Source organism: Populus alba, chromosome 10 (genome assembly GCF_005239225.2).
Source record: "Populus alba chromosome 10, ASM523922v2, whole genome shotgun sequence".
NCBI lineage: Eukaryota > Viridiplantae > Streptophyta > Magnoliopsida > Malpighiales > Salicaceae > Populus > Populus alba.
The window spans coordinates 21,528,476-21,735,653 of NC_133293.1; the positions used below are offsets into that span (position 1 = coordinate 21,528,476).

At 35.1% G+C, this 207,178-nt stretch overlaps 29 protein-coding genes, 4 long non-coding RNA genes and 1 pseudogene across 57 annotated transcripts; 13 read left to right on the forward strand and 21 right to left on the reverse strand.

Annotated features, from left to right (window-relative positions):
- Positions 1–1,369: 1,369 nt before the first annotated feature.
- Positions 1,370–4,156, reverse strand: LOC118060153 (calcium and calcium/calmodulin-dependent serine/threonine-protein kinase). Its single transcript, XM_035073312.2, has 7 exons — positions 3,040–4,156; positions 2,863–2,917; positions 2,649–2,759; positions 2,327–2,559; positions 1,941–2,148; positions 1,787–1,846; positions 1,370–1,699 (listed from the first exon to the last, which is right to left on the reverse strand). The coding sequence occupies exons 1-7, from the start codon at positions 3,759–3,761 to the stop codon at positions 1,523–1,525; spliced, it is 1,566 nt and encodes a 521-aa protein (XP_034929203.1). The 5' UTR covers positions 3,762–4,156; the 3' UTR covers positions 1,370–1,522.
- Positions 4,157–6,594: 2,438 nt separating this feature from the next.
- On the reverse strand, positions 6,595–10,828 carry LOC118060154 (ETHYLENE INSENSITIVE 3-like 1 protein). 2 transcript variants are annotated; one of them, XM_035073314.2, is made up of 3 exons: positions 10,626–10,828; positions 9,632–9,730; positions 6,595–9,136 (listed from the first exon to the last, which is right to left on the reverse strand). In XM_035073314.2, exon 3 carries the CDS (start codon positions 8,952–8,954, stop codon positions 6,975–6,977), a length of 1,980 nt encoding a protein of 659 aa, XP_034929205.1. In that variant the 5' UTR covers positions 8,955–9,136; positions 9,632–9,730; positions 10,626–10,828; the 3' UTR covers positions 6,595–6,974. The 2 variants fall into 2 exon arrangements, with proteins under 2 accessions (XP_034929205.1, XP_034929204.1); XM_035073313.2 differs by lacking the exon at positions 9,632–9,730.
- Positions 10,829–19,433: 8,605 nt separating this feature from the next.
- Positions 19,434–21,473, forward strand: LOC118060155 (putative pectinesterase/pectinesterase inhibitor 24). Its single transcript, XM_035073315.2, has 2 exons — positions 19,434–20,580; positions 20,701–21,473. The coding sequence occupies exons 1-2, from the start codon at positions 19,548–19,550 to the stop codon at positions 21,375–21,377; spliced, it is 1,710 nt and encodes a 569-aa protein (XP_034929206.1). The 5' UTR covers positions 19,434–19,547; the 3' UTR covers positions 21,378–21,473.
- Positions 21,474–21,549: 76 nt separating this feature from the next.
- On the reverse strand, positions 21,550–25,725 carry LOC118060156 (probable pectinesterase/pectinesterase inhibitor 25). The gene is made up of 3 exons (XM_035073316.2): positions 25,011–25,725; positions 22,491–22,848; positions 21,550–22,403 (listed from the first exon to the last, which is right to left on the reverse strand). Exons 1-3 carry the CDS (start codon positions 25,665–25,667, stop codon positions 21,697–21,699), a joined length of 1,722 nt encoding a protein of 573 aa, XP_034929207.1. The 5' UTR covers positions 25,668–25,725; the 3' UTR covers positions 21,550–21,696.
- A 1,392-nt stretch (positions 25,726–27,117) lies between these two features.
- LOC118060157 (type I inositol polyphosphate 5-phosphatase 10) lies at positions 27,118–32,349 on the reverse strand. Of its 3 annotated transcripts, none has more exons than XR_012170945.1 (11): positions 31,748–32,178; positions 31,456–31,531; positions 30,767–30,851; positions 30,526–30,630; positions 29,863–30,391; positions 29,539–29,732; positions 29,328–29,436; positions 28,826–28,974; positions 28,496–28,743; positions 28,055–28,407; positions 27,118–27,200 (listed from the first exon to the last, which is right to left on the reverse strand). XR_012170945.1 is itself a non-coding variant. In XM_035073319.2 (11 exons), the coding sequence occupies exons 2-10, from the start codon at positions 31,778–31,780 to the stop codon at positions 28,542–28,544; spliced, it is 1,482 nt and encodes a 493-aa protein (XP_034929210.1). In that variant the 5' UTR covers positions 31,781–31,830; positions 32,197–32,349; the 3' UTR covers positions 27,868–28,407; positions 28,496–28,541. The 3 variants fall into 3 exon arrangements, 2 of the variants coding, with proteins under 2 accessions (XP_034929210.1, XP_034929209.1); XM_035073319.2 differs by lacking the exon at positions 27,118–27,200 and adding an exon at positions 32,197–32,349 and having other exon boundaries at positions 27,868–28,407; positions 31,748–31,830; XM_035073318.2 differs by lacking the exon at positions 27,118–27,200 and having other exon boundaries at positions 27,868–28,407.
- A 4,802-nt stretch (positions 32,350–37,151) lies between these two features.
- On the reverse strand, positions 37,152–40,818 carry LOC118060158 (SUN domain-containing protein 1). The gene is made up of 2 exons (XM_035073321.2): positions 39,622–40,818; positions 37,152–37,854 (listed from the first exon to the last, which is right to left on the reverse strand). Exons 1-2 carry the CDS (start codon positions 40,684–40,686, stop codon positions 37,549–37,551), a joined length of 1,371 nt encoding a protein of 456 aa, XP_034929212.1. The 5' UTR covers positions 40,687–40,818; the 3' UTR covers positions 37,152–37,548.
- A 1,806-nt stretch (positions 40,819–42,624) lies between these two features.
- Positions 42,625–48,514, forward strand: LOC118059810 (tRNAse Z TRZ4, mitochondrial-like; annotated as a pseudogene).
- Positions 48,515–50,383: 1,869 nt separating this feature from the next.
- On the forward strand, positions 50,384–53,719 carry LOC118060159 (ABSCISIC ACID-INSENSITIVE 5-like protein 2). Its single transcript, XM_035073322.2, has 3 exons — positions 50,384–50,531; positions 51,467–52,478; positions 53,385–53,719. Exons 2-3 carry the CDS (start codon positions 51,594–51,596, stop codon positions 53,463–53,465), a joined length of 966 nt encoding a protein of 321 aa, XP_034929213.1. The 5' UTR covers positions 50,384–50,531; positions 51,467–51,593; the 3' UTR covers positions 53,466–53,719.
- A 656-nt stretch (positions 53,720–54,375) lies between these two features.
- LOC118059811 (polygalacturonase-like) lies at positions 54,376–56,980 on the reverse strand. Its single transcript, XM_073411941.1, has 7 exons — positions 56,857–56,980; positions 56,415–56,779; positions 55,899–56,188; positions 55,572–55,800; positions 55,243–55,460; positions 54,699–54,851; positions 54,376–54,544 (listed from the first exon to the last, which is right to left on the reverse strand). The coding sequence occupies exons 1-7, from the start codon at positions 56,978–56,980 to the stop codon at positions 54,376–54,378; spliced, it is 1,548 nt and encodes a 515-aa protein (XP_073268042.1).
- A 4,836-nt stretch (positions 56,981–61,816) lies between these two features.
- Positions 61,817–64,568, forward strand: LOC118060160 (ABSCISIC ACID-INSENSITIVE 5-like protein 2). The gene is made up of 3 exons (XM_035073324.2): positions 61,817–61,979; positions 62,895–63,893; positions 64,226–64,568. The coding sequence occupies exons 2-3, from the start codon at positions 63,009–63,011 to the stop codon at positions 64,304–64,306; spliced, it is 966 nt and encodes a 321-aa protein (XP_034929215.1). The 5' UTR covers positions 61,817–61,979; positions 62,895–63,008; the 3' UTR covers positions 64,307–64,568.
- Positions 64,569–67,484: 2,916 nt separating this feature from the next.
- Positions 67,485–70,222, reverse strand: LOC118060161 (uncharacterized). Of its 2 annotated transcripts, XR_004689391.2 has the most exons (4): positions 68,281–70,222; positions 68,033–68,118; positions 67,847–67,950; positions 67,485–67,712 (listed from the first exon to the last, which is right to left on the reverse strand). It is a non-coding gene; the product is annotated as an uncharacterized lncRNA (long non-coding RNA). The 2 variants fall into 2 exon arrangements; XR_004689390.2 differs by having other exon boundaries at positions 68,033–70,215.
- Positions 70,223–74,519: 4,297 nt separating this feature from the next.
- Positions 74,520–75,562, reverse strand: LOC118060167 (uncharacterized). The gene is made up of 3 exons (XR_004689392.2): positions 75,277–75,562; positions 74,769–75,115; positions 74,520–74,661 (listed from the first exon to the last, which is right to left on the reverse strand). It is a non-coding gene; the product is annotated as an uncharacterized lncRNA (long non-coding RNA).
- A 2,472-nt stretch (positions 75,563–78,034) lies between these two features.
- LOC118060164 (uncharacterized) lies at positions 78,035–79,890 on the forward strand. Its single transcript, XR_012170855.1, has 2 exons — positions 78,035–78,478; positions 78,671–79,890. It is a non-coding gene; the product is annotated as an uncharacterized lncRNA (long non-coding RNA).
- Positions 79,891–81,322: 1,432 nt separating this feature from the next.
- LOC118060165 (uncharacterized) lies at positions 81,323–82,988 on the reverse strand. Its single transcript, XM_035073330.2, has 2 exons — positions 81,933–82,988; positions 81,323–81,708 (listed from the first exon to the last, which is right to left on the reverse strand). Exons 1-2 carry the CDS (start codon positions 81,986–81,988, stop codon positions 81,456–81,458), a joined length of 309 nt encoding a protein of 102 aa, XP_034929221.1. The 5' UTR covers positions 81,989–82,988; the 3' UTR covers positions 81,323–81,455.
- Positions 82,989–83,168: 180 nt separating this feature from the next.
- On the reverse strand, positions 83,169–86,918 carry LOC118060163 (ACT domain-containing protein ACR11). The gene is made up of 10 exons (XM_035073328.2): positions 86,503–86,918; positions 85,782–85,839; positions 85,561–85,686; positions 85,284–85,378; positions 84,960–85,044; positions 84,798–84,854; positions 84,441–84,496; positions 84,080–84,185; positions 83,881–83,949; positions 83,169–83,784 (listed from the first exon to the last, which is right to left on the reverse strand). The coding sequence occupies exons 1-10, from the start codon at positions 86,625–86,627 to the stop codon at positions 83,722–83,724; spliced, it is 840 nt and encodes a 279-aa protein (XP_034929219.1). The 5' UTR covers positions 86,628–86,918; the 3' UTR covers positions 83,169–83,721.
- Positions 86,919–87,763: 845 nt separating this feature from the next.
- LOC118060166 (uncharacterized) lies at positions 87,764–89,738 on the reverse strand. Its single transcript, XM_035073331.2, has 4 exons — positions 89,510–89,738; positions 89,224–89,303; positions 89,019–89,123; positions 87,764–88,102 (listed from the first exon to the last, which is right to left on the reverse strand). Exons 2-4 carry the CDS (start codon positions 89,290–89,292, stop codon positions 88,061–88,063), a joined length of 216 nt encoding a protein of 71 aa, XP_034929222.1. The 5' UTR covers positions 89,293–89,303; positions 89,510–89,738; the 3' UTR covers positions 87,764–88,060.
- Positions 89,739–90,622: 884 nt separating this feature from the next.
- Positions 90,623–94,048, reverse strand: LOC118060162 (tyrosine--tRNA ligase 1, cytoplasmic-like). Its single transcript, XM_035073327.2, has 10 exons — positions 93,764–94,048; positions 93,510–93,660; positions 92,862–93,151; positions 92,679–92,775; positions 92,177–92,282; positions 92,000–92,082; positions 91,692–91,837; positions 91,391–91,496; positions 91,058–91,117; positions 90,623–90,905 (listed from the first exon to the last, which is right to left on the reverse strand). Exons 1-10 carry the CDS (start codon positions 93,856–93,858, stop codon positions 90,885–90,887), a joined length of 1,155 nt encoding a protein of 384 aa, XP_034929218.1. The 5' UTR covers positions 93,859–94,048; the 3' UTR covers positions 90,623–90,884.
- Positions 94,049–98,288: 4,240 nt separating this feature from the next.
- Positions 98,289–103,162, reverse strand: LOC118060168 (vacuolar cation/proton exchanger 3). Of its 4 annotated transcripts, none has more exons than XM_073412106.1 (13): positions 102,794–103,162; positions 102,533–102,665; positions 102,157–102,423; positions 101,929–101,996; positions 101,790–101,818; positions 101,464–101,660; positions 101,132–101,344; positions 100,436–100,570; positions 99,735–99,851; positions 99,527–99,580; positions 99,241–99,357; positions 98,888–98,981; positions 98,289–98,745 (listed from the first exon to the last, which is right to left on the reverse strand). In XM_073412106.1, the coding sequence occupies exons 3-13, from the start codon at positions 102,421–102,423 to the stop codon at positions 98,735–98,737; spliced, it is 1,302 nt and encodes a 433-aa protein (XP_073268207.1). In that variant the 5' UTR covers positions 102,533–102,665; positions 102,794–103,162; the 3' UTR covers positions 98,289–98,734. The 4 variants fall into 4 exon arrangements, with proteins under 4 accessions (XP_073268207.1, XP_034929224.1, XP_034929225.1 ...); XM_035073333.2 differs by lacking the exon at positions 102,533–102,665 and having other exon boundaries at positions 102,794–102,844; positions 102,932–103,161; XM_035073334.2 differs by lacking the exon at positions 102,533–102,665 and having other exon boundaries at positions 102,932–103,161.
- A 4,736-nt stretch (positions 103,163–107,898) lies between these two features.
- Positions 107,899–109,391, reverse strand: LOC118060171 (mitogen-activated protein kinase kinase 5). The gene has a single exon (XM_035073336.2). The coding sequence runs from the start codon at positions 109,258–109,260 to the stop codon at positions 108,205–108,207; it is 1,056 nt and encodes a 351-aa protein (XP_034929227.1). The 5' UTR covers positions 109,261–109,391; the 3' UTR covers positions 107,899–108,204.
- Positions 109,392–112,428: 3,037 nt separating this feature from the next.
- LOC140956019 (uncharacterized) lies at positions 112,429–117,080 on the reverse strand. 2 transcript variants are annotated; one of them, XR_012170954.1, is made up of 4 exons: positions 116,781–117,080; positions 116,576–116,672; positions 113,816–114,211; positions 112,429–113,516 (listed from the first exon to the last, which is right to left on the reverse strand). It is a non-coding gene; the product is annotated as an uncharacterized lncRNA (long non-coding RNA). The 2 variants fall into 2 exon arrangements; XR_012170955.1 differs by having other exon boundaries at positions 113,769–114,211.
- Positions 117,081–118,769: 1,689 nt separating this feature from the next.
- On the forward strand, positions 118,770–120,920 carry LOC118059813 ((R)-mandelonitrile lyase-like). The gene is given in 4 exon segments (XM_035072777.2): positions 118,770–119,370; positions 119,373–119,703; positions 119,705–120,180; positions 120,183–120,920. Coding segments are annotated over 4 exon segments (1,563 nt in total). The 5' UTR covers positions 118,770–118,889; the 3' UTR covers positions 120,458–120,920.
- Positions 120,921–121,797: 877 nt separating this feature from the next.
- LOC118060172 (D-3-phosphoglycerate dehydrogenase 2, chloroplastic) lies at positions 121,798–125,461 on the forward strand. Its single transcript, XM_035073338.2, has 4 exons — positions 121,798–122,593; positions 123,704–124,080; positions 124,186–124,296; positions 124,394–125,461. The coding sequence occupies exons 1-4, from the start codon at positions 121,957–121,959 to the stop codon at positions 125,159–125,161; spliced, it is 1,893 nt and encodes a 630-aa protein (XP_034929229.1). The 5' UTR covers positions 121,798–121,956; the 3' UTR covers positions 125,162–125,461.
- A 3,444-nt stretch (positions 125,462–128,905) lies between these two features.
- On the forward strand, positions 128,906–133,341 carry LOC118060173 (uncharacterized). Its single transcript, XM_035073339.2, has 9 exons — positions 128,906–129,188; positions 129,300–129,479; positions 129,563–129,638; positions 130,365–130,491; positions 130,664–130,778; positions 131,138–131,229; positions 131,328–131,397; positions 131,532–131,614; positions 132,015–133,341. The coding sequence occupies exons 1-9, from the start codon at positions 129,024–129,026 to the stop codon at positions 132,109–132,111; spliced, it is 1,005 nt and encodes a 334-aa protein (XP_034929230.1). The 5' UTR covers positions 128,906–129,023; the 3' UTR covers positions 132,112–133,341.
- Positions 133,342–137,245: 3,904 nt separating this feature from the next.
- On the forward strand, positions 137,246–142,433 carry LOC118060174 (uncharacterized). 15 transcript variants are annotated; one of them, XM_073411574.1, is made up of 6 exons: positions 137,246–139,764; positions 139,865–139,972; positions 140,118–140,263; positions 140,795–140,927; positions 141,757–141,961; positions 142,187–142,433. In XM_073411574.1, exons 1-2 carry the CDS (start codon positions 137,333–137,335, stop codon positions 139,917–139,919), a joined length of 2,487 nt encoding a protein of 828 aa, XP_073267675.1. In that variant the 5' UTR covers positions 137,246–137,332; the 3' UTR covers positions 139,920–139,972; positions 140,118–140,263; positions 140,795–140,927; positions 141,757–141,961; positions 142,187–142,433. The 15 variants fall into 15 exon arrangements, with proteins under 15 accessions (XP_073267675.1, XP_034929233.1, XP_073267674.1 ...); XM_035073342.2 differs by having other exon boundaries at positions 140,795–140,847; XM_073411573.1 differs by having other exon boundaries at positions 140,118–140,927.
- Positions 142,434–142,528: 95 nt separating this feature from the next.
- LOC118060176 (exocyst complex component EXO84B) lies at positions 142,529–148,841 on the reverse strand. Its single transcript, XM_035073352.2, has 7 exons — positions 148,448–148,841; positions 148,237–148,334; positions 146,798–147,857; positions 145,787–146,302; positions 144,314–144,502; positions 144,099–144,235; positions 142,529–143,010 (listed from the first exon to the last, which is right to left on the reverse strand). The coding sequence occupies exons 1-7, from the start codon at positions 148,592–148,594 to the stop codon at positions 142,848–142,850; spliced, it is 2,310 nt and encodes a 769-aa protein (XP_034929243.1). The 5' UTR covers positions 148,595–148,841; the 3' UTR covers positions 142,529–142,847.
- A 2,666-nt stretch (positions 148,842–151,507) lies between these two features.
- Positions 151,508–153,441, reverse strand: LOC118060177 (ATP synthase subunit epsilon, mitochondrial). The gene is made up of 2 exons (XM_035073353.2): positions 153,164–153,441; positions 151,508–151,815 (listed from the first exon to the last, which is right to left on the reverse strand). The coding sequence occupies exons 1-2, from the start codon at positions 153,345–153,347 to the stop codon at positions 151,787–151,789; spliced, it is 213 nt and encodes a 70-aa protein (XP_034929244.1). The 5' UTR covers positions 153,348–153,441; the 3' UTR covers positions 151,508–151,786.
- Positions 153,442–154,958: 1,517 nt separating this feature from the next.
- LOC118060179 (uncharacterized) lies at positions 154,959–157,580 on the forward strand. The gene is made up of 7 exons (XM_035073355.2): positions 154,959–155,376; positions 155,464–155,529; positions 155,646–155,782; positions 155,889–155,926; positions 156,017–156,062; positions 156,606–156,770; positions 157,171–157,580. The coding sequence occupies exons 1-7, from the start codon at positions 155,081–155,083 to the stop codon at positions 157,344–157,346; spliced, it is 924 nt and encodes a 307-aa protein (XP_034929246.1). The 5' UTR covers positions 154,959–155,080; the 3' UTR covers positions 157,347–157,580.
- A 575-nt stretch (positions 157,581–158,155) lies between these two features.
- LOC118060178 (glutamyl-tRNA reductase-binding protein, chloroplastic) lies at positions 158,156–161,363 on the forward strand. Its single transcript, XM_035073354.2, has 5 exons — positions 158,156–158,732; positions 158,817–158,897; positions 160,267–160,371; positions 160,514–160,663; positions 160,973–161,363. The coding sequence occupies exons 1-5, from the start codon at positions 158,340–158,342 to the stop codon at positions 161,210–161,212; spliced, it is 969 nt and encodes a 322-aa protein (XP_034929245.1). The 5' UTR covers positions 158,156–158,339; the 3' UTR covers positions 161,213–161,363.
- A 225-nt stretch (positions 161,364–161,588) lies between these two features.
- Positions 161,589–163,807, reverse strand: LOC118059814 (uncharacterized). Its single transcript, XM_035072778.2, has 2 exons — positions 163,318–163,807; positions 161,589–162,576 (listed from the first exon to the last, which is right to left on the reverse strand). Exons 1-2 carry the CDS (start codon positions 163,569–163,571, stop codon positions 161,913–161,915), a joined length of 918 nt encoding a protein of 305 aa, XP_034928669.2. The 5' UTR covers positions 163,572–163,807; the 3' UTR covers positions 161,589–161,912.
- Positions 163,808–167,123: 3,316 nt separating this feature from the next.
- On the reverse strand, positions 167,124–169,857 carry LOC118060181 (exocyst complex component EXO70A1). Its single transcript, XM_035073356.2, has one exon. It carries the CDS (start codon positions 169,431–169,433, stop codon positions 167,406–167,408), a length of 2,028 nt encoding a protein of 675 aa, XP_034929247.1. The 5' UTR covers positions 169,434–169,857; the 3' UTR covers positions 167,124–167,405.
- Positions 169,858–173,827: 3,970 nt separating this feature from the next.
- On the forward strand, positions 173,828–177,540 carry LOC118060182 (protein MANNAN SYNTHESIS-RELATED 2). Its single transcript, XM_035073357.2, has 6 exons — positions 173,828–174,254; positions 175,064–175,211; positions 175,324–175,391; positions 175,527–175,612; positions 176,278–176,857; positions 176,946–177,540. The coding sequence occupies exons 1-6, from the start codon at positions 174,153–174,155 to the stop codon at positions 177,222–177,224; spliced, it is 1,263 nt and encodes a 420-aa protein (XP_034929248.1). The 5' UTR covers positions 173,828–174,152; the 3' UTR covers positions 177,225–177,540.
- A 701-nt stretch (positions 177,541–178,241) lies between these two features.
- Positions 178,242–179,105, forward strand: LOC118059815 (LOB domain-containing protein 24). Its single transcript, XM_035072779.1, has 2 exons — positions 178,242–178,397; positions 178,782–179,105. Exons 1-2 carry the CDS (start codon positions 178,242–178,244, stop codon positions 179,103–179,105), a joined length of 480 nt encoding a protein of 159 aa, XP_034928670.1.
- A 903-nt stretch (positions 179,106–180,008) lies between these two features.
- On the reverse strand, positions 180,009–194,004 carry LOC118060183 (calcium-transporting ATPase 9, plasma membrane-type). 2 transcript variants are annotated; one of them, XM_035073359.2, is made up of 34 exons: positions 193,846–194,004; positions 193,220–193,450; positions 192,460–192,576; positions 192,337–192,376; positions 191,459–191,574; positions 191,238–191,369; positions 191,061–191,150; positions 190,796–190,865; positions 190,352–190,422; positions 190,172–190,255; positions 190,007–190,084; positions 189,857–189,928; positions 189,554–189,637; positions 189,379–189,461; positions 189,185–189,293; positions 189,057–189,112; positions 188,916–188,958; positions 188,727–188,810; positions 188,497–188,634; positions 188,238–188,303; positions 188,035–188,133; positions 187,439–187,549; positions 186,984–187,151; positions 186,531–186,590; positions 185,791–185,955; positions 185,573–185,689; positions 184,796–184,894; positions 183,180–183,317; positions 182,565–182,665; positions 181,488–181,533; positions 181,235–181,369; positions 180,951–181,058; positions 180,775–180,866; positions 180,009–180,455 (listed from the first exon to the last, which is right to left on the reverse strand). In XM_035073359.2, the coding sequence occupies exons 2-34, from the start codon at positions 193,403–193,405 to the stop codon at positions 180,350–180,352; spliced, it is 3,264 nt and encodes a 1,087-aa protein (XP_034929250.1). In that variant the 5' UTR covers positions 193,406–193,450; positions 193,846–194,004; the 3' UTR covers positions 180,009–180,349. The 2 variants fall into 2 exon arrangements, with proteins under 2 accessions (XP_034929250.1, XP_034929249.1); XM_035073358.2 differs by having other exon boundaries at positions 193,220–193,598.
- Positions 194,005–203,604: 9,600 nt separating this feature from the next.
- Positions 203,605–205,749, reverse strand: LOC118060184 (large ribosomal subunit protein uL30w). Of its 2 annotated transcripts, none has more exons than XM_035073361.2 (7): positions 205,589–205,749; positions 205,028–205,209; positions 204,835–204,932; positions 204,683–204,740; positions 204,342–204,421; positions 204,156–204,258; positions 203,605–204,066 (listed from the first exon to the last, which is right to left on the reverse strand). In XM_035073361.2, exons 2-7 carry the CDS (start codon positions 205,205–205,207, stop codon positions 203,851–203,853), a joined length of 735 nt encoding a protein of 244 aa, XP_034929252.1. In that variant the 5' UTR covers positions 205,208–205,209; positions 205,589–205,749; the 3' UTR covers positions 203,605–203,850. The 2 variants fall into 2 exon arrangements, with proteins under 2 accessions (XP_034929252.1, XP_034929253.1); XM_035073362.2 differs by having other exon boundaries at positions 205,028–205,240; positions 205,589–205,746.
- Between the last annotated feature and the right edge of the window lie 1,429 nt (positions 205,750–207,178).

Here is a 207,178-nt window from a genome sequence, read left to right on the forward strand (position 1 = left end):
AGGTTTATAGAGATACACTTGGTTCCATTCTGACATCAATGGCATGCACTCGTGACCAGCTACGAGAACTGTAAGCATATTCATTTGGATTCTAAGATTTTGACGTGTTTTTGAGAATGTCTTTTCAACGTGGCGCGAAGAAATAATGTGTGGTGACATGCATGTCTGTAATCCCTGCAGGTTTTTTCTGCAGCAGCTTCATTCTACCATGTCTGTAAGCAAGAGTTGTATGATCTGTTAGAATTCATTCTACTAGATCCAGGCTTCCAGCTGCAACGGGAGAGCTAGCAGGAGTGGAAGCTGTGCTCTTTCTGGGTCTGGTAACCATTTGATCATATTTTATTTTCCCACACGGGCAGCCCCCCAACAATGTACAATGCTACACAAATCACTATCACGATACTGATGCAAAGGGCATATTAGAACACGATACTGGTGAAAAGGGCATATTCGAAGATCACGATGCTGATTACAGGGGCATGTAAAGTGGAGACTAGTCATTGTTGGAACATTAAGGAGACAATAGTACTGATTCCTGCATGAGAAGCTCCTTGAGTCACAATTCAATTTCAGTTCATACTGTTCAGGTCTTGCCCACTTCACCGCTCGCACTTGCCAAGAAATTGCTTGCTCATGCCTGAAGTGCAGGAACTTGTTTGTTTTTGTGGTTTTTAAAAGTGTATCTGTTTTAACAAATATTAAATTATTTTTTTATAATTTTGATATATTAATATAAAAAATTTTAAAAATCATTATAATATATTTTCAAGTAAGAAGTATTTTTAAAAATCAATATACATCACACTATCTAAACAAACAATAAAACTAGAAGCAAAAATCGATAATAATTGTATGACAGGTATGATAGCTGAAGTAAAACTTTTTTTTATTGCTGATCTGGAACCTAATTCAAATTGTATTTTATTTTTGCTAAATCAAGGGAATTAACCTGATTACGTTGAATGGAAATACAGAATTTTGGATCTTGCACGATTTCATTTTGTGCTAAGAATTTGTGTAAATTTTACAAAGCTACATAGTGGATGGGCACAAATTCATCTGCAAGTTCAAAACCACTGTAGCTTCCAACTCCGATTATGCCTCTTTTCAAAATATTTTTTGGTGAGCCAAATGCAAGATTATAGGAGAAGATTAGCAGGTGGGTTGAGCCTGACCATATGGATACATGATGGAACATTACTAAGATCTCCAGAAAAGCTGTACCTGAATTAACAGCTGCATCTTGTTTTTCTGTTTATGAAGTGAAACCTATTCAAGCATCAAGCATGGTTATGTTCCCTGATATCTATATGCTTCTACTGGTTTAGTATCCATCAGACTGAGAAAGTTCCTAACTTCAACAGCAAACTAAGAAACAAAATTTCTTTTACCTCATTTAGTCACCATCTCTATTGCCTGAATAGCATTTGCTAAAAGAAAGATTTTGTTTATATCTGGAAAGATGGTAGTGAAAAAAAAAACATAGCTGGAAAGATGGTAGTGAAGGCAGAAAGTGGGAAAATCATTGTTGCCGAAGAGATGAGAGGACTACATCCTGAAGCGAACTGTCCCTTTTCATTGCAGCTTTGAACTCATCAAAGGTGACTTTTCCATCACTGTTGGCATCCATCCTATCAAATATCTCGTCCAATTTCCCCGGTTCTGCTATATCTGCTGGAAGGCAGTCCTCGGGCAAAGCCTGCTCGAAAAACATTCTATATGTCATCTAATCTTGGAAGCAGTTTAAACTTTTCAAGTTATACAAATTGTTAGGGAAGCAGCTTACTCTGAGCATTGATGCTACTTCTTCCTTCGTGATGCACCCGGATCGGTCTGTATCATACATCTGTTGGCCGAAAAGCAAAAGAAAATTTCAGCTTAGCTGGATAGGTTTCTTCTTGATGTTGCAAGTTGGAGGGGAATCAGGGAAGAGAGCATACCTGGAAGCACAGACGGAGAGCATCATCTCCTTGAGAGTTCCTGAGGCTGGAGAAACCACAAAGAATCTCCCTCATGTCAACTGTTCCATCACGGTTGTTGTCAAATAGATCGAAGATGCGGGGTGCCATAGGGATCAGTAACGACATGTTCATTGCTTTCAACACCTCCTCGAATTCGGATAGAGTAGCATTATCGCCTTTTGCACACCTGCACATATATATTCCCCCCTTAGAATATGAAAAATTGATAATAGAGCAATCAAACTCTGGCCAGCTTGATGCTAAAGCTTCTTTATGCAGTTTATCAGCGGTCAAATGCTGATAAACCTAAAACTCTACGCAAACTGAACTAAAACTTCGGGGCATGAAATAGTTTTAGCACTCACAATTTGGAAAAATGTAGCCTGAGTTTCTCAATCTCATCCTCCTTGAGGTCATGTGATCCTAGTAAAGATTTCAACTTCTTGGTTCTTAAGAAAATTGTGCTACTCCACACACTGGCTATTGCTGCAGCTCGGAATTTGCGACGGGCATTGAAACTCTGCAGCCTTGAGACAATCTCGGGGTCCATTTGTTCCTCTTTTGCAGAATCCCCTATCACCCAAGGATGATTTAAAACCTGTCACCACATGCAGTATGTTTTTTTAGAGGAGGCTCTCGATAATAATAGGGAAAAGACCAATAAGTTAAGGCTTTTGGAATCTGTACATCTTGAGCACTCGGTCTCCTTTCGGGATCAACTTGCAGGAGATCAGTGATCAGTTGTTTTGCTGATGAAGTAATGTTCTTCCACGTCTTCTCATAGAAAGTGAAATCACCCTGCATAGCAAATCATTTGCCTTTCAGAACCATGGAAGGAGGATAAACTGAACAGTGAAGAAAATGATCTAGCTTTGGTAGAGGCAAGAAAATATCAACATACAGCCAGTATCACTTGTTGTTTCTGCTTGTTCGACTGGGCAATGAAAGGCGGGTACCTGGAATATCAAATGAAAAAAACAAAAGAACTAAGAACTTGAACCGAAAATCGGGATCTTGGTCGTTGACTTATGGCAACAAATGATAGGCTACAATTTGAGACACGAGAAAATTAACTCACCCTGAGAGCAGGATATACAAGATTACTCCCAAAGACCACATATCAGTTTTAGAGCTAATTCTGCCTTGAGAAAGAGCTTCTGGTGAGACATAATCAATGGAACCAAACAACCCAACAACTGGATCGGTGAACTCTTCCACAGAACTCAATCCAAAGTCCATAATCTTCAAAGTAGAATCATCGTTTTCATTCAAGAAAAGACAGTTCTCTGGCTTCAAGTCTCTATGAACAATATTAGCCCTGTGAAGAGCTCCCAGTCCTTCTGCAATCTGCCTAACCACAGCTGCTGCTTCACTCTCAGAGTACCTGTCTCGAGCGACAATCCTGTCAAACAGCTCTCCACCAGAACAAAGCTCCAACACAAGATGCACCCCATTTTGATCCTCATAAACATCATAGAGGTCAATCACATTCGGATGCGGCGATACATTTTCTACTATCTTTCTCATAACCAATATTTCATTTGTAAGTAAAGCATCAGATACTGAAACCTGCCTCCATGTTGGGAATTTGAAAGAAGCAGTGTTTCTCTCGCCATCACCGCGAGATCTCGGAATTCCCGATGGAGTTGACGGGCCTAATCTTTTCAATGTCTTGATGGCCACCTGCCTCCTATCTCCACTTGTCTTCAGTATACCTCTCCTGACAACTGAGAACCCACCTCTTCCTAGAATGTCTGAAACTTCATATTCATCTAAAAGTTTTCTTGTTTCCTGTCCCATGTTTCCCGGAAACTAACTACCAAACACACAACAGAAATGGAATCTTGAAGACTTGAAACTTTCAGACAAAAAAAAACAAATAATGGGAAGAACTAGGCAGGTTGTGCTCAATTATAAGGGAGAGAAGAGACAGAAAAGATTGACATCAGCTTGAGAAGACTTTTTGCATTAGTTTATGCCTGAAATTCATGTGGAAACAAGAGGATAAATTATAAGAGATGGGAGCTGAAGAAAAACAGACAAACAGGCAAGGTCAACTAAACTTTAATTATTAGTCTAGTGAGCTTCCTTGTCTATCTTCAAAATTCTTCATCTTAAACTCAAAACTGAAGCTTTGTTCATCTCTCCACGCCAAACGTGTTTGCTGCTATAATCTTTGTTTTTCAATGGTTAAGATATTATCTCATCAACTTATATGCAAACCGATATTAAAAAAAAAAAAAAAAAAAAAAAAAAACCCTTTGCCCAGGCCAAACTTGGGTTTAATAGGTGTGCACACGAAGTGATAGTCTAACAAGAACCTTTGTGGGTTCTAAAACTATAAACAGGTTCGTGAGCTTGGAGATGGAGGTGCCAGGTCAAAATCAGCCCGTGGAAACCAACAGAGTCTAAATGGGCCGAGCTAGAATCCTCTGCAAAAACTATCAACATGGGCTTGTTAGGATAGATGGTCCAGGTCCTCCAGGCTATAAGGATATTATAGCCTACTAATTAATTTGATTATCTCCTCTAATCTGGCCTTTCGGTAAGGCTTAAACGTATTTGGGTTGGTGTAACTCTTAACCTAAATATGGGCTTTGTGTTAAATTTTGTTTCCTATTGAATATTTCTAGGCCTGTTCCTTGATTGCTGGAATCTATTCACCACTCTTAAAATAAAAAAAAAAATCACATTCAGATGTTTAGTTATCGGATTAATTCACATTCACAGGTAATTAAATCTACTCGAGTGAATTGTTTTCTTCTGATATCCATATTAGAGTTTAATATTCGGATTAACTTGAGTTAATTATTTGTTGTTTTAGATTTAAAATAAAAAACTTAATTGGGTGTTGATCGAGTCAACAAAATCACAGATAAACTCGTCAAATAAACAGGTTTTAACTGGTTCAACATTCTTTTCAATTAATTTAAGCTTTGGTCACTAATTTCCAAATCAATCCGCCGAATATTTACAACTACGCTTAATAAAGGCAAGGGAAAAAAACAGCAGCGGCAGCAGAACTCAGGACAATAAATATTATGGCACAACTTTCCTTAAGGTGGGGGCTAATGGTGACGAGGAATCATTAGAATTTGCATTGAACTTGACCAGGTGAATAATACAATGGTTGGATGGTGACAAATTATATGACTCGAAGAATATTTATTGTAATAATTGTTTGGAGCATCTAAAAGTTTAATGTTCTGACATGAGTTTCTTTTATGTCTAAAAATATATTATAAAATCCTCTCTTTTATATAATATTTCTACAATCATCCCTTTAAAGGCAAGAAAATTTCCAAAAAAAAGTGATTTATATAAGATCTTCAAACTCTTAGACGATTTTAATAATTTCATGATGCCTCGGGAAGTTATCTTGAGTTAAGAAAAAAAGAAAAGAGCAGTCAGGAAAAGTATAGCTTTATCTTGAGTTAAGAAAAAAGGAAAAGAACAGTCAGGGGATCTCAGTCTCTTCTAGATATTGCAGAGTCTGAGTCTTTGAATGAAGAAAACGCGGACAAGCATCTTGCGTGCATAAATATATACATACACCTAACGTAGAGAGAGGAATCAAAGTGGGAAAAATGGGAACAAAACATGGGGTTGAAAGAGAGGATGCAGGAAGTGGAAAAGGACTTCCTTCCATGACAAATATGCTAACTTCAAAACCTGCCTGCCTAACTTTGAATGATCTTTTCGTGTTCATAGAGAACATTACATAATTGTTCTCTGGATTTTCTTTTCTTTCAAATCAGATTCTTGGTTGTTCCCCCCGTTATTCTCCCCACGTCTGACCAAAAGCACGGGATTAATTTGATATTTTCCGGTCAAGGTGCCAGTTTGGTAACGTAGTGCACTGTGATTTCACCTGCGTTTTGCCGGTAAAAACACCAAAAACCATGCGGTGCATCGCTTTGCTAAATTATATTTTTAGTTTTAAAAATAGAAAATTTTAAGTTCTAACCCTCCTAAACTACTCCTCATTTCATGTCTCCACCTGGACACCCTGGCCTCAAATCCTGGACAGGGAGGATGGGATTCAGGGATGAGAGAAAGCTTAGCTCCATGGTAAAGACTTTGAACCCAGCTCAAACATATCCTAGGACTGAATCCAAGTCAATTTTAAATGATGTCAAGCCAAACCTGTCAGATCATCGCTGCTTAAAACAAAAAAGGAAGGCATGTGTTCAATGTGCAAAAGAATCTTTTCATCAAGTTTTTTGACCCTAGACATAAAATCATGCTAGTGCTTGGAACTCTTGAGATGCGACAAGAAGAGTCCATGATTGATGTAAGATACAGATGCCAGCTTTTGAGTGCTGCTATACAGCTAGAGGACCACATCTTTCTTGTAACTTCAACTAAATCCAACAACTGTTCCTGGACTCCACCACTACTTGCTTTCTCTATGCCCTCTGTGCGAGGGTGTGTTGTGCACACAGGAAAGGAGGCAACTCTGTTCAAGTGCCTTTTGAAAAACTGGTTGGGTGCATTGAACAAGCTGAGAAAGTGGGGGGCATTATAAGGTCCCTTCTGATTCAACTCAACACACAAAAATAAGAAAAAACAAGGAATAAATAGATCAAGCAAGGAATGTAGGGATTTTGCACTAACACAAAAGACAGCATAATGTATGAAAGCACCATATATTGATGTATGTGTACATATACTTGAATACATGCCGATATGAACTTTTCAACAGCAGTACAGAATATGGGTTTGGTCCTTTGCCAATTCATTATTGGCCCTTCTTCAATACTGCACAGAAAGCAACCTAGATATCCTAGACTTAGCAAGATAAAGAAGCAGAACAGAAACTCAGAAGTTCACAAATGTCTTGAACATCTACATATAAGAGCATATTAAACTACTAAGACTCGTCAGGAAGAAGTTTCTGCACTATGAAACAGAAACTGTGTTGATGATGGCCTTCTTCCCGGAATGTTAGCTGTTTCCCCTTCTAGGATAGTGCAGAACCAGGGAGAGCAGCAAGGTATTTTGCATCTTTCGTTAGACATACCACATGCCAACATCCTGCTTTGGAATCAGATCCATGGAATAATCAACTGGTGGACTGGGGAACGGAGAGCCAAATCTGAAGTCAGTAATACTGTCATTGACATTGGTATCAAATGCAGAATCAAAGGCCTTGCAGTGATCAAACTGATTTTCGGTTGATGAGAAAACAGGGTTGTTCACTGGCATGCTGGTTGCTTCAGTTATGTTGTTTCCCACCATAGCCCCTTGGCCATAGAAGCTATCATCCAGCTGAAATTGGAATTTCTGTTGTTGCTGTTGATTTTGACCACCAATAATATTAGCATTCCTAGGATCCAGCTGGAACTGAAATTTCTGTTGCTGCTGTGGATTTTGGTCCCCCATAAAATTCACATTCCTGGGGTTCAGCTGAAATTGAAATTTCTGCTCTTGCAGTTGCTGCTGATTTTGATCTCCAATAACATTGGCACTCCCAGGATTTATGTTCTTGTCTCGCTGAAGATTGGTATCATAGAAAGACATAAGATCAGAAATCGTTTTTTGCCCATCTTCCGAAAGTCTAAGTCCTGAAACATTAAGTGAAGGAGTCTGGTTTGGAGCTGCTGCCTTAGTTTGGGGAAATGGGAGAGAAAACACAGCTGGTTTGTCACTGTTTATTTGGAAATTAGACAATCCAAGTCCCTGAGAAGCATTGGTGCGATATAGGCAATTCATTTGGTGATTATTTCTAGCAGTGATGTCAAGAAACCCAAGTCCGGAATCGTTGTAGGGGCATTGAGGATGCTCGCACCTATACACCTTTTGATCAACCAAAATGTGTGGCTCGCCAGCAGGCTGCTTCCTTTTCTGAATGAAATCCATGCTTGTCTCAACAAGCTCGCCCTTAATTTGTGGAGCTGCTGGCGGCATCATAAATCTATCTCTTGGTCCAGCTGCTGTTGCCATGTTGAAAAGATTGACATCAAGATGCTTACAATCCTCTACTTCAACAATGGGTTCATCATCCACTCCTTCAACATCATAATCACTGGAATCGCTGATGACACACGAACCACTTCCACCAGCAGACACAGGAGGGCAGCTATCTGGATATAATTTTCGGGACAGTGTTTCTTCCTGATTAATTATTGCCAGCCAAGTGGCACTCTCCTTGGCAGTCATCTTATCCTGCAAACATTTAGACTGGCGAACAAGCTTGCGTATCTTGGCAATATCAGGAGAAATGTGCTTAATCACTGCTGTCAGAACACTGACTTTCCAAGCCTTCTTCAGATCATGGGGCTTCTTGTATGGAGGAGGACCCTGATCCTTGGGCAAACCCAGTTGAGGCCACCATTCCTCATTCGCAGTGGGCCACCATGGGGGGGCAACGCCTTTCTCCAGTGGAAAACGCCTCTGGGGTGGATCACAGTGCTGCATCAGGGCTGACAGAAGTGATCCAAGAGTTGTATCCTGAAGTTCCTGCAAGGTGTGAGGTGCGGATGCTGCTGGACCACAATCTTCACTCTTTCCAGGGATTGAATGTTCTGCCTGATACTTGGAGATAGCAGCAGGGCCATTCCGATCAAACCTGACTTTTTCCTTCCACCATCCCCGGAGATTGTCAGATGCTCCACTCACCGGCTTTCCCTTCTCAGGAATGATCCCATACACAAAACCCTGAGCTTTGCAAACTTCCATCATTTTCAGCATATATTTCAGGATTCCATCTTGTGCTCGTGACATCTTCTTCCTCCGTGCTTGCTCCTGAGACTGACGATGTTTTGCATGATCAACAACTTCCGTATTCTTACCCTGCTCTTTAAGTCGCCTAAGCAACATTCTGTCTCTCCACATCCTCCTCTCAAGCTCATCCACGTCCATCTCTTCATCACTGTAATCCTCCTCGATTGTTGCCCCTGGTTCGCGTTCTGGAACCGCATCCATTTCTCCAGGAGGAGCCGAGAAAAAGTCCAGATTGTTGCAAAATCCCATTTCTTCAAAGATTCCCATTTCAGCACACACCACAGCCAAATCAGTTTAATAATAGAATAGAAGATTTAGCTCAGTTAAGATATGTTCCACCTCTCTTACAATATCAATCTCCACACACAACTATCGCTTAGAAGTTCACCGATTCTTATTCTTTGGAATTCAGTGCATGTGAAGCACAAAAGGCAGCCACAGCTAAGCTCCTGCAAGCCAAATAAATGCACTTAAATATTTAGTGAAAGTTTCCCCAAATCTCTTACAGTAGGTCATGTACAATGAATCATTAAACTCTAATTTAATGTAAAACAAAGAGAGCACGGAATAGCATAAACGTCATATATTAGACTAACACCTAATTATCAAACAAACAAAAACAGAGTAACTGCTTTAGAAGCTCGACAAAGTTTATCTCCACCGACATACAAGTATAATCACAGGTCCGTTAAGGCTCTCTTTAGCTGGACATTTGTAAAACAAACAAACAAATAAATATGCAAACATAACATAAAGTAAGCTTTATCATTAATAGTATCAAAATCAGTTACGATTTGAAACAAATGAATTTGCTTCTCTCATGTCAGTGAGAAAAATTAATTCCAGGGATATTCAAATAAAAACTGCATAATTGTCCCAACCTGGTGGTAAATCAATATCACCAAGAAGCAGACAACATAAATTCAAATCCTAAATGAAAATACCACGGATCCCAGCCTCCACTCGGACACTTCAACAGAATGTCTAGGCGGTGGGCTGTCTTCACATGCCCGGCAATTAGTCTTAATTCCAGCTAAGCATGCCTGTATTACCATAAAACAAACTAATAATACTAAAATGAAATTAGATACAATATCTCAAAACCCCATTTTACATGTCACAGTATCAAGAAAACACAATAAGTTTTTGAATTAAATGTTAGCAACCAGCAACTCAGTCATAAGTACAAGTACAAAAAAAACAGGAGGGTACCCTCTTCACTAATGATCATCGTAACATAGGAGCAAAACTTTTAGAGGGCCAAAACTATAATACATTTATAAACCTCAGATCTACCTGTAACTGGATTATGTTACATCACTAACAACTAAGATTAAAGAGAAAATGATTCTCTACCAAGAAATGGAGACAGAGAGAGAGAGTTATTATTTTGTAGCTTATTAAACAAAAAATTCCAGCAAAAACTGCTTGTTATGTAAGCAAAGAAGAAAGGAAAGAAAGAAAGAAAGAAAGAAACTCACTTTTTTTAATAATAACAACACTGTAAGTCTGTAACAAAGTCTGATGTCAGTTCTTTTAAATAAATTTCAAGCCTTTTATAACAAAGACAAGCATAACAAGTCTCCTAGAGCCATCTTTCCTTAAAAACTAAGCAGTGAAAGGACACAACGTACCATGAATTAGCAGGGAACCAAAAGGGTTACCATCATGATTCATGAAAAGACACAAAAGAATCACCAGAGCTTCCTTTTTGTGCGTGACATAAATGATGATTAATTAATAACAAGATATTGATTAACATCAACAATTAATAAAGCATTTACAAAATCCCAGGACAGTACATTTAATAAGCACAAAAGATCAAGCAACATAACAACACTTAATCATGAAAGACATGGTTTAATACAAAATTTAATAAATGGGATCCAGTAGATTTGTTGATAAATAAAGAAACGATGAAAAAGATTGAATCTTTACCAAGTTAATGAGTTATGGCTTTGTAAGAGCTGCAGCAACCATTGAAGAAATTAACAAAGTTTCTCCCTTTTAACCTTTCTGGGGTTAAGAAGAAGAAGAAGAAGCTCTCTTCTCCTCTCCTCTTCTGCTTACAGTTTAGACATAGAGAGGGGGGGTTGGGGGTGTGGAGACTTTAAGGTTTGTTTTTTGTGTTAAATTTTTCTACTGATACTGTCCCATGAGAGTAAGAGGAGAAAAATATAAAGAGGGAGAGAGAAAGGTGGCAATTTGTCTGAAAGAGGGACAGATATGGAAATAGTGGTTTTTTTGGGGGTATTTTGGGGTGGGTAAATTTATAGATAACCATGGTTAGGATGGGTTTTAACCGTGGTGATGGTTGGAATTTTGGATAATTTGGAGTTTGGAAAGAGTTTGCTATATGGGGAATTTCTTGTGTGGGGTTATTCACACTCAAAGTATGGTGCTCTGTGGCTATGTCGTGAGGTGGACCAATGGGTCCTGTGTAGATGAGAAAAAAAGGGTTTGGTGTGGGATGGGGACAAAAGAAGTTAGGCATTTTTGTTGAAAAAATTCCTTTTTTTCTCTTTTTTAATCTCCTTTTGTGCTAAAAAATAATTGGGTGTCATTTGGAAATTTTGGAATTTCTAACCCTATATTTTAGAATTACCTTTTGTAGCTTATTAAATTACATATTTAGATTCTATTCTACCATCTTTTTTTTGTATATATAGCACGTATTTGTATCCTTTTAATAGTTTATAAGATAAAGTTAGTTTGAAGATATAATTTTTTTCTATTCCATGTAAATCACAATTTTTTTTCTTAAATAGGATAATATCAATTTTCTTAAATAGGATTTAACAAGAGTTATTAAATTACTCAAAATTAATAGATTTAAATCTATATTTAAATAAAAGTTTGAAAGTAGGATTCAACCACACGAATTATATAGACTTGACAAAATTTTGTAGGTGGGAATTAGCTGTATTCTTTAAAATTTTCCTTTCTTGTCAATCTTAATATATTTCATATATACATCGTACTTTGTTTTTACATTAAAAAACATATACTAGCAATAACTTAATTTTTCATGGAATCTATCAATATATCATTAGTTTGAAAAAATATTTTTTTATTAAACAATTTTAACGTGTTTAGCTTTATAAATAGTATCGAAATCTTTAAATGATATAAATCATTTGTGAAAAAAATCCATAAAAAAAGAAGGGAATCCGTGTCAATTTATAAAACTTATGACCTAGATCATTTGATTAGAAGCATTAAACTTGGAAAAACTATGAAACTCAAATCTTTTTTTAAAAAAAAAATATCAATGGAAAAAATTGAAAAAAAAATATTCAATTATAAAAAAAGAATTAAAAATATAAAATAGTAATCAAATGATCATTTAAAAAAAAAACAAAAAAGATATTTTAATTGAAGGACAAAATTTAAAACAATTGAAAGTTTATAAAATAAACAAAAAAAAAAAAAAACCAAAACTAGATTTGAAAAAAGAAGAGGACAAAGATTTTAGGCTGAATGATAAAATTAAAAAACAAAGCAAAAACCTACAAAAGGGTTATGGACAAAAATAACAAATCAAAAAATAAGGATTGATACTTGAGTATCTCCAACGGACCACCATAAAGTTTTAATTATCAGACACGAGTTTTGAGAAAAGAGAGAAAAAAGAGGAGGGAAAAAACAATTCCAGCTAAAATTCATTCAAAAATACCAACACATGTGTCAATAATAAAGGAAAGGAATATTGTGAAGAATCTAATGACGTGCCATAAAATAATCTTTCATCATCGAAGAACATTGTACAAGCCATCAAAGCATGGTGGAACCCTTCCACACGTGGCTGCGTGTATAGCACGCGTAGTTGCTTGTATAACACGTGACTAATAATTTTAAAATTTTAATAAATACAAAATTCCATCCGGAAAACCCCACACCCCACCCCACCCCCCAAAAAAAAAAAAAAATTAAAACCCCCTTGTAAAGAATACATGATACTTGTGAATGGATGAAACAGATGGTGTGAGTGACTACACAATATGTTTTCTGGAACAATTAAAAAACGTACGGCAGTTAGCAGATTCGGGACGGCGCCCGAACGTGCATAAATGGAAGCCTTGCTTCGTGGAAAGAGGTCAATCTCATTTATTTAATATTTTGACTAATTAATTACATTTACTTATTTTCATGTTTTTTTTTTCCCAGATTCCATTTTACCATGTCTAGCCTTTTTTTATCCGTTTCATTTTTATAGTTTCATGAACGTAGTTGTAAGACTTGTACTGGGCGAGTTAATAAAAAAAATAATAAAAATAAATTAAATTTTATCTAGATTTTAACCAAATCACAAATAAATTTATGATTAATATAAAAATAACACGACTTAGGTTCCATGTTAAAAAGTCATTTGGTTTTACCTGTGTTTTTTAAAAATTTAATTTTTTTTGTTTTGGTTAAAAATTAATTTTTTTATATGTTTTAGATATTTTTGATGTGTTGATTTTAAAAATAAAAAAATTATTTAAATATATTTTAACACAAAAAATATTTTAAAAAATAACTATAACTAAACTCCTAATTAAACGTATAATATATATAATGAGCTTTGTAACGCTTTTGTGTTGCCCAAATCAGTCACGCCCTCTATGTAAATTAAATTGATTCCTCCACCTTCTAAATGTGTGTCTTGTTTGTGTCCTTGTAGTCCTTTTTTGGTCTTGACGGTTTTCTTTTTTTCTAAAACCGCTGAAGATATTCTGTAAATTAATTTTCTGTCTACTGATTCTTGCTCGATGCAATCACAATAAAGTTTTTCTTGCCTGCACGTGATGTGTAAATCAAAGAAAACCATGTCCCAACCATAAAAGCTTTCAATTTAGTAAAGTGACTTTCTTTTAGTCTTCAATATTCCCCATTTTGTATATAAAAAAATAAAAAAATTAATTGAATTTAAAAATATTATTTTATATTTTTAGTTTACAATGTTTAGGAACGTGATACAAATAATATTCTATAAAAATTTAATTTTTATTATTATTTTTTTAAAAAAAAACAATTATAATTACATTCTCAAACAGGTATAATCTGGATGATCCGTTTAATCTAAATTTATGATTACATTTTATAACTATAGTCTTAATCTCGATATACAAAACCTATTCCATCGAGACCTTACCTTGATTATTTGAAAAGGAAAAAAAAAATCATCACAATACTTTTTAAAAAGTAATTTCCCTTCCTTAATTACATGGAACATATGTAAAAAGAACATGATCAAGATATGCAAAAATGCACCCGATATTAAAACAAAAAAGGGAAAAGTTAATCAATGAAGCTTAGGTATGATACTCAATATTACATGCCGTTTCTCAATTTATTTATTTTTCCCAGGTAAATCCATGCGGAATGCCCATGTGATTAAGAAATAAAAGAAATCAAATTAAAGATCCAATGAAATGGAGTGCAGGTTGCACATTACTGCTGAATTGGGGATGCAATGGTTCACTGTATCTATTTTCCTCTAAAGTGGCCCTTTCCTGCTTTAATTCTCAGTTTTAGTGGCCCTTTCCTGCTTTAATTCTCAGTTTTATTCCCTTAATTTGTTCATCCAATGTAATAAAATGTATTTTAATTAATGTTTTTGCATGAATAATGCCGTGTCTAATGGCTTTTCAAGCATGTATTCAAGACCAGTCGACAGTGTCTCTGGCATCTTGTAATGATACTATATTGCAATGTATCAAATCGGAGCTTAGGTTTGTGCACAAAGTTAAGTCTTGTTCTGTGGATGTAAGAGTGACAAGTACTGCTAAGTTTTTAAGAGCATTTTTTATGATTTGTTGGATCCATAAATAAATAAAATATTAGCACTCCATATTTCTCCTCCAATGGTGGCAATGCATTCAGAGACAGTCAACCATATTAACACGGATAAATATATAAATGTGTTTTTTTAAAAAAATAATATCCGGCTATTGCTTTGAGGTAAAGATAATAAAAATAAAAAATAATATCTCTCATGTATTTTACATTTTAAAAACTTAAAAATTCAATTAGAAATCATTATAAAAATAGATTTACGTTATGTTTATGTTTTTATTTCTCTAATCAAACGTATTTATATTCATGTGATTTTTGTATTTTATTTTTCGAGACAGTAATCTAGCACTTTCTAAATATTTTTATTTGAAAAATAAAAATAAAGGGAGAAGGGAAGGTGGTGGTGGTTATTACATTGAGTTTTGAGAAAGGTTACCTAATGCAACTATATATGATACGTTTTGAATCATTGTTTATGTATATATTTACTTCTTGATATTCGGATTATTGTTTTTAGAATTTAGAACTTATTTATTTATTTATTGTATTTTCTTATTAAAAATCACTGGCTTCATTATTTGAAAGTCATTAAACCCTCAATTTTAAAAGTTATTTTTTTAGAATTTTAAAAATATTTATCATACAATATAAATATTAGTTCTTTTATCATCATCAATCTTCTACTTTGTAAGCTTTGAGAAATAAAATATTGGCGTAAATATATAATTATTAACTGTACAAACACTCATAAACTTTTTTCTTTCTTGAGCGTTTTAAATTCTGTAACATCATCAATTACTATTCCTCACTCGATTCAAATGAATTTAGACAGAAACCATACCCTACATTCTTAAAAAAAAAAAAATGATATGTCGCAGTCGAACTATGTAATTATGTATTATTCATCAAATATTTTAACATGACATGTAAAATTGCTCGCATTGGTTAGAATGCCAAGCAAGCCATAAGAAAAATATGGCTTCGTGCCCCCCGCACATAATTCTTTTGTGGAATGGTCACGTTACATCATAGAATAAAAATAAACCTTTAAAATCTTTATTGGTATACTATAGTTTTTAGTGTAAAAAATAACTAAGTATTTATTTGATACTGTGGTGTAATATATTTTTTATTTAAAAAGATATCAATTTTTTTTATTTTTCTATATTTTAATATCAACACATTAAAATCATTAGAAAATACAAGAAAAACATCAAATTAATAGTTTTTTTAAAAAATTAAAAATAAAAGTTCCGGTATTTCCAATTAACTTCTAATTATTGCGTCGGCAAAGCTCCAAAGCCAATTACTGTGAAAATCATTTAAAACGTAACCTTTTTTTGTTTTTTTTTTTGTAAACTTTCATCTAACAAAAATAGAAATTTGCCATCAATGTCATTTGAGTGCTCCCTTGTTTCTTTTTCGGTGTGTTAATTTCCTCAACAGTAAAAAGCAAAAAACAATTCTTAAGAAAAGAAAGGACCAGTAGCAGCCGCCACGCAGGTGGGGAAACCAACTGCCTCCATGTAAAAAACCCCACCTAAAAATCCCTCTCAGAACCTGACACGTATCACATCAAGTAGGTCTCACCTTGTCTTAAAAATGGTGGAGGCCATGTCACCTCCTCGAATAAAATGATTCAATTTAGTGGCAGCCAACCCTCTCAACCTTTCCCTGTCCCCTCGCAAGTTCTGGACTCTCTCTCTCTCTCAACCTTTCCCTGTCCCCTCGCAAGTTTTGGACTCTCTCTCTCTCCCTCTCTCTCTCTCTCTCTCTCCCCTTAGAATTATCCTCTGCAATCTCTGCGAAATAAAGGACGTGATGATATTTTGGCACTGGTTGGATTTGGGGATTGGAACTCGTATTTCAAGCAAAGTTCATGACAGTGATGGGACTTTTGGGGGTCTTTTTATACTTCCCTGTGAATAATATAATATATTTGCATCATTGCCACCCGTAGAAATTCCACAATTCTATAATCTGGACCGGTAGCCTCGTAGGCCAATATAGATCATGTTTGTGGTTAAATTATATTTTTTAAAAAAATAAATTTATAAATAACACTTTAATTTGTAAATAAACCATTAATTTACACATCAATATAGATCATGACTGATATTGCGGTTCAACGACAATTATAAAACTCGTATAACACTTTGTCTGGGTATAAAACGGGAAGGGAACAAGATGGGAAGTGTGAAAGAAAGAGGAGAGGGAATGCCACAAAAGGTTTTGAAACTTTTAAAAGTGATTGTGATTGTGTTTTTAAAATATTTTTTATTTAAAAATATATTAAAACAATATATTTTTTATTTTTTAAAAATTAATTTTAGTATTAGTGTATTAAAATAATCTAAAAATATATAAAAAAATATTAATTTGAAGCAAAAAAAAAATAAAATTTTTTTAATTTTTTTTAAATATTTTTAAAAGAAAAAAACTAAGAGGGCCATAAAAAATTAAAAGTTGTTTCACGGTTGTAGTTTTTTAAAAGTATATTTTATTTTAAAATATATAAAGATAATGTATTTTTAAAAAATATTTTTAATAGTAATTATTTTCAAGTTTAAAACACAATTTTAAATGCATAGTCATTCTTTCATTAATTATTGGAAACAGTAAGAAATTAAGAGGAAAAGATTCTCAAAAATAAAATTAAACATCTCTAGTTTAGAAAAAGAATTGTTTTTATCAACGATGAAATCTTAAATTAATAAGTCAAGTAAATATATTTTTTTCGTATCTTCTCAAACGTAGCGTAAATATGTGGTCGATATGCTTCCATGACATGACAATCAAGCAGCAACTTGTACATTACTATATCATGGTGGCTAATGACTATCACATGCACCTTGCTCTAATTGATTTTTTTTAAAAAAATTTATAATTCAAGATTCATTTTATTCCCCCATGAAATATTTTGTTGTTATGATCACATAAAATAATTAAAAAATAAAAATACATTCCACAAACTCTTAAAATGAAAGAGGAATGATTATTAATTCTTTTCCATTTTAAGAAAATGAAGTGACTTGTAATTGATTTTTTCCTTCTTTTTGGTAGTTCTAGATCATATTGTGATAGCGTATAGTGTGATCATAGCACGATAAATCATTTAAAAAAATATTATTCTACTTACGAGTTGGAGTAAGAGATTTTTGTTTTTAAAAAAACACCCCATGAAGTAACTCTTGTACCATAAAGCGGATAATATACCTACAACAATGTTGGCCAAAAAATTATATGCTTGAAAGAAACACAAAAATATCAAAAGCTTACTAAACCCTGTTTGTTTTTAGGTTTTAAAAGCGTTTTTAAAAAAATTTAAAATTTTTTTATTTTTTTATTTTTGCTTTAGATTAATATTTTTTTTGTATTTTTTAATCATTTCGATGCATTAATTTCAAAAATATATTTTTTTAAAATGTTATTTAATATATTTTTAAATGACTTTCAAACAGGCCTTTAAAGCAATCAAACTTGGTTCAATAAATTCCATGGAGGGGTCTCTGCCAATATATAACACCAAACTATTACTTGATACTTCGTTTTAGTGGTAATAAGGTGTTTTTTTATTAATACTTTTTTTATATGTTTTTATATTGTTTGATATATTAATATTAAAAACAAAATTTTGAAATTAATTGTTACCACGTAACATTCAGGCCATAAGAGATCACGATTAATTCAGGGTTTCTAGAAATGACACCTTATACTGAAAGTTCCGTATCCTTTCTTGGCGTGGCAGCGCCATACTAACAGGCAAGAGTCGCCTTCATGCTTTTGATAAGAGTTGACTTTTTTTTGTAACGGTAGTTGATCGTTCGGCTAGCGCCATAAAACAAATATTTTCCACAGCAATACGGGAAAAATAAATAAATAAAATTAGCGATAAACCCTCTGAAAATTATTTCATATGTGCTGGGATGGGAAGCCACAATCTGCTTCATAGGATTTGGCTTTTATTTTTTTAAAATAATTTATGGGTGTAATATAATAATAGCCTTTTTTTTTGTTTAATATAATGATAGTTTTTATTTTTTATGGGTGTAATATAATAAAAGCGTTTAAATTAGGAGAACATTTTCCTTTGAGCCACGGGATAACTTTTTTTTTTCTTTCTTTCTTGGACTCCAATAAGCCCATAAGCCCTAAAGAATGTCTTTGGGCTAGTTTTTTCTTTTTACATATTATTGAATCTAACTGGTCTAATAAATTAATTCAGACTCCATTAATCTAGGACGTAGCTTAAATTGCTTAAATTAAATTTCAAATTAAATTGAATGGAAAAAAATTCAATTGACCAATAATATAGTTAAAATCCAATATATTTTTTTTCAAAAACAATGTGATTTTTTTTAAAAAAATTATAAAACAACACTGTTTTTTAATCCATCAGGTTAACCTATTTAATGGTTTTAGCCTCAGACAAATTTAATAACTTGCTGTATCTACTATCAGCCAGCATCTAGCCTTTTATTATTATTATTATTACTATTATTATGTTTTTTAAAGGGTCATGGAATTAATTTTGCTTGTCAGATTATGCCTGGATTTTGGTTTGAAAAGTTGAACTTTGAAATGGGATAGGAGAACACTCTATTGCTCAAAAAAATTAGTTTAAGTGTCTTGGAATGGAATGCTTCAAACCTTTTTATACTAGTTGACTTTTCTTTAATTATTCGTTGATACAATCAAGTTGGTGATTAATAAAGGTAAATCACCTTTAAAATGTTTGGATTATTATTTAAAACTATTTTTTTTTTTTTTTTAAATGTAGACCATGGTTCTATGATGTTTGAGCAATAGCACCGAGGAGAGAAAGAAGTGCTGTCATTGCATTATACAGGCTAGTATATGGCAACAACCACACCAGAAAGCATTACGACCACAGCTTGCCATGCTTCGACATGGGAAGCACTCCCAACATTTTCAAATTTGCAAAAATTCTTTGTTTTCCCCTTGTGCTTGCACGTACAGAGATGCTACCTCCTTTTGGTAACATATAAAAGCCTCTCCCACCCACCATTATTCCTTGCATCATAAACAACACAACAGCAACAACAAAGAGTGCTCAGCATGTCTTCTCTCAAATCCTATGGCAAACTCGACGAGGCTGAGCAAGCACGGCTCGTGGCTCGTCGACGAACCCGGAAAAGAATCACCATCATAAGCCTTTCTTCAATACTTCTTGTTGCCATTGTTGTTGCTGCTGTGGTGGGGACTCGTGCTTCTAGTGGAAACTCACAGAAGGGTGGACCTGATAAGTCACTCTCTACATCAGTGAAAGCTGTTTGTGATGTCACATTGTACAAGGATTCTTGTTACAATAGCCTTGCTCCCGTGGCTAAACCAGACCAGATTCAACCCGAGGAGCTTTTCAAATTGGCAATCCAAGTGGCCAAGAATGAATTATCGAAAGCTTCTCAGCATTTCTCCAAGGATGGAGGGGTGCTTTACAATGGTGTCAAGGATAATATGACAATTACAGCCTTGGAAAATTGCCAAGAACTTTTGAGTTTGGCATTGGACCATCTTGATAACTCATTGGAAGCGGGTAATGGTGTCAATGTGATTGATGTTGTGGATGATCTAAGAAGTTGGCTAAGTACTTCAGGTACTTGCTATCAAACCTGCATTGATGGCCTTTCGGAGACAAAATTAGAGGCCACTGCTCATGATTATCTCAAGAGTTCAAGTGAATTGACTAGCAATAGCTTGGCAATTATCACTTGGATTTCCAAGGTTGCAAGCTCAGTGAACATCCATAGGCGCTTAATGAATTACGAAGACCAAGAGATGCCAAAGTGGCTGCATCCAGAAGATCGTAAACTACTTCAAAGTTCAGATTTGAAGAAGAAGGCTGATGTTGTTGTGGCTAAAGACGGGTCTGGAAAGTACAAAAGAATCAGCGATGCCCTAAAAAATGTTCCTGAAAAGAGCAAGAAGAGGTATGTGATCTACGTGAAGAAAGGAATTTATTTCGAAAATGTTCGTGTCGAGAAGAAGCAATGGAATGTCATGATGATTGGTGATGGAATGAAGGCAACAATTGTTTCAGCAAGCCTGAACGTTGTCGATGGAACTCCTACATTCTCAACTGCAACATTTGGTAAGTTCAGGACCAATCCTCCGCTATGGTTGCATGCTAACCGAAGTTTAGCTACGGGGATAGAGGTTAGAAACTTAGAATTAGCTAAATGGCTGACACTCATTTTCCTTTTTCTTGCAGCTGTGTTTGGGAAGGGATTCATTGCTAGAGATATGGGGTTCCGTAACACAGCTGGTGCAATCAAGCATCAGGCAGTTGCCTTGATGTCAAATGCTGATATGTCGGCCTTTTACAGATGCAGCATGGATGCTTTTCAGGACACTCTCTACGCACATGCCAATCGGCAATTCTACCGCGAATGCGACATTTATGGAACAGTTGATTTCATCTTCGGAAATTCAGCTGTTGTCATCCAAAACAGCAACATACGACCCAGGAAACCCATGCAAGGCCAACAGAACACCATCACTGCACAAGGCAAGATTGACCCTAATCAAAATACTGGAATTTCAATTCAGAACTGTGCCGTTTTGCCTTTTGGCGACTTGAGCTCTGTCAAAACTTTCCTTGGCCGCCCTTGGAAGAATTACTCAACAACTGTATTCATGCGTTCTATGATGGGGAGCTTGATCGACCCTGCTGGATGGTTGCCATGGACAGGAAATACAGCACCTCCTACCATTTTCTATTCTGAGTTTGAGAATTTCGGGCCTGGTGCTTCAACAAAGAACAGAGTTAAATGGAAGGGCTTGAAAACCATCACCAATAAACAAGCCAGTAAATTTACAGTGAAGGCATTCATACAGGGAGAAGGGTGGCTCGCAGGCACTGGTATCAGCTACAAACCTGGTCTCTGACTGTGATACATTTTGCAGAGAACGTTTCCTTTTTTGTGTTCCTTCCTTGTTTTTGTTTCCTTGATGTTGTTTTCCTACACCAGTTTATTTTATCCTTTTCACATTATACGTTGATTCATTGAAACTTGAGTTTGGAACAAGACTAGAGTCTCCAACGATGAAATTTCTTGGCAAGATAAGTTGCTGCTAAATACCTTGTATTTTTATTAATTTGATCATAAAATCCTTACAATCTGTCTTATCATTGACTTACAAGAAACCCAGGAGGTGTCAACTAAGAATGAATAAAATTGTGAAGCAATAAGGCCCCTATTTATAATCAAACTAGTCCTCCAGAGAAGGGTACGTCAGTGGAAGGCAACCAAGTATCCCCCATTGTGAAATTGTAGACGGTAAAATTCACAGCTTGTGTAGCATTCATCAGATTAAAACCAGGCCATTGCACTCTCCTGCTAGTGTTTGCACCAGGCCCATAATTCTGAAACTCACCATAGTAAATGGTGTCTAATCCAACAGTTCCGTTCCATTCTAGCCATCCAACCGGCTGAATCAGTTCTCCGATGTACGACTGCATGATTACAGTTCTAGAGTACTCCTTCCAAGGTCGCCCCAAAAAGTTCATAGTCAAGTTACTGTCCGTCGAGTTCCTGTCCATAGCCAAATCAGGTGCAGCTTCAATCGTGCAATTGTGAATGGAGATGCCAGTATTTTGGTTTGGATCAGTACGACCTTGCGCAGTGAAGGCATTCTTCTGGTTAAGCATTGGCTTGCGAGCATATAAATTGCAGTTCTGAAAAACAGCAGCAGCATTTCCGAAAATGAAATCTACAGTTCCGTATACATCACATTCCCTGTAGAATTGCCTCAAGGAATGCACATAAAGAGTATCCTGATAGGCTTCGAAGCTGCACCGATAAAATGTGGAGAGGTCAGCATTGTTCCTCAGAGCTACTGCTTGGTGCTTCTCAGGACCTGCCGTGTTCCTGAACGTAATGTCTATTCCAACAAATCGCTCCCCAGAAACAGCTGCAGCATAAAATCGAGACTCGTCAGGATTTTAAACATCCGTAAAAACTCACCCCTCAGCTATAAACTCAGTGGTCATTAGCTTACCGAAAGTCGAAGAATTAAAGGTTGTCCACCCATCAATGACACTATGGTTTCCCGTTATGACGGTCCGATTAATTCCTTCTCCAATCAGCACTATATTCTTCTTATTTTTAGGAACAACAGCATACTCCTCATAAATCCCTTCTCGAACAAATATTACGAAGTAGCCATCTTCAGGTTTTGAGTTATTTGGAGCAAAGGCAATGGCATCTCCAATGGTTGTGAAGTTGTCAGTGCCATAAGGGCTAACAATCACCGTATCCTTTACAAGAATCCCATCGTCCCCCGCATCATCAGAAAGGATGCGTTCTCCCCTGTGGCAATTGCGAGATTCATGGCAGGACGATGTTTTCCTTAAAGCCTGCAAATCATGGATTAAGTTTTCTTCATCCAACTTTTTAGTTATAAACTATTGATTGTAATTTATAAACGGGTCTGCCATGCTATAATAACTGTTTAAAGAGTTTCGACTTTGAGAAAACTCAAGCACGCAAAGATTTATTAATTACAGACACAAACATGTGACATGACATCCTCTGGCATTGCGTGCTTGTGCTTCTTACTTGTGCTCTGAAATGACTGACCAAACATGTGAAGGAAACCATTTTCTTCTGCCACCATGCATGGCACACCGACACTACAATTTTTTTTTTTTTTTGCTTACACTCGATATTAATTATAACTAATTTATTATTGTTAAAGATAACAATAATACCATAGTTTTTAAATTCAACTTAGATCAAGGATCGCCAAGTCCGTCTATCCAGGTCGAATTTCATTTCAAACAGTTCCGAACATTGTTCGGCCATGACAAGGTTATGAATTCAATCGAATCAACTCTAGGATTTTCAAAAATTTTTTTTATCTCAAGCAATCCTGTTTGCTCAAGTTCAGCACCGAGACGCAATGAATTTAGCCCTGAAACTGGTCATCTGACAATGGATAAGACATGCATGACAATATATCCTCTAGCATTAGATCCCGTCTGCAATATTCATTGCAAATTATTTCTAGAAGGCAGCATCGGATGCCCTCTAGCACCACTTGTGATCTACAGATGTTGGAATAACCAGTAGCTGAAAAGGTTTAAAGAAATCAGAAATTCTCTTAACAATGTGTCCAAGTCTATGACATGAGAATTTGTAGTTTTTTACTTTTAGAGGAGGATTCGAGAGGCCCCAGAGAATATCAACTATTTCAATCGTATTCAATCACTTCAACTGCGAGCTTGGTAGATGAATTGCCAAACTTCAAATAGTCAACTCCACATTATACCAACGCATCCCATACCTAGTGGACCCAATTTTTTATTTTAATATAGCAACTTGTGCTAACACAGACAGCTGGAGCAGTCAGCATTGCATGGCCAATTTGCTGCGTGTGATTACTGGCTCTAGTTTTCAGATTCGGTATAGTATTTTTTTTTATATATATTATATGATCGAGCATGGTTAAGCCAATAGAATTATTAAAAATCTGGTTAGAATAATATTTTAAGGAGAACCCTAAGTTCTGGATTATAATAAATTTCTTGATTCAGTACTGTAGTCGTGAAAGAGTGCTGGCCATTTTCCTAGTTTAGACAAACTTATCTCACCAGATCCACCTAGCCCCACATGAGGATGGGCTGACGTGTTCTTTAACTCAGTTCTATCAAGTCACTCGAGCAAGCAATGTTTGTTCAGATCTTTAACTCTGTTCTCGAGTGATATTCTTTGAATCAAACTTATGATTTTCCACGGAATTGAGCATATGATTTTCTTCTTTTTTTTTTTTTTTTCCCTTCCATGGATGAAGAAAATCGAAGCACATTTGGGAATACACGAGGAGGACCTATGATTTTACTCTCTTTCTCTTTCTCTTTTTTTAACATAAATTTTCGGATAAACTTCCATATATATCAACTGATCTTACAAATTTTAGAATTAATAATTATATAAACTTGTAATAGTTCTAAGATTTATGAAACTCGAACTAATAATTTTTAAAAAGTAAATTTAGAATCTGACCTTTAAGCTATACCCCTAGAGTTTTTATAATTTATCTTGAAAATGTGTTTTAAGGTTTTTTTTTTTTAAATTAACTTCTTTTTAGTGATTTTTTATAATCTTAACACGTTAATATTAAAAACTAAAAAATATATATAAAAAATACATTTTAAAAAATCACTACGCACATGCTCTTTAGGGCCACCTAACCGCAGAGTAGACGTGGACCGTTTCTTGGTCGAGGTGCACATGCGTTGAATCTTCACCTAGGTAAAGGCACTAGTATTTATAGCCCAGCCTAGAAAGGTGTGAGGCTCCATGGCCGGAGCTAAGTCTTCTTTGTTCCTTTTTTATAATAAATAGCCTAATCTAAGCTTAGCTCTAATGAGATTTCGTAGACTTGAACCTAACCCATTAAGGCCACTACCCTTGTTTACAATCACTCACATAAATCTACCATAAACAATTGCTAATTAACACGAGGAAGCATTAAACTTTAGAGGAAAAAACAAAAGTTGAAATCCATGGTACGTACCTTGATAAGAGCCTCGAGCGGTTCACGAACCCCCCTTGTCACGGTTCCTTGAGGAGACCCTTTTCTCCTCTTGTTCTTCTTCAAATTCTTCTCCAACGAATGCGTGACCAGAGCTAGAGACACACTGTACAACTGAGTAACATTGGAGAGAGGCACGGACAGAGCACCGGCAATGCTACTCTTGGACTGAACCAGCCCATCATAGCAAGTTTGTTGATTGGTCACTACCCCACTGAGCAGACTCGTGACTCTCTCAACCAACACATCACTCATTGACTCGGCTGCTACCAGCTCGCTAGATATGGTCTCAAAGAAGTCCACATTGAGTTCCATGAACTCGTGGCAATCCTGCAATGCACCAAACTCCTCACGGGTCATTTTGGAAAGTTGTTTTTCGTGTGTTAAGTGATAGTCGATGACTTTAGACAGTCTTTTTGCTTGTTTAAGGCATTGTTTGACTGAAAACTTGCTGTACTCGTAAGGGTTGGAAGATGAAGGAAAGGTTGTTAAGATTGAACGACAGAGCTTAGGATAAAGGGTGGATTTGCATGCATTGGAAGGTGAATATGGCGGTGGTGGAGATTGGGAGGAGACTAACAAAGGTGAAAAGATCGAAAGAAAGGCAAAGAAGAGAATCAAGAATGATGGGTGTAGCATTTTTTTCTTTTTTTCCTTTTATTTTGTATGGTTTCTTATAATACAACGTGTTTGGATATTTTTGGGCTTTATATAGAGAAGGAAAGCGCGTAATAATTATTGGAGGTATGGGAAGGGATGTGTCGGCTTGTGAAGTTGGTCAAGAAATGTGTTCACTTTGGGTTAGGGAGGTGGAACCTTTCGGCGTTAGGGTTCGGAACTTACAATAGTCTATTGAAATCTCATAATTAATATTTATAGTTATAGACGTTGTTCACTATCATATTAGGCTGGGTTAGAAATTTTATTTTTGGTACACAAGATATCTGAATGATTTATAGTGAGATATCCTTAGTTTATCCTTGTATAAATTAATGAGGTATTTCTTTGATCTACCAAACAAATAATTATTTGAACTCCCAAACAAGCCCTTAATGATCTGTGGGCTTTTCTCTGACTCTACAGAGAGAGGAATGGAGAGTACACTGATGGCTTTAATGAATCAGGTAACTGTAACGCCATCTTTCATACGTACAGGTACTCTCCCCTGCTACCACAACTCATCGTCTCAGGCACCGTTTAGCAACTCGGTAACAAAAAATATTATTTTTTATGTTTTTGATCAGCACATCACCTTACAAAATGAGAACTCGGCCTTCTTTGAAACTTGACCAAGTTAAATCCAAAACACTGAAAACATAATCTTGCATTCTATGATTCATAAATTTTTTGTCCCACCTAAACCCATGAATATAAAAACACATGGCTGTCTAGCTGGCTAGCTTGAACACTCCACAGGGGGCTGGTAGAAAATCAACTAATTAAAACAAAAAAAAAAAAAAGTAGGAAAAAGACTAACAAATTCAACCAATTGCAAACATTTCTCGCTAGCTAGCAAAATCTTGAAGCTTTCTTGCCCGCTCCCTTCGAAACCATCCCCTTCACTCGAGGCTTGGACCTGGCACGCGAACATGTCTTATAAGTCGATATTATTTCAAGGTTATTCTGAAGAGGGCACATTAAAAATGTAGCAGTGAAGCTGATAGGATGGTTACTTGTTCTGTGTGGGATTAGGAACGCTAGGAGGTATTCTTCTAAGGCTGGCAGCTACTGTCTGTGTTGTGTTTGGCTTGCTTTCTTTTGACTCTGAATTCACAAGAACTTGAGAGCTTGGTGGCTTGGTTGAAGCCGAAGAGGAAGCCGGCAGAACCCTCGCTTGAGCTAAATTAACCCCGGTTGAAAGAAGCATTACTAGAGCTATTATTGCACAGATAACAGCAGGAAATGATTTGAAGCAGCTAGGTTTCATTGCTTTCTTAACTCACAAGATGTCTTCTATGTAGTGAAAGTAGGGCTTGTGCTAGCCAAGATCACTTGTAATGACTTATATATTGAGAGAAACAGAATACGTAAGAGAGATTATCTCCATATCTTTGTTTTTGCTTTCGTTCTAGAAAGTTTATCGATCTCTTCTTTAAATTCAAATTCGGTGTGGGAGTCATGTGATGAATCTTTGACTATTCTGCTTCCAAGTTCCAAAGCTAAACCTAAACCCTGCAGTTTTGGTTAGTGAGATTGTTAATATAATTTACCAGTCATGTGATTAAATAGTATGATGATTGGCTGGCTTAGCCTAGGATTCTACTAGAGTGATCTGACAATGGCCTTAATGACACTTTTACATTGGTGATGGCATGATCATCCTTATAAACAATTAGCATGGAAGGTGATAACTGCAAAAGAACAGAAATCAGTTTGAAAACCTGAGGGCTGTGTAATTAGAATAATCATGAGGCTAATCACATGGACTGATTACAGTATTATCAACTGGGAATTAGAAAGATAGCTTTGCAATCTTTGTTTTCATCTACTTCTACTTTATTAATATTATTTGCACATGGAAGCCAAACTTTAGAGTTTTAGTCATTGCTTTGAGAAGGTAACACTGGTCCAACTTGGATCAGGATGAGCTGGTTTGCAGTACAGAAATAGAGCCTTGACCTGTTCTGGTTTTTTCCAGTATAGACTCACAGGTACAGGCTCCAGGGCCAAATTCATCTCACCACCTTCCTTTTATTACACGTTTATAAGTATCTTTTCTATCTTTATTTTTTCTGTTCCTAAATAGTAACCAAACGGAATCTAATGGAATCCAAATCTAAGAGGGAACCAGCAGCAGAACAATGATTTAGCAGGACAGCAAAGAGAGAACACGGTGATCAAATCGAAGTAAAAGCTTGCAGAATGGTGGTTTCTGAGGCTTTAAAATTGAAAAGTCCCAACTCCCTCCCAGGTTATACAATTTGTAAAAAATGCTAGCACTTCCTTGATCAGGCAAGGTAATAGACAAAGCTTTTGAATATAAAATGGACCAGACCAAGAGATTATCAATCACAAGAACGACTCACCTAGCATTTTTATTATATCCATGCCTTCATCTCATCTCTGACAAAAACAAAAAGAATAAGCCTTACTCCAGCAAACTTGGCATTCTTTGACATAATTTTTACTCCTGAAAAACTACAGTAGAGTACGCTTCCTAGGTGCTTCGACTATGATAATTTTAGGACAGTTCTTGAAGAATCATATCCACAGAGAAAGCTTCTCACGCCTCACCAATTGCAGAAAGCTCTGTACAGCTTGCACAGCTACAATATTTCACTGCAAGAATATCGTGCTTTCAATCTAAAAATCTGGATATAAACGGCAAAATTTAGTTGTCTCTTCTGTCTTCTAGCAGCTACGGTCAGTTAATCGGAACCTGGCCGGAAAAAAAAAAACAGTTAGGGAACATAGTATGGAGAGGTCATGATAAAAACAAATGGAGTTATAGCTGTTGGACAACTCACTATTATGAATCAAAACAATCATCAGCACTGTACACGAACTCGAATACTATTTTCTTGTTAGAGGCAAGTGCTCTTCACTTGCAACTTTCATGTTAAAGCCTGATAATGCCTTTCTTAATCCACCATTAGAAACTTGTACGTCTACTATGAATGTTGCGCATACTGGCCGGTGGTCAGAAAACCTGGACTCTCCGCGTACGTAAGATAGTTGATGTATCCCACCTCCATGCCAAAGTATTCTATCACACCTGCAATTTTTTTAAGCTATTCAACTTATTTGTAAAAGTTTTTAATTTCAGTAATATAGGTGTGGGTTTTTACTATATATACCACGCTGGAGTTCTTCTTTTCTTTTGTGTTTCAATAGTCTCTCCAGCGTAGATGTCCGAGTTGTAGGAGTATTTGTATGTTGGTGCGAAGTAGATCTTTCCCTCTTTCCATCCTCCGAACACTCGTCCTGCTTCCCTCTCAATTTTCAGCTGTCAGAACATGGACCGAATTCAGTTTGAGTATGCAGGAAAAAGAGAGGAACTGAAACTAGGTACCTCTCCACCGAGAGAATAAATACTGTGGCTGTTAATACAAACAAACATTCCTTGTGGTCATTGAATAATAATGAACACTTCTTTAAGTTCCATATAACATTCTTGCAATCCACCCATAGTCAATGTTCGAGATGATCTCGGTTTTTGTTATTTTAACCCCCGGCTAATATTCACATAAAAAGATAAGGAAAAGTTTATTCTACAGAGCTACAGGGAACAAAATGGATGATGCCGTTTTCACATTGCTCCGAGTTCAAAGTTATTCTATTCAAGTTCGAAGAAGGTACCTGATCTTTGTCAAAAAGTGCATCCCAGTTATACTGCTCCAGAAGCTTTCGAGTCTCGGAATAGCTCAAAGCTATCCTGTAATTCAAGTCCCCCAACCATATTACCCGACTAGGGACATCAAAACAGGTTTTAGTGTCAAGGCATTAAATTAAGAAAGATTTTTCAAAGACAGAATTAGACTATTTGTTTAGTGATTTCAGAGATGCTTACTCATGATCCATAATTTTCTCAGGCGCTCGGCTATATGGAGATTTGCAAATTCTTGAAAATTGTGTGTTCTTAAGTATCTCTATGACATCCAAATTTCTCCTAAGTTCATCTCCTTCTTTCTCTCCTGACGCCAAGTGACTGCAAACAAAGCAGAAACTTGTCTGATGGAAAGACATGCTAACAGATATACACCCCTGCAACCAGAGAATTAAGTAATTAACCATAATTTCAAATGAGGAAGGTCTATAATTCTGTCTTGATTTTCAAACATGAATCGTGAACAGCTTATGCTCATAAACAATGCATGTCTATGTCTCAAATTACCTTGTTCCCAAGACAGCCTAAGATCCCACGGCCAACGTTAGAGATTCTCAAATGGCTAACATGTTGCACAAGCTCCTTCCTTACCCAAACAGTAACAAATATTCCGACCATTTGTTTCCCTGTTATAAGGCTGTACTTCATCTGGTTGGCGCTAGCTGGAGAGGAAATTTCTATAGATACATAATTGCTAAGCCCATCTTCATCCTCTTCAGAAGAACAGTAATCCTCAGTCATATTTGCTGGTGGGGGACAAACACAGCAATCCTTGCTATACTTCCTTTCCAATATGGGAGAGCAATTGCAAGTCTTCAGCCTCCGTCCACTCTCAGTCCTGAAAGACTTACAGACCTTTTTAAGAGAAGGTTTTTGGAAGCGAAGTGAGCTGCAAAGGGGTGATTTTGATCCTCTTGAAGCCACACTATATGATCTATTCAGTGATTGATTGATTAAAGCCAGCCATTTTGCGGCAGGCTCATTGTCTTCTGCCACTAGCACATTTCCAGCATTCAATGGAACAATTTCCTGAAAACTGACAATTCAAAAAAGAAACAAAATGAAGAGCAAATCAGCATACCTCATCGCACTGAAAGAATTTAATATATTGGTATATAATCATTAAAATAAAATACAAAGATGCAGAAGGAAAAGAGGGAGAAAGCATACCCTAAGACATATATATCTGATTCATCATGAACCTGAAGAATATCATCTAGGTTGAGGTCACTGTGAGGAGATTTCCCTCCGACATTCCATGTTGCTACGAAAACTCTATGAAGGGAGAAGTTTTGACCAGAAACTATTAGATTTTTCATATAAGCAGATACATTGAGATTAAAACAGGACGAAAAAAATATCGAAACTAGGAAATTTAAGAGAAACAGAAGAAAATCCATCTTATGCTTACCTAAATGACTGGGCTTGACTGCTTGGCGTTGGAGAGCTTAATTGGTGAGACATGAGAGACTTGAGCGATGGATCAGAATGTGATTCTGCAATTGGAAAGAAGAAGATACAATTTTTAATGAGAAGCAAAGCAAAACTTTAAAATTGTAATCTAAATTGAGGACACAAAGCAATTTGCGCAGGAAAAACTTCCTTCGAAGGCAATATCATCTGTGGTAGCAGAGAAATCCAAGCATTTCTCAAAGTACACCCACTCGATTCAAAGATAGCAAGTAGTTATAAGGGGAAGAAAGGAAGGGAAAGAAATACCATCCACCTGGGGTGATAGACAGAGAAAACATATACCGTTATTGATTCCTTTTCTCCATTGGAAGAAGTTCACAATGAAAATGTTCTCAATTTTGGAGCAAATTGCAAATATGCTGTCGCCATTGACAACACTTTTTACTTTTCCTATCTTTGCCTTTCCAACCCTTCATCTTTACATTTTGGACCCGTTTTTTACTTGCCATAGAAGGCAAAAAAACAGATGAAATTTGTTCGATTTGTGGAAAAAGAAGATTGAATGGAATCTGCTTAATGAAAAGAAAATGATCTCTCTATGAATCTTCCGTAAAAAAAAAAACAAAAAAGAGAGCTTTCTTCACACATGAAGATAGCAACAATGATCACAGGTGATTCATTACTCACCAGACGAATCAAATGAAACCTTCTCTGCCTTCCTCCCCTTTTCCTCCTTCTGCAAGAAAAATCTTCGAAGAAAAGACTGCAAAAACACAGCAGTAAATGAATGCAATAGATCACAGAAAGACTGAACAAGTAACGTATTCTACGTGATCAAAAGCAGTAATGAATGCAATAGCCCCGTGATGGTCACCTGTTCAGTTCCTTAGGACTATGGATCAAAGAAAGGTTGAAAAAAGAGCAGAAACAGAGTAGCAGGAAAGACGAAGATTAAGAGAACAAATAAACCTAGATTTACCTTCTTGTTCTGGTTTTGATTCTTCAGTGTCATGTCTGAAACTGCTCTATTTTCATCAATGGCAATGGCCCCAAATCAAAAACCTTCAAAAATAGAGAAAATTCAGTGATTGCATCAGAGTCCATCACTCGGAAATTCCATAGGAATATTGGGGAAAAAACAAGGAAGGGAAGGTTTAAGAGTGACATGGACATAAATCATATCGCAATTAAATAAGGTAATAAATCAAGAGGCCATAAAAAAGAATCAAAGAATATCAATCCATGAACAATCAACCATGCCAATCAATGAACTTATCATTAAAGAATGATCAAAAGAAGGTTAGAAACCAAAAATTCCAGTGTCCATATTTTCAACCAAGAAACATTCAACGTTCAACAATGCCAGTTGAGTTGATCCAAAACACAGTCAAAAAGAAGAAATGAATTTCAGCCATGAACTCCATTTACCAGAAAACAAGGATCACAGTAGCATCACATCCATGAAAAGATAAGTGATGGAGAGAATCAAAGACATAAATAAGGGCTGCAACCCCATCAAGGAAAGTTGACAGCCCAGATGGGGTTTTCTCGAAAAGTCAACTTTCTAAGCAAATGCATCTCAGCCAATGAAAACACATAGAAAACTGAGCCAACGCAAGAAAATGCAAGTAGCCAAGGAAAAGAAAAATAAAAATACTTGAAAAGAAAGAAAAAGAACCTGAATATTCTGTTCTAGAACTGAGGAAGGACTATTGTCTATCTGTAACAAGCAATAAAAAAAATACCCTCTTTACCAACGCAACTGGTGATATTAAAGTTAACGAAAGGTAACCATCTAGGTGGTGGCCTGGTGGCGAAAGCTTGGGACCAAGAGGTTTGCTCCCTCTGTGGTCTCAAGTTCAAACCCTAGGTTGCTCATATGATGGCCACTGGAGGCTTACATGGTCGTTAACTCCAGGGCCCGTGGGATTAGTCGAGGTGCGCGTAAGCTGGCCCGGACACCCACGTTAAAAAAAAAAAAAAAAAAAAAAAAAAAAAAAAAAAAAAAAAAAAAAAGAAGTTAACGAAAGGTGTGTCTCTGTTTCTATGATTGATGTACGTGCAAAGATCTGACTTGGGCTCTCTCCTTTTCTTAAAAAAAAAAAATTACGGTGTTTCAGTTGCAGTTGTGAGTAAAACAAATCACATCTTAGAAATCATAAAAAATGTTTTTCATCCTCTTTTTTTTTTCTCGTGTGAGTAAACTGTTCTGTCTTCGCGTATCAAAATCCTGAGTTACATCTTAGATAGATTGTTTATGTTCAAACTGGGTTAATAATAAAACAACAGTTGGCTTTTGGTAATACAATTCAGTTTCTTTCTGCCATTGATTTGATCAATTATTTTATGGTTTTCTCGAGAAAATAAAAGCGCAAAAGGAAACAGTCAAGAGTGGGGATCGAATCTTAAATGTCCTTTCAAGAACTTGTTTCGTCGAAGGAAGGACTCTGATGGTTTGTTTTCTTGGAAAGGAAATGGGAAAGTGGACCCCCACGTGTATGTGGCCTGCAAAGCAAATCAGGAGTCATAGGGAAAAGGTGGTGATGGTTTCCTGGCATTTTAAAAGTTGAGAGGAGGGAGTGGGTCTTCGTCATCTATTACGACGACTATCAGTCTACAGACAGCATGGATTTCCAGAAAACTCACTTTTGGCCCACTTGAAGTTCATTTTCTCTTTGTCGAGAGGATGGTGTTTGAATGCATGGGTTAAGGTGAATCCCTCCCTTCTACATTCCTTCCCGCCTGCTCATCTTCGGTAAGCTAACCCCCCGGCCGCTTCTGAAAAACCCGTCTTTTTTCCGGTAAGTTTTGACCTAGCTCATAGGGAGTTATCTCCATGTAATTTAATCTTGATGTTCAAATAAAATGATAATAAACGTGCCAAGAAAACAAAAAAAAGAAGGAAAATCATCACATGGCAATTGCTCCAAGAATCAAAGTTAATAAATTCAGTCTATTCTGTGATCTAGATCGAGAATAAAATGAGTTGATTTGGATAATCAAAATCAAAATAAACTACGTTTGTTTTAATTTTTTAAAAATCAAACTTGAATTTAATTAAATCAACTCCCACTTGTTTTTTAACTTGTTTGTTACTAGGTCTCGAGTTGATCAATGAAACAGCTCCAGGAGTTTAATAACATTGCTGAGAATTATCCATCTGATCAGAAATGAAGTAATGATTGAGTCAAAATTCCAAGCCTACTTGAACTATTAGTCAAATTCAAAGCCTTTAACCCTAAAAGCCTGCTTACGAGGGAGCGTAAATACAAGATTATACGTTGCCGATCATAGCATAGCCAACATATAAAAGATATATCATATATGTAGAGAGGGCATCTCTTGTGAGGACCCAGATGCGCATGGTCCCAGAGACTAGTTTAATGTTTAGAAGATTTGTAAATAGTAGCTATTGTTTTTTGGTGAAGGAAGTAGCTAGCTAGCTAGCATGCAGACACCAAATTCCTGCAATATTTGCATCCATGGAAAAGAACAGGATCCCTAGAATAGAGGAAGAATGGTTGGTTTCAACGGCGGCAAAGGGCCAGAGAGAGCCCCTGCTCCAACAGACAACATGTTTAGGGTTTCTATTTTTGTGCTTCAAAAATCTCATCCATTTCTCAATGAGTTTTGTGTAATTCGAAGAGTCTTGTTTTGTTCGATGTTGCCGAGAGTGACACTCCTTACACAAAAGAAATGTATAGTTCGAGCATCCCAGGAAAGCACATCGAATCTATTGCCCTTGCTTAGTTTGCCTTGAACAATAATATATTTATGGAGGGGGTGTTTCACTGCCATGTATCTTGATTTTCCCTTTCCTTTGTTTTGTGTAGAATACCTTTTATTTTTCTGAAATATTGTAAATTTTCTCTTATATTCTGAACGTATAAGAAAACTTTGATCAATCAAGAATATTTTATGATCAAAGAAAAAATTATAATCTTATTAAAACAAGGGAAAATAACTTGCTGCTTATGAAGCTATCTTGTAGGCTCTTGGATTTTCCATTTTAAAAACTTTTTTCTTATAAAAAATTTATACTATGTTCCCGAATATAACAAAATGGACAGATACTTGTATTATTTGTTTTTGAGATCTCTATATCTTCTGTTCTACTTTAAAGAAGTGACTAGCTATTACCATACACTCCATGAAAATGAAATAGATACAAGAAAAAAATAGAATGGAGAGAAAATGAAATAATTATTTTCTTATTACTTATACTTATCAAATCCCATGCAACTTTGTTCAGGTTAATTTCATTAACAAAGGACAACAACGAAAAATCACTTTTTTAAAAAAAATAATTTTTAAATACAATCTGTTTTACATATAAAAAAATAAAAAGCAAGTTTAAGATTAGCCTTTTTATTATTTTTGAACTAATTTTTCATATGAAGTTCATTTTGAAAATGTTATGAGAAACCACCACATAGGTGGAGATCATGTTTCATTTATATAAAAAATGTATATAAAATTGAGAATGAAAGAATCATAACATGAATACTATATATTACATTTACACAATTATGGGTCAATCACTGTATTGTAAGGGAGGATGACTAAGAAATAGAAGGAGATTTTGTTAGAGCACATACGTAACTTGGATTGAAAGAATGTGAAGAGTGATCTTGAAATGAGGCTTTTCTACCCATCATCCATACAAGTACTTCTCAACCCTCTTCAAATTAAAAATTATTTGATGTTTTATTGGTACTTACCTCATCAAAAATCTCTTACCCGTTAATAAATTGACTAAAGACTTTTTTTTTCTGGTCATATTTACCAACTCTTTTTATTATTCAGAACAAGATCACAAAAACAGTGATGACAAGAGAAAAATATGATAACGGTCTTTATTTACTAAAACGAGACAATGTTGCTTTCATTTATGTTCTAAGTAAATCTATCCTTACATCATCGTTGTATGATTTATGGCATATGTGTCTTGGTTATATTAACCATTCTATTATTTATTTCTTGAATAAAAAAAGACACTTATCTCTTATTTCTATTTTGCCTAATCCTGCTATTCGTGATACATGTCAAATTGTTAAACGTCATAAGCTTTTGTTTTCTACTAATAATACTAGATCCACCTCTATTTCAGAACTTGTTCACTGCGACATCTAGGGTCCAGCTCCTATTAAATCAAAAATGGGTTTTATTTATTACGTGATATTTGTCTATGATGACTCTTGTTTTACATGGCTCTGATATTATGTTAAAAAATCAATTCAACCCAAAAGTTTTAGCTATTAAGTAAGATTTTAAGATATGATTTATATTATTATCTAACACATCCTCTCAAGTAAAAGTCTTTTGGGTTTGAAACTTACATAGGCTTATATTATCTTATACTTAATTTTATCAAATAAATAAAAATAATAAAATTCAAACTCGTGATTACTTGTTTATTAAGATTATGATATCATGAAAATATTCTAAGAAACCACCACACATTGAGGTGGAGATCACGTTTCATTTATATAGAAAATGTATACATGTATAGCTGGATAATTGAGAAGGAAAGAATCACAGCATAAATACAATATATTACATTCCTTCAATTATGGATCAACTACAATTATGGATCAACCACTATATGTAAGGGAGGATGGCTAAGAATGAGGAGGAGATTCTGGGGAATCCTCAGCACATTTTATATATATATATATATATATATATATATATATATATATATATATATATATATATATATATCATTCTTGTCTATTACTGTTAATAGACATGCATGGAGTCACAGCATCTGACAATGAAAAGTCAGAATATAAATATAACTCCTTGTTTTTACTCCTTATATTAACTTATTACTATAAATAATATTAATATAAATTGAGTCAACCAAATCCATTTTTTCCCTTCAAGTTAACCCACAATAAGGGTCTTTTTTTTTTAATCAAATACATAGTGGAACGCAAACGTTACCTGCTCCACATCCAAGTGTCGGTTGTGCTGTCTTGTCTGAATGTGTCAAGATTCTCATGGTATAATACACTTGCAGGCCCCTCTTTTATAGAATTTCGGGTATTTAAACCCTAAATTAAATAGGAAATACATTCTTCAGTCCTTTATTGCCATATCAATTTGGGGCATGGCTACTTGGGCAGAAATAATTCAAGGATTAAATGTTCCATTCTAGACATGGTCTGTTCCTCCATAAATTGGCCATGAAAAAGAATTCGGGGCAAGCTGGACTTAGGCAATGGAACGCACCCATTTAAGCCCAAGGGCTAACCTCCTATTACTCATGGGTATAAAACTCAACCCAGCCTGATGATCCACCGAGCAAGAGCCTAGCATAGATCACATTTTACTTTGAACCCAACTTTTGAAAAAAAACAAACAAACAAAAACACACATGAAACAACTTCATTCTTATATATATATAAAAAGATGATTAGAAGTGAAGAAAAAGATGTCTTCAATGTCTAGCATACAAGATTATCCAAGAAATTCAAAGATAATACACATCCATTTACGATTTGAAGATCTCTCAGTTTAATTTCTGGGTTTTCACCATTTTGATCAACGGTTCTTAAAATGCTGACCAATTTGACAATACTAATACAGGTAGAAGCATAGAACTGGACAATGCTAACACACAAGTAGAGAGACCTATGGAACACGATGAGTGGTAAGACTAAGCACACAAATTATCTATGTCTAGGTACTTGGAAGCTACAAAGAAAAATAATTGATCGTAAAGCTAAGCAAAGAATTTCAAAAGGATAAACAGTTACAAAGGGACCAGATGCATCAAGGCTGCATTGCCGTCATTGAAGAAGGATCAGGTTCATAACCATGTACCCTCAAGCGATAAATGCAGGTAAGTGAGGGGCTTCCATGGTTAGATGTGAAGTCCAGTCTCACTGTGTCAACAAGTCCAGAGGCTGTATTTTCCATTACATTGAAGGTCTGTGCGTTACTCTTCTCGAGGTCGTAAGTAAACTCTGTTAAAAGAAGCATCTTCTCTTCATCAACTGCTGTATGAAGATCGCGGTTCTGCAGCCACCCAGACACCCGGCAGTCCTTAGGAGCAGTTGACCTGTCATAAGCCACACTCTGTCCATGTAAAAACAACAAGAGTCAGTTGGAACCCAAGATATATTGAGAAAAAACACATAAAGAATGCTACTAGTAGTGAAAAAGAGAGTGTTTGGATTGTTGCCTTGACTACATTCTACTGACAACCCCTGTTGTGCTAACTGACAGCTTTTACAGATTTATCACCACCATAACCATAACAAGCACATATCATCAACTTGGAACTACAAGCATCACCACCCATACTGCCATTACTGCAGCATGAAATCCTTAATCTCCAAACATCCCCTTCATGCTATGTTTTCTCACACTTAATAGTTTTCAAATACATCACCATCATACCACTGATTAGGAACTAATAACATCAATTCTAAACTTTTACCACAACAAACTTTGAGGTGCCCCTGGGAATACACAAAGGAGAATAGGATTGCAGAACTTTAAAGTGTTTCATGCGAGAAAAGTGTTTCACATTTAAACAGCCAAATGGTGTATAACAAATTTCCATAAAGGAGGGAAATGGTCAAATTCCAATTTAACAGAAACAGAACATTGAAAAAGGTAAAGACCAAAACACAAAACCAAAACCAAAATCAAATAAAAGTCTCCCAGTATTCACCACGAGACCAAGTTTCACTCATCTAACCCTTTTCCAATAAAATCCGAAAGACATCAGAACTAAGGATAACATGCATTGCTCACCAAAATTTCAACAGAATCTTACAAAGCAAAAATTGCCAAATCCACAAAAATTTCGGTCCCAATTTCATTTTCAATACAAAGCATCAATGCTCTATGCATAGCCACTGCTGGGAGGTTACATGAGGAGGCTCTTTCAAAGAGGTGCCTCCAAGTTTCTTATAAGTGAAGGACAGAATAGATTTTGTATGCATAAAAGAGGCTAATGGAAAAGCTTGCACAGATCAAAACTCAACAGGTTAAAGTGGCTAGAGTGGGGACTTTGGTAACAAGAGTATCGTATTGGAGATTTTTTGATGCAGAAATAAGAAGATGCATGAGGAGAATTAGCTTAGTATCATTCCAGGACAACAATGTTTGATTTCTAAACAGTTAACACTCAACAAGATTGTTCTTCACTTAGCACAGTAGTAGTTTTATTGGAATTTGAATTGGATGGATGAAGATACCTAGACCAAATTTGTTATGATAACTTGCTTGTGATCATTCTTTTCTATTATTCATTCTCCCTTGGTTTTAACAACCACATAACACTTCTTTCTCCAACCTCTCAGTTGATCATCTTCAGTTGACACTGAGAAATCAAATCGATACAGAATACTCCCTGTCATTCAATCTTCACTTTCCAAAAGGATCGTCATTCACCTAATCATCCTTATCTTGTAATTGTAATCCCAGAGTCTTGCCCATAGTCACTAAGAAAAAGCATCCAAGAAATATTTTCACACGGTATGGGATCTATACAACTATTGCAGCATCACATTTGAGGTTATAGGATTGAAACCCTAAAGATGTATAGGTTAGGGCCATGTCTTTTGGGATATTTGTACAACATTAATTCAGCTTACTAATAAATTTGAAATCATGGAAGTTTTAAGAACACTAAACTTTGACAAAGTACATAAAATGAACGAAAAGTCATCTTCACAGCTTAAGCTTACAACTAAATTTGAAATCATGGAAATTTTAAAAACACTAAACTTTGACCAAGTAAATAAAATGAACGAAAAGTCACCTTCACAGCTTAAACACCATACTAACTAACTCTGCAATGTGAATAAGCACAGACTGAAATGAAGATAGTACCTTAGCAACGTGTTCCAGCGTAACAGCTTCAGGAACAATAGCACCTCGCAGCTTAATCTGGACAAACCCACTACTTCCCTTCAAAGCAAAGCACTTCCCAGGCTCCCCAAAACTTGGTTTTAGCATCTCATCAGCATTTGGATGAACCCCTCTGCCCTTCAAGAACCAGTTAACCCCTCTCCCAGCCATATAGGGATCAGAATGCTTCACAACCATTCCACCACTACTTGCCAGCGCATAGTCCACCCTCCCAAGCCCATCAGCCGCATGCTTCTCAATCTCTTTCTGCACTATCTCCCTCGCATACACCATTATATCATCCAAACTCACATCACTCCCATCAAATTCCCCACCCTTAGCCTTCTTAAACTGCTCGTAGAACTTCTCAAAATCCTCCTTCGACAACCAATCACCAGCTTTCAACTCTCCAATTTTCTTTTCCAACCCTTCACTTCTCTCCACTAATTTCCTCAACTCCTTCTCCAAGATCACACCTTTATCATCAATCTTCTTACTTATTTCCCTCCTTAACCCACCGACTTCACTCGCGATCTTCTTATCAACAACTTCCACTTGAACCTGGATCATTTTCACCGCGGTTTTCACCATTGACTCCATTTCCGCTATCCTCCCATCAAATTCAGATAACCCCATTTGTGTCCCCACACTAGCACTTTCAATACCCCCTGATTTCACAGCCAATTTCCTAACCATCTGCACTAACCCTGCCAAAACAAGCAAAAGCACAAAATTCTTAGTAAACACACTCACCACCTTCATCCACCGCGGTTTCTCCACCTTCCTCGCCCTCCGCGGCGAAATTGTCGAACTCGTCTTCTTCACTTGAAGATCTTTCACAGTCCTCTCCAGAATCGAGTGATGACTTAGATCCCTACTAGCAGCGGCGGTGACATTGGCTTTTCCGCCGCCGCCACCGTTGATTTGTTGTTCATGCGGCACTACTAATTCGATGTTGTTGCTTGGTGATTTCTTGTCGGAAACCACCACCGGTCTCCGCCTTGCCGACGCTGGATTCGCCGTGATCGACACCGTTGAAGCCGACATTTTGAAGTAATTAGAATCGAAGAGAGTTGAAGAAAGAAAAACTAATTGGATCGAATTGGGAATTGTACGAACTGCAAGAGAGAGGGAGCGAGATTTTGGAGGGATGTTAAATTGAAATAGAAACAAACCGCAACCTCTTCAGCTGGGGATTTATTTTTGCTGGCCGAAAGGTTCGCGTGAAACGACGTTGTTTTCATATACAGCAAATCAAACGACGGTATGTCGTATAAACGACTTGTCGGTTATAACAGCCATGTTTCATGTAGGAAATTCAATTTCAACCGACCCGTGTATACCGTCCTAAATTAATCTTTAATAAATAAGAAATAATCTTAATTAATGAATACTCGTTTTCTCAATTCAAACTCAATTTAAACTTAAAACCTGACCTGAACTTGATTCAAAATAAAAACATAACTTTAAATTTTAAAAATATTATATTTATATTAAATTAATTATATATTAAATAATTTTAAATTATAATATTTAAATTTGGATTTAGATAAAACAGGTGAGTTCAAGTTGAGTTATTAAAAATAATTAAGTCAAGTTTTAATAATTATATCGAGTTTGGACATGGCATGATATTCATTGCCTCCCCTAGTTATCCAATGAACTAATCCTCCTGCTGATATTATTGTGTCCTAAGATATATATAATAAATTCATTATAATAATGTAATTATTTTATTGCCCTTTAATCGTTTTCTTTTTTGCTTTTGCTTTGGGAGCAAGATAGTTTTTTTGACCGTGACATAAATATCTCTCAAAGATTTATACGGGGTTATTTTGATAATTATATGTTTAAATGCACACTAAATTTATTAATGTAACCCTGGAATAAAATAACCTAATATCTTGTGTACAGTAATGTTTTTGTATTTTTATATTTGATAAAATAATAAAATTACTACATTACCCTTATCATTTAATATTTTTAGTCTTGATTTTAGAAGCTTTGTTATAATTTCATCTTACTTTGTTTGTTATATCGATCTCACTTTTCAAAATTAAATTAACTAAAAATTGTGTTTTTTAATTGAATTTGAATAAAAAACTTCAGGGGATGCAATTTTTAGAGATTAAATAAAATTTGAAAAATTTGTTGGTTTACTTTGGGTTTTTTTTTAAATTGATAGTTTTTTTATTTTTTATCATTTTTTTTTTTACTTTTGTTTTGTCATTTTTTTGTTTTATTATCTTTTTTTAATTTTTTTTTGTTTGATTCTATTGAGTTAGCCATTAATAATTTTTTTTCTTTCATCCCATATATTTTTTTTAATTTATAAATATTTTATTATATTACAAATGATTTTCAATTTCAGCACAATATCATATTTTTAATTTTTTAAAATTGATCTTAATTATTTTAATTATATTTTTATTTATTTTTTGTTTTTAGATTTCATTTTTAATAGGTTTTTTAGTTTGTTGATTGAATTTAAATTCATGATTAGCCCTTAATAATTTTTTTTCTCTTTAATCCCGTATTTTTTTTTAATTTATAAATAATTTATTATATTACAAATAATATTTAATTTCACCACCATATGATATTTTTAATTTTTATTCTTTTAATTATATTTTTATTTCTCTGGGATAATTTTTTTTTAGATTTTATTTTCAATGGGTTTTTTAGTTTCTTTATTGAATTTAAATTCATGATTCTAGAAGTTGTGAGTTTTTTAGATTATATTAAGTTTAGGAATTTATCTAAGTTTTCTTTGTTTTTTTTTTAAATTGATTTTTTCTTAAAGTTTTTTTTCTGATTTTTCTTTAGTCAGGACAGCTTTGAATTGTTTAATAATTCAAATAAACTTGGGTTTATTTTTTATTATTATTTAAATTATTATTTTAACCAATTACTTGAAACTTGATTTATTTTTTACGTATAATATTTTTACATAAAAAAAAATAGCTTGGCCCGCTACGACCCGCGGACAACATATCTAGTTTCATTCATCTCCTTTTCATCCCTCTGTTAGTTTCTTGCTCAACAGCCGAACTGTAAAGCCTTAAAACGAAGAGCAAAAGCAGAGTCAAAGAAAGACAGAGAGGCCAAAACGGTGTCTCTTTTTCCATGGAAAACGTTGCTAAAACTTCCAAGTTTAACCAGTCCAGAGCTGAGGGAAGTGAGAGCAGCCATGAGCCCAAGAAGAAGAAGTTGAGGCAAAACAATGGCAATGGTGATGCAGTCAACACCACGGCTTATGTTCAGGTATTTTATCTTTTTCCTTTTGTTTTCAAAGGTTCTCTTTTATGGAGGAATATAAGTTTTTTTTGTGATCATAGTGTTTTTTTTTGGTTTCTTGATTGGATTTTGGGGACTGGAATGGATACTCATGATACATTGCCTTCAGTTTTGCTCATTCTTGACAACCAAAGGTTTATATTTAATGATAGAGTGGTAATCGTTAATGGGTTGGTGCTGTAATTTGATGTTAAAGAGAGCGACTTTTTGAAGGTGTGATGTTGCTTTCAATGATTGTGATGTTGGGGTTTGCAGGGATTGCAAAGATTTTGTGCCGAGCATAAAATTAAGCTATCAAATGTTTGTAGTATTTAAGAATGTTCGGTTTTGGTGTGAATTTGGTGAAATTCCATTGCTTTGGTTTTGGTGGGATTATTGATGTTGTGGATTTAAATTTAAATTGATTATGTATCTCTCTCGTGTCTGCCCGGAGACAACAGGTGGACTTCCAGGTTTATGTTTTTTACACTTTTGGTAGATAAGCTATATATTGTGTTATAGGCTTAAATTCTCTTTTAATTGCAAGTCTTGACAAACAAGAAATTAGTAGTTCAATATGATTATTGAGAAGAAGTCTTATTCATTAATATTAGGGTGTTCAAGCAATGGTTGTTGCATAAAAGCGGCTTAATTACTAAGATTTTATCCTATCCCATGGGCTTGCTTCTGACTTTGGCTGGCGTGGGAGAAGGAATGTCTGCAAGTATCATCAAATTCTCTTTACATATACCTGCCTTCTTTGCCATAGTTTGTTCTCTAATGAATTGCGAATTGTAGAGGAAGTTGATCGTAATCATAGTTTATTTTGTTTCCAAGGTCAATCTGTGGGGTTCTTCAGATCTTAAGTTGTTGATGGAAGCGATGAAGTCTTTCATCCCACATGCTGCCATTGTTCACACCAAACTCATCTTTGATGACCACCATTTTCTTGTTGACAATAAGGCTGTCAAAATATCAGCAATTCTCTTGCGACCACATCTTTTGGAAGGATCACATGTAAAGCCTTGTGAGATATCTGTAATATATGTTTGTGAATTGCATGAAATTAGGGGAAAATTCAACAAAGAAAAAGCTGATGCTCTTGGTCTCACAGTCAAGGAAAAGTATAGAATACTGCAACGTGGAGACTCTGTTAAGTCAGATTTGTTAGATATTATGGTGAGTTCAAAATCAGCATAATGAGAATGCAAAATGTCATATTTTCCTCCCGTAATGTTTAGTGTCTTATACCTATTTGATGCCTAAATATATTCATTATTTTTATATTTCGATTCAGGATGTAAATAGAAGTGTTAAGGGCAAAACAAAGTTAATTAGATGATTTTAGACAGTTTCATCACTCCTTCGTAATCCGGGCATAACTCTCTCACACAAGCTTTGATTGAGATGATTCAAAATGCTATGGAACCCTAAGAAAAAGCTTGGCAACTTTCATGTTTTGAGTTTTGAGGGATACGAATTATTGAGCCAAATCAGGTGCTTTGAATATTAAATGTTCTTTGGTGTCTATTTTCGTGATTGTCTCATTTAATTACTTGGAGGCCTGCTCGTTTATTATTTGTTGCAATCTACTGCTAAGTTAGATATAAAATCCATAATTGTTTGATCTCTCTAATTTGTGAAGCAACTAAGATTTAATGATTTGCTACTTCATAAATTAGTAAGTCTTAGGAGAGTATTTGACTAAATTAAATGCAACTATTTGTGCTTATATTGTTTAGCTTTATTAAAATCTCTTTAATTCTTATGGTTGCTACTAGATTAAATTTTTAGTGCTTGTCTTGAGTTGTTTAGTAATTAGGGTTAATTAGATTGTTTGTTTTCTAATTAACTGCAACTAAGGAGAGATAGGAAAATAGCTCCAATGGAGAATATTAAAAGTATGATATATATTTGCATCGATAATCAGCTGTAAAAGACCCGATGGTGGATGTTAACTTAGACCAAAGTTTGTTCTTTTGATTGATTTTGATATTTTAATTTGAGTTGTTTCTTAGTTGTTTTTCTTAAAATTATTTTTGTTATACTCAAAGCCCCCATTTTTGTTCATGTAGCACAAAACTAGGCTAGATAATTTATGTGGGAACGATCCTGATCCTTACCGGTACTGCTACATATATTTTTAAAAGTCTAGGTTGTTTTTTGTGACTTGCGACAGCATACCACTGCATTACAAGAAAAAACTTTAAGGTCCTCTTATATGTTTTTCTATGTATGAAATTTGCTACATGTTATGATTTAACATATGGATTTGTTGTCTCATTGTTTAGGTACACCCAAGTGATGTATTTGGTCCTTCAATTCCTGGTCCTATTGTTTTTATTGTTGACTGCCCAACAGAATCTCTTGCACGAGTTCTATTATCCTCGGAGTCTCTTAATGGTTATTATTCAAACTTATCTGGTAATCCACCACTGAGCACAAAGGTTGTAAATTGTATCATTCATTTAACTCCTGCTTCTGTTGTAAGCAGTCCCAGTTATGATAAATGGATTCAGAAATTATATTCAGCTCAGCATGTCATGGCTGGCCATGCAATGTGAGTACCTTCCTTGACACTTCTTTGAAAGGTTTTTCCATGCCCCTAGACTGTTTGGTGATTGCTTTTGGGTACACTTGTTATTTGCAGGAAATCCAATCCTAAAATCTAGTTCAAGAATTGCTGCACAACTTAATTATTTGCGTCCCCAGTTTTTTCCTACTCCTGCTTGTTTGTCCCTTCATTACCATAATAATGAAATGCAGCCCTCTCCTGCTTCAAGTGAGTTTTTCTCTCACTCTTAGAGAAAGGTTTTGGGACTCTCAGGAGTTTGTTGTCATTCTTAAAAAAAAATGGGGCTGACCAAGAAATCAATTTCTTTTGTTATACAGGGTCCTGTTTCAAAGCTTTGTCAAAGCATATTTGCTGAACATCTCCTGAAGGTATAAAAACCTTTACCTTTCCACCTTACTTTTCCAGCTCAAGTTTATCTATTATCTTTGTCCAATAAGTGCCTTCTTTTTTAAACCATGTCTTAAGATTTCCCTGCAATAACAATTTCTGAAAATGCTAAACAAAATTCACTTGACACGAGAGCCATGAGTTTAGAGAGTGTATAAAACCAAGCAATATAGTACTTCCAGCTTTTCTTTTCCTGTGTGTACCATGAAGCGCTTCTCTGAAAAAACCAGTTTTGTGAACCTGTCTCGCCCAACTTTTCAGGTTTATTTCTTTGTTCTGTAGCTAGGGTATTAACTACGGTTATTTCTTCATTAATGCAACAAAATAGATTTTCAACTTATACAATAGACTCCTCGGGTCCTTCCTTTTAATAACAGTGTTTCTTTACTAACATATTTTCATAGTTCAATTTAAGTCCTCATGCTCATCTTGGATTGGACAAATCCAATGTTCCAAGTCTCATAGCCCATTCAGATGTCATCAATGAGTTGCTCATAGATATTCCTGAGATTGTAGATGCTGCCCAGCATGTCAACAAGTTCTGGAAAAAGCCTTGAGAAACAAAAGTGGATACAACTTTCATTCAAGATGCTAAAGTTGGGTTCGAAGTCCAAACATTTGATGGGAACACTCTCCCTACATGTTTGGAAAATGTACAGAGAGATGACTTATAGATTTTTCTTCTAGGAACTGTTTCATCTGAACCTTCTAAGCATCGTAATGTTAGTTCCATCTATTCAAATCATTTCTTGAAGGGAGATCAATGGTAGATTGTGGGGAAGGCACCATAGCACAACTGAAAAGAAGGCAGCGTCTTAAATTCTAGTAAATACAGCTTGTATCATTATGATAAGCCAATTTTTATTCCTCAAACATTATGATTGTTGTCTTTTGAGTACAGATATGGGAAGGAGGGTGCTGACAATGCTGTGAGAAATCTGACATGTGTTTGGATTTCTCGTATCCAAGCTGATCATCATGCTGGGTTAGTAAGAATACTTGCTCCTTAGCAAGATTTGTTAAGGGGAGTTCCACTTGAACCAATACTGGTTATAGGGCCAATGCAGCTTAAGCGATTTCTTGATGAATATCAAAGCCTTGAAGATCTAAATATGCAGTTCCTTGACTGTAGAGACACCATGGTTTGGAATTCTTTTGAGGGTGATACCGAGGACATAAACAATAAAGCTACAAATAATTCCGGGTTGACTTCATTTTCTGAAGAAAGCTTTTCTCAGGGCTGCTCAAAAAGATAGAAACTGAACGAGCCTGTTGGCAATGTTGTGGCTTATTCTTTACTGAAGAGCTTGAAGAAAGTTCTCGGTGAAGCAGGGCTGGAGAAACTAATCAGTTCTCCATTTGTGCACTGTCCTGAGGCATTTGATATTGTCTTGAAAGCAGAGAGAGAAACAACAGTGCTGAAAAAGTGATACCAGGATGGAAGCTTGTGGACTCTGGTGACACTAGGCCATGCCTGGAGCTGATAGAAGCAGTTCATGGAGCAACAATTCTTGCACACGAGGCAAATACCTATGGCCCCATAATTTACGAATGAACACATAATAAGCCAGGGTTCTTTATGGCTTAAATTTTAGCGTGCTTTCCATGTGATTGTGGTGACATATACATGGTTGCCTTTCAAAATCCTTTTTTATTTTACAAATGAAGAAAATAAGACCATGAGACCTTTGTGTCTCCTTTTCAGGTTTCGGTTAATTGCGTTCTTGGTGTATTAGGTAGCTATTCAGCTTAAGGAGGTTGCATGAGGATCAGACCCACCACGTCTATGATCTTCTATTTTAGAACTTTTAGTGTTAGCTCATGTACTTATTCGGATAATTTTTCCTCGTCTTTGCTAAACTTCAATTGAAGCTCACAGACTTGGTAAAGAAAGTCAGAAACACTGCATGATTAATTAACAGGATTGATTTTGATTTCCAGGCAACTTTTGAGGATGGGATGCTTAGGGAGGCTGTAGCAAGAAACGACAGCACAACTAAGGAGGCCATAGGAGCGGGAGATTCTGCTGATGCATACCGCCTTATTCTCACTCACTTCAGCCTAAGATACCCCAAAATCCCATCACTTGATGAGATAAGCATTCAGTAAACTCGCATTGCTTTTGACCTTGTGCGTATCAACATAGCAGATTTGCCTGTGCTCCCAATGTTCTTCCATACCTCAAATTGCTTTTCAAAAAGGAGATGAGAACTGATATATCAGATGATGTTACTGATGCAACTCCATGGTCGCTGTCTTTTGCTTATAAAATCAGAGCTCTATCAAGATTATATGATTTTTGTTTTGTCCAAGTTCTTAGAAGACAAAATGAGTTTTACCCATATCTTTATCGCAGCTTGCAAGGGAAAACACTGCTTTCTTTGAAGAAAAAAAAGGGTCCCCGTGGTAGTGTGTTGAGGTGTAGCTGAAAATATGTTTTATTCCAAATATAATTTTAAAAATATTTAATTAATCAAGGTTTTACATGTATCCTTTTAAAATTCGAAATATTGATTATAAAAAAATTATAACTTTTTATGTTTTAAAAAAACTTATATTTTAATATCATAACCCGATGCCAAAATTACACTAAATACAAATACAACAAGAGGGATAATTCACTACACAGTGCCACGCATGTCACAGACAAAACACGGTGAAGCAGAGAACTTGGAAGTGCTTGGAAGTGATTTTAAAATTATTTTGAATTAATATATTTTAAATTTTTAAAAGTCCTTCTGAAAAATTTTAATTTTTTTTTTTTTTGAATTAATATAATTTTAATATTTTTAAATTATTTTCATATGCTGATCATAAAAATAATTTTTTAAAAATAAAAAATTATTATTAACATGTTTTTTTAAATAAAAAACATTTAAATAATAACAACCATACTTCCAAATACAAGCCAACAAGAAACTGCACAACAAATTTCAGCTAACATGATGATCAACTTTTTGTCTCGATCAAGTCCCTAAAGTTTCAATAATTCTCAACGAGTTGTGCATCTAAACTTTTCACAATTTCTTAATAAAAATATCAATAAATCATCTACAAAAATAACATAGTTTTTGAGCATAAGTGTGTGCGTGTGCGAGGACGGAATCCGTTAACAAACTTGGGTGATGGGATTCAATTGGAAATTCCATTAACATTGAAACCAGATTGAGACAAAAAAAAAAAAAAAAGATGGTAGGAAACTCAATGGAGAACCTCTATAGAGTTGGGGGGGCTTGTTTGAATTTTTTACATGTAGATATTAGAGTGCCACGTGCCCGCAGAGGGTTAAATTGTCTTAGAAAAACCGCAGCGAGAGAGCGCGGAGAGAATATTATTATGATCCAAAAACTTCCAGACTTTACAGTAGAGGACAAAACTCTTCGGTTTGGAGTGTTTTTGGGTCCATGAAAAGCCTCCCTTGGTATTTTTTTTATTTATTTTTTAGGTTATTTTCCTCTGAGGTCATACCTTTTGTTTCTTCATGAGCTCTTGTTTCTCTATGTTACACTAGTTTATAAATGCTATCATAATTGTCAAAATTATGTGTTTCAACTAAATTTATTTTATTTTGTTTAGAATTATATTATTTTATTGTGATGTCCAAAATAATTTTAAAAAATAAAAAATATTATTTTGATGCATTTCAAAACAAAAAATATTTTAAAAAGTAATCACTATCACACTCTCAAACACCGTTTAAATCTAACTCGACTTAGGATCTAGTTTAAAACTCAATTAACATAATCAATAGTTAATCTAGATTCTAGATTAATATAAATGATATCGTTTCAATAATTAAATAAAATGATATTATCTTAAAACAAATTAAAAAAAGTCAAACAAGGTTTTTACATTATTGTAATTTACTCCACCAGGTCAACCGAGTTTAATTGAGTTAATTTCTATCAAGTTTAATTTAAAATCTAACTTGAACTAGATACTAATTTTATGAGTGATTAAATTATCTTGGCAAACTGTGCTAAATTTAACAATACTAGTATTTATAACCAATTAATGAAAGAGAAAAAATTTTCAAAATAAAGGAGTTTTCTAGCAATATTAGTGGAATTTACATGACTTTCTATTTAATATAGATTATAAGAAAATCTTTTAAATTTAAACTCATTTATATTAAAACATGCATAGTAATTATTAATCATTTTTCTTTAAAAATCTGTGTTTCATAACACTTTAAAAAATTATATATACAATTACTTATCCTGAAATTGATGATATGTAAGATGTTACTCGTGTATGAAATTATTTTATTAGACAAGTGAATGGTATTCATGGAATGCACATCAAAATTATTTTTTTCTCTTTAATTAAAAAGTATATTATTCATGTTAAAATCATTAAATTCATCATAAACCAAAAAGTGCCACTTGTCTTATAGAAGCAAATGAGTGGGATTTACCATGATAATCACATGAGGTCTCCCCCAGGTAACTGATTTCCATATACTAAAAAAAACTAAAAATTGGACCACTTAATCAACACTTTAGTTTTAATTTTGGACATTTTAAGGTGTTTGAGTTCTCTCTCCCCTTTCTCTCTCTAAACGTGAATGCATAATAATATTTTTATCTGAAATCAACAACAGCAACAAAAATTCCTTTCTTTGATATCACTTCACTGTTTCTTGGATCACAAAGTAAGTCCCTTTTGTTGCTTTCATTTTCTTTACTTCACTTTGTTGATATATAACACAAAAAATGAAAAACCCCTGCTTTTATAGCACTTCTCATTTCAAAGTAGTTGTTTTTCACTTGCATTTGTGGGATTTTTTCTTGTTTCTTTGTCTGGTTTAAGAGGACTTTGATTTCATACTTTATGTAAATATTTCAAAGATTGTTTTTTTTTTCGAGAATTGGATTATGTTTCATGCAAAAGTTTTAAACCTAGTAATCCGGGGTTATTGAAAAGTTGTGATTATGTGGATTATTTTGTTATTTGGGATTTGGGTTTTAAGGTTTTTGGTCAATGAAGGCTAAAGCTTTGAGCTTTTGCATTTGCATGTAAAAGATTATAGCTCTATAACTCTCTGTTTGTATGTTGTTTCACTTGGCTTTGATCACTTTATTGGTTTCAAAGTGCTGTGTTAGACACAGTGATACATATTTTGACTAGCTCATTTCAGTGCATTTTGGATTCTAGTGGGTTGGCTGCTCTAATTTATTTGGTAGGGTTTATGGGTTTTTAGTTTTTAACTATGGTAATGGTTTGAGGTGAATCTTGTTATTTTCTCCTCTAGTAGTAGTATGTGTTTTCCTAGCTCAATTTTTTTTTTTTAAAAAAATTGTTCTCCTAATCAAGGGATTTATACTGCATCTTTGTTTGTGGGGTTTTTTTGTATCTTGCTTATGTACTCAATTACTTTGATTTTGTTAACCATGCTGAATGGAGGTCATTGGTTTGGTTTTTTGAGATAATTATTTTTGGATGTTTTAGTTCTGGTCTTGCACAGTATAAATAAAAACCTTGAAACTCTATTCATAATTTCTTCAAATCAGAGTTTCTTTGGCAGTTTGGAGAGTGTAATCTGATAATCTTATGCTGTATTTCTAAATTGTTGACTCTGCTTTCCAGGTTCTGATTGTGGGGTGAGTTTGAAGATTGGATCAGTGTGGTTCATAGAAAAACTTAGGGTTTAGAGAGTTTTTTGTGTTAAGGGTTTTTAGTTTTAGATTTTGAATGTTTAGGTGAAGGTTGTTGAATGGGGACGCAGACAATGGGATCTCAAGGTGATGGCAGGAGTCATCATATGCAATCTCAGTTCCAGCCATTGGTGCGGCAAAACTCAATGTACAGTCTTACTCTTGACGAGGTTCAAAATCAGTTGGGTGACTTGGGGAAACCCCTAAGCAGCATGAATCTTGATGAACTTCTAAAAAACGTGTGGACAGTGGAGGCTGCACAGACTACGGCTTTGGAAGTGGAGGGTACACCATTCGCCAATCAAACTGCTCTGCAACGCCAGGCAAGCCTATCATTAACTAGTGCTCTGAGCAAGAAGACAGTTGATGAGGTTTGGAAAGACATCCAACAAAGCAAACGTGATGAGGAGATGAAGTCTAAGGAGCGGCAGCCTACTTTTGGAGAGATGACGTTGGAGGATTTCTTGGTAAAAGCAGGAGTTGTAGCTGAAGCATCCGTGGACAAGAAAGATGATGGTTCTGTTGTTTTGGTTGATACAAATGCAGCACAACAGTTTCTGCAACAAAGTCAATGGGTGCAATACCCACCACAACCACAGTATCAACATCCACAACAAAGCATGATGGGGGTTTATATGCCAGGCCAGCCTATGCCACAGCCACTTCAAATGGGTGCTGGTTCTATGATGGATGTTTCATACCCCGAAAACCTGGTGCCGTTACCTCCACCCTTGATGGGGACTTTATCAGATACACAGACACCAGCAAGAAAAAGAGGTGTGCCAAATATGTTTGAGAAAACAGTTGAGAGGAGGCAGAAGAGGATGATAAAGAACCGTGAATCTGCCGCCCGTTCACGGGCACGAAAGCAGGCTTACACAAACGAGCTGGAGAACAAAGTTTCTCGGCTGGAAGAGGAAAATGGAAGGCTGAGGAAACTAAGGGTGAGGATTTCTTTTCATTTACCCTTCCGATGCAACCTTTCTATTGGATATATTGATAACATGTGTGTCTGTTTTAGTTTCTTTTTCTCCTTCCTCCTCCACCTTGATTTGAATGAATGATGTTAATACTTGCTTTGTGATCAAGGATATGTTTGAGAGTGTGGTAGAAATTGTTTTTCATAGTGTTTTTTTATTTGAAAATACATCAAAATAATATTTTAAAAAAAAAATTATTTCTTACATCAGTACATTAAAATAATCCAAAAACACAATTAATTTGAAGCTAAAAAATTTTCAAAAGCTTGGTTGGATCGCAATGCCAAATAGGGGCCAAGACCAAAGGTTTAATTGAATCACAGACATGCAAATGGAACTTAAATCAGTTTGATAAATTTTAAATCAGTTATAAATTGTCGGATAGCTATATGTGATTGAGAAATGAAGTTCAATCTAACTAATTTCATGTTAGAGGCATGTAAGACATTTTGAAGATTCCCCCCTCGTAGGTTGTGATTGAGAAATGAAGATCAGTCTAACTAGTTTCATGTTAGAGGCATGTAAGACATTTTGAAGATTGCCCCCCCATAGGTGATCGGGAAAGAAAATTAGATGATGAGTATTAGTTACTTTCTAAAACTTTAGATTCAAGTAGAATAAAATAAAGGGATTCTTGATGAATGAGCTTCTTGTTTATGTTGATGTTGTTGTGGAGCAAAAGGTTATGCTTCGTTTTCTTGTGGTAATAATTATGTATTGTTGGCATCACTTTGTATGTACACAGTCACTTCATTGAGTACAAGAATATCATCTCTTGTCGCTGGATGTGAGACATTTGTTGGTTGAAAACATTTTCCTCTTTTTCTTATCGTTAATTACTTTTTTGATTTGTTGTCCTTTAATTTGCAGGAGCTTGAGAATATGTTGCCATGTATCCCTCTCCCTGAACCCAAGTATCAGCTTCGCAGAACGACATCAGCCCCATTCTAGCAAATGAAACGACAGTGTTGAAGTTTTGTAGATACAATGCATTTCTGGTTTGAGCTCATAATTTACTCTTTGACCTCTTAAGAAGCAGCTGTTTGTCACGGTTACTGCTGTGAGTTTGCTTCCCATCATCGTGAGTTTTCTCTTGTATCTATTCTGTGAAAAGTTAGCTAGAAATTTCCATTTGTAATTTTCATTGTCCGAGTGTCCTAAGATTTTTTAAAAGAATGGAAAATATATTTTTCTAGCTTCTTTCAGCCTGACATGCCCCGCTTCATCTTTTGAGTTTTGGTACACTATTGTCAAGTATTCCTAACATTATCAAGTGTTTTATGGTGAGAGCGAGGGACAGTGCTTATTCCTGCAGAAGAGCAGAAGATTGTGCTTGTATATATTGTTTATCACAACCATGCAATCTGGCAGTAAAAAAATGACACAAACCAGCAAATGCACTGCACACTTTGAGAAAACCTGCAGCAGGGTGCAAGGGGGCAGGTTTCAGTGGTTTTTGTGCTGGATCAGATAGTTGTCGTATAAATACGCAATGTCTAGTGCCTATGATTGTAACTAAATTTACCCGTCTGAATCAATCCCTGTTGCCTAAAATGCTACGTTAACTTAAGTGAAAAATGGTTGACAATTGGATGCCGATTGCATATCCAACGGTGTATTGCTTTTGACCACCAGCTATTGTTTAACCACTGTGTTGTTGCTTACTTTTAAGGAAACTTCCTAGCAAGTCAATTGGCATCGTAACTAGTAACGCAGGTCAGATTCTACCAAATCTCAATGCCAAAAGTCCCAATATTCCGATGATGAATAAATAAATAAACAATGGCGACCATCATACCATATGCAGTAGAAGGCATAATCAATCAAGAGGAAGCATATTATGATATGGTAATTCTGAATACTAGATTCTCAAATCCAATAACTCAAACCACTTCAACACAAGTAGAAAACCAGGGGCAGCAGCATCATGTAGTGGGGAAATTCTGTAGTCAGCTTCAGGTTCCTCTAGGTCAGCATAGATCGCACCATATTCACCTTCTAGCAATGCAGTCACACAATTTAAGGCTTTGCTGTAACAAAGACGAAATGTAGCAAAATCGCAATATCGCAAGTAAGAGTTTTATCGAACTAAATGCTTAACCCTCGAGGGCCGAGCCGTAGTCCAAGTGACAAGTGTGTTTAGTCTCACGTCATCACCCATGGCTCGAATCCTAGTCGAGGAACCTAGCCTTGTTGCACTTCTCAACTGAATTTGTCATTGCGAGAGTTGAAGAAGAAGCAAAATTGGAGTAAAGATTTATGGAATTCTGATTGGTCTCATCAGCTATCTGCTTGGAGGCAGTTCTCACTCTCACAGATTCATCACACCTTGCTTGACTATAGCAGCGAAAAAAAGAAAAAGAAAAAGAGGACTGACCACTGTGGATTATTGGTTGCCAATCCCAAGGCTGGAGATTTCATGTCCATACTAACAGTTAAGTCGAATGCAGCATGCATGTAAAAACAGCTCAAAATGAAACCCAATCCGGATCAAATTTTAGGTTACTAGTTCGACCTCCTGGATTTGATTTATCGTAAATAAGAACCGAGAGAAGGGTCTTTACGAATTACAAACTTGAACAATCTTTTCCCACCATACATAATCATCAAGGCCGGGCTCCAAGAAACACCACAGGCCAAGTAGTAAACTACCTCATAGCTTGCATAACATAATCATGCAGCAGCATCACAGTCAGTTTTTAATTTGTTTTTTCTACTACTATTTTACTGAAGGCAACTGTTGGGCTGGATGACACCTGAAGTTGTTCCATCAGCATTGTTACAAGATGCGCCAGCTGGTTGATTCTTGTAAGTGAGCTTCACATCCTCCATTTTGATCCCAGTGCATGGGAACTTTTTACTGCAGTCAAATCTCACTGCAACCTGTGTTGCTGATGTTCCCTGTATGTCTTGGTAAATCACATCACTAATCTTAACCCCAGAAGCCTGTTCAAAACAAATCATAAAGCACATTTTAGCAAATAAAAGTAGTCCATGTTAACCAGACTAGACCCAAATTATCTCAATTACAAGAATAAACACATAGGGTCAACCTGCCTGGCCAGGGCAATTTATGTTGTCAGGGCAGTAGTTCTGGTCAATAACAATGGGATTCTGAACATTGTTCATGGCAGCGTGCTGGAAAAGTACATTCCTAACAAAACCATTGCTAGGCCTCCCCCAAGACTTGATCCTCAACCCATTTTGAGTGCCAATAAATGTAATCGTTTTAGCAGTCACATTTTGCACTCCAGGTTCATTAAGGTCCTTGCCCAAACTTCCAATGCTGCAGGAAGAAACCACACATTTAAGCCCCAACATCATATAGCACCATCACATATTAACAGCACTGTATATAATTAATTAATGATTTAATCTCATTACCTGATTCCGTGTCCAGGGCCACACACAACATTTTCAATCCACAAGTTAGTCGTGCCGGCACCGATTGAGACACAATCGTCGCCGGTTCCAATCTTGGAGCTCAAGATTGTGATGTTGCTCGATAATTGAACATGAATGCCGTCTGTGTTTGGACTGTTCCCGGAAGCCGTAACCCTAACCCCTTGAATCTTCACGCTGTTGCAACCATTGATAACAATGTGGACCATTTGGCTATTCAATGAAGTTAATCCACTGATCACTATGTTGTTTGAATTGGAAAAGCCTAGCGTCTGCACATGCACACAAATGAACTTCAATTGGAATAGACATTAATTAACGCATTTAATTATATCTGCTTGAAACATAATGAAGGCTCTAATTAACTATAATATTTGACTTTGATGCTCTTAATTAATTCTTGCGATAATTAGGGCTTAAGTGAATGATCAAGGCAGCAATATGGTGTAGCTTTTCTTGAAAAAAATTAAAGAGTGGTCACAATGGTGAACGTCATACCGTGGCACCACTCGGGCAGTTCTTGCCAGATTGCTTGCAATCCCACAAACCAGAGCCATGTCCATCAAGAACCCCACCAGAAACCGTAACACCATCAACATTCTGAAAGAAAATCCAGTTTCCAGCATTACCAATAATCCGATAATCGGTCGGAGCTAGAAGTGTGCCATCTATACGGACAACGATCGCTTTGTTCTTGCATGGACCCTTAAACTCTACATTTTGTAGAAAGAACCTGCCTGGCGGGACATAAATGGTAGATGGGCTAATGGAGCTACATGCTTGTGCCCAAGCAGCAAGAAAGGCTTTGGTCGAGTCAGTACTTCCATCTGGCTTCGCCCCATAACTTAGGACATTGTGTTGTTCTGCAATTGCTAAATATATATGAGGTAAAGACCATGACAAGAAGGGCAAGAAGAACACAAGAGCTTAAAGTATGTGCCATCTTCTGCTTGATAAAAGGACCGTTTCACTTGTTCAAGTTCAGAGATAGATGAGAAAGAGTTGGAGGATCTTGAAAATGGTGGTAATGGTGATGGAGGTGAAGGGACGGTTTGAGGGTGCATTTATAGGGTTAAATTGGATTGCAAGAACAAAAAGCAAAGCTTGCTGCGCCGAAATTCGAGACGGGGATCGGTTTGGCTTTTTCATGATGCATGATCCTTCTGTACTTGAAAATTTCTGTACTGAAATGACCTTGCTTGCAGCTTCGATGGCTTGCATTTATGGAAAGCGCCTCCATGGATTATGTTATCCAATTAGATTAATTGATTGATTGATTGATTTTAAGTAAAAGTATTCACATTGAATCTTCGTAATACATGATCCATGTTAATTACATCTATACTTTATATAGAATGTATGTTATACTTTTTGTCATACATTTTTTCCTCAATAAATGATGAAGACAAGTATATATGTCTTGCTATGTATTCTCCAAACTGTTTTCTTCATTTATTAGCTTCAATTCTAAATTCTTCCTTAGAGTAATATTATTCAATGTTATTAAACCTAGTCTAGCTAGATAAATAAATTATAAACTTAATTGAGATAATGTTTTAAAAATAAATTAGCAAGAATTCACATAAATAACTTTACAGGTTAATATTGACATAGTTAAAACTCAATTTAACCCTTTTTTTTTTAAAGAAAATCTTAATTTAAATTAACTTAAATCTAATCGGATTAATTTCTTTGATCTTGTGATTTGAATCTTAAATCAGACTAGGTTTAATAACTTTGGTGTTTTTACAAGAAATTTCTTTGCAATCTTTCCTAATTCTCAATCGTATATATTAATTTGGATTTTGAATAAGGTATACTTAGAATTACGTTTGCATACATTCATTTCATGAGGTTATAGCATTTCTTGTATACATTTATATTATGAACAAAGTAATTTACGTGCTAAGGTTGCTTGGAGTGGAAGCTAGTTTGATTTCAAAGGTTGGTTAAAATCAAGAAGCAGAAATTAAGGGCTTCACCCTAAACGTGAGAAGCAAATTAAATTAACATCAAGAGCCATGGCCGCCGCCGCCCCCTTAGCTGTTTGGTGGACTATGTTATGTTACGACCAGCCATCTCTTTGCTTCAAGAGCACCGGACGATCAACGCCACCTCAAGTAAAGATGCACATGAAATCATCATCTTGTGTTTTTGGAAATATCAATATATTACATGAACTATCTGCTACACGATCGTGTTATTATATTAACTGTTGCAGGCACTTGATATATACTCTAATCTCAACTTTTATAAGCAGGCAAAGAAGAATGCAAATTAATTATGTCTACACGTAATCTCGAGGTTCTAGCTCAATTAGTCAGGTATCGAGTTTATTCTCTAGAAATCAACAATTCGAGTTTTATGAATCTTAAAATTATTGAAAATTTACATAGTTGTTAATTTTAGAATCTCGGAGGATTAGTCGAGATTGCGCGTAGGCCGGCTTAGACAATCACGGTTACAAAAACAAAAACAAAAAAGCCTGCGTGCGTCTGGGTCATTTTTCTAGCGTGGGCTTTGAGCCCTAATAGGAGTCACTGTAGCTAACCCCAAATCCATCTTGGTAGTAATTTTGCTCGTATTCTAAAACGTTAAAATGACCATCTTTTTACCGCAATATGCAAGGGAAAAACAATGTTTCCGGGAGGGAAAAAAAAACTGGAACTCCTTATTTGATCCTTGGATTGACCTGGAAAGAAAATATGGGTTGTTAGTTTGTTGAATCAATAAATAAGTTATGGAATCAATATTTTTATATTTTTATTAAAATAATATTATTTTTATCTTATTTTTAATAATATATTAATCATGTTGAATTGAAATTAAATCACTGAAAGATTTAAATAAATCAATTAGATTTAACTAGATGCATACATAATCTTTTTTAATTAAAAACTCAACTCAAGTTAAATTTTAGATTTTGAGTTTTTCAAATTAATTCATTAATTGAAAGATCATTTGCTTTGCAGTACAACCACGGTTTTGAAGATTTTAAATTTTTTTAGTTTAAGATAATAATGTAAAAAATTTATATATATTTAAGAAAAACATTTTAGAAAGGATAGTCCCAAATAAGCTATAAGTCTCGTTTAACAAGTAGAGTCCCTGTGTTGCTGATAAATTAAGTAATACTTTAAAATGGGTGGAGAAAATAATGTAGCTTTTTTTATTTGTATTTTTTGTTTTGTTTTTTTTTTTTTACATGTTTTTTTTTCTCTTTTCCTTTAGATTGTCTTCTTCTTCTTCTTTTAATTTTTCCCCACATTTTTTTCCTTTTTTTTGGGTTTTACATGTTTTTGTTTTTTTTTCCAAGATTGTCTTTTTTTATTATTATTATTATTCTGTTTTATCTTTGTGTATTTTTTTAAAATTATCTTTGTCTTTTTTTTTTTAATATTGAACTAGTTGAAAATTTAGTAATGTAGTTTTTTTCTTAAAAATATTATGGATTGCTATAATGTTTTCCTACTTAGATTTTTTTCTTTCTTCTTATGATTTTTTTTTTTATTTTTTATTTCAAAATGATCTTTATCAATTTAATTTTTTTATATTGAGGTTGTTGAGAATTTTTCTTCATATTTTTTTTTTAAAAAAAACATTGTGCATTACTATAATATTTTCTCACATAGTTTTTGTTTTGCTACAGTGTTTCCCCACATGTTTTTTTTTAAAATTATCTTTGTCGATTTTTTTTAATATTGAGTTGGTTGAGAATTTACCTTTAACTTTCCCCACATGTTTTGTTTTTTTCTTTTAAAAAAAAATGGTCTTCTTCTTTTTCTTTTTTTTTCATTTTTTGTGTTGTTTTTTGGAATTTTTTTTGTCAATTTTATTTTTTTAATATTGAGCTGATTGAGAATTTAACTTTGTAGTTTTTTTCTTTAAAACACTGTGAATTGCTATAGTGTTTCCTCACATGGTTTTTTTTTTATGTTTTCTTTCTAGAATTGTCTATGTTGATTTTTTTTTTCATATTAAGCTGATTGAGAATTTAGTTTTGTAATTTTTTTCTTTAAAACATTATAGATTGTTACAATGTTTCCCCACATGATTTTTTTTGTTATGATTTTTTTTAAAATTATCTTTATCGATCTTGTTATTTTTAATATTGAGTTTGTTGAAAATTAAAACTATAGATTTCCTCATGAAATGTTATAGATTACTACAGTGTTTCCTTGCATGATTTTTTTTTCTTGTTATGATTTTTTTAAAATTATATTTGTTAATTTTATTTTTTTTAATATTAATATGATTGAGAATTTAGTTTTATAATTTTATTTTTTTGAAAATATTATGAATTGTAATAATTTTTTTTATTTTTTTTATAATTATTTCCAAAAACTCATAAAAATACACAACAGCTCCAAGATCGCGGCATGGCACAAGGCATGTATTAGTGTCCTGAAATGAGATGAACTACAAGCTTTACGTGCAAAAAGGCCAGGTGGGGCACCGAGAGGGCTAGATAGTGCCACGCATGGCTCAGATAAAAACAAGGTGAAGCAGGGAACTTCAAAACCAGACATTAAACAATACCCAAATTTCAATTAAGTCATTGATTAGTTTTCCTGTCTCGACTAAGCTCCCATGTCTTAAAAAATTCTTAATCAAGTCCCCCCCTCCACCTAGACTCTTCACAAGCTCTTAATTAGAACAGAATCCATCTACAGATACCTCGACGATGGCATTCAATTGGGGGTTTTATGAATCTTCGGGTACCTGATCGAGACAAAAAAGGACGTTGGAAACTCGATTGAAGATCTCTATATAGTTGAGGGACTTAAATGAAATTGTCCAGGCAAATATATGAGTGCCACGCGCCCACAGAGGGTAAATTGTTAGAAAATCCGCAGAGAAAAGGAAAGAATATTAACATGATCCAACGAGTTGCAGAGTATGCAGTAGAGGACAAATCTCTCTTTAGCTTGGAGGGTTTTCTGGGTCCATGGAAAGCCTGCCGTGGCCAAATCTTGACCTTTTGGGTTATGTTCTTGTGAGGTCACTCCTTTTGCTTCTTCATGAGCTCTTCTTTTACCATGTCAATGCTATCGTATTTGCAGACAATTGCAAAGACTGCAGAGTCCTGGCTTTTTGCTGCATTTTTCATCGGCTTTGTTAATGGAATTCACATGGAGTGAATCTTTATATTCTTAAAAAAAATATATATATAAGGATATATTCCTGTTCTTTTCTTTTCTTTTGTCCTGAAATAGTAGCAAGAAATTATATAGTAAATATGATAAACTATAATTCTTTAAATATACATGAGTTTTATAGTATTTTTAAGAAACCATATAATCACCATTTTTTAAAATTTACATCCAAAGTCAGTGAATCATATATATATGTGTGTGTGTGTGTATTTTAGTTTGAGAATAAAATAGTAATTTTTTTTTAAAAAAAATTATTTAAAAACATAATATTTATGTCAAAACTAAGTGACAATATAGACTTAAATAGAGTTATATTGAATCACTAAGAATTAATATAAATACAACCGGTTACATCAAATTTTTCATATGATTTTTAAGGAATTATAAGAATATTAGTATTGACCCGAGTTAATTAAATCATGTCCTAGTCTATTGGGTTAATAATTTAACCCATAGTTTTTATTAAATCACCCAAATTTTTAATTTTTTTTTAAATTCAGATGATACAGCCACCCCTGAATTTGTTAGGTTCTAGATGGACCCGCTCCGAGACTGGTCTGGATTTTGCAGCTATAGATAAAAGGTAAACAATGGGCCAATGGGGCCTGCAAAATCGAAACCAATTAAATAATAATAAACTAAAAAAGTGCCATGTGGCTCGTTGAAGCGAATAAGTGGGGTTTCACAGATTACCATATAAGCCCTCCCCCATGATACCATTTTCCTTGATATTTTTTTTAAAAACAAAAATCAACACCTTAGTTTTATTTTTGACATTTGTAGATTTAGAGTTCTCTCTCTCTAAATGTAAAAGCAAAATAAACAGCTGATTTTCACCTGAATCATCAACAGCAACGCAAAAAAATCACTTCTCTTCTGTCACTCCACTCTCTCTTGGATCACAAAAGTACGTACTTTTTTTTTTATTTTTTTTTCATTCTCTTAACTTCACTTTATTGATGTATGACACAAAAATGAAAAACCCCTTCTCTTATAGCACTTCCAATTTGGAAGTTGTTATTTTTTACATTTACATTTGTGTGATTTTTTCTGCCTTTTGAGTTTGTTTTAAGAGGGATTTTGATTTTATGTAAATATCTGCAAGATTGTTTTTTTTCTTTTTTTGTTAGAATTGATTTGAGTTTCATGCAAAAACTCCAGACTTTTTAATCCGGGATTATTGAAATGTTGAGATTATGTGGATTAATTTTTGATTTAGGTTTCAAGGTTTTTGGTCAATCAAGGCTAAAGCTTTGAGATTTTGCATTTGCATGTATAAGATTATAGCTTTAATTCTCCCTGTTTGTATGTTGTTTCACTTTGTTTCGATCAGTATATTGGTCTCAAAGCGTACAGTTATACATATTTTGTCTAGCTCATTTCAGTCCATTTTGGATTCTACTGGATTGGCTGCTCTAATTTATTTGGCAGGTTTTTATTTTGTTTTTAATTACGGTAATGGTTTCAGGTGAATCTTCTTCTATTTTTTTCTCTTCCAATAGTAGTCTGTGTTTTCTTGTTCTGTTTTTTTCTTAAGGTTTTGTTCTCATAATCAAGGGATTTAAGCTGCATATTTGTTTGTTGGCCATTTCTGTAACTTGTTCTTTTATTTTGTTAACTATGCTGAATGAAGGTTATTGTCTTAGGTTTTCGTGAAAATTAATCTTGGATATTTTATTTCTGGTCTTGCATGGTATAGACTATTCTTAATTTCTTCAAATTAGAGTTTTTTTTGGCTGTCTGGGGAATGTAATCTAAAATCTGGTTCGGTAAAGGATTCATTTATAGGCTACATTTCTGAATTGGTAACTCGGTTTTTCAGGTCAGACTGTGGGGTGAGTTTGAAGATTGGATCACTGTGGTTTTTAGACAAGCTTGGGGTTATGTTAAGGGTTTTTAATTCTTAGATTTGGAATGTTTAAGTGAAGGTTGTTGAATGGGAATGCAGACAAAGGGATCTCAAGGTGATGGTAGTAGTCATTATAAACAATCTCAGCTCCAGCCATTGGCACGGCAGAACTCAATGTACAGTCTCACTCTCGATGAGGTTCAGAATCAGTTGGGTGACTTGGGGAAACCTCTCAGCAGCATGAATCTTGACGAACTTCTCAAAAACGTGTGGACTGTGGAGGCTACCCAGACTATGGGTTTGGAAGTGGAGGGCACACCATTTGCCAATCAAACTGCTTTGCAGCGTCAGGCAAGCTTATCGTTAACCAGTGATCTGAGTAAGAAGACAGTTGATGAGGTTTGGAAAGACATCCAACAAAGCAAAAATGACAGGGGGATAAAGTCTAGGGAGCGGCAGCCTACTTTTGGAGAGATGACTTTGGAGGATTTCTTGGTAAAAGCAGGAGTTGTAGATGAAGGATCCATGGACAAGAAAGATGGTGGTTCCATTGTTGGGGTTGATACAAATGCAGCACAACAGTTTCAACAACAAGGTCAATGGTTGCAATACCAATCACATCCACAGTATCAGCACCCACAACAAAGCATGATGGGGGTTTATATGCCAGGTCAGTCTACACTGCAGCCACTTCACATGGGGGCTGGTTCTATGATGGATGTTTCATACTCAGAGAACCAGGTTGCCTTACCTCCACCTCTGATGGGGACATTATCAGATACACAGGCACCAGCAAGGAAAAGAGGTGTGCCGGATATGATTGAGAAGACAGTTGAGAGGAGGCAGAAGAGGATGATAAAGAACCGAGAATCTGCTGCCCGTTCACGAGCGCGGAAGCAAGCATACACAAATGAGCTGGAGAATAAAATTTCTCGGCTGGAAGAGGAAAATGAAAGGCTGAGGAAACTAAGGGTGGGGTTTTCTTTTCAGTTATTCCTCGGGTTCAACTACCTTTCTATTGGATATATTGATAACATGTGCTGAACTGTCTGTTTTAGTTTAGTTTCCTTTCCTCCCACCTCCCTTGAATTTAAGGAATAAAGGATGTTTATACTTGCTTTGAGTATACGAATATCATCTTCTTGGTGTTTATTGGCCTATATGATGATGGTAAAACATGTCTATCTTGTCACTGAATACGAGACATTTGCGTATTAAGTACATTTCCCCTCATTCTTATTGTTAATTGCTAATGTGTATGTTATTTTTTATCTTATTTTGATCTGTTTTCCTCTAACTTGCAGGAGCTGGAGAATATGTTGCCATGTGTCCCTCTCCCTGAGCCCAAATATCAGCTTCGCAGGACAACATCAGCCCCATTCTAGCAAATGAAGTTTTGTAGATATGATGGATTTCTGGTTTGTGCTCATAATTTACTCCTTGATCCGTTTAGAAGCAGCTGCTTGTCACATTTACTGCTGTGAGTTTGCTTCTCATCATCATGAGTTTTTTTTCTTTGTATCTATTCTGTGAAAAGTTGAGTTAGAAATTTTCATATGTAATTTTCACTGTTGGAGTGTCCTGGGATTTTGCCCATGCTAGCTAGTTCTTTTTCGTATGGTCAATATATTTTTCTAGCTTCTTTCAGCCTGACATTCCCTCACTTCATATTTCGATTTTAGTACAATTGTCAAGTATAGATTACATCTTTCATTATGTGTTTTGTGCTGAGAGTGAGTTCTCTTTGTGCAAAAGAGACACTGGTTATTCCTACGGAGAAGCAAAAGATTGTGCTTGTATATATTGTTTGTCAACTGTGCAATCCGGCACTAGCAATCACGGAGATATACTAGCAAAATGAATTGCTCAGTTAGAGAAACCTGCAGGATGCAGCAGGGTGCAACTGGCCAGTCTAGGTAGCTAATTTGCACACAGCGATGCACAATGAGGGCTATTTAAAGGAATTAATTTATGATTTTCAGTAGTTCCTAACACATCACAAGGGAATGCACAAGCTCCCTCAGATAATTCACAAAAAAGAAAAAAAAAAAAAAAAGAAAAAAAAAAGCACATCATGTATTATTTAGTTAGTGCCCCTTATATATATATATATATATATATATATATATATATATATATATATAAAGAGTCTCTGAGAGTTTTAAAATGAATTTCTGCCCTTGCTATTTCTATTGTTTTCTTTTCTTTTCCGAGATAGTAATTAAAAGCTAATATCTGCAGATTACATGTCTGGTCTGAAGTATCCAGGCTAGTTCCAGCTTGTCGTAGGGTAACTTCTGTATTTCAAGGAGTGAAGACTCTTATCGTGGTAAAGATTTAATAACTAGGACCAGCTACGCGTTTCTCTTTTCTCAGCTTAAACTAAAGAAAGGAAGCCATTCTTTGCGGTTCTCTATTCCATTGTATATAGTTAACCATCGCAATTATATACAGTAATGATTGGAAAACAACTGCCTTTATTTCATGAGCGGTGCTTTGCCCCAACCAAAACATCACATGAAAAAACTAGACTGCTAAGAGCCATCTCTCCTTTAATCAGACAATAGTAACGTTTAAGGAATCGAATCATGGATTGTTAATGAATGGCTGAGCGAAACAAGGCGCAAAAGCCGGATCTTCAAACTCAAGAGCAGAGAAAACCTTCTCCCTTCACTTCAGTACGGGAAAGAGTTGCTCTTTCTGCTGGAGGTGCAGCCATTGACGGGCCTTAGCAATAAGATTAGGAATGGGCCTAAGCGCAGGAAGGGAGCAAGGAGAAGCAGCGGGGAGAAAGAAACCGTCTTTGAGGTAGAGGGGTAAGTTGCCGACAGTCTCGATCCTCAAAGGAACTGTGACTGGTCACGCCTACCATATCGAAAGTAAACCTGACCGCGAACTCCCACTTCCTTCAAAAAACTTTCTATTATATATTTCGCGTCACTAACCAGGTCGGGAGCCGCAGGTTGCGTGTAGACTCTCTTGGTTGACCGACAGAAGATGCGAAGTTCCTATCCTTTATCTAATACTAGAAGCCTTAACACCAATGATTGATAGTCTTGTCTTTTTTCCCAAAGGCTTTCGCGTCTATCTAAAATCAGAGTCAAATCTTGGTTTAGTTATTGAAGTAAGGAGCACCGGAAGCTATGATATCCGTAATTACATGCATCTCCTTTTTTGAAGTTTGAAGAAAGGGGCGTCCAGGACATCTTGTAAGTGAACTTAGCGTGACCAGACAAGGAAGGGTAAGCAAACTGGATTAAAAGATCCATGGTAGCAAGACAAAGTTGGTCAATCTCGTTAATAATTGGAAGAAAAGGTTCTTTGAAGTGATGCGAAGCAATGATTAACCCTAGATGGGGATCTTGATGTCTTGTTTGTTCAATCTTTTGATTCAATTACTGTTCAATAGTAAGAGTTCCGCTGTCCGTGGTGCTTCTAGAATGCAAGCTTATCCTTTCCTTGTCTCTTTTTTTATTTTTATTTTAGCGGGGAGGTTCGGGAAGGGAGCGAGGAACTTAAGCGTACCAGGTCCCCAGGGAAATCCGACTCTTCCAGGGGGGTGGGACTCGTCGGGTCGGCACTGAGAGAGGCTTCCTGCACAGGGGTGAGCTCTTGAGCAACTTGATTAGATGAAGATGTTGCTTCATCTAATCTGGCTCCCCAAGCAGGAGTCCCAGTGTTTGAGTTTTTCCTACTGTAACTTTAAGCGATCTGAAAGGATCATCTAAGATCTGCGGTAATTTGTTAACACACCAATCTATTGCCTCATTAACACACCAAAATCTTGCTCTCGGGGGAACTTCACGGGCTCATTTTCCTTCGCTATCGAGCCCCTGCAATTACAGGAAATACCTCATCGATACCTAAACCTAAAGTAAAGGAGCAATCCCTACTGGAATGAATCAGTGTCGGCGCCTAATCAGAAGAAGGGTCCCTGCTGGTGACGGAGGAGTAGTTAAATCCACGGTCTCAGGCAGCAACTCGTCTCAAACGGAAGGAGTTGTCTTGAAAGAGCCCAAACCAAAGGGCGATGGCCAACCAAAGCCCTTTCCCTTTTAGCCTAAGCCATCCTTCACCTTTTGTGGATGGAGTGCCCGCCACCCTTTAATCTCTCACGATAAGGGGCTGCCCCGAGCACTACTTCATTTGTTCAATCAATCCCCTCTTCGCTATTGACTTGGCTTCTTCCACTGAGGATGTTGGATTCCTAAATTCAATCATTTACCCTTCGCCCGCCAACTCTTAGAAAGAAAGCAAACCCTCGCAGTCATATTCAAGACTAAGGATCCCTGTTTTTGAACATAATTTCCCGGGCGATGAAGTCAGCCCAGCATTTAGGCCTTTCGGGTTTAAGGAGATTGGAGGAATTGCTAATTTATGCCTGGCTGCAGGAAGAGCCAACTGGTCTCTCGATCCAGAACAACCCTTCTATCTGAAACCCTAGCAAGGGAAGCCTAAACAAAGCGTCGCATCTGGCTTGGGAGGGGTTGTCCACTAAGCCCATACCTGAGGGGTCATCTTATTGGTGTACTCCGCAAGGAAATGAAGCCTTCAGAGACGATGTCAAAAAACTTTGATTGTAAATGCAATAACCCTTGTCCTGATATCAATACCATGCCAAAAAAAAAAAAAACATATTCAACCTTGTTTACATTTGAAAACTAGTTGGTCCCATTTTTTTGTTTGTCTTGTTTTTGTGCTCGGAAAGGTTTGAAGGTCATCAGCACTCCAATGAACTCAACCACATTCAGGATGAAGAAAACAGTCTGGTCCCCTGCATTTTAACATCGCCTGTCAAGCTCCAGGACATCAAAAGGTCAGGTTGATTCATAACAATGGGAAAATTGTAGAATAATAAAGAAAACGAGTCAGTTTTGGTATAATCTAAGGAAAATAAATGGTATATAATCAATAGAAAAACTTACAGCGAACCACCTCCAGCAGGACCGACCGCTTTGAAAAGAGACACTGTTGTCATAGCTACGCCATTAGCAGCTCCTCTTTGGTTGCGATCCTGTATGGATATAACCTGCATTTAACGAAAGATTGTTACAAAGGAATAGGTGGAAGCAGAAAGTATGCATAGATGCTATAGTTTGTTGAGTATTTACCCCAGCAATTCGACCTCCTGTTATCGGTCCAAGAATCCTCTCCACACATGGATATAGCAAAAGTTGAAAGACAAGAAGGCCGAAACCTATTATTTGAACAATTTGTCAGTGAGTTTCCTCTGTAAATATGGGAAAATGGTAACCGTAAGTATTATATCAAGTTTCAGTAAGAATTTATTTTGTTTGGAATTTTTTTATGATTATAGAATTGAAAGGTCATCAAATACAATTCTGAATGTTATAGATACCTGTGATTGCCAGAACTTCACCATCATCCCCAGTTGTGTAGCCCAGCCCTCCAAGTTTTCTAGGGCTTTCAGCCCATAATGAGAATATCTACTAGATTTTTTTTTATATAAAATATAGTCACACTTATAAATAGAGACAATGCACAAGTGAGTGCATAAAATAAAGCTGTTCTACAGGAATGAATCTGTCAGTAGTCCTGGCTTGGCTTCTGTGATTAAGGTAGCAGTGAAGAGTAATAGCTTAATAGGAATGAGATACGACATACACCTTAGATTTTGGATTTTGGGTGTAAGTTGTAAAAACTATTTAAAAATATAAAAATAAATATACTCTAAACCATGTCATAAAGCCAGAAAACAATGGACAATGCAGGAGGACATCAAATTAAGGCCAATTCTTTAAGAGACTTTCCTTCCTTTATTTATCATCTGTTGCAGCTTCTAAAGCATCATACGAATCAAGATAGTAGCACGATTTGAAATAAAGATAAAAAATATATATATTTTTAATTAAAACCCCTTCATCGCTCTTTTTTTGATGAAAAGTTTTGATTAGGATAGAGGACACTTGAGAACAGAAGGATCACAAAATAAATAATTCCAGGATGATTGTCAAATAATTCTACAGATCATGCATGAAACTAATGCAAGCACTCAAGTTTTTGTCTGGCAATGGCACAAAACCACCACATTCTGACCAGATGTTTCCATAAAAAAGAAAGAAAAAAAAAGAAAGAAGAAGAACCAAATTTAGAGTGTGCCTGGTTGTCTGATAGCTGAAGCGATCCATCTAGCTAAACTCATCAACCTTCAAAACTTCCATGCAAGAGTCCCGGAGGGAAACCCTATAAGAATGATTGTTCTCCAAAACTACAATTTAATTTATAAAGTTCTTTCTTTCCTTTGTTTTTGTTCTTCCGATGGAGGGGAGAGGGATTTTCTTGGTTGCTTTGCTTCTTTTTTCCATCGCTGCTATTTCTACAGGTTAGATGCCCGGTTGATTTATCTCAAAATGTTCTTCTTATATTTTTCCTGTGTTAGTAATCTTGAGTCTTGGATTAACAGATAATTAGCGATTTCTGATAATTAATTGGTCATTCATTGTTTTTCTTTGGTATTTCAGCTCAGAACTTTCCAAAAGTTTTTGTTTTTGGAGACATATAAGACAAAAGGGGGGTATCTTTGCAGGGGCGTAATTCTTCCAGCGCATTGATCTGAACAGAATGGTTTTGGTTCCAGATATATATGCCAAAAGTAATAAAAATATTAATTTTCAACAGCTAGCCGATACTGATAATTCCCTAAAACCACTAAAACTTTAATTTCTTCTATAGATAGAAGACAAATCTTTTGTGCATGCATTTAAAAATTTCAGCTTTGTAGTTTCTTTTTTTTAATTTAACTTTTTTTTTAATCTAAAATGTCTCAATATTACATTTATTCTTATTTTGCATTTGTTTTCTCAACAGCTTCATTGGTTTTAATTAATTGCTTTGAGTGATATAATTAAACATCACGGTGACAACACTCTTGTTATTGCAATTGGAACCATGCTTTGGTTATTTAGTTTTTTTATATTCAGTTATGGTTAGCATCGTTAATCAGTTATCGTACAATGAAAAAAAAATTATTGCAAATAATCAATCAATTAATGCAAACACTAATGAAATTAAAGGTCGGATACATAAATTTTATAACAATATTATAGTCAGATATGTGTCAAAAGTGGTGGTGGAGGCTGTCACCCTTATTATTTCAACCATGCTTATTATTTTTCTTTCACATTCCGGAATATATAGTGTTAAGAATGTGAAAAAACCCTATGAATCATTCCATGATATTTTTATTTTTTGGGCTTTTATGTATCTAAGGTTTTATTCAGCTTTTATGATGGTACTATATGAATCCAACTTTGGCTTTGTTATTATAATGGGAGTAAGTATTGAATTGTCTGTCCAATACTTGTAGAAAATTTGTACTATCAAGTGCTTGTTAAAAAAAAATTGTTAAATTAAACGTTTCATGGCATGCACAGTGTTGGATGATTGGATGATGGGTGTTCTCGTTCGATCAAGGGGGTTACGGGTGTGTTAAAATATCTAAAGTAATTCTTTCATATCTTAACACCAAAATGCATGCAAAAATTACTGGAACAAAATACATTGTTGGTCTTGTACCCCTCTCTTTTCCTCTCTATGTTTTGCTAAAATTTCCAGAGAAACACTTGCAATAAAAACCATTAAAACCTCATTCAAGTACTTGAAGGCATAGATAATATATATATTATTGCTATGGATGTATAAAATTGATCAATTTTACCAAAAGATTGTAAAATACAATCCTCAAAGCATAACACATTAGCAAAACGTAGAAGGGAAAAGAAAAGGGTCTAAGACCAACAATGTATTTCTCTCTAGTAATTTTTGCATGCATTTTAATGTTAAGGTATGAAAGAATTACTTTAGATATTTTAACACACTTGTAACCTCCTTGATCCGACAAAAATACCCATCATCCAACATTATGCATGCCACGAAACTTTTAATTTAGTATTTTATTTTTAACAAACACTTGACGATACAATTTTCCTACAAGTATTGGACAAACAATTCAATACTTACTCTTATCATAATAAGAAAGCCAAAACTTGATTCACATATTACCATCATAAATACTGAATAAAACTCAAACATATAAAAGCCCAAAAAATAAAAATATCATAGGATAATTCATAGGGTTTTTTTAACATCTTTAACCCTATATATACCAATGTGCAAGAAAAATAATAAGTATAGTTGAAATAACAATGGTGGTAGCCTCTGCCACCACTTTTGACACATATCTGACCATAATATTGTCATAAAATTTGTGTGCCCGATCTTTAATTTTACTAGTGTTTGTATTAATTGTTTGATTGTTTGCAAGATTTTTTTTTTCATTATAAGACAATTGATTAATAATGTTAATCACAACAGAAATTAAAAAACTAAATAATCAAATCATGAATCCAATTACAACAAAAGAAGCAAGAGCATCGTAACTATAATGTTTACTTAAGCAATTAAAATGAAAAAAATTGTTAAGAAAAAAATGCAAAAAAAACATAAATACAATACTGAAACATTTTAGATTAAAAAAAATATATTGAAACTTAAGTAAAAAAACCACAAAATAAAATTAAAAAAAAAATACCCACGAGGATTGATGAGGCACACAAGTAAGCCTTGTGTAAGACTACTTGTAGAAGAATATGAACTGAAATAGTTATGTTTTGAGGATTGTATTTTACAATTTTTTGATGAAATTGATCGATTATGTGCATCCAGAGCATGAATATGTCATTTCTGGCTTCAAGTACTTGAAGGAGAAAAGAGAAGGGTAAAGGATCAACAGTACATTTTTTTCTTGTAATCTTTGTGTGTATTTTTGGTGTTAAGATATGAAAGAATTACTTTAACTATTACTTTTTCTTTACCTAAAGCTAACGTTTTCTTGTGTTTGACAAAATAAATTATTCCTTAATGCTCTTTCTAATATATTTATATATTTGACACTATATATACCCTCTTCTTCCTATTATATTTATATATTTAAAAAGAAAAAAACTTGGATTCTTCCTTAATGCTCTTTCTAATATTTATTCTTCTTCTTTTTTGTTTTGAAATAAGCTGAATTTACAGGATGTACGTGACAAGGCGGGGAAAGGGATTTTATAAAGTTCTTCCGATGGCGGGGAGAGGGATTTTCTTGGTTGCTTTGCTTCTTTTTTCCATCGCTGCTATTTCTACAGGTTAGATGCCCGGTTGATTTATCTCAAAATGTTCTTCTTATATTTTTCCTGTGTTAGTAATCTTGAGTCTTGGATTAACAGATAATTAGCGATTTCTGATAATTAATTGGTCATTCATTGTTTTTCTTTGATATTTCAGCTCAGAACTTTCCAAAAGTTTTTTTTTTTGGAGACTCATAAGACAAAAGGGGGGTATCTTTGCAGGGTCGTAATTCTTTCAGTGCATTGATCTGAACAGAATGGTTTTGGTTCCAGATATATATGCCAAAAGTAATAAAAACATTAATTTTCAACAGCTAGCAGATACTGATAATTCCCTAAAACCACTAAAACTTTAATTTCTTCTATAGATAGTGATGACAAATCTTATGTGCATGCATTTAAAATTTTCAACTTTGTATTTTTTTTTCTTTAATTTAAATATTTTTTTCAAGTTAAAATGTTTCGAAATTACATTTATGCTTATTTTGTATTTGTTTTCTCAACAACTTCATTGGTTTTAATTAATTGCTTTGAGTGATATAATTAAACATCACAGTAACAACACTCTTGTTTTTGTTATTGCAATTGGAACCATGTTTTGGTTATTTAGTTTTTTTTTAAATTCAGTTATGGTTAGCATCTTTAATCAATTATCTTATAATGAAAAAAAAGTTATTGCAAACAATCAATCAATTAATACAAACACTAATGGAATTAAAGGTCAGATACATAAATTTTATAACAATATTATGGTCAAATATGTGTCAAAAGTGGTGATGGAGGCTGCCAACCTTATCATTTCAACTATGCTTATTATTTTTCTTTCACGTTCCGGAATATATAGTGTTAAGGATGTGAAAACACCCTATGAATCATTCTATAAAAATTTCTCTTGATGGTATTACTTAAATTATTTTAACACATTTGTAACCCCCTTGATCCAACAAGAATACCCATCATCTAACATTATGCATGCCACAAAACTTTTAATTTAATATTTTTTTTTAACAAACACTTGATGGTAAAATTTTCCTACAAGTATTGAACAAACAATTCAATACTTACTCTCATCATAATAAGAAAGCCAAACATTGATTCACATAATACCATTATAAAAGCTGAATAAAACTCAGACATATAAAAGCTCAAAAAATAATAATATCATAGGATGATTCATAGGGTTTTTTTAACATCTTTAACCCTATATATTCCGGAATGTGCAAAAAAAATAATAAGTATAATTGAAATAACAATGGTGGCAACCTCTGCCATCACTTTTGACATGTATTTGACCATAATATTGCCATAAAATTTGTGTGCCCGTTCTTTAATTTTACTAGTGTTTGTATTAATTGTTTGATTGATTGCAAGAAATAACCACGAGGATTGATAGAGGCACACAAGTAAGCCTTGTGTAAGACTACTTGTTGAAAAATGATGAACTGAAATAGTTATGTTTTGAGGATTGTATTTAAAATTTTTTGGTGAAATTGATCGATTATGTGCATCCAGAGCAAGAATATGTCACCTCTGCCTTCAAGTACTTGAATGAGGTTTTAATGGTTTTCATTGCTGGTGTTTCTCTGGTAATTTTAGCAAAGCGTAGAGGAGAAAAGAGAAGGGTACAAGACCAACAGTACATTTTCCTCTTGTAATTTTTGTGTGCATTTTTGGTGTTAAGGTACAAAAGAATTACTTGAGCTATTACTTTATCTTTACCTAAAGGCTAACGTTTTCTTGTGTTTGACAAAATAAATTATTCCTTAATGCTCTTTCTAATATATTTAATATTTGACACTATATATACCCTCTTCTTCCTATTATATTTATATACTTAAAAAGAAAAAAACTTGGATTCTTCCTTAATGCTCTTTCTAATATTTCTTCTTTTTTTTTTGTTTTGAAATAAGCACAAATTAACTGATCGTGAATTTACAGGATGCACGTGACAAGGCGGCTGTATATGTATCAGAAAAATCGGCCAGCTCTTTCACTATATATATATATATATATATATATGCAGCTTACGTTATATTTATTTGCACTCAGGTCGGTTCGAAAGTTAGAAAATGTGGTGCGGGTTCATCTCTCTCGACCAGTTCAGGTTCAAAGGAAAGGGTGAGCAGGCTAAGAAGGCATCGAACGTAGTCTAACCCCTCGGGGTTATGTATAGAATTTTGTTTTTGTCTTAACGACAAAATCTATGCGAAGTTAAGGTACCGAGGCACAATCAATAGCAAATGCCTCCAGGCTGACAAAGTAAAACTAAAAATTGAAATCAATACTACTTCACAGGTTATTAATCAACATCTGAATTTGATAACTCTTCCAAGAAGATGTAACCTTAAAGCCTCAGAATCATCAATAAAGACTAACCAAGTAGACTAAATTTTCATCACTAACAACAAAATACACGAGGAGCAAAAGAAAAACTGGACTGAAACAACAAAAAAGAATATACCTGAGCAATGTGCATCCCAGAAGGTTCAAAACCATCATAGCAAATGGGTAGTGGTTTTTTCTCAAGAAGATGACGTGGTTCATCTTCTTGAATACATTCTTCACCAACGCTTCTCACAAGCTGAAACTTTTCCTCTAAACTTAACAACCTGGAAATCAAAGCCCATCAACAAAATCCAAAAAAGATCACAACTTTACGCAAACCAATTAAAATTTTCATCGGAAGAAAAGATATATATAGAGAGAAAATAATTACTGGGGTGTAGTGGGATTTGATGAGGATGAAGCTGAAGGGGTGACAGTGAGGGATCGCATCTCTTCAGATGGAGGGGTTTGGTCATTCTCTTCCATTGTTGCTGGTTGCTGCTGATGTGAAGAAATGGAAAGGTCTTGTCTTTTTTAGTTAACAGAGAAAATAAAGGGGGCGGCTAGAGATTGAGAATCTTGCTGGTTTTAGATGAAAAAGCCCTAGACCTACTCCTTGTCTAGATCCAGCTAGGAGATAGAAGACCATTTAATGTGTTTAATGTATTCCAGACAAGGATTTCCTTCAACAATTTGCGGGGGGCAGTATGCCTTCTTTATCTTTGTTTTTACCTCTACCTATGAAACAGATGATAAAAAGAATAAAAAACCAAGGCATTGAAAGTTTAAGTAAAATATGCACTGCTGCAGCATGCTGGGTATCTATATATTTTCGGGCATGTAAATTCCCCAGCATAGCAACCTTTTTAAAATTCTCCATGTATAAAACCACAACACACCTCTTCATCCTCCATGAAGATGGAAGAAGATGGATCACTTTTAGACATCTTTTCTTGCCCTTGCCGTAAACCAGGTAGCACGTCTGCAATCATGAAAAGCAGGGTCGAAAAGTACTTCATTTAAGAAACTAAACAATAGCATCATACAATTTTTGAATAAAGGAATCAGAAATTCCCAACACTCAGAACACTCAGAGCACCAATAACGAAGTTCCCAACACTCAGAAAACAGAAGAGCACAGACAACAAATTCAAGAAAACAAAAACAAGCAGGAAAGAAGCAATATGAAGGTACATAAATGTCATTTGAAAGTGATGACAATTCTTTTGTGAACTTTGCGCTGGGATATGGTGTTTGCAGGAGTGAACTTTACAGCACGCACACTACCGACAATTATTTTTTGGTTTTCTTGCACAAATAAATATCCCAGCACAAATAAATCTCGTATCGTACGTACGTGGTGGGGTGGCGAGTGCTGCCATTGCGTACGGTGTTAGTCCACCTCACACGGCGTACAGTGGTTCAAGTTTTGCTTTTTGAGCCGTTACAACTTTTTGGCATGTAATTGCAGGGATTTGTTACAGATCTGATCTGCAAGGCACCGTACAAAGATTTGTTAGTCCACCTCTCTGTTTTTTTTTAATGATATGTTTAATTTTATGTTTGTTCGTCACCGTAAAACTATAGCCAGAGGATCTGGACCTCACTCAGCTTGGCCCGGTATATCAATTAGGTGGCCTTTTAATCTGGAGTTCGGTCAAGAGACAACCTGTTCTTTCTCCTTTATATTTTCTTGCCTTTTTACAAAATAATACTGTTTTAGATTTTATTTTTTTTTAAAAAGGAGCAAACCTTGTATGTTTTGAAAGCCTACTACGATCGTGCATTGATAATTTCCAAAATGGAAAACCGTGTGTGCATATATATTATTTGCTTCAGTACTGGTCATAAAAATGCTACTTTGCCCATCACAATCACAATTCTAATTATATATATATAATAACTAGAATAGTTGCAGATTTTACTGTTCATCCAAGCGCAAAATTATTGTCATGAGTTTTTTTTGTCCATTATTATTTTTTTGTTATTTGATTTTTTTCCGATTTGATCCTTCCAAACTTGGTTTTTTCAAGGTTTAGATGGATAATTTGTCCTGATTAACTTTGCACTAATTTTTCATGATGTTCAAAGAAGGTTTTTTTCATTAAATTGATATACATGGTTCGGAAAATTCAAGTTCAATTTTCTTGATTGGGCACAATTGAAAATCCAAGGACCAGATTTGTTAATTGAACAAAGTTCTAGACTGTTTTTTTTTTATATTGTAGTGAAGGCGTGCTTTTAGCATTTTTAGTCCCTCAAAGTCTTTTTTCCTAGTTTTTTTTCAAATATAATCCCTTTTTTATAAGGGTTTTACATTTTAGTCCAAAACTTAATTTTTTTCATGAATGGTCTCTGGACTTGAGAGAAAAGAGGAAAAGAAGAGAGAGTTATTGAATTACGGTGGAGAGGAGAGAAAGTTTATAAACGTTTACTTTTTTTGGTGACTAGACTTGTTATTTTTGTTGTCATTAGGTTTTATTTGACAATAAAAAAATTTATTCAGGTTTTTTTTTAATTTATTTTGTCCAAAAAATTAGATTTGGGTGTGGAATTTATTTTTGAATCGAGTTGGTTTTTGTTTATAACTGTTTAAATTTTGACTTAATGCCAAAAATGGATTTTTTGAAGTCCTTATTATGTTCATAGGGTATTTTGGCTAAGAAAATGGGTCAAAATGGGTTTGTATCCCTAGAAAACGGTTGTCTGATTTTTCGATCACTTGAAGGCTCAAATCAATAACAATAAGCGACATGTTGCTATATAAAAAAGAAGATATATATAGAGGCCCTGGTTCTTGGGCTTTTATTTTTAACAAAATATTTTCCGGCTGCACTCAAATTATACAGGAAAATTAAGTAGGAACCCAATATTCAAGAAATTAATTCTAATTAAATTCCTATATAAAAAGTAAGAAAATGTCAAAATAAGAGACGGGCAATTAATGCTTTATTTATTTATTGATAATCAACAAATTTAAATTCTATTCTTATTTTTTAAGCCAATCCAATCAAAACAGAATAATATTTAGATAAGCTGAAACATGCATGCACACTAGCTATATATACACTCTACACTCTTCCTCCTCCTCTTACATTTATATATTTTTGAAATAAAAGACTCGGGTTGTTCCTTATTTATCAGGCCAGTATTCTAACCAAAACATAATATTGAGACGAGTTGAACCATGCACACTTGAAGCTAATAAGAATATATATAATCTTCTTTTTTTATTATATTTATATATAAAAAAAGTTTGATTCTTTTTTAATGATCTTTTTTTTTTTGAAATAAGAATATATATTTTGTGAGTTTGTTAAGAGTTTGTGATCAATGTTTTCTTAACTACAAAACAACATATTGTTTTATTTTCTCAGTATAATATAATATATGATATATAATGTTTAATTTATGATTAATAATGACGCGATTTACAATAAAATTTAGGGGGTCTTTGTTAATTAGTAAGAAAGAAAAACTAGTAAACGGATAATTCAAAGACTAAAGGTTTCAAATCAAATGTTGATAATGATTAATGATTTATTTATAGATAATCAAAAGCCAATTTAAACTCTATCTCTTGGTTTGTTTCTTGTGCCAATCCAATCAAAACGGAGATAGACAGGCTGAACCATGTACGCTATATATACCCTCTTCTTCCTATTATATTTAAATATTTTAAAAGAAAAGGACTTGGATTCTTCCTTAATATTGCTCTTTCTAATATTTCTTCTTAATTTTGAAAGAAGCACATATTAACTGATCGTGAATCTACAGGATGTACGTGACAAGGCGGCTGTCCATGTATCAGAAAGATCGGTCAGCTCTTTCACTGCCTCCCCCAGATGGTCCGGATACCGGTATCTTGGTCATTCAAGATATTGAAAACGATTTTAAACACTGTTTTGGGTTTAGATGCCCTATTTTTGGATCCTGTCTGTCGTTTGACATCACTACAGGCTTGCCACTCCCGCAAAACACCGTACTGGAAGCATGTAATATGAATTCCTGGATCTATATTCAGCCCATCCCAGTTATAAACAAGCCATTATCCGCTGGTGTTTACTACATCCTAAATTCGGGTTTTGGATGCCAAAGAGGGTAGGCAAATTTCTTTCTTTTTATCAAGGCACATATATATAATTATGATAAGGCACCGAACCTATTCTAACCCCTTTAGCTAGCTTATGTGTAGAATCTTGTTTTTGTCTTAAATATTGAATCATGATGGGTTTGATTAGTTATTCAGAAAAATATAAACAAGTCACTAATTTGGCTTAATTAATTCTGTAGGCTTGCTTACACATCTTGTGGGGCGAAGAGCGGCTATAAGTTCTGTTTTTCCTGCGAAGTTATTCACGACGTGGGACCAAAACCATTAGATGCTTCCAATAAACATCAACAGTTCTACATTACAAGAGGGGGCTCTGGTTTTCGGTTCAAGTCTCTTGCCTCGGATGGTCATGATCCTAAACGCTTACAAAGCCTTCACCGTATGTCTTCTGAAATAAAGAGGAGTAATTAATTTCCAGTTAGATGATGTTTCTGGCCTTGACCATTCGCTGCGAGGATGCCTTCCGGAATTCGATTTCCCTTTGTCTCGTGGGAGTTCTGATGCTGTTGTCGTTGGTAAATGGTATTGCCCTTTCATGTTTATCAAGGAAAAGAACGTGGCATTGCCAAATCAGGTGACAAGGTCAAGGTTCTATGAAATGACTCTTAAACAACAATGGGTCAGGATTTTCTCTTGCAGCAATTGTAATGATAATAGTACCGCGGGTGATTCTATTGCATTTGATGTAGATGTTGAAACTGAAGTGGTTTATGTCTTTGGGATGGAGAATTGTCAAAATGCAAAGGTCATTGATAGGATAAAATGGTTTGAGGGGTTAGACAAGGAGGGAGAAGCAGTACCATCTGTTGGTTTGGACAGAGTAATCATTGAGAAGATCATTAGGGATCAAGAAAGCTTCGGTTGGGTTAGAGGGAAAGACAAGGTGAAGGGAGTGGAGAGATTTGAAGGAGAAGCAAAGGAATGGAAGGAATTTGGGTGCTATATGTTGGTGGAGAGGTATATACTGAGGAGACCTAATAAAACACTGGTTCTGACCTGGGAATTCCGGCACGCTCACCGGATTAGATGCAAATGGGAATGATTTTTCTATTATTCTTGACATGGAATTTCTTGTAATGGTGGAAGTTTTGTTATTTTCTCTGTAGATTGCATGCCAAGAAAACAACCGAGTCTTGGGGACAAGGAACTTTGTTGAATTGATGCCTCAGAAGCTGCTGATGTTGAATCTGCTGATGTAGAAGCTGATATAAGTTTTAGATTTAATAAAACACTTGTTGTTTTGAATTTGTCAAGTTCTGTTAGGATTGATATAAACCTTTTTATTTAGTCATTATCTTTATTTCAATTCTGTTACGTAACAGCAGCTGATTGTGCTGCTTGTTACTTGCATTTAAGCTTTTCTTTTGTTGTTTAAATAAGCACTGGTATGATCAATAAAGGTGTGAAGTTTTCAGAAGAGGTATGATAATTGCTAGCCTTTGCATTTTATTCTGTTAAAATCCAACAAACTTGCAAGCAGCAGGCACAAACTAGAAAGCAGAGATCATAAAATCTCGATAATGTTGTCAGATTCCAAACTGTGATTCACTCTACACAGGAAAACAATTGTATTCAGTAAGCAAAATAACATATCTGTTAGTTATAAGTTCCGGCTGCGCAAGTCGGCATGATCAACCCGTGGGTAAATGGGTTAAATAGGTGTGTTGGGTTTTTTTAGTTCGTCCAAAATGGAGGCCCGCAAGACTTGAAAAAAGGCCCAAGATCTTGGTGGTCTCTCTCCAGTTTTAAAGGTCACCATGGCCCACTTTTGACCTGAAAATTGTAAAATGCTGATATGCAAGCTCATGAAATGAAATCCGCGCAGTAAATCATTATTAATGTTTATCATATGCATGCTTGAATATTTAGCACTAACAGAGAATAGAAACATCAACGTAACCAAGCTCTGTGTAGTTTAGAGCACATTCCTGAGCCCTTTTTAATAATGATCTATAATGGAAATGGTGGCCCAGAAGGTTTCAATGGGTGGCCCATATACATGCTTGCATATGATCATGGCGTTTGAGTGATATGGAAACCATGCTCTGTCTAGTTTACACCAAGGCCGAAGAGTGTTTTGAAAATGACCCTGAGACCGGTCAGTAATCAAGAAGAAGAAAAAATGAGATTCTTGAAATAGAAAATCCTAAGATAATAATGGTAACAACATGACTTGAAATGTAGAGGTCACTAACAACGTAGTTTTCGACCATAGCGATCAGCAACTATTCCCCAGAAAACAGATGTTAGAGCTCTCCCAGGCATAAACGAGGACCCTTTTCACATGTTTAGAGCGTTTTTGTGAAGATCATTTCATCAGTTAATGCTCTCCAACGCAAGTCTAAAACAAGGAAAACAAGCTCACTGACATATCCAGTATAGCAGTCAATATCTTTCTCTCTAGTTCTGCAACACCAAAATCTGTAATCTACAGATAGAAAGGTACAATTCCTAGCCTCCTGGGTTAGAGAAGGTTCGATGCCTGAGCAATAACTCTCACAGTAAGTATTCCTCTTCAACAATGCCTCTCTACGCTTCTGCAGTTTTTTTTTTTAACAAGAACTTGATGGTACAAATTCGCAATACAAGTATTGAAATGAGTTATATATTGAAGCTATATATACCATGCCGGGCCGTGTTTGCTGAAGTTGTGAATAGCTTTGGTAGCGTTTAGATCCTATTTCTAAATAGAAAAGATGGGAACAATAAGAACGTGTCTCCCAGTGCAGAATTCTCTCTAAAATGATCCCAAAGACAAACTTCTCTGTCTTTGTCTCATTATGACTGTGGGATGCGTCATTTTGTAAATGTTAAAATAATAACTATAAATATAGAATGGTTAAAGCACTGCTCTCAATTTTTTCATAATGCTAAGCACACATTCTCTGTGATTTTCGGATTTAATCCGAATACAAGAATCGGGTTTCATATATAAGCTTTAAATATTAGAACAATAAAATATGCTCAATATTCCCCATGGTGTGAAAACCAATTGACCACATCAACATCCTTTCCGGCTGCTGGAGGTACGCCGTCCACCACCTTCTCTTGGCCCTTTGGATAATAAATTCCAGTCCTCTCATGTGGAACCCAACAATTGCTGTCAGTCTCTCCCACGTGGCTCTTATTGTTCCTCACTTCCTCAGCATCCACCTTCATTGTCTCACATATTGTGCCAGCAGAACTTTTCTTGTGGTAGGTTTTTCGAATCATTGGCCTATATATGTTTTCACAAAGATATAGTAATATTGATCAATAAGAATCAGACCAAAACGTTAATGATCTAGCCATAAGTTATAGCTACATACAAACACTTGTTTTTCCAAGAAGTTTATTCCATGGATCTGATTTACCATCGACTCAAACTATCGAACCGGCCGGTTCAATATACACTACAAGCTTTGAAAAGAAAAGGGAAAGAAAGAAAGCTGGAGGCCTTACATGAAAAACATGGAATTCATGGTGTGTGCACCTCTGGCAAACGTCCCAGAAGACATCTCTCTGTCTTTGCCAAGCTCCAAACAATGTGGATGGTTCGTGCATCATATATAAGGCATAGGAACATTATATATATATTCAGAGCAAGAAGGCATGGGGGGGTGTTATCCATATCTCTCATTTCTATGGAGATTTTGTTTGGGACCATTTCACATACGTCATTGTCTATTTCAACTGCTAAGCCTCCAGATATTGAAAGAGATGACTGTTCCTCAAGCAATCATTCATGATCAGTTGGCCAGATCCATAGCGCACAATTTCATAATCAATAGTTTATTTTTTACTGGGAAAAAAAATCACGACGAGTAGACCAATCATATAATTGGATTGAATGTGAAATAAAAGAAAATCTCACAAAATTATTCCAAATCAGAACACTATCATGTCCAATGAAGCCACTATGCAAGCTTTACCCATGCCTGAAAGATTGGTAGCTTTTGGGGACCATTCTTATCCACATATGGCTGCTTGGTCTTCCATCATCTATCCTGGCCCGCACCCATAAAGAATACCGCCTTCCGGCTCTTCTGACCGAACCCATTGACAGGTCGTGACAATCTGAACCCCACTTGGTTCGGACACAAATATCGTCGCAACAAGGATAATTTGTCATAACCATATTTACAAGAACATTTGGGTCGTGACCCGGTCCAAGGATTAGGGTTGTAAGTGAGGGTGAGTTAACCCGCAAGTTTGTAAATTGACCCAGGGGGTTTCTTGTATTTTTCAATAAAATGATATTGTTTTGAACAAATTTATTTAAGAAAAAAATAATAAATTAAAAACTAAAATGATAATTTTTTGAACAAAAATTAAAAGAAAATAGTTAAATGAATCCCACTCTAGTTTTAACTTGGTCATTTAAGTCGTGGGTTAACATGTCAAGTTATTAAAATTTGACCAAGTTATCTCCCAGGCAATTTAAAAACAAAGTCGGTCTTACCAAGTCCAGTTCATTAAGTTACCAAGTTGTTTTAGAGCATATTTGGAAACACAATATAAATTGTATTTTTTTTTTATTTTTTTAATATTTTCATATTTTATGTTGATATCAAAATAAATTTTTAAAAATAAAAAAAATATTATTTTAATATATTTTTAAATAAAAAAATATTTTGAATTGCAATCATTACCATAATTTTAAACATACTCTTGAAAAGCCTAGCCAGATTTGATAACTATAAACAAAACCACCATGATTTTATTGTTGGGTCTTAGACTTGCGAAAGAAAAGAAATGCCTTCCCTGCATTGCTCTATGACCCTGCTAGTCAACGACCAGGCTGATGGCATAACTTACCCTAATCTGTAGTGGTTGCGCGGATATAGGTTCAAACCGAATCAAACCAGCTTAATTCAGTACAGACATTTCGGTTTGTTCAGTTCAGCTAAACTGTTCATGGGAATCCAAGGTATCAGTTACTTCTTCACAATAAAGGTGATCCATGGCGTCGCGGCTAGGCTTTGCTTTACATGTTCTTGTAACTGAACTGCCATCTGCTTTCAGTGATCTTCGCAACAAAACCCCATACATTATACATATATTTTTTTTCCTTAAAGAGACAGTGACACTGTGGTAAGACTAATGATTCATTGTCCATAGTTTAAGTGCGACCAGTGTGATAGCTATATGCAGATTAATGTGACATTTGTTTCTACATTTCCCCTGTGGAGATTAAATTACGATCTTCGTCGAGTATATGATCATGAATCTGGTCATTTTCTAGCACGGCTCAAAAACTTCCCTCCTCGGTCGATGGTCGCCTCAAGAAATATCGCAAACTGTTAGCAAGAACCTGCCAAAGTTGATGAAGCAACACGTTCATAACGAGAACACGAGGGTAGCGTCAACGACAGACTAGTTGTAGGTTTTAGGCTTCGATATTTCTTACCAGTTGAAGAGGCTTGCTGATGGCTTTACCCTTGTAGCTGACATGAAATTTTGCCTTGGCCAACAACCCCTAGATGCCAAAGTAAGCAATATCAGTGTGGCTGTAATGCCAAGGCTTATTTGTGTTGCGAATTAAGAGAAAGATACAGAGGAAAGGAAAGGAAATCCAGAGGTGCAGATGTATGCAGATAAATAATCACCTCAGTGTCAAATTCTCCTGATTCAACAGCAATATTGATGTCAGTGATAGCCTTTACAAGATCCACCAACAATCCTGGGCGATCAGCTGCCTCCACAAGAAGCAAGCTGCCACAGAAATACAGTCGACCCTTTAGCAATTGCTGTTCACATGCTGAACACTAAAAACAGAAAGTATTGTTCTTTAAGGAGACAAGTGTTTTCCAGCTTGTACAAAGCAATTCATAATAAAAACTTGAAAGGATTTTCAGGAGCATGGCTGTGAGAAAAACGTGTATTTACATCGTTATTGTTGCAGTAATAGGGGTTTTCAGGATGGAAAAAGCCCGTCATATCTCAATAAGAAATCAAAGCAGAAGTTACCTTCGGTCAGGACTATCATCTTTGACTTTTACATGCGTTGCTATATCCACATCAACCTGAGGAATTGCAGAAGCAGAATAACAGAAATTTTGAGCTATGACTTATAATTTAGGGCTTAAATCTTCTCTAAATAATTCATAGACGAATCGTTCATCCCTAATGGCATCAGTTTCTTCATGAGGAAACAGAAAGTTGAGGACAAGGGTAAATACAACTACAAATAGCATCTGTGCCACGAAGCTATGACACCCTTACCCCAACTCTTGGAGTTTGCCGGACAATATTTAACTATAGAGTAAAGCCAACAACAACTTCAGAAGTTAATAACATATTAAGATGGAATGAACAAAGTGAAACCTGTTTCGGTGGCTCTACTCCAAAGGCAATCCCCATTGCTAACTGAGAACTTGATTCCTGTTTGACAGTCATTAAGTTAAGCATATAAGGAGATGCGCATCTCACAAGAGTAATTCTTTAAAGATACCTAAAGAGAAGAAAAGGACATCCAAAAATGATTACCGGGTGATACTGAAGCAAATTGTTTATGATTGTCAAACGAATGGCCTCGAGCAGTTCTGGGTCATCAACTTTTCGACCAGTACTACTGAAGAAAAGCTCATAGCAAGGGGCAGTCAGATTTGCTGCTAAAAAGCTATTGCAATAACAGAATCATATGGCTCATCGAACAAAAAGAATACAAAGTCAGAAACTCGTTTGCACGAGCCATGGATTTGATCCTGACGAATATCAAGTTAAGCATATAAAAGAGAACACGTTGATAAAATAAAAAAAAAAATTCTTCTTTTGTAAGCAAGTGAACATAACATATAGGATGTAACTTACGCTTTAGTGATGGAAAATGTGTTGTGCTTCCCAGAAGAATCCAAAAAGACATTAGCCTTGACAACATTCAGCCCTAGGTTTTTAAGCGCGTTCATCTGTAAGGCATTTAATCATAGTTTGCTCACAATAGTCTGTGTATGCTAACCAGAAGGCAATGATGAGTAATTCAGAACTAAAAGTTTCATAATCAGAAAAATCTGAAGATCCTAAACAAATATGTCAACAGCAAAAGAAAGACAAATCTCATGACTATCTCAGCAAGTACATGACTCCATACCGTATCCAGAAGAGCACCAAGGCGGTCTCCGAAGGTTATCTCCACCACGGTCGCATCTGGATCGGCGTCTTGGTCAATTATAACTTTGGGAGTTGGAATTGCATCAGTGTCATTTTGACTTCCATCCTGTTTAACACACCATTTCATCAGTTCAGGAGACAAAGTAATTCGCTAGTTCTTATGCTCTCAAATCCCATAAAACAGCAAGAGCTGCTCCACACCTCAATGGTTGGAGCCGATGAAGCTCCTGGAATGATTATTGTCCTGGAAGATGGCAATCTGGCAACAATCATGTATATAATTAGGAGAAAGTACCGTGACAACAAAGGATGATGAAGTAAAGATGTATTTTTATACAAAATCATGACAACGTTTAGCAGCTATCTTTGTAGCTGATGAGTTCTTAGTCAGCTATTCCTTTTACCATTCTATTGATAGCAAAAGGTTTAGCAACTAATCCAAGTTAATGAGCCATTAGGAGATTGATACAAGAAGTGAAATTGTGTAATGAGTAGTAATTTTCAAGTGTGGAGGTTTTGTTAGAAACATGAAAAGGGCAAATCTAGCTGCCACTGTTATTAGTAATAGGGGATTCAGGAGTTGGCTCTGGCCATTCCTTAAACCACTAGAAAACTTAAAGAGCTTGACATGGAGAGAAAATTATCCAACAAAAATGAAGGAAATCAGTCACATTTAAATGGGTTGTTGCTGTTTTCAACACTCAAGTTCTTAATCAAACCAACAGAACCATAGAGATAATCCCAAGATCTTTGTTCACAAAAGATTGAAACTTGAGCGTTCAAGCTGAAGCAGTCAAATTCAGAGTCACAGACTATAAACAAGTAAAATATATATATGAGTAATATATATATATATATATTACTCAAAACTTTATTACAAGAAAACTTAAAAACAGGAAACAATGGCTGAAAGTGGGCATACCTTCTTCTTTCCTTGCATAAATAAGGAAGTTGTGTAGGAGCCAAGCCAAAACACAAGGGATTTTCAACAACTTTAACATTATTAAACTGAAATGCAAGATTGGCAAAAGCCAAGGACACAGCCATTTCGATCCTTCTATATCTCTCTTTCTTTCAAGAACAAAAAAAATGTCTTCCCAGCAACAACTATAGACGAGAAACCAAAGAAAAACAAGAGCCCAAATGAAAGAACATCGCTAATTCCAAGAAAGACAGAGAGGATTTGAGAAGGAAGGAGGAGTATAGGAGTTTTGTAATATCAGCCATGAGAAGGAAAATGAGCATTTAATATATATATATATATAAATCCTATCTCTTTATCTTTCTCTCTTTGTGTTTTTTTCTTGCAATTTATCTCTAACGTCCATTCCTCATCTGATCTTCATTTCTCTGTTTTTTTTTTTTTCTTGTACCGTATTATTTCTTTTTATCCATGGATAAATGAACTTTATATTCAGTTCAAGAAAAAAAGAATAAAGGTACGCGGTACTTTCTTTTTATCCTCTTCTGGGGGCCATGGGGACGGTCTCACAATAGAGACATTCTTGGTTAACATAGCTATCTGAGTCTCCATCAAAGAACTCTTTCTTACCCAGAAAAGCAAACAAAACGATAATTTAAGAGTACTTTTTTCTTATCTGTGTTAACCAAGCAACTGGTAGTTTAGAATTTCTTGCAAGATATCTTCACTTGGAAGCCCTTCTTTTGGGGGTTTCTTGAAGTTAGAGGAGCTGAAATCTGCACCATTTATGTGTTGCCAAGTGTGAAATAAATATATGGATATAACTGAAAATGGAAGATAGCACTCTATAGTTCCTTGAATTGTTGAAATTCTGTGGGATTTTACCTTATTGGATATTAGCAGCAAGCGTACCAGCGTTTAAAAACGCGATAGTGCCGTGTTTTTAAAAAATTTAAAATACCTAGTATTGACTACTTATCCAACTTTAGCTGGTTTGGAATCTAACTATAGTAGAATCCAATGCTTATTATGTGCTGTCAACTCTAGCATGGGCCATGGCCAATGTCATCCTCAATCACTGGAATATCACGCCAAAATGCTGTGAAATGATTGGATTGGTAATATAAAATGGGTTCTTACAAAGGATTCCACTAAGCTAAATTCTTTATAACGCAGATCAAAATCAGTCATCAAACTTGCTCAATTTCTAGTATTTTAGAAGAGCATGAGCATAGTTCAAAATGACATAAACAGGGCACAATCCAAGCAACTGACGTGTCGTTCTAATCAATGATATTCTCTTTCTCAAAAAAAATAAAAATGATATTATCATCATACATGTCTCAGTAGTCAGGAAGAACTTGGAAAAGCAAACCCAAAAACAAAAAGAAAGGGATCTACATGATCATTATCCAGCAATCACCTAAGCAACAAAAACCCTTGAGTACAAGGTAGGGTGTGTTTCTACTGCTATGGGAAAGGTAAAGCTAAGAAGGCAATCATCTTCTATATCCAGGTTCCATCCTGCAGGAAGGGTCATTCAAGCATTCCCATGCACTTAATAACCTTTGTTTCCTCGAATTCTAGCTCTCATGTCCACCTGAAAAAAACATGAGATATTACATGTCAATAAAGGGGAATGTTTGTCTACATTTAACGGATACAAAAAAATTTCTATTCATGATAATTTTATGGGATATTCTTCTTAATGCTTTTATCCATCTAAAAGATATCTTAGAATTAGTAATTGTTAATAATCACAGAAGCTTTATTCTTCTTCATTAAATCATTTGGTAATACAATAATCCACACACAGCATATAGGCACATAAATGAATGCACAAGTGTTGAGGCATGGTCATGTACATATTGACACAGAAGTTAGAATTGCAGTTGGAAACTCAATTCAAGTTAGAAGTTGAAATTGCCCTTTAACAGTTAATAAAGACGGAAAAAGAATATAACTTTCAGATTTAACCCACCAACTGGCAAATGAAGAAATTAATGAGAACTAATTGGTTTTTACAATCTTGTCTAGCAATCTCTCACTATAAACCAAGGATGAAAATTAGTAATAATTCAAATGTGTATAATTTTACTTCACTTGGTTGATGAACAAACAAGAGAAGTGTTATCGAAAATTCATATAAACTCTCCTATGATATAGTTATATACAATCAATTATCTTCACAATTAACCAAAATAATCCATCACCATTTGAACTCAACACCTGCTGTTTACTTTACTCAGATCTTCTATACTGTAATCAACAAAATCTTCTACTGATACTTTAATTGTACTGTAATGCTAGAACTTTTGAGTTAAAAAATACGTGAAAACAGAACCCATAACTCAATGCAACATTGCTCAGAATCAAGTTATAACTCATTGCAATCAGAGCACAAAGAAAACTTAAAAATCATCTCGAAAAGAGTAAGGAATACTTGAAAAGCCCACAAACAAGGAAACAGAAAGAAATCAAATGGAATTAAAGAGAAGACAAAAACAAGAACATGCCTGGCCTCTCTTGCAATTGAAATAAGTTTCTCTAAGTCCCACACACTCACTTGGTATGGAAGGGCTTTTCTCTCCTGCACATTCTTTATATGGTCGATTCTCAATCTACATATATAAAGCACAAAGATAAATCTCAACAAGACTGAATTTCACCAATGAGAGACCTTTAAAAATAAAAACATCATTTTGGTAAAGAATGCAGAACCTTAATGCAATCGGATTCACTGAGACACTTGACCAGTGCCAGTGCAAGCCCCTTGCAAGACTTTGACATTTCCTCTCCTCCTAAAAACATCCAAAGATAAGAGCTTAAAAAATAACAAGATTTTTTAGAACCCTTTTGTGCGTTTGTGTTTAAGCTAAAAGGTACCAATTCTTAGCAAACATTATTAACAATAGTTTCACTGGGGCATTTTTTCAAACAGGTTAAGGGTATTAACTAAGAAACTTTAAGCGAAGCACAAATTCATAATTTTTGGAGCTTTCTCTACCTCAAGAGATGCTTGAGGTTTACGATCGTAGAAACCCAAGTAGAAAAGGAAGGGAGGGAGAGACTTTTCTAAGCTAAACCTTGGCGATTTCCACCGGTGATTAACGACAGGAAAATGATCGGATAGAAGGAGAAAATTTCTCCGGTTCTGGGAAATATTTAGTGCATCGCTTCTTGTTGTGAAGTTGAATCACGTTTATGTCCTCCATAGTTTAGTGAATTATGATTTAGTCCCTATTTTCTACAGGTTTTAATTTAATCCCTTGATCAGAGTTGACAAGTCCCTTTGTAATTATCCAAATTCCCCTTTTTAAATGCATTTTTTTATTTTATTTTGTCTTGATCGGTGAGGTTAGAAAATCGTTGAAATACTGGAAGGCTAGACTATTTGCACATAGTGACGGGAAATTAAACCATAAACACAACAGGTCGAGTCCTTGATAGGAGCATTATTTAACTTCTTTGATCATACATGATTATACGACAAGTAAGTACATCTATTTTATTTAGTGTTTATCGGAAAGGAAGGTGTTTACATTTAATTTAAATAAAATCAACCATGTTCTACTGAATATAATCAATTAAGAATGAATATAATCGACCATGATGGATCAAGATTAGGATTGTTGCTACCCGATGTAAAAATAAGAACTCCAAAATTAAAAGGAAACTGTGAAAAAATAGAGTCAACCCTAGTTTTCAAAGAAACAAAGAATCCTAAAATATATATTTTTTTCAAAACAATACCTTTTCTAAAAACAGTACTGTTTTGATATTTAAAAATAAAAAATAGAGATAAACCCTACTGAAAACCCAAGAAAATTCCACCTTGGAATTTACCACTATGGTTTTGATAAAAATCCTAAACTACCCAGTGCGTGTTAATTGCTCATTTCAATCCTCTTTTTGCACATTATATTAAAATTTTAAAAAATAATAATTTTTTTATATTTTTAATATATTAATATTAAAAATATTTTTTAAAAAATAAAAAACATATTATTTTAATACATTTCCAAATCAAAAAAAAAAAACTTTTAAAAATCAGTTATTATTCTCAGTAGCACCCATTCATCTTTAGTTGAGCATGCACATAAATAAAGGGAGAAACATGAGTCATAAAGCAAAGCTATTTATTATCGAGATTGCGTGATGGCTTGCACACCCCAGAAACAAAGTTTTCTGATGAATACAATGGTGGCACTAGGCAGTGGTTCGTTTCAACTTTCAAAATCTAAAAAATAAACTCAAAACATTAACAAGATTCTTTATCAAATAAGTATTTAGCAACATTTAGATGTATTGGAAGTATAATTCCAATTTGACATTGATACATTTCGTAGCATAACTAGAAGGGAATCACATTCTCTTCCTCGTCACCTTGTTACTCTATAACCCTGCAGCATATTGGAACACCAAAACATCAGAGTTTCACATAGGGAAAAAAAGTCTACGTGGCATGCACAATTTACTTTCTTCCTTTTTTTTCCCCTTCACTGGGTTGTGCCTGTTTTGCTGAAAAATAACAAAGAAGAACAAGTACACAAACCTTGACTCGTTTCAACAGATCCTTTGCCTTGGGATCTTTGCTAAAATGATCACGTACAGGCTGCAAATAAATGGAGCGGTATTGAATTAGCTTGCTGACTAGTTAGGATAGAGTAATTTCTAGTAATAACACGGCATCAACTAACTGGTTATGTTTCAGACTGTCTCCTCTAGTTTGAGGAAAATAACACTAAGAGTCCCAAATGACATGATAGAGAGGAAGACAAGACATAAATCTGACTTGAAAGTTCTGGTCAAGAACAATATATAGAAGAGTTGTCTTCCATGTAAATCCACTTTTTTTCCCATGCAAGTTCCCGCAAAGAGAGCTTACCTGAAGTATCATATTTAATGCTTTTGCCAGAGCTGGTTTCAGGTCACCCGGATGTAATCCGCCACTTTCATAGTCAGAGACAAGTTCTTCAAAGCTTTCGTAGATCCTTCATTGATAAGATAAACCGATGATGGAAAATTATTGCCATGTTCATTGAAATAAAAGAGTGAACTGTTAAGAAAGAATGAAGCAACAATAACAAAGTTCCCAACACTCAGAAAACAGAAGCGCACAGACAACAACAAATTCAAGAAAACAAAAACAAGCAGGAAAGAAGCAATGTGAAGGTAATAGAACTTACTTCTCTCCACCATTTTCTGGATTGCGTTCCACCTTGAACTTATTGAACCATGGGAAAACAATGTGTTTAATGTATTCCAGACAAGGATTTCCTTCAACAATTTGTGGGGGGCAGTATGCCTTCTTTATCTTAGTTTTTACCTCTACCTATGAAACAGATGATAAAAAGAATAAAAAACCAAGGCATTGAAAGTTTTAAGTTAAAAATGCACTGCTGCAGCATGCTGGGTATCTATATATTTTCAGGCATGTAAATCCCCCAACATAGCAACCTCTTTAAAATTCTCCATATATAAAACCACAACACACCTCTTCATCCTCCATGAAGATGGAAGAAGATGGATCACTTTTAGACATCTTTTCTTGCCCTTGCTGTAAACCAGGTAGCATGTCTGCAATCATGAAAAGCAGGGTCGAAAAGTACTTCATTTAAGAAACCAAACAATAGCATCATACAATTTTTGAATAAAGGAATCAGGAGCATACGATGAGATAAAATGATAGGCTTGTTTTTCCTCTTGATATCATCACAGTATTCTCTTGCAAGGACATTTACTTTCCGTTGATCCATGCCCAATTGACAAATGTCAGCCTGTTAGTACAAAACCATTGTAGATAACAGCTAAAGAAGGTGATGCAGTAATTCAAAGAGAAAGGTAACCTAAAAACAGTATTCATAATAAATCATCCTTCTAGTCACATTTCTAGTGAGTTTTTTATAGTGTTGGATGCTGCCACAGAATTATATAAGCATGATACTTAATAGAAAAACATTCATGAGAGAGTATATTTTATTTGTTTTACACGCATAAATGTCATTTGTAAGTGGTTTTTGGAGAATTTTGTACATAAAGAACAGAAGAAATTGGTTGAAAAATTACAACTATAAGCACAAGTACCTGAAGAAATAAATGTCAGCACACATGCACAGATCTGATAAATTGGTTCAAAAATTCAAATTCAGATTTACAACTACAAGTATAAGCACCTTGAGGAAAAATATGTCTGCACATTGCATGCATGGATAGAAAATCTGGGCTGCTGTTAACTCGTCCTGCTCACTACGTCCCATGATTTGAACACATCTAAGGACCAAAATGCAATCTTTTATTAGTTGCCTATAGAATAACATAATATGGAAGCATCCAGTTTTCAAGCTCTAACACAGTACCTCATTATCCTAGGAAGCTTGTTCCTGCGGGCTATATCCATAACTAGAGGCCAGTACTCATGAGCTCTGGAGTTAATTTCATCCGAAGACCACAGGAATTCAACCTTATCCCCGTCAATATCCATCCCAACTGCCTTCCATATCTCGATAAGATATTCCCCCACAGTTTTAATTTTCTTCAAGTCTCCTCCCATTTTATTATTAAGCTGTGCAAACCAATCAGCAATCCAAATTTTCATTTTGCAACCAGCTTTAGTCAGTTTGTTGACATTTATTGTCTTCATGACTCCCTGTTCAACAACAGCAAAAGTATAAATAATAAAACCAGACTTAACAAAAGCTCTAAACATAAGCTGCCCAACTACGATATCAAACCTTAACGACAAAATCTATGCCAAGTTAAGGTACCGAGGTACAATTAATAGCAAATGCCTCTAGGCTGACAAAGTAAAACTAAAAATTGAAATCAATACTGCTTCACAGGTTATTAATCACATCTAAATTTGATAACTCTTCCAAAAAGATGTAACCTTAAAGCCTCAGAATCATCAATAAGGACTAACCAAGTAGACTGAATTTTCATCACTAACAACAAAATACAAGAGGAACAAAATAAAAACTGGACTGAAACAACAAAAAAGAATATACCTGAGCAATGTGCATTCTCCCAGAAGGTTCAAAACCATCATAGCAAATGGGTAGTGGTTTTTTCTCAAGAAGATTACGTAGTTCATCTTCTTGGATACATTCTTCACCAACGCTTCTCACAAGCTGAAACCTTTCCTCTAAACTTAACAACCTGGAAATCAAAACCCATCAACAAAATCCAAAAAAGATCAGAACTTTACGCAAACCAATTAAAATTTTCATCAGAAGAAAAGACATAGAGAGAAAATAATTACTGGGGTGTAGTGGGATTTGATGAGGACGAAGCTGGAGGGGTGACAGTGAGGGATTGCATCTCTTCAGATGGAGGGGTTTGGTCATTCTCTTCCATTGTTGCTGCTGATGTGAAGAAATGGAAAGGTCTTGTCTTTTTGAGTTAACAGAGAAAAAAAAAGGGGGCGGCTTGAGATTGAGAATCTTGCTGGTTTCAGATGAATAAGCCCTAGACCTACGCCTTGTCTAAATCCAGCTAGGAGATAGAAGACCATTTTATTTAGTTCTATTTTCCTTTTCTTTTCTTCTTCTTCTTCAAAAAAAAAAAAAAAACATTGATTCTATAAATCATGAGCCAAAGCCCAAACTTATACATCACTTTAGCCGGGCCTAAATTGGGTTGGAGCTAATCCCATGCTTGGTCAAAGTTCAAGCTTCATCCTCTTCCTTGGAATCCAATTTTTTTAGGTAATTTTTATGGTTATAATTTAAAAAAATAATAATTTTAAAAAAGATATAATTTCATTTAAACACATGTTTAGTAAAAATTATAGTTGAATTTGTGTATAACAAAAAATATGTATAAATTGTTTAGTAATTATGTTTGAAAATATAATTTCGATTGTTTTTCAAAATGCTTTTTATATAGAAATGTATCAAAATAATATTTTTTTTTATTTTTTAAAAAATATTTTTGATATCAGCGCATCAAAATAATCTGAAAACACCAAAAAAATATTAATTTGAAATAAATAAAAAAATTTAAAAAATTTAAATTTTTTCAAAAGCGTTTTTGAAATGCAAAAACAAATAGAATTTAAGAAATTTTTACGAAAATCAATTAAAAAAACATGTAAAAACTGCGTTATAAACTCAATATTTTAGTAGGTCCCGCAACATAAAATGCAATTTTCTTCGTTAATAAACATGTTGTTGCGTTTGTTTCACTGCTAACGCAAAAGCTAGTAGAAAACAAATGCAGCCTAAAACCAAAAAATGCATCGTCCATGGTTGGTATTATGTTTTTAAAATATTAAATTGACATTTTTTTTATATATAATTTTAATATGTTGATTTTAAAAACAAAAATTTTAAAAAAATTATTCTAATATATTTTTAAATAAAAAAATATTATGCATCACAATATCATACATGCACTATGTCAAAATCATTTAAGTCAATAATTTGTTGCACAAAAAAAATGATCCTAGTTTTATACCATTTTCATATAATAAGTTCTTTGATATTCAATGTGATTTGTAATTTTATGAAATAATGTCAATCAGGTTCTCCCAAAAAAAATTGATTAAATGAATGCCATTTGTGAATTTCTACTCAAAGATTGGCAGTTGGGTTTAAAAAAATGACCATGTTGTGAGGGGAGGAGAGAGGAAAAAAAAAAAAAAGGGATTGAAACGGAAAGACAATGGATTTGTTTTTGCTTTTTAAAAAAAAAAAATCTATAATAGCATTTAATTGCTACCTTAGAATAGAAGAAATGGTGATAATTAAGATCAAACATGTATTTCAACCTTTTTTTTCTTTTAAGGGTATAGAAATTTACTTCAAATATGTCTTCAAAATTATTTTTCCAATCAAACAAGTTTCTGTTTTTTTTTTTTTTTAATCTATATATCCTTTGTACTAGATTAATACTGACCTAAAGAAAATAATCATGTAGAATTTTATAGATCTGAAGATCTTAAATCTTATCAAGGAAAGAAAAAGACTAGGATCATTTGTTGTTATCTAAAAAACCATTGTTTTGTTAGAATAGATAAGAGTTCTTGTAGAATGAGAAAATTTATTATGTTCCAGGTCAATATCTAGCAAGATTACGTTTTTATTAGTTATTTTCCTCATCATTTTTAACAATCAACCATTTTCTTGGTTTTTTTTTTTTTTTTTTAAACAAAACAAATCTTGAGTTAGTCCACTTTCCATAATATAAACATGGTAAGAAGCTAGGACCTACGAAAATAAATTAATGAATTAATGGGGCAATAAATTTCCTAACTCTATTCTATATGAGTGTTTTTTACATTTCTCACACGCTTATATGGTAACAAATTCATCTGAAGAGATTTATGGAAGATGAATGGTTTTTCGAAGGGTTTGACATACTACCTTTTACTACAAAACCCATCAAATCTCTTCACAAAATCTTTTCGAGTAACAATTTTTGAGAAGCGAATCCTTCATCATTATGGAGGAAATGAGTGCTCTGTATGGTTATGAGGTCAGTCTCTTCAATGATTTGTTTGTTTTATAATCTCTACTCGTTGTTATATTTTGCATTGAATTGGTGTCATCTTTTTTTTGGAGAAACTATACTTGTAATCAATGCAAGGGAGTTCTAACGTTTACATAATATTAGGCCCATCCATTTATGTGTTGAACTTACTAGTCCAGTATAGATAGATAGATATCTATTGTTGTTCTTGGACTGTTTTTCCATGTTTTTCCAAGGCATAACATCATGGTTTTTAATCTTTTTGAGTGTTAATTTCTTGATACTGTCTTTGTTTGAAATATGTTTACTGATTAGAGCTACGTTTCTCTACGTGATTCAAATTGTTTTTGGCTTGAAAAAATATAAAAAAAAATGTTTTTTCAAGCTAAACGATTGTTTCTTTGTAAGGTGTCGTTACTGCGTGGACAAACAAGCATTAAAACTATAAAATTGAAACTAATCCAAACCAAATACGGTGTTAAGTGAATGGATTGAATTTCTGACATGGCCACGTATCATAGATTCCTACTACTTGTACTGTTCTTGTTTGCCTAGAAATAGTTGCTCATCATATGGATTCATTACAGACTACTGTTTATGAGAATGGGATTCTAGGGTTTTTCTAAAAGCAGGTCAGGAATTGGTATGCCCACCCTGAAACTACGAGGCTGGTTTTTGTGGCGTTTTTGTTTATCTGGATCCTGATAGGGATCGAGTTTTCATTTTGAAAAACTGCTTGAAACTTTTGTTCTTCCTTCACGCTAAAGTGCCTGCTATGATTATTTGGCAGAGCATGGATGACCTGAAACATAAGCTATTCTACACAAATCTTGAACTGCAGAAAATAAAAATGAAGGCAGATGTGACTCTGAGAAAGCATAAGGATACTGTGCAGCATTTGCTCAACCTTTTAGCAAATGCTTATAAAGAAAGAGATGGAGCAAGAGATCAGTTGCATAAATTGATTTACAAGTCAATGTCTTCTAGATCACCCGATCAGATTCTTGCTCAAGTCCAACCTGAAAGCCCCATCTTAAACATGTATCCGAAAGCAAACCTTAGCAAATCGAAATCCAATTCTGAAGCATACAGTCACCTGTTACATTGTTCATCTTCTGTGGACTCCTTTGATGCCGCGGCAACTCCTGATTTCCCAAACAAGAACATGGTAGGATTGAGCAATATGGGGTTATTGAATCAGCCTTTTGTTCAAGAACAGCACAATGGGTCAAAATTCACTGGTTTAATTTGTGTTTACTATCTAATTTTAACAGTTCAAGATATGATTTCCATTCCAAGTTTCAGAAATCAAAATGACATCCTATTTAATTTGTGTTCGATTCACTTTCTGCTAGCACGACTATGCATGATAGGTACAAAACCCCTCCTGCTCATTGGCCTCAAGCCAGCCAAAACCTCCCTAACCTACTAAGAACCGACACAAAATGAATTTTTGCTTGTGTTTCTAAAGCTACACCACAACAAAACTATTTCAAACCTGCATAAATGGATCTCTAATATGCTCACATGCATAGTTCTTTTTTTCTTTTTAACAAACAACGAGGAAATAAATATAATATGAACATAAAGTATAAACACCTGCGGGCTCGGACAAACACGAAATCATAGTCGACATACTTTATCCAAAATGGCTGGTACTTGGCAATGGCAGTGGCGAGCCATGGTTTTGAATCTCTATTACAGTGAGAATAACTGCAGCATTATGAATCTTCTCCTCGCAAATTTTAGTGTTATAGCCTAGCCTCGGAAATGGCATGACTTGTCTAGTGGCTGTGGAATAAAATGTGATAAACAGTCCCCAAGTCAATGTACATATCAGCCAAAAACTACGACACAAACGTTTTTTTTTTTTAAACCTTGTCACTTCATCTTTCAACGCAAATTGTTTCCTGCTGATTTATATAAAAAATAATTCTAATATATCTATCACACCTACAAACAGGGAGAATACTTTATGGTTACTGGGAGTGGAAGAACCAACATGTATACTGAAGAGGAAAGAGCAAGTGAAGAAACCTTGAAGGAGGAAATGAAACTTCACGCATGTTCCTTGCCATTTTGCACGAAAAAATTCAAAGAGATGCTAGGGCTGCCTATTGTTTTTATTAGAAAACTTCGAGCATGCGTAAATCTGTTAATATCCAATTAGAAATTTTATTCTACGATTATGAATGGTTATTAGAGAGCAGGATTAGGCATTTGGCGGCAAATAGCAACTGGCATCAAGCAAGAGTTAACAAAGCTTCTACAGCTCAGTTGTTTTTATCCAAAATCTGAGGGAAAAAGAAGGATAATGAATGTAGAAGCGCTTATCGGATTAATGATTAGCCAGGAATGAATCTTAGAATATCCTTTAACAAGGATCAAAACCACTATATTACAGTTTTGGTCATATAGATGAAGGCAGAAAAGGTTACAGCGGTTCCACCATCTATATATTGCTCTCCGCTGTGGAGAAAGCATACCCCAACTAAGAGAAAAATAACTTCAAAAATAATATATATGAACTCAAGATTGGCTTACTGGATTCCCAAATTCTGTGCAGAAATGTGGGATGTAGTTGCCAAAAAATGGGAATGGCAAAAACAAAAACTAAAGCCCAGTTCTCCTTGATTGCTAACAGGATATGTGAATGCCTAGGAGCTTTCCGGCTTCAAGCAGGAGGTATTTGTATTGAGCAGCTGCAAGCTTTCTGGGCAATATTTTGCTCAAAACCAATGCCATCCGGATCAATGGATCTCTAGTTACCGTCTGTACCAAGAACCAAACCAGCAAATTATAAATTATGCAGTTTTGGATTAAAAAAAAATTCATATAATATCGGGAAAACTACCAATTTCAAGCACAAATTCTCAAAATCTTCTGAACAATATCCAAAGTTTAAGCAACTTACCCTTATCAGGGTCAACATGTACAAAGAAACTTGCAGCGACTATGAGGTAGCATAGAATAAGCATGAAACCCTTGAAATAGTTTGAAGTTCCTTCCTGGATATAAGCGAAAAATAATGAAGACTCAAAATAAGCATCTAGAAGCAATCACACAAAGAAAAGGAAAAAAATCAATCCAATTAGCATATGAAGTTGTTAACACCAAAGGCTGGTTTGGTGTATCAAGGAAAACTTGCTTCAGAGAAACAGGTGGTTTAATGTAAATAGCATCAGCAATTTGGCACTATGGATATTGGAAAACCTAAGAAAATGTGCACAGAAGTATCCAAGTCAGCTAAAAAGACAAGTCATGAACCTGCAACATAAATGCCACCACTAGCACAGAGATGAAGAGCGTTGCAGTTTCAAAGAGTTGAAAATTCAAGTCCATTGGTTGTCCCATACACCATCCAACAACAACGCAGAAGGGAATCTACAGGTATCAACAAAACAAAAGTCATTAGCCAGCTTATGTCAACCTATAAATATCACCTCTAGCCATCTGACTATTGAATGTGACCAGAAAGAAAATTTCCAGGAGAAAGAAATCAAGGTTGGTCATGATTAGACAATGGATATCCAGTACAACTTTCATAACCTACCACAAACATTGAAATCTGTGTAGACGATCCAATTGCAACTCCAATTGTGATGTCCTAAACAAAATTCGAGTCAATCAAGCACATAAAGGAGATTATGTTATGTGTAGGAGTACAACATGTATGAAAACAGAAGATGTTATTGTCAGAACAAATATCTTTTGAACAGGAAATGTAACACCAGCAGCATAAGAAATATCATTGAACTAACAAGCTTATCCTTCATGGCGAACATGATTGCACTTGCATGCTCAGCAGCATTTCCAACAATTGGAAGCAGAATGACACTGATAAAAGCCACAGGCATGTGCAATGAGTCAGATGCTCCCTGAAAAGAAAGCACCAATGCCATTAATCAAGTGCGAATATGCAATAGATACAGCATTAGTTTGCTACCCTGGATCCACTACTCTTAAGAAAAGTGAAAACTTCAATTTGGAGTATTTGCTTGAATGAAGAATATATGTTTCCTAAGATTCCCACAATACTAGAAAAGAAAACAGCACTTTGGTTTGATCATGTGCAAGGAAAGCTTAAGAAAAAGCAACACAGGATTCGAGTAGGGCCAGCTAGAAAACAATAGACGAGTACAGATAAAAACAATAGAACAAGATACTCCTCTGGATAGAGCAGATTGGCAAAAAAAAAAAATTCATGTGTAAGTTGAATGCATTGTAACTATTGCATCTGGTGTCTTGAGGAAATAGAAAACACACACACACAAACATATATATAGCAAGACCAACATATAGGCCTGTTAATTTGAATTCATATAGACATCCTCTATCAGAGCAGATTTAACTTGTTTCCTTTATTAATTAGAGTTTTGGAAGGTTAATGGGATTTGAAAGGTATAGCCGTTAAAGAAACACAAGTAAAAAGGTAAAAATTTGATTGAAATGAATGTTTTACCTCTATGGCATCGACAAGGTACCCCGACAGTATAGAAATCCAGAGAGTCAAAATTGCAAGCCAGCCAATTGTTTCCCATTGAGTTATTTCAGGTGCCTCTTCATCACCAGAATCTTCTTGATCATTTACTCCTCCCTGTAACAATAAATTGTACTGATGAATTCAATTACTAGATGCATCGCAGGTTTAAGCTTAATTATGTCTGAAAGAAATGGAATTTTATTCTTTATGCTATGATATTCTTTGTTCATCATACATCAACAGACATTGTATGGGGAAAAAGACCTTAACCATTAAAGAACAAAACACCCTTAAAGGAAAACTAAAGTAGAATGAGCTGACAGTTATGCATCTATCACAACCCACAGACACTACTCAGTAGCATGATCGTAAAATTTCAACTTTGTTCATAAACAAAAAAATGACAGCACAATGAAATTGGAAAAAGTTATGGACTGCTACAGCATTTATAAGCATGCACGGGCGTGCTTTTTCTATGTACCATTGAAATCTTATGAAATTGCTTCTTTGGAATATGAATGTAAATAGATGATATACACACAGTTAACATGCAAAGAAATGATAGCAATCTATGCATACCTGTTCATACTTTTAACAAGAAACATAAAAAATTTAGAAAGCTAACCCAGTAAGAAACCTGTAAAGCAAGTAGTGTGAAATAATGAAAAAGCCAACCTCGTCAACAAGGCTGTAGAGATTAGGCTGACTTTTAAGTTGAAAGAAAAGGTAGCTTCCATAAGCTATAAGCATTATACAGCTGCTAAATCTTGAAAGGGCCAACTCTGACTTGCCAAAATGAACCTCTGTGTGTGTGAAGTGAAGTACAGCGGGGAACATTAACCCCATCACAGCCATCAATAACAATCCAGAATTCACCAGAGCAGCAGACTGTTTCAACAGTAATTCCACTGTGACTCACCAGGTGGCATGATAAAAAAATAAAATAAAAAAGTCCACAATTTGTCCAACGTCTGAAACAATAATTCTATAAGATTATGGTAGTCTACCTTGTTGAAAACCTGAACCTTCTGGTGATTGGCAATCCCACCAGAGAAGAAAGCACATCCAAGAACCAAGAGCATATTCGACAAGATGGAGCCCAACAAAGATAGTTGAACAACCCTTTTCATCCCACTTTTCAATGCATAGATTGATATTATCATCTCGGTTGCATTCCCGAATGTTGCATTTAAAAGCCCACCAACTGCATATCCCACATAGGAAATAGCAATAAGAGGTCAAATGAAACGGATATGAAACATTATTTAGAATTTTCTCAGTGAATATTCAACTCTCACTGAAAACCAAACAATACATCCAGTATTAGATTTACCTGTTGGTCCCGTGTAGAAAGCAAGCTGCCTGCAACACAATGATTGGGGAAATGATGTCATGTATTGGCGTTAAACCAAGCAATAAAAGAAGCAGAAAATTAATCCAACACTACAGTTGATCTCATATGGGATACTTACTCGGTTGCATAACCCAAACGCTCAGCCAAAGGAGCGATACCCAGCATGCTGAGCAAGAAGACCAATCCCTATAAATCAGAATATATTAACCATCAAACACATTTGCAAAATCTAAGGCAAAATTCAATGTAAAACATGGTAATGCAATTGTTTCAAGCATTTCACAATTCTCCAATTATCAATGATAAAACACTACACTGCTTTGGAACCAAGCACGGTATCACTCACATGCTTTCCAGTAAGATAGTGAAGCAGTATTGCTAAGGGACCAAAAGGAAGCAGCATATTAATCTTGGCTTTAATTAGAACAATGTATATACTTCTAAGAGGACCCATTTGTATTCTCTTTAAAATCCATGACTTGGACATATCAACATGTGAGGCAATACTATGTCCCTCAGAATCAAAAGCGTGCACTTTCTTTCCTGTTGCTGATGCACTAAAAGGGATCTCCTCATCAGATTCAACTTCTACTTTCTCCTCCATGGGCATCATCTGCAGTAAACAAACAACTAATGATCAAAGGCTTACACGATTAAACTCAAGCCCATCAAAACCTATTAAGTAAGGATTGAAATGAAACAAAAAGGGATTAGTTTCTAACTTTCTATTGGCATGCGAAAACCCAGAAAGATACTCGCTCATTCACAGCAATATATATCAGACAACATCCCAAAGTTTCAATCTTTTTGTTTAAAGTTGCAACTTTTCAAACTTTGTACTAGTAAAGGCTCCAGCTTTAAAAAAAGTCAATTCAGAAAATGAGAAAGTAGATCGTCAAGTCTACAAGCAGTCCAACCAGACACGAAATGATAGACTAACTGTAATCAAACAAAGAGCGGGGGACAGGGAGGAAATTAGTTACCATTGAGTGATGGATAATTTTTTTTTTATGAAATCTATCAAGATTTCGGGCCTGTAGATCTCCACTTGTTATTGCAATGGGAAGTTAGATAGAAACAAGACAAGACTGAAGACTCTTTGGTAGGACCCGGATACTTACACGGGATAAGTTTAGTTTAGTTAAGTTTTATGTTGTTTCTTCTTCTGCTGCTGCTGCTTCCTTGCTGTTGTTGCTGCTGTCTGATATTAAAAACCTGTATTTGAATCTCTTTCTTGCTTCTCGTTTGGCTTGAATCTTGATTAGTACTATTATGACTTTTGGTGCCTGTAAAGAAGGGAACTTGAAGATGATTTGATGATTGGGTTCTTAGTGGCCGGCATGAGGAAGTTTCCTCGAAGTAGCGCCTGTCAGTTCTTGTTTTAAAAAATTTCTTGGGATAATCAAGAATTGGTCCCCAAATTTATAATCTTTTCCTCAATTGGGTAACCAATGTATCCATAAATCCCTAACTTGATCCTTCCATCAACCAAAATGCCTAAAGTTGTCTATAGATTGGGTCTCAATTGATAAAAATATAAGTCCAGTGTCTAATTGAGAAAGTCTTTATAAATTGCGAACTGATATGAGGTTACCCAAACTTGTTTCTTTGCTTTGAATTTTTAGCAACAGTGAAATGGCAGCACGTTTGGGTAATGTGGATTGGACGGGCCAGACATTCTAATTTTTTGGGATTTATGTCCGAAAAGATCTTTGGGTACACAACACATTAATAACAATAACAATAATTAAAGAAGAGCAAAATCATTGAATTATCTTAGGATATTCATAAAATTAATTGGAAAAAAAACATAAAAAAAATGGTTCTGCTCCATTGAAAATTAATTTAAAATAAAAGATACAGATAACGGGGTTTTTGCGTGTTAAAAATCTTAAAGAACTAAAATACTGTATCAATAGAAAAAACACTTAAAATATTCAATTACAAAAACATTATTACAACCTTTATATAAAAATATAAAAATCCCTTCAAATAAAATAAAATTTAAAAAGACATAGAAATACAGGATACAAAAAAAAAAAAAAAAAAATTATCTGAGAAAAATATATTTTTTTAAAAAAAATATCCTGCAAAAACGTATCTAAACCTGTGACCCAGACTGTTCTTCAAGACAAGAACTCAATGGAGCAAGAGGAATGATCAGCTATTGCAGAGGTTAAGGTTTAGAAATTGACAGAACAATCCAGCTGAAACCTGTGTTTGATCCGTTCTTCCCACAGAAAATGCAGGCTGTTTCGGTTTGTGCAGTGTCATGCTATCACTTGCTCTCGTAGCAGCTACAATGGACATGATTGGCCTGTCATTTCATCTTCTTGGACACATAATAAAGCAATGTGTACGCACTTGAGAACTTAACTAACCACACACGTTTTTTCCAAGATTGAATCCATAAACTCCATGCCTGCACGCGAGGAATTCAAAGATGGACCGGCTTATGAGTGGAGATTGCTCCAGATCTTTCAGCCGGCAATGTGTTCATACGCTGGTAGCTTTTCATTCTCTTCAATGCAACAACCCAATAGCCTCGCAAGATATCTATGTCGTAGTTTGGCAATTAAGATAACTTCATTCTTGAGTTCCTGTAGCAATCTCTTGATAGCCACTTGCTTTCCATCTGCTAATTCACCCTGAAAATAAAAGATTGTTTGGCAGTATAGTAGCAGTTATTTTTTAAATAATTTTTTGTACTAAAATACATGTTAATGATATTTTTTTTATTTTTTAAAAATTATTTTTGACATCAGCACATCAAAACGATCCAAAAAATACAAATCACATTAATTTTTAGCAAAAAATTAAAAAAAATTCAAATTTAATGAAAACACGGTTTACATCACATTCTCAAACGAATTCTACATGTAAAATGCTTAAAGTTGAAGACTAAGGTTTAGCCAGGCTGAATTATTTACCTTTCTTCTTTCCATTCACTTGCCCTTTGCCGTTGATGGAGCCACGTGATAGTCTTAAAAATATACATAAACCTCATGTTAGGGCAAGGTACATGTTACAAATCAGGCCGCTTAACTCTAAAAAGAGAATTTTTAAAAAATATCAAAACAACATTAACCGAATCAACTATCCTTGATTTATTATAAAATCTAGCCCAGATGAAATTTTAGCTCATCCTGCACCAAGTTGAAAAACCAGAATGACTGTTAGGGCAATTCCAATAAAGCAGTCAAATAGCTTTTACTTTTTATTTATTTATTATTTGCATTTCAAAGAAAGAAGTAAACTAGTAGCCAAAATGACCTTTTGTTTTCTTAACAGTCATTTCTACATTTAACTATAGAAATGGCCAACGACTATTTTTATGGTTATTTTTATAGCCGTTGGCCAACAGCTCTTTTTTTAAAAAAAAATATAGAATTTTTTTTATAAATACATGAAGAAAAAACTTGTAGTTTTAAATTTTTATATTGTGCCTCACCCTTCTCTCAAATTTTAAAAAACAAGAATCAATTATTCTCCGGTTAATTATTAACATCGGTTATGTTAATTAGCTGAAATTAAAAGGTATGCTTGTTTAAAAGCTTTTTCTATAATGAAAAAAAAACATAAAAAAACTTGAAAATTATGAAAACATAAAAAAACTTTTAAAAAATTAAATTTTTAACAATAACATATAAAACTTAAAATTAAAAATATTCATATAAATAAATTTTAAATTATATTTTTTAACTTTCATATTACTTTATTAATTTTATATTACTTTTATAAATTACTCATATTAATTATATAATTAATAACATCATAATTATATTATATATAAAATATCTAAATTAGTTATATAATTATATTAAAATTAATTTAACATGAAATATATCAAATATAAATGGTTTTTTTAAATAGTTTTTTACCATTGGAATGCACATCATCCAAAAAGCTATATTTACACTATTTAAAAAATTATTTTTTTCATTTAGCTTTTTAATATGGTATTTTTCATTGGAGATGCTCTTACCAGTATAACTAGTAAGGGAAAGGTAGTCCTGGCCCTTCAATCAAATCCAATAGCTCCAGCGTAATGGTTCCTGCTTCCTAGGCCTACTGACTTCTCGAGTGTTGTAGCTGCTCTTCAGCCCATGAGCTTTTAGATGTGAATTTCTTGTTTTGAAGTGGCTTTTATTGGATTTTTAGATGATTTGGGATGATCGAGAAAGCTTTCTTTTCTACAAAGAATATAGGATTAAATATCGAATGACAAGATCTAAAAAGGGTCCATTATCCATTCATAGAATGATATGAAATAGAAAAGAGTAGATTTAACCTTACAAAGAATATAGGATCTGCTTTTATGTGATTGTTATGTCTTTGGATGTGTGTGTGTGTGTGAATGGAGAGCTTAAAGCATTCCCACTTCCAACACTAATCATACTAATCTAAATGCAATGGGCACTTGTAAGATAAAAAGAAAAATCCCAATAAAGCAACCTTACTACACCTTTCAATTTGTAAACAGGGATCCGAAAAGCCTAGAGAATATATGCAATTCACCCCTTTTCATTTGAAAAGTGTCCATCGGAACACGCTCTGATACACAGATTCATACACCAAAAACTACCCGTGTATGCACATGTCGGATCGACGGATTTATACTCGCACAAGTGACCCCAAAGTTGTGATAATTTTGATGCTTCTCTATGTGCAAGTTCCTTCAGATATCAGTGACATTTTGTAGAGTGGATTAATAAGAACCCATGTCAAATCCAAATGACATGCAAAAAGACTACGCGGTAACCAGCAGGCCGCCGCCACACCCCCCCTCTCCGTGTGTGACTGTGGCCTGCAGTGGTCCTCCGGGATGATGTTGAAAAGGTAACCATAATAACTCCAACCCCTGTATGCATGCAACCAGTGGCATTCATTTTTTTTTAGATTTACTTCGGACGCCGCCTGCTGCCATGTGAACCATTAGTAAATCTGACATGATGAATTCTTAATGAGTTATGATTTGCAGCAACATAATACTTAACAGCTCATCATAGCATTTGCAAAACCTTAGCTCCACATCCAAAAACACAGGCAGCTATTTTAACCATGTTTAGGAGACCAAATACAAGCCAACACAGCAAAATTGTCTAGTCATCTCCAAAGAAAGCAAAATTTCAAACACAACAAATATCACGAGATGGATGGAACCATTTGGGTAACCGGGGAAACGAAATGGTGTCTTTTGACCATTTACAGAAAGCTAGATCATGAATCAATTAGATTGGATTAGTTACTAAATAAACACTGCCAACTAATTATAAAACACCCCCCTACAACTTCATTATAGGAAATAATGGAATTTTGAACGCTGGTTTAAAAAATAATGACACTAATCTAACGAAATTACCCATTATTAAATGCATCATAGAATGAGTGATCATGTAAACTTTCATACCTGAACAAGATTTTGGAGAGTTGTATTAGCAGAAAGGGGAAAGAAGGGTAAAATCATAAGATTGATACTCACAAGGGGAATCGAAAAGGACAAAACACACGGTACCCTAGTATGGCCATAACAAACATGTTCTGCTTTACTTCTTCATTATTAGCTTAAAGCTTCTTCCACATTCAGATCATGCTCCAGTAGTTTCATTTAGACAGATTGCTGTCAAACACAATACACATGAGATTCTGGGTTTCCATGCTGGATTCATAACCAACCATGCCAACACAAACACCAACATACAGGTACAAAAGGAAAAGGATATTTGCATTGCAGTGTGATATCTATAAAGATAATGGTGTAAAATAGAGTGAGATTCATGCACTAATACTACAAAAGCAGAAACAAAAACATAATGTCATGTACTCGAACAGTTTGAGTATCTAGCAGCTTCAGAATGAATCTTAAACATAAATACATCCACCTAAAACTGTAAACCAGAAATGGGAAAACACTCAGCACTGACAAAAATCCAACCTTTTTCCAAAACCAAATCTCCAAACTCTAATCTTTTCCAAGTACTATCAAAACTCAAGAATAACCACTCACTCAAAAAACATTGAATTGCTAGTATGATTTGATTAAAACTCATAAAAGTAAAAAACCCCATATTCTCATTTTCCCTCTACAAATCAAAATCCAGCTCATCATATCAAAACTTGCCAAAAACTGTAACAAAATAATACTAGCAACAACAAAAACAATAAAAAAAAAATTATCTTTGACATCATCATAGGCATCTTAATCTAATTTAATCAGAACTAAAGGTGCTGTGACATTTTCTCATTTCCACCTAAAGTAAAAAATCCGAACCCACCATATCAAAACTTACAAACCCCCCCCCAAAAAAAAAAAAAAAGAAGAAGAAAATCACATTAATATCATAAACAACAACAACCCACAACAATTCAATTCAAAAACTACAACAACTACCCACTAAGGAATTGGCCTAGGTGGAGGAGGCAACATCAAACTGTGAGTACCATTACCACCGCTACCCTCTCCAGCTCTTCTCACAATAAACGGATGCTGCAGCAACTGATTGGCAGTAAACCTCCTCGCCGGCTCCCTCTGCAAACAACAAGCAATAAAATCCCTAAACTCCATGGACGCAGTAGCCGGTGCTTCCGGTGGCTGTGACATGCAAATTGCACACATTAAGCTTGCCCAGTCACCTTGTCTCCCTACCCCAAATGGAAACCTCCCTAAATAGAACTCCAAAATGCTAACCCCTAAACTCCATATATCCCCTGCATACCCATCATACATTCCTTTATTCAAATCAGTATTTATCCTTTCTGGGCTCATGTAAGCAATTGTGCCCACTGAGCTATTGCAAGGATCCATTGTCTGTGCTAATATTCTACTAACCCCAAAATCAGCTATCTTAACATTGTTTTTAGAGTTAATTAAGAGATTACTGGGCTTAATATCTCTGTGCACAATTTTCCTTTTATGCAAGTATGCGATGCCGTTTAATATCTGTCGTGCCACGTCGGATAGATATCCCTCGTGGTTTATGTGGGTCCCTTCTAACGAGCCGCCGTCCATGAACTCTAGAAGGACCTGGATCTCACCGTTGTGATCGAACATGTCGTGGCATTTAACGACGTTAGGGTGGTTAACGTCGCGAAGGATCTCGATCTCACGGCAGATCGAGTTCCGTACGGAGTCTTCGTGGTTGCCGTAGATGACTTTCAGAGCGTAGAGGCGGTTCGTTGGACGGTGGACGACTTTGTAGACGGTGCCTCCGCTGCCTCTTCCGATTCGGTTTATTCGATCGAGTTCAGAGAAACTAAGTTGAGCACGAGCTGAGGAGGAGGAGGAGTTTGAGCCGCCGGAGTTGGGTGGAAGAGGGAGGGGTACGGCGAGCTGAGGGTCACGTTGAGGGAGAGGTAGTTTTAGGTCAGGGCGGCGACGCGGTCTGCTGTTGTTGGTGTGACGATTGGTGGAGGGAAGGGGTTGTGGTGGTGGTGGTTGAACTGGTTTCATAACTCAGTGAGTTTAATCGAATTGGACGAGATGGGGAATTTTGATAGAGAGAAGAGATACGGGAAGGAAAGGGAAATCCTTTGGTCTGTGAGAGGGAGAGAGGGGGAGGGATTTGTAAAGGAGGGAAGGAATCGGGATTTTAAAGGGAGGGTCGTGTCACGCGCTTTTAAGGAGAGTGGGAGGCAAGAGCCAATGAGAGTTAAGATGGATCCAGCGAGGAAGGATCGAAGTAAGGGCGGAAGTACCGTAAATGGGGGTGAGGGATAGGGTTTTATATACCGTTTGTACTTTGTAGCGCTTATTTTTTTAAATGGTTTTTATTTAAAAACTAAAATTAATAAATTTATTTTTAATAATGATATAAATATATATATATATATAATAAAAAAATAATAATTTTATCTTAATTAGTTATTGGTGAACACACTAGGTGTCTCATGAAAATTTAAAATTTTTTTGGGAAGTTTGAATCCTAATTTAAAAGATTTATTTATTTTAGATATTAATATTGTTTACAATTGATTATTAAATTTGATATATTAAATTTATACGGTAAACTTGTTAGATCGAGTTGAACTTCAATTGAGTTTTAATTTAAATTAATTTTTATATTACTTAAATTAAATTTAAAGAATTTTATAAATTAATGTTTTATTTGAATAACTTGATTAAACATGTCATGTTAACACTAGAAAATATTTAAAAAATATATATTAAAATAATATTATTTTAAATAATTTTAATAGTAGAAAGGAGAATTTTAAATCCATCTAAACTCTACATCAACTGTGATTTTATGGATGTGTTTTCTCTGCTTTAGTAAATAAATTGTGTAATTAAGAGAATTGTGCTGCAGATACCAAAAATTAAATTTTTTTTAAATTTGTCTCTAGCGAGTTAAAACCCAAGGGGGTCTAACAACTATATTAATAATATGATTTTATGGATGTCTTTTCTCTGTTTACGAATATTATTAGATTTGTTTCTCTGTTTACGGAAGAAATTGTGCAGTCAAGGGACTTCTCTACATATACCAAAAATCGAATATTATTAGATTTGTTTCACGTATAAATTTTATATAGGGTTTTTATTAGTTTTTAAAAATTTATATATTAAAATAATTCAAAATATATAAAAAAAATTATTTTTAAAATTAACGTATCAAAACAATCTAAAATATATATAAAAAATAATTTTTAATAAAAAAATAAATTTAAAAATACTGGTATAGTTACATTTTCAAACTTACTAAATATAAAAGGGATTAGAAAATTCAATTTCAGGTCTGAATTTATATCTATTCTAATTTAATATAAAAAGGTTATTTGAGCTATTGGCTCAATTAATACACTCTCATGTTCAATTAATTTATACGATAAAAAAACATAGAAATGTTCTTGAATAATTATCAAATAATCTTTTACTTATATTTATTTTGTTAGTAGTTATTTAATCTTATAATTTTAAAACTCAACCAAAATTGTATTATTTAAAAAAATCAAAATAATATTATTTTAATAAAAAAATAAAAAATTAATTGATTGTTAATTTAACTAGATGAATTTTATTTATTTATTTTTTCAACGAAACCATCGAAACCTCAAGTCAGCTGGATCCTATATTTACTAAAAAGCTAGGCCGGGTTTTAAATCAAATATTAAATCCTCCATCTCTTGAGAATTCAGGTTAACCGTAGTAGTGTTGTCTAGAAGGATACGAAAGACTAGTCGTTTTTTCTTCACGAGCATAACTATAAATAGCTTAAGTAAACAGCAAGAATGAGAAGGGCTGAATTGATCACGTGGCTTAATATTAAATTATACAGAGAGGTGTTGGGAGGTCAATTTTCTTGAGACGTGTTCCCGTCAATGAAAAATGGATTAATTTTATATCACAAAACAATGGACTGGGATTGAGACGATGGAATGTGGATTCTTGATTAAAAATAAAAATTGTAAAAAAAATTAGAAAAATTAATAACTGGTTCTAACCCTTTATCGTTCTTGATTAAATAAATAAATAAAAGTATCATTTTTTTCCCCTTGGAGTTTAAATTTCATCTCCAAGACTCTCCATGGCAGAGTACTCCAAGGCACAAGTGTTGAACGAGTAAAACTTCCTTGGAGTCAAAACAGGGCTCATATAATTTTATTCTGAGGAGATTTCATGGAAATTATCTGTTTAGAAAAAAAAAAAAAAAAAAAAGAAGGAATGAATTGAATTGACATGGACAAATGACTTTCATATTCAAACCTACCATCACCGTCAGAAAATTCAACTCTAAAAATGGGTTGAAAATTGAAATCGGTGTTCTATTTTGTTTTCAACATAATAATTATGGTTATAAAATCAGATTAATGATGTAATAATTAAAAACTTGGTCAATTTAAATCCTAAAAAAAAAATTGACTTGTGACTCAATTGATCTGACTAGATCGGATGTAGTTCCAATTAGAAACTTATTTGATTTTTTTATAAAAATAATATTATTTAAATATTTTAAAAAATAGATTAATTGAAGTTAAATTCCCCTTATAAAACCGGGTCATATTAATAACTATAAAAACAATAACACGCAGAAAAATTAGAAAGAAAGACCAAACAAGATCATTGGTGTTTTATTTATTTATTTATTTATCGTGTTTAGGTTACTCAGGTAAGCAAAGATTAATGATTCTTTCTGACTATATGTCAAGCTAGACAAGCAGGTCAATACAGATGACTACACGTTCTCTAAAATTTGTCAAAATGAATGCATGGTTTCTATTCTATGTCTTGTTATGTAAAACTCACGTTTATTTGACTTCTTGTTAGCGTTACACGTGATGACATTTTGGGTTCTGCATGGGATGGTTCTTAAGCATGTAGTCCCAAGTGTATCCTTTTGATTCAGTTAAAAAATTAATTAAAAGGTTACTTTCCATGATCCAGTTCAAGATTTAAATCTTGATAGCCATGTTATCTCCTTAAACAACTATTCTAGTGGAAATATAGTAATTAAATTTGATTCGGTTTAATAAGTTTGATTTAATTATTAAATTTAATTTAATTTAGCATATTTAATAAAGTAATCGGATGGTTTAGAAAAATATTTTAAATATTACCCCGACAAACTTTAATGCCTTGAAATGTTAATATAACGTGGTTGATCCGGTCAAATTCGAGTGATACTTAAAAAATATGATCTTTAAGAAATTAGATAAAAATAAAATAATATCATATATAAAGAAATGGTGACTCAAATTTACCCAGTAACCCAGACATTGGCATAGCAACCCAATAATCTGGACATAATGGGTCGAACTCTATGCTGGTCTGATTGCTATGATAATTGCTGTTTAGTTGTTAATGATGAGCAACATTCTTTTAATCAAAGGTTAATTAACACAAACTACCCTTTACACGACACCTCATTTGTATGATCGTCTAGGATTTTTGAAACTTTGGAGAATGAAGGTTATCTTTTTGTAGCCATAACTACCATATCCATGTACCTCTCAACTCTCAAGATCGCCAACTTTTTTCTTTGAGACATGTTAGCCCTACAAGCCGAATACACAAACCCTATCAATCACCTTTAAATCCGGGGTCCGTGTAAGAAATGACAGAAGCAACCATGATCACATTTCGACCTTGTAAAAAGGGGAATCCTTCAACAAGTTCCACTGAATCTTGGTCCATCCCATGCCCATGCGTGGTTGGCACTGGCAACGGTCGCCAAAAGATATTGAGCAGCCAACCAGGAACAGGTTGTGAATAGCTGCAAAAGATCCCAGTTCATAGCTCATCTGATAGCAGCAACCTACATATAGCATGTGTATTCATAGCAAAACACTAAAATTGAAAGCCATTTCTGTTGATCCCTTAGAATAGAGAAGTTTTTCTTGCCTTTTCAAAATCTACCCAGGCTGCCTTTGATCATCACCCTTAGACAACCACCCATCACACAGCCACCTCAACACTAACTATAATGTAGGTTTTGTTAATGCGATGCAAATGTATCTTTGTAAGAATATGTTTTGTATCAATTTGATACTTTTTAATAAACACCGGTGAAATGCATTACTAAACACAAAAAAGCTCAAGTTAAGATTCCACTTGTTTTAGTGCCTGCTTTTGTGGTGTAACGCGTGTTCCCAAACAAGCCCCTTGGTACCGTAACTTAAATAAGAAATAACAAAACCAAACCAAACCTTGAACTTGGCAACATCTTTATGTCTCTGGGTCCCACAGGCTTCACATATCAGTGCCATTGGCTGCAATAATATCAACTCTTCAGAGTTCAGAAAGCAATTCACAGTTTCACACGCACATGCTGTCCACAAACACGCGCGCGCACAGAGGTCATCTATTGAAAGTTTCAAGTTTCTTAAAACACTGCCTGGCACAATGCAATAGAGATGGTGACAATTAAAGGACAGGTTCATGAAGAAATGCAGATGAAAAAATGCATTAGTTTGACCTTCAACTGAAAAGAAAAGTCAATTATTATTTATGAAAAACTTAACCTGATTCAATAGAGTACAGGTATTACACTGCCATGTTGGATGGTCACCTATTGATTCCTGACCACTCATGGATGTCATGGGTGAAGTTTGGGCAGATATGCCTTCGGAACTCACGGAAGTACTTGAGCCTTCAGGACGTCCAACATTTCCTTCGATGGAAGTTACACTATCTGAAGACTTGGAACCACACCACAGGTCATCGTGCAATCTCCTTTCAGCAGCCATGGCAGCAGCTTGTATTGGACTGAGCGCAGCCTTAATATTGTTGTCACCACCTACATGTTTAGGACCTGATGGCAAGAGAGTATCACGTCGTGCTCTGTTCTCTGCGGCAGCAAAGCAGACAGTGGGGGTTTACAGGAGAACCCACCCAACCGTCTCCCAGGAAGACCAAATCCTTGCCCGGTTCCAGTTATTCCTTTAGCCATCAGTTCCTCACATTCCTACAGAAACACACAGATTGTATTACACCACAACAAAAATGTCTATTCTAATATACAGTTAGCAGCGGCAAGGATGAACATAGCAGCCGGCTGTTTGATTGAGGATTCCACTTTAACAAAATGCAAGAAGAAATGCATGTGCTCGGTGAATCATCATATGGCAGAGACTTGTAATAACTGGTAACATGATTTGGAATGCAAGTAAATGGGCAAAAACAAACTCCATGCGAGGGTAGCAGAAATGGAATCTCTTTAGTCATTCACAAAACTGCAATATGTCATAGCACCAAACTTTAAAAGTGGCTTGATTAAATCAATTGAAATAAAAATAAGTAACAGGAAGAAAAAGGCTAGCAAATGATCCAAAGCATCCATGACATCCAGAAAATCCAAAATATAGGAACATCAAAATTTGATTTATCTTTGTTTTTCATCATCATCTGAATATATGGGAGGTTTGACAAGTTTAACGTTCAACGAACAAGGTGAAAATCACGAGTTGAATATAATACATGGCATCACCCGCGCAATCACCTTTCTTATCCCCAAATTGATAGTGGATGTGCCTTTACATCTAAGTACGAATTATGCACTCGTATTTTTTCTACAAAGTTATTTCTGGTAGTTCATTATCCATAAGAACACCAATTTCTTAGATATAGATTCCAGCTATATTGAAGAGGAAAAAAAAATACAAGAACAAAAGATTTTGGTACATTTCAGCTTTCCTTCTTCATAGGTGGCGCAAGTCCAAAGACAGTTACTTTGCAAGGATGTGTTCATTGTGCCCCCCCCCCCCCCCCCTTTTTCCTGTTTGAATAACCTTGTCAATGTACTGGACATCCATGCTCAAGTAGAAGAGATTTTTCTTCTCCAATAATTTAGATACTTTAACCATTACAAATACAGGGCACTTATCCAAATCCCAATCTAAATTATTGCCCCATACCTATAATTACATTCCACGTGATGAAGAACCATCTATTAGCGACGCATGAGTTTCTTGTCATGATCTAACTCAAGGAAAAAAAAACACCTTCACTTGTGCTTTGATATGACCAATTACAGAATCGAAACCATTGCCAGTATAACAAGTTCCTAACGTTCTACTGTAATTTATCATTATCAGCGCATATTCATCAATATGCAATTCTAATTTCTAGCTATAAAATAGAGCACATCAGAAGATCAGAGCAAGGCTGAAGCAAAAATTCGGGATTTCTCAGGCTGTGTCACTGTGTTTCTAATTTGGAAAGTGTAGCGTTAATTCAACCGGTTAGTTGTTATTTAAGTATATGATCACACAACAATAACATAATACCTGCCATTTATGATACCATGCTTGAACATCCAATCCAAAAACTTAAGTTAATGGATTGGGAGGTCACACAGAATATAAAGCCATACCAAGATTCACAAGACAATCATGAGATCCGCAATGAACTTTGCATCATTACAATACTCAAGTAATAATCAAGAAAACAATTAGAATCAGCACATGCACCCGAGCTTGATACACAACAACAGTTGGAATTGCCAAGTAACTAGTAAGGAAGAATAATCAACAATTAGGAAAACAAATCAATTCTACAGTTCACGGTGCAAAAAGCCAGACCTTTGTTTTGAGTTTCTCAAATCACCATTTCTTTCCCTCGTGTAAGTAATGGGTGTTTCTAAGATAACAGGCCAGTGTTTATAGCAAATTCACTCCCTTTTTTGCAACTTCAGTCCTAAAAGTTCTTTATACTTGAGGAAATCATTGTCTTGTATATGGATTACAACCACGTTTAAAAAGGCAAGTTTTTAGATATTTTGCACATTTCAACTTTCTTCCTGGACAGGAGATACGAGTCAAACATCTTGGAAGGCTGATTACTAACACAGATATGTTCATTGTTCTATTTACATAGCACTATCAACAGATTGGATATCCAACTACAGCTGAGTGTTTTTCTTCATGTTTTAGATACTGTCACAAATATTTTGCACAAGGGCTCCCCACAAATGATTCAATCTAGATAACCATCTCATTACCAACAAGTAGAATTACTCGGGATGGACTGCTGTCAGTCAGTAATGCGTAAGTTTATAGTCGTAGCACACTCTAAGCCTCTAACTCAAAATTGAAAAACTTCAATAGCATTTTAACGAGAATAATTATGCAATTGAAACTACATTTTGACGTGGAACAAAATATGGAATTACTAAGGACTTTGCAATCATTGCACTACTAAACAGCAATCAGCAATCAGCGAAACATGTCAACATAATGTTGAGTGAGAATTCAATACCATGACAAAAAAATTAATTTCCTTTCTAATTTCATCAAGAAGGTTGTAAAAATCAGAATTATGAGGGCCATACTCATTATGAGGGCCACTCGTTATTTGTCCTCCTCAATCTCAAATTGACCTCTGCACCTCCTCCTATATTCAACCCCGTTAGAGCAGGGTTTACAGGACTGCATTTTAAACACCAAAAAACAAAAAAAAAAAAAAAACAAACCAGATAAAAACATCAAGTATTTAGACCAGAAAACATAAAAAGATTGAATTTTTACTAAACTGACCAGAATTCAGACAGGACTTTGACTTTCCATTTGCGTTTTTTCATGATGGGTTGTACTTGTTTTGCTACCTTTTCGAGAACTTTCTTTGCATCTTCCTCTCCAACCATTTTCAGGGGTTCGATTTCCCATACTTTGTTGAGGTCATTAAGCTCCATGTCTCTGTGTGTGATTGTGCTTTGAGGTCTGGTTCAATAGAAAGGTAAGTATTTTTGGTGCTAGTAGTGACGAGGGAGAGCCAATGAGAGTTAGGTTTTTGTAAAGGTTAAGTCTTGGGCTTCAAGTCAGCAACTTTTTGTCAATTATCAGCCACAGCCACTGGAGAGGGAAAGCAGTGGAAGGAGGGATCTTGATTATATGTGAAATACCTAAAACAGTCCTGGTCTTAGCCTAGTTCAAAGTTCTACTTGGAGGGATAAGTTAGTAAAGCAATAAAAAGGAAAATTTTGATTATGAGTGAAGAGGACATTAGCAATTTAAATACCCAGTATTAAGCATTTTAAAGTTTTAATTAATTTGTTTTTTGGAAAATACACCACTGCTTCACTTTTATAATCTTAAGAAAATAAAAGAAAAACATTGATTTTGGTCTATGTATTTTTTAAAGTTTTTTTTTATTATTGTTTTTAATTTCTAGCATTGTTCTTGATCAATTGATTTGATGATAGTTAAAGAAAACTTGGTATGAATGGCAATCAACTGAAATGATGATGATCTCACATTTAATTCATTCTATGCAATAACTTACTCTCTTATGTTATCATTATTGAAACTCCAACATTAAAAATTTATTGTAAGAAAATTATTAGTGTTTTGCTAATATATCAATTTTGAATGAATATTTTAGACAAAGTGTATGAGAGGGTTAAAAAACATTTTTTTATTGTTAAAAATAAAAAAAATATTAATATCAGTGAATTTAAAATCACATTTCTATCTAATTTCTCAAGAAAAATTTAATATTATTTAATTTAAACTTCATCTATTTATTAAAACTTAGAACTTAAATAATACTAAATTTAACTTAAAAAATATCTAAAGAATATTATTTTAGTTTATAAATTTTATTTAAAATATTTAAATAACAATATTTTAAATTGATTTATATCAATTCAAATTAAATCTTTTAAATTGTGATGCCTTGAATCGATCATGAACTATTCTAAATTTTATAATTATACTTGTGATTAAGAGCAAGGAGTAAATAGTTCCTCAAAGAAACACAAGCTAAAATTAACTTACAAAAAATTCCAATCACTAATGATAGTTATATCCAATCATTTTTCTTAATCAAATTGAAACCCACATGATCAACATCATAGAAGATTGCTTAAAATACACCTCATCGTACACAATCATAATACAAAAAACACTGTAACCTTCTCCTCTTAACTGAATCACACTGCCTTTCTCCCTGGTTCTCTCATTTTCCCTCTCTTTCTCTCTCGTTCAAGAAAGGCCAAAAAAACCCTCTAGCATCCAAGAAACATCACGAAAACACAAAAATAGAGAAACCCTTTTGCTTTTTCTTGGTAAACATTGTGTTCTCGGTGCCTTTTTTTTTTCACCTGTATGCAAGACCAGTCCCTCAAACAGGTCAGTTCCTACGTTACTCGATATAAATCTCCTTTGTTTCTTTATCAATGGCTGAAACTAATAGAAATATTGATTTTTTTCTTGTTTGGTTTCTGATAAAATGCAAGAAAACAAGATAACAAATGGTTGGAATTGTAGAAAGTTTGATTCCTTTCGCTTATTTTTCTCGGAAACCGAACAGAGGCCTTGCTTTCTTTGTTAAGCTGTAATGTAAGCAGTGAATTTTTTTTAGTATAAAGCTTCTTCTTCTGCTAATGTTTCTTGGAAAAGAAATTGTGGATTCTGTTGTGTTTATGTTTTGTTTCAATGTTTCTGTATTCCAATCCTCAATTCAAGAACAAATGGTTGGCTGCTGATACAATGCTAGAAAATTGGTTGGAATTTTAGCATTAATTGCAATGATACATTGATTACCTGTGTTTAATCTATCACATTATGCGTAATTAATGATCAGAATTTTCTATTTCTGTCATTGATTTTTTTTTTTTCCTGTTAGCAGAGTAATTGACTTGATTTATGTCAGTTAAAACCTTGAAATGGAGGTCTAATACTGCCTTTTGGTGCTTGTTGAATGTCTTCACAGACCCAAATTATTTCAAGTTTGTGTTAAATGCCACTGAATTTCCATCAGAGGACCACTATGATTAAATTGTTGTTGGAGAAGGCACCACTGGTTGCCCATTGGCAGCAACAGTGTCACAGTCGTATAGAGTTCTTTTACCTGAACGTGGTGGCGTTCCTTTAGGAAAATCCAATTTGATGAGACAAGATGGCTTCTTGTCAACACTAAATGATGTGGATACCTTCGATTCACCTGCCCAAGCCTTCACATAAGCGGATGGTGTCCCTAATGCAAGAGGTCGGATTCTCGGTGGCAGCAGTGCCATAAATGCTGGATTTTATAGCCGAGCTGGCCAAGCTTTCTTTCTGGAATCAGGTGTGGGTCAGGACCTCAATGTTGTGAATCAGTCCTATGAATGGGTTGAGAAGGCAATTGTGTTAGGCCAGACCTTAGGAACTGGCAATCCGTCGTTAGAGATGGACTTTTGGAGGCTGGGATTGAACCATATACCGGTTTCAATCTAGAGCATGTGGTTGGCACAAAGATTGGCGGCTCAACCTTTGACAGTTCAGGGAGGAGACACAGCACTGCTGATCTTCTTAACTATGCAAATGCAGCCAATACTCAAGTTGCTGTTTATGCAAGTGTGGGAGGAATCCTGCTGGCATTCACTTCTCAATATCCAAGGTCTCGGGTGTCAGCTATTTGAGTGGTTTATCGTGATAAGAGAGGATGATATCACCATGCGATGGTGCGTGAAAAAGGTGATGCTATCTGCTGGTGCCATTGGGAGTCCACAGTTACTTCTTTTAAGTGGCATTGGTCAAAGGTCTTACCTTTCTTCTATGGGGATTCCAGTGGCTTACCATCTTCCATATGTGGACCCATACCTCTATGATAATCCTCGCAATGGGATCTCAACTGTGACTCCAACGCCACTGGAGCATTCACTTATTCAGGTGGTTGGTATTTCTGAGGTGGGAGCTTATCTTGCAGCAGCTTCAACAGTTAACCCCTTTGCATCCCCTGCCCGAGGTGTTTTTATTAGGACACCTTTACATCTCACAGTGGCCACCCTTATGGAGGAAATTGTTGGGCTGCTCTCAATTGGGTCACTAGGGCTGGTTTCCACAGATGTTAGAGTGAATCCAATTGTGCGCGTCAATTACTTCTCCAATCCTGCGGGTGTAGAAATGTGTGTGAATGGCACGCGCAAGATTTGGGATGTGCTGAAGAGTGGATCTATGTAAGCTTCATGTTCTGGGAATATGGAGCTCGAAATTTCCAGTTTGTGGCGCCTGCATTGCCTGTAGACCATTCTCATTTTATTCAGATTGCTGACTTTTGTCACTAGACTGTTAGCACCATATGGCATTACCATGGGGGATGTGTTGTGGGAAAGGTGGTTGATCGTGATTACCATCTAATTGGTGTTGGTGCACTTCGAGTTGTTGATGGCTCGACATTGACCGTGTCGCCAGGGACCAATCCCCAGGCCACTCTAATGAAGCTTGAGAGGTAATTGTTTGCTTTTATCACTGTCCTCAGTAGTTACCTTCGGGTTTTAGTGAAAGAAACTCTTATTTTGGTTTATTCTGACATATATCCTGGGCAAAAGATAATCAGGGAGAGAGGATGACATTTTATTGATTCATTTTCCTAAGCTGAGCAGCCAGTTTCTGCCTCTGTGATCTACCGGGTTTTCTTTTTAGCTATGAAGTCCCTGTAGATACAATGGATATTATTACTAAACCAGCGATCGCAGGTGTGTGGGAGGTTTTTTTACTTTTCATGTAAACCATAGTGTAATAGAATTATCTGTTTGAAGCTGGTCTAGTTCTTGACTGAACTCTTCAATAAAAGAAATGTTGATCGGCAACTGAGCTGTGGAAATTAACATGAGCAATGAACAAGTCCTTAAAGATATAACCAATGGTTTGGAAAACATTTCTTGAAGATATAACCACAATCTCTTCAAACCGAGACAGCAGACAACGATCTTATCTTTTACTGTGTAATATCCATGAAGGAGAATGCAAGTAGTGATGATCTTATATATATATATATTTTTTGTTTTAAAATGATATAAATTTATTTTAAAATTATCTCAAAATTTTTTTTTTTTTCATTTTTTCATTTTCGTCCCTTCAAACAAGTATATTTTTATTTTTCTATATACAGTTTTTCTATTCTGAAATACTAAATCAAAAACATGTTTTTAAGCTCAAATTGAAAATCGAGTGGAGTACAAAAAACGTTTTTTTGGGGTGTCCAACATTTTAGGTGAAATCACGAGGGAGGACCCCATGAGAGGTACAAAGGGCAAGTGATGGAACAAGAGTAGGTGAGGAGGAGCACCCAGACCACACATGCCTCAAGCTATGGCTTGAGTAATTTTGAATTAAGATGACCCGGGATCTAACAAGCCGCGAATTGTTGACCCGAACTTATAATTTAAAATAGTGATATGGTATATATCAATTAATGATATTTTTAATAAACATGAGGAATCAAATAAAATTAATTTTTTGGGATAGAGGGAATATATATATTTAATTAAATCCCTCATGCATTAGACCGATCAATTTCTTATGCCTCGGAATTAAATTCCTTCACTTGTCATTATCTTGGAATGGAGATCTATTACGTTTCAATTGGTGAAGCAATTAAATATTGAGATAAATTAATAAAAAAGGAAGGGATGGATGGATCTACCTCGAAGGTGGATGGATAATGGTGTGATTCTCTGTTTCTCTATCATTCATTCATAACAAGGTTAAAACCATGACCTTCCAATTTAAGCCATGTAACTCAATAAAAAAAATCGTGTCCAAGAAAATAGATTACTCACTACTGTTCAAGAATTGTTTAATTCTTTGTTGTAGCTTCTTTTTTGGTTATTTACACTAATTACAACAAAACTAACCCCTAATTGGGATTCAAAATCTCTATTAAAAGAAGTTAAAAACTTCTCAGCAAGAGCACACAACCCTCTCAAACACAAAAATCCCCACCACCATTATGGCTTCTTCCACCACCAAACCAATCTTCACTCCTCCATCCACCACAACCTCCTCCTCCTCCTCACAACCACCAACAAGATCTTCTCTTCTTTCCTTCCTCCGTAACACCTCCTCCACACCAATCTCCCTAAAGCTCTCTCATTCCCATCCTTCTTTTCGTTCCTTGTCCATCAAGAATGCAACAAAAACAATAGAATCAGCCGAAACATCACCAGTGTCCAAGGTTGGAGGGAAAGACACGATCAACTCTCAAGAAACAAAACCAACAGTCCTGGTCTCCGAGAAACTTGGAGAAGCTGGTCTTGAACTCTTGCGTAACTTCGGTGATGTAGACTGTTCTTATGATCTCTCACAAGAAGATCTTTGCAAGAAAATCGCATCATGTGATGCACTGATTGTTAGAAGTGGTACTAAGGTCACTCGACAGGTTTTTGAGGCTGCAAAAGGGAAGTTGAAGGTTGTAGGAAGGGCTGGTGTTGGCATCGACAACGTAGATCTACAAGCTGCCACAGAATTTGGTTGCTTGGTGGTCAATGCACCTACTGCTAACACTGTTGCTGCTGCTGAACATGGGATCGCCTTGCTTGCTTCCATGGCTAGAAATGTTGCCCAGGCTGACGCCTCCATGAAAGCTGGTACGGTACATATCGTTTTTTTCCCATTTTTTGTTGCGGAAAAGTAATTATATTCACTGTATTATTTCAGAATTATAGCCTTAAATATCATAGAACAGTAATTTGTTTTTAAAAAATTAAACCTTTTTTTATTCTGGCATATTAAATCTCGTTATTTCAAATACTGAGTGAGATTAATGCTGTTGCCAAACAATTTTACTTGTCAAGTAATAAGAATACTAGCTAGGCGAGTGTTGCGTCCTGAATATTTTACAATTCCTTAAATAAATCTAAACAAACTAGTAAATTTGAAAATAAAAAAAATAATAATATAAATTCTAAATAAATTAGGGAATTCAAAAGTGAAAAGGAGAAATAACAAAATTAGCCCGGTGAACATTTTTCAAATTTAATTAATTTGAAGATCTTTTGAACATGGCTACTTATAATAAACTAACTATCTTAAAGAACTGGAACAGTAAAATCTTTAGAAAAGATAATTAATCTCATCACCTTGTATAATCCATTTCTATTCTTGAACGTAGCTATATCTCATAGTTCATAATTAAGAATTAGTTACGACAAATATACAAATGACTGATCAAATCACTTACATCATCTAATTTTATTTTTTTGGTCATTTTATTTCAGATCTAGTGTTGAGGAAATTGAGCACAAATAAATTTAAAATCTTCGAACAGTAGTTTGTCATATACAGAAATGCGATTCTGATCCTGTGAGTGATAAATGTTACGTCAATATTTGCTCCAATGATTTTGTACAACATGGCGGGGTCGATTTTCATCTTTTTTCTACATGTGGGTGGTTGGGTCTTGAATTTATTATGCACATGTGATTTGTTGGTTTCCAAGAGGAAAAATATCACTGGTAGTCCAAGAGTTATATATATATATATATATAGAGTAGGATATAAAAAAACAAAAATTAACCAAGGAATTCATCTAGTTGTTACAACTTTGTTAAATGAAAATATTTATTATGGAAATTGAAGATGCTACAAGAAAATCTTAAAATGATAATGTTTTGGCGTCAACATGTGATGACAATTAGGATGAGAACTATGATTAACATAGGAAGAAACTGGCTAAAGAAATCAATGCAATTGTACAGGGCAATGGCAGAGAAATAAGTATGTTGGTGTTTCTCTGGTTGGGAAGACATTGGCGGTGATGGGGTTTGGGAAAGTTGGGTCTGAAGTGGCAAGACGTGCAAAAGGTTTGGGAATGGAAGTTATTACCCATGACCCATATGCCCCAGCTGACAGGGCCCGTGCCATTGGGGTAGAGGTGGTGTCCTTTGATGAGGCCATCTCCACCGCTGATTTCATCTCTCTTCATATGCCACTCACTCCGGCAACCAAAAAGGTATTCAATGATGACTCTTTTGCGAAGGTGAAGAAGGGAGTCCGAATCATCAATGTTGCTAGAGGTGGGGTTATTGATGAAGATGCTTTAGTCAGGGCTCTTGATAGTGGAAAAGTTGCTCAGGTGTGTCCAATGGTGGCCAATGATCCTTCCTTGTAAACTTGTCAATTTTGCTTTAAATTCTGGACATTTGTTTGATGTACTTATGCACACCATTAACTCCAACAGGCAGCACTGGATGTTTTCACAGAGGAACCTCCTCCAAAAGATAGCAAATTAGTGCAACATGAGAGAGTCACTGTCACACCTCATCTCGGAGCCAGCACAAAGGAAGCACAGGTATGATAGTGTACTAGCAGTGCTCAATGATGATTCCTATATATCTTGCAATCTGTAGCAGACATTGAATCTTATGATCGAATGTCATATTTTTCAGGAAGGTGTAGCTATCGAAATAGCAGAAGCTGTCGTCGGAGCCTTGAAAGGGGAACTTGCTGCGACTGCTGTGAATGCTCCTATGGTTCCTGCTGAGGTTTTGTCGGAATTAGCTCCTTATGTTGTGCTAGCTGAGAGGCTCGGTAGGCTAGCGGTGCAACTAGTGGCTGGAGGTAGTGGAATCAAGTCAGCGAAGGTGGTTTATAAATCAGCTCGAGACCCAGATGACTTGGACACGAGACTTCTCCGAGCCATGATAACGAAAGGCATCATTGAACCAATATCAGACTCATTTATCAACCTTGTAAATGCAGACTTCACCGCCAAGAAAAAAGGCCTCCGCATTAGCGAGGAACGTGAGGTTGTTGACGCATCCCCTGAGCTCCCAATTTTCTCAATCCAGTTACAACTATCCAATGTGGATTCTAAATTTGGAAGTGCTGCTTCAGGAGGAGGAGACATAAGCATTGAGGGTAAAGTGAAAAACGGTATACCTCATTTGACACGGGTAGGATCATTCAGCGTTGATGTGAGCCTGGAAGGAAATCTCATCCTGTGTAGGCAGGTTGATCAGCCTGGCATGATTGGCCAGGTTGGAAACATACTTGGTGAGCAAAATGTAAATGTGAGCTTCATGAGCGTGGGGAGAACTGTCAGGAGGAGAAACGCCATTATGGCAATTGGTGTGGATGAAGAACCCAGCCTGGAATCTCTGAAAAAAATCGGTGAAGTACCCGCCATCGAAGAGTTTGTGTTCCTCAAGCTGTAGAGAAATCTAATAAAAGTGCGATGTCAGTAATCCAAAGTGGTATTGGTTTCCTAAAGCAGCCGTGAATTCAGAACAAAATAAAAACTGGTTGCCATAAAAGGGCAATCACCTCTGCCTCTTCATGCTCGACCATCTATAGCAGTATGCAAGCATCTTAGCAGTGTTGTTATTTTTGCCCCTAAGGGGAGAAGTATCTTTGCACTTGTTTTGACTGTTTCTGTTGTTGGTACTAGGAATTGCATATTTATTATGTTTGTATTCTACAAACTGTGCTAATTCTAGTCAATTCTGCTTGGTGAACTGCTTCTTTCCTTTCCTTTCCCCGAAGTTTTCAGCGCAGGAAAACTAGGTTAATATTTCCTCTGTTTGTTCCACATACAGCAGTAAAAGATGAAAATCAAGCCTCACCAACAAGCTAGGAAGTAAAAGTTCTTATAATTCTCTTAGCAATGCATTGCCTGATGCCTAGTTGTTGCGGTGAGTTCGAGCTACTAAATTACTAATCTTGATCCCGTAATAAATGCCTGTAACCGACCGGAAAACAATCATCTACGCATCCAACCACAGGTTGCGTAGGTGATAAAGCAACATCAATAAACATACTCAATAGGATCTGTAAGCAACATCAATACTCAAAACACAACTCCCAGCAGGCTGCATAAGCATAATCAAGCACCACTCTGTTTATAGATGAGATACATTTTAGAAGGAGAAAAAAAACTGTAGTGTGCTCTTTTTGCGTGTATACCCGTCTGCCTCTGCGTGTGAGAGAGCTGACATGCGAATTCATCATCAGGGTTATATTGTCCCCTTCAAGCAGGTTCCTCCCTGAAGAATCAAGATACAATTTTATTCATATCATGGCATTGTTTATGATGAGTGATGAAGTTAATGGAGCGCGCATTACACATTAAGGTGGTGAGAATGATTGTTTTGAATGAATTTTTAGCAATGTTTTTGTTTATTATTAAATTAATACTTCAAATATTAATTTAAAATAAAAAATAAAATAAAATAACTTTTTTAAAAAATATTTCTAAACACAAACTATTTTTATTCAATAAACCAAACTAATTCGCTAGGTTTATTTTTATAAAATTTCAATACCAATATTTTTACAATGGATACTCAGTGGCCAAATTTGGTCTATGAGAGCGGCTCCAACGAAGCAGGCAAATGAAGAAGCAATTGTACTTTGCCTTTTATTTTTTTACTTTTTGCATTTCAACAGAAGAGGCAAATCAATAGCCAAAATAGCTTTTTGCTTTCTTAACAGCCATTTCTACATTTAACTGTAGAAATGGCCAAAATGGCCAACGACTATTTTTATAGCCATTGGCCAACAACTCTTTTTTTTTTTCTTAACATAGAAAATTTTGTCTATAAATACATGAAGAAAAAACTTGTAGTTTTAAATTTTTGTATTGTGGCTCACCCTTCTTTCAAATTTTAAAAAACAAGAATCAATTATTCTCCGGTTAGTTATTAACATCGGTTGTGTTAATTAGCTGAAATTAAAAGGTATGCTTTTTTAAAAGCTTTTTCTATTTTCGTTTTAATATCTCTTAATTTTTTAGACCTTTTGTTGTTAATTTAATATTTGTGATGAGTTTTATTTCTTTATTATTTTATGTTTTTAATATGGGTTAAGGAAGACAATTTTTATTTATGTTGTTATCTTTGATAAAATTGAGAGAAATTAACAATGGTAGTTGATATTGATAAAAAGATAGAGTTGCATATTTAAAATTTATTTTTGATTGTCTGTTTTAATTTGAGGTCAATTATATTTTGTCTTCTTGAAAATGCAATTAAACCAATATATCGATTCTTTTTTAGTTCCAAAAAATGGTTAAATTGTTATGTTAGAACAAGTAGAAGGCAATGGTTATTATTAATTCGCATGTATGAAAACTACAAAATTGTTAGACATTGAATGTGAGCTTCTTTTACACTCTTTTATAAGGTTTTAACTTGAGTTTTTTTTTTTTAATGTAGATGGATTCAAATTTTCCAAGCTCTTTTACCAACTTTCTTATGAGTGAGTCAGAAGATATTTTCTCTCAACCAAGTGATTCTAATTAATTAATTGATGACTTAACATGCTCGAATTTAAATGCCCATTTGGCAAAAAAATCAAAAAGAAGTAAAAATTTCTCACAAGAGGAGGATTGTTTACTTGTCTCTGCATGGCTAAATACAAGCAAGGATCCAATTACAAGAGTTGATCAACAAACAAAATAGTTCTAGACTCGCGTACATGCTTACTTTGTAAAGAATGGAAGAAACTTGAATAATCGTTCACAAATAAGCATTTCAAGTAGATGACAAGAAATAAATAGAGAAGTAGGTAAATTTGTTGGATTTGTTACTCAAATTGAAAATCGTTAGCAAAGTGGAATGACCGAGGAATCAAGGGTAATGTTAATATTCATTTCTATGTTGAATTGTTTAACATATATTTTAACATTATTTAATTAATTTACTTTTTTACCAGATTAATGATGCTCGGCAAATGTATGCTTCTTGCGTTGGCAAACGATTTCAACTAGAACATTGTTGGGTTATCTTAAGAAAAAAACCCAAATGGCAATTTGAGTGTGCAAATCAACATCAAAGGTCAAATAAGAAGAAAAAAAAAGGTCATGCCAATGCAAGTCCGGCTTCATCAACTCCATTTACCCCTGATTCTTTTAGTTTAGGAGAAGATAGTGAACCATTGATTTATCAAGATAGACCAATCGGTTAGAAGGCTGCAAAGGAACGACTTAAACGTAGACAAGGAAAAGATAAAGTTGGGGATGCAACTGTAACGAATCTGTTACAACAATTCAGGGATACTCTAGTTGAAATTGAGGATCAGAAGAAACAAGACAGAAAAATCATGTTAGAGCAACAAGCCATGTTGATTCAACAAAGTCAAGAGAAACAAGAATTGGACAGGATTGAGAAAGAAGAAGAAATTATGAAAATGGATATTTCTAATTTGGATCCAATTTCTGCAGCGTATTTTCAAAATAGAAAGTTAGAAATTATGCAAAAGAAGGGTTTTGATTTTTAATTAACTTTGATTGATTTATTGTAATGTAATGTATTTTTAATTAAATATGTAGAAAATTCTTGGTTATTTTAAATACATTGTTATGAAATTGATATCAATTTGTAATACTTTTATAAGTTTGAATTTGAATTTACTTTTAAAAAATTAAATTTTTAACAATAACATATAAAACTTAAAATTAAAAATATTCATATAAATAAATTTTAAATTTAATTTTAAATTATATTTTTTAACTTTTATATTACTTCATTAATTTTATATTACTTTTATAAATTACTCATATTAATTATATAATTAATAACATCATAATTATATTATATATAAAATATCTAAATTAGTTATATAATTATATTAAAATTAATTTAATATGAAATATATTAAAATATAAATAGCTTTTCTAAATAGTTTTTTATCATTGGAATACATATAATACAAAAAGCAATATTTATACTATTTAAAAAGTTATTTTCTTCATTTGGCTATTTAAAATGGCACTCTCATCGGAGATGCTCTGAGTGTGGCAAAAACGTGGCGGGGGGTTTACCTTTGTAAGAAAATAAGAAAAACATGCTAAAAGAAAGCTGTCGTAAAAGGAAATAGAAAAGAGGGCCTAAATAGGAAGGGAAGGGCACAATCTACAAATAAATAAACATTCAGGGCATTTAACGAAATATAACTTTACACATATACGCGCATTACTGAAAGAACCCGCACCTTTATTGACCTCCTTCCCCGCGTTCCTTCGCTCTCCGTCACTGGTGGTTCTAGGGTTTTTATCGAGCACCACCAACACCAACTAACATGGCGGGAACAGGAATCCACCCATACCACCAGCAATGGCCGCCAGCACAAGCTCCTCCACCACCACCACCCTCCGCCCCGGGCGCTCCTCCTCCTCCCGTCCATCACGCCCCACCTCCCGTCCTCGTCGATAACTCCAATCGCGGCCCTCCCACTCACGATGAGGTAATGCAGACCAATCTGCCAATCAATTGATTTTAATCCTGATTTTTGTGCCCTAGAAAATAAAATTGGGGAAAACAAAACTGACCCGAGCTTACGATGTTGTTTTGTTAGGTTCGAACAATATTTATAACGGGATTCCCTGACGATGTGAAGGAGAGAGAATTGCAGAATTTGCTGAGATGGTTGCCTGGTTATGAGGCTTCACAAGTTAATTATAAAGGAGAGAAAGCTATGGGTTTTGCTCTTTTTTCGTGTGCCCAGCATGCTATTGCTGCTAAAGATGCTCTCCAGGTCAATAGTCTCAAAATATTATTTGATTTCTTGATTTTTTATTGTTTCTGCTGAAGTTTTTTTTTTTCTTTTTGGATTTTTAGGACATGGTTTTTGATGCGGATACTAAGTCTGTGTTGCATACAGAGATGGCTAAGAAAAATCTCTTTGTTAAAAGAGGTGAGGTTCTGATACAGCTTGAGTTGATATTTTTTGTTCTGTTTGTTTCGTGGTCACAGAATTTGAAACTTAAAAAGTTTTAAAAAAGTTTTCAATTGATGAAAAGCTTTAGTATCGTGATACTTCCGGGTCTTGGATTGGACTTAGAAAGGTATCTGTGATTTGCTACTGTAGTTTGTTTTCATAAAGTCTGAACCAAGATTAGAATGGTAATGCTTGCTAGGTTTAATTTATCAAAAAAGAGTGGGCTTGACATTGATACACTTGCAATGCAATGGGGATCTGGGATTTGGATGAGTCCTAGCTGGAACCTCATAAATGTCCTTGGGGAATGGAATTGTGGAACTAACTTGACGAAATTTTCTTTGTAACTGCTTAAAACTGTCATTTCCATAAGGATGCTTGATTGGTGGATTTTAAACCCTGGGCTTTGACTTCCAGATGGATGGATCATGGATGACTTCCTTGATCTGCAGTGTCTTCAATAGTCATGTCATGACAGCACATGCGCATATCAAAACATGCATACGGTGTTGAAACCTGCGAAAAGCTTGAATTGGAGGTTTTAGTTATGCCTGTAATCAGCATCACTGTGTCCTGTTTTTTTGTATTTAATTTTTTTGATTGCTGGTTGTTGGTTTGCAATCATGTTGATGAGTTGAATTGACAATGTCTCAACATTGCTGTAGGTTTGTTATGTATTGCTGATATTTTGTTAATCTACAGGAATAGTTGCTGATTCTAATGCTTATGATCAAAGCAAACGTTTGCGAACTGGTGGTGATTATTCCCACACTACTTATACTAGTCCATCTCCATTTCACCCTCCTCCTCCTGTTTGGGGACCGCATGGGTAAGAATTTCTCTTTCTAGTGAATGTTGAGTTTGTAAACTGTGTTAGAGTGAACAAACTTTATACAGAAACTAGTGTTGTTGTGTTTCATAAATCATGTAGATTCAGGTAGCATTATGGTGTTTCTTTTTAAAGGATATGTTCTATTGTTAACATTGCATGCTCGCTTTAGGTACATGACTCCAGCTCCACCCCCATATGATCCATATGGAGGTTATACCGTTCCTCAAGTACCAATGCCTCCGCCTGCTCCTATCCCAGCTCCTAGCAGCTATGTGCCAGTTCAGGTGATGCCCACATGTGGCATTTCTCATCTTGTGTGCTTATTTACACAAAATGGTTGATCATATTTCATTAAAGATACGTATCTTTCTTAATTTCCAAATGAACACTGTTCCTTAAAATACTTTACTCCATCTGATCAAACGACTTTTTCTCAGCAATTTCTTGTGTTACTAAAGGTGTAATGCATATACCTATTTCAATTCTAATTCACCAGAAACTCATGGATTTAGGGTATTCCACATTAGAAATCTCATGTTTCCATGGTAGAATGAATAAGAAAATTGTAGTCAAATTCCTTGATTAATGATTGCATGTTTACTAAGTTGTTTGTTTTTGTTTTTTCCCTTGATAATTAATGTAGAATACAAAAGATAACCCTCCTTGCAATACTCTATTTATTGGCAATCTTGGAGAGAATATCAATGAGGATGAATTGAGGGGTCTATTCAGCGTGTAAGAGTGTCTTCTCTTGGCCAGTTTTCTGAGTTACATTTAAAGAGCCCTATTTTGTAAAGAATCATTTGGTTCGTTTTATACCTTTTTGCATGCAGGCAACCTGGTTTTAAGCAAATGAAGGTTCTGAGACAAGAAAGGCATACTGTTTGCTTTATTGAGTTTGAAGTAAGTCACCTGCTATTCATCAATGCAGATGTTCTCTGACCTTGAATTATTATTATTATTATTATTTATATATTATGATGGGAATGCTTCAGTTATTTCTATAAATGCTTAAAGTTTGTTGTGAATCTTTGCAGGATGTGAACAGTGCAACAAATGTGCACCATACTTTGCAGGGTGCTGTTATTCCGAGTTCTGGATCTGTTGGAATGCGGATACAATATCCTTTTAGATTTGTTGGCTTTTATATTTTATACACTCTGCCTTTTCTTATATTCTATCTATATATTCTCAAATTAAAACATGTATTTATGTCTCAAACATTACATTTCAAGTGATCTAAACATTTGGTTCAGCATGTCATAGATGTGGTGGCTCAAAAAGTTCTCTTTTTACTCTCTCATGCATTAACTTTGTGTGTGTCATATGCTAAGCCATGTATAATTGCTCTGTAAAATGAAACAACAACTGAAGTCATTATGATATTGTTGTGGATTCTATCAAGGGAAGTTATTAATAATGAGTAATGGGGCTGCATCTGATTATGTATTTTGCTTGTTAGTTTTCTTTGTTACTTTCATAATTCAGTAATGTACCTGTTTTTCTTGACTTCAACCTACATATTCGAAGAACCCATTTGGGAAAAGGAAGGATGGGATCCACCACGTTGCTTCTCCTAGTGCCAATGGAGCCCCACCACCAATTACCTATCAGTAGCTTGAAGGGGATGTACTCTGATCTTTTGCTCCGAGAAATTCATGATAGGATGCATCTTGCAGCTGTTGCATGCATCCATTTCATCATCAATATCGGCATTAGCATCCCTTCTCACGTGAATGAATGCACGTACTGCTATCATGAACACACCATATGCTCATGTTATACTATTTTGTTCAGGACATGCATTTGTCAGCAGCATGTGTTGTTGCGTTGCGTGGATAACTTTATAGTTCTGATATGTTTACCATTTGTAGCAAGTGTTGCATGGCAGCTGTTTTTTGGATTTGTGTGCTTTTCATATTCTATTCATATCTGCATCTATATTAAGTACGCTTATCTCTTTAGACATCTTGTGTACGAAGTTCCCTACACTAGGTTCAATTATATCACATTATTTGACATGACATCCAGAGGAAATTCAGTGTACATTTCATGACACCAGTTTAACAAGACCATTCACACTATATGAATCATGTATTATTTCTCATGACATTCAAAGGAAATTAAGAGATACATTTTATTACACGAGCTCAACAAGGCAAGATCATGTATTCTTAAACATTTTCATTACACGAGTTTAACCAGGAAAATGCACACCATCAATCATGTATTCTTAACCATTACCACTAACATTTTGACTACTACCTCTGACGGTGTTTGTAAGTGAATATTCCACCCATCAGCTTGAGCAAAACATACTCAATGATTTAGCATCTAGGTTATTCAAAGCATAATAATGTGAAGAGTGTAGGGAAATACATGCCCTTGTGATTTATATGCAGGATTTTACAAACCACAAAATGACAAGCTTCCAGTCATCTGAGGATGTCAAGTGCCTGCAGCTGTTTTTAATATGAGGTAATTTTACTTGTTTCGGGAAGAGTGGTGGGTAAATATCATCTGGATGTGAAATTGACAGCTTTTGAAGAGATTGTCTTTTGGATTATTTCAACTGAAGGGAACTTGAGAGATGTAAGGGTGGAGCTTGAGAATGCAATGACAAGGAAACTCTTTCAGCTCACTTCAGACTGCGCACATTCCATAATTATGCCAGTGCTTGTGTTGAATTTTTTGAGTCATCCTTGATGGATTTTTTTGGGCGATTAAATAGATTGATATAGGGAAAATGTTGGTCTGAGAAGAGAAGAGATATATACCAAAGTACACTAGTTATTTTTTATTGGTGCTCTACTGCTTAGAGTTTTAATGGCTGCCTTGATTTCTCAACCTTCGATCACATTATCCTTCACTTGACCTTTTTGATGGTACTATCACGGTTTTTTGATGTGTTAATGTAGTCCTGGTCTTCGTCTCTGTATCTGTTTCGACCATGCAGCTTGTGTGATTTGTGCATTAGCTCAAGCTTATAAAGAAAGGCTCAGCGATGAATAGGGCAGATAATTGGCATGTAGATTATGACAAATTGTTAGGTAGTGATCTTTGATTTACTTGTGCGTCTATTTTAGTTTAGGGAAAACCATTACTCGAAACTTTATCAAATTGCTTCTTGAATCGAATGGGTGAGGATGGTTCATCAAATTATATCATCTCACTGTGTAAGACATGGAGTCATTTCTTGGGATTTTCATGACGTGTAAAATCGTTGGAAGGTGGATCAAAATGCAAACCTTTCCAGTTTCAGCTTCGAGGAAATGGGAACTCTTTTTATGAACGCAGAAAGAAATGTTTCATCTTTCAAGTGCCGATGCACCAGGCAAAAGATTCTCGAAAACTTGAAGACAATTGTTACTGATTCATTGCTTGCTTTTTATAGGCACCAACAGAGGAGCATTTTCTAATGTGGAAGCAGAAAAATGAGAATTTTATCTTTAAAACACCCATTCAATATTGCTTGTGTCAGGGTGATTATGGCCGTTTGAATTTGTGAATAGTAAACAGTTTATTGACTGTGAGGCAGGCACCGAGAGTTGATGGGTCGATGATCTTAGGGCAAATCAAGCACGCCTGGCGTGTGGGCTCTTACAAGCTTGTTGGTGTTTGATATAAAATAAGAGGGATGTGTTTGCCTGAGCTGCTGACTAAAAATGAGGCATCGGATCCATTATTTAGGGTTGGGTGTGTTTGGAGCAGCACAGAAGACATCATCTGGATTGCTGATTAAAGCCGTTGATGTGTCTGAGATGGCTCTGAAAAAGGAGGAGCCTTGCAGAAGACCAACAATGAGAGATGTTGTCAGGCAACTAGTAAAAAGAAATGACAGCGTCAGAGGCAAACGCGGCTGAAGTTTTGTAGGTTCTTAAATAAATTAATATCCTTAATACTGTAAAAATCTATTAATTAATCAAAGATGTTATTTAATCAAAATATTATTTATGATCGAGTGATATAGAATTTTGAAAAAAAAAATTATTAGAATATAGTTGTTAAAAATGGATTGATTTTATAATTTGTCCATTCAAAGCATAGTCTAGATCATGTTTTTTTCAAAACAATAACTGTGTAAATATTTACCCGAGTATTCCAATGAATTAATTTATAATTTAATTGGCATGGGTCCTTTTAAAAAATATATAGATATTTATCTAATAAAACCCGAGTAATTCAATAAATTAATCTATAATTTAACTTGTCCATGGAAGGCTTGAAACCTTGTGTGAGGTCCACATTCGAATCCAATATATATATATATATATATATATATATATATATATATATATAACAATGACAAAATATACTAAAGTCATTGGAAGATTATTGTAGTCTCCTTCACATTTTCATATTCACCATTGCAGTGTGGTGATTGTTTTGCCATTCTCATAAAAAAATTTGAATGTTTTTAGATTAGGAGTTTTTTTGGTATTTTTCACATGGTTTATTGGTTATTACTTATTTGTTTTGAGTATTTTTGCACATTCAATATTTTTTTAAATAGCAAAATAACCAAAATATCTTCATGAGCAAAACAATTAAGTTGTGTCAAGTATTTATGTATTCTTTCTTTTTTATACATAGTAGAATTACACGAATATTTTTGGATGCAAGACTTTTGATTCATTGTTTCTATAGGTATTTTAGTATTTTAACCTTGGATTTTTTGTTGATTGTAAGTTTGGTTGAAGGTAATTGTGTAATTTACTATTAAAATAATGATTTTTTTTATTTAAAAAGCTATGCACGTGCCAGCGTGTTGGAACCGTCATACGTTTTGGACGACAGTTTTTAATTATAAAAAATAACTGTTTGTCGTCTTGGATTATTACTCATCATCTCATCTTCCATTATAAGCGACGCTTGTGCTCCAAAATTGGTTGGTGCATCGTTGACGACCTTCTTTTTTTTTTTTTTTCCTTTATTCATCTCTCTCTTCTATCCTCATAAATGCACTATGGTCAATCTTTATTTTTGTTTGTTATTTCAGACCATTGAGTTTTTATTGATGTTTTTTAGTCATTTTCTCTTTGTTGAAGTTTTGTTTCTTTTCAATTTAAATCTTTGATTCTTAATATATATATATATATATATATATATATATATATAAGGAATTTCAATTTAGTCTTTTTAATTTTAATTTCTTAGTAATTTTCTTTACTCCTTTATCAATTTTTTTTGCGGCTTGCAATTTGATCCTTCAAGTCAAGTTTTTTTTTTTCCAGTAATAGTAGTGATTTTAATTGGGTCAATTTTCTTTTGATTTTTTATTGTTTTCCTTGGTCTATTTGTCATTATTTTTATAGTTTTCAATTATATCATTTAAATCAAGTTCATGTTTTTTTTTATTTTTTCAATAATAATGATAATGATAATACTAGTAGTGGTAGCAGCAGCAGCAGCAACAACAACAACAACAATAATTGTGATGATAAACATGGTAATATTATTTATAATGATGATGCTAATAATAATAATAATAATTGTAATGTTAGCTATAACAATAATATTAATAATGATGGTGATGGTGATGGTAATTATAAAAACAACAATGAAAATAATAACATTATTAATGATGATAACAACAACAACATTAATTAAATTAGTAATGATGATAACAACAATAACAACAACAATAACAATAACAACAACAATAATAATAAAAGCAGTGATAACAATAGCAATACTTGTTGTAGCATTGTGGTGGTAATAATATTGATGTTGTTATTGCTATTATTAAAAACAACAACAACAACAACAATACAGAAGAGAAGAAGATGAAGAAGAATAGTAATAAAAAAATACCAATAATAATTACCGTGATAATAATAACAACAACGATGATGATGATGATTGTGATGTTGATTGTTAATAATAATAATAATAATACGGGAGAGAAGAAGACGAAGAAGAATAATGATAATAATAAAAATATCAATAATAGTTGTTGTGATGATAATGATAATGATAATGACAATAATAATAGTAATAACAACAACAATAATAACAATGGTAATGATTGTGGTATTGGTTGTCAACAACAACAACAACAACAACAATAACAACAATAATACATGAGAGAAGAAGATGATAAAGAATATCGATGATAATAAAAATATGAATGATAGTTGTTATGATGATGATAATAATATCAGTAGCAGCAATAACATCACTACCACCATCACCAACATAACAGAGATGGTGATTGTTAAAATAATAATAATATTAAATTGAAATGTTGATACTATTATCGACAATGATAATGGTAGCAATAATTATGATGATGACAATAATAATAACAATAAATAATGATAGTGATCATAATAATAATAATAATAATGACGATATTAATAATAATAGTTTATACGATATTGATCTTTATTTTTCGAATTGTTATTATTATTTTTTTTTTAATTTCATCATTTAATATTTTTTTTTAGAATTAAAATTTGTAACTTGTCTAAATTAAGTGTTTTAAATTTAATAACTCAGGTAATAAGTTTTAAAAAAAATTTACAATTCTTTTTATTTTTATCGGGTTACTTATTCATATAATTTACACCACAAGTTTAACTATATGTCCTATGTTGATTTAGTTTTAATTAATGTTTTTACATTATTTTCATAAACATTTTTTAGTTTATTTTCAGTGCCTTAACAATGTTTTTTTTTTAAAAAATTAATTTTTATATTTTTTTAATTTATTTTCGGTGCTTTAACAATGTCTTTTTGTTCAAAAAATTGTGCAGCAGAGAAGCGCGGTTACGGAGTGTAGCGTGTGTGTAAAAGGGCTAGCTTCGAAGAAATCACGAAGACATTTGCGAGAGAGATGGCAAGGCGCCTTTCCAAGTTACAGTACCGTCCTCTTACTGCCTCGAGCAAGCTTTCGGCAATCCCCTTCTCCACCACTGTCTCTGCCGAAAACCCGCAAAACTCCACAGCCGATGGCCAAGACCACCTCATTAACGACCAAATCCACAACCTTCGTGTCCTCCTTCAACAAGGCCGCAACGAAACTGCTTATAACTTCACCAAATCTCTCATTCTCTCCAACCCATCTTCATTTTCCTCACCTTCTCACCTTCTCTCCCTTTTCTCTTCTTCTTCTGATGATGCTTCTTTAAATCTTACTCTCTCCGATATGTTGCTCTCTGTTTGTTCTGAGTCCAAGATGCACCGTCAAGTTTCAGAACTGTACGATTTCATGAGGCAAGAGGGGCGGCTTCCTTCATTTGGTTATGTGAGGATGATTGTTGAATCTTTGGTGGAATCCAAGAAATTTGATAACGTTCTTGATTTGTTTAAGGAGATGGTGGGCTTGGGTTTTAGACCTGATAAGCTTGTTTATGGGAGAGCAATGCTAGCCGCGGTGAAATTGGGAGATTTGAAGCTTGCTATGGAGTTGTTTGAGACTATGAAAAGGAGGAAAGTTGTTCCCAATGTGTTTGTTTACAATGTTTTGATTGGTGGGTTGTGTAAGGAGAAGAGGATAAGGGATGCGGAGAAGCTGTTTGGTGAAATGTCTGTGAGGAATTTGGTGCCAAATAGGGTGACTTTTAATACGCTTATTGATGGATATTGTAAGGCAGGGGAGGTGGATGTGGCGATTGGCTTGAGAGAAAGGATGAAAAAGGAGAAGGTGGAGCCGAGTATTATTACTTTTAACTCGTTACTTAGTGGCCTTTGCAAGGCACGGAGAATCGAGGAGGCGAGGTGTATGTTGAACGAGATAAAATGCAATGGTTTTGTGCCTGATGGGTTTACTTACAGCATAATTTTTGATGGACTATTGAAGTCGGATGACGGGGCACGAGCTGCTTTGGATTTTTATCGGGAGGCAATTGGGAAGGGAGTCAAGATTGATAATTACACTTGTAGTATTCTGTTGAATGGATTGTGTAAAGAAGGGAAAGTTGAAAAGGCAGAGGAGGTGTTGAAGTCCCTCGTGGAACACGGGCTCGTTCCAGGTGAGGTGATATATAACACTATTGTGAATGGTTATTGTCAGATAGGCGACATGGATAGAGCCATTTTGACTATTGAGCAAATGGAAAGTCGTGGGCTGAGACCAAATTGTATTGCTTTTAATTCTGTGATTGATAAGTTTTGTGAAATGCAGATGATAGATAAGGCGGAGGGATGGGTGAAGAAGATGGTAGGGAAGGGAATAGCCCCAAGCGTGGAGACATATAATATCCTTATTGATGGCTATGGAAGGCTGTGTGTTTTTTCTAGGTGTTTCCAGATTCTTGAAGAAATGGAGGAAAATGGGGAAAAGCCGAATGTTATAAGCTACGGCTCTCTCATAAATTGTTTATGCAAGGATGGGAAAATTCTTGAGGCAGAAATGGTCCTTAGGGATATGGTAGGCAGAGGGGTTTTGCCTAATGCAAATATCTATAATATGCTTATTGATGGTAGTTGTACAGTGGGGAAGTTGAGAGAGGCTTTGAGATTCTTTGATGAGATGTCGAAAAATGAGATAGGCGCAACGATTGTAACATACAATTCCCTCATTAAAGGGTTATGCAAAATGGGAAAGTTAAAGGAAGCTGAAGAGATGTTTTTCCTAATTACTAGTACGGGTCACTGTCCTGATGTGATCACATACAACTCCTTAATCTCAGGGTACTCAAATGCTGGAAACTCGCAGAAATGTCTTGAGCTATATGAAACTATGAAGAAGTTAGGCATAAAACCTACTATAAATACATTTCATCCTCTAATCAGCGGGTGCAGCAAGGAAGGGATAAAGCTCAAAGAGACACTGTTTAATGAAATGTTGCAGATGAATTTGTCCCCAGATCGAGTTGTGTACAATGCTATGATTCACTGTTATCAAGAGACTGGGCATGTTCAAAAGGCATTTTCTTTGCAAAAAGAGATGGTAGACATGGGAGTTCGTCCTGATAACAAGACCTATAATAGTTTGATTCTGGGCCACTTAAAAGAGGGGAAGTTTTCGGAAACAAAGGATCTTGTCGATGACATGAAGGCTAAAGGATTAATCCCTGAAGCTGATACCTATAGCTTGCTGATAAAGGGACATTGTGACCTGAAGGATTTTAATGGAGCATATGTTTGGTATAGAGAAATGCTTGAGAACGGTTTCCTTCCTAATGTCTGCATCTGCAATGAGCTATCCACTGGCCTTAGAAAGGAAGGGAGGTTGCAAGAGGCCCAGAGCATCTGCTCTGAAATGATTGCTAATGGAATGGATAATTTGGACACTAATGAGGACCTCTCTGACGTTGCCAAAATGTAAGAGATATTCTTGGTACCCTTAAGCTATCTGCAGAGACTATATTTTATCATATTTCTTTTCTTCACATGTCAACACCCCCCCAAAACCATTTCATAGAAAACTTTTGCAGGCAACACAACAACACCGATGCTCATTAACTATCAGATGCTAGCAGTTGAAATGCGGAGGCAGAGTTCCCTTGTAGTCGCGTTCTCCAGTTCCCAGGTACTTATCTCAAGTTTGCTCCGACAAGTGAAAATCCGAGAATTTTCATCTGCGAAACTGTCAAAACATCCAAATCATGATGTTTGATATTCATACGTGATTCTTTTTCTAAACTACGAGTTCTTTGCTCTTCTTGTTTCACTAGGCAAGTGTAACGGTGCCACAAAGGTTTCCAAGTAGTTCATTGGAATATGTCATGACAAGCACGAATGCAACCCTGACCCTTCATTCCTAAATCCTCTCTATCTTGCTCCATCTTTCTCTTCTCTTCTTCACTGCTGTTTTTCACGGGTGAGTAACTTCCCTCCTTTCCTTTTCTTTCACTGGCTGACTTTTCTCTTTTTTTCATCTATTGTGGTCTTTGGGCTGGATTGCCAGAATACTTTGCGGTTATTATTGCTTTTTATAGGTTCTGATTTTTTCGTTACTTTTCCATTTTTTTGGGGTGTGGTCTTCAGTTTTTGCACCAGTTGTGTCATGATATCATTAGAAATGGTGTTTGCTATGCGGAAACAGCCATTTTTCACCTACAAATATCAGCTTTTCTTCTTGGTATACCCGTTCCTATGTGGTCGAGTTCTTATGACACTGCATTTTTATCATTCTTTCTTTGCCTCCTATGATTGAACGGTGATTGTTTTTTCTGGGTCTAGACTATGTTTCTCATGTGTGCAGTGCTGCAATGTGACCACTGCATCACCATTCTTTTCTTTTCTGTCCCTTTTCCTCTGCTTTCCATTCTATTTGTTTCCTAGCATGTTCATTTTGCTCTTTTCAGGGGCTGTTAATTTTTTTACACATCCTCTCTTCATCGTATTGCAGGTTTGCTGTGCAGTGCTGGCTACTTTCCCAGTGCTGCTTCACTGATTTAACATGTTTGTGTTTCAATCAATTGGTTCTTTGACAAATAGTTTATGGTTGTGACACAGGAGTGCTGAATTTTCATCTCTTTATTGTATGTTAAAATAATCTTATCCTAGGTGGCTTTCAAGTTCAGATTGTAATCTTTACATATTGTCCAACCATGCATGCATTGGAGTTTTCTACATAAAGTTATTTTTGTTTTAGTTTTTAAGCTTTCAAGTATCTGTTTGTGTTTCTAATGAGCCAAAAACATGTGATGATTATTATTTGTCTAGATTTTTGTTATAGTAATTTATTTGGGTTTTAATCATGTCATCTTGGTGTTTTCCTAGATTTGAAGGGTTGTTCCAAGTATATAAAGTTGAATTAGATAATGTATTTGGATCTTTTAGCAAAATCTGAATTAAGAGTCTTTTGACTTGGCCTTTTGCACAATATCAAGTTTTGTATCTCCTTTGTGAGTGGTGGATTTATTCCTTAACTCTATATCTCTAAAGTGGTGGTATGATCTAGTTCTTTAGGGTGGTGAGTTTGGTATTCATTTCTATATCTTTTTTGTTTTGTACCTTAGAGTGGTGAACATAAATTATCATGTGTATGAGTGAACTGCAACTTTGTGATTTTCATACCTTCACGGGATCTGGTTGTGTCATCTAATCATTTTCATACGTCTCTGCTGTGGTTGGGTGCCAACTCGAGTTTCATGGTGTGTTTGGTCATCACAGATGATTGTTTCGGTCATTTGTGTGTTGTATAGGCTGGCTTGCCAATTTTGTAGCTCTTGCTTCACTATTTTTCGTTTCCAGCTGCTCTGTTGTGGAATGCAAAGCTTTTTAGGGCATTTATTTTCTCATGATGAGTTTGGATTAGTCTGCACCGATATGCATTAATCACGGATCTTTGCTTGTTATTTGTACCAGGTAGGCTCAGCAGAGAACAGTTGATAATTTAATCAAGAAGGATAGAAAATGAAAATCCTCGTTGACAAGAACGGTGATGCACTGAATAGCTATACTAGAAACAACCTTCATCAAGGCCCAGGTGTGCGTGCAGGCTGTGGGAAAACAAGAATCACTCTGAAGCAACGATTTTCCCAGCTTTGATGGTGTTCTTGTGGATGCTGAGGTATGTCAAGCTCTCAGCCATTTCAAATTTTAACGATTATGATTACCAGTGCAATGTTTTATTCTCAACTTTAGAGTTTGCTTTGCAAGAAACCCACCTCAATATAGAACACCAACTAACCTTTTACTGTGACTACTATGTCTGCTATCATCTCGCCATCAGCCCATTCCTCCCTATATCTTGTTAATACACTAATTTCACTTTAATTCTGGTCTAAATTGGTAGGGTGATGCGCGCATAACCATGGATGTGAAGGGCAATGAGTGAGTCTTCTAGCATTGTCGCTGCCTAACAACTTCGACGTGTGATGGAAGAAGAGTGCAATCTCCATAGAAAGGAGCTTGGGAAGATGGGCCCACAACCCCTTACTATATAGGCACTTCAATCTTTTTAAGCAAGTCTTTTGTGTTTATTTGGCAATAGCAATTTTGAATCACAAAGCATTAGTGAAGGACGCAAGTTAAGCCATCAACTTACTTTATCATGTTAGAATTGAAATGATCAATGCTTCTCGAACCAGAAAAAAGAAGTAGATGAAAACCTTGAGGAGTTGAAGACGAGAGATAATTCACTCGAAGAAAGAAACCTGAGGCATCAATAACATGTTAGTTACATGTTACACCATGAGTTTTCAAAAGAATAATGAATACAACAAATGCAGATTCATGATTGAAAACATGTACAGACTCAAATGCTTTGAACTCCCATCTTTCATACAAACTTCATCCTATAATAGGGAAAGAAGGGTCGATCACTAAAGTTGGGAAGGAGGAAAAAAAGAAAGATGAACAAGGACAGCAGAAATAAAAACGAAAAGAGAATGGGAGGGGGTCCGCTAATCCATTACGGAAACTGTTCAATCTCTAATATACAGGAGGGTTGTGCCTTACGAACTTCCATGAGATCTGACCGATGAAATTGATTGTGCTGAGACAGAGGCTGTTGGGCTGTTAACTTCCCTATCCCCGTCGATGGCTTTTGGTTTTCCACTCAATCTTTCCATTGCATCTTGGCAAATCTCATTAAACCATTCATCTTCTGGCAGCACCCTGACAAAAAAAAGAAATCTCAGCTCCAGAAAAGCCAAGTGTTTTAATATGAAATGATTAAAACATATATGAAGGCACGCATGCTGGCTATTTTCTTGCGCACTTAACAGCTTATTTGAACGCATTTTACCTCAAAGACACGAGCTTGCAGCAGATGGCATATAATTAATGCATAATAGAATGGACTTTGTTTACCCTTATAAATTACGTTTGAGCATAAGCAGTGGATAAATTACATCCGACAACCTGATGCCTAAGACTTGCAATTTGTCTGCTTCTTGCAGCTGATTACTTGACTTTCTTCTAATAATCAGAAATTCAATTGCTTAGCAACTCATGGGCCACGACACAAAGGCTGACGTCTGGACAAGGTTATTGTAAGTTGTATCTAACACCATGATCTTACTGCTTCTCAGCAAAAGCCTCCCAAGAAACTTAGTAATGATAAAAAGATTCAAAACTACATACCAAGTTATAAATTAAATCCAGCTTACTTCCTACCAAAAATAAAACAACATAACCAGCTAAGGGTCTTGGGGATAACTACAAGCCTAATAATCTAGACCTCCCAATCTTCAAAATTCCCAATAACATATGCAATAACCATCATATGTCACAGTTGTTTCACAACTAGTTTTCATCTCGTCGAAATCCACTATGTTAACAAAACTTGTGCAGTGCATAATATTTAAAAAAAAAAAAAAAAAGGGAAGAAAAGGAAAAGGAAAAGGAAATGCATTCCAAGATTATAAGTTTTACCAAACACAACATGTACATCGAGAAACAAACATGTTCCTAAGCATTTTTAACACAAGTAAAGGAGTTGAATTACACTAGTTGAGAAACACAACTAAAGAGTTAAAATAGATTCACATGAATCTATCATGCAGTCATAGGAAACTGGTTCCCCCAATAATTTGCACATCCCATATACCATGTAATAAATGAATTCTCGATTTCAGAAGAGTTCATAAACTAGAATATAAACTTACCCTAGCTTTGGTTATGTTTATGCATACTTTCTGATTATGTTGAGAATATGTAATGAAACTGCTGCCAGTCAAAGACCAAAAAATAAACTAGTTTACCTGTCTGGATCCATCCCTGTTGCTGAGAATACTGCCACAGCTTTTGAAATGATTTCATTGACAACTCGATGCAAATTTCGTGACAAGTAGCGTCCTTGGGAAGCAAAGCACATAACAAACTTCATGTCCAAATAGAACTGCATGTTTACAGGCAAATGAGTATATCAATGACCCAATTCATGGCATATAAATGAAATGATTTCAGAGTTACATGCCTGATGTAGACCAAGAGGGCCTAAAGGCCTTGGGCCTTCCTCGATGTCATCCCAAAAACTTTGATCTTCCGAAAGCCATAAAATGACTGTTTCTGTGAGTCTCATCAATAGCAATGTAGCAAATCTTTCCCTTCCTACAAACATCTCTGCTGCTATAGCAGCCATGCCGTTCAGTTTTACAAAAAGCTCCTGAATTGGTAGCATAGTGACAAGAAAGTGTAAGAACTTGGACTGAAAGTTCCAAAACAGAAAAGTACATCAAATCCAAGAACATATTTTATGAATGATGAGCATGTTTAATGCAAAATGTTGACAATGGATATCTAAGATCGCTACAAACAATTACAGTTCACAAGCCTTCCCCATCTATCAAAAGCTCAAGTCATGTCATTCCCATGTGCCAAATCCAATCTCACTGATAACTTAGCCAGCTTACAGTTTTTCCTAATCTGGTTACAGTTTTACACAAACAAGCTTCCAACTAGTTGTCCAAAAAATTTCAAACTTAAACAGTTAAACCAGATCAAGTTGGAGGAGGATAAGTAAGAACCTTAATCAGGTAGATAAAGACTTAAAAACCTTATTTGGGTAGATAAAGACCTACTACAATCAATTAGGTGATTGTAGCTGATATTCCTGAATGCAACACCTAGGACAATGCATTAATTACATGAATGGAAAACTTGTTTGAGTCGATAGAGGAATGAAGTTACCACCTAAATGATAGGCTTACTAGTTGAGAATCAGGTGTGGTGTCTTGTAGCCTAAGAACAAAAAGAGATGAGTGGGGTTGAGAATGAGCAGCCTTGGAAGAGCTGTAAAAAAGAGGCAATGAGAACACTCTGTGAATGGTGAGAGAAACCTCTTAGAATGAAGGGTGGTGAGCTGTTTATAAGTTGTGTGGCATGAAGTTCAATAAACTGAGGTCCCTAGGATGTGGTATGGCCAGAAATAGGTTGTTTATTTCACCGTTGCCAAAATGCTCCAGAGCAAAGTTAAGGAAACAGATGCTCTCCAAAGAGTGAAACACCTTAGATTCTAATCAAGGGAGCCTTAACAAGACGCCTGAGAGTTTCTTTAATGACATGACCTTCCAATTCACTGTTGCCAAATGCTCCCGGGCAAAGTTAAGGAAACAGATGCTCTCCAAAGAGTGAAACAGCTTAGATTCTAATCAAGGGAGCCTTAAAGACACCTGAGAGTTTCTTTGTCAACATGACCTTCCAAAACAAATAACATAGGTTTCCCGAGTCAACATTCTTGCAGGGAATAGAAGCAAACATAGAGCAGTGCTGCATATGCCACTCAAAATGCATCGATTTCTTAGATTTCTTGTCCACCTTAAACCACAGTACTTGAAAAAATTAAGAACTCCTGATGGATTCTTCATCATCTTTTCCCAGCCCTATATTATACTAACCAAATATATATATATATAAATATACAAGGCATCATTAATTTAAGAAATAATACCTGGTATATTGGGGATGGAAACCAATCCACTTCATCTGCATTTCCAACCATGTTTATATACATTTCTGCAGAAAGATGGCTATCACCATCTTCTGTAAAAATGAGATCCAATGCATGTTGTCGACAGAAAGTATCTTTTAATCTATCAACTGAATTCACAAGCCGCTTCCTCCATTCTCGTTGCTCAGGATGACGGTTCTGCCTATCTAAGGGTCTTCTACGTGGATCCTCCTTGTGATTAGTCTGATTCAGAGGTGCAAGTTTCATGGCTGCACGTGGCAGTAGTTCATCTGCTAATAATGAAGCATTCGCCAGCAATGCAATTTGCTGGGCTTCGGTCTCAGCCATTCGCACAATTTTATTTCCAGAACCTTCAAAGTTTGCTTCTTCTTCCATCGAACCTGGCAAAGCTTTGATCAGCATGTTCACATACGAGTTAAATACTTGGAACAAACCTTCCAGTGTTTGGCCTCCCAACTGCATGCTTAAGAGTGGTCCTACATCCTCAAAAAACTCCTACATGTTCAAGTTGTGCAATAACGCCATTTAGTGAAAGAATTAACCAACTACCAAAAGTTCAAGGAAGAAACAATTAAAAAATCAACCCTTGAACAACTGTGAGAACAAACAACATGTGCTCAGATGATCATATATAAGAGTAGTGATTCAAAAACATTCAAGACATTTGAAGAGTAGGTAAACCAACTGTAAGAGAGAATTCAAGAAAATATTCAAAAACATTCAAGACATTTGAAGAGTGGGTAAACCAACTGTAAAAGAGAATTCAAGAGAATATATCCAGCAGTTAGCTCAAAGGCAGGAAAACAATATATGAGTTAGTGCATGTGCCATGTAAGGGCTATTCAAGGGTAAGAAAAAAACCTGAGACCAAATGAACAGCAAAGTGGCAATTAAAAGGAGCAAGTAGAAAGGACTAGTTCATGGATTGATGTTTGAATAGTGAGAAGATATGTTACAGTTTATCAGATATCAAAGGGGAAGAGTGTTTACCTGGACCATTAAATTGAAGCGATGGGCACTGCTTGTAAGTTTATGTTGAAATACTGCTGCGTTGCCAAGAGATGTAACAGAAGACCTGCCAGACTGTCGAGTGCTGGTTGGAGGATAAGTAAGTACCCAGTCATCAGCAGCAGCCAAAGCAGCAGTGCTCTCTTCAATTCGTTTTATATTAGCATTTAAGGCTTGTTCAACACTAGGCCTAAAGAGTTTTATGAGCACAGGACAGAGTGCCAAGCCACGAGCTTCCAACAGAGAGCAATGACCTAAAGCTATTTGAACACACTCTGCTGCAGCTCTTAAACCTCCAGCAGCTGCTGATGATGCTAATGCGTGTCTTTGAACAAGAACAGCAAAGGCCTCTGTTTGCTTGGTAGCCCACATCACAAGCTCAGACCTATATTCTCTTTCCTTACCAAAAATAGCCAAAGAATCGCTAGCAGCTTGAGCGATAGCAGAAAACACTATCTGTGACAGTGCAGCAGTATACGCTCCTCCATATGAGGTGCTTGATGGGCGTAGGCTTTGCATATTATACTGATATCTTTGGAGGTGTGCATTGAGGAGCAAACTATGAGCTCGAGCCCCATCCCCAAGCTTTTTAAGAGCTGATATAGCCGCACGAAGTTCACTACTGCGAGTAGAAGGTTGGGAAGCAGCTTCAGCAAGCTGATCAGCCAACTTTTGCCTGCGTTCAGTAATGGCCATCTCCAGAGACCTAAGTATACCAGGACTCAATGATTCTGTTTCTTTTGCTTCAGCAGCTACACGTTCTCCTTCATCAAGTGCTGCCAGAGCTTCATCCACTCTCCTCTCAGCTAACAAAACATCAAGCATATCAGGGAACTCAACTGACCATTTCTCCAAATCAGATGGTTCTCTATCTTCACCATTCAATAACAACTCGTTTACCATAGACCCTTCAGATGCTTTTAATGACAAAGAATCAATATTAACTCCCTCCGCTAAACCATGAATCAAAGTTGCTTGAGTCGACAACAGGTTTCTTATAGATGAAAGCTCCCCTTCCAAATCTGATATCTCCTTCGATGTCCTGTCAACAATAAGCAAAAAGAACCCACCCCTTCAAAATCACGCCACGGACACAAAACACACGCCTCCCAGTATAAAATACCTAACAGCTTCTTAATCACATTAAAACACAGTTTTAAACCACAAATTCAATCACAGCTTCCTACAAACCACGAAATTCACAAATTTTACACCACGGGAAGCAATCACACTACACAGACACACATTTCCAGGGGTAAAATCGCAATTCAATAATCTTAACATCCAGATTAACAAATCACAGTAAAAAAAAATTTCAAGCTAGCTACAAATTACTTAATTTTAAACCACAAATTCAATCACGACTTCCTAAACACCAAGAAAACTAGCGAAATTTTCCACAACGCGAAGAACTAATTTACCTTATAAACGCAGCATAATTAGCGTAGACACTTTTCCGCATTTCTTCAGCAGATGTTCTCTTTAAATCCAAAAGATACGAACACAACATCCTTATTTCCTGTTCATCACAACCAAACACACATTTATCATCGTCAAATCCTAAAAAGAACTAGTGGTCTACTCTATCATTTCTAAAAATTGAAAAAAGAAAAAGACTACTAGTTAACGAACCTTCTCGTTGAGAGAGCATTTAGACTGAATATAAGAGTCGGCGTCGAATCTATCGGACTTGAACACGTTGAGTCCGTCCTCGAGCTTCGTGCCGTTCTCCTTCACCGACGTCCCTCGCGAACGACTACTCGTCTTCGCTGAAGCCATTGTTTATGAAGACGCGATCAAGAATCCGGTAACGGTGGGTACAGACGGCGGATGAGGAGAAATTAAGGAGTGGATCTGATGGTAAACGTGGAGTTAAGCAATCATTGGTGGTGCCTTAGAAGAAGAGGATGGAGGAGGAGAGAGTTTGGCAGAGAGAGAGGGGGGGAGAAAGGAGGAGTTTTTTAGAGGAAACAGCACAGCACACGGCTCTGTGTGTTTCTGACTTTCTTCTTCTTTTTTTCCGTTTTTTTTATGTCACTGTAAAAATTTAGAGAGAGAGCAGGCTGGTTTTGACTGCGACTATTATTTGTTTGAACTTTAAAGTGACCTTGACCAGGGCGGTAAATTGGCTAGTAAGGTAAGTAACTGACATTTGGTATACCAAAAGGGGTAACTAATACTAATAGGGTAAATTTCATTTCCGGGTAAAAAACTTGAATTTTGAATTTATGAAATTGTTTTTATATATATAAATAGCACCATTCATCGTTGATATTATTTTGTTGTTTTACAAAATTCTTTTTATTTTAATAATGTATTTAGTTGAAGGAGGTAAGCTTTATAATTCTCTACAGGAGGGAAGTGACGTGTGGCATCTAACAATGTTATAGGTAGAGGACACCTGTCAATTTCTCATGTAATAGATAATTAGAATCCAATATTCTTGGCAATTAATCCAAGCATTAACCATCCTGGCAATCAATTAGAGAATTTGGCCTTTCCCAGTCAATACACAAAGCAATGCGTGTTTTTGTTTTAATTTAATTCTGTAAAGTATTTATTTTGATTGTTTTGATATTAAAATCATATAAAAAAAACAAACCAAACCAATAACATTATTTCAGCATCAATACAATTTAAAAATCGACATATCAAAAACATAAAGGGCAACATTTATGAAATGCAATTTTATTAAACATGTCAGATTAAATCATGATCCGGTGCACTTATTCTTTTTAAATATAAAATTTAAAATTGATTCCGCCTAACTCAAATTAAAATTAATTAATTTTTTTATAAAAATATTAAAATAATATTATTTCAACTTATATATTATTTTAAAGTTAACTTTATCCGACCATCCCATCTTTGCATGGAGAAGTTGATATCGGATTGGTAGTGTTTGAGAACGCGATATAAATTATATTTTTTAAAATTTTGAATATAATTTTGTTCAAAATGAATTTTTTTTTTTAGTCTTAAAATTATTTTGATGTGCTGATAACAAAAATAATTTTAAAAAAATAATAAAAAAATATTTTAATATTTTTTTAAATAAAAAATATTATAAAGCGTTTTTATTATTACAATCTCAATACAGGTCTATAGCAGGTATAAAAAGAAAGACGGCATTTTTTATTTAATTTCTGGCTGTCTGGATTCTTGTACACTTTAGTGGTTCAGCTGCACCATACGCACAAACCATACAGTAAATTTAATAATTTAGAAGAATAAAAAAAAAAAGGGTAGTGCTCAGTTGGTGAAGGAACTGTAGCAGGCACCAAAACCATATCTGGAAGGGACCTTCTTGGTGGGGAGAGGATGACGGGTTTGGTCTGCCATTTTCAGTGGTTGCAACGGAATTTTATTTTCACAGTAAAATAATTATTAACAAAAAAGGAAAGCGTTATAGCTTTCCTCTCACAAAAGATAATTAATTTCATAGGTTTTTAGAGTTTTAGTTATCTCAACCAAATCCAATCTAAACTTTACAACATCAATTCTCAATTATTTATTTTATAAAAGAATAAAATAACTTCGTTTCAATAAAAATAACTGAGTTATATTAATCACATGAATAATCAAACAAAATATATTTTTTTTCTGAGTCAATTTCTAAGCCGAATCAGATAATTATACTCTTTTCCGAAGGTTCAAAAATTTATGAATGTATATAATTTAAAAAGCAGGTTGAACCAAAAGTACCCTCGAAAATAACCTATCATCTGACCATTAATTAATGTTTCATGCCGGATAATACATTATTGCAAAGTTTTAGAAAAATAAAAAAGGTTCTCATATCTTTGGATCCCAGGCAAATTACATTCTGGGCCTTTTACTGAGCCCGTGAACACTTCCACACCTGGCCTTGTCCACTGCGTTGACCGTGAAGCCAGTACGTTACTCATGACTGGCTTCTTAGGTGAAGTTTGGCTTTGCTTTAAGGTGTTTGGGAATGTGGTAGCGGTTGCTTTTCAAATAGCTTTTCGTACCGAAAAGCATGCCAATAATGTTTTTTCATTTTTTAAAAATCATTTTTGACATCAGCACATCAAAACGATTCAAAAAGTACAAACCGCACTTAATTTTAACAAAAAAAAAAAAAAAATTGAATTTTTTCGAAAAGCCGGTTTGGCCGCAATGCCAAACAGGCATAATATGCTATTTGGAAGTGATTTTTTAAAATATTTCTCAAAAAAATTGAATTTTTTTATTTTAAATTAATATATTTTTGATGTTTTCAAATTATTTTAATGTACTGATCTCAAAAATAATTTAACATATATATATATATATATATATATATATATATTATTGACATACTTTTCTAAGTAAAAAACATTTTAAAAAACAAAATAACCACACTCCTAAACACTCTTAGACTTGCCATATTCCAGTTAATAATGAACATTAACCCTAACTTATACTATAGCTGAAATTAACAAGACAATTGCTCTTACAGTGTCCCTCAACAGAATGCAACGGGTAACATCCATTCCTCATCTTCAAATCAGGACACTCCCTTTATGTCCTGACACTGGCTATGTCTACCAGGAAAAAAAAAAAAAAACAAGGATGCATCATCCACTATCTCATGATAGCTCAGGACATCCCACTTGACACAAGTGGCAAAATTATCCCCCAGCAGTGGAATGGAATGCTAACCATGATTTGTTAATCAAAAACAGTAACTGTTCTGGAAAAAGCTGTAGTTGACACTTGACATTGTTAACTTCAAAACACAGGATTGTTCCATATAGATCCTCAAAGAAAGATAAATGACGCAGTATAGTCAAAAGAGCAGATAGCACCGGTTACATTTATTACAATTTCAGAACCGGGCCAAATCCAAAGTCTTGTCTGAAATTATGCCTTATATACCCAACGAATTCCAATCTACCACAGACAAATAGAAGAAAGTTCATTGCGGAAGATCCTCCAATGGGCATTTAAGGGATCAAGCTCCTCAATTCATTCAGTCCCAGAATCCGAACGAACAACTGTTAATAAGGAAACAAAATAATATTTAATCAGAATGCACAGTTGAGAGCTAATGTAACAGAAAAATAGTGATGGGAATAGGTTAAAAATGCAAGGTAATGTGCAGATGTATATACACATGGAGGGCCAAAAAGGGAGAAGACCATAACAACTCTCTCTCTCTCTCACCCTCAAAGAAGTTAAGTCCATGACACCATTATTAACTAGACCACTAAGTTGTCAGATGAGTATATAATTATAAACAGGTGAATGAGTATACAACTATAATGACGATTAAATCCTTCAGAGAAACAAACAATACATCATTTTTGCAACACTATTTTTCTCTTTTCCAAGTCAAAGAAAGCCACATCAAACGTGCAACAATGTTACTTTCTGGGTACCAAACGGTTCATAAGAAAATCCGAAACAATTCAATAAATGTGTATGACAAAAATAGCTGGTCATAGAGATTGCCTCTCCCTACTAAAGTAACGAAATAAACACTAGTTTAAACAATCCATTCCATAAAGGAGACCCGAACAAATCAAAAGAGATTTGCAGCATTTCTAAAATCATCAGCCAAATTTCAGTCTCCAAGCTCCTTCATTCAATTTATAGCCATCTTAATATCACTACCACAGCCTAAGTCAAAATTACTAAGATAGAAAAGACTGCACTGAACCAAGCCCCTGAAACAGCTAGCTTATTCACACCATAACAAAAATAACACTCACTTTTTTCCAAGGCATGGATGAAAGTAAGATTCTTCCAAACCCTTCTAATTATCCGGTTCATCATTAGACATGCAATCAATCCCACCAAAACTGAAACCAGTAGGAAAACATTCCATACAGCAAGCCCTGAAACTGAGGTCTTTGAAATGCTAAATACTCAAACATGGAGAGTTCTAGTATAGATTAAATCTACTCCTCTTTCACAGCCCTTTAATGCTACAAAACTTAGAACATATCAGAACACCCCTCTTCGAATCAAATACATCAGCGGACCTAAGACCAAAGCACCACATCCACCACGCACCAAAGGCTCCTCATAGTTCTTATAAACAAGCTCAAACGTCAAAAAACAAGAAACAAGAAATTGGCTCTCAATCTTTACCCCAAACTTCTATCCTGACATAATTTTTAGAGAAAAACAATCCATTCAGCCTATAACTTCTTCATCATCATTCAAATGGTGATTAACAATTATCACAAACTTAAACAAAACCAAATCAGATTCGATGAAATCAGGAGAAACAAACATCATTGGCACAGAATCCAAAAACCCCAGATCTAAAAACGAGATAAAAGGGACAGCTTTTATACAAGGAGGGAATTAGAAAGAAAGGGAAGAGTAGAATCTTACCGGGTTTCTGAGGATTTCCATCGACAAACTTGGTAACAGCAAAATGAACCTTTTCCCTGGAAAGAGCTTCAGTCTTGTATGGTTCTTTGAGACAGTTTCTGACAAGATTAGCACAGATGTTGGAATATGTTATGTAGGTCATGCCGGCGGCCCTCCAAAACGGCGCTGCTGCATTCGACGCCATCGCTTTTACTCTCTTCTTCTCGTCTCTTCGGTTTCTCTGTCAAGAGATGATACCATAACTTTACTTACTGTTCTTGTGCTGACCTAGTTTCTCTTGTGGGCTTAGTTTTGGCCCAAATAAATCTTTTATCCCAAAAGCTAAATACCAAGCACCGGTACTAAAATCAATTATAAGGGTCAATTTGACAGAATTAATATACTAAAGGGGTTAAAATTATAACAAACCATTTTTTAACGAGCAAGCTAAAAGCTTAGGTCATGTTTGTTTCTCGAAAAGTAGTTTCTGGGAAACTATTTTCCAAACTTTCCTGTGTTTGTTTGTCATTAGAAAAGTTGGTCAACGGAAAACACTTTATAGTCAACGAAAAATACTTTCCGGTCAACGGAAAACACTTTCCAGTCAATTTTAGTAAAAAAAAAATTGACTTAGTTTTCAAGAAAGTGTTTTTCCTTTAGCAGTGTTTGTTTTTCCGGAAAGTGGTTTCCAAGAAATCACTTTCCAAACTTTCTTGTGTTTGTTTGCCAGTAGAAAAGTTGGTCAATGGAAAACACTTTCTAGTAAAAGAAAAATTTAACTTGGTTTTCATGAAAGTGTTTTCCTGAAAAATCTGGGGGGAAAACACTTTCCGGAAGTTGTGAAAAATTTAGAAATGTCATTATTTGCTGATTATATTAAATTTAATCCTCAAACTTTTTATTGGTATATATATTTTGTTTTGAATATTTATTTTTCAATTTCATCTCTTAAAATTTTATTTTTATATTAACTTTGGTCCTTATTTTTATAATTGCTATTTGCTTTTTTCTTATCATATTTTTATTGAAAATTTTTATCTATCAAATTTGGTCATCATTCTTTTGATTGTTACTTATTTTATTTGAAATAATTTATGAAATGTTGATTATTATTATTTTAATTTCTTCATCTTTTATTTTTTTAAATTTTTTTTAGATTTGATCTCTATTATTTTGATTATTATTTATTTTATTTGAGATAATTTATGAAATTATATATTTTTTTTTCAATTTCATTCTCATTTAACTTTTTAATTGGTAAGATTTGTTCCTCATTATTTTAATAAGCTACGTATGAATATATGATATAATAAAAAAAATTCATCATTATAAATACTTTTTAGATTTCGTTTTTTTTTTATTGTAAGTGATTAAATATTTTATATATATTAGATAAACTTGAAAAAAAAATTAATTCATTAATAAATTATTTTCCAGTTCATTTTTCATAACACAACCAAACACTAGAAAGTGTTTTCCAGTTCATTTTCCATAACACTGCCAAACATCGGAAAATACTTTCCTAGAATTCACTTTCTCGGAATTCACTTTCCAAAAGGAAACCACTTTCCTGCAAACAAACAAAGCCTTAGATGTAAAACTCAATCCGAATAAGGTCCGGGTAAGAAAGATCCACCTGAATCAAAAAAAATTTAAATAACTATTTTTTAAAAAAATTAACAAGCAAATGCAAATCAACAAGTTAATTTTTTGTAATTGTTAATAAACGTATTTGGACTAACTTCCGTGAATCTATTATTTTAACAGGGTTGGCCGAATTCTTTTCATTTTTTTCTTTTATTTTTTCTTCAGATAAACTGGCCTTGCCCCGGATTAAACACGTCTCAGATTAACCCGCTGATCCGGTCTGGGTTTTACAACAGTGGCTATAAGCCCCTTCAAAAACCCCACCAATCTTTCTACTTATCTGTGAGCAAGATGAAGGCAACAGCTTTACACAATCTCTTCTCCTCACCGCCTCCAAAAATCAACCATCTCCTCCTCCCTCACCAACACCAACTGCCACATGTTAGCTTCACAATCTCCAAGGGTCCACTGTTCTCCTTCTTTTCTTCTAGCGGTGCAATCAGAGCCGTTGAGAGAGGACGCTTGTCATCTATCTGGGATGAGAAGCCATATGAGTTACTAGAAGAAGATGTTGTCACATTTCTTGACCCACCTAAGGAGCTTATCCCTCTTGACCCTGACACTTACAATCCAGCTGCGTACCTCTGGTTAGTTTCGGTGAAAGACTTGTCATTTACTTTACCAGCAACATGTTGCCGCAGCCCACTGACTGATGATTTTATTTTGAATTGCAGGAGTAAAATTGAAGATATACCAGAAGAAAGGCGTCTTAGATTGCTGTCTCTGATAAAACAACCTAGGTAGTGTTTCTACTTGTGTTTTTAATTTTTCAAGTTTAATGTTTACTATAAAGGGTTGTAGTAAAGTTTGGATTTTTTCACGGATTTGGTTTGAATGGGAATTAATTTATGTGTAGGCTAATATCAAGAGCTTGGGAGATAGCTGGCATGAGATATGAGGATGCTAAGTTAGCAAAGAAATGTGGGTCTGACTTGCTGTGTTGTGAAGATGGTGAATTGTCAGCTGAGTTTTATAGTTGTAGAAGTAATGGAGGTAAATTATTTGAATTGTTGGTTTTGGTTATGTAGGTGTGTGTGTGGAGTGTGAACTGTGAAGTTTTGGTGATAATGTGATTTTGATGTGGAATGTTGTGAACTAGGTGGTTTGGATGTTTCTTGGATGAAATCGTTCAAGATGGTGAGATCTAAAGTGCTTTTATTTTTATAATTTGTTCCCTTTTGCATGTGATGAGATGTCAATGATTGGTGCATTTTTTTTACATCTCAGGTTATTTTCCGTTGCGATAATGGGGAGGTTTATGGGAGATTTATTGGTAAGTTCAGCTGCATTTTTTTCTTTGTGATAATTTATTTTACACTGTAAAGAACAAGGCTCCAATTATTTGTCTGTGTTTGTTTATGTGTTTATTGGCTGTGAGTTTGTAGAGGACTGGAGGGGAGGGGTACGGATGGGAGTAAGGCAGAAAAAAATGGAAAGATGCTGTGAAAAATAGCAGAAGCAAAGTTTTCAGTATTTGAAAATTTGGTTTCCCCATCCACAGACAGATGCATATTTAACTTGAAGGCTTGGGGCAGGTGGAGGTGGTTGTAGAAGAGTTGAATGGGGCTTATCTATTAAGTGATGTGCATGACAGATAATGACTTGTTTCTAAGTTGTTTGAGAGTTGATCAGTTGCCTCAAAAATTTATTCTTTTTTATAAAATCTGTAATGGATATTCTTAAAAAATCTTGCCTTTTAGTTTCTGGCTTTTAAAGCACTCAATTGTCCCGTGTATAGTGTATATATTTGATGAACTATGAAGATGGTTAGCTCAGACCTAATCTTAGTTAACTGATAACAATAATGCGCGAACAGGTGGATCGGTGCTGGCTCAAATCACAAAAACCTTTAGTCCATTGTATTTTAAGGTCGTGGAGCAGAAGGAAGTAATGTCTACAGAGCAGCCCTGTGATTTAGCATATGAATTTGGAGATGGGCACCTGGATCTCTGTAATTATCCACGACACTTTCCAAGACCAGGTGGGATTTATCTAAGAATTGTACTACTGCTAAGGATTTATTGTTTCAGATGACTATTTTTCTAATTGAAATGCGAAAAAGTTGGTAGAGTTTCTCCTCATCATCACTGTTTTGACTTTTATGGCCCTGATTTGCATTTGCATCTAACAATCTCATGCCAGCGGACACAGGAGATAGTTATCTATAAATAATGTTACTCTCACCCTTGCAGAAATTTGATCTCATTTGTGCCAATGGAAGTAAAAGCTCACCTGAAAAATAAAATTTACAATAGACATGATTTATGATAAAATTATTTACAGCTCTATTTGATGATATAATGTATATAGTTCTATTTAACATTCCCTCCTTTGCCACATAATGTTTGGACTAGTCTTAAAGAGTTTCTTTACTTTTGCAGAAAAACATCCATATCCTTTCGATGATCAGGTTGTCATATATATTCGTCACGTTGGACCTGGGGTGCTAGTGGGGCAAGCATGGCAAGAAGGGAAGGAATTACAGCAAGTTCCTCAGAAGTTATGTGATGAGATTTTGATGGTTAAAGATTATGCACCACCCAGAGAATATCCCTAAAAATTGTGTTTATTTCCTTAACTTAGTTGATCAAGAGCAGCTGAACAGATCTTGAGCCCTCAAGTAGAATCACTAGAAACTATCCATGCCAAGCTTTTGAAATGGTCATGGAAGAAGAAGAAAGGAAGTGTAGTTTCTGTAATGCTCGTCTAGTTCTGTAACAGAATCTTGAAGTTGGCTTCTGTCATCTATGAACTGTAATATCAAAGGGAGAAAGAGGAGTTTTTATCTGTATGCTATGCTGTTGATAAGTAGCCTGGAGTACGGCGCCATGTAGATATAGTGCACATACAGAATTCCAAGCTTCACTACCATATCTTTCTTTTCTTACCACGGATTCAACATTTTATTATTCTAAAAAAAAAAACAACAGCAAGTTTTAATTTTTTTGAGACTAGCCATTGCTGAAATCAAAAATTCAAAACAGGGAAGTGACCATTTGTTTACTGAAATATTTTTTCTTTATTTCAACTTCATGTAACGTTTGAAGAAGGGAAAGTTTAAGACAACACAGCAAAATCTCAAGTGATGATTTTGCTGAGGTCAGGCTAATTTCTTCATGTTGTTGGAAGAGAACATGTGCAACAAGGTTATTAAATTTGAGTTGGATGGATTGATTCAGATCTATTAAAAAGATATTATTTTATTTTTTTAAAAAATAAAACTAGATTTAATTCGTCAATTAGATCACTCCGAATCAATTCGGAGAGGGTGAAATCCCAGATCATGTCGAGTTTACACCTTGTGTAATGTATCGGACATAACGAGGGCCTTTTGCAATTTTACAAATACTGGGGTGGTGAACGTAAAAAGAAACTATCCTTCCCATTTCTCACTTTGAGGGCTCTTTATCAACATCATCCATGTCTTCTGTTCTGGTTTCTCAAAAGACTGTTACTCCTATCAGTCCATTGTTTGGCCATCAAGATTTGTACACAAAAATTAGTTCTTGAATTCCTAAACCCAAGTTGTCCTCTCTCTCACAAGTCACAAATGCATCTCCAAACCCAATCTCTCACCACTAACTTACCTCTCCCTTCTCTCTTTCTCCCAAAACCATCAACAACAAAGCCCCACCAATTCACACCACTAAAGCAGCAAAAACCATATCCCCAATTCTCCTTAAAATGCTCTCTTTCAACTGTATCATCTGAGCCACCTACTCATGTTGTTGGATCCTCAAATGATAAGCCCTTTCCTGCTGAAGTTTCAAGAACCATCATGGAGTTATCTTCAGTTGGCACTCTTTCTACTTTGACCCCAGATGGCTGGCCTTTGAGTGTTGGTGTTAGGTTTGCTGTTGATGATGATGGCATTCCTATTCTGTGCTTGAGTGATTCTTATAGACAGTTTTCTGTTGATAGAAGGTCCAGTCTTCATGTTCAGGTAATTCAATTCAATCCATTGATTCTTCAAAGTGGAAAAAGATATAATCTTTATGTATTAAACATGTTTGATTGTTGGAATTAGTTAGAGCAATCTGGAATGAGGACACCTCAGTGTACGATTCAAGGAAGCCTTGACAAGCCTGAGGACACAAAGCTTTTGAAGGTAATTTTTTTTCTTTTCATTTTTATCGGTTGCTTGTAGTGATTGTTGTGGCATAAGCACTGTGGGTTTAGATGGTTTTAGCAGTTTCTGGTGGAACAATACACTAAAATGAAGACTTTGAAGTAAATTTGATTGCTGGTTTTGGAAAGATTGGTACAATTTTCTCAATGGAGTAAGGATTGTCCGCTAATAATGAAACACCATTGACTATTTAACATATGGTTTGTGGAAGTAATCGAGATTAATGGAAGTGTTTTCAGCAAGCTATATTCTACTTGTTCTGGAATAAAAATATGTAGTTATAAGTTGAGAATCCCTCTAGTTGAATCATTGATTAAATAGAAATTGCAATGAGAATATATTTAGAACCCATCCGGATCACTGCCACCTTCCCACTGCAAGTTGCGGTTATCCTGCTGGAACTATTTTGGACTGGAGGGGCCGCTAATCAAGCTGCTTTAGCAGCTAAGATTGAGTAGCAAAAAAGTGATCAAGTAAATAGTTTGGGCTTGATATGAGGTGGGGAGATTGATTTTTACTCAAATGGAGAACCCGGACATGATGTGTAGTAGTTCTATCCCCATGGTTGCTAATTCCATTGAAGATGTTTTCATCTTTATCTATCTGCTTCTCAATGCTGCCTAGAGCAGGATTTTTTGCTCTCTGTAGAAATGGTGCTTTCTGGGTTTGGGGAAAATGGGTTTGCCATAACAGGGGCAGATTAATTTGCTGCAAAGCAGCTGTTAGGTATTGATGTGTCCTAGATCCACATGATGTCCATTTAACTAAATGTGTGCTTTATTGTTCATGCTACAAATGCTTAGCTCTGAAATGTTTAGTGGGAACCCATCATATCACCTTCTTTCTGTAAACTGAGATTCAACCATCTTGTTTTGACCTAAATTGAGCTGGAGGAACAAGGTAGTCAAGCTAACTGACCAGCTAAGATGCTGAATGCAAAATTTGATCGAATTCCTAGTTTCACCTTGATTTGAGAGGGAACACTGATTGTTCATCAAATGGAAAACCTGGACCTGATTTGTAGTCCTACCCTGGTTACTGTTGCCATGGAGGAAGTCTGATTTTTCTCATCATCTCATTGAACTTGGCTTCAACATGCCTGGTGGCTTTTAGGGACTGGGCAAAATGGGTCACGCAATAGGTAATTTGGGCTGATTAAATTGCTGCACTTAGGTCTCCTATGGAACATAAGCATGGCTAAGCACCTCACAGCATGGAAGCTAGCAGATTTTGATCCTTATCAACATGATGTCTACTTAACTGAATGCATGCTTTATTTTTCTCTGTTTATGGTTGTGCTATGATCTCTTACTCCATAACTTTTACTGGAATTTGGCCTTCTTTTCAGTGGGCTCATTCAATGTGGAAAAAGAGATTTGGAGAAGAAGTTAAGGATGAACTTATTTATGTTGTGGCCATGGAGCGTGTACTTCAGATGGAAGACTTCATGGAGGTATGATGGGATTTCGCCTGCTGCCTGGCTGTGTTATTATGTAATTCTTGCTGAATACTGGTTTCTTTGCTCTGTCTTTTGAAGGTAATTGCTTTTGGCTTATATAATTTTAGGAAAATATTAATCTCTTTACCTATTTCAGGATGGTGTATGGGTCTCATCATCTGATTATAAAAATGCTAGCCCTGATCCACTCCGAGACTTTGCAGAAGCATTTGTCAATGAGATCAATGACAAGAACATGGAAGATGTTAGCCGCTTTTGCAACGTATATGTTGATTTGGACGTCCAGGTTTGCCGCTAACAGAACTCTTATCATCTTCATTGCCATTGGCAGTTTATCTGCACAATTGCTTACCTGAGAGAAAGCAATCTACCTTGAATTTTTTACACGCACCTGCAAATTATCCCAGGTTGCATGATATAAAACTAGATATAAATAAAAAGAATAAAACCTTTTTGGGGCAAATGCATTTTGATGATACAAGAAAAATCGGTGCAAAAAATCGTGCCTGCTTCATCTCTATTCCAACGTATTGAGGTTTTACTAAGGTTTGCTTTTATTAGATTACTTGTTCTTAATTTCCAATTGGCTTGACAGGTGTCAGAAGCGAAGATGATATGGGTTGATAGGCTAGGCTTTGACATGCGTCTTTGGTCTCCTCAGAAAGGCGCGTTTGATGTCCGAATTCCTTTCCCAAGAGAAGTGACTGATGTAAAGGGTGCCAAGTCCTCATTCAATGGTATGTCACAGCTAGCTTGGGAGGTGGAAAAAAACTATCAGACGCTGAACTTTAAGAAGGTGCAACAATTAAAGCAGATAACACACAAGGGATTGTAACAAGTTAATTTTTCATAATTTTTGTGAGATACTATGATAGGAGGCCCTTGATGACAATTCTTGCTGAGTTTTTACCGTCCATACTTTTGATGGTTCAAGATTGTCCCATCCATTCAGACAAATTTGTTGAAATTACGAATTTGATTGGCAAGTGTTCATGTGCTGCATCATATCTATTTTAGTTGTTCTAAAGCATGCTCAAATTCTTAAACTCAAAATGCACTTGATGATCTCTGTCTGTGTTACACATGAATTGTTTCTTGTTTCTTTTATCCTCTAAGATCTCTTTCTTAGACCCATCCTCTGTTGTCTATGCATAGAAGTCAGGGTCCCAACCATTCATGCTCTGTACTCTTGCTATATACAGAGCCTGAACTGTTGAAAGGAATGCATTTTTTACTATCCATTGAAAAATATACGTTTCAGACTGTTACTGTTGCAGGATGCAGCCATTCTCATCTAGCAACACTTCTTACAATTCAAGGTAAGAAAAATCCTGGTCCTTGTCATATCGGAACAAACAAGCAAAGGACACCGGCTGACTAATTGGAAACATCAATGAGAGCTTTAAAAGAACGATCCACAAGATCTTGGAATGGGTATTGAATCAACATGTCTCCTCAGATGTAAAGAAGTAAGAACAAAAACAAAATACAAAAGTCAATAAAAGAGTAGCCCATTCTCAAACTCTAAAGAAAAACTAGAATTCAACTTGAAGTTTATGAGGAGCTAAACTGTACCCAACTCCCAACTCCATAACTACTATCTCTCCCTCACTCTGCTTACATTCATAGTAGAACACAGTAAAAACCACTGAGACAAAGAACTTAGATAGGCAGAAGAGAACTGTTGCCACAAACCTAAAAGCAAACTCAGCGAAGGGACCAAGCTCATCATCATCATCACCAGTTGCTGTAACATAGAGCAGAACATAGATTGGGACAACAAGTACAGTTAAAATGAACATAAGGAGAAACCCTTGAATTTTTCTTCCTCTGATAAGTTTTTCTGATCTTTTTAGTCCCTTTGTCCCGCAAGAATCATTTTCCAAAACTGAGATCACAAGTGCAAGAGTCCAGCTCGCATCAAGATAAAGGTAAAAAAGGGTAGCCAGAATTGTCAAGAACCAACCCCACAGATAAATAGCATAACTGTTAGGATCAAGCAGGCTGACCAATTTGATCAAGACTATAGCTAAAACAGCATAAGTCAATGTAAAAAGAGAAACACATAGCCAAGTGATCAATGGTTTCTTCCAGGCATAATGGATAGTCGAAATCAGATCATTCAGCCCCGTATTTTTACCAAGATAGCTAGAAGCTGATGCATGAATCGATAGCATAATTCCGAAGAAGCATACAAAGGCTGTGTTGGTTAACGCGGCAGCGGTTGCGTTTTGAAGAAACCACAATTTTATGTTGTTTGGTTAAAGTGAAAAGCAGTGTTTTTAGTTGATGGGACCCACCTAAAATTGCACAAAAACGCAGGTAGGGGAGAAGCAAGTTATACCTGCTTTGCCGGCACTGTTAACTTTTATTAAGTTAACAGTGCAGAGTGAAAACAAAAGTGAACAGTGCAGAGTGAATAATTCACTCTGTACACTTGTTTGTCAATTTCTACTTGCACTGTTGATATAAACAGTAAAAATTTAATTTTTTAAAAAATATGTTTTATTAAAAAAAATTAATATTTAATATTATTTAATAATACTATATAAATTAGAAGGAAATCGTATGATGGTGCAGCCTTTACAAAATTTGATCGTAATTTCAATTTTGTTAAACTGCAAGTCTTGTTGAATGAATTTTGTATGTGATGAAATTATAAATAATTTAATGAAACAATATATTTTTTTATATAAAATATTATTTATTTCATGATATCATTGTCATAGTTAAATTTACAATATTTAAATTAAAAATCATCAATATTAATATATATCACCAAACATATTAAATTATTTTTTGTTCAACTTCAATTTCAACCACAGTTTTAACCAAACATACATAAATATTAACTTAACCTCAACTAAAAGTACTTTTTATAAAAGTATTTTTTTCAAACCACAACCACAACAGCTACCACAATATCAAATACACTCAAAGAATAAAGCAGCAAAAAAAGCAATTTCAAGCCCTATAAGAGTTCTTACATCTTTTTGACCATGAGGTGAATTGTTCTCATAGCTATCCTCAACCTTTTCAATTAAAAAGCCTGCTAAAAGATAGTGAAGCAGGCCAATAAGAGAGAAAGGAAAGAGTATGGTAAGCATGACTTGGAGCATGAACTTCCCATTTCTTGCTAGTACTGTAATGGCTTCCCTCAAGATTCCAATCACACTCAATGGGGTTGCAACCATGGCTGCTGGTCTAGGAGATCTCAGTGGGGTAGAAAGCAATGGGATTTGAGACTACTGGTTTTGTGGCAAGGTTTCAACTGAATTCACTTGTACATATATGCAGTTCTATCATTCCAAACGGACACTATATAAGACAGAAGAAGTCCTCAACAATATTTGCAGTGTTTTAATGTGTTATTAGCGGGTTGCCCCCATCAGTCAAGATCCGAATGCAAACATGAAATTTCGTACGGCAAGCACAAAGTTAATAATGAAATTTCGTATTGAGTTTTAAATTAAATAAAAAATAGATATTAAACCAATAAAATCTTACTAACCAAGCTTGGTTATTAGTTATCCGGTTAAATCCAGTCCAAAACGGACTTCGTTAAGAAATAAAAAGCAATATCATTTTAATAAAAATGGTTAATCCGATTTTGAATTGATTCGGTGGCCTGCAAATCAACTGAAGAATCCAATTATTTAGATTATTTTTCGAATCAGCTGGGGTAGCAGTACCAAGGAGTACAAAGGGTTGACAGCTATGGTTTTGAAAGAAGCAAGGAGTAGAAAATTGACATGTTCATATCTTCTTCATACGACGATGACGATTGCAATGCCTTGTTGTTCTCACCTCCCCCGGATATGACCACTTTTTATATAATCCTACCTTGATCAACGGACTATGCGAGGACAGGAGGTTGATCTGGGGATAATTCTTTCACGTATTCTTCATCACCTTTAATTAATCAACCACTTTACTAATTAGTATATTGTGACCTCTTCATAATTTCATTAATTAATTGTAAGTAGCAAAACCAAAATACTTAGGTATATACATAGTTATAAATTCCAGTAGGGCTTGAAGGTCGATCCAAGACCCGGCGACTCAGCTTCTAATCTAATTTGACTTAGTCAATTTAACAAGTTCATTTAAAATTAAACAAAATTTTAATTTATCTTTTTAAAAATAAATAAAAAGAAATTAATTTTGAATTAATTAATTTAATATGTAACCCAAGTCATTTAAAAAAAATATCAAAGCACTCTTAAGCTATAACCCAAATCTATCTCTGAGCTCCAATAACTTTTTCTGTCACAGTTTTGATCCCTAATACATTCGTAAACTCTCAATTGAGGTTCCTTCTAAAACCCGGCTCTCAATTTTACACCATACTTTTTGTTTGAAGTTTGAACGGTTACGATGCAGATAGAATTCTATTGACGGGGATAGATGGGATGTTTTGCTTTAATTATAGAGTTAAAAAAAAAATATATTTGGTTATTACATGAGTCAAGTCTCATTACAAAACTCCGATTGCTTTTAAAAATATATATATATTTTTAAAAAATCTTAAATTCATATTTTTTAATAATTTTAATATGTTAATATAAAAAATTAACAAATAATTAATTTGATAAAACTGTAAGCTGTTTATTTTTGTGATTGCTTCTACGTTTTATACTATGCGTTTGGTTAGTGTTTTCATAATTGGGACCCACAAACTCAACTCTTTTGCAATCATTTTAGGCCTCTCGATCGGTTCATTTCTCCCTGTACTTGTCTTTGGTTTTGCTTGAGAAACAAGTGTCGAGGTTAAAAATTTTAATTGACCTACATATAACCTGTTTGGATGGAGTCTAAAAACTATGGTTTTGATTTAACACTCAACAGTCAAGTATTTCGATCACCATCAATCCATCTACATTTGAGATCTCCAGCTTTGTCCCTCCGGTCAAGAAACAAGGCAGCCCTGGCATCAAATTTGCTCCCATTGGACCGACCAACATGTTCAATACTGGTGGCACAATTCAAGAAGAGTTGTCTTTTGATTTTGAAGAAGGTGAGACTTGTGTTAAGATGGAGGGAATTTCTTATCCTCCTCAAATTCATGTCCAATCAGGTGCTTGTTGAATGGGGCAGAGGCTGGTTTTGAGTGGATGGAAATGCATTAAATTCAGTTAATTGAGCCATGTCAATGGTTTATTTTAATCATATAAATACAATCCCGTTTACACGTACTAAATCTTCACATATCCATGGAAAAGATTGGGGGAATTGAGTTACAGATTTCAGAATTATAGATTTGCTCAATCATGGATAGCTTCAGTACACCACCTCCTGTAGTGATTTTCCCATACATGGCTCAAGGGCACACTCGACTTTCTCAAAGGAACTAGCTGCCCGTAGCCTAAAAGTAACCACCATTATCACCCCTGCAAATGCTCCGTTCATCATTTGCAAAACCTCTACCTACCCGACAGTCTCTTTGTCCACTATCCCTTTTCCAAGAGTTCAAGGATTTCAAGAAGGGTGTGGAAATACTAACCATCTTCCTTCTCCGGATCTCTCTTTCCCTTTTTACCATGCCGCCAAACAACTCAGACAACCTTTTGAAGATGTTCTTAAAGAGATGTGTAATTCTGATAGCAGTACTCCCATTTGTGTTCCTTCGGACATGTTCTTACCTTGGACACTTGATCCAAGTCGCATGTTCAATATTCCTAGGATTGTCTGTGGTGGGATGGGTGTGTTGCCTGTAGTTATTGCAAGAAGTGTCTCACTACATGTTCCATGCCTGCCTAGTTTGTCTAATTCCGTGCCTCTAAATTTAGCTTCAGTTCCATTTCCATTACACAAAAATGACTCCCCTGCCTCAGTTAGGCCCGGTGATGATAGCAATCCAATGCGGGCAATTCTGGCAGAGCCTTTCCAGGCAAATTATAGCAGCTGTTTGGGGCCTTTGAATCTCTACATCAAAGAGAGGCCAAAGCATGGCTTCTGGGTCCACTTCTACTTCTTGGTCACATTAAACAAGATTTGATGAATTCAGGGCCCCACAATGATCAAAAGCAATCTAGCCCGCACATCAAGTGGCTGGACCATGACATGGAAGAGGTGGGTCCAGGGAATGTGATCTACGTTGCATTTGGTTCCCAATCATATACGACAGACGTTCAGAAGGAGGAGATTGCCCTGGGGTTGGAGAAGGCAGGGCAACCGCTCATTTGGGTGGTCAGGTCAAGTACATGGATCCCACCAGTTGGATGGGAGGGCTCATAGTCCCTCGAGAACGTGATGCAAACACAATGTGACGTGCGATGCTGTGAAGGAGTTAAAGAGAAAGAAGGCCAGGGAAAGGGCACAGCAGTTTGGGAGAAAGGCAAGGCAAGCTGCGGCGAAAGGTGGATCATCTGATGAGAAATTGGATCAACTAATTCAACGCCTCGTTCTAAGACAAGAGAATTCCAGGACTTTATAATTTAGTTTATTGGCCCTTTTCTAAATGGTGCATCATCGCACAGTTTTATAGATGTAGATTCAGTCCAGACTGGACTCGAATCATTAAATTACTAGGTCAATTTACTTTGAATTGAATCAGTTATTTTTTTCTAAACATGTTTCATTTTTTTTAGATAATACTTTTGAAGTTCACCTGGTCAAATTTAAATCACAAAAAATTATGATTTTTTCGTATCAACTTGTCTACTATTAAAAAGTTCTTACAAGTCAATATTATAATAATCTATTAAGATTAAAACTATAAACCACATTGACATAATGATCTGTGATTTTGTAATCGTTACCCCTCCATTTCATTGTCATCATTCTTAACCAGAAAGTTACAAACAGCAAGAATACAACTTCCCCACCGAACTCACCGTGTTAAGAAGTATCGGTACAAGCCGATGCAAGCAAACTTCACCTCAACCACCAAGCGACGTGTTTGCATTTAGCAGATGAACAAACATACACAAGACAGGAGCTAGAAATTCTAGGAGAAATTAAAAAGAAAAAAGAAGCTAGCCAGTAGATAACAGAGAGAAGAGGCAACTGTAAGAACCTCGTGCGCTTTATACAGCCATTAGTGCCAAGCGAAAGTTATCTGTCACCATGTCTTTTATTTTACCAATCAAACGGTTGTGTTTGGTGCCTCCAGACTTGCTTAGCTTTGGCTGGAAGAGAGAGCTGAGCATGGCTTCCAAACCTTGCGTAGTGTATTTCACATGTCTGCTGGGACTAGCATCAGTTTCAGCCTGGAATCCATAGTCCTGCAAGTAGCTCCTGTAAACAGGTACATAAGCCTGGACAACAAGTTTACACATCTTCAGCCTCAAGTCTTCGCAGGGAACAACCCAACTGGATTGCTTCTGGTACATGTGATCAAACTCCTCATTGAATGACTTCAGTCTCTTCTTGACCAAATCCCCCACAAATCCCCTAGTGGGAGAAGATAAAATTCGACTCTCTTGGCTAAGAGAAGCAAATATTTTCCCCCAGCTTTCTCTCAGGTAAAGAGTCATGTAATAGTCCCTATACTGTTCATGAGCTTTCAACCAAGAATCTCCCATCAAACCTCCAAGATTTGTCCCTTTCAACCTGCAAAAATGACAATGGTTGTTCGTCATGAAAAGGTAGGACAGTGTGAGATCATAGTGGGCTTTTGACCATGCATCCAAGTTTAGACCAATCTGTTTTATTATGTAATAAATCTGGTTGGTAACGAGTTCCTCTTGGTACTTCTCTTGTTTCCAACTCTGTTGAATTGTCAGAATCTGAGTCAATAGTGGCCTATAATCATCCCCTAGTAGATGATTACAGTAATCGGTTACAAAGCTTACTAGCCTTGGAACACTACCATCTAAAGGAGGAGAACTTCGCCTTTGCAGCTCCACTTGGATCGGAAGTTCCCAGAAAATCTCACAAGCTCCATTAACAACTCCCTTGAGGAGATCCCTAGTCATAGTCTGGATTTCATTGCATGCTGACCCTCCAAAAAGTCTGTTGAAATCCACTCTCAGATTGTCCAACATCGCAAAAATGTCCAGTAGCTTCATGAGCTTGACTGGATCATTCTTACACTCTGTAATCTTCTTTCCAAAGCGGAGGAAAGAAAGAATTCCAGATTGTGTAACGATTTTCGCGAAGCAATCCATCCAAACTTCTGGTCCATTCTTCTCAAACACGTCACTGCAAAGCTTATACTCAGTTTCAAAAACTTGCTTTACAGCCAACTGCAAATGCTTGCACCATTGATCAACGTAACACTCAACATCTTGCACATCATCAAATTCGTTGAATGAGTGGTTGAGGTAATCCAAGTCAAGAGCTTGAAAACTTCTCATGGTATTCAGACACCGAGCTTCAACATAAGTCGAAATGCATTTCTCAAGCCTGTTATCTGCATCTAGCCTCTCAACAATAGCCTGAAGCTTCTGTATAACATCCACTGGAAGAGGAGATGGGGCAATGGAGGCTTGATTTCTAATAGAAGATGAGAAAGAATCCAAAACAACACAAATGCAGTTCTCCACAAGAATCTGCTTGAATTCAATTTCTAGTTTGTCCAATGCAGCACAGAGAATCCCCCCACCGAGCCGAGCATGTTTGTCAGTGGCTTGCAACTCTTGCAGGATGCTCAATGACTTGTTGAGGTTCAAGATGTAAAGATCATCATGAACTGCATTATCTTCCAGAAACTCAAGAATAGCCTCCAGCCACTGAATTGCTAGCCTGCAGTTATCAGCCAGAAATTTCAACGATTCCTCAAGCTGTTTCACCATTAGCAGGTAAGTTGAAAGATCAGAACAAGGGTGAGACAATAGTGACTTGTGGAGCTCTTGAATGATATCATACACCTTTAGCACCGCTGCGGCAGGACCAATGGCACGATCAATATGCTCTCTAATTGCAACAAATGTGCACTTTTGCCTGGGGACATGTCTAACAGCGGCTTCCAGAGATGGTAATCTTTGTTTCATCCCCTCCAATCTTTGGCCTGTACTGTCAAAAGCAGAGGCAAGAGCTCTTGAATTCTCTAAACTGGTCTTCAAGACTAACCTGGAAGCTACAAGATTGTCAATGCCATCCACTTGAGACATTGCCAAATCAAGCCCTAGCCCTCAAATTCCCAGTGAAATGACTCAACTACTATTTCATCTGGTCTTTAAATACTACACACGCATTGTCAAGATTCAACTAATTGTCCAAAAGGATTCTCTCTTAGTTTCTTCTCTGTCACTCATTTTACTTTTTCTTCACCAAACTCACCAAATCAGGTTAAAAAAAAATAACACAAGACTTGCCATATTCAAACCAAACCTCACTTGCAAAACAAACATCTCTCAGAAACCCCAACAACCACGTAATGCAGAATCAATAGACTAACATGGACTTCCAGAATTCAAAAATAACCCCACTTGAACTTTAAAAACAGCATCTGAAGTATCACTTTTGGACATCAACCTCAAAATACCAATATGACAGGAACTGAAGTTTCTACTTTCTATCAACAACTAAACAACCAAGCAAAAATAAAAAAAAACAAACAAAAACTTACCTGTTTAGGATCTCCATTGACGACGTCAAGATATGCAAAGAAGGAATCCGCCATGAGCTCTCTCTTTCGTTTCTGATGTTGATGGTCATGATGGTACTGGAAAAAACGGGCCATGGATTCTATTGCTAGTCGATGATTTCTTGCAGAAGATCAAAAGTATTACACATATCAAATTTCTTTCTTCTATTGTATTTTGATGCATCAAAAAATCAATCTTGAGAGTTAAGAGAGAGGACATGTGCTCTTTGCTTGTGTTCCAGAAATTATTTGTTTTGATAAATTTTAGGTGGCTTTTTTGCCACAAAAAAGACAGAAATCGAGAAAACAAGCACCTCAGGTCTTGTGGAGGGCTATAAATTCTGCATTTCAATGCCCCGCCCCCCCCCCCCCCCTCACATCGTATTTTGTTCATCAGAGCTCAGCAATCCTGTTTAAACATTAGTCTTTTTTGTGATCATGACATGGTAAAATTGAAAGAAATCCCATGAAAATATATTAAAAAACCAATATATACAACTCAAAAAACTAAAAAAAAAAAAAAGACGCAAGGGAAGGTGTAGTGTCGCTTGGAACTTTCAAGTTTCCATGTCTCTAGTGCCAAACAGTTGCCAATGGGAACTTTGGTGTCAGAGGATTTCCGTTACTTTCTGATGTTCCGAGTTCCGACCAATGTCACCTTGGAAAGGATAAAGGGCCTCACTGTGTGCCGCAAGCCAGTGTCTGGTTTTAACATTGAATGGCAGCAAAACAACGTATGGGCCACTAAGGCTAGACCGGATAAATATCCAAAATAATTTTTAAGGAACTGGAGTAAGATTCTGGTTTAGCATGCCATTGGGTTCACCCGCACATGGACATGTTTGATAAAAACGGTTTGTGAGGGCTCGTGTGGATAATTCCTGCTCTGTTTAGAATTCACAGAGCCCATGATCCTGCAATGGCATCTCGAGCATCCAGATCTTGACTGTTAAGAGAGATCCGACATCTGCCCACGAAACCATGGGTTATGAGGTGGCTGACCAATCTTGTTTGAATTATAAATGGGCCCTTCTCTTCACATGTGAATTGTCAGAATAATTGTTTATTTACTGATTGTTTCTTAAAGATTGTTTGTTTGAATTATGAACTCAGGCATCAGAAGATCTTCGATGGAGAAGTCTTGTGAATTACTCTTGAAAGTCCATGAAGAGATAAAGTGTCACGTGGAAGTTTTTTTTTCTACCTGCCACCCTTCTTTTTCAAGCAAAATGCTATGATTTTCTGAATTTACTTGTTTTTTTTTTTTAATAAAAAAACAGTGATGCATGGACGCGCCTTTAATTATTCAAGAAATATTTCATCCTCATAACAAGTGGAATGGTAAGAGGGCCAGACTTGACACGATGGGCAGACAAACAAGATTATCTAAAATGTTTTCTTAACAATTATATAGAGAAAAAACTACGGTCCATTTTGTGATGCTCGCTTGGGTCTTTTTTTTTTTTTGGTTAAAGCTTAAGGATTATTCATAGCTTAAGGATTAGTTGTGAGAGTTGAAAAGCTCTTGAATAATAATCTGACGACTGTGGAATCGTTGACCAGCAACACGTGGAGGAGGTTGAACAGTCGCGTTCTCTCCGCACCTAGATTTACTGCAGCTCCTTTTTAATAAAATACTCGCCACTTAATATAACGACGATACTAAACTAACACTATCAACTCTTATTTAATTGATGTATTTTTTATTTATTTATTTTTATTAATGTACATGTTCTTGCAAATTTATACATACCTCATTTAATTTCACAAATATTAAAAATTAATGATCATATAAATTTTTATTAGCTCTGAAATTTATAAGAGACTCAAACTGATAATCTATAAAGAATAAATCTAGAGTCTTAATCAGTTAAACTATTTTTTTAGAATTTTTATTGATGTGTTTTTAAGAATTCAAATTGGAGGTTTTTGAGGGAAAAAAAAAATATTTTGAAACATAAAATTGCAAAATTATATTATATAAAAAAATATTTTATTTTATATATTTTATCGTTGTTTTTTTCAACTAAACACACGTTCTTCACTGATAAATGAATCTTAAAAATCATGAAATTTCCTTTGTTATGCGCGCCCTTTCTGAAAAAAATCATAGAATAAAATGGTTGTTTCTAAAAAACCATGGAGTATATTTAATAAACATAGTTGACCCAGCAATTGTCTTTATCAGATGGAGTCGCTTTTAAATGTTTACTTCCCATGGATCACGCCTGTTTCTGGAGGGTGGCCGTTGCAGATTTAAGGCGATAATTGTTGCATTAATTCTCGGATTTGTTTGTATTCACGCCTTTTCTTTTGGTTCTTGGTACAGTAATCCCACGCAACAATATTTATCAAACAAAATTCTTCTTTAATCCATGGCGTATCTTTCCCAGGTTATACTTCAGTGACTGACTTGTATTTAATTTTCTCATAGCTATAAAATACAGTTTAATCCGGTAACTCATCCGATCCGGAACAAGGCTTAAGTTCTAGATCAACAGAGTTAAAAGCGTGTTTAGCAGTATAATAGTGGTTGTTTTTTAAATAATTTTTCGTGCCGAAATGTATGTTAATGATGTTTTTTTATATTTTAAAAATTATTTTTTGATATCAGGCATATTAAAAAGATTCAAAAAAGTATAAACCGTATTAATTTTAGTAAAAATAAAAAAAAATGAATTTTTTTAGAACACAGTTTTAACCGTATTTCCAAACACTACCTAAAAAAGTTAATATATTAGCGTCAAAACAATATAATTTAAAATAAGGCTTGTGTTTTATCACGGACTAATCAGATTGTATGTCAATTCAAGTTTTAAATTGAGTTAATTCATTAATTTGTTTTTTAATTTATACCGATTAAATCCTAAATTGGCCAAGTATTGAATCAATCTGCTGTGGAAAATAAGTTCTATCACACTGTTTTTTTCTTTGTAGTCTTTTAACATAATAATAAACATGTCTTCACAAGTGGAGTGAGAGTAATGATTCATTTTTCTTGTTTTAATGATTAAAAATATTTATGAATTTAATTTGCATACGAAAATTGAAATCAATTTCCAATCAAGTTTTAAGAACTCGATTTCATTGAAATTCCTGTGAAGTGGATAATAATAATAAATAAAATAAATAATAAAAATAAAAAAAGGTTCAGTGCCCCCCATCTACCTAGATAGGGGTGGGGAAAAATAAGAAAGAAGTAAAGAAAGCATGCCAAGTGCCAACACCACCTTCCAAAAGAGGGGAAGAGGCAATGATTTTACTCATAATGACACCGCCTGCACCCTGTTTATGACTGGAAAGACAGTCATCCATGCATTAAATTCAGTTAATTGAGATACAAACAATGTTATATATATAAGGACAAAACAGGTTATTTTTAACTTTAATAAAGTTTTTTACATGAGCATATTAAAATTGCAAATAATCGGACCAGGATTGTTTTAAGAAATTATCTTAATATCCTGGAAAAATTGTACTGGGAAATTAACATAAAGTTTTCATAATTATGATATAGACAGCAAACTTTAAATCAAACCACTTCAATTTTAACACCACCAGTTGCCAATTAGATTTAATAAAACTTATAAGCTGTAGTTTTTTCATAAGTAGCATTTCAAACCATAATATTTTTATAAGCTTACTAGTCACTGCTTAAATTAATTATAAAATAATTGTTGATTGGATTAATTAAGAGTGTGATAAAAATTATTTTTAAATTAAATTTTATTTAAAAATATATTAAAATAATATTCTAACAGTAACAAAGAAAAATCCATCAAAAATTAACAACTACCACCGTCCCGATCTACCTTTTGCTTTTAGAAACCACTTAAATATCTAAAACACAGAAATGGCAGTTTAGTTCTTAAAATAAAATACTTGCAAAGCATTTCAGGCAGCCCATCATTTTCTTAGCAAAAGTGTCGGTGAGAGAGTATAGACTACAGTTCTGTTGTGCTGTATACTCTCTCTTTCTTTCTCTATAGATAGAGACCTGAATGGTGAGAGAGGGTGAGAGAGGAGTGTCTTCTTCGTATATGTTGTGTGTCTGCTCCGTCTCTTTCTATCTTTCAGCCTTTTGTCTCCACCTTCTCATTTACACCACCACCTGCACCAAATAAGCTCTTGAAAACACACAAACCCCATAATTACCAGGCCGTAGAAAAAGGAACTTGTTCACTCGTGTCGACCAATACCTCTCTTTCTTCACATTAACAGCACTTAGAGAGAGATAGAGAGAATGGGCGTGGATTTGAGACAGGTGGTTGCTGGGGTGCTGACTCTAACTATGTTTGTAATGCTTGGTAACATGATCAAGAGAGACCATTTTGATTCTGTCGAGGTAATTCCCTTTTAGCCCTTCTTCATAATTCTCTATGGTTCTTTGTTCCATGCGTGTATGTGATCTTTTGTTCATTCAAGTTTCAATTTTTTTTCCCATTTGAAGCTGTGTTTCTTGATGGGGTTTTAGTATGGGTTTAGATCTTTAAGCCCTTTTGATGGTTCACTTCATTTCCCACCTTGCATTTTCTTTCTGAAGTTACAGGCTTTATGGGGTTTCATTTGATATCAGTGCTCTTGTAGTTTAGTGAATTAAGATCTGCATGTTCTTGGCCCAAATGCTGTGGCTTTGTGGTGCTTGTAGTTCATTTTTCCCTTCCTTGTCAAATTCCCATTAGCCTCCGGATGCTGTTTCATTCAATCTTTGTTCTTCTGTTGAATTTGTGTAGGATCTTTAAGGTATTGTAACTGTTATATTAATCCGTTTAATCTCTGACTTCTTTCTTATTTTCATCCCTTCGTATTGAGATTAAATTAAGCTGATGTATTAACATTATTGCTCTTTTGGGCTACTGATGATATAGAAGAAGCAAAGGGATTGAATTTATTTTTTTCTTCTAATTGTTTAGGCTCTCGAAACTTTCTGGTATTTTTTTTTTTAAATTTCCTCTCATGTTTGAGGTTTCAATTTTGTTCTTTACGACATCTCTTGGAGCAAAGTTAGTAATTATAGGGTTTGATCATTTCCACTTCATACTTGAGCCATTGTCTATTTTCTTACTCTGTGACGGAACCTCTCATCCAATCATCATTTGCTGTGGATCTATATATGATTCACCTTTTCATTCTTTTGTCTTTTGTTTTGTAAAGGGGAAATTTCCTGGAGCCAGGGACGTCGAGTTTGATAGTGAGAAGGTTTCAGAGCAGGGTCTTGTGACATTTTCGAAAAAGAGTACAAATGGGCCATGGGTGGAGGGTGGCCTAGAGCTAAAACCATGTTGGAAAGAGTCGAATTTTGGTAGGTTTACTTGTGAACTTGATAGTTGCTGAGAATTTTATGTGGTATTTATTCCTATAAGTTCGCTCACTGATATACTACATAATCTTGTACAATGTTTCCATTTTAACAGATGATGTAGAGTCAAAAGGGTTTGTCACTTTCTCATTAACTAATGGTCCTGAGTACCATGTCTCACAGGTATCTTAAGTAGCCATTTGAATCTTCTTTTCATTTGCAGAAGGATTCTGCCTTCATCAATGAAACATCTGCTTTCCATTCTTGTTCTGCTCCTTTAAGTATTTATACCTCTTTGCTGGTGATTGTGTTCTCCAGATTGCTGATGCAGTTGTAGTAGCAAGATATATTGGGGCAACTCTTGTACTTCCTGACATTAGGGGGAACAAACCAGGAGATGAAAGGTTTGCAGCATGTCACTTTCATGACAATCACCTTCTTTTTTTTGGAACGAACATAAAAAAATAAAGTTGCTGGCCCTTTTTCTGCCATTAGATTTGTTTTAGATGATCCGGATGGTACATTCCTGAAGAAGTATCTAGCTTTGCTATTTTGTTTTTCTCTATTTTATTTTTATACGCTGGAGTAATGTTTCCTTTGCAAATAAGTATTTTCCTGTTACTAATTCAACCACAACTATAGAACTTTCTTTCTCTCTTTTCTTTCCTTTCTTTCCTAGATCATTTGCTATCTCCAATGGAACAATAATGGAAATGGCAACTTCACCCATCTCTTTTAGGGGAAATGTTCTACGAATTAACTAATTAAACCTTCCTATTATTTGCATTTTGAAACTTGTATGTGAAATAGTTCCCAGTTTCATATTTATCTAATGATATTCATTTTCAAAGCTTGATGCCTTATTGTAAACCTCCTAAGGCATGTACAGTCCGACTTTGCTTACTGAAATGGCTAGTTTTTTCAAAATGCTACTGTTGAGTGTTGGTTTGCTTAAGATAAAGGACCATAAAATTGTGATCTCTGAAGAAGTTTCCAAATTATGATCAGGTAGTAAATTAATTTCATTGAGAGCTTTTGGGTGCATGCTAAAAAAATTGACATTTTACAGGAAGTTTGAAGAAATATATGATGTTGAGAAATTTGTTAAAAGCCTAGTCGGGGTAGTCAAAGTAGTTAAAGGTCTGCCCGAGGATGTATCAATTCGAGATTTTGCTGTTGTCAAGGTCCCTAATCGAGTTTCAGAGGATCACATTGCTGAGCAAATCGAACCAGTCTTTAGAACAAATAGCAACGTAAGACTGGCTACATTCTTCCCTTCAGTAAATATGAGAAAGACCACAAAAACAAGTGCCAGTGATCCAGTTGCATGTTTGGCAATGTTTGGAACTTTAGAGTTGCAGCCAGAGGTTAATGAAGTGGTTGACTCCATGATTGAGCGACTAAGAACATTGAGTCGCAAATCTGATGGACGATTTATTGCTGTTGACTTGAGAGTTGAGATATTGGACAAGAAAGGTTGCCATGGAAGCAGTGCAACTGGAACAAAGAGTTGTTTTAATGCACAGGAGATTGCCATATTTTTGAGGAAGATTGGATTTGGCAAGGATACCACAATCTACCTCACTCAGCCAAGATGGGATGAAAGCCTTGATGTTCTGAAAGATATATTCCCAAAAACTTATACAAAGGTTAGGCATTTTTCATTGGTTTCCCCTTTCTAATGTTTTCTCCTTCCAGTTAATCTAAACCGTTCTTTCCCTCCGAAAACTTTTGCAGGAAAGCATATTGCCTGCAGATAAGAAGGCAAAATTCCTTGAATCTGAAGATTCAGAGTTTGAGAAGGTTATTGACTTCTACATGTGTTCTCAAAGTGATGTCTTTGTACCAGCCATCTCTGGCCTATTCTATGCCAACGTAGCTGGTAAGAGAATAGCATCCGGTAAGACTCAAATACTTGTTCCAGCTGACATTCCTGGCACCTCTTCCTCTGTTACCAACCATTTCTCCCCCTATATCTCCAAGAAGAACCACTTGGCACATTCCTGTTTTTGCTAGTAATCAATGCCAAAAACCCTGAAGAGAGCACAATGCAGCTTTTGTTGTAGTCTTCAATAATAGTTCTTACTTTCTCCATTGCTTCAGTCAAGCCTTTCTAGTAAGCAGATGAACATTTGAGTTACATCATCCACACTTCTATTTAGGAGTGAAAGCACCCCAAAACAGAAGTTTACTGTTTTCATATGATTTTTTAAAGATGGTTCTATATAAATAGGACAGGTAGTTTTGTGAGTTATGTTCAAGAATTTGTTTGATGTTTTGTAAAACTTTGAAGTATAAGTTGTTTATTGTAAAATCAGTTTGCATTTTATGAGGGTGGTTTTGTAATTGTTTGAATGATGTTCTAGGCTTGGACTGTAAGCTTAGGTTTGTGTAACATAAGTTGGAAGTTGGAAGATGAAAGAAAGACAGGCCAGGTTTCCTCCATTGATTTTGTTCCATATGCAAAGCTGGAAAAATCCCATTGAAGGCTTCAGAATTGGAGAACATCGACATTTATGGATTTCTTTTTTCTTTTTTCTTTGGTTGATGAACATTTTCGGATCATATCTACTACCCTATTCTAATCTGGGCTTTCGTAGGGACAAGAAAGCAGCCGCCAACAATCTACATTTGTGGGGGCTAATTGCTAATTGGTCTGTGGCTAACCAAAATAATGATTGACCTAATCAAGGGTCCGTACCAAAATTAATACTATGAATTAATCTAAGAAATTTTGTTTAGCTAGCAGCATAATCGAACAGCTGAACCAGTAAAGGAAGCTATCATATGAAGAAAATGAAAAACTGATTTAAGGAATTCTGCTCATAATTAACGAAGTTTCCTTATTTTTTTCACAGTATTTTGGAAAAGGTAGTAGCCGTTGAGCTCTTTCCTAGCTCGGAACTCTTAAGCCAAAAACAAAACCCCCTATATACAGACATTACAAACAAAATCTTTGCAAGAATCATTCAAAAAGATTCAGACCCTTTTTTCTGAAACAAAATATTCTAACAGATCTTACAGAATCCAACAATGTCCAATTCAACAAGATGTGCAGCTTGCAGATTTTTGAGAAGAAGATGTCGTCAAGATTGTGTCTTGGCTCCATATTTTCCTCCAACCAATCCCCAAAGATTTGCTAATGTCCATAAAGTCTTCGGTGCCAGCAAGATTACTGAATTGCTAAAGGTATTTTTATATACAAATCTCCACTCATCAACTAATTCATGATCAATCCAACCAAGCCAACACGCAAATAATTTCATCAACTAGATTATATATCGTAGTAAAATTTCTTTCCCCTCACAACTAAGCATCCATTCACCATTTCTTTTAGTTAAAGACGCTATTCATTCAAAAACTTCCAACCATGCTTAACTAGTGCATCTGACGTGACATCAAACGATCAAATAATCTAATATTATATATTATCTAAGAAGCTCATTGGTGATGAGTATTTTGGGATTCATAGCGCTATCCGTATTTTTAATCTTTAGTGACGATTGATAGATAATATTGATTGCGATATGGTGTGCTCACTCTTTTATAATCTTGGATTGGTGTGGAATGCAGCAACTTCCAGTGCATTTACGTTATGATGCAGCAGAATGCATGTCAATTGAGGCAGCATCACGTGCGAGAGACCCAGTTTATGGATGTGCTGGAGTCATATCTCAGCTGCAACAACATATAATTGATGTTCAATCTGAGTTGGTGAAGATAAAGGGTGAATTAGCAGTTCACAATGCTCAGCAACAACTACAACTAGAAAATGGAGAGAGAGCTAGTGAGCAGCAACAAGATGAACTTTTATGGCTCGGTTCGACTCAACATGACCCTTTGAATTTGGATCAACTGCTAATCCAAGCAAATGATTACCAAAAATCCCACTTTTAGTGACTTACATTTAGGAGCAATCAAGTTGGTCTCCATGATTTATATGTTCGTTGCTGGTTTCTAGTGCATTTTCAGTTTTCTTGCGTAATTACCAATGATTATGTTGGAGGGGACAAGAGAGAAGAAATGATCTGGCTGCCGAGTACGGACTCATTTGTACCAGTCCTGCCCTTGACTCGTTATTGTTCCGGTTCAATCTACTCCATTGGACGTTGTTTCAGTTGTTCTAATAAGTACATGATTCTACCAAAATCCCTTTCTTTTTCACGCGGTGATCTCAGAAGAATCCTCAAGCAAAACAAGCAGGTTACTTCTTTTTTAGTGTGTTCACGCCTAGCCAGGTAAAAAGATATTTACTCTTGGGTTTCAAATTAAACTAAAGAAAATACTAGCGATCAAAGCTAGCTAGGTCTCCATCAGAGGATGAAACGATGCTGTTTTAATTAAAACAATCTATAAACTGACCTAAAAACCCAAACCCTTGCCCATTTACGAGTCAATCCCCATTACATGTCTAACAATTATGCTCCTGCAATCAGCCCAGTGTGTGTGATCTGACCGTTTTATCGTCCCATTGAAACAGATTGCTGTGGGAAAAAACAAATACGCATAAATATTCAATATAGAAATCCATCATAAATATTCAAGAGTGAACTCGTGAAATCATCATTCTTTGTAGGGCTCGCCATCAATGAGAAAGTGCCGAGGTCTGTCGATCATGGTGTTCCATCTAGGCTTAACTTTGCCCGATATTCCTTTCCAGGGCTTGGAAAGGACATAGAAAAAATACATACACTTTAGGCATTCAATTCAATTGCAAGAAAGAGGAACAAAACCTAATCAATGTACGTTACGGAACTGAGAATTTTATGGTGAATAACTAATGACATTAAATAAAATTCATGACACATAAAAATATCTTTCCATTCTTTATTCAGAATGAATTACATAAAGGAACCGATAAAATATCACTAGTTACTCTTTAAACGCAATGAAATTACACATCTATCTAGTTCAAGTTTCAAAATGAAAAGGGAAAATCTACTTGTTTGTATCTTAATTTACAATTTAAGTAATCGGAGAGGATATAACACGACTTAATTGTTTACAGTTGTTTAACACACTATTGAAGAGTCTTCTTACCATATTGATGGTGAGGTTAGAGATATACATTCAGTTGTGAACAAGAAGCATCGGTGCCCTGTGTCATGTTATCAGCTCAATGCATGCCTTCATTAAGACATCTATGCATTCCAAGCAGTTCTTGATCGTCGAAATGGCTTTCTAAAGTGCTTGGATAGTGGAGTCTTTGGTACTGGAAGGAGTTTTCCAACCGCAGCAAGAGGCCAGCTGTAAAAAAGCAGGCAGCAGTGGTCGGGATGGGAAGTAATGATTTCACACAGTAATACAGCATATGCCTTCAAAAAACACTACTTGCAAAGCCTTCAAAACATTCTTATGACTTGCCAAGAATAACAGCAGTGATAAAAAAGAAGACGACCCAAGCAACCAAGTTCACCCCGTCTAATAAAATAAAAAAAGGTGCCAGAAAGCATTCAACCAAGATGCGTAAGCAAAACAAGGCGGATTCAAGGTACACCCATGCATGACTTAAGTTGACAGGATGCAAAATATATCTTATCCTACAAAAACTGGTGACTGAACTAACCTGACAATGCCAATGGCAACGCATATAAGCCATTGTTTCCAATTAAGTCTCACAGTTGTGGTAAAGTCTCCAGTGAATTCAATGAGGATTATCTGTAAAGCAATTGGCAATAGCACTGTCACTTCCCAGTACACTGATAATGAAAGCCAAAAGAAAATGCAGCGGCGGCTGCTCACCTGAAGGATGATGGTGAATCCAACTATTCCCATAAACAAGCGGTTTTTTGTTACTCCTTTAAATACATTTATTTGATCTGGCTTTCGAGCATTGAACTCATTGAAAACCTGTAAGTTCAATAGTTAGTGAATGTAAGCGTTGCATCTTGAAAAAGACAAAAATAGCTTCTTCGCAAGCAGCATAATTGGGAATGATAATGGTATCGTTTTCATTTTCCACTCAACAGACTTAACAAGACTCAAGGATACAGCAATTGGTACTTGTAGTCAAGTGGAAAACTTACTTGACAGAGAACAAATGCATTGAATATCATTGTATTCTTCACAATTGTAGCATGTTTCCTGTCGTCGTGATTCAAATTGAGAATACTCAAGCCCCGGAAGTTGAGCACAAGGAGAACAACAACTTGATATAGAGCCTGAAATTGATGAAAAAGAATAATAGGTCATGAATAAGCCATGGAGCTACATTAGTACTCAGCCCATAGTACTCTCAATATGTCATCAGGCAAACTGAGCACTTCAGAGAAGAAATACCTGTATGAGCAAGTTCCTCCACATGATGTTTGTTATGAGAGGTTCCCTAAAAGAGCAAGCAGAAGATCATTTATTCAGATCATCATCCATCAATTCAGAAAGATTAGCAAATACATTGAAACCATTATGCAACTTCTACAATCACAATATGCAAGAGAATCCCCGGACCATACTTCTAGGACAAGCAAAGGTCAGACACAAGTAAAATGACAAAGAAACAAAGGATTACGCCTGAAAACTGTGTTTCAGTATCATCCTGTGTATTCTTACTTTCCATGAGCAGGTGCAGAAGTTATTTTAAATTTCAATGTAGTTAAATTCAACAAGTACTCTACTCTATCGGGACATGATGCTTGCAGAGTAGAGCAGAAATCATTTAATATCTTGAATCCGCAACCTAGGAAAACCTGGTATATCCTGAGCTCTTCACAACCATTTAAATTCAACAAGTTGGCAACACAATTCTATACAATACAGAGTATAGAATAGATTACTCAACAAGTTCTCACCTTGACAAAGCATTGCATAGTTATCTACAAAGACAGAAATATGGCAGCAAAATAACGATGAAGTACACAGACCATTTTCATCAGAATAGAATAGTATAATGCGCGCGCGCGCACCAAAAGAAAAAGAAAACTAAAATTGATCTACATTGGATGGACTACAAAAGTGAAAACCTCACAACTTTGTCACAACCAAAAGCAAGATTCTACATTTTTTCTTGGAATCAGAATTCAGAAGGCATAAAGATGACCTAAAATTTTGTTGGATCTCAGACTGTAACATTTGGAAGTTCCTCATTGTTAAGCAAACTGTAAACTCCCACAATTTGCCATCATTGATAATCAAAATAAAAGCAACCTTAATTCCCCTTCTTCTAAACAGGAAATCATCAAACAAAAATCTACCCTCAAAACTTACCACCAAAGCAAGGCCAAGGGTCAACATTAAGTTACATTAAGCATCAAAATGCCACGGTACACAGAACAGGCAATTTAAGAGTCACATTAACTGTAGCTTGCATTTGTTGATTTATTTCTACCATAACATAATTGGCTAAGCCATAGTACAAACCTTCGACCAACTGGTGTCCTATGCATAAGGTGATCTGTTGGTGGTTCTGTAGCCAATGCAAGTGCCCCGAGAGTGTCCATGATAAGATTGACCCATAGAAGCTGAGCAACAAAAGTGAACAAGAATTAAAATGTTTGTTCATCATGAGAAGGAATCTAGTTCTGCATCAAGGAAAATTTCCAAATTCACATAATATCAATGCATTGAAATATTATTTGTCAGGCTATATATACCAAAACAAGTTATAAAATAATGGTCAGTTCCTTCTTTCTAGATAGGAACAGATAAAACAAAATTGACTAAAACCATGTTCAATATAAATTCAAGTTCTTTTCTCTCAAATGCACTTCAATATGCTAGAAATCAACTATTCTACCAATAAGCACGCACAAAACCAAAGGTTTGGTCTTTCTTCTACATTGATAACAAGATGCTATAATTAAAACAGTATATTGGCAAATTTGGACAATTCATGAAAAAATTATAAAATTTTGCAATGGTCAGACCTGCAGTAATGAATTTGTATTGTGCTCCTTATATTGAACACATGGACTGTGCAGTATGGTAAGATTAAATTGATCAAGTGAAAGAAATACATGAGTGAGAGAGAGAGACCTGCACTGTATTTAGAGGAACATCACCAGAAGAGACCGCAGCAACAACATTGATCACTAAAGCTCCAACATTAACAGTAAGCTGGAATTGGATAAATTTCTGAATGTTGGCATACACAGAACGCCCCCAACGAACAACCTACACATGAAAGAAGGAAACGGTAATTTCTACACACAAAACACAACAAGAGGGAAAAACTAGAGAGAGAAGGTTTGAAAGAGAGATAAGAAAGAGAATGGGTTGCCGGAGTCATAACTTCTCCAGTCACCATTAGATTTTGCTCAAATTCAGATACGGTGTGCGCCTTACCCTACTCTACAACCTCACTATCCGGATTTGGTTTATTTGGTGTCGTTTGCGATATTTCTAGGAAAACTAGGTTTGGGGCAGACATAGCTGCCAGCTTGGTTTGCCTAGTTTTCACCGTTGAATCAACTTCATTTTTCTTAGAGAGGTTTGACTAGACGTCGTCCTCTTTATTCTGAATGGTGGAGATCAAATTTCAGCATTCCTGGAAAGAATTTTACTCCTTGGACTAGCTTCTGTCAGTTTTCAGATCAGATTATCTCTTTGAAGATCGCATTTGATCTAGCCGTTGGATTACTCTGGTTCTTTTACATGCTATGTTAAACTTGCTTAACTTGAACTAGACCGTTGGATTTTATCTAGTTTTATCATTATAGTGCGTATTGCTGCTTTGAAATTGTTGCCAAAACATGGATACAAATCACCCAGAAACAAGTCAATCAGTTCAAGAATTCTAGAAAACAGTCGACCGGTTAACCAAACAACCTACTGCCAACCGCACAACAGCCACCAAGAAACCCTTAAATACCACCACCAACACTTTAAACACCTCAACCACCACAAAAAACCCTCCCCCAACCTCCTCAAAAAACAAAGACTATCCCTTAACAACCTTAAAAAAACCCAATTGATCCCCACACGATATGCCACCACAAGAACACCACTACCACCAACTTTGCCCCTAGCTCTTTATAAGTTGTGATAAAGTGAAGATCTCAAATGCTACAACCCCTACCAAAATAACCTCTTTCCCACGACAAGAGATTGAGACCATTTTGAACATTCCGGATAATGTCATTGATGACTGCGTTGGAATGGAACCAATGCTTGGTGGGTTTCTTTGCGGGTTATCGGATGCCTTACCATGAAGCCAACTCTATTACATTCCAAATATGGAAGAATTGTGGCCTTAAGAGTGTCATGACAACACAAGTTTGTTGATTTTTCAATTCAAAACAAAAATACATTGTAACCCTAAGTAAAAGGCCTGCATGTCTATGCATTGCACACATGCAACATATTCCATGATAGCAAGAAACCAAAAGGAATAAAACTTGCAAATATGCAACTTTCAACTGATAAATATGTATATTGAAGTGCAAAGCATCGAGATTCACTGTAAAAGTAAAAGAAAAGTGAAACAGAAAGAAGGGGATTTTTTTCTGAAGAAAGATAACTTCAAAACTCCCCTCTCCCACCCAATTCCCACCCACCCCAAAAAAAAAAAAAAAAAAAATAATAAAAAAAAAAAAACCTTGAAGACGGGTACACATAATTTTCTCATGTAAACAAGTCAAGGATTCTCTAACCTTTACAACTGAAGCAAAATTATCATCCAAGATAACAATATCCGAGCTCTCTTTTGCAACTTCAGTCCCTTGAATGCCCATAGAAAGGCCTATATCAGCCTATAATACAGAAAAGTAAAGGTGCAATCAAATGAAAAGGAAGCATTAAACAAATTGGAAAGTAGAGCAGAAAGTTGTTAAGTACAAGACCATGATGTAGGAAAAGAAACAGCTTTAATCTCCAGAAAGTTTTTGTTGCCACCTAGACACATAATGCGTAAAATCACTTAACATGCAAGACATTCAAGCTCGTTAGCTTTTTTGCAGGCTATAATATGGGAAGACTTTTCCCTAGGAACTAGAACGAATACTGGCATGAAATCTATCTCTATACAAAACATGCAAGTTGCACAGACACTCATTTATTCCTGCCTTCAAAAGGTTTCCAGAACATGTTGAAGAAAGCAAGTGTCACGCCTACTATAAATCAATCTTTTAGATATAATAGAACTACGTGGTATGATTAATCATCTGCTATGATATTTGCTACATTTATATTAATGATACCTTTCTACTAGTCTGCAATGGACACAAAAAAACCTAATATCCATTCATCTAGGCATTAGAAAGTTAATATGTGGGTGGGAAACTAGAGGTCCAGATCCAAATTCTAGGTACATGAGTTGTAAACAAAATACCTTGCAATTTTTAGGTGCAGGAGTTGTAAACTCTACCAAATGTATCCAGAAATTTTAGACATATGAAACCACAAGTAAAACAGAAACAAGGATGACAAACCTCATGAAGTGCGGGAGCATCATTTGTGCCATCTCCAGTCACAGCTACAACTTCCCCTCCCTTACGAAGGGCTTGCACAAGTAAAAGCTTGTCATTGGGAGATGACCTCCCCATCACCTATACATCATTACTCCTAAGTTAAACATTTTTTTCATGCTAAAAAAACCAAACCAGCTAACTCAATCTCCAAAGTTAATTTCATGCTTTTTGGAACAAACCGTTATTTTCTTGGCAATTATTTCTCTTTCTTTTTCTGAATATGCACGGAATACTTTTCCTTCAATGATATTAGGCTCTGTAGCATCAGCACCAGAACTGAGAATCCCACACTCCAAAGCTATAGCTTTTGCTGTCTGAATATTGTCTCCAGTAACCATTCGTACCTATGATTTCACAAACACATTAATCATAATATGCCATGGATGAGATAGATTTTACACACAAACAGATTTCATAAAGGTATAAGAAATGCTAAACATAGAGCAACAAATGCTCTTGTCATAGTATGGGTTTTCAAAATTCCAAGAGGGGCATGTTGCCAAGGCAATGCACTAGTCTTGCTTTGTCTTGTTGCATCTCCTAATTAGGAACATGCAAGGATCTTTCAGGATAACCATTTACATTCCAGTTGCTTTGAGATAAAATAGTTCTTCTAGCTTCACCAGGTGTTCTACAATATTGTACATAGGTGATTGTAGTTGCAGATATGCAAAGAGATGGGAGAGCTCTGTAACTTCTTATTTTTTTTGTAGTGGTTTATAGGAGAGTATTCCTTTGTTTTCTTCTCTTACATTTTTTTGTCAATAATGCTCTTTTCTTGTATAAAAAAAGTCACTTTTATTGACCATTGTACATAACAAACTCCAGTCTTTAAAACATCATCCATTGATACATATGATGGAATAAGCATTTTTATAAGGTAAATATTAGAAGTTGATTTCTGAAAGTAATAAACAACCTTTACACCAGCTGCTGTGCATACTCTAACTGCATCTTTTACACCTGGGCGGCAAGGATCCTGCACACAAATGCATTAGTTAATAGCAAGTAAAGCATAAACACTGCTTGCAAGTTGACACTTATTGACAGGCCAAGAAGGGGAACTTGGGTTAATTTGCATGTCATTAAAATGAAAAGAATAAAAATTTTGGCAGTTCAATCAAAGCATGAAACTGATTCGTTCTACATGCAGTCAAAACCAAAAGAGTTCACATCCTAGCAGTGCAAAGATGATTGATGAGGCTGTTGTATATGTGAGGTGGATGGAGAAAAATAACATCTAGCATATGAAACTTATCTACACTGATAACAACTTTACATGATGGCCGACATATCAATCATGGAGAGAGAGAGAGAGAGAGAGAGAGAGCCACATAATCCAAAAGAGAAAATGAGGTGTGAAAATGTACACCTTAATGCCGACAATAGCAAGCAAAACAAGTTCATCTTCAGGCAAAACCCATTTTTCCAAGCTCTCTATATCAGTAGGAACTTTGTCCAAATCATATGGTCTATATGCAATAGCAACACAGCGCAAGCTGCAGGCAGCCATGTCATCAATAGAGGCCTTGATAAAATCCTGCAGACGGATTTACAAGAGGAATCATTATCCAAAAAAAATACAGACAAATGTTAAGACTTAAGAGATTCTAAATTACTCTCTTAACCTATGCATGGTCAAATGATGACTTATACTGAGTGTTTCATGCAACTAACTCAAACTATTTGCATTGTTAATTTAGCAAACACTGGTCCACAAATTGTAAACTTCAGATAGAGTCAAAATTGTAAATTAAATAGCAATTTATACTTTATATAAAACATCTGGAAATCAGCTTTGAAAAGACTTCAGAAAAACAACACTACCATATCTTTATCAATGGATTGCAGTGAACCATTTGAATCAAGATATCTGGTACAAGAGGCAAGAACCATCTCAGCTGCTCCTTTCCAATGTATGTGAACTTTAGAATCAGTCTGCCAAAATCAAATAATTAATGAAAGTTTATCAGAATATGGCAACTCATAAATTCCTTAATAGTGCACAAGTTCAGTGAGCACAAATGAGAGATGTTGCACTCAAAAAGTGTGCAAGAAGCTTATGGCATGCTTCAGGGATAGAGATCATAAAATATGGTCTAGCTAGCAAACAACACTAGTCCTGATGTGGTTACAGAGCACTGACAATCCTCAAATTACATCCTCACAGCTGAGCTTTTTTAAACTATTGAACTTACTTTATCATTTGTAAGTGAGTAGAGATCACTGGACAAATATTGCTTTTGCAATAGGCAAATCAATGGCAATATTTTCCACGCAACAGATGCCAAAAAAGCAAATCAACAGCAATATTTTCAATGCAACAAATGCAAAATGTAAGCGAAATTATTATGAATGATGCTAGACACCAGATGAACTTGTGACCTCCAAGGTCAGGGGCGAAGTTAGAATGAAGAGACTACCGTTTGTACAGCAACACCACCTTGCTTTTTCTCAGAATTGAAAGGGAAAACATGAAGGATTTTGGACTCTGATCTAAGAGCATCAAACTTCATCCCCAACTGAAAACAAAATTACAAAATACAAATACATAGATGGTAAGTGCAATTTACTTGACAAAGAAATATACTAGATATAGAAGGTGGAATATGGTTGGAGGTTGTACCTTGAGTGCCCAAGAGAGGATAGCTTTTTCAGTTGGAGATCCAGAAATCTCTACATCTCCACCATCCTGCAAAAATGAATGCAGTCAACAACAGATTTAATTCTTTTAAAGGCAATCATGCTCCCAGAGTAATCCACAATATCCAACAAAAAAAGGGTTTCAAACAAGAAGTTAGGAAATAATAAATATGATGATTAGGTAAAGAGAACATGAGAGAAGAATCACAAAATCAAAGAACAAAAGAAAAGGAGACTGCTACCTTGGGAACAAAAACATTGCCGGTGGTGTTCTGTGCAATACCCTCGCACAACAAAGAGCTAACTTCTGAGTGCAAATTTAAGGGGTTATCTGGAGGGTTTATCTTCTGTTTCCCAATGTAAGCCTCAACTACAGTCATCTGTAAAATGAAAAATCCACAAGTAAATATCAAGCACGGAAAGTGGCATGCCTGCTTCTGTAAGTAATCATGCTTCCTACTGCGAAAGCCACCTGATTTAATGTCAATGTTCCAGTCTTATCACTGCAAATTGTTGTTGAAGAGCCCATAGTTTCACATGCTGAAAGCCTACGAACCTGAATATCCATGCTGTTAGATAATGATGTTTCATAAACTAGAATGCAGATCAAAGGAAATTACAGAAGAAAATGACATTGGGGAAAATAGAGAAAGATACTTGCCAAGGCTTTATCTGCCATCATTTTCCGCATTGAATATGCCAGACTGCAAAGCAATAGAGTAAAAAATAAAATAAATTTGGATATGAGATAGTGATTGCTAGATCAGTATGCATCAATATTATAGAGATGACTTTTACTTACGTCAAGGTAACAGCCAATGGAAGTCCCTCGGGAACAGCAACAACCACAATTGTAACCTAAATGGTTATACATTTAGTCAGGAAATCACATAAAACATAAGCATAAGCAAATCCAGGGACTTCACTTACTGCAACGGTAAGGATCTTTATCACTCCGTCTATTGCTTTGCTGACCTTTGTCTCTCCTTTGATAAACTGGACACTTCCATCAGGATTTTTTGTATTTCCAGTAAAGTATCTAACAAATTTGATGATATTGTAGATGGTAAGTTGGTGCACAAACAATATAACAATCAGTAATTGAATAATAACATGTACCCTACCGGCCCAAAAGGACAGCAAGCACAGAAAGAGCTACAGCAAGCCCAACAATGCCAATAAAAGTTGCAAGTCCATTCAATCGTACCTAACAGTCATTAAAAAGATAACCTTAAAGCTGCATCAAATCACATTTATTGACATTATCTACAGTTGAAGTAATGAGAATTGAGATGAAACCTGCAAGGGAGTCTCTTCACCAGTATCCTCTGAGACGCTCGCCATCAACAACCCCCATTCAGTATTGATTCCAACACCAGTTACCTGAAAATGGCCAGGAAGAAATGAATCTACAAGGTAGCATATTTGAATAACAAATACTAGACTATTTTGAAAATAAAAGGAAATGCTGCTGTTAATTACATGACCAACATAAAAAGGAAGGGGAGACATGCTTTATAAAAATAACTGAGAATCATCCTGATCATAATAAACAGAGAACAGGATGTATAACTGCGCAGAGAGTATAACTGCAGTTTTTACCAGCATAGTGCCGAAACCATCTGCTACTTTACAACCAGACATCAAAAAGGGAGCCTTCTGATTCTTGTGAACCTACAATAGAGAACGGACTTGAAAATAATAGATTTCAACTATCAAGAAATTTCAGAACTAGATGTTTAGCAAACTCACAATCTTGCTTTCACCAGTCATGCTAGATTCATCTATGGCAAGAGAATGGCCGGTAATCAAGAGTCCATCAGCTGGAACCTAAGTAAAACACCTCAATATTTGTATAGTTAATTTAAAAGATTTAAATGCATCGTAAAAAATAATTTCTTCAGAAATAAACCTCACCTGATCACCTATTTTAAGAGGTACAACATCACCAACAACAATATCAAATATTGACATTTTCATCGTTCTTCCACCCCTCATAACCTGCATAGGTTCAGATGTTTCCCTTTCTTTAGATACAAAACATTGGAAGATCAAAAAATAAGCAGTCATATATTTTCATATCACAATAATACACACCTCTAACTGTATGTTTTGCTTTTCCTGATTTAAATTTTGAAACTGCAGAGATTGACGGTAATCGCTAACAGCTAGTAATAAACAGAGAAAAACAATGGTTACAAAAAAAAAAATCACTGCTTGGAAAAAAAACCAGCACATGGAGTTGAATGAGTAAATCCAATAGAAGTTTTTCCAGATATGATGGACAGAGCAGTTCAGCAGTGAAGAACAGGACGAGAAGATTATAGCAACATCATTTACAATTCATTTGGATCTCAAGGGGGTGAAAGAGAACAAAATATGAAGTCTTTGGCATAACCATTCCACAGACATGTAACCATATGGATGCCAACATACTAAATCTTGTAATCATAAGCACCCAAGGTCGCAAACTTTCTTATGTTGCTACCTTCTGCTAGCAACTATATGAACCTTTTATTGGAAGAAGATTGAATTCGATACCTGTAACAATTATGACAAGAATAACAGCAAAAGAGATGCTCGCCCCATCATACCATCCATGTGACAAACCCTATGAGGAACGAGAAGTGTGAACAAGATATTAGTATAAACAGGAAAAGGTCTGAAATGGAGCATTAAGGAGAGGAAGATCTACCCCCATAATGCACTGTGCACATACTCAAAGTAGTTAAAGATAAAGACCTCATATATATGGCTTAGGCAAGCTAAAACACAAAAAACAGATTTAAATAAGAACCAAGCACACCTCTGTCTTGATTCCCAGTCCCAATGATGCAATGGCAGCTACAATCAAAATGATGAGGGTTAAATCTTGCCAAGCTTCCCACAGGAATCTCTGCAATATGAAGCGCACTGTAAGCAAACTATCTTCAATTCTGAAAAGAAAGAAATAAGAAAAAAAAATCAAAACCACATAACATACCAAAAAACTGCGTCCTTTTTTCTGAGGATATCTATTTGTTCCAAATGCATTCCTACGCTTTATCAAATCATCCTCATCTCCAGTAATACCAGTCACAAGATTGGTTTTCAGCATATTTGACAACCCTTTGGCCTGATCGAGGAAGAGATAACACACAATGTAAACAAGCTTACATGGTAAAATAGAGTAAAATAATGAAAGCATGTTTGCAATTGACTTACACCGCCATATTGTTGCAGAGAAGAAAAATTATGAAACCTGGTGATTGAAGCAAGCTGCTCCAGTCCAATTGCATAATCACCAGTAGCAGTTGGAGGTGTAGCTGAGGGACCCAGCACTTCAGAAGCAGAAAATAAGTTAACATGGATAATCTATTTGAGTTGGAAAAAAATAGCCCTGAAACTCTCAAACAGCAGACTACAAAAAGTACAAGAAAAACTTTGTAAGAATATTTTACTTGGTGGTTATGTTAGTTATCCAGTCTTTAATATCATGTACTGGGGTCAACAGCAAATAATTCCTTCCTCCATTATATTAGTTATTTCCAAATTCTATTTGAGAGATTGTGACAATGATTCCTCTCTTCACTACTTCAATCCACATCCTTTTTTACCAAACAATCCCCTTCTTCACTCAAATACTCAAACTAACTTGTGCCGTGTTTAACTTTCAAGGAATGCATTACTCTTATCCAGTCCTGGCATATACTTGGATATATCCATCTTAATAGTTTGATTCAAGCTTTTTTCTGGGCATGTTGCTTCTTCACTGTCCAGCACTCGCCATCACAGTAAATAGTTGACCTCAATGCAATGTTAGAGAAGTTATTCTTTAGTGAAATGAGGGTTATAAGAACAGATAGCCATAGATCTCCGGCCAAATATCTTTAACTAAACCACTTGATTTTTACTTTTACAGAATATATTATCTTCCATACTGTTCCACTTCCTTTGTCAAAAAATCCTAGGTTAGAGAGAAGGGATAAAGAGGCCTTAAACAAATCAAATCAGAACCTCCACGAAAAAACTCATTTCAAACATCAAAGTCGGATTAAAAGCTTTTAAAGAAGATATAAAAGGAGCATTAGAGGGTGACATACCAATTTGCTGTTCCCCTGCCAACCGAAAGAGTAATGCCGCCTGAAACAACAAATATTCAGTGATCAGGAAATATTACTGTCTCAAATGCCTGATGAAATGCTTGATAACGTTAGAAAAATTACCCTTACGACTTGTGCTTGGGATCTGATCATCCTTCTTCTTTTCTCTTTCTCGTCTTCTCTTTTCAAGTCCAAGGTGTACCGAAAACGCCGGCAAGCATTCAACACAAGCGCTGCTTGCTGTGAAAGACAAAATCAATATTAGTCATAACCCAGGAAATGAAAAATAAAAAAGTAAACCTGCAACAACAATTTATAAACCTCCATGCACTCAGCATGTAGAACTAAAACAAAACCAAAAAAGAAAATGAAATTCAACATCAACTCTGAACCCTAATAGTAAGAAAGCCACCATTGAATAACTTTATGCTTTGAGCCTGCATTATAATCACCAAGAGACAAATTTGTCTCTGCATGATAATAAAGGCAAGTAGAAATCATATAACATAGCATCTTATCATCTTCTTCTTCTTCTTTTCTTAAGAAAGAAGATTTTATATCATATAACATCGCATCGCATCATCTTCTCATTTTTCTTAAGAAAGAAGATTCTACCACCTCCGATGCAAACGAAGCTCGAAACACCAAATGCATTCATCTTTCTTATACCAATACAACACCAGCATTGTCAGCTATTTGCTCCGTTTTCAAACCAATTAACAAAATAAAAATAAAAAACACTCGCACGCCTGCAGACAATGCCGGATTATTATTATTATTATTATTATTATTATTATTATTATTATTATTATTAAGATGATGTTATTATAACTAAGAATAATGATGAAATAATAATAATAATAATAACAACAACAACAATTACCCTCCATTGGCGAAGAATCTCGATAGGAGCGTTCTTGGTCTGGGAAATATCAAAAGGATCAGATTCATCTATCAAATCATGATCATCATGTTCAAACTCCTTAGTAGGTCTCGCCTCCAAGTCATCCTGTTCCCGGGGGGATGCTGAAGAAGGCAACAATCCATTAGACGAACAACTGCTACTCATGATTCCTCCTGTTCCTTCTCCTTTATCCTCTTCAGCTCTCTTCTTCTATTTTATATTTTGTTACGTAAAATAATTAAAAGAAATATAAAGAATTTGTAATTCTAATGTCGCAGCATGGAGAGATGGCACTTAAAAATCCCGGTGGCTGTCACGGCGGGAAGAAGAGAGGCCACCAGCTCCAAAAAATAAACGCCTAGTAACAACCCAACACACAAGTACAGTGGAGTCATTTACAAATAAAAAAATAAAACAGAAACATAAGAGAACGAGAGGAGAGGCGAGAGAATGGTGGGACGATTGGGTGGTTTGCGCGGCAATGTCGGAGGCGTTAGTTACGGAGGAAGTTACTGCTAGGGGTTTTTTGATTATAAATAGGAAAAATACAACGATAATACGCTATATGAATAAAAAAAAATAATAGAATGATTAGGTTATGTTACCGTGATTGGCGGATATCGAACGGTGGTGGCGGCGAAAAGGAGACAATCGGAAGGTTTTAGGAATTTATTGACACTTCACAGGGAGTGTGTGAGGGTAGAGAGAGAGAGAGGGATGGAGAGCGAATTCTTGTTGGGAAGCTTCCTGGCAACTTCCCGCGCAATGACTTGCGCTCCCGTACATATATAGAAATTGACTGGTATATTGGTGCGCGCGGGTAAATATTTTTTTTTTTAAGTAAAAATATATTAAGGATATGGAGATTTTTTTAATAGTGTTATTAAATCTAATTAAGTGCGTTAATTTAAAAAAAAATTGACTTAATTATTTATTTACCTCAAGTTTTTAATTAAATTATATAAGAGGTAGCTTGATTTAAATTAATCAATTTTATAAATCCTTAATAATCGATACAAATATAATTTAGCTTTTAAAAAAACTTCAAGATAATAATTTTTTTAAAAAAATTATCGAGGCGATGACAAATTGGATCTAACTCGTCCTCTCGACCTGGATTATGTATTTTATTGAGTTTAGTAACTTTTTATATTTTTTATTTAATGATATGATACAAATAGATACTTGCAAATATGAGCATTAACTTAAAAATAAACATTTATTTTAGACAATTATCCATAAAAAAACAAATAAAAATCAATAATGCAATACTTCTCGACCAGTTTAGTATTAAATGATGAAATTGAAAAGTAATAAATTAAAAAAATATATATATATATATCATATTGGTGGATGAACTTGTCAAAGCTGTGAATCGAGTGAGCCATTCTAGTATGCCAAACCCATGAACTAAGTTATGGGATTATATTTTTTATTTAACTATGTAATAACAAAATAAATAATTACGAAATCAAACACCAACCCAATACCAATATATTTTTTAAAAAATATGATAACCTCATAGGAGGCAAAATAAAACCAATTATGAAACTGAATTCCCAATTAATCTAGCATCTAAGGATGAAAAAAAAACTAATTTAAAAAAGTTAAACTTGTCAAATCCGTAACCCAAATCAATTAATTAAACATGTGAATAGGTCCATGTACTTTATAGAGTTTAATAACTTTTTTTTTTCTTTAAACTATTTTTTAGCTATATAAGAACAAAAATAGATGATAAAAAAATCAAGTTCAATTTAAAAAAGATATCCTGCCAGACTTGTAAACTAGAACAACCCGGGCTACCCTAGTAAACCGGCATATCATATTAACATTATAGAAAGGTAAAATAAAAGGAAACAAATTATAAAGTCAAATTCTCAACTATCCTAGTATTAAGAAGATGAAATCGACAAAAACAAACTTGAAAAAAAAATTCATGATAAAAAATAAAAAACACGGAGAAAAAAAAGAAAGAAAGCAAACATTGCGGGTTACTATTGTCATTTATAGTGCAGTGCATGTGGACGAACAATGGTTTCCTCGCACCCTTTAATTTTTGTTACTTTATAGAGTTTAATAACATGTTTTTTCTCTAAAATTATATTGTTTATTTGCACGAGAAAAAAATATATATACAGAAGTTAAGTTCAATTACAAAAAAAAAAAAAAAATCCACCAAACTTGTAAATCAAGATAACCTAAGTTGCCTTGACAAACCTGTAAACCACGTTAACTTTTTTATATATATATAAGAAGCAAATTACGAAGTTAAATTCTTAACAATCTCAATTTTAAAAGATGAAATTAACAAAAATAGATTTGAAAAAAAAATCATAAAAAAAAAACATAAGCAAACCACTGTGGATTACTACTGTAATCCACAATGTAATGGGTGTTGGACGAATAGTAATTCCCCCCACATTATTTAATTTGTATTACTTCATAACATTTAATAACATGTTTTTTCTCTGAAATTACTTTTTTAACGACATAAGAAAAAAAAAACTATAAAAAAATAAAGTTCAATTAAAAAACATCACCAAATCTATAAATTGAGGCAACTTGGATTAATTTAATAAACCCACAAATCACATTAACATTATAGAAAGACAAAATAAAAGAGAAAAAAAATTATAAAACTAAATTCTTAACCATCTTAATATTAAAAGATAAAATTTATAAAAATAATTAAAACAACAAAAAAACAAAAACAAAATGAAAAAAAAAAAAAACAAAATAGAGAAACATGGTAGCGATCCACAATATTTTGTAAGGAAAGTTACGGTGCTTTCCCGTATTATTTAACTTTTCTTGTAATACTTGACCTCTAATTTTGATCCAGTCTCTTCAGTTTTAATTATTATAATCCGATACCTAAAGCTGTACATGTTGTGCTGTGTTCATTTAATGGGGAGTGCCAAATTGTTATTGTGCTAACTTCAGTTTTTTAATATGTTTTTTATATTATTTATATTTGAAAATATATCAAATTAATATTTTTAATAATTTTAACATATTAATATTAAAAATAAAATAAAAATTATTATAATATATTTTCAATTGACATGGCCATCTCCTCCTCGTATTTATCATACCTGGCCTAGGAAACAACCCATAAAAAAGCATGGATCACTAAGGTCACTGGATTAATCCACGGTCAATCATTTTTATTTAAACAACAATATTTCACTCGTTTTTTTCAGCTAGGTTTCAATTAGTCTAGACTGTGTCAGTCAAATTGTTAAAAACTTATTAATCAGATCAATTCTTTTTAATCTCAGCTAAAAAGTTGGCTGGATCAGATTTCAAATCTCAGATTTCCATATCAACCCATCAAATTAAGCTTAACAATTGCACTCATCGTGATGTTTAATGCTTAATATCTACTTGTCCCCTTGATTCTAGACAGGGGCTATTTTTTCCAAGTGAATTTTAATAAAAATAAATTTTGGAAAAGTAAATTATTTTTTGATATTTTATAGTATAATAAAAATTAAATTAAAAAATATTTTATAGTGTTTGGTTATGGTATGAAAAAAAACTGGAAAAAAACTTATTAATATTTTTTTTAAGTTTATTGAAATAATAAAAAACAAATATATTCCATATAAAAGAGACTAGAACTTATTTAAACAACAACATTTCACTTGTTTTTTATTTAAGAGTGTGTTTGACAGTGTGGTAGTGGTTGTTTTTCAAATAACTTTTCATGTTGAAATGCATGCTAATGATGTTTTTTTTATTTTTAAAAAAATTATTTTTGACATCAGCACATCAAAACGATTCAAAAAGTACAAACCGTATTTAATTTTAGCAAAAAAAAAAAATTCAAATTTGATGGAAATACGGTTTCCACCGCGTTCCTAAACGCTGCCTAAGTATTGATTTAGCTAGATTTAAATTAGAGCAGACATGTTTAATGCCTAATATCTACTTGTCCTCTTGATTCCAGACCAGAGACTACCAACTTGGAGATTAAACGTATTCAACATGCTAGCCAATAGCCCGAGAGAAAAGTTTTCCAAGTCGTGATGCTTGAGTTCATCAACTATAGTTGGTGTCTTTGATGGTGCAGCATAACAGTCATCTGGTGTGACGTGTACTTTCGTATGCAATAATTTGTGAGAGTTGATAATTTATGGTCGTAAAAATGAGTGCCCCCCCCCCCTCCCAATCGACAGAGCTTAAACTTGGAGCCAGGCTGGCATTCAATTTTGATATTAATACTCATTTAAAACCCGATTAGAGATTAAAACTGTCTCGGCATGGAAAGTTAGCCTGAATGCGTCATGGGATTCAAAATTTAAAAAGGTTCCGTAAATATTTGGATGAATATATAATCAAGAAACAAATATTACACGTTCTTATCAACTTCTGGGGTCAAGAATGTATTTTACCTTTTATTTATTTATTTATTTATTTTTAATCGTGGTCGGAGTACAAACAAGCGGTGCACTCGTTTTCGTCGAGGAAATAAAAAAAGGTGAAAGAAAGAGGTTGACTATAAAACAGAAAGAAAGACAATAAATCATTTTCTCACTGGGCACCGACCGAACATGACAAAAAAAAAAAATATACAAAAAAAAAAAAAAAAAAAAAACGTGCGTCGACCGATCGTGATTGACTTGATGCTTCGCATGTATGTCGATCGAGATATGAATGGTTCCGCTAGTGGATTGATCCCACTTTCTAACATAAAGTGTGGTTTGTTCGTCGTTTCATAATAGAAAATAATAAAAAAAAAGATACTTTATTTATTTTTAGTGTTTGTTTATCAATATGATAACAAGAGTGTTTTTTAATTAAAAATCTATTTAAGTTTTCTGTTTATTTAATTTCAATACATTAAAATTATTAAAAATTACTTGGAATTGGTGTTGTTTTGTGTAAAAGAGATTAGTTAAAAACATAAGTTAAATCATATTACTAAATAGAGTATTAAACAAAAAGATTTGTTCATTTTTTTCTTTTAATTTGAATTTTGAAAAACAATTAAAGGTACGATATCTTTAAAATCTTTGAAAAATTAAACCAACTCTCGTTCAATGTATTTGCAATTTTTTTTTTTAATAAAATGAACTTTATTATAGTTTCTAATTATTTATGGACCAAGATCATATTTTAAAATGTAGTTATAATTGCTTTTTAAAGAATTTTTAATTTTAAAATGCATCAAAATAATATATATTTTTTATTTTTAAAAAATTATTTTTAACATCAGTATATCAAAATAATTTAAAAATATTAAAAAAATATTAATTTAAAATAAAAAAATAATTCTTTTAAAAATACTTTTAAAATATAAAAAAAAACTTTAACTCGTTTTATTCTTGTAATGCTTTCCCATCTGTCGATTTTTTCTCTCCCTAACTTTCCAAGCGAAGTTTGTTGTATTTGTCAATATCTTCTCCATGTTAAAAAAAAAAAAAAAAAACCACGTCTTGTCTTGTTGGATAAGGATGCAGATCTGGACCACTTATGTTTTTTCTCTCCCTCTTTGTCCAAGAACAAGAAAAATAATGCAAGAAAGAAGCTTTGGAGGGGATGATGGGACGGGGATGCACGTACGGCTGTATTGAAATAGCCCTTAAACACAAGGGTTAAATTGAACATATTACAACGTTCGAACCAGTTAAAAAGTAGTCTGTCGTCGTATAGTTAGCTTTTAGATCCTATCAGGAAGGTTTTTAGTTTTCCACTGTAATGAAAATACCTAAAACATATTTGTTATGGTAGCCTTCGGGTTCGTTAAGAGTTAAATAAAAAACATTTTAAAAAATACTTTAAAAAATTAAATTAACCATAAAAACAAAATTTTTATGAGGTCCTGTTTGATATCACCATCTGATAATTTTTTAAAAAATTTCTAAATTTTTTAACTTCAAATTTTTAGATTATTTTGATATATTAATGTTAAAATTAAATTAAAACATAATAAAAATAATATATACCAGAAAAAAAAAGCCCCCTTCCCCACTCTTTAAGAGCGAGAGAAAGAGAGCTTAGATACGTCTCTGTTAATTGCTATGCTTTTCATCCCGAAACAACATGTAGTCCGTCGGATCAACATCAAGATTTGGACGCCGTAACCTTAAGAAGAGGGCAGGACATGAGTCAGGTTATATGGACACTGATGTGTAGCAAGAGATAAGAAATCTTTGAATCACATTTTTTCTTAGCTACAGACAAATTTATAGATTTTGGATATAAAGTTTGATAATAAAAGTAACACACAAAAGCTACAAGATAATTTAAATCAAATAAAATATAAAAGTCTAAATAAAAATAAATTTCAAACTAGAAAAAAAAAAATACATCTTTCAGCCTTAATATATCGTCTAGTTACTAATATATTTGTATGGGCTCCACTGCCGGCGGGCTGGGTTATTTTTCTACTAAACTTAAAAAATAAATTGTTGAGAATAAAAAAATGTTTTTTTTTAATAATATCATCAAATCTAATTAAGTAATGCTAAAGTTTCAAATTAAACCAGAAAAAAAATTATTTAAAATAAATAATTCAATTTAATAGATTTAAAAATAAATTAAATGATTGGTCAAAAAAAAAAAGACTTGTAAAACATTATAGTAAAATCTAAATTAGATTCAAAAGTTAGATCAAAATTCGTGTTTTTTTTTCTTCATAAATGTCATTTGATGCGTTTAGTTTTTTTGAGCTTCAATTTGTCGACGTAGATCGTGCGTCGAACATCCATGATTGGAAGCAAAATACCAAAACTCATATAGCTAGAGGTTCACAGGGACTTGTAGGTCAATGACGTGCAAGTCAATGGGAAATTTCCTCGATCAACGAAATGTCAAGTAGTTCGGTGGCATCCACATCCACCACCGATCTCACAAAAAATCTACATGTAAATCCAACAATCATAGCGGTGGATTGACCTTGATATCATAGGATTATCTAAACATGCCAGGAATTCTCAACCTGGATCGAGACTTGTTTGAATGAATCCTCAGACCTCGAGTGGTTTCAAGCTCGGAACCCACGTTTGCTGCACGACATCAGATCGAATGAGCTGGTTTTCATGTCATCTTTGAATAGAAAACTGTCCTTCATATTTCGGTGCTTCTCTGACGTCCCAACTTGCAAATTGCGCAGGTTTCCAACAACTGTCATTGGGGAGCAGCAAGCTTTTCTCCACGGCAATAATTCGGTGTATTTAGAGGTCTTATTTAAAGGGTTTTTTAAAAGAAATGTATTAAAAAATTCAAGTTTTAATGCAACACAGTTTAAACAAGATACAAGTGGAATCCTCCCGAGGTTGATGTTAAGGACCCATTCTTAGCCATTGCAAGTGTACATGGAGCCTAGTAGAAGGTGGAAACATAACCCAAATTACACGACAGATTAGAGTTACACACACGGACAGATCCGAATAAGAGATCTAGTTTAAGACATCAGTGAATATTTCAAGGAAATGAAAAGGGGGAGAGATTATAGAGATATCTGAACATGCAGTGTTTTGACTATGAATAGTAACTTAACTGAGATTAGTGTTTTTCTTTGGTAATTAAAAAGTTCGAATTCCAACCTAGATTTTGTACGAAAACAGAAAAACACGTAGTGTTTTCTGTACGAGTATTGACACTGTGCGCTAAAATCATAGGGATGGATAAGCAAGTGGTTAAGGTAAAGGAACTGGTGCTGGTCTCTACCAATTCTGATAAAACAAGATTTGCATCTCTCTCACTCCCATGAATTGCTAAAAATCCCCCCAACATGTTTAGTTTTGTTGAATGGTTTTGCAAAGATGTAGAACATACATAGCAATTTAATTTTGGTTATTAATTATCTCAAGATAGAAAAAACAGTTACAACAAAATAATACATTTTTATGTCATTTCTATTGTGAAATGATAAAAAACCTCACTAAACCGAATGATCTCAAAGGACTCATCCGTTATTAGTACTCATAAAGCACACAGCCAGAGGCTCCCGACGTGCATACACAGACCAAACCTTAGACAGAATCCTAATTAACATGTGGAGCGGTTCGATGCTATTGCAGGCAAGCATAATTCACAAGCCCCTGATTAAGGCTATCCACACAGGTTGATGCTATCTGGCAACCACATGACGAAGCAAGCTATGAACCCAGAAGATACGCCAACATATCAAATCGCGGTCACAATTCGGGTGGCAGGCCCTCTTTGACGTCAACAGATCAAGAAACGTGTAAACAAAGAAATATAGCCAATGATACAATTCCCTGCAGCAAAGTCCCACAGGATTTTGCCATCGGGTGATGGATGATGGCTGCCATTGCTAGTGGAAATGGTCACCAAAGAGACAACTACTTAACCGAGCTCTCTTCGGCAACTCCATTCCCTTGAATGCCCATAGAAAGGCCTGCTTCAGCCTATAACAACAGAAAGGTAAAAGTGAAGTCAATTGACATGAAATCTATCTCTATACAGAACATGCAAGTTGCACAGACACAACATTTATTCCTGCCTTCAAAGGTTTCCAGAACATGTTAAAGAAAGCAAGCATCACACCCACGTATAAATCGCAGGAGAGTTGCTACGAGAGACGAAAATGTTAAAGAGAGCAAGCATCACACTTGAACAAAAATGAAGAATAGAATTCGAGATTTTAGGACTTTTTAGCACGAGTGCTGTTTGCTACGAGAGACGAAAAACAACACAGAAAAAGGAAGGCAAAAAAAACATACAAAATGGGAAGGTGTTGCAGCATCAACTCTAAGTCATCCAGCTTCCTTGTCGATGGCGACAACGGCTATAATCCATTCGATGAACAGCTGCTACTCATTATCCTTTCTTCTCCTTACCTGAATTTGATTGACAGAGGGAAAGAAAGAAAGAAAGAAAGAAACCGGGAAGGCGCGCCTGACTTGTGTTCAACGAGCTGACTTGTGTTCAACGAGCTTTTAAAAACTGTGAGCGTGTATGATTTGATTTAGTGAGGGCTTGTTTTAGCATTACTTTTCAGATTGTTTATTTTTTTGTGAAAAAATATCAAATTAATATCTTTTTATGCTAATGTTATAAAAAAAAACTGCATCACAGTATAAATATACAATTTAATACCATACCTGAGTTGTGATAACTTTTATGATGGTAATTTTAAAAAAATTATTTTATAAAAAATACTTTTGGTTGATGTTGGTTTGATATTTATAAATATTTAATTAAAACTGTAATTGAAATTAAGGTGGGATAAAAAAATAATTTAATGTGTTTAGTTAAACATGCTTTTTAATTGAGGTTATAAAATAATTAAAAAAGATATATATTATTGATGGTTTAATTTAAATATTATAAATTTAACTACCATTATTACATCATTAAATAAATAATATTTTATATAAAATATTTGTATTATTCCACTAACTTATCTATAATTTTATCATGTATAAAATTCATCTAATAAAGACTATAGTTTCCATGATTTTTTGAGCGAGCAATAAAATCAGATAAAATATCATCAGAAATAAAATTGAAATTGCGATCAAATTCCACAAATGTTACATCATCATGCTATGTTTTTCTAATTTATATAGTGTTATTAAATAATATTAAATACTAGTTTTTTGAATAAAATATAATTTTAAAAAAATAAATTTTTTTAATATAAGCCGTTATAATCATGGCATTGTTCACATAAACAATGCCCACGTGAATTTAATTCACCTGACAATATTCATGTGAACAGTGCCAACCTTTATAATAAATAGTGCCCGAGTTAATTTAATTCATCTGAACAATGTTTACTTCTCGAAATGAACAATGCCTAGGTAAATTATCGAAGTTGGTAAACATGAGAAGCAACTTTTAATATTATCAAACATGATATTACATGATATTTACACGATAAGTTTTAAAAGCAGAAGCAATCATGTAAGCAATCACCTTCAAATCCTCAAGACATTTTCAATTCCTATGAAACTGAACAAGAGCCGGGTGAGTGCATTTCCAGAGAATTTCGTTGGGGAACGGTTACGTATAAGTTGAAGGCCCTTCCCCTACACATTGTTTTAGCATTTGTTGATCGTTTTTGTTTATATGAGCTGAAAATACTTTGAACCTGCCTTGCAGATTGAGGGGGCCCTTAGCCCCTTTTACTGAACTCATTGTACGATTTTTGTAATCAGCTGTTTTTCATCAATCCAAGGTACAAGCACATAAACATCCTTCCTTGTGAGCCTCCACAATGGATTGCAGTAAACTTCTGAGTGAGGGATAGGGAGAAGAGAGAAGAAAACACTAACGATATGAGTTTCCTATCTTGAGACGGCAGAAAATTCAAAGCTCATTGCATTTTGATCCATATCTTGTAAATTTTGATCCATATTGAAAAAAATTATGGTTTCCTACAGTTCCCAAGCAAATAGCCAAATATGATAAATATGGAGATTAGGGATAAAATTCCCCAGTATCTTGAGACATAATGAGAAACCTTGCTACCAATTCTCGAAGTTGAGTAAAATTCCCAAGACAAAATATAAGAATAATCAAACATCATGACAAATCGACACTTAATTGTTTCCATAGCAAAATGAAAATTTAAATCTCAGATTCCCTCTGGCACGTCAAACAACTAAATAACAAAAACCTGCCAAGGCCTAATTCATTCTCCTGATAAGCTCATTAATGTAGTTCTCACGGTTGCCTGCATCTCCTCCTTCAACATAGTGATTCCTCTTCTTTTTCAGACCACCCAATGGAGCCTTGAGCTGGAATGGCCACAAGAAGTTATTTGCCTCCTTAAAATGAGGTCCAACAGTCATTATCTCATGAACGAGATCTTCCACGCAGATGATGCCGTGCTTGCCTAGACCCTGTGATGACATCATGGCATGTTAGCAAATCGATACAGCAAATGCTACCCATCCTCAAGCAGGCACCGTGCATGCAAAAAGATACAAACCTGCTCAATGATCGAGTTGTCAGTCAAAGGAATTCTCTGCTGGTTCAACTTCCCAAAGCCTCTCTTGTAGATCAATTCCCTCACGCTCTTCAAGTTGGGATACCTAAAATCCATAGAAAAAGACATGGGGTCGTGGAAAGCAAAGATCCATTTGTAAAATCAAAATTGCATAGCAAAGATGCATACCCAAAGGTCACATAAGGTTCAACCCTGTGAAGCATATTCACGGTTGCCTTGTTTACTTTGAGGAAGACACCATTGAAGATCTGAAAGAAAAAGATAGCATGAGTTTAAATTTAAACAAGCAGCACAATGAGTTCAAAAGGGTCTCTAAATGGATAGTGCCTGGTAATTAATAATGATCTAAAAAGCTATATTCTACTCATAAAAAAACACCTTGAAACTGATTAAATTGTCACTCTAGCTACATGAGAAATGTAATGTGTTCGCTAAATTATGGCTAGCTGATACAGCTTAACATGATTTATAGCTAGCTAGTTGCAATCAGTTAAAGGTTAAAAGGGTACCTGTCTCAAACGCAAAAGCTGCAAGATACTCCTGGTCTTGGGGTGCATGGCATTGATACTGAAAGCAAAAATCTCATGTATTTATTAAAAACATCACATAAACTGTCAAACTTAACAAACATAATAAAAACTAACAAAAAAGAGCAACATACCCCCGGATGCGAATAATAAACAAGAGCTTAGCCTCAGGGTCAACATAAAATCCACCCTTCAACCTTGCCTCACGCTTCCATTGTACAAGTTGCTTTTCCTAAAAACTCCCCAAAAAACATTGCATTCAAGAACCTAGCTTTGAATTGAAAAAAAAGTGAGAGATGTAATTCAAAATAGGATAACAAAGCATACCTGCTCCTGGTACTCCTTTGCATATTGCTTAGCTCGGTTGAAAATGAGCTTTCTGTTCTCAGTATTCTTTTTCTTAGTAGCAGCAAGCTCCTGCTTCTTAGCCAATGCCCACTCCTCCTCTCTCTTCTGCTTCTTCAAGACAGACTCTGGAACCGCTACCTTAGTTGCCTCTTCGCCCATCTCTAAGCAGATTGAACAACCTCCCAATTAACACTGACCCTCAAAATTATCAAGTATCAATAACTAAAATTTCCATTTCAAACCTAATCCTAAGCAGAACCAAAAGGAATCTGAGTTTTCAACAAAATAAAAAAATCAGCTAGAAACACAATAATAATTACTCTGCCCCCTTCATTATTCACTAATAACACAAAAATTAACCCTAAATATATTAAAACACGCACACACACGCACACACACACAACTAATCCCTATTTAATCCATTTTTGCGAAAATACATCACCAAAAATCAGCCTGCAGAAATAAGAATGGATCGCGAGATAGAGAAATGAAAGTTATACGATAAGTGGAGCATCGAGTGTAAGATCCGTGATGACTCACCGCGTTAAGGATGTGTCTCGTCTCCGCTCTGCTCGTGCTGTGGAGGATCCGAGAGAAAGGGCTAGGGGTTTTAAGGAGAAAATATATAGCAGGAGGCTGAGAGTGGTGTATACTCTTTTAGGGTTTTGAGGTTACTTTGATTTTTGGATCTGACGGTTGTGAAGGGATTTTAGAGCGAGAAGTGATCTTGGTCGTTAATATACGGGAAAATAATTTAGTGGGGTTATATGGGGAGTCTGAGAAGGCCCAGATGGATTATTGGGGCTTTTGCCTCTTTCAATCTTTGACATTTGCTATCGGGCTTCGGCCCTTTTCATATTATTTTTTCTTAAATAAAGCTTGTAAAGAAGATTTTCTCATTCTCTACCATTTTTTTGTAATCACACACACACACACGGTTAAGATATGGGATAAGAGTTACGCAAACACATGGACTTTTCAAATAACGATAAATATTAAAAAAACATATATGAGCTTTTTGAACATCGATATTTATAATTGGGTCCTATATTAAGATCATGATTTAATAAATCGTAATTTTGTAACCTTATTATTAAATATAATAGTTAAATTGTATAAAATGATTTGGATAAGTATCTTAACATATTTGTTTTATCACTTGACATTTCTCTGCGCATATTCTATGCGATAAAAATGAATTCTTTTTTTTTTGGGAAGAAGAGTTATTTCCACGCAACGCACCATAGTCTTGTTGGTTATTTGAGACGTTGGCTCGCTGTGAATTAGAACTTGATCCCCGACAAGAGATAATTGGAAGCTGAGAACTTGAGATAGCAAGCGAGTTCTTAAAAATTAAAATCTCTGAGAATCCATGGAATTGAAGAGTGGTTAATCTGATGATTTGCAACTCGAAACTACTTTTTTGTTTTTTTTAAGAATCAGAAAGGTCTTACGGCAAGGTCTTGTAAATACGCTACAAGAGGACTGCTACAATTTAGAAAGGCAAATGCATGATCATTACACAGCTAAACTACAAGAACCACACTTGCAAATGCATATTATTATTTCAATTAAGGGAGAGGCAAACATATGATCGCTGTCACACAGCTAAACTACAAGAACCACACTTGCAAATAACATTTGGACATGGTAGCTTGTTTACGATTGCTGGGGGAGACGAAAGATCACTGAACAGGAACAAGAACCAATCGCCTGGAGCAAAAGACGCAGGAGAATTTCCTCTTGTTTCTGTGGCAGATTGGGATGAAACAAAAGTATAGATGAGAATCATAGTCCATAGCCATCACCGGCCCTCCACAACACGGGCATGCTAATGATTCTGCTCCTCGTTTCCTTATCAACTTGTCTCGGACATCAAATATTTGCATGGCTCCCATTTTGATTTCAAACAGGCTCTGCCTTCCCTCCAGTTCCTTCCAGCCTGAATCCCCCCTGCTTGAGTTTTCCGGTATCTATATACATACAAGATCAGTGATTGCTATGAAGTTTCGATTCATCTATGCGTGTGCCTTTCCAAGACCTAGCTAGCTGTTGCCAGGCAACTTCCTGGTAGTTCCGATGATTAATCGATTGACCGCCGAAGATGCCTAGGTGAGTTCCCATCTGAAA

Bases quoted from the DNA above. Each gene is read 5' to 3' on its own strand.
- LOC118060153 (XM_035073312.2), bottom strand. From the start codon at position 3,761: ATGGGACAGGAAACAAGAAAACTTTTAGATGAATATGAAGTTTCAGAC. The intron at 2,918-3,039 runs GTGAGTTAATTT...TTGATATTCCAG, and splicing joins TTGTATATCCTGCTCTCAGG to GTACCCGCCTTTCATTGCCC. The intron at 2,149-2,326 runs GTGAGTGCTAAA...ATATATGTGCAG, and splicing joins AGGCTACATTTTTCCAAATT to GTGTGCAAAAGGCGATAATG.
- LOC118060154 (XM_035073313.2), bottom strand. From the start codon at position 8,954: ATGGGAATCTTTGAAGAAATGGGATTTTGCAACAATCTGGACTTTTTC.
- LOC118060155 (XM_035073315.2), top strand. From the start codon at position 19,548: ATGTCTTCTCTCAAATCCTATGGCAAACTCGACGAGGCTGAGCAAGCA. The intron at 20,581-20,700 runs GTAAGTTCAGGA...TTTTTCTTGCAG, and splicing joins ATTCTCAACTGCAACATTTG to CTGTGTTTGGGAAGGGATTC.
- LOC118060156 (XM_035073316.2), bottom strand. From the start codon at position 25,667: ATGCTACACCCATCATTCTTGATTCTCTTCTTTGCCTTTCTTTCGATC. The intron at 22,849-25,010 runs GTACGTACCATG...CATGATTTGCAG, and splicing joins CGCTCGAGGCTCTTATCAAG to GCTTTAAGGAAAACATCGTC. The intron at 22,404-22,490 runs GTAAGCTAATGA...TTTATGCTGCAG, and splicing joins CTTTAATTCTTCGACTTTCG to CTGTTTCTGGGGAGCGATTT.
- LOC118060157 (XM_035073319.2), bottom strand. From the start codon at position 31,780: ATGACACTGAAGAATCAAAACCAGAACAAGAAG. The intron at 30,631-30,766 runs GTAAGCATAAGA...CTCCCTTCATAG, and splicing joins AGTCAAGCCCAGTCATTTAG to AGTTTTCGTAGCAACATGGA. The intron at 29,437-29,538 runs GTAAGCATCTCT...TGATGTCCCTAG, and splicing joins GAGAAAATTATGGATCATGA to TCGGGTAATATGGTTGGGGG.
- LOC118060158 (XM_035073321.2), bottom strand. From the start codon at position 40,686: ATGTCGGCTTCAACGGTGTCGATCACGGCGAATCCAGCGTCGGCAAGG. The intron at 37,855-39,621 runs GTACTATCTTCA...TTACATGGACAG, and splicing joins CGCTGGAACACGTTGCTAAG to AGTGTGGCTTATGACAGGTC.
- LOC118060159 (XM_035073322.2), top strand. From the start codon at position 51,594: ATGGGGACGCAGACAATGGGATCTCAAGGTGATGGCAGGAGTCATCAT. The intron at 52,479-53,384 runs GTGAGGATTTCT...TTTAATTTGCAG, and splicing joins GAAGGCTGAGGAAACTAAGG to GAGCTTGAGAATATGTTGCC.
- LOC118059811 (XM_073411941.1), bottom strand. From the start codon at position 56,980: ATGCACCCTCAAACCGTCCCTTCACCTCCATCACCATTACCACCATTT. The intron at 55,801-55,898 runs GTAATGAGATTA...TTCTTCCTGCAG, and splicing joins GGCCCTGGACACGGAATCAG to CATTGGAAGTTTGGGCAAGG. The intron at 54,545-54,698 runs GTTCCTCGACTA...TCTTTGTTACAG, and splicing joins GAGAAGTGCAACAAGGCTAG to CAAAGCCTTAAATTGTGTGA.
- LOC118060160 (XM_035073324.2), top strand. From the start codon at position 63,009: ATGGGAATGCAGACAAAGGGATCTCAAGGTGATGGTAGTAGTCATTAT. The intron at 63,894-64,225 runs GTGGGGTTTTCT...TCTAACTTGCAG, and splicing joins AAAGGCTGAGGAAACTAAGG to GAGCTGGAGAATATGTTGCC.
- LOC118060165 (XM_035073330.2), bottom strand. From the start codon at position 81,988: ATGTCTTCTGGGACGTTTGCCAGAGGTGCACACACCATGAATTCCATG. The intron at 81,709-81,932 runs GTAAGGCCTCCA...AAACATATATAG, and splicing joins ATGAATTCCATGTTTTTCAT to GCCAATGATTCGAAAAACCT.
- LOC118060163 (XM_035073328.2), bottom strand. From the start codon at position 86,627: ATGGCTGTGTCCTTGGCTTTTGCCAATCTTGCATTTCAGTTTAATAAT. The intron at 85,687-85,781 runs GTGTGGAGCAGC...TGTGTTAAACAG, and splicing joins CATCGGCTCCAACCATTGAG to GATGGAAGTCAAAATGACAC. The intron at 83,950-84,079 runs GTGATTATTTAT...TTTGGCATCTAG, and splicing joins CAGGAGAATTTGACACTGAG to GGGTTGTTGGCCAAGGCAAA.
- LOC118060166 (XM_035073331.2), bottom strand. From the start codon at position 89,292: ATGTCAAAGTCTTGCAAGGGGCTTGCACTGGCACTGGTCAAGTGTCTC. The intron at 89,124-89,223 runs GTTCTGCATTCT...TTATATATGTAG, and splicing joins GTGAATCCGATTGCATTAAG to ATTGAGAATCGACCATATAA. The intron at 88,103-89,018 runs GCATGTTCTTGT...TGTTTTTTTCAG, and splicing joins TCAATTGCAAGAGAGGCCAG to GTGGACATGAGAGCTAGAAT.
- LOC118060162 (XM_035073327.2), bottom strand. From the start codon at position 93,858: ATGGAAGAGAATGACCAAACCCCTCCATCTGAAGAGATGCAATCCCTC. The intron at 93,661-93,763 runs GTAATTATTTTC...TTTGATTTCCAG, and splicing joins TCAAATCCCACTACACCCCA to GTTGTTAAGTTTAGAGGAAA. The intron at 93,152-93,509 runs GTATATTCTTTT...GTTGTTGAACAG, and splicing joins GGAGAATGCACATTGCTCAG to GGAGTCATGAAGACAATAAA.
- LOC118060168 (XM_035073333.2), bottom strand. The intron at 101,345-101,463 runs GTAGACTACCAT...CTGTTGAAACAG, and splicing joins AGGTTCAGGTTTTCAACAAG to TCTGCTGCTCTGGTGAATTC. The intron at 98,982-99,240 runs GTTCATGACTTG...GCTTATATCCAG, and splicing joins TGGTGGCATTTATGTTGCAG to GAAGGAACTTCAAACTATTT.
- LOC118060171 (XM_035073336.2), bottom strand. From the start codon at position 109,260: ATGAAACCAGTTCAACCACCACCACCACAACCCCTTCCCTCCACCAAT.
- LOC118060172 (XM_035073338.2), top strand. From the start codon at position 121,957: ATGGCTTCTTCCACCACCAAACCAATCTTCACTCCTCCATCCACCACA. The intron at 124,081-124,185 runs GTGTGTCCAATG...TAACTCCAACAG, and splicing joins ATAGTGGAAAAGTTGCTCAG to GCAGCACTGGATGTTTTCAC. The intron at 124,297-124,393 runs GTATGATAGTGT...CATATTTTTCAG, and splicing joins CCAGCACAAAGGAAGCACAG to GAAGGTGTAGCTATCGAAAT.
- LOC118060173 (XM_035073339.2), top strand. From the start codon at position 129,024: ATGGCGGGAACAGGAATCCACCCATACCACCAGCAATGGCCGCCAGCA. The intron at 129,639-130,364 runs GTGAGGTTCTGA...GTTAATCTACAG, and splicing joins AAATCTCTTTGTTAAAAGAG to GAATAGTTGCTGATTCTAAT. The intron at 131,398-131,531 runs GTAAGTCACCTG...GAATCTTTGCAG, and splicing joins TTTGCTTTATTGAGTTTGAA to GATGTGAACAGTGCAACAAA.
- LOC118060174 (XM_073411573.1), top strand. From the start codon at position 137,333: ATGGCAAGGCGCCTTTCCAAGTTACAGTACCGTCCTCTTACTGCCTCG. The intron at 139,765-139,864 runs GTAAGAGATATT...ACCATTTCATAG, and splicing joins CTCTCTGACGTTGCCAAAAT to AAAACTTTTGCAGGCAACAC.
- LOC118060176 (XM_035073352.2), bottom strand. From the start codon at position 148,594: ATGGCTTCAGCGAAGACGAGTAGTCGTTCGCGAGGGACGTCGGTGAAG. The intron at 146,303-146,797 runs GTAAACACTCTT...TTGAACATGTAG, and splicing joins GCTTCAATTTAATGGTCCAG to GAGTTTTTTGAGGATGTAGG. The intron at 144,503-145,786 runs GTATTATTTCTT...CTACCAATTCAG, and splicing joins TTCCATCCCCAATATACCAG to GAGCTTTTTGTAAAACTGAA.
- LOC118060177 (XM_035073353.2), bottom strand. From the start codon at position 153,347: ATGGCGTCGAATGCAGCAGCGCCGTTTTGGAGGGCCGCCGGCATGACC. The intron at 151,816-153,163 runs GTAAGATTCTAC...CCTTATTAACAG, and splicing joins TGGAAATCCTCAGAAACCCG to TTGTTCGTTCGGATTCTGGG.
- LOC118060179 (XM_035073355.2), top strand. From the start codon at position 155,081: ATGAAGGCAACAGCTTTACACAATCTCTTCTCCTCACCGCCTCCAAAA. The intron at 155,530-155,645 runs GTAGTGTTTCTA...ATTTATGTGTAG, and splicing joins TCTCTGATAAAACAACCTAG to GCTAATATCAAGAGCTTGGG. The intron at 156,771-157,170 runs GTGGGATTTATC...TTACTTTTGCAG, and splicing joins ACGACACTTTCCAAGACCAG to AAAAACATCCATATCCTTTC.
- LOC118060178 (XM_035073354.2), top strand. From the start codon at position 158,340: ATGCATCTCCAAACCCAATCTCTCACCACTAACTTACCTCTCCCTTCT. The intron at 158,733-158,816 runs GTAATTCAATTC...TGTTGGAATTAG, and splicing joins GGTCCAGTCTTCATGTTCAG to TTAGAGCAATCTGGAATGAG. The intron at 158,898-160,266 runs GTAATTTTTTTT...CCTTCTTTTCAG, and splicing joins AGGACACAAAGCTTTTGAAG to TGGGCTCATTCAATGTGGAA.
- LOC118059814 (XM_035072778.2), bottom strand. From the start codon at position 163,571: ATGGTTGCAACCCCATTGAGTGTGATTGGAATCTTGAGGGAAGCCATT. The intron at 162,577-163,317 runs CTTTGAGTGTAT...AACCAACACAGC, and splicing joins GCTTTTTTTGCTGCTTTATT to CTTTGTATGCTTCTTCGGAA.
- LOC118060181 (XM_035073356.2), bottom strand. From the start codon at position 169,433: ATGTCTCAAGTGGATGGCATTGACAATCTTGTAGCTTCCAGGTTAGTC.
- LOC118060182 (XM_035073357.2), top strand. From the start codon at position 174,153: ATGGGCGTGGATTTGAGACAGGTGGTTGCTGGGGTGCTGACTCTAACT. The intron at 175,392-175,526 runs GTATCTTAAGTA...TGTGTTCTCCAG, and splicing joins CTGAGTACCATGTCTCACAG to ATTGCTGATGCAGTTGTAGT. The intron at 176,858-176,945 runs GTTAGGCATTTT...AAACTTTTGCAG, and splicing joins TCCCAAAAACTTATACAAAG to GAAAGCATATTGCCTGCAGA.
- LOC118059815 (XM_035072779.1), top strand. From the start codon at position 178,242: ATGTCCAATTCAACAAGATGTGCAGCTTGCAGATTTTTGAGAAGAAGA. The intron at 178,398-178,781 runs GTATTTTTATAT...TGTGGAATGCAG, and splicing joins AGATTACTGAATTGCTAAAG to CAACTTCCAGTGCATTTACG.
- LOC118060183 (XM_035073359.2), bottom strand. From the start codon at position 193,405: ATGAGTAGCAGTTGTTCGTCTAATGGATTGTTGCCTTCTTCAGCATCC. The intron at 189,294-189,378 runs GTAGGGTACATG...CAAATTTGTTAG, and splicing joins CTTGCTGTCCTTTTGGGCCG to ATACTTTACTGGAAATACAA. The intron at 187,550-188,034 runs GTAGTCTCTTCA...TGATTTTGGCAG, and splicing joins GTGGTGTTGCTGTACAAACG to ACTGATTCTAAAGTTCACAT.
- LOC118060184 (XM_035073361.2), bottom strand. From the start codon at position 205,207: ATGGGCGAAGAGGCAACTAAGGTAGCGGTTCCAGAGTCTGTCTTGAAG. The intron at 204,741-204,834 runs GTATGTTGCTCT...TTTTGCTTTCAG, and splicing joins TTTATTATTCGCATCCGGGG to TATCAATGCCATGCACCCCA. The intron at 204,067-204,155 runs GTTTGTATCTTT...ATGTCATCACAG, and splicing joins ACAACTCGATCATTGAGCAG to GGTCTAGGCAAGCACGGCAT.